At 41.5% G+C, this 235,963-nt stretch overlaps 10 protein-coding genes and 1 long non-coding RNA gene across 24 annotated transcripts in view; 6 read left to right on the top strand and 5 right to left on the bottom strand.

Annotated features, from left to right (window-relative positions):
• Positions 1-5,203: 5,203 nt before the first annotated feature.
• hoxc12a (homeobox C12a) lies at positions 5,204-9,192 on the bottom strand. The gene is made up of 2 exons (XM_056385234.1): positions 8,571-9,192; positions 5,204-7,399 (listed from the first exon to the last, which is right to left on the bottom strand). Exons 1-2 carry the CDS (start codon positions 9,157-9,159, stop codon positions 7,161-7,163), a joined length of 828 nt encoding a protein of 275 aa, XP_056241209.1. The 5' UTR covers positions 9,160-9,192; the 3' UTR covers positions 5,204-7,160.
• A 4,632-nt stretch (positions 9,193-13,824) lies between these two features.
• LOC130174775 (uncharacterized) lies at positions 13,825-70,329 on the bottom strand. 4 transcript variants are annotated; one of them, XR_008828628.1, is made up of 6 exons: positions 69,625-70,329; positions 68,283-68,363; positions 58,541-58,675; positions 36,825-36,912; positions 36,108-36,205; positions 13,825-14,284 (listed from the first exon to the last, which is right to left on the bottom strand). It is a non-coding gene; the product is annotated as an uncharacterized LOC130174775 (long non-coding RNA). The 4 variants fall into 4 exon arrangements; XR_008828629.1 differs by lacking the exon at positions 13,825-14,284 and adding an exon at positions 32,103-32,557; XR_008828626.1 differs by lacking the exon at positions 13,825-14,284 and adding an exon at positions 33,197-33,277.
• hoxc13a (homeobox C13a) lies at positions 16,245-20,554 on the bottom strand. Its single transcript, XM_056384974.1, has 2 exons — positions 19,782-20,554; positions 16,245-17,388 (listed from the first exon to the last, which is right to left on the bottom strand). The coding sequence occupies exons 1-2, from the start codon at positions 20,443-20,445 to the stop codon at positions 17,132-17,134; spliced, it is 921 nt and encodes a 306-aa protein (XP_056240949.1). The 5' UTR covers positions 20,446-20,554; the 3' UTR covers positions 16,245-17,131.
• Positions 65,622-78,351, top strand: calcoco1a (calcium binding and coiled-coil domain 1a). Its single transcript, XM_056384973.1, has 15 exons — positions 65,622-65,801; positions 67,025-67,189; positions 67,385-67,487; positions 70,340-70,542; positions 70,738-70,950; positions 71,241-71,389; positions 71,498-71,567; positions 71,680-71,835; positions 72,268-72,522; positions 72,725-72,850; positions 72,992-73,087; positions 73,972-74,059; positions 74,243-74,490; positions 74,826-74,917; positions 76,214-78,351. The coding sequence occupies exons 2-15, from the start codon at positions 67,058-67,060 to the stop codon at positions 76,239-76,241; spliced, it is 1,959 nt and encodes a 652-aa protein (XP_056240948.1). The 5' UTR covers positions 65,622-65,801; positions 67,025-67,057; the 3' UTR covers positions 76,242-78,351.
• A 3,681-nt stretch (positions 78,352-82,032) lies between these two features.
• rarga (retinoic acid receptor gamma a) lies at positions 82,033-126,071 on the bottom strand. 6 transcript variants are annotated; one of them, XM_056385349.1, is made up of 11 exons: positions 125,944-126,071; positions 125,723-125,814; positions 120,204-120,256; positions 112,517-112,889; positions 87,817-87,965; positions 87,282-87,423; positions 86,019-86,182; positions 85,427-85,603; positions 84,907-85,111; positions 84,532-84,690; positions 82,033-84,375 (listed from the first exon to the last, which is right to left on the bottom strand). In XM_056385349.1, the coding sequence occupies exons 4-11, from the start codon at positions 112,683-112,685 to the stop codon at positions 84,008-84,010; spliced, it is 1,533 nt and encodes a 510-aa protein (XP_056241324.1). In that variant the 5' UTR covers positions 112,686-112,889; positions 120,204-120,256; positions 125,723-125,814; positions 125,944-126,071; the 3' UTR covers positions 82,033-84,007. The 6 variants fall into 6 exon arrangements, with proteins under 6 accessions (XP_056241324.1, XP_056241322.1, XP_056241323.1 ...); XM_056385347.1 differs by lacking the exon at positions 120,204-120,256; XM_056385348.1 differs by lacking the exon at positions 125,944-126,071 and having other exon boundaries at positions 125,723-125,867.
• Positions 126,072-127,469: 1,398 nt separating this feature from the next.
• nr1d4a (nuclear receptor subfamily 1, group D, member 4a) lies at positions 127,470-140,416 on the top strand. The gene is made up of 8 exons (XM_056386167.1): positions 127,470-128,270; positions 134,530-134,835; positions 134,935-135,023; positions 135,121-135,265; positions 137,555-138,126; positions 138,226-138,411; positions 138,580-138,790; positions 138,927-140,416. Exons 1-8 carry the CDS (start codon positions 128,249-128,251, stop codon positions 139,121-139,123), a joined length of 1,728 nt encoding a protein of 575 aa, XP_056242142.1. The 5' UTR covers positions 127,470-128,248; the 3' UTR covers positions 139,124-140,416.
• Positions 140,417-140,890: 474 nt separating this feature from the next.
• On the top strand, positions 140,891-143,686 carry mfsd5 (major facilitator superfamily domain containing 5). The gene is made up of 2 exons (XM_056385589.1): positions 140,891-141,030; positions 141,953-143,686. Exon 2 carries the CDS (start codon positions 142,034-142,036, stop codon positions 143,480-143,482), a length of 1,449 nt encoding a protein of 482 aa, XP_056241564.1. The 5' UTR covers positions 140,891-141,030; positions 141,953-142,033; the 3' UTR covers positions 143,483-143,686.
• Positions 143,687-144,908: 1,222 nt separating this feature from the next.
• Positions 144,909-150,044, top strand: LOC130175231 (protein lifeguard 2-like). The gene is made up of 12 exons (XM_056385590.1): positions 144,909-145,159; positions 146,428-146,518; positions 146,649-146,737; positions 146,889-146,953; positions 147,059-147,112; positions 147,238-147,288; positions 147,408-147,447; positions 147,751-147,788; positions 147,927-148,014; positions 148,184-148,279; positions 148,459-148,512; positions 148,609-150,044. The coding sequence occupies exons 1-12, from the start codon at positions 145,145-145,147 to the stop codon at positions 148,756-148,758; spliced, it is 831 nt and encodes a 276-aa protein (XP_056241565.1). The 5' UTR covers positions 144,909-145,144; the 3' UTR covers positions 148,759-150,044.
• A 1,190-nt stretch (positions 150,045-151,234) lies between these two features.
• Positions 151,235-159,121, top strand: senp1 (SUMO specific peptidase 1). The gene is made up of 18 exons (XM_056384750.1): positions 151,235-151,870; positions 152,083-152,141; positions 152,249-152,430; positions 152,520-152,595; positions 152,714-152,906; positions 153,061-153,205; positions 153,303-153,421; positions 153,911-154,194; positions 154,309-154,372; positions 154,686-154,724; positions 154,835-154,919; positions 155,029-155,169; positions 155,719-155,850; positions 156,036-156,239; positions 156,331-156,410; positions 156,515-156,599; positions 157,704-157,799; positions 157,899-159,121. The coding sequence occupies exons 1-18, from the start codon at positions 151,737-151,739 to the stop codon at positions 157,959-157,961; spliced, it is 2,181 nt and encodes a 726-aa protein (XP_056240725.1). The 5' UTR covers positions 151,235-151,736; the 3' UTR covers positions 157,962-159,121.
• Positions 159,122-159,259: 138 nt separating this feature from the next.
• LOC130174676 (RNA-binding motif, single-stranded-interacting protein 2-like) lies at positions 159,260-178,701 on the bottom strand. 4 transcript variants are annotated; one of them, XM_056384752.1, is made up of 14 exons: positions 178,563-178,701; positions 171,472-171,671; positions 168,441-168,499; positions 167,217-167,308; positions 165,007-165,164; positions 164,641-164,720; positions 164,333-164,442; positions 164,202-164,248; positions 164,017-164,110; positions 163,276-163,326; positions 163,025-163,135; positions 162,516-162,596; positions 162,345-162,435; positions 159,260-162,202 (listed from the first exon to the last, which is right to left on the bottom strand). In XM_056384752.1, exons 1-13 carry the CDS (start codon positions 178,632-178,634, stop codon positions 162,358-162,360), a joined length of 1,233 nt encoding a protein of 410 aa, XP_056240727.1. In that variant the 5' UTR covers positions 178,635-178,701; the 3' UTR covers positions 159,260-162,202; positions 162,345-162,357. The 4 variants fall into 4 exon arrangements, with proteins under 4 accessions (XP_056240727.1, XP_056240726.1, XP_056240728.1 ...); XM_056384751.1 differs by having other exon boundaries at positions 171,472-171,674; positions 178,563-178,700; XM_056384753.1 differs by lacking the exon at positions 178,563-178,701 and adding an exon at positions 176,736-177,048 and having other exon boundaries at positions 171,472-171,674.
• Positions 178,702-184,887: 6,186 nt separating this feature from the next.
• The window catches only part of lrp1ab (low density lipoprotein receptor-related protein 1Ab), an 88,175-nt gene continuing 37,099 nt past the window's right edge, over positions 184,888-235,963 (top strand). For 2 of the 3 annotated variants that reach the window (XM_056384554.1, XM_056384553.1), the window contains exons 1-22: positions 184,890-185,647; positions 198,032-198,172; positions 212,238-212,375; positions 219,472-219,591; positions 219,863-219,991; positions 220,305-220,565; positions 227,272-227,434; positions 227,910-228,132; positions 229,043-229,232; positions 229,354-229,497; positions 229,639-229,875; positions 230,086-230,266; positions 230,633-230,855; positions 231,001-231,190; positions 231,308-231,430; positions 231,752-231,892; positions 232,286-232,411; positions 233,243-233,359; positions 233,467-233,547; positions 233,652-233,819; positions 235,047-235,229; positions 235,786-235,963. The exon at positions 235,786-235,963 is cut by the window's right edge and continues 20 nt beyond it. In XM_056384554.1, coding sequence (XP_056240529.1) covers positions 185,575-185,647; positions 198,032-198,172; positions 212,238-212,375; positions 219,472-219,591; positions 219,863-219,991; positions 220,305-220,565; positions 227,272-227,434; positions 227,910-228,132; positions 229,043-229,232; positions 229,354-229,497; positions 229,639-229,875; positions 230,086-230,266; positions 230,633-230,855; positions 231,001-231,190; positions 231,308-231,430; positions 231,752-231,892; positions 232,286-232,411; positions 233,243-233,359; positions 233,467-233,547; positions 233,652-233,819; positions 235,047-235,229; positions 235,786-235,963 — 3,530 coding nt within the window. In that variant the 5' untranslated portion in view covers positions 184,890-185,574. Of the gene's footprint in view, positions 185,648-198,031; positions 198,173-212,237; positions 212,376-219,471; positions 219,592-219,862; positions 219,992-220,304; positions 220,566-227,271; positions 227,435-227,909; positions 228,133-229,042; positions 229,233-229,353; positions 229,498-229,638; positions 229,876-230,085; positions 230,267-230,632; positions 230,856-231,000; positions 231,191-231,307; positions 231,431-231,751; positions 231,893-232,285; positions 232,412-233,242; positions 233,360-233,466; positions 233,548-233,651; positions 233,820-235,046; positions 235,230-235,785 lie in introns of all 3 variants that reach the window. The other variant, XM_056384555.1, reaches the window with a different exon arrangement.

The following is a 235,963-nucleotide window of genomic DNA, read 5'->3' as shown; positions in this document are numbered from 1 at the left end:
TTTGAGCAGAGGGACAGTAAACAGTGAAGTGCATCCATCTTTGAATAAATGCTAGATAAGCTAAAAATAAGCTTATAGATATTTTGCTAGAGGGATTCTTATCTTCACGGTTAGTACCAATTTACAAAAGTCAAAATAAAAAGCATTTTATGTGAAAAAAGCACTACAGGCTGTGGTCTGTCACATGCCGATATATTTATTAAAAGAATATTTTTAAGCGTGTTAGATCTCTAGTAACAGCACAATTAATCTTCTAAAATATCCGAATCAACCATTAAAATCAGCAGGGATAATGTGCCCAGTGTTTGAATACAATTCAGCCTTGACAAACAATCATAAATAAAGTGTTTTCGGAAATTAAGCAGATGGCTGCACAAAATTACTCACGGCCTGTTCAATGGTTGTTTATGGAATTTGAAGACTTACAGATAATATAGGATTTAGTTTGGGGACATAACAAAAGCTGAGTTTGATCATGTATTGACATTACTTGCGTATGTGCAGGAATTACGCACATTTATTTTCTCAACCTTAGACGCAAGCGATTCACTTGATGACATTTTTTTTTCATCATTTGGTCACATTGTGTCTGTTGCGACCAGTGTCTCTTCGGAAAAAGTGTTAGGCTACATGTGCATGCAGGAGGACAATCACGTGACAGATCTAATCGTCCTTAAGTGTCTAAAATTGCAACCACTGAATTTGTCATTGTAAATACAAGCAGTGCGAATTCAGCGAATATTTTGAACATTTATGTCAAAGGAGACGAAACGCGCACTGGTTGGTTGCCTTCGCACCGGGGGTCAAAATGCATTATTTTAGTTTACACTGGCCCTGCACAGGAGTGGCTTAGTATGTGGACCCAGAATAGAAGCTCCGAGCTTTACGCTACAGACTCAGATATATTTGAAATGCCTGCTCAAACACTTAGTGCTAAAGTTTGCTTTGCCATCTGAGCTGCAAATTTTCCAAGCTTTTTTCTTCAGAGCCTAGGCACATAGAGAACACATAGAGAAACTGCACATAAAATATTGATATTCATATAGGAAAACGGCGTATCGTCTAGGCTACACCGCATGTACACTGCACCGATATTGGACAAACTTGAACAGGTGACAGAATTTTCCATCTAAAATTGTAAGAGCGGATGTGCATCTCCATGCTGCATACTTGACCTTCAGTGAGTGCGTTAGGGCCCAATCGTCGTTCTGGAAAGGACAGCCCACCTCCAAAATACTAAACATTGAAGAAAAACGCACTATATATAGGCCTGTAGTAGGTAGTCTAAAAGAAAGAAAGGAATATTTAAAATGCGATTGAAAAACGGAGATTAAATAATAATGAGTAAATATTACCGAGCAAAATATCACTTCTAGCACTGATAAATGCCGTATACATTCTTCACATTGATACTAAGCTGTCACGCTATTTCAAAAATAGAAAATGAGAAATGCCCTGTGATGCTATAATGGGCTAAACAAGAACAACAAAATGAAAACGATTGCCTACTGATTTGGAATTGCAACATCAATCAGTTTTGAAATTCTGAGATGTTTTTTTCTTTGTTTCCATCAGGGACAACTGGTCTAAGAGGAATTCGGCTCTTTCAAGGCAGCAATGAAACCTTCACGCTCCTTATTAAGGGCTGTTTGACGTGCGATGCTATTGAAAAACAAATTGATAAGATGGTACATTTCAGAAAATAGAGCTCTCAGAGAACTCATTTCAAATCATGTCAAAATCGATATATAACAGTTGTGAAAGGACTGAGACGATATGGATCTATCGTGCTAACCTATCCCCTCTTTCTCTATCACATTAACACTCTCCTTCAAAATTCACACACGTCCACACACTCCACACACACTTTAGCAGGAATAACATGGCTTTCTATTTCTCTAGCCAGCTTCGTACCATAAACGGCAGAGGGGTGGCGGGGGACGTAGACCACATGCCACACAAGTTCTCTGCGAAGGGCACTGTGAAGCTCACTGACCTTTGGGACGCGGAGACAGGCCGCCATAAACAGATTTAGCCAGTCTCAAAGTCAAAAGTGCTCAAGAGCAGTGAAAGCCCTATTGTAAAGACCTGCAAAGCCAACTGAGATTTCATCCTGTTTTACAATCCAAATATCTTGAGGTTGTCCGCAAAGGCTACAGATTTGAGGGTTTTTTTTTTTTAAAGTTAATTATTCCCTCTTATATTCTGTATAAAGTGAATTATACCAAATTAGAATACAGACAAGCAAATATGTACTAACTAACATTAGCTGTTATGCTGTGATCATTTTTAGATGTTGAGGGAGGAGAAGGGATGGCAGGTGAAGACGCAGGGCAATTTAGTGATTTGTTGGACGTGAAAGCTTCAAAACGTCCCCAGCACAAGGTTTTTTGTCACAAGGAAATGCAAAATAAAGGATAGAAATAGTCTATCTGAATAAATAGACTACACAGAAAAGTTACATTAAAAGTCAGTGTCAACAGATTCGTCTGGTTTGAAGTTCAAGTTAAATCTAGGCTCCATGTTCAGAGATCCGTTTGGCACCGACCAAAGACCAGACTGCCATACCACTCAGTCCAAATAATCCCACCGTTTTACGCAGGAATCATCTAACTACCCTGCAAACACAAACCACTGTTTGCATCACTTCCTCTTGGAGGCATTCACACGCTGGGAGTTGTTTTGATGCTTACACCAGTTTTCCTCTTGTCAAAATGCATTAGTATTAACAACTCACGCAAACTGTCGTTGCTGTGAATTTAACTTCATACTTTCCTCTGCTAACTGAACACAAATCTACTGCCTTTGTTTTCTTTAACAATCAGGTATCCTGGGTAATATCTGTTTCTCTCGTTGTCTTCTCACGTCGCAAGATTGTTTTGCGCATTTTTACAAGCTCAAATGCGCATAAAACTACAAATATAAATAATTTAAGCCCAATAAAGTTATCATAATTGCTGCTGTTTAAATTTCAAGACCGCATATGTGGACGGTGTTTCCTGAAGCTTTTAAAAGTTCTTCGAAAATATTTGTAGCATTGCTGACCTTGAAGATTTTTTTATTTTTTTATTTTTGGAAATAATGACTGAGATACTGCAGAACAGTCAAGACCGTCATGGTGCATTTTATATCTATTATTCTCCTCTAACCCATTTAACAAGGCAACACACAAACACAAGACATTAGTTTATGTCCTTTCGTGGTCAACAGCGCGTTTGATAGGTTAAAAAGATTGGAGCTGTTATGAATGATGTCCCCTGGATGATCAAATTCAATACACGCAATTTAAGATCTCCCCAGTATTATTTCATAGTCTCTGTTATTATCATATGCCAGCAAATACTTGGTAGACTTACTGGGTATGCTTTGCATCAGCCGGCCGTCACTTCATAACAAATGCACTGTGTATTGCCTGGATTAAAGCATACATGAATGCTGCTGTCAGTGCGTAAAGGGATGAGTATTAAAGCATTACGCTTGCAATTCTCTTATTATACGGAGATAATTCAAAATCAATTACGTTGTCTGATATACACGTGAAAATTAATAATTAATAATTGAATAATTAAAATTATTCTCCAAACCACCATGTAATCAGATGCGTAAATGCACATGGTGAGCATTTAGTCTCATTCTGACCAGACGTAGGTTATTGTACACTCACAAACTATTTGAGCTGACTCCATGATTTGTTCAGAATATTTACACAGGTCATTTTAGAAACCAGTATTCTATGTCATTTTTGATATTTGCAAACTTGCGCACTGTGGACGATCGAACAGCAGCGGGTCCAGACGGCCCTATATGTGTCATAGTGGACCGTACAGCTCTTATATTCATTCAATAGGCTACTCTATATTCAATATACAAAGAATTGTGCATTACGTTGATGAATATATAAGAATTGAGGTTTAGAGTACAGTCACCCTAACTGGGGAAGGTGGCTCTTTGTAGGAAGGGAAACTGGCACAAATATCAGAGGGCTGCAGAAACAGCATTAGCAGCGTAGCTACTGTAAAACAGAAGAGAGTGCTGCAGTAAGGTTTTCACAAACTATAATCCACTGAATCTTTGATATGTATAATCTGATAAATGTTCAAGGATGTAATACTTAGAGGGCTGCGTTAAGTATTGAGCATTTTACATATGTGTTGTGATTCTGGCCAGACTGACTCAGGAAGGCCATTCATTGGGTCGGTTGCAGGAGCGGCTGTGCACAGTTCACTGAGAAGGCAACATCTGATCTCAACATTGAGACAGCACAACAGTTTCCAGTGAACATACTTCAGCTAACTGAGACTGGAAGCTGTTGAGGACAAACGCATTAATGCTTGGTTTGTGAGCTGATAGGAAAACACTGCACATCCCTGCATTGCTTTACACTTCCTTGCCAGTAGGGAGAGCCTTGTGGATTTTAGATATGTGATTACTGTACAAATATCTATGTGGTTTGTATAGATGTATGCCATTTGATAAAGATTTTTTTATCCGATATGTGTGTATGTATTCATTAACCATGCTTTGATGTGTAATTATCACGAGTGTGGATCCCTTATGCAAACCAGGAAATAGGATGCACAGTCAGTCCAAGAGGCTTGTCTATATGGAGCACTGGGGTGTAACCCTATTACTGCTTTACAGAGCTATTGCGTGTTTAGCTGCACCGTTATAGGCTTGTAGCATAGCACTGACACTGATTAGGTCGAACTTCAAGGGAAACCACAAGACGTGAGACGAAAACTTGAAAAAAAACATTTTTGCCTACAACTATGCAGTTGTTGTAAAGTTTAGTTGTTGCCGTGTTTCAGACTTCTCTTTAAAAAGGGAATAATATTCAGTGCAAGATGGGCTTTAGAATATGCATCTGGCCGCCATTTTGCATGGTCTAAAGCTATCATATTTGCCTATAGCTTACCTTTGTATCTGACCGGCCATAATAAAACAAGGCCAACCTGTGTGGGCTCCTATTGCTTAAAGTTCACAGCATGTGCAATTATGTGCCAACAAAACACACTCTCAAATGCTTCCAAATGTCCCATTAATGTTCAGATCTTTATTTCACTGCGGTGGACACATGTATTTTTAAACTGTGTTACAGGTCACGTCTAATAAAATAATCCCACCAGTCAGCACTCAGAAAAGCTGATTTTAAAGCAGAGCATTCAGAGCAACACCGCAATGACATACTGAAGTAACACCAATAAACATTTCAATATTCTGTTTATTGAAGACCTTACGCATATACATTCATATCATTATTACTTTTACAAGACAACGTAGCAATCCTTACAAGCGCAAAGAAGGGAATGCAGTGAGGGACGAAATGAAAGAACGATAACAAACAACGACTACACAGAAACAGGGTTTCTTTTAAATGTCATGTATGCTCAAATTTCTTGCATACCATTTAATATATCCATTCTTGGCAGTATCATATCGTATATAATAGGCCTACATTTCGAACCCTAACAACCACAAATAGGCTGTGGAATGCGATATTGTACAAGACGATCAATAACATAAAGCACCATTATATATCGATAAGGGATCCTAAAATAGGATGCAAATAGTAACATGTGTAATTTCATTTTACAAAGTTATACACGAGTACAAGGTAAGGAAAGGGATGACACTGAGCACATTGCAAGGAGCAAGTACATTAAGTAGGCCTATAGGCCCCTTGTCCTTTCACCATAATAATAATAATAATAATAATAATAATAATAATAATACATTCTTTGTAGGAGTTTGTGTCAAAAATGTTTTAGGTTTTGTTCGCTTTTGATTTGTTCAAAAAGAAAAGTATAAAAAAGTCACCTAGAGAAAAAGTGGCCCGCAGAACATGACTTATAGCTATTTCACATCAATAACATGCTGCAAATACATTTCACTGCTATAGCTTACTCATTATACATTACAGATAATGCACTGCATTCGTCCCGAATTAAGGGAGCACACATGTAGGCCTATTATGAAATGTTCTAAATTTCTACATATTTATTTTTCATTATGAGCACCAAGTTTCAGAATTGCTCTTTTAGGCCTAAAAACTTATCCCCCTCCCCTCCCAGGTGCAACTTTTGGCGCTTTCCTTGTTTAACCAAGTGGGCCTAAAATTGTACATATACTGTTGAATATTTCCATTACAGATCCTAGCGAGTTTATTGTAGAATATACTATTTTTTTCACAATCTGGACGTGGACTTTTAATAGCAGCTCAAACCCGTATTCAAACGGTGATCTCAGTCAAATAAAGAAATGCAACCCATGCAGGATTCCGTGGTTGTTGTTAAGACAAGTTGAAAGGTAATAAAAGTAAGAAAAATAGGCTACCTTTAGAAACTTGTTAGCACATGAACAAAGTCGTGACAATTAATTTTTAGATATCGATATGGATTACGTAGCGCTTGTAGTCCTCCCTCTCCCCATGCAGACCCCCAGACTTCCTGCCCGTGACCGTGAACGTGTCCACAACGCGTGGCGAAAACTATGGAAAGGAGATAAGGATGATGCTCCTCTGACCCAACAAACTGTGTCTGTGGAACTATTAAGCAACCGTGAGGGAGATTCTACTTCATCAGTTCATAACCTCAGAGAAATTATTGCGCGGATGCGGCACCAGCCTGTCTATCAGGCTTCTGTGTCTTTAGAGCTTCACTGGTATTTCTTAGGCCTATTTTGAGATTTTTACAAAGTGGTCCCGCTCCCTCCTTATTTTCTCTGACTAAAAAGGGAACTAACTGGATGTTGTCATTTTGTGTCATGGCAAGACACAAGCAAGACACATTTCAACCTACACGCTTTGGCGTGATACTGGGTTGCACATTTCGCATGGCTTACAATTAGGGTGAAGACAAATCTCTTGACAGGTCATGAAAACCAAGAGATGCATCTTGCACAGAAAACACATTCTCACAGCTTTTTGTGCGATTATACCAAACATGAAGGCAGTCTCACTGAGAATAGCTTTGAATGCCACACAATGGCTTGTTTTGGGCTTGTTCAGCCCGCACCTTTGAGAAAAAAAAATATCAGAAAATGTTGTAATAATTGCCTGCGATGTAAAAGATGGATAGATGAGTGCATGCACTGAAAGAAGACCTAAGGGAGCATAGAAGGCTTGGCTTTTACTGCCTATCGATTCACCTTCTGCCGCATCTCTAAAAGTAGGCCAAAGCTTGCTCCCTCAGCATGAGTCTCTTCTTCTTCATCCTGCGGTTCTGGAACCAGATCTTGACTTGTTGGTCGCTGAGGTTCAGACGGTCGGAGAGCTCCCTCCGCCGCTGCCTGGTAATGAACTCATTTAGCATGAATTCACCTTCTAGCTCAGCCAGCTGAAGTTTGGAATATGGTTTGCGCTTCTTTCTGGTCCGAGTGTGCATCGGGTACCACGGGGCACCTGGAGGAGGGGGAGGAGGAGGGGGAGGAGGGGAGGGGGAGGGGGGGGGTGCATACTACGGATTAGTCACCACAGTAGCAAAATCACGGTCACCTCCAAGGTTATGAGGAGTCTACAGGGGCGCCAGTTGTCAAAGAAAAGCTTGGATACTAGGCTAAGTGAATTTCATGTCATTTCATTCAGCTTATACTGGAAAGCAATCAGGAGATTCTATCTACAAGTCAAACTACATTACAGTGATACAGCACTGAGTTTTTCTAAGGATATCTGAAGCCGTGGAAACCTAGACAGTATTTCAGAAGGCATGAGAACATTTGTGTGTTTTGCCAATGATCCAAGATGTACAGATTCTGTTTTACATTAGGGTTCACAGAACTGATGCCCCTGGAAGCTGTCACTTCCTCCATACACAACCAAAGTGGATTTGTTTTGGTCTCCCCCTGGGCTGCATGGACATATATGACTTCAAATGCAATTTACGGACCACCAGGACCACTCCAATTGTGGATACATTTTTCATAAGTGTTTTATTTTTCAGCTTCCTCTATCGAGACCACCGGTATACAGCGGTTTGTATCACAGGAAGTTTTATTGTTGCAGTTAAAGTAGCATTAACGTGATAATTAAGCCGTACTTGCAAATACCCCTGCTTATTTGCGAGTTTCAGGGCATATTAAATGACTCTTGAGTACACAGCGACAGATATTAATTCTGTTTACGAGTCATTAAAAGGAAAACTCTCTATTCGATGCAGTCAACCAAAGCGGCTCACCCTTTTAAATCACTGCACTAATTTGTGTATACAAAGAGCAACAATGGCCCAAAATCAACCACCTAAGTGCCTGAAACACAGAGACTAATCTAAACTAGGGAAATGCAATGACAGGACTGACTGTTTATTCATAAGCTGGTAGGCAATATGATTTGGTGAGGTTATCTATAACTCCACACAACCACGTTGCGCGTGGAGTATTTTAGGGCAACCCCTAGCGGCGTTTGCACACCACGCATCCCTCCTGCAGGCTAATCTAGGCTGCAAGTTGTGCATCAACACAACGAGCTCTAATGATGGTTTGATACCGCAAGTGAATGCTATGTGCTTCCATCTTATAAATAATGTAGACACAGCCTAAGTTTAATATTATTGTGATTAAAAATAATAAGCACCCACCTCCGCCTGCGGCTATGTTGCTTGAATGGCTTCCCGGTGACACCAGGGTCTGTGTGTCGCTGGATGAAGGCTTGCTGCCCTCGTTGAGCAGAGAGGAGCTGGAGTCGGACTCCATTGACTGACAGGATGGCGGGTCTTGCGTTAGCTGCTCGGTCCCATAATCATATTTGGAAAAGGCGGCAGTGCTGCCAATTCCACTGTGCATCCCGTGGTCAGATGTTAGGGATGATGTGTCTCTCACCCTATCCTCTCGTTTGAGGCTGCTGCCACCTGAACAGGTCTCCCTGTTCCCGTTGCCGTTGTTATAATAACATTTACCCTCTTCTGGTCTGGTGATTTCACACGACCGATTGAAAGAAGGGTTAATAGACACGGGGCTGCTAAAGTAGGATTGAGAGTATCCATTGCACGGCTCCGAAGGATTCCACGGAAGGGAGCAAACATTGTCCCTTCTCGGGTAGGAGAGAGACGGTAGCCCCGCCAGTTGTCCCCCTGAGGCTCTAAAATTCGGAAAGTAAAATGTGTCTCCAGTGTGGATGTTTACCAAAGGTCCCACAAACCCTGGATTAAGGAGATTATGCTCGCCCATTTCCGCGGGCCCGACCAACAGCTTCTAGTTTATTGCAATCTGACATTTAACATAGTTAAACCTGGAGGGGCGCCTGATTGGTCATCCTCAAACCACGTGTCTAGGCTAACTTCTGTTACACATGGTACCACCCACTTGGTCCATCTCAGACAAAACAAAACATTAACTTCTGTATTACAGAGGTTTATATGCTTTTTAAAAATACTATAAACCTTTTATTAAAAATGTAGAATCTTGTTTTTCTTCACTTGAGTCATGCTGAGTCCAAAAGGAGCCCAGGCTGCTTCTCCTTTTACACTTGTAGAACTGTCCATGGCCTCGTTTAATATCTTTATAAGCTGGCAAAAGTTGTTTAAATGCTATTTCTTATGAAAACAATTTTTCTTGAAGGAGAGGGTGCATATGACATCTTGTTTTCTAGCAAATTATGGTTGAATTCCATGTCATATAAAGCTGTGATGTCCCAATTTTACAAGCTTGTTTTAAGAAAAGACTGATGCTCATTGCCGCACTCTACTCATATTTACAGTAACGGGGTCAGCAGGTTGAAGCCACTGGCTCTGTAAAAGAGGACGATATTCTACAAGGTTACTTTAAGAGGGTATATTTCACATAATATTCTCTAGTACACCTCACATGAACAACTTTAACAGATACCTCCAATAAACGTTCGCAGCCAAACTCTGGTGGGATTGTTATACCTCTCACAATTCTTTTATATGAATTTTACAAGATATCAGAGGGCACTTAACTGATTCAATCAGCCGAGAGTCTCTCTGCTTTATATCTCGCTAATTAGTTGATTTGTAGATGCAGTTCCGAAGACACTGAACAAATATGTGACATGCCATACTGTAGTCATCCTCTGTTCTGTAAAAAAAAAAAAAAAGGTCTTTCTCAGAAACAAAAACCTTTTTCTTTTTCCACAGTGCACTTTTTTCTGCAGAAAACTCCGCCATGATATGCACACGATTCAGGCACTCTGCCAACAGCTGGCGCAAGAATTTCTAATGTGGTCTTTGGTCATCAAACTGGCCAACCATCATCCTCAAACATATTCTTATGACTGACCTGTGCCTTCTGCATTCCTCTCTCGGGTCCACAGACTACTCATTAATAGAAAAAAAAATCTAGGAAGACTTTCCAAACGTTTATAGCTTTCTATATTATATCAGTCCAGCATCAATTTTGCAATCCCAATTTCCCTTTATAAATTCATAATTTACCACCACCCACTCCCGACTACATGTAAGGAAGACAAAAATCAATTTATGGATCTCAAAAGTTCTCATAACTCAGCAATGGGGAGCTGCTTATTTCTCAATTATGGCACTTTAAAAAAGTCTGACTATCAAGGACGAATAGTTTGACTCATCATTGGCACGTAATGAGAATAAGAAAAAAAACACTCAAGGCATAACGAAGCACACACGGACGTCGCCGTCAATCCACTCAAGTTCAGGACGCAGAGTGATGGTGAGTTGAACTTGATATTGAACTCAAATACTCAATTTAAATAAGTAAAGTAGAAACTTGTATCAATAAAAAAGAATAAACATAACAGCCTTTTAGGCTGTAGCAACTTCAAGTGAGGGCTAACAGCCCACGTCATAAAGATAATGTGGATATATTCCAAGCTGCGCTGAGAACCATTTGTCTGATTTAAAAAGCAACCTATCATCTTCATTCACATGACACCCCGAAAATAAAATAAGAGATGAGTCAAAACAAAAAGATAAAAACACTGATTTCATGAATTGATAACTAGTATTATGAAACTGGGGATTAACAGAGATGTGCAGGGTTACAGCAGCTTGCACATGCGTGCTGAATGGCGTTGGTTGCGTGCCACAAATTTGCCAATGAAGTGTTATGTGAGAACATTAGCATTCACTTAAACATTGGTTTGGGAACGACTTGCAAGCCAGGCAATATTTGATATCTGCATCCGTCACTTGTGACCATGTATCCTTTCTAACCCAAAGGCCCCAGGCCTCGCTCTAGCCTTAAATAGAAAAAAAATATATCAAATGTTTAAACTGGAGAAGCTCCCAGTGATCCGCTGCGGTTTCAGTCTGTCCCTTGGACTCATTGCTTCTCCTATCACTGCACATTCTTGCATCTAGTTAGTCAGTCTCGCAATGCAGCACAACATCAATCCAATGTAATATCTTGTGCCTCAGTCTTATGAGGAGCACTGGGATGTCTTGGTATCACTTCACGGCTTCTCGTATTATTAAACAGTTACCATCAAGTCAGTGAGTAAAGTGAAGGCTTAAGTCGCCACTTTACCTCGGAGAAAGAGGCCATGTGTTGCGCCTCCTTGCCTCGTCTCTCCACGCCTCCGATCCACTGCTCACACAAATCCGCATTTCCGATTCAAACAACTGCTCGTCTGTTCAGTGCATCTTTAGCTCGGCGATGATGTCATATCTGACCGTGAGCTACAGGCCTTGTGCTCTCATTTAGCAAAAAGAAAATGCTGTTAAAAAGAACTTGGTAAAGTGAGCATATAGCACTGTCAAGGTCACTGTCTAGTACACTGTCTGCTCGATATTGAAATTACCCTCCTGGAATCCACTGGTCCTGTCCAGACAGGGCAATAGCCTAAACAAAGGGCTTTTCTTCCCTTTTTCTCTCTTTGATTCTCTGTAGGCAGGTTGCCACAGTTATAGCCTTGTGCAACCCTTTTAAAGCTTCCTTCAAGGAAAACAAACCACCAAGGGAAGCCTAAAGAACCCACTAAAGTGGTAACGTTTTAGTTGAAAGCATTTGTTTACTACAACAGACGATATTTAATGCGGCTTTGTTACATAATTAACATCATCTATTCAAACAAACCCGAAGATAAAATATTTATTATTTTACTTAAAAATGTTAGGGATAACCCATATCCACCTGGAAAGAATAATAATAATACACTATTATTTAAACTTCTCCACAAAATAGCATATAACACACATTTATATTCAGTCAATCTGAATAAGTCTTGTGTAGAAATATTCTAATTAAACATCTCAGACCAGCATTTGTAGTTATAGTTCAGCCTTTGTGTCACCCTATGGATACAAACATTTGAACTTGACCGTCACGTTGTACGAAGTTAAAATGCAATAAGTTACCACAGTCTATGTGCTCAAATAAGAAAATATTCACTTTTGTTCATGAATTGATTTAATTTTAAATTTTATATTAGCCTAATTTAATTCTCAAAGTTAAACTTGCACATTTTTTTCTCTCTCTGCCTGTGTGTGTGTGTGTGTGTGTGTGTGTGTGTGTGTGTGTGTGTGTGTGTGTGTGTGTGTGTGTGTGTGAGAGATATGTAATCAAGAAATTCAAATGTAAATTGCTCATTCACTGTAGGACTGCATGTTTTCACGATCAATAAATTATGAATTTTCAAACCAAACTTGGCTCTTGTCGTCAGTCAGTTTGAATTTCATTCTAAAGCGCTTTAACACAATGCAGCTTTTCAAACAACAGTGCTGTTAAATGTGTTGAAGATGTTCTTAAAGTCACATTTGCTAAAATGTAAAAGAAAAAATGAATAAATAAAACAACTGAACATCGAAATCTTTGTTGTCTTTGTTGTCTTATACGTACTTCCCCCGACATGTCACTTCCAAATTGTCGCATATATATCCCAACAGTGGACCTATTTAATCACAAAACGATGCCTTCAATGCATTAATGTAATTTGAATGTAAACAGAAAAGCCCATAACAAAACTAATGAAAACGGTTGGGACACACACGTGGCTTTAGCTGTAACTTCTGTATTTACTGTATCATCCACAATAAGCAGGCCTTTATCTTTCACAGTTGGATAAAACTTTTGCACCAAAACAATAAAGACTGTCAACTTGATATTTCATAAATAGCCTATTGTCAAACGCACTGAAAAAAAGAGCCAACCCTAAGCTAAAAGCATGACAGTGAAAAAAAACAAATTAACTGAACTAAAATAACCCTAAACACACAGCTGCAGCACTTCCTGATATTTTCCTCTGGTCACCACCAGAGGTTATCAGCCCCCTGTCTCATGTCTCTGGCTGACAGCGGCCTGCTGCTTTGACGCCTCCACACACAACCAAAAGCAATGCAACTTTTTCTGCATTTTACGTTTTCAGGTTAAAATCAGAGGCTGATTCGGCTGCAAAACGTCTAAAAACAGTTGATAAGATGCTGCCTGGTTAACTGAGTTTATTCTGGCTCTTCCTTTGTTCGGCAAAGCAAATGTTATTCCCGGGCGTGCATTTCATTACTATAGGTGACAAGTTTAGCCAGTAAAAAAAATAGCTTTCAGGAAACTGTGTAAATAGCAGTGCTGGGCAAACGGATTATACTTTCAGATTTTCTTTTATATTTGGACATAAATCTATTTGGAATTTGTGCACTTGAATAATTCCGTAGATATCCATTATAAATTGTACTTTGTATTCTTCCTTAAATTAAAATTAAAAATGCATGTAATTTCAAAAGCAAAATTGGAATGTTGAAATACACCTACTTAAAAAAAATATTTCCATATCCTACTGTGTCATTACATTATGTTAGTTCAGATAAGCCCTGTTATATGGCAAATATCTGCTTAGACACTTAATATGCTGCTAAACAACACATTTTTACATTTCTGTTATAATGCACGAAAATGTCAGGCGTTAAAATACATATATCTAAAGCAGCCCTGTTTTTCTCCCAGCCATCCCTGCTGCGTGCCCTTCACTTAGAGGAAAATAATCTTTTTTTTTTTTTTTTAAATGGGGTAGCTACAAATCCGCCTGTCAATGCATATTATCCCTCATATTTCAAGTTAGTTTTGACTGTTCAATGTACAGCCTTTGTCGTCAGCTAAAAAGTCATAAAGCAAAGTCCATGTAGGCCTACTGCCATAGTAGGAAGAAAATGGCCATACCTTTAATCGTAATATTGTGGACGACGTCGTATTATTATTTCCTCTCCCTGTGTAGACAGTGTGGCTGCTTGCTGCGGATTACTGGTGTTGGTGTGAGACGTCAAAAGTCCTACCTGTCCGTCGTGGTCAATAACACACACCTCATGATGAGTGCATGAAACTATTGGTGGTTCCAGAGGCATGGCCCAGAACAACTGCTTTTACAGGACTTCTGCAAAACACAAAAGAATAGAGCCCAAATGTTAATGCAAAGCTCTGAGAGATGGTCAGAAATGCAGGTCAGAGGATATCGTTGCACTTCCCCTTTTTTATGTATTTATGGCATGTCATTAAGTCCGGCTGTCTAGACAGGGAAATAACACCTTGTTTGCCTACAAACAAACCGCCAGCATTGGTGTCCAGCCCCCTATTTATTATTCACAATCTGCCGTGATGTCAAGGTCAAAGTGACTGCATAGTCATGGTCAAGGGTAAATCAGGAGACCCAGAACTTTCCACAAGGATTGAAAATCCAGAAACCAGACAAACAAAAACGTGAAGTGTGACGGCTTGGATTGTAATCAACCACCTCCGAAGATCTGAAGAAGCTGGAAAAAGTGACACAGTCCAGCCAGCGACTCGCCTACAGAGAAGTTAAAACAAAAACAAAACACTAAAGTTGCACAATAACTGCAGTTTCAGCAGCACTTTTGAGAGAATAGCTTCAAACTTATAATTATTAGGCTAATATTTAGGCCTCAGACGTGAATTAATTTGACAAAAGAAAAAAAAATAGAGGTCGTATTTATAATAATTTGAAGACTAATATGTCAAAGTTTATTCCGATTAAAAACTGATGTTACAAACTTGTTTTAAGAAAATTAAAGGAAACAATGTGTCTAAAACGTTTGTTTTCCAAATTATTATTATTTTCAGTGTAGTTGAAGTAGTCTAACATTGAGACACTGAGCCGTTAAACTTGATAACACTTTCTGCCTGTATAGTGAAACAAATCCCGCATCAATACATACAGTATACAAAATATGTTTAAAAAACATATTTGTGAACAAAACTACACAGACGTGGTCGTCAGTGCAGCTTTGGACTGATGTTCGTGCTTAGTGTGTGTATGCGCACGTATAGTCACTATTAATACATGTGTAGAATAACAGAATAAGGATTTGATGAATGCATTCTCAAGTTCAATGCAAAACTCACCTGTGCTTTTTTTTTTTTTTTTTTTTTTTACAACTGACACAGTGGTAACAGGACCAACCAAAATACGCGCGTGGCTGCGCGACGCATTGTGCGCTGCAAAAGTACATTTATGCAAGTATGGGCTTTACCTCTTTAATCCACTCATGCATTGTTGATGTCTTACAGAAAGCATGGTCAGCTAAATCTGAGGAAATACGTTAAATACACTGGACTGTGTGGGAAGAAGAAAAATGTGCATTGTGTTCTTATGGGTGCGGCTTTAAACGTTCATATTGTCAGGCAAGAACTTATCTGTACCTGTGGAATAAAGGACTGAAAATAATATTCTGTGGTAAACCAGTCAACGTTTCTGTAACAGCTCAGGCATAAATCGCTTGATTGTCCCCTCAGCCCGTTTGCGATGAATCTGCAAAGTAACAGGTAAGCTAATACATCTTTGGCATCAACTTTCATTAAAATGCAGTGCGAGTTTAAAGGGGAGGGTGGGACAGACTGGGACATAGCAAGTGTTTCTCCCGCCAACTGTGTTTCTCTAAACGGATCCATTTGAAATATCACATCCTACATGTCTAATAGTTCTGTGTGGAAACAGAAATCATAATTCATTCTGTGCTATTTCTCTTAGTTTGCAAGAGTCAGATAAGTGTCAGTGCGTTGCTGCTCAATAAACATGCGTAATCACTGTATCATCCCTCGTTGCTATTAACAAGACTCCAGCATGTCCAATAAGTCTTAATCAAGAACTTTGCGACATCAAATCTTCATTCGCCCATCCGCTGCTGATGTTATAGACTCAAGCTGAAGAGGCAGGGCGTCAGTGGTCAGAGCTCTTGCTGCTTAATAACACCAGTGTAATTTGAAACGAAAGGAAACGCTGCAAGGATGGCTGAGTGACTTGAATATCTGAGCATTTTCATAATCATCATTTATTTATGAAACACGTTACCAGTACGTAATTCAACAGCACAATACAGTTCACATACTGCACGAAAGTAGAAATTACAGGCTTCGTACAAGGCGTGTGATCAGCTCCAATGCTACACTAACAAAGACAGAACAAAATAAAACGATTGTGCATTTATGTGTAATACTCACTGACTTTTAATGGTTTACAATCATTCCAGTTGCATGACAGAATCCTTCACCGATAAAGGAAAACATACAGGTTTTGGGATATTCCAGTTTACAGTTCTGTCATACTAGATAATATGAATTAAATAAAGGCATTGCACTATACAGATTAACAACATAGCAGCCTTTGTTTTACCCCAGGCTTAAGAGAACATGCCCCACACAGAGGAACGTAGCTTTTGAAATTCAGAGGAAATTTCAAAAAATGATTCTTTCTCCCGAAAGTCCTCTCTGTGAGCTTTTTGTTGAAGCTGTTTAAGTCTCAAGTTCAACGTGTCATTATGCCACAACAATTCTTGTCCATATGGCGATTTTCTTTCTTAAATGACACCAAACGAATCGTCTCCTCTGTTTTGATCTGCCAGTTGCAAGTCTTAGAAATGTCATCAGTCCTTTTGAGATTTGGCTTGAAAAAAAAGAAAAGAAAAGAAAAACACGCAATACTTGTCTTTGAAATACAGATATCGTTTTAAATATTATATATTTATATATGTACATTCATATAAAACAAATGCGAAGTGAATTTTCAATATTTTCACAGTTTTTAGAGCATCCTCTCTAACTTGAAAACAGGGGGCGTGGTGGCATGGTCGATGGAGATGATGGAACTTAAATTAGAAAACACTCAGCCAAAATGTTTTTCAGCCACGATTTTCGATGCAAGAGGTAAACATATGGCGTGATGTTTTGGAGGGTATGAGTTGCAGTTTGAAGGAGGTCGCTGATCTTATCAAGTGGTGTGCATGTGATTGTTCTTGGATTTACTGACAAATTTCTTCTCCTTGACCCGCCGGTTTTGGAACCAGATGGTAACTTGACGCTCTGAGAGGTTGGTGGCGGCCGAGATGCGCCTTCTCTTGTCTTTGGTGATGAATTTGCTGGCTGCATACTCTTTCTCCAGCTCCTTCAGCTGGATCTTGGTGTAAGGGACCCGTTTTTTACGCCCACGGCGGTAACTGCTGACCTCAGGCTGCAATGGCACAACATCTGCAAGAGAAGTAGAAAATTCACAGGAAAATATAAGAATATGCGCAAAAACACCGCAATGTTTCACTTCACAAAATCAGACGGACTGCTGACAAGACCAGTATACTCCTGAAGCAAACTCGGAAATGTATATGGTTAAAGTCTGACTTAAGCGGACATAAAATAAGAAATTTTTATTTTCCAATAACCTGATTTACTTTGCATTATCGAACCTGCGAGATTTCTCTCGATCTGTGTGTGTGTGTGTGTGTGTGTGTGTGTTGTGTGTGTGTGTGTGTGTGTGTGTGTGTGGCGGTGGGGTACACAACAGAAATGTTGTTGCAGTCAGGATCTCAGGTGTACTGCACCTGACAGGCTATAGGAACGCAATTATGAAAACATGTGAGCGAGTGAATGTAGAATATCACTACACTGTGATAGGACACCGTTTCTTTCTGTAAATCAACAATCACTCTCCAGTTACAACCACTACAACTGTTCATTGTTTCCAGTGGCCACTGATCTTTTTTTTCTCTAGCCTGCATGTCAATACTTAATCTGCTGGTGGCCTATATCTACTAAACTATAAACTATAAACTATACAACAAACCTTGTTAATGGTATCTTAGATAAATCTCTGGTGGATAGCCTATGTTTAATTAAAGTGCGGGGCAGATGTAAGTATAAACTGCAATAAGTGTCAGTGAGGAAGCAATACTGTGTCCAGCGCTTGGTTACAAAACACATACGAATCTGGCATCTAAACTGATAACGTAATAATAATAATTGTAAACTTCAAGTTTTGAATAATCACAAATTGTGTTCCACGTCATTTAAGTAAAAGATCACAATTTTTCAACTGTTGATTTTCCATAAATGGATACATCATGTTTTCCACTGTGTTCTTTCTCAATCTTTTAAAAGCCACAGAACCTTTTGGCAGTGGATACCCCAGCCTATTTGTTCAGCTAAGAAGAGTTCTGGATTACACCCCTCCGCCAAGACTGGAACTGAGAGCAAGACAACCAATGAGAAACATGACAGGACAAGTATGGCAATACCTTGAGAAATATTGGCAAGCTGTGACACATGAAGCTTTTTACTCCCGTGTAATTTTAAAGTCAGTGGTTGAGAATATGTCTCCACAGTTCATGTACCTATAAGATTATGGTATCTTCATCTAGGCCAATGGATATTCAAACACTATCTCCATCATATCTATGTTACTCTTGTATATTACACATTCTCTTATCAACAAACGGAGGAATCCCGAGTAGTCTTCATTATTTTGTAGCAGTTTTATATTTTAAAGCAAAATAGTCCTGACTGTGTGCGTCAGGTTGTGTGTATGTCTGTGAAGCGAGACAGAAGACATGGAAAACGCGCGCTTGTGTTTTTGCGCATGTGTGCGCGCGCATTTGACTGCGTGCCCGTGCTTGCGTGGCTTGCTCATGTGTATTTTCAATATAAAGGGGGGCAAATGTTGTGTGAGAAGTTCAGTCGAGGTCTGACAACATCCATATCCATGAAATTAAAATACTTTCAGATTTCACAAAGATAATAAACCCTTGTGGTAAAAGAAGCAGTCTAGTAAACACTCTGTAAACTGCATACTGCTCGGGCCCCGGTGTCCATTATCAGATATCAAGCATGTTGTATTATAATAAGTAAAGCTAAAGGCGAGCTTGAATTTTACAGTGAACTGAGAAATAGTTGTGAACAGTATGTGTAACATGAAACCGAGGACTGTATGCATGGAAAATGTTTAACAAATTAATCCTGATATGCAAAAGACTGAACACATCGCTGAGCGCTGAGAGTTATTGGTACAATCCAATCACAGTAGGCTAGCTTAATCACTATATTGTCAAACAGAGGGCAAAGGTTTGCGCTGGTGTCCCTTTCTATATGTGACTGAAACTCATCATAAAAAAAACTGCAAAAACTGCAGAAAGCAAATGTTCCGTTGCTGAACTTATATTAGCCGTTAAAATGCCTTTCAGCTGAAAAGCTCTTTGAACTCACAATTGTGAATGTCATTTTTACGCACACTACTAAGAAAATGCATGGCCGTTTGTTTAATGTCAAACTGAAGAATATGACTGCCAATAATCCCAGAGTCCATAAAGGACATTTGATAACTGACATGGGGATTGACAGTTGTATGTTTATTCAGCACATTTAGTGTTTCCCTGACTTCCTGGTAAGTTGATATTGGCACTTTAAGACAATAAAATCCATAGACTAAGCAATCACATCTGTGCACAGTAAAATTATCTGACGAGCCTATATTTAAATAGCTTTTCTTAATGTGATGACACAGGTATCAAAAGGCCACCAGCCGCTGGACTAACATATGAATTCCAGCCTGTTGGAGACTACTTTCAAAAAAATCAAAGAGAATTTTTCCGTACCTGGGAAAGGTGATTTCCAAAGATGAGTTGACTGCGTTTGCTCTTTGGAGCAGTACACCTGCCCATCCCAGCCATTGGAGAGAGCCCAGTGCTGGTAGCCCTCCATGGGAATCAAGGCGTCGTGCCGCGGTTCAGGATGGGCACTAATACTAGGCACCACCGACACGTCGAGGTATCCAGGAACAGCCTGATATGAGCTGGCGAAACTCGGGTAGAAGGCAAACTCTTTCGCCCTGGTAGACAGTTCTTCCGTGGGCAGAGCTGTGCTGGGCTCGGCATATTTTTCTGCGGGATGGTACGAGCAAGGCTTCTGCTGCAAGTTCACGTTGTGCGAATGAGATAATCTACAGCCGTAATATGGGTTTCCAAAGGGATAACCGTAGCTCAAAGATGCACTGGATGATGTTTGGGGAGCGGGACACTGCCGGCCGGTGTCTGGGGAGGAAATATCCGAGTAGACGGAGCCCTGGTGGGTCGCTATGGTGCCAGAATGTCGTCCTAGCGCGGGGTGCGACATCAGGTCCCTGCAGTGGGTCGCAGGGCAATTACCGCTCAGTCCCTCCATTGTTTGGCTTTTATTCTGGTTGTTTTCATTCGGGCTTTTTTCATAAACGTACATCAAGGTGTCCGCCCAGCGTGGATGCAGAACCAGCGAAGTCGTCATATCAGGGGCTGCCGATGCTTTTTAAAAGTCGACTACTCCAAGACGGACACCTCATTTCCAACTACATTTTACACCAAGCGCATGCGCACACAAGGCCCTCGTGTGTCCACTTCATTAAGAATCTGGCACGTGATACGCTAACAAGTCCTATGAGATTGGGCTTGTGAGTTGGGACAGAGCAGCCCTTTAAAGACCCACTGCCTCACATGTCACAGTTTTTTCCTGCAGAATACCGAGTCATATCATTGGCTTAAATCACCTAGACCCGCACCCTTAAAGGGGAGTTTGGAAACTTTCAAGATTGTGGCAAACGAAAACAACCTGTGAAATTTGGCCGACTCCGAGGACTGACAGAGAATATAATCGGCTATGATACATGTCACAGTTGGTAGCCTACATGGAAAATAAAAAATACATATTTCTAATTAACTCTTTTAAACTAATCTTTAACTTGCTTCCTGAGTCGCTGGAGCACAAACTTTGTGACTGACTTGGTTTAGTGTTGGGTGCAAGCCATATCACCCGGCTGAGGTTTAGTTTGAATATTAGAAGTAGCCTAGTAATAAACAAAAAGCGATTTAATCTGGAATCCCAGGTCTGTAGTCAAATTAATATACATCATATAACAATGCAATTAGAAAATACAGAGTTGTCAAAGCAAATAAACATGTGTAACCCGTCCAATCTTATCAAGACTCCTCTTGAAGGGCGCATTTCCTTTAAACCCGTATCTAACTTCCACTGAGTCACCTATTAATATCCTGAGATGAGATGCTGTGACTAAACCTGGTTGTGGAGTACTACTTTTCAGCAGGACATGATAACGATGTTCACTTATAATGTTGCCTTTCCGGTGTTGATATTGTGAAACCTAAATAGAGCAGATGAGAACTTTTTGGCATGATGTGATTAGTTTTTGTTCAGGCTACTCAGTCAAGTAAAAGAAAAGATATTTTTTAACTACAGGGTGTGTGTATCTGTGTGTGTTTTGAGTGTGTGTTTGAGTGTGTGTGCGTGTGTGTGAGATGCAGAAGTAGGAGAATCAGTATTAGCAAAGTTGAATGTCGTTTTTAGCTCTGCAGTAACAACCACAGGACAAGGTGATAGCCATTCCAGGTAAGATATCGTCCGTGCACATTACATTTCAGCACAAAGTCTATTTAATTTGAAAAAATAATCACAGTCATAACCTGCGGTGAATGATCGCCTCCTTTAATTTAATATACATTATTTCCGTAATATGTTTGGGCAAAGATATGCTCTGTCGTAATATTCTCGGTTAGGCCCAAAAGCTTTTTAAACCATAACGTGACAATTAAAATGACCATTAAACGACTTCATGTGATGTTTTGTTTGACTGGGCTGTTCAGTCATACCATACAAGTGGATGCTGACGCTTCCAGGCGAAATAAGAACAAGGGGCCGCTTTCAGCAGAACTGTAGACCTGATTTAATTAGACAGCATGGAAATGCGGATCTTTTCCTCCCAGGAAATCTTGGCTCCACTATTTTACTCACGTCCTCTTTCAGATTGGAAGGACTGGACAGTGGCTTTTGAAAATCCAAAACGTCTTTTTAGCTCATCTTGTGACCTGGCCCTATAATCACAGCAGTTGCGGAAATCCTCTATTCCACTCCTCTGAAGCACTCTCTTTAAAAAAACACTTCTGGGATAATATTTAAAAAATTTTAGTTTGAAATATTACCGACGGGATAGGCCAAAAAAGTATCCACAAAACATGCTTTTTGTGCTGCCAATCTCATGAGTCACTGAGCAGGCTATGAGCTGCCCCAAGAAGAGAGCTTAGTCAATCAACATTTTTGCACTGCTGAGCTTCTTTGGGAATAATCAGGCCACCGTTGTGTATTTGTATACTAAGGAAGCTAGTCCCCTGTCCTTCCTCGGACAGAGACTATAGTTCTTTTGTCTCAAGGAAATTACAACTACGAAGGGCTCATCCAAACGGCAGCTGCACGGAAGTCCAAGGTCAAGGTAAAAAAACGCAGACAAACAGGGTCGTAATCAGAGTCTAGACAGACAAGAATGAACTTCACACTAGAGTATGCATGCAAACTAGCTGTTATTTAGAGACCCTTACTCTAAAATATTTGCTGTGTGTGAAGAGAGGGAGAGAACTCCAAATAATCCCTAGTGTTTTATTTAAAGGAGCAGGAATCTGACAGCTTTTGCGCAGCAGGAAACCGGCTCATTCCAAACTAACATATTTTCCATGAAGGCTCAGACCTTAAGAGATGAGCCGTTTTTTTTGCGATTTAAAAGTGACAGTTATTATTAATTCGGTGCATTTTGTTTTCAACCCGCCTAAATTCCAGATTATCTCCAAATGTTTGCAGACTATAGTAATAGTTTCGCCCTGAGGAATACACGGATGATGTAGCGTTGGTGAAATGGGCGGCAAAGTCTCAGACATAATAGTTGAAGTTGTTAAATTTAGAAGAAGAAAAAAATGACTATGATTTTATCACATTACATTTCATGTTGCAATAGCCATAAATCACACTTTAAGCCTGTCTGTGGTTTTCCCCTGGACTGAAAAATTAAATCTAGATGTTTTTAATTTTCTCGTTATTGATGTTTCAGGGAAAAGAAAAATAATATAGTCATTTTAAATACAGTGACAAATAGAGAATTCAGAGATAAAGTATTTTCCCTTTTTAGCTTCTGCAAGAACTAATATATGCCTAATCATACACTTATGGTGACAGCAGATACATTAGCTCAATATTAAATACTAAAGTGTCTGGCGCTTTTCCACCACAACAAAATGTGCAATGCCCTGACACATCAGCTCCACACTCTTACACAAACATGCCAGCGACGATACTTTAAAGAGTAGGGCTATACCACGCCCTGCAAAAAATACCGCACAATGAAGTCTAAAAGATATCAAACTTTATTAGTTACGTTTTGTTGTGACTATCTTTCACTGACGGTGGACAGGTTGTAGACACACAGGTGGATTATTAAAGGATGAAATTAGTTGGTTAAAGTTTAGGCATACTCAAGTTTCAATTGCAAGGCTGTTTTATATTTCTATCAGTGTGATATTCAAAAATAAATAAATTACCCACTAATATACAGTTTTTAAGGCCGCTAACTGATATGAAGGTTGATATTTTCTCACCATAAACCCCCTTAAAGTTTCACTTTAAGAGGCAGAGATGCTGTTGGTTATAGGTTGGATATTGTCTTTGTATGTAAGTGAGTAAATCTTTACTTAGATTACAAAGAGCAAACTGAAATTGAATTAATTAGCTGGGTTTAAATGTTCATTGAGTCACTATTGATTGTATATCAATTCCTACAACTCAACCAGCAATAAGTAGCCATAGGCCAAAGACAAAACTGTAGATCAATAATAGTCGTCTGGCTGTCAAGGTTATTTAACCCCATTCCAAAACCAAATTAAATTCCAGTACTGCTAGGTAAAACACTAACACTAGGCCTATAAGTATGGGTGCCATTGAAACAACACAGACAATGTCATCACAGACTTTTACATTTATACAAAATAAAAAAGTGCTGCTGCGACAGTTTTCGTGCATTGGAAGTGTTTGAAACATGAAGGTGGTGGTCGGCTATTACTCTGCACCTACTGCTCTGCACACAATGTCTGGAACTCAACTGCAAGAACAAAACATTTTACAAATATTAGACCGATTTCATTAAAAACAACAAAAAAAAAAAACAAAAAAAAAAAACAAAAAAAAAATTAAAAAGCGTAAAACAGTCCGCCAGGATGAGTGACATATTTCCACTGCAGTTACACTTATTTTCGGGAACTGTTAATAGAAACAACTATCAGTATCTTGACAACCAGCCATGATGTGTTGCTGTAAATATCTTGACAACCAGACATCATGTCCTTCCAGACAGGCCCTGTCAGACGGAGAGAGACCGTCTGATGCGGAGGTTTGTGGGGGAGGGGAAGCATCCACCCCTATACAAATGCTGCCTACCTGCGGATTCCACTCTCAGGAACTGACTGCATGTGCGCACGACTGAGCCAGTTGATCTTAAGCAAGCAGAATATGCCCTTAAACGCATAGAGTAGCCTATATGTGTCGCATTTGCAATTTTGATCCCGCAGAACTACAATAATCCCACTTCATTCAAAATCATAAAACTCTTACTCAAATAAATGATGACACAACGACCAAAAAGACCAATGGATCAAATGATTGGATCAATTCTCCATTTGTCCGTTTTCCTTTGCCTTGATTCGGGGATAAGCTGTTGGCCACACTTTTGCAGTACAGCCATTCCATCAAAATGCCTTAGTGACAGAAATCTCCGTGTTTCTTTCCAATATATATCAATAGGCTTAATGTCATGAAATGTCATCAAAATAAATGCCATTACTTCTCAAACATTATCTCACCGGTCTGGAGAATGATGCAAATCCCTGGGCATTAAGTGTCTGAAGAGGCGATGTAGCGATCCAAGAATGTGTTGACAGCTTACAGGTAGAGTCTGCGCCATGCGTGCTGAAATCAGGTTGCGTTTATATTTATGAGTTTCCAGGCAGCTTCAGGCTTTGCTTGGAGATCAAACCATTTCTATAACCAAAGTAAAATATCAGGTCATTTCACTAAACAGTGGACTATGTCAACCAAAATAACCGAAAGATTCGCGCACTCCTAACAGTATAAAGGCCAGTTCGTCCTGCTCGTTTTCAAAATGAAGATTCAAACATTTTAGTAAATAAACTCAAACTCGTCAAACTCGGTGGAATAAACTTTGGACTCATTAACTGTTTGGACTAATTGAATGGACCAAAATCTGACCGTAGCGCCTACATAAACCTCATAGTAAATCAAGACTGATGTGCATTTGCATGTTGCGCCTGTGAGTCATGCATTTTGCATTAAGGCTTGTGTTGATGCAAATCTATCCTCCGCAAAATAGTGAATTTTCACTTTCTTTTAATAATTATATTACTTTATGTTGCCAGTGTGTCTATCTCTTGACCTATGTGTGTGTGTGTGTGTGTGGGGGGGGGGGGGGGGGGGTTGTGTGTGTATGGTATATGTATGTGTGTGTGTGTGTGTGTGTGTGTGTGTGTGTGTATGTGTATGTGTGTGTGTGTGTGTGTGTGTATGTGTGTGTGTGTGTGTGTGTGTGTGTGTGTGTGTGTGTGTGTGTGTGTGTGTGTGTGTGTGTGTGTGTGTGTAAGCTGGCTGTTGTTCAGCAGGCTGGGGAGCAGAGAGCAGTCCACTGTCATGAAAACATTCCTACAAAACTAAAACGGCATCTCAATCTGGTGTTTTCCCGCTCTGACTGGCTTTAATTTACGATCAAAAGTGTTCATAATCGTAAAAGCCAAGAGCATTGGTCTTCTATGCCAACATTCAGGGCGTTGGAAGGCATGTGACTTTGTCAAGAAATGCTAAACCAAGGTCTGAAATACATAACTAGGGTAGTGCGGTGTTGGCGCGAGATAAACAGAATGAACTGGTTATACAATGAGTTGTGAGAGACAGTCAAACACAAGCATTAACTTTAGGTTCCTATTTCACCTCGCAACAAGACTCACAAATTCCTGTTCCGCAGTTCTCATAAGATTCGCCGCTTGTGCGTGAGCACATTCAAAAAGGTCCAACACTAGCGTGCTGCAAGTGTGGTTTCTCACGAACACACACTACGGAGCAGCAGCCTTCAGGTTTTCCCAAAACACATCTCCTACAACAGTGTGCGCTGGTGTCGTGTTTGCCAAGCAAAACTGAAATTATCTTAAGCATTCGTGAAACGACATACAGTGAATAGAGGACACAAAAAGTGTCGAGTTTAGGCCGTACAGAGGTGTGGGGGGAGTATCCCCCCTCGGACTCACTTTACCCACCAACACCTTCTTCTATAAGTAAAATACACTTCTTAATCCTTAGGAAGTTAACAGATGTGCAGTACGGCACATCTATGAAAAGCAGGGGCTTTAAAACGAGAGATTACGGCTTCTGTGGAATTCCAGACATTTCTGTTCATGTTGGTGGAGGGTGTCTTTATGATAATCACCAAGAGGTTTGTCCATCTTTTATTTACCACTGATAATATACAGTAATATAGTGGATGTGTGTTATTAGGCTGAGCAAAAGCGACGCATCAAAAAGACTACCTACACTACACTTTCGGCCTAATTTACCTCGGATTTGACTCGTTTAACCTCATCCAGAGCAGGTAGACTAGAAGAGGATGGCTGTGGGTTAACCGCAAAATAAAGCAGGCCAGGCCGAGCCGCGCCCAGAGGACAGAGGGCAGGCTGGCAAACCACCGCTCCAGCAAGGCCAGAGTGGATTTACAAAATACAACACGGGCTTTACAGCCTTTTCACTTACTGTACTGTCATATAGTTATTAAGATGTCACTGGTACATTGTTGATGCTGACTGCAGCTGTAGCCAAAAACGAGAGTAAGATATCGGTTAGCGTCATTTATGCAACATAAAGTAGATTAGTAGTTTCCAGTTTGGCAAAAAAGCCTGGGAATGCAGTTATTATAAGGAATACAATGTCGGTGCTGGTGAGCACTTCGCAGGATGTCTTACAATTTAGAAAAACGGCCACATGAACATACACAACTGAATATAAACTTTTAGCTGGTGATTTAATACGCCGGTAATTATAATTGCCACATAGTAATAGTCTACAACTTTATATAATGAGGCATATTTTTGTATCCTAATATGTATGCTACAAGGTTGGAAATGCGCAGAGCCATAAGATAATAAGCATCCGCTACACACGGTTATGACCGATTTTACTAAAGACAAAATATTTTTAATTCAACATTTTTGACACAAAGTGCAAAAAGATATATTTACTATAATCGGGGTACCAACACTATCAGGTCATGTCTTGTCAATATTGAGAGCCAAAGCCTTCCTGTTTGAGATCTTAATGTCATTTATCAACAAAGTGGCTCTTTTAAAATGTACTCAAAATGTGCGCTCATCGTTGTCTGAATCTGGTCCTGCAGGAGTGAATTCTTAATTTTCCTGCTGCAGTCCAGAAGGTAAACTGATGAGAAAGCAGACTAAATAAATCCAGTTTGACGCGTCTCGTCGGAAGTCCAAGTTCAAGTTAAGAGAGGCGGTCGCTCCATCCGTCCAGACAGCAAAACAAAAGACACACACGTTCATCATTAATCATCTCACTTCTTCTCTCAGGGAGTAAAGCGCTTTAAACATCCTGGGCATATTTCAGACTATATACACGTTAACCTAAACACATCAAGCGTGTGTACAGGTGCATTTTAAAATGTTTAATGCTTAGAAGGAAACAGAGTGGATCTATAACTGATGAGGATTTTCTCTCCAAAAATAGGTTTGGGAATAGAAAGTTCTTAAAGGCTTAACCTTTGTGTTTTAGAAATGATGATCAGTAATTTGATCAAACCGGAAAGTTAAGGCCGTGTTATGATTATTGGAGGTTACCTCATTTTCAGTCGCACAAGCAGCTTAAGGCAAACTGTTTTGTCTAGCAACTGAATCCCCTGGTAACAGCAGTCTGTATCAAAATAATCCACTTGGATGGTATCTTCCTAAATCTTGAGCCTTGCGTTACAGGCCACTATTTCCACGCCACTTGGATTCATGCTATGCAACACCATGCAGCTTTCACAATGTTCATATGTAGAAAATGTGTCAAAATGCTGACAGAGTTCCGACGACACAAGCTATGAATGTCTGTGAGCTTAACACGCAACTATATGGTCTGCTGGGAACACGCTTTGCCAGTTGTGTTAAATACAAAATGTTTCTGAACGTTAACACTGGTCCAGGAATAAAAAAAGGAAAATTAAAGCAGTTTTAATGTTTCCTGAGAGTGCGGAAACGTGAACAAAATTGCAGCACCGAAAACCTAACAAAACAATCCTCTCTTTAACATATAAACTAAAATAACTAGGTTTACATTTTGCTCCTCCAATCAACTTATAGACGTAACATATTCCTCTTTGGCAATATTTATTCATTCTTTAATGTACCTTAATGTTATTTACAATTTAACATACAGCACTTCCTGTGGAGGATGTAGGCGAAAATTTCTACACTTGCGTTATCAAAAAACTTGCAATGAACTATAGGCTAATCTGCATATTTTATATATGTATATATATATATATATATATATATATATATATATATGTGTGTGTGTGTATGTATATATATATATATATATATATAATATATATATATATATATATATATATATACACACACACATACACTTTCTGTGCACTATAATTAATTACTAGTACAACATGTAGATTATATTTTCCTATACAAAATGTTTAACATTAATTCAACTATATTTGATAGGTAAATGGTTTATTTATATAGCCCACTCTGTGCAGCCCACTTTGCTTTAAGACACCAAATAAAAATCCGGGAAATTCACAGGAAGCGATTTTAAGAACAACAACTTCCTCGTCCAGTATGCAGTAGGCCAACAGTGACTGTATGAAGAGGCTAAAGTCAACATGGGCTGCTGGTTTGGAAGAGCTGCGGACTGGAAAATGATGTCTGCACCTGCTTGTTGTTGGTTAACTCGTTATGATGGAGGAAATCTTAAAGTGAAACGATGCACAGGAAGCCACACTCTGAACCATATCAACAAGGTAAAAGTAAAAGGCACTTAATGTTTTGATCCAAATTGTTTATGAAGAACTCATGTGAGAAGCCTCCAGGACAGTCTGCTGCAGAGAGTAGCACCAAACACCACGCTACTACAAGCACGTTCATCACAAAAATCCCCGAGTATTTGGAAAATCAGCCATTTTGGGATTAACCTGACATGCCTCATCCATGTATTTTGTCAGAAGTGAACCACAGTCTAATCAATCAGAAGCGTGGGGATGGGGGACTTTGCTGCTACCGTGGCTCAGAGTAAAATATTTAGAGGAGGTATTTAAAAATACATTTTTGTGTAAATGTGACTTTTCCTTCTAATTTTGAAAACTGAAATCTGAATTCCCTCCAGTTTCATTCCGACTTCACAAAGTTCAAGTTGATCAAAAACAAAAACTCAGTCTGTTTTCCTCTTGGTGGAGGTGACCTTGATTAAAAAAAATAAAAATAAAAATAAAAAGTTCTTTATGCTTGGTTAAATTGATACTAAGCCTATACGATTTTGGACGGTTATAATCACATAATAACCCCTTTCCTTCAGTTTCGGTGAATGCTTTCGTGTGCAACGTGATCTTTCCCAGTGTGCCTTCACCTGCAATCAAACATGCATGTGCTACTTACGCAACTACTGACTAATACCCGTCAGCCTACACTTCACATGCTTGAGATATGTGAAGTAACTAAACTGTAATATTTTGTTATTCACAGCAAACTGCTGTCAAGCCACTGATGTCGTTTTGACATGATATCTTTATCAGTAGAACGTGTTTATGTGAATTTATGTGTAAGACCAAAGGCAAGTGTTGGCAGTAACAGCGAGAAAAACAAAAACGTTAAATCCAAATACAATGAAACAGAAATTTCAATTGCAAGTCCTCATATATCTGACAGAATCAAATTGATAATTAATAATTTCAATGTGCACAAAGAGTGATTATTTCTTGTTTGTGGACTTAAAGTCGGATGACTCGCTACTCATCTATACCTGACTTCTACAGGTATAAGGCAGATCCATCTCTTGTGCGTATTGGGCGTTTCACTATGTGACAGGTGATAAACGTGGCTGGTTGTCCTGAAGCCTGAAGAGCTTTTGCCTTAAAAATCCTTTCATTGTTCGAGAGCGAACATCAATTCGTCCATGCGTTTGATGTCCCATGTCTCATTTGAAAATTCCCTCAGGCCACCATTGTTTTCTGTGCCAGAGAAAGAAAGTGGAAGGCAGAAGCCTGGGGTAAATTAGAGGCAGACTGGAGAACCAAGGTGGAGTTATAAGATGGAGCTTGTACTATTGCCTGCTGTCTGGATGAGTACAACAGTGAACCACCCTGCTCCTGATCTCTATTTACGCACTCCTGCCCACGGCCTACATGAAAGGTGATAGATCGATAAGCCAACGAGGCAAATTAATCAACGGGCCAAAATTAGTGCAGGTTCACTTGTACCGATGCATTGCACACATTATGAAGATGAGCAAGACTAAGTTCAAGTTCAAAGTCACTGTGCTGTAGACAGTGCTGGGTGAGCTCAGGAGAGGACACCCCTCACCTCTCTCACCTCGCTCGTAAACCAAAACAGTAGCTACTTGCATAAACGGAGTCCAAGTCCGAAAATAGCCGATATTCCCACTCAACCTGTGAAAACAAAAAAGCAACGAAACAAAAAACTGAATAATCTTATCAGCAGCTCCAGGGCGGATTCCAATTAATGACCAATGAATTCATCCGTTTTAAGCAGGCTTATCATGGACTCGCTTTAATCTTATCTGTAAATAATAGCACCTTAAAGCAGTTGACGGAGAGACAGACAATGCTCCTATTCATTGGTTTCTGTTTTAAATCTGAATGGCATCAAAAAGTCTGGCTGGATTCCCCTTAATCGGACCCATAATGAAGCAACAAAACAAAACCGATTCGAATTCAAATGTGATATTTTTTTTTCCATTTGCTTGCAAATGATCTAATAGGCCAACCCAAACATGCCTATTGTCACACATCGTTTCCAATACCAGCAGAAAAGTATGTGAATATATGATATCACTGAATATTTATTCATTCATTATTAACTCATTAAAATGACGCAAATGAATGCAAGAAAGACACTAATTCAGTCAAATGTATCTATTTGTAGCATAAAGATAAATAAATATATTAATCAAATTAGATTGAAATGAAGAATCTCACATTCTAATTAGATTTCCAAACTTTGTTTCCAGGCCCCGGTTGTTCCGTGTTTAGTTTTTTTTGTTCAAAGCCGTGATTTAAAAAAAAAAAAATATGTGCATCGTCTCTCTCTGTAAATGATTTTATAAAGAACACTTAAATACAAACCAAATGTAAGAAATTGAAGCACTTTTATTAACATATTTAGAGGAGTAATAGGGCGATGAAAAACCACACTCTCACTTTTTCTTCCTGCGTGGGATTTTATGGAGAAGCCAACAAAACTCCAAAACTTCGGACCCTGAATTGTGCAACTGTTTCACCAGAAAAATGCATCGGTGCTTTAGAGCTTAAATTAATTTTCTATTTAACTGCATAATTGACGATTGAAGAGGTTGTAAAATAATCCGCATCGGTAAGATATTAAATGCGTGAGAGGGTTTTACATGTAGTTATATGGCAATAATTTCGAGTCTAAGATACAGGGTACAAATTAATATGCGACATCAGGCCATCTGACTCATTTAACCTGTTGACTAATAATGCAAAGAATAACAGTAAACAACAAAAGACTCGTTTCTAATGTAGCCTAACATTAGGCCAGATACAATCTGTCAGTAAAATTAAATAAAATGATTGTGTGAAAAGCCTTTTTTTTCTACTGGTATGATGCAAATCAAAATAGTAAACACGTTAAAGATTAATATTCATCATTCAATAACAAGGTACATTTACACAACAACAGATAATTGTGTAGGCTTCCAAGTTCCAGTTAAAGTGCTGACATTAATCATTATCAAAGAGAGAAATGTTCACTGTTTTGAGAAGCTAAAACAATAACTGTGCATCTTTTTGGGGGTAAATTAAACCGTTTTCAATGTCTGTAATAACATTTTTTCATATCAGTGCGAACAAAAGTTTATGACTCACAGCCTTTTAAATTTAGGAAGCTCTATGTTGTAGCAGTAGGTGTGTGCATTAGCACATATCAAACTGTAGTTTAATCTCATATTTTAGTATTTCTGCAGAAAAGAAAATATCTAACAAAGCAACTACAAAATTTGATGCAATGGACATGCAATTTTTATTCAGGAAGGAACCTTAAACTGAGTGTGAACACAGTCACATATTGTAAAGAGACAGAATCTTAAGCCAGGAAGTAGATAAAATGTTCATATAATCGTATATTTTTTCACAATGAATACTGGTGGCCTGAAAAACACCTCCCTGGTGTAATTCCCATGCGTAAATGGTTCTCTTAAGACTGCTTTGACTGTTATGGAATCCTGGAAATATCCCGAAGAATATCTGGGTCAGAGTAAACACAAGAAAAACCAACCATTTAGCTTGGCTGAATTTTGCCGAGAATCTGGGGAAGTCTGTTTCAATGGCTGGTAGACATGTACAGTATATTACAAGCAATTCAATGTTTAGCCATCCAGCCTTACCAAATAAACTGCAATTAAATGACGTGCCTAAAACGACGGATTGAACTGGCTGCGAGGTACTGGCTCTTTAAGCTAAGAAATTGATCAGGTGGTCAGTTTTAAGTTGGAGCCAGATGTGACCCACAGGCTACTAAACAACCATCACTGTTTTAAATCAATTAGGGCTGCTGCAGTATGGTTCAGTTATTTTCAGTACCACTTCACAAGAGTAATATGAAAACAATGTTTTGTATACATCTGAAACAGGATTTTCTGGAGTAGCTATTTTGTAGAAGTTGAGTTGAGAACACAACAACCTTCTTTTCTATGACCCAGTGTCCTTTCTGCATTTGACAAGACAGGCAGTAATGTAAGACAGTTCCCTTTCATTCATGTAGGCTAATTCTTTTTACTGCATATTATTTTTTTTATCCAAATTCAATTAACAGTGATAATAGCTATCACATTTTATGTTTTTATTTTCTATTTCATTTTTAAGGAATAAAGAAAAGTAAGAACAGACAAAAATGCAGATTCAGCTGGGTACAGTTGTATGCCACAGTTTGGGCACTCCTGGGCAAATTTCTTATTTTGTTGATTTCTGAAATGAAAAGAAGTAAAACAAACAGACCTTAAAAATGAGCCTATCTTCAAATGTTAGTGGACTGATATTGTTTTAATTCATGAACTTTTAAAAAATTGGAAAAAATCAAAAGTAATTAATTAATTGTAGTTATAATGAGTAACTGCAAAAGTCTGGGCATTTGAAAACTGTTAAGCATGGGGATGAAAATATTCTGCTTTGATGTTGTGTATCAGCAGGTGACAAAAACATTGTTGCACGGATAGAAAGAATGGATTCCACTAAGTATCGGAAAACTCTGGATGCAATTGTCCCGCGGTCAGTCAAGAAAGTGAAATTGAAAGGAGGTTGGCTTTTAAAACAGGACAATGATCTAAAGCAGACCTCAAAGTCGACCATGAACCATTAGAGAAACACAAGTTGAACCTTTAGGAACGGTCCTCACAGTCGCATGACTTGAACATAATTTCAAATCTGTGGGTAGATCTTAAGAAATGCTGTGTGTGTGCAAAACAGAATAAAAAATATCTTAGAAGGTGTGAGAGCCTGCAAAGGGTGTTTACTACTTACAGTTGTTGTAGGGTGCCCAAACTTTTGCACATGCCACAAATATTGTTTACTTCTTCTCTATTTTATAAATTCATAAAAAGTAACATTAACATAAGAAGTAAGGCTCACTTTAATGTCTGTTTGCTGCAGAGGTTGTATTTACTTCTTCTTACTTATATATTTATATCTACAATTTGTCCAAAGGTTTTCAACGTTTTGCATACAACTGTATTATAATGTAAGGTAAAATGTACAGTAAAGTTATCACTCAGTATGGTTCTCATTAAAAAAAAAAAGGAATCTGTTTTGCCTTTAGCCTTTGAGGAACTGCACCCTTTGATACATGTATTATTTCATGTCCACGTGTAATGCAGGATGGCAGCATCATAAATAATACTATCCAGGATTCAGTTGTGTTATGTTGTGTGTTGTGTTGCATATTTCATTCCCTTTGATGATACCTCCATAGGCGAAATATACAGTTTTGGGTTGCACAATTAATGTTTATACTTTCTTTACATATTGTCTTAGAAATGTAACAAGAATCTGGAATTAGGTAATCTGTAAGAGTCAAACTAAATGTTAAGTGTTCTCAGAGACAGAACACTGAAGTGCAATGTCTCTGAAAATCGTTAATGCCTACACGCCTGCAGCTTAACTATCTAAACATTCATAATCATCAGTTAGGATATAAAATGGTGGAATTGACCTTTAAAGTGTCCTCCTACCTTTAGAGCTGCAATTACCAAGCCTACAGTATATAGACTGTTAGTGTGATATTTGTTTTATGTGTATTGTTTCCTATTGTTTTTGTGGTTGAAAATTTACAAATGGATCGTGTACCAATAAATTCAGTACAAGAGGACAGATTTGTGATTGAAGGTCAAGTGCTCAAAGGAACATCCATGTTGGTTGCTAATACAACTTTGTATGACTAAAATACAGAATAAATACCATCAAAGTTGGTAGAATGAATATTATGAGAATATCACATCTGACTTCATTAATTTGATGAATGTCTCCTTCTTTGATGTGTTGCACAAACATTACACACAGCACACAAGTACGCAAGTAACTGTTTAGAAAGACAACAAATGAGATCTACACAGATTATTCACAGCCATCTTTTTCACATTGCACGATCCCCGCATGCAAATACACCGACTTGACTTTGAGCAGTTTGAAGGAGAGTGATGGAGACTCACTGGGTGGACACATTTTGTTTGTGTTTATTTATGCACACCCAGTCAACAGAGCGAGGAAAATGTCGTTTTTACAACTTGCTCTCATGCTGCGTGTGGGTATAATAACCACAAGAGAGGAGTTTTTCCAAAACCGGATATCTACCATTTGGAAAAAAAGTCTGAGTCTTTCCATCATTGGTGGCATGAAAGGGGGACTCCTGATGGAACCTTTTTTCACAAAAAAATAAAAGTCAAATTTTTATGGGCATTCAGTGGAATTTTGCCACTCTCCACAACTATATAGTTTCCTAAATCTAAATATCTTAGAACCAAAGAATAAGCTAAAGTCCTCACATGCTAAGCCCTTTTTCTATACCTCCATTTTATGTCTTTAGAAGAGCAACACAATTTACTACTACATACAGGATCTTTGCGTTAGTATAGTTACTATATGGATATGGTGCAGTTTACACTTGCAAATTTGTACGCTTTCTGCTTTCTGTATGTATTATCTTCTGTGGACCTGATAATCCAAATAAATAAAATATGTGTTCATATGTAAAATCTTGTTTTCTTATTTGTTCTGAGAGAAAATAAAGAAAGGAACTATTTTACGCTTTCTATAAAACAATGTGGTATATCTTTCATTAATTTCTTTGTCTGCTGACTTTTTGGTACTCAGACAGTTAAATCAGAATCAGTCTCTGCTTTCCAAAATGTGTGTCACCATTCTGCACTGCTCTTAATTTGCATATGATTTAAATCCTGCTTTTTCATTCTTATAATTCTGCTTCATATGTTCTGGTTTTCAGACTGTTGCTCCACTGTGGTATCATATTTTCCTTTCTGTGTCAATGTAGACTATGTTGCTATCATTTCCCACTTTTGTCATTCATGTTCCATTTCTGTTTTTAATATAAAAAAGAGACAATTTTACTTTTATTTGGTTAAAGTTCTACCTCATTAGATCATTTACACCAAATTTTAAGGTACTCCAAGTCACGCTGAGTCAGCCTCACTGACAACAACTTCCAAGTGGCTACAGCAGATTTTACGATTTTATGGCTAGAAGGCAAATAAATCCTGACTGGTATTTCTCCCCCTTTTCACCTTACCTCTTAATCCTTATTTCTGTGCCTTTGGTTCTTCTCCCTTGAATGCAGAAGTTCAAACAAGATTGCAAGTCTGCCGTCTTTGCCGCTGATGTCCTGGGCTGTGAGTTTGAGAGGGAAGACTTAAATGAATTGCAGTTTTATAAAAGGCAAACTTTAAAATACTTTACTGAAGTCTCCAGAACTATAATTCTACGGAGAATGTTTTTCTGAATGTGAGACTCTGACTGAAGTTTTGTACCTCAAAAGAAAACTTAAATTATACTGTATATTTTGTAAGCAAATCTCCCTAAAATGTTCCAATACACTGGTTAATGCTTGAAATCATAGACTTTATCCTGAATGGAGCAAATCAACAGTATATTTCTACTACAGGACAGATGTGGACATCTCAAACGGTATCCGATCATGTTAATAAAACCCATAAAGAGAGATAAACAGAAAAATACTTAATCATTCCCACAGAGTGACTGTTTTCTGAGACTGTTTTCTTTAACTGAGGATTTCCACTTAGTTACAAAGTAGTTGCACAAAGCAGTAAGACTGTAATTCACTTCATAGACCATAGGAAAACACAATTCAAAATTATCTGTGATATTTGCATTCATCTGAAAGTGCTTGCATTGGATAGAAAAATAAGTAGTAGTATTACCAAGTATGCAAAAAGGGGGTTCAAGAAAGTCCTGAAAATGTTGTATAAGACGGTCCAGATGTCGTTACCTGCTGGGTGTTGACAGAAGATCTGGGGGCTGTTCAAACATATGGCGTCCCAACCGTGCATTACTGGCCTGGGGCTTGAGCAACTACACTAGCAACAAAGAAACAAAATCAAACATACATTTAAGGAGAATACACTAATTTTCTAGATTATTTTCTAGAAGTCACAGTTGACACTGAAATAAAAACAAGACATGGGGCACAATGTAAAATACAGGGTATCAGGTTGGTTCGGCTTCATAGACTCTTGTGGCAAAAATATAAAGAACCTAGACAAGTGGAAAACAATACTTGAATAAATAATAAAGTAAATGAAGTAATCATAGATAGTACCAACAAATCCTGAAACACAATATACTGTAAATAACAGTGTATTACATACAGTACATGATTATCAACTCGCATGCCAAAAACTACCAATTAGATGACAGCAAATCTGCAGCACTTTTATTAGGGGGAATAGGACACACTTCTATCGTTTTTAACTCACTCAGGATAGCACACTATATCTTCGTGGCATTGTATGCTCATGTGCATTTTACTGTGCCCTCCCCGCATGGGGGAACCATACAGACAGAACAAACCGAACAACATCATCGTTCTGCAAGACAGCATAACAGAGCTTACCTAACAAATAGGAACCTCACTGTTTTCTGAACCTTCTTTTTCGTTGTGCCATCAGAGCTGTAGCTACACCCCATGTTGTGTCAAGCTATTGATAATGCAAACTGGAACACTTTTACTACAAGGCAGCTAAAGGAAGTGTTGCCTTAGTAACTGACTTCTATTTTATTTTTTATTTATTGGCTCTGCAGATGGCAACGCGGTCAGTCCACCACTTTGTCCTAACTGAAATATCTCAACAACTATTTGATCGAGGGCAATGAAATTTTGTACAGACATCCGTGGTCCCCCAGACCCCGACTTTCCCTCTAGCCACCAGCAAGTCAAAAATTTTATTTATCAAGTGAAACCTCTCATCATCATAGATGGACTGAGACACAATTTTGTGATATTCATTATTACAGATATTAATGGTTCCCAGAAGATTAATCTCATAGTTCTGATGATTGCCTGATGTTTCCTTTGGCATCACCATGAAGTTCACATTTGTGATTAAATGAATGTTTCCACCCCTATTGAATGGATTGTCACAAAATTTCACCCAGGCAGACATTCACACTCCCCTCAGGATAAACTCTAAAAAGTTTCATAATACTATCTCTTTTGATTAAATGCCATCATCCCAACAAAATCCAATACTTGGAAATCTATTGACATTATCATACGCCTCAGCTGTTCCTTGTGTTTTGTGCTAGTTTGCAAATGTCTGCCAACACCCTTAACTAAGATGGCAACCATGGTAAACGTTAAACCTGCTATACATCAGCATGTTAGCATTGCCACAATGAGCATGTTAGCATACAGGCATTAGCATTAACTCAAAGAATCACTAAGTCTCAGCCTCATAAAGCTGCTGGTGTGGCTGTGGTCTTGTTTAGACTGCCAACAATGATTAAAAATTGTCTTTATCTAGATTTAAACATGTTACTGTCTATTTTACTTTCAGTGTATAAGTTTAAATGTAGCAGGGGAGAAATGCTAACAAAGATGCAGCTAGGGTTGTGCCAATAGATGATCTCAGTGATTAATGATCATCAGAGTGATCACTGATAGCTCATGCCTTTGCCAATGTCAAGACAATACTTGACTTGTTTTCCCATTAATGTATTATCATCATCAGTAGTAGTAGTAGATTAATATCAGATTTTATTTGCCCTGCCACAGTTTTACGTCAGCTAACTCCACATATAACCACATATGCGCACACCCACACACACACACACACACACACACACACACCCACACACACACACAAGCTGACTGCTATTCAAGCACTGTTTGTTGTGTCTATGTGCTGCGCCAGGATTAAACAGGGTGGAGAGACAGAGAGAGAGAAAGGGAGAGAAAGAGAGGGAGATTCTGCATGTCCCTCTGCTGATTTGGAGACATTATTGTGAATGCTCTGGTTATCAAATGTAAATAATAAATACTTTGTTTGTGATGACAGCAGTTTTGCAAATAGAATATATTTGTCATCCTACTGTGGATGTGTTCACTCCTAGCAACAAAGAGAAAGTCCAGTTTTGTACAGCCCCCTCTCCACTTGGGGATAAGATCACCCAACCCTAGATGCAGCCATGAGACTGATGAATATTTGGGATACACCTTTGAAACTACCAGAAACTCTAGTCTAGATGATGCTCAAAAAAACTCTGAAATTCCAAAACTGCTTTAAGAGCATTCCCAGCAATTCTTTCATTTATGTGGCAACAGGCAATATTGTTCTGTTATTCTGATCAATAGATCCACACTTTGATTCCCACAAACCAAGAGGAGCTTGTTTCCCCAATCTTCCACCTTAATAGTTTCCCACTTTCCTTTCCTATCTGGGTGCTAGTTGCACTCTGTGATAATTTCACAAGCTTGTTTCAAAAGTGATCAAAAGTCTTCCACATTTATCTCCTACACTACTGCATAAGTAACAGTATTAAATGTATAATATGATTCTCTCACACATCTGCTCACGTTTCCACACAGTGACAAATAAGGTCTTCGGACATTTTTCCGTATAATGAAAAGATAGTTTCCTTTCCACTTGAATGGGAAAGTAGTCTCAGGCTTTCAACTGTTCAACTGTTCAGAGGTGGATCTAAGATGTTGCAAAGATAAATGAATCTATTAGTCAGTCAGTTTCAACAGAAAATTAATCAGCAACTATTTTGATTATCCATTTATTATTTGAGTCATTTTTCAAGGTAAAATGCCAGACATCTGCTGGTTACAATTTCTCAAATGTGAGATTTTACTGCTTTTTTTTTTTTTTTTTTTAAATATAATAATACTGAATAATTTAGAGACTGTCGGTCAGACAAAAGCAATGTTAACAGGTCACCTTGTGCTCTTTTGTGAATTTTCTAAAATATAAATATAGAAACAATATTAAACCAAGAAAATCATTGGTGGATGAATCAATTAATAAAGATGATCCTGCCGTACTGCCAAGATGATATCACCTGAGCTTTAAATGCGAGCAAATTATTAAGCCTATGACCATTCCAGAACTGTCAGCTTTTTGCCATATAATTTGGAATTAATTGCATTTCTTGCAGGAAGAGCAGCATTTTCATAAACCCTATACATAAGGGCAGTAAGTATTTTAAAGATATTATTGTGTAACCTTGATATGGTCATAATCTAGCGTTTTCATGCATGTCGGTGTAGATTTGGCAGTTAGATGAAATCTGCCAGACCAAGACTGGCAACGTGAAAGTGAAAATGTCAATAAGTCCTTATGCAGGCTCAACAAAAACCCATTTTCACTACTGTGTTGCCTCAAGTGATCAAAGCAAACAGCCTTTTGTATCGGATTCTACAGCAAAGGCGAGAGCCCCGCTGTTGAAGTAATACTTTGTAATGGTATTAGGAGGGCTATAAAAGTGTCAGAGCCCTTTAACCAGGCAATCAGAGAGTGAGCCATGGTCTGTTGCTTTTGCAGGCATCAATCACTAAGTAATGTATATGAAGTCTGAAAAAAAACTGCTGGCCACTTGACATAATGTGGTAGATCCATGTTGTTTGGTATTACTGAACAGTAATATCTAAAAAGTTTTCTGCTAGAAATGAGCAAATACCTGTGTACAAAGCAAGTGATTCAGACAAAAAAATTACACAACATTGAAACTGTGTGTCATCTACAATTTCCTTGCATTTACTTTGCCTTCTGCCCTTTCACAAAATGACAGTTACAAAATGCAAGTGATTGTTTAACGTTTTATTTCTCATGTAACACAATCCTCCTTTTGCTTCCAATAGTTTTGGAAATGAAATGATAAAAAAAGACAACACATTAACTTAAGTACATCATGTTGTGCCTCTAGGAAACCTTCACTTGGAAATGAACGATGCAACAATATTCAGCATTTTTGTCAGGAAACAAGGGGAAACGAAAGGGGAATGACATCCAAAAATCAAACCAGCAGTGATTATTAATGTTAAACAAACAAAATAAATAGAGACATTTGATCTCTATTCTCATTAGTGGGAATTTAAATACTTTTTCTAAACATTACAAAACAATTCTATTAATTTTCATGACAATAATATGAGGGTGGCAAATGTTTGCCTTTTGGTCAGTTTAGAGCAGACTGAAATATGTCAACCAATATTGAATGGATTGGAATGAAATGTTTCATTGGCCCAACAGGAGGGATCCTACCAACTTTGGTGATCCCGACTTTACTTCTTGCACCACCATGAGGTTGAAATTTGCAGTTAAGAGTGAAATATCTCGTTAACTATTGGATAGACCGCCATGGAATTTGCTCCAAATATTCATGGTTCCTATGGGATAAATTATAAAGATTGTGACGACAGCCTGACATTTCTTCTGATGTGTTAATTTTCAAATGGTAGCATGCTAACACACTAAACTAGGATGGTAAACACCAGCATGTTAGTATTGTAATTGTGAGCATGTTAGTGTGCTGTTGAGAGCATTTCGTTGTACCATTGTGGCAAACTGCCTCAGAGATCTGCAAGCATGGCTGTAGAGCCTTAGTCTTGTTAATGAACAAGGCAACATGTGACCAGTTTATGGGGCAAAGGAGATGCTAAACTTCTGAATAGAAGTGCTTTACTATTCTGTGGTGGTAGGTTGACCTCCAGTTGTGTAAAGGATTTGTGTGCTTCCTGCTCTTCTAACTCAGTGTTCACTGCACCTTCCTTCCTTCGTCTCCCCGAGCTTGCAGGAGCATGGTTGGCAGTTTCAGAGAAGGTACCTTCTCTGAATGAGAAACCACTTATTAAAAAACTTCAGACCATGCAAAACATTAATTTCTCTATTTCATAGGGTATATAACATAGTATAAGGTGCGGGATTGGTGGTCTATCTATTCTTTTCTAAAGAGGTTATACAGTATGTATGATGTTTGACTACTGAAGTGAGATGCATTAAAGATCACTGAGGCAATGCCTGATGGTCACTGTGAGCTGCTGTGAGCTTTGTTAATATTACTTACTCATGTGTTTTATCTATTGAATTTTCCTGAAACTGAAGCTTGTACAAGAAGCACCATGGGAGCTGTGAACAGGAAAAGAGGTGTCTGGAAATACTTTGATAAAAAAGACGACAGTAACGTGCAGTGCAAGATATGTGGCATTAAACTTGCATTTTATGTTCTCCAACAGCCAAACAGTAGGCTTGGTCGGGTTGGTCCGTGTCCGACCGGAAACACAAGCTTAACATTCCGCTTGTGTTTCCAGTCGGACACGGACCTCTCGTATTGCTTTTTGATTTTATTTTATTTTTACTGTAAAAATGTATATATAAATATGTATATACAATTTTTCAAGATAATGAGAGTACTTGAATATTGAAATTACTGGAAAAGCCCATCCCTACTTTTGAGCATTTTGATGGCTTGGGAATTACAGTACCTTACAATATTTTGATTAAATTTTCATTAAAAGCTTTATTTCTAACATGAGGAGGAAAAAAATGCTATTTTGGTCACTCTTTTCATGTGTGGTGTAAAGTTCAAATAGCGGTCTGTGTGTCATCAGTGTAGCTTTAAACCTCACTGGCATCTGTATTAAGTGTCAATTCAACTATTTCCTAGTATCTCGTTTATAAAGGGAAGCTTTGATATGAGACTTTAATTTTCTAAGGACCTCACTGTCCAGATTAGGTTTCAAGAGAGGCAGGAAAAGGGTCAGGAAATTCCATTTTCAAGGTATGTACTTATATTTTTGCTACATTATCCAAAACAATGTTAGGATTATATTAAGATAAGACAGTCTACAGCCATGCTTGTGGCTCTTTGAGAATGTACTTATACAGTAATGCTTTGAGCTAAATGCTGATGTCAGGATGCTTGAGAAAAAGTTAAGTGATCACCAAAGCGATTACAGTTCATCCTGCGGGGGACATAAATGCCCGTAAAAAAATTCAGGGCAAATAGTTTCACTCACTAATGTGAGCCTCACAGTGGCACTAGATGAAAAGTCAGGGGATCACCAAAGTCATTAAGATACATCATTTGGAAGCCATGGATATCTGTACAACATTTTGTGCGAATCTAGTTTGTAGATGTTGAGATATTTCACAGGAGAAATGAAAACTGAAACTGAAAACCAATGGGGGTGCTGAAGAAAAAGTCAAGGAATCACCAAGCCATTAATATTCATCCTCTTGGTACCACGGATTTCTATATACTGTATGTCTATATTTCATGGCAACCTGCCAGCCGCTGATGGCGCTAGAGGATATCACCAAAGTCAGTAGGCTTCGTCCTCTGTGGACCTTGAATGTCTGTTCAAGCTTTAACATTAATCCATTGGATTATTGAGATATTTCAGTCTGGATAAAAGTTGTCTCCCAACAGATTGACTGGCAAGACAGACCAACATTACAATCCCTACAGCCACACCACTTGCAAGGCTTAAAATTTAGGGGAACAGCTCAAGACCGCATGTGAAGAGTCTCGGTCACATTCTTACTACTTGTTTACATTAGTAATAATGCAGATATCCAAGTAAAATTCTTCAGTATTCTGCTTTTTAGAGACCATCCTACTGTTAAAAACAACCCCTAGATCATGTGCAAGTATCTTATTATGACCCATAGTTACGTTTTATGTTAGGCAACCTCTACTGGCTGAAGTAATTATGACAGGAGCAAAGGAGGAAGTTAGGGGATGTAGTATATAGAGCATGGGTATTCCACTAAAATTCAAAGAGAAGTTAGACAAAATTTCATCAAGCGAAGGTCAGGAACAGTGGTCCGGGAAGGGGGCCGTGGGTCGAGCTAGAGGGATATATATAAATTACAGATGGAGTGATTACCAGTTTCACGCTAAATAATGGTAAAAATACCCAGCGGTTAGTATTACCGTTAAACTTGTAATTATCACTACAACCATGGTTTGATTACTGTGGTTAATAACTGTGGGAGTCTGTTGCTGGTTGATGCCATACAGTAACGTGCATACCAACACATGCGCAGCAAGCAAGATGGGTTTGTTTTGTGTCAGTCAAAACAAGGTGGAAGGCACTGGCAGCCTACCTCCTTTCACCAAAATTACTGAGTATAAGCATTTTTTTAAAATGCGGGTAGACCCACTAAAAAAGGCAAGAGACTCCTTTTACACTGCCAGATGAGTTTGCCTTTTTAGTTTGGAGCAATGTCATCACATGCACACAGCGCACATGCACATTGGCAGGGGAAAGAGGGAGCTGCTATCCACCGTGCAAACTGGATAAAATGGATCTGTTAGTGTTATCCCCAGGTTGGAGCTCCTGTTAAGTGTCGGCGCCTCCATGCGATACACTTTGATCGGTTATTGTGTGTTTTTGAAACTTGTATCAGGGCTGCAAGTCACTCTTCTCTTTCATCTCCAAGTGCAGTATAGCAGCTGTGTTTCTGGTTTAACAGCACCGTTTTCAGCAGGTGACAGGTCTGTTTAGAGTGTCTGTGACGTTACTGCACAGAAAATAACAACACCACCAATACATTTGCTATTCCCTTATTTACAGAGTGGGCATGCAGCAGACAAACCCAGTACTACCACTGGTCCCTTGGGTTGTGTTTATTTTAATATTTAAATGCAAACATACACTTAGTGAAATGATTTCAGTTTGTGTTTTATTACTTTTTGAATAATTTCAGCATATCTTAACAATACCGCGGTAATACTGATAACCATGATATTTTTTGTCACTATAATCATGATATTACATTTTTATACAGTTTGATCTCTAAATAACTTTTTATTTTTTAATTACACACACACACACACATACGTATATTATTTTCTAATTTCAAGGAAAATAAGGGCTGTAATAGTTACATAACAGAGGGCTTTTCAAAAATGTGCATCTTTAAATAAAGTGCTTAATTTTGAATGAATAATTAATTTAAACGTGTATCTCAAGTTTCCCTTTTTCTTTTTTGTTGACTCCATTTCACATCTTAACAGACTCAATCATTTTATAACAAACAATCTCAACACATCTTACAATTAACACCTCCTTTCCACACTTACTTCTCCGACCATTGTCTATCATCTCTTCGTGTGTGTATCTCACTCAATGACTCGAGTCGCAATGATTGACTGAGTAGCACCACATGACCAGAGCCGTAAAGGCTACATAAAGCTGTGCCGGTTAAAACACAACTGCTCAGTCAAAATCTACTAGGATTACAGGGCGGGGTCTGGATTGGACAGAGTCTGGGTCCAGATGCGTATGGTGATCTGCCTATTAGTGGCCTCTGACAAAGTCGGCATTAAGAGCATAGTTGGGGTGAATGGGTAGGTCGACAAAAAAACAGGACAAGAGATCGTTGTTCATTTTTCATGTGAAACCGTTAGTCAAAGGTGTTTATTTATGTATTACTTTATTTATAACTATCTATACTCCACAACCTAAATCACATGTTAATTATTGTAACCGCGATGACAAACACATCCTCTAACATTAAGAAAGTACTTATTTTTGAACCCAAACCACCATCTTTAATTAAACCTATCCAGGTTTTTGTGCCTAAACCTACTGGCAGCTACTGCCAACTTTTAAGTTGGAAATCAATCAATACACCTTACATTTTGTATAATATGACAACTTTCGACCATTTCATTTGTTGTTATTAGCTCTCCTGCATGCCATACGCTTAAGTGATCGGATCTTCAATCTCTTAAAAATGTGTATACATTTCAACCGGATTATGCGACCTGCGGACATTTTTTTCGATCTCTTTGAGAGAAAAAAAAGTGGTCGAGCTTTGTTCCGGTGGCTCCGGCGGCACTACACCTATGCTCACCTAACCAGATCTCGTCGTGACAGCTTCACACATCCACAGGAGAGTGTAAAAGACGTATATAAAAGATCGATCTCAGGGCTTTATGAATCAATATCGGATTATTCAAATGAATATCGATTTTAATCAAATAATTGATTTATTTTTCAACTCAGCCCAGACATTAACCACAAGTTTATTATTGTAAACATGTCAAACAATGGTCTGAGACACCATTGCCGTTACACGGGCGTTTATTATTGTAGCATGCTGCCTTAAGGGCACTTGACATCAGGAGATGCTCATGTTGGTTGTATCTGGGAATAGGTATAAACAACCTATATGCTCATTTAAATTGAAGGACTTGTTGAGTAAAAAAATTATTTAGAAAATCTATCTGCAAATTGTTCACAGTGGAAGCTTGCTAGTGAGGGTCAGAGGAATCAATGCTGCTTTGATTATCTTGGAGAAGTTGTCTCGTTTTCAGGGAGTACAGCCTTGTCAGAAGTAGGGATGTCATGATACCAGAATTTGGTACCAATACCATGGAACATCCACAAATCTTTATTCCAGATTTGATACCACAGTAAAAAACAGAACAACAAAGGCTGCTGCCCACACAGTGTGCTAACACACATGCACGCATGAACACCTCCATATAGTGAGCAAGCAGTAGTATAAACAGACCAACAAGGTGACAGACCAAGGACGTGAAAATATTCATTTAAAAAGTCAGCGTAATAGTTTAACATTTCAACTGTGATGACCGTTGCCTGTTGTGACCACCCAGCTCATGTTATGAGCTGTCTCTACATTAGCCTAAATAAGCTAAAATTAGCCTTTGTTGGGCACCTTGGTGGCTAACCTGGTAGAGAGCGTACCACATGGGCTTAGTCCAACCCATGGCCCTTTGCTGCACATCATCCCCTCTCTCCCTCCCTGCATTTCCTGTCTATCTCTGTTGGAATAAAGTCAAAATGCCAAAAATATAACACAAAAAATAATAAATAAATAAAATTAGCCATTGTGAACATTGTGTGTGGTGCTGTTAGAGTAGATTTCTGCTGTCGCAGTTCACAAACAATAGCTAACATTTCAGGACATGAACATTTTGATGCTGTGTTGTAAATATAAAGTCAACTTAAACTCATGCACCCTGAATTCTGTGTACAGATCCAGATGCATGTTTTTAAGCTGTTGAGATAAGTTTGAGGTGTTTCCTCCTTTGGCACCATTTGTTTTCTGGCTGTTGGCTGTCTATAAGTTGTCCCTGATGATCCGCATCTAATACAAAACATCCAGTCATGGTATGTTTTTTTCCCCCACAAGTCACCGCAGACCTGTTGCTGCACCTGCGCTTGCTGCTGTCATTCTACGTGTTGCTGTTATTGTTCACTGTGCCATTTCTAACAGTTGTAGTGTTATTGTACTGCTTGTCAGTCCTGGAAGAATCTTTACCTACGACATCTAGTACTGTAGAAAAACAAGTACCATCACATTTTCAGAATTTTGGCATCGATTTGGTACCAAAGAATCGGCTCTCGTGAGATCCCTAGTCAGAAGTGGGTTTTTTATAAGTCAATTAATGGACCAAAGCCACTGTATGGTAATATTGTGTCACCCAACCCTTTCCTGTGTGGTGTTTGAGAGTTGACCAGTTTGTTGTTGAGGGTGTTAACCGTTTCATGTACTGAGCAAACCTCACAGACTGGATTTCGAGGAATAGACATTTGTGGAAATTTGTTTGTTTATTTGCAGAGTTAGATGAGAAGTCAGTGTCACTCATGTGTATGGTTAATGTGTAGCTGAAACCACTAGCCAGTTAGCTTAGCTTGGCATGAAGATCTCACTGCTGGCTGCCTTTCCAGACTTTGTGCTAAGCTAAGCGGATACTGGCTCCAGCTACATACAAATGCAAACATGGAAGTGATATTGATCTTCTCATCTAACTCTGACATACGAAATACCCTTATTTGCTTTCTGACCAAACTCCCTTAAATGCGGAAATAACTTCATGGTGTAATGTGTATAAATCTTGTTCTGCATTGCGATGCCTGTGATGTTTCTTTGGCCAGTGATGAATGAAAATGTGATAATCATGATCAGAGTGATATTTTCAATGAATAACTCCGAACTGTGATATGAATGCAATATTGTGTAGCCATGTTAAATCAATTCAAGGATGTCTCATAGGTTAATGAAGTCGGCGCCATTGGGCTAAGTATTATTATTATTATTATTTACACACACAGACACACAATATTACAATTATGTCTATATAAAATTATATCTATATATTTAGTTATAATCCATATTTTTTTATAGTTGGTGAAAATAAATGCAAGAGTAACATTAAATGGTAAAATGGGAAGATTCTCATAAAGTAAAAGTTAGTTAAACTTGATGGTTTCATGTTGACTGTTTTTGTGGTATTTAACACATTTATTTATGGAATCTACATGACAAAAGGGTGTAAAAACGGTTTTCTCCCAAATCTATCGATTTGAAAATGCTATGACTAATCTTAATTGTCACAATTGAATTCAACATTATATGTAAGGGTGAGCTACATGGCAGCCACTGAAAAAAAACAATACCATGAAATATAACTAATTTTATGTTACAGCAAATATATTAATCACCTTTGTGTCTTGAAAGCCATAAAGTATTGCATTTTAAGCCTTTTTTCATAATGTTAAACAAAGTGCAGATCAAATTTTCCTGAGGTGTAGACTATTGCAAGGTGGACAGCAACAGACAGGTGTAAGGTGCACACACAAATGCAACAACAGATCACCATATGGGCCAGTAGTGCCATTCAATCAAACACATCTATCCACCCAAGCAAGACTAAATTATATAGAAACCAATCAAGATGTGACAGGTTTTCCCCAACACAGCCAGGTTGTTTGAACCACAAACACACGCACACACACGCACACACACACGCACACACACACACACAAACACACACACACACACACACACACACACAGCAAGACGGCTATAAATGCATATAAGAGGACTCAACCTAGCTGCAGTGAAAAGCATAAATCAACAAGATTGATTTCCATGGTTTGACTGGTTTACAGAACAAATAAACAGATATACAGAGATAAAGATGGTGAGAAATAGATATAGATAGATTGATTGATTAAACTTTCCATTTCAGCCTAACATGCTGAATGTACATTGGGTGGTTTTGCAATTTCCATACTGAAGTTATAAAAATGCCAGTGATGCAGTTATGTGGTGGTCAATTCTGAAAATATGTTTAAAACAGTAATGATTCATTTTTAATGTAGTTTATATCCAAAATGTGCTTAATTCAATCTCCACTTCATGGTGTTTTACTGTCGGACAAAATATATAACTTATTAAATGCACATATAGACAATGGATAAAATACATTATGAACCAATTTCAGAGGAAATCATTAGATGATGGACAGATTCAGATAAACCTGGGCTTCTTAAACTATCACAAACATACTGTATATCTTTTGCTTATAATTAGCCTACGCTTTTTGTTTGATTTTAAATTAACAGAGCAGGTGGTGGTGCAAATAAAACACAGAATTACTAAATATCTCAAACCTCTGAGCACACAGTCCATAGGTTCTGTATAGTTACATTTGTATTGCAGAGCAGGATAACTTCTCCTTTACTGCAGTGAGTGAGCATATGATGAGAGATGGGCTTATACCTGGAAAAATCTTAGTAGCATAATGTTTGACTGACACATACATGAAGTATAACATGGACTATGTGTTTTAGTATGTGTTCCCGTTTTAAATTGGGTGTAACAAAAACTATTATACAAAGCCTAGGCTCCAGTTTTTGGCTATATTATGAGTATTTATGGATATTTCATGAGCCATAGCTTTTCACTGTTTTTTCATCACATCGTAACTCAAAAATAAAGGTCTTCTTTACTAGACCTTTTACAATCAATAAACTGTTTTTTTTAATCTTGTTTAACAGTCACTTACTGTCAGTTTTTGTATAAAGAACTCAAGCTATAAATTTAGGAATGAAATTTACTCCAATCGCTTGTTTTAACTTTCGGTAGGAGGTAGTCTGTTTATTTATGATTGGATTTGGCACAGGTCCTTAAGTCATCTAAAACTGCAAAAGCTGTGATTCAGAATCACTTTCTGTGGTGCATCACTCTTGACTGCCACTGCTGCTCCTCTAGAAAGTTAACCACTAACGGTCATTTGACAAGGTCTTTAATTCTCTTCATCTAAGCAGTTTTCCCTCGACTTTGGTGGGTTTTCCATGTCTGCACAAGCACACACCCATGTCTGGAGCCTTAATGCGTCCCTGTGAATAATTACACAAGTGTATGTATATACCATTGTCATAAAACCCTTGCAAAAGGAAAAAAGTATTATTTTTAATCAGCCCACAGAAACTTTTGCTTTGTAGCAAAGAAAATTGGAGTAAAGAGTGGCTTGGTGGACATGTTTGGTCATGTGGGTGGAGTTCAGACTGCAAAACAGAAAAGGATCCATCTTTTCTAGTCCACCTCTGACCAAATGGAGGAAATGTGCCTCTGGACAACATGGCTCTACCAAGACTTTTCCTGCCCTCAACATTTTTTTCATATTAATTGTTTGGTATGTTTCCCATCTTTTTTTAAACACCTGTGAAGAAGTTCAACCTCACGTTCCATTACGGCAAAGGCGGATATTACGTAATCAGACTTCATATGTTTCCAGTTACATATGCTGATGTCACTGTTTTTCACTTCTGCCATCCAACTCTGTCTCCACCACCACTACTAACTATTTCTGAGCAACATGGAAGCTATTATGTAGCCTCTAATTAAATAGCCAGAGAGCCTTTGTCACTATTTATTTTTGGATGGAGAATGAATAGGTTATATGTCAATGTATATATATTGCACGATGCATACAAGTTTCCACCAACACTCAAGTACATTTGAAATGACTCATTAACTTCTGTGGGAAGAGTAGAGAGTAGAGAGTAGAGTAAGAGGAGGATCCTATGAATGTATACATAATTTAAAGCTAATGTTTGAAATTTTATTCGTTCTGTCAGTTCTGATAGATTTAATTGATTAGAGAGCTCAAGCAAATATTTATCTCTCAGTAGCTGTAGGCATTTTGTGTGTGTATTAGAGATTCTGCTTGTCTTAATCATTTTTCCTCATGTCAGGCTTTGCTTAGGTACTGACATCTGGGCATTTATAGTGCTGGAAAGTAATGGCTGCTGGCTGGGGTTTAGCATACTTCAAGCCATACCTTAGAGGGCTAAGCAGGGGTTTGTTCAAACGGACAGATATTCCAGCTCTAATTTGAGCTAAATCCTGAGTGAAGCCAAAAGTTTCCCCGTTTGGACTGAGTGGGCTGAAGCCATAATAATACATTTATTGTGCATAGATAATTTGTTTTAACAGATTTATTTGAACAGATTTTTTCACTGTAGCTAAAGTGTGCAATATCCTTGTACTCAGCAAAAGAGGATGTGTGGATTAGCATGTATAACAGACAAACTGTGCAAATGCATATGGTGTACTTCGCTCTTTCCGAAATGTATGTATCACTTTGTTACGCAGCATGGTGGAAGAGGGCACTTAATGTTAATTTTGACTGACAGACTTGGTGAATAGAACCAAAGACACCCTGTATAATATACACTGTATCTCAACGTCTGAAAATTGTTGATTTAATACATTTATCAGATTTGATGTACTGACTTCAATGTAGTTGTGCCTAATATTTTGGTAAAATACTTATAAACAAAATATCAATCTCAAATATTTTACTTTCCTCAAACACACACCTACTTGTGTATATTTGGGAGTGGGGGGACAAAATACTGAATGTGCGAAAAGGTGGAATCAACACCTCTCTGTCACAGCTAAAGCCATACTACTATTAAGGTTACACAGCTGCAACTTTTCCACGGGTGTTGCTTGTATTGTGTTCAGCTTTTGTACCTCATCCCACTGAGGAAATACATGCTAAATATTGAGTAAAACTTTATTTTTGACAACACAGACAAGACCATAATTGTAGCAAACATGTAGTTTACTTTATGTTCACTGTTTGTTGTGCAAGTATAAAATCAATCTTAATGGAATGAAAAGTCGTACACAGCCTCTCTACTCTTTTCCTCACTCTGGTGGTGTCAATCACTGTGGCATCCCCACAAGTGCATAATATAGCAATAAATATATTTATGGCAAGACGTAACATTTGACTGTAAATATGTCTTGCCAACACACAAATAAATGGGTATGCCAGTTGAGCACCATATGCAACTAATTATGAACTCTTTTTTGTGTGTTTTAACAAGAAAGTGAGGGAGGCAAGGAGAGATAAAAAAAAGAGACAAGACAGTTAATCTTTTGGCATAATTTTAGCAGTACTTCCAATGTCTCACTTGTGCATTCATCCACAAAAGAAAAAATGAGGCAAAGAAACAGAATGAAGAACACTGAAACCCCACATTTATGTAACACTGTAAACATTGTAGCATGCCAGAAAGATGTTGCAACAAACCTAGGCTAACCAACATAAATTATGTTATATGCAGATACTGTTTCAGATTTACCCTGAAAACATTCCGAGTCTCTCTCCACCTCAACAAGAACACTTTGTTCTTGTGTTTAATCACTGGTACTGGCGGAGAGACTGCTGTGGTTATGAAATGCAGCCAAACATTTCAGGGAATGTACCAGTAATGAATAAAGGCTTAGCACTCTGGCACTATTTTACATGTTTGCTTCTATGGCATTCTCACTCCTATGTGCAACAAATAACCGGTCAAACATTAATGACATTACAAACTCAATTTTGAGACTTCTTCTTCAGTGGCTGATTAAGTTGTCCTTGGTCTTAAGAAACAAAAGACTTAAGGGTGAGCAATAAATCAATGCAGACCTTGTTTCCCCTGGGCTATTCAGCCACTTGGGGTGTAAAACGCTCAAAGGCAATGAGCACATGAAAGTCTGGAGCTGTGGACAGATTCTGCCCAGCAATTATCCTGTCTGCGTGCCTCCTAAACACTGCATACCAGATATGGGCCTCTTCAGCAACAGTCCCAGTTATGGAGACACAGATGCTAATGACACCATATTTTCAGAGCTGCAGAGACACAGGGCCTCTGGCCATCACTTCTAAAACACATGCCACACAGCCTGCACCACCCACACCACACAGACCTGTTATTGATGACCACTGACGGCTCTCCTCTTCACTCGTCTCTGAGTGGCCGCCATAGGCAACAAAGCAGTAAATACAACTTGTCAAGGTAACGCAACTTACTCATAACTGCTTATCAGTTACCTACACTTATCTTGTTAGTGAGGATAGATATCCTATTTAGATGTGTTGACATTGCAACACATTTTCTCTTGGTAGAGTTGTTCTGTCTAAGATTTTGTTTCCATTTTTGGCTGCTGCCCAGTAAGGAGCAGACTGACAAGCACCTGTCACATGGATTGATGTGTCCAGCTGGCGAGCAAGAGGTGGGCTACGAGACACAGGAGCAGGAGCAGCGCACATTAAATCTGACGGCCAAGATGAGAGGGGTGTGGTCGAGACCCAAGCAGAAGGTTTGAAGGTGAAAGAAAGATGAGGTAAGATGGAGGGGTGGAAGGGAGGGAGGGATGGATCATTGAGGGAGAAGGTGACAGGAAGAGTCTCTACCTTGGATATTTTCAAGGTGACTCAGTATGACAGAACATTCCCATGGGTTTACTACAGCAAGGAGGGATCGACAGAGAGGTATAGCTAGAAAGAGAGAGAGAGAGGGAGAGAGTAAGAGAGAGCGAGAGAGAGAATTTCAAGGTGCAAAAGCTCTTTGCAGATGTCCAAATATGCAGTAAATCACTCTGAGGACCTGAGGGTGCTCGAATGCTTTTTGACTGAATCTGTCTCCCAGCCCAGCGGCTCCAGAATGACTAAAACATTAACAGGAGTCTTCAGGGTAGCAGCAGCAGCCCACCCATCCCCCACTAGCGCCTGCACAATCCCAGGACTGTGCAAACATAAGGCCAAACCAAAATGGCCTCCATTCAGATGTTTGAAACCAAGAGAATGCTCAACTGGAAGATAGGCTTGTACACAAACTATCTATTTAGCTGTGTGTCCCCATTCCCATGAGTCATAAAGTTGCCCCTGGCATTTGAGTAGAGAGGTCTGTGTGTCGAGTTACAGGTGTTCTTTTTAACATGGTTGCTCAAAAAAAAAAAAAAAAGGGTTTATGACTTTTCTTCTATGGAGGGCTAAGGAAACAGAAGTGACACTGGGCTTAAAAAAAAAGTATAAACCTAGGATGTAATCACCTTTAGAGCACAATAACAAAAAGGCCTACACAGCATGCTATGCAACCATACTTCTGCAATCAGCGTGCTTTTCTGCAAACACCCACCGAGCAAAAGCAGCAAACCTTTAATCAAACCGACAGTCAAAGTGCTGAGAGGGAGGAAACAAATTACTGGTGAATGAAAACAAACAGTAATATTCAATTTTATTGTGTTCTATTATGAACACATAAAGAAGCATTACAATGAATATAAATAATAAAAAATGGAAGCTGCTTCCAAAACTTCATCAGCCTGGAATCATTACTTGATTTTACTTCCTTTGGTTTAGAATGAAGGAAAAAAACAAAAAGCCTTCTGTGAATGTTCAGTAAGAAGTTTAGTGCAGCACCATTATTCAAATGTGCAATAACATTAATGTATCTATTTCTTATTGCTCATAAATGTGGCGAGTAGTGAAATGGATAGTAGTGAAATGAACGAAATTCTTTCAATAGTTTTATGGGTACAAAATTACAACTCCACATTTTGAATTCATTGAACTGTAACTGGCAAGCTTACTTTGGAGGGTGAATAAATGTTCTTTTCATGTACGCTGTTTAAACTTTTTGAATGCTTCAACATTAATGTGTTATAATCTTAACACTGCTTTTTTTTCCTCAGACATTGTCCTATAGATAATATTATCTTCACTCCATCCCTCATTTTGCCTCCTTTGACCTCCAAATGAAAATGAATTACATGATTTAATGCTAATGAAGAGAACATTAATCGGGGATATAATCCAGTGAGCGCTTATAATTACAGCAGTGCTTCACAGAAATATATTCATGACTCAAAATGATTCAAATACAGTTAGTACTTCTCGACAATTATTCATATAGCATTACACATATATGCTTCATTTGCAATTTGCTTTAAACATCCTCTGATACAAAGACAGAAACAGTAATACTGCCACAAAGGGAGGGAAAAGGAGATGTGCAGAGGCAGGACCGGCTGTGGCTCTCTGCTGCTTTGATATGTGTGCTCGACTGCCCCCTGTCAGATGCAGCTGTCATTGCACAACATTTCATCAGAAAGGAAAACCACTCCCTATAATAGAACACCCCAGAAAAAAATGTCCTGTATCGTATATATTCATATGTATTATCGTATATTCACCCATTTATGTCATCTGCAGACATAAATGACGGGGTGAATATAACGATAATATATAAGCACACCATTTGAAACCTCAGAGGTTTATCACTTCTCCAAAATCTTTAAACACATAGTCAAATTAATAAGCTTTTTAATACAAACACATGATACAACATGGTGTTCAAAGATTTGCAAACATACACACTCTAAAGTTAAGTGGGTCTAGGACACCTATAGATTTAAAATATTACACATTAAAATACCCAAACTAGACAAATGAAAATGAGACCATTAATGACAAATTTCCTGGTCTCTGACCTTGTGCATTAAAACATTTAGGTATCCACTGCCATCCAGCTGAAATCAGAGCCTTTCCTTTTCATTCACATTTTCTGGCAATGTTTAAAAGCCAAACATCATAAAGCAGTTTTTGCTGTTGCAAAGATTACAAAGAGCACTGTTTTAGTCTGAGCCAGAAACCAATGTGTATCAACTGTGCATGGGGGGTAAAAACATGCTCAAAACTTCAGCCTGAAAGCAGCAACATAACTAGATACCAATAGGCAACATTGAATGCGTAAAGAAGATCCCAGTCAAATCATCAACAAATACAAAGCAAAGCACAAGTATGGCAAGGGACAAACGGTGAATTACATGTATAACACCACCTAAAATGCATGGGAGGACAACACTGCTCACAAAGTTAATACCTAGTTGTTTTTAAACATTAATTGCACTCATGGTAGAAAAGCTTAAACACAGTTGGACAGTATATCTTTGTGACAGTCCATTTTACATAAAGCCTGCATGTTCACTTGTACACTAGCTGTAATGCAGTAAAACTACCCTCTGTCACAAACACATGCTGTGTGACTGAACTGCAGAGTAGCCCACCAAAACTGATGCTGTGGGAATGGATACTGCATTACAGTACCTCAGTCCAACTAAAGGTGGCAGCACAGCCCCTGACACAAGACTTTGCCAACTGTGATCACTTCCAGAGAGCATCTTTAATGTCTCAACATAAACCACCAGGACCACAGAGAACCACCTGGTAGGTGATCAGTAACTTTGTGAATGAAGCCATTGTTGTGGTCGTCCTGCATAAACATTATAACTTCATAAACTCATCAGAACCAGAACTATTAGCTCCATATAGTAAATCAATAGTCTACCGTATCCTTGTCACCATCTTAAGGGAGAAAATACAGCATTGGCACTTTTCACACCTTGGAGTGCTTTGTTCTCAGTAACACCTTCCCCTGATAAATGGACACAGGAAAGAATACACAGAGGGGCCACTGCAGATGAACATGCATCACTGCATTCATTTCGCAGTGCTTCAAGTCTGCTCAGTGCAGAATGACATCACTCAACCAAGACCACTGGAGCAGAACCAGAGCCTGTAAGGCTATTCAAATTAATTAACAAATGACCTTAGATTAAAGGGGGAGTCACAGATCAGACAATGAAGGCATTTATCAATTCAATAGGCAAGGCTAATCTCACATGATGCCTTTCTATCATTTCTCTGTGCTACAAGCCCACACTCCCTTACACTGACGCGCATAAGACACACACTGTATTATACACAAGTTAATATAAAAAACAGCTGTAGGGTATAGAATAATTTACTTTCGTCTCACAGCTGTTTCAATGAAAACCCAAGTTGTATTAAAATGCCTTCGGATATAAAAGCATCACTGGTTGTTTTTTTCTATTTGGGGAGGAAAATTCCACAATAAAGAAGCAACCAGGAATCCTGTCACAGTGCTGTCTGATAAAGTGTGAAATAAGCTGCAGCCCAGATAGTATTTTCTTTTATTTCAAGAACAGACTATATCCGAACCATCTCAGAGAGACAAGTCAATCTCAAGGTTCACTAATACAGTCCCATGGACAGGGGATAAATCCCTAGTAGGCAACAAAAAGCAGATCAATAAAGAAAGCATGTAAACAAACCACAGTGGAAATGAAGTTGAGATGGATGGAGAGTGGGATAGTGAGGGTGACCAGCAGTGTTTCAAATAAAGCACATGGGGAGGAAGTGAAAGATAGAATAAAGGGCAGAAAGCCAGGGGAACTGCCAGGGTGAAGAGCAGTGGGAGTGCAAATAAGGAGTGGGAGATGCACGGCCATGAAGGAGAGAAAGGAGCAGAGAATGAGGGAGAGAGCGAGTCAGGGAGATGGGGGAAGCGAGAAATTGAGGGAGAGAGAAAAACGGTAGTGTAGAAGTGATTTATGCTAGTTGTATAATTTTCTACAATGCTGCTCCCCCCGTCTTCCCTACGGCTCTCCTTTCCTCCTCCATATACCACCCTCCCACCAGGGTGTGCTCCTCCTCACTGTCACACCAAGGAACAGTCCCTGGCCACACCAGCCAGTGATTAAGATTCTGCCGTGATGCGACTGCAGCACTTCGCAAATGGAAGACTGGACATAATTTCCCTAAAATGCTGTTTTTTATCACCTATTTCCCCTTCATCAGCTTGCCGCACACGATTGATAGCTGATGGCACCTCTGACAACTTAACGTTTTTATGGCTAGATTTATGGGCTATCTGCTCCTCTCCTTTTACAGCTCAAACTCTGTAAAAATGCTTATTTCTCAGATAAGGAGAGGGAGGGTGTGTGTCTATGTGTATGGAATGGTATCACACCCAGCTAAATGTATGTATGAGAGCAGGGCCCACCTCACTGCATTGCAGTCCAGATCTCTGCTAGGCTTCCAGTGCTTTATGGCTACTCCAAGACAGAAATTACCTCTGCATAGCACCATGGATTAAATAATACTTCTCACTTCTCAGACAGCACACCACCCAACTCTCATCACCTCCTTAGCAGCAAACATTTGCCACTATCCTCTTTCTAGGAAATAATAAACACTTGACCACAAGCAAGTCGTATCTATGCAAACAATATGTCTATTCATACAGAGACTTTTCTCTCCCAGATATAGGCCTATCAAGGTATTATAGGATTTTTTAAGCAAAATAGAATGAAAAGGGATTAACAATAAAACACCTTCACTATATACTATACAACGAGAAGCTCTAAAGCCTGTGTCTTTTTTCCTTTATAGAAAGGCGCATGCCCTGTTAGCATGTGTATGCATGCTGGATGATTTTGTGAAGAAATGGTAAAGATATAGCATGAGAGCTGATTGTCACTCTCAGGTCAAAACAGGTTTAGATAATTGCAGTGAAGTTAAGTTAGGTGAGCTTTACTGGCAGTGAACACCTGAACACCTGCGCACAAACTGCCTTGTTCAGTATATGTGTGTGGGTGGGTGTGTGTGTGGGTGGGTGTGTGGGTGTGTGTGTGTGTGTGTGTGTGTGTGTGTGTGTGTGTGTGTGTGTGTGTCTGCACATGTTGATGCAAGTAAGAGGTTTTCAGTGTACTGGGAGCCTGCTGGACTTACTGGGCTGCAGTGGAAGTGTGGCCACTGCAGGTTTTCCTCCCTCCCTGGTCAGATTTACAGCCAGTACAGGCTCCCAGTTAGCCTTCTCTTCTCCACTGATGAGCCTGGCAGATCCCAGACAGATGCCCTGGGGGACTGGAGTGTGACAGGGAATGGGGGAGGGGAGCAAAGAGAGGGAGAGAAAAGGAGAGAGAGAGATGTGAAGAGTAGAGAGGAGAGAGAAGGAGAGAGAACCAGTCTGATGAGATCAGTGATTCATAGACACCCAGGAGGACACACCCTGGAATGGGGTAATACCACACATGTTTTAACTAGGCTGGCCCATAATTCATTAGGGTTACCAAGGCTGCAAGGAGCACCTTAGCAGAGAGGCCCCAGAAATCATCTCTGCATGTTGTTAGATGCAGGCCATATAGGGAGGGAGATTAATATTCAAGGCTACAGTGTGCTCACCCTTAGTGGAGAGTACCAATCTGTTGAGGAGAAAAACAGCACATTTGATGTCTGCATATTTCCACATCAAGTCACAGGTTGTTCAGAATTTTCCACACCCCTTTTTCCTTGGTACTGTGTCTGCATCTGAGGGTGTCAGTGGAAATTTTATGACATGAAATATGTAACTGCAAGAAGTGCAGCGCCAATGTGCTCAAATACAGCCATCTTCCCAGTACAGTGCTAACCTCTTCCAGAATACAGATTGTACCTTATGCTTCATTACAAGAGATAAACATACTAATCACTGTTCACTATATGAAAAAGCAGGCTGGTCCTCACTAGCAATAAGAAGAGCATTCACACTATCATCTTTGTTTATAAAGGCCTTCTAATAAAGGTGCCTTCAATAACATCTCTTTTCAAATTTAAAGCTACCAGACCAGATATATTTAATAATATTCTCCCTATCAATAGAATAAATTAGGCCTCTCTCTCTCTCTCTCTCTCTCTCTCTCCCCAACCCAACCGATCGAGGCAGATGGCCTCCGACCCCGACTCCGGTTCTGCTCAAGGTTTCTGCCTCTTAAAGGGAAGTTTTTCCTTGCCACTGTCACCTAGCGCTTGCTCTTGGTGGGAATTGTTGGGTCTCTGTAAATAGAGAAGGTCTAGACCTGCTCTATTTGGTAAGTGCCTTGAGATAACGTATGTTGTGAATTGGCGCTATACACATAAAAATTGACTTGACTTAACAACAAGGGATTTAAAAACATTTCATTCCACTGTGGCATTTTAAATTTTTCATTTGGGATATGTTGGGAATGTTTCTGTTGCTGATAACGTGTGTCCTCTCCCTTTGCTTATTTCTTCTGATGTCTGACTCAGGTCCTTCTTGCAAATGAAATGTTGATCTCATAGAGAATACTCGATTAAATAAAATATACATGTCTGCTTAAGTGTATTCATGAGTAAAACTTTGTATTTCCTCACCTAAATTCAGAGTGTCTGAGACACTGCACTTCCACAACACTCACTGGAAATCTTTTCCCATGAGGCCCAAAACAGCCATCAGCTCAGCCTTCACTGTAGAGCTTAATTGCTCTGATTATTCCCAGTAAGTGCTGTTGCTTTCTCTGTCTTGAGTTTTATAGGGGTGCAATGAACAGGTATGATTTGATTGTGGCTTTGGAGGGCAGATACAGCTCATGTTGTTTCAATTAAATTTGGAGCATTTTTGTAGTACGCTTTGGTTGACTGAGTCACATTCCTTATTACCATTTTCTGAAAGCACGGCAGGATTATGCACAGGAGACCAGAGGTTGATGATAGTGAACAAGGCCATTACACCCTTACTCAGCACCTGGGAGGTCCTGTATGACTATACTGCACTGAGGTTTATCATCACCTTGTTTCCTAACACAGCACGGACCTGTTGACATCATACTGTGAAATTCTGGACATATGTGAAGTATTGAAAGAAATACAGAACTAACAGGTAACAACATGACCTCAGTGCAGTAAAAAAAAACTCTTCATCATCTAAATAGAATTTAATAGAAGCCTATTAATCACATAATGTAAAACATGGTCCCTTCTAAAAGGCCACAAACTGAGTTATCCATTGAAAAATGGTCTCTTTCTGATTAAGCAATCACATTGCAAGCATAGGCTGCCCAGATTTCATAAATCACTTCAAACATACATGGCATTTGATTAGAACCCATTAGCAATGAGCAACAGTGTGTGTATGATGTGCATGTGGGGAGGCATGTGCATGCGTCTCATCTCACATTTTCCATGGTCTGCTCTTTAGGATGTTCCTCATTAGTGTGAATATTAATGCGACCAGAAAGGGGGGAGGAGGGGAAGAAAAATGTAAAAGGAATTTGGAAGAGCTTTTTAAAGGGGCCATTTCATCAGAATCGTTATTTTTTTGCGGTTCTCTGAAGGCTCGTAACCGGCGGTCTATGAAGAGAGACATGCCGCAGTGGGGCTTAATTTAAAACCTGAAAGGTCACTGCACTAAGAAAGGTCCTCAGCTCAGCCAAAAATATAAAATGAGGAGGAGAAAAAGAAAGCAGTGGGGGAGGAGGAGTGGGCCAAGAAATAGAGCAGAATGAAAGGAGATCAGAGGATGCCGATTGGGAAGGGGGGACCCAGGCTGGAGGAAACACGTTCAAGTAATTTGGAAAGACAGTGTTATGGAAGAGAGTACAAAAATTGAAAAACACTGAAGAAAGAAGAAAACAGAGAGGATAATGAAATGAGTTGCAATCGAGCTGGAGCGGGCCTAGCATTAAAACAGATGCAAGAGGTTTTTTGTTTACTTTAATGGTGTTTTTGCAAGTAATTTGTTATAATGGCCTACAATTTCAGGGAAAAACACTCTGTCCATACACAGTGAAGGATTGCCAATCTGTCCAACAATCTGTGTTGGCAGGGACACAACCCTCCCCAAGCCTTTGCTGAATTGGGCTCCCCGCGCTTGATACTGGACCAGAGTGCTAATGGTCAGAGACACCGCAGTTCTCCCGAGATCAGTCTGTCTGTAAGTGATGATGACATTTCATTTGGCTGAGAAATGCATGTCATGAGTTGGACTTGGCCTTGTTAACAATAGTAAACAGTTTGGCAATAAAGTTGCCCTCCCCCAACTCTACCTTACATTCCACAAACTAACATCCCAGCCTTCAATCACTTGTTTATCTATCAGCTCACTTTAATTGTCCACTGGGTTTTTGACTGCACCACATTACATAAAAGTACGCAGGAGCCTCATGGCAGCAGCACGACAGCCTCTGATGTAAAGCCTCACGCTTTGTACAGATAAGACGGGTTCAATTTTAATGTTGCTAGCACACCGAGACGCACCAGGCTCACTTGTAAAACAGAATGCCCTGTTCGCTTGTAAACGCAGCAGCCCAAGAGGAGGAAAGAGATGGGGGTTGGGCAGGCTGAGGTGGGGCTGAATTAAAAGGAGAGGAATTCCACTTGTCCAGTTCCTGCAATCCATTCAGTGGATCAATTTCTTCTCTCAAATTCCCAATCCATTCCCCATCTCTTTTAAAAACTAATACCCAATTCCAATCACAACTGCAGTAAAGCATATCTTGTAAAAGGTCATAGTGTGACCTCTGAGTTCTCTCAATTGGATGCTGGTTGGCCCACTTTCCTTTGAAATACTGCACAGCCCGATATAAAAATGGCCCTGTACACAATCACATCACCAGTGGGACCTCCATCCATCCCATCAGTAGGTGTTCATTTTGATGTGAAGTGTCACAGCACAGAGGGTTTAACAAGATACTGGTTGCCTGTGTTGAGGGAAACAGGAACCAGAACTCGAACATAAACTAGAGCATGGGGCCCAGGAAAAATTTTGGGATAGGTGTATCTGTGTGTCCATGTGTGCTTGCCATAGGCAGCATGCCGGCATATAACAGAGCATCTCTCCTGCAGCCAGCCAAGGGAACTGATCAGATGGACGATCAAACACTAATCATTCCCTCACGGCCCATACCGAGTAAAGCTGTCATTAATTTTGCGGAATTACATCAAATCTGAGACATTCTTTATGTGGCCCACGGCCTGTAGACAGTTATACGACAGGGACTGCTGCGCTAAGCAGATGGGGCAGCTTGGCCGTGCATACTAAATACTACCGTCCCCCATTTCTCCATCTCCGCCCTCCCAACACTCTGCCCTCCTTCCAGGCACTCTGCTCCCGCTCCCTCTTTCTTTGTTTTCTACCCTTCTAATGCCTTTCCTTCACTGTATGGTCACAGCCATCACTTATTACATCACTCATCCCACAGTGATGGGCAATATTTAAATCAAAAATGCTCATGGCGCTTTTCTACTTGGATAGAAAATAAAATGCATTGACTTGTATTCTAAGAGCTCTATTCTGACACAAGGTACATCACACATTAATTTAGTATGATGAGGAAATAAATTGTTTACTGACATAAATCTTTAATGTTTGTCTCTTGGATGTTGACAACTCTAACAGTTTACTTGCCTACGCACAACAGAAGGTCATAATCCCATTTGAGGTTTCCTTGGCAACTGATTACTGCTGAAGGCAAGCTGCAATTTATGACTAGTGACACATACCTGCCATTCCCTTTGAATGAGACATGTGGTAAGCTATATTCAGACAGACCACCTCAGGTAATAAAACTGCAGTAGCACTCAGGGGCTATACCATTTTCTTATATTGAGAGGAATTCCAAGCCAGGCTGCTAGAAATCAGCAGACGACAGGGATTAAATTTGTGTGGAATAGTTCTACAACCCATAAATAAACAGCACGCTGAGGCTTTTGTGCCAGAGTAGTTGATAGTGTTTTTTTTACCTAATGCTTAAAAGTGTTGATATCTGTGCAGTTTACACTTCCCTCAGAAAAAAGTATAAAGTCAGACGGTTTGTGTGTGTGTAGTTGTTGGGAGTGGGGGGGTTATGACAGACAGAGGACCCATAACAGCAGGCAGCCAGGTCAAGATCAAGCAGTTTCATGGACAATCCACTTTCAGTCTAGTCTCTATTAGGGTGAAGCCTCACATTCCTACTGCACAGCCATCTTCTATCTTCAAACAACAGTGACGCTTCAAAGTCAAGGCTATCTGAGGTGTGCCATGATGTTTTCTGAAATAGCAGTGCCACAAAACACCAACCAATTAGCAAAACAGGTACAAAGCCAGTAGGAGACAGAGTATCGGACTAATTCATACAAAGGTATTTTATATTCATGCATATCTGGCTTTTCATACTGGTTAATTGAAATTATGATAAAAACAAAGCAGAAGCAAGACACCCATTTTGAATCTACTACAGTAGCGACAAATCAAATTAAGAATTTGAACCTTTTTTATATCTGAATTTTTTAATATTTTAGCCTAAAGCACACATGTAAACAGTAGCTACTAAATAAGCTAGTCTTTGCAGTACAACCTATTTAATTATCCCACTGCATAGAGAGCCACTACTTCCAGCACCACTTTGCTCACACAAGCTCAGCACACTATTAATCCACTTAAACACAATTTATAGGGTCTCAACATCGACTGTCCGTCGGCATAAAATTACATGAAGCGTCCTTATAGTGTCTTCAACAGACTAAATTAGCCAAACTGGACTTACTAATTGAGGAGGAGTAAAGTACTGTGTGACTGGATTGACTCGCAGATATAAATAAGCAGGGTATAGGCAGTATGAGAACATCAATAACTGTAATAATATAGGATGAACATTATTTAAAATGCAGTTGCTGAGGCATGATAACCTTAAATCTTAACTTTCATTTCCACTTCTATGGACTTGGTTTTTGCTTTTTTGTAGTTGTGGGCAGCCAACTGCATTGTGCTGAGTGTATTGCAAGGAGTTTTTTTTATTCCCTTAAAATCATCGTTTTTAATCCTGATTTGAATTTAAAATCAATTCAGATCAAGTTCCCTTTTAATTACAAAGTCAATATTCAAGTAAGTATTTTATTTAAAAATTCACAATTAGGCATTTTGATCCAAATTAACAAATTAGTGTAATACACTCCACCTCCACAACCTTACAGCGATGTTCTCCTTATCCTGAGGCATTGTCATCAGCCAGTCATATACTTGCTGTTCTGTTGTAATATTTCCAGGACTTTAATTGCACCAGCCTTGATTATTGAAAAGTTGCAGGGTATGTTGGTTTTAAGGAATTTTCATTTCTCCATTTCATATATCATGCCACAGCCTAATTAAATGGTATGTTTCCTTTATCTAATTCCTACATTATGTAAAACAGACTCAGATTACTTCACAAGGCCATGGGACAGTTTCAGGAAGCTAAAGAGCATGCACTGTGTGTTTTAGAGGTTTTAGGGATATGGTCTGCATGTGGCAACCTGAATGCAAGGCAATGGGTTTTCAAGATGGTATACTGCCATCTGCTGTCCGGCGCCATAACATCATCATGTTGGTTTATTTGCACCCCCACGTTATGAGGCACAGTAAGATAACTAAGATAAAAGATAAGATAGGTCAACTCAGCAAAACCAACTTAATTGAGATATTTTCTGATTAGAAAAAAATGTAGATGAAGAACTGTAAAATGCAGATTTTGTGTAGGTTACAGAGAACCAATGGTATTTTATTGTCCTTCAAATTAAACAGCCTTCATAGTGTACATTCCTACCATCTAAATTGCATGGAATATAATGCATAGGCTAACCATAACGTTGACAACAACAAAGCAGTCACAATGCAGACATCTGCTAGAGATTCCCTGGAGACTATGACAGGAACGGTTGCAAAATAAAAAGAAATCACAACAGCAAGTGAACACGGGTCAAACTGCTCTCTCCCACTCTGCACGCATCCGTTTCGCTATCGTGCCCGCTGATCGTTGTTTTCCTCATCGCACACAAGGGATACTGATTTCAACTGGTTCGTCTTCATAACACTGTCAGACAACCAGTGGCCCTCTGTGCTTTGACATCCGATGAGAAAAGCAACGGCGGCCGACGACAAGCGTCATATTACGTCCAGTGCGACCTCTGCTTCTCCGCTTTGAGCATGGGGATTGTAGTTCAAAGTGCAGGTTTTCAGCGTTGTTTCAAGGACGCATCGAACAACAGCTCCCACAATTCCTCAGTGGAAGTGAGGCTGTCATGCTTATGTTTTGCTTTGGTTTTTTGTTATTGTTTCGGGTTAGTGGAGCAACCGAGCCCGAGGAGTAAAGCACGGCTGTATCGCTCATGTTTTTGTCGTTTTCTCGCAGGCTGTCATTCCAGTATCTGATAGAGAGACTGCTCGCTTAGACTGTTAACAGAGAGGTGCTATATAAAGGTAAGCGAGACAGCAGTGACGGTAGAGATAATGTGCGCAGATGTCTTTTGTATTTCACAAAGACGTTATTGTCTCCCGTCACGTGCACGCGCATCGTATTAACTAATTGGACAATGATAATTAACCATTATGGGTTCAAGTCTACCTGTAATGGCGTAGATTACACAATTGTCTTCCTAAACTTGCATCGACGTGCATGGCACCTCGTTTTGTCGACATGTGCTACTGTTGGGCCTCAAGCCTCATGCTGAGTAATGTGAACCCTCGCAGAGCTACTGTATATTTTCGTCACTGATCTGTGGTTTAAGTCGGCATCTGTAAACTGTTCTGAAATATTTAGACTAGAGAAGTTTCTTCTTTCATTCCCCTAAAATTGCTTTAGTAAAATAGAAAACTCTAATCCTCTATAAATATATAGGATTATGACTGTAAAAGAGGAGAGAAAATCTGATAAAGTCACAGTTAATCTATAACTGCAGCACATGTGCAGTGTGAAAAGAACTGGGCTTTTAGATTTCTCTCTAAGTGTTTTTCCCTTGCACATTTTGTCATATTAGTCTGTTGATAATCTCTGCTGCACCATTACTGTTTCCTTTGCCCTGGGTTGCTGTTTGCATGTGTGTCTGGGGGAAAATTTGAATTTCTGCCATGCCAGGGTACATTCAACATAGTAAGGTACACATGACCTATACTGGAATTCATATCCCACACAATGCTAAATGAATAAATAATGCTTTCTGTATGTTAAGCATGTCTGCAAGTGGTGTGTTTAACTGCAAACAGGAATTCCTTCAAATTCATGGAGAGTATTTGCCAATGGAATTTGAGCCCCTACACGCTGGAGGCCCAAGATACCTTGTCCTGCATGTTTACACGTGACGGTGTACAATACCAAATGATTCTGAGGATGACTGAAATAGCCTTAGTGACAAACATGTTATATGTTATGTTTCTCAAAGGCCATGCTGTCACTGAGGTTTAGTTCCGGTGTCCATTCCTCAAGTGTGCGCTCAGTCAGGATATCTTCTTACACTAAATAAATACTTGCAGACTGCAAGCTCTCTCTTGTTTGTTCTTCAGCAGTCACCTCTTACCTACTTCACAATTAGCTCATCTAACCATGCATGTCAATTTCTGCCTTGAACTTAGTATCTCCATCAAAAAAAAAAAAAGTAGTAAAAAAAGTTTCAACACAAATTTGAACATTGTGTTTTTTCCTGTAGGTGCAAAATAGCCTGCCTTTGTTTTGTGTTGCCATGGACAAGGCTTGGCGGGTGGAGTTTAGAAATGTGGGCTGCAGTTACTTCCCTCAGAGCAGAGTCGATTGCCACTACACACTGAGTTCTTGGCACAGCTGGGCCAGTAATGACTGGATAGGGCTCTTCAAGGTATTGTTAACCCCATGACTGTCACAAATAAGTGAATAAAGACATATATATATATATATATATATATATATATATATATATTATATATATATATATATATATATATATATACACACATATATATACACACATATATATACACATATATATACACACAGCTGCAAAATAACATAGTGGGAATGTTTTCTTCCACAGGTGGGATGGTCATCAGTGAAGGACTACCACACATTCGTTTGGGCACTAGCCCCGGCTGACTATCAAGAGGGCATAGATGTCAACTGCTCTGTGCATTTCCAGGGTACTGTTGCCCTTGTTCTCTTGACTGCATTTTATTTCCCATAATTAGCCAGAATCTATACAGTACAGTGCTTAGATCCGCACATAAAACCTTCAGCAGGAGATTGATGTTTCTGTAAATTGAATTGCTCTGTTGTACAAAGGGCTTGCGACTGTAGAAAATGTTAGTCATTTCTACGTTTAGGGTATTTCCGTAGATGTAAAAGGGAGAATATCCTGTGCAGAAGACAAACATCCCTATTGGCTTGGTCTAACACAGACACAGTCTGTGTCATGGTTTGAATAAATTTCTTTAGTAAGCAGGAGGTTGAGTAATGAGGATGACAAAGACAATGGCTCAAAGCCTGCTCTGACTACCACTACTCACTGGCAAATACAGTGCTCACTCTGTCCTGCCTGTCAGTGGCAGCTGATAAGCCTGATTCAGTGTGAGGGGCACGTGTGCAGCAGGTGTGGCACTGACCCCTGGTGGAATGATTTATCACTAACTTAAGCATACTGTCAATGTCATTCTTCATTGGAAGAATAGCAGTGGAAAGAAAGTCTAAAAAACTGCTGATGGTCCCTTATCACCAGCGATGCAGTGATTTAAAAAGACCGTTGCTTGCACTGTGACCTAAGCTAGTGCTATAAGTTACAATACAGCTCATAAACTTTGCTGTATGTCATTCTTCCTGTCTGTTTTCCATCTTACCCCTTTACTGCACATGTGTTGTGAAACAGAAATTTGAAGTAAATCATTCTACACATGAAGCTATGGCCTGTGTGAGATAAGGATAATATTAGATTAGCTTACTTTATGGGCTGGGTGAAGTCATGGACTGTGGCTAGCTGCTTCCTGGTCACAGGGGGGAGCAGGAGACAACTTCATATATTCCTGTATGTTTTATTAGAGGGGGATAAAAAAATAAAAAAAAGAAATGAAATGGAGAATCAAGAATGTGCAGATATGGACAAATATGGGAACTAATAAATAAACTACAATTAAGTTGCAAGGTTATGCTAATAACACAACTAGTCAGAAACCAATCAACCAGTTAAGATATATGAAAAAGCACTGCTTTGCCTAATAGTGTGTTCTGATACAGCTTATGCATAAAAATATTCAAACTGCCTCCTCAGATTTTAATAAAATTTTCAACCATGCTTCCTCCCTCATTGAAAAATCCAGAATCTATGAATATGCAATTATTTTTCATTTCAAAAGTTAAACTACTGTCTGAAAGACCTAAAATTACTGAAAGCCCATTCTCAATGCATAGGCACTGCAGGCTTCAGGTTTCCACATTAACTCATACTAGACGATAGTGTGACTATTTTGACTTCAGTGTGCGTTTTTTTGCAACACTATTAAAATTTGGCTCTTAACTACTAACATAAACGACCGCGGAGGCTTTCAATAAATGTAATGGTGTACAAGTAAAGTATAACGTTCAGCCTCTCTAACTTACGTAATAGTCGCCAAAAGGTTGCTATCCGTCGGCCATCCGTCCTTCACAATAAGAGTTCAAGCTCCACTAGATCCAATGAAGGCTCCTTAACTCCAATTTAGCTGCGTATACCACCACCTGCTTTGCTTCTAACGTTATATTAGCTATTGCTATGTTACGTTCATCACTGTGGTTTCTACAGTAGCTATTTGACATGTTTGGAAAGCATGAGCTTTGCACAAACACTGGAGGAGCCGACAAACCGCTTATCAGGCATATTTTGTGTTCGAAAAATTCGAAATTGTGATGCGAAATGAACAGTTAGCTTGCTGTAGCTAGCCCCACTGACGCTAAACAACTGGACTCAGTGGCCGTGTTTACCTGTCCTCAGTGTAGTTACTGGTTTCACAAACTTTCTGAACAAAACCCAGGTAATTCTTGGATGTATTGGTGATCTCTAACAAAGTACAACATGTGAATGAGTCAAATTCGGAGCCACCGAAAGGCGTGTTTTTCCGCTTTAATTAGGCGGAAGTTAACTTTAACTGTTTTCACCTGCCTCAGTTCATTTGTATGCTAAATTATGCTAAACAGGTCCGACAGAGATAAAACTGTTGATAATAATCTCTTCTAACCTCCAGTAAAAGAGCAAACAAGCGTAACTCAGAAAACACGAGTTTCTTTGAGCACTGCAGACAAAGCACTTACCTTGAGACAGCTCCAACCTTTAGCAACACTTAGTAGTAGTAGTAGTAGTAGTTGTTGTTGTTGTTGTTGTTGTTGTTGTTAGTTTGTTGTGATACACGACCATTGGAGCGACCCGCCTATTTCAGGTACTCTGTGCTCATTAACAACCGTAACTAACTCGAGGCAAGCTGGACTTGATATATCAGGATGAAAAAATGTCTATTCCAGGCCGGTGTAAAGTTATAAAATTCTAAGGAGTGTTATTTCCTAAAGTAATGACGACCATTATAAAATCCAAGATGGCGCCTAATTTCTGTCTCGCACACCTGCGCTAAACGATATTGGTGCTGCCTCCGGTGGCCGGGAGTTGTATTGCAACACGCCTCTTAAAAATCAGTGTTACTGCAATATAAAATAAAATAGATGTTGAATGTTAAACCGTCTGTAAATGTTGCTTTATTTATCACAGCAGCACAGCCATATAATGTAAAATAAATGTGTTTATAGCCTCATATTTTATAAATACCATAATACTGTCTGTCTCATTAAGATTTATAGTGTCCTTAAAAGGTGATTAGCTCCTCCAAATTCAGAGGTAGTTAAGTTGCACCTACTTTCCATATAAGCATAATGGGAAGATAGCTCTAAATGACAGCAGGGCTACTCTGAAACACAATTATTCTCTGCAAATTAACTTGTATAATGTATCTCTCATCTTGTTTCCACCACTTTTTAGCATCCTACCTACCCAAGCCCAGCTCCCAAGAGTATGAGTTTGTATATGTCGATGCTAAGGGGGAAGTCTGCTCCCGCAGCTCCAAATTTACTTTCTGTGCACCAAAGCCACTGGAGGATCTGGTGACCCTTGAGGAGGAGCCCCATGGAGAGGAAGGAGGCACAGGCATGCTGCTGGTAGTACCCAGGGCTGAACTGCTGCAGGTGAGCATAAAAAATGTAGAAAATATTGACTAGATAAGGTAGTGAGGGAGAGTATGTTTCCTGTTTTGCAAAAATTGAGTGCTGATAAAACACATATGCTGGGAGACCGATACTGTTATTTACTGTTAGCACACAAAGATTGGAGCGCAATGATGATTCCCCATCTGCTGGCTGCTTCTTCCCATCTCTTTACAGAGTCGACTGCAGGAATGTCTGCGAGAGCGGGCCGAGCTGCTGCAGGTGCAGGAGGTGGCAAACAGGCAAAGGGAGAAAGAGAAGGAGGAGTACAAGAGGGCAAGAGAGGCCTGGGACAGACAACGCAAAGAGCTGGAAAGTGATATCGACAGGCTGCAGGAAGAGCTGAAGCAGAGTCGAGAGAAGATCAAGGAGATAGAGAGGAAGCAGAAGGTGGTGTATAGAGCTAAGCAAATGAAAAGCAAGATCATTTGATTAGGACCAGTTTGAGTGTTCCCATTTCCATATTTTCCTCTTTATCCATGCCCTCATTCTCCAATGAAAAGCACAAGTCTCTGCTTAAACAATCTCCTCTCAAGTTTATTATAATAATTTTAAGTAACAGCAATTTAGGAAAATATCTGAATTATTATATTAAGATAGTTTATTATTAAATTAGTTTAGCCTATGTCATGATAAAGTAGAATTTGTTATAAAAATTCAAAATGTTTCTGGTCCGTTAGGCGGAGCAGGCTTTAGGAGAATCACTTGCCCAGGAGAGAAGTGCTTTATTGGGTGCGAGGGAGGCAAGTGAAGAGCGAATCAAAGAGCTGGAGGAGGACATCAAAACCCTGACACAGAGAACTGTGGAAAGAGAGACAGAGTTGGAAAGGTCTGAAATGTGCTTTTTTCTCTTGACCTTTTCTCCTTCTCCTTCTTTTAGTGTTACACTGGTCTCATGAATACTTTTGATTGTCAGTAACTAAATCTGTGTGTGCAGGATGAAGGAGAGAGCAAAGAGGGCAGGAGCTCAGAGGAAAGAAGAGGAGAGTGAGAGAAAGAGCCTGCAGGTACTTACAAGGCAGAACTTGCCGTACATCATAATAAAACCTCTATCTCTGTTGTTCTTTTTTCCTTCATCACCTTCTCTTTTTCCCCATCTGCGTCATTTGTTTCTTTTAGACCAAGCTGGAACAGACAGAAGCTGAGCTCAGAAGTCTGTCAAAGGAGTTCCAGGGTCTGAGGAACTCCCTGGCTCAGAGAGACACCAGTGTCCTTCAGCTCCAAAACACAATCACCACACTCACCCAGAAACTCACCACTGCCCACAGGAAAGAGGTCCGACATTTCTTTGGGATTCAGAGCTGATGTATTTGAAAGGAGGGTTGAGATTAACAAATGTCTTGATAGTTAAAGCTGGACTTTGCCTGCTAGAGGCTTCAAATGTGTGATGTACTGTAACTATTGGCACAGTTTTATTTTTAACAAAGAACACTGATGTTCAGGAGACATTTTGTGTTTGTAATCTGAGTTTTCAATACACCACCTATTTAAACAATTTATCAGAATTTGTTTCTACAATCTCTGCTGATGCATGGATGTATTTCTTCATAGATATGCTTCCTAGTGTAGTTTTTTAAGAAGAGTTTTATGTCAGCACACCCCAAAACTGTGCTAGAATCAACTTTGGCATTTCAAATTCAGTGACTGGCATCATGTAGCAGATCACCTATGTAGTCAACACAAGCTTTCTTGTCCTTTAATGGCCAGACGGAGAGCGAGGCAGCACTGAAGGAGATGCGGAGCCTGCGGGAGCGTCTGAACTCGAGTGAGCGTGCTGCAGAGGGCTTGAAGAGTGATCTAAGTGCCATGGTAGCCCAGAGGGATCACGGGCAGGCCGAACTCCATCAAGCTCGTCTGCAGGCTGCCCAACTCACCCTTCAGCTTGCAGATTCCAGTCTGGCCCTTAGAGAGGGAAGAGCCCACTGGGCTCAGGAGAGGCAGAATCTGCAGCGCACTGCTGAGGTACTGCATCGCTGCAGAACATAGAATCTGAAGTGGAGAATTTAGAAAATTTTATATATATATATTTATTTATATATGTTTGTGTGTGTGTGTGTGTGTGTGTGTGTGTTTGTTTGTGTGTTTGTGTGTGTTTGTGTGTGTGTGTGTGTGTGTGTGTGTGTGTGTGTGTGTGTGTGCGCGCGTGTGTGTGTCATCCTGACAGAGGGACCACGAGTATCTGGAGAAACTCAACACAGAGATGCAGAGGATGGAGGAGAGGTTGCAGGAGGAGAGGATGGAGAGAGTGAAGCTGGAGGTTGAGCTGGGAAGAGAAAAGGATTGCAACCGGGTGAAAAAGACTGTGTTATTTTACATGCATTTGGCAGATGCTTTTGTCAAAAGTGTGCTCAAACCTGGCGTCATTAAAATTTGATGAGAGAATTTGTTAGATTGTTCTAATTTACTGGGGCCTGCTGTCTTATGATATCAGGTTCAGCTGAGTGAAACCCGCAGGGAGCTCCAGGAGCTGAAGGCCAGCTTAAGGGTTGCCCAGAAAGAGAAGGAGCAGCTACTCGCAGAGAAGCAGGTCAGAAACACGGTTTGATTCTCAGGGGATAACTTGAATCTGTGCAGACAAAGAGTTTTTTGAGTTGGTTTATTCATGTGTAAATACTGACTGTGTGTGGTGTCACGGGTACTGGCTTTGTAACCCGTTCATTATCAGCTGATAAGGTCTCAAGGCTAATGAATGGCTTGTATGGATTAACAAGTAAATTGTCACTGTCTTATCTTAATAAGCTCCCAACTGCAGCACTTCACTCATTATCAGCTTCAAATTTAGTACAAGTTTAGTTACAATTTGTACCACTGTCAAGATCCAGTGAATATTTTTTGTTTTCCAAAAAGCTTGGTATTAATAATATATTAATATCCTAATGCTTACTGATGTAACATACAGTATAGACAAGTATACTGGTATTATGAATGTCCCAGGTGTTAGGAATCTTCTTTCTGTTGTTGTCTTCTTAGTTGTTATTGTGCAATATAAATTGTTTATAGTGCAATATAAATCAGTGGGTTTCAGGGCAGTCAGTGCTGCCACTGTTAAAATGCCTGCAGAGTTTTTGTTGGCTAACCACCACCGCATTTGCCCGGAACTGGCAGTGGAGTAGATGGTCAGCATTTTTAAAATCAGTGTCCAGCTTAGTTTTAACATCTGCCATATGGGAGAATAGCAGCCAATCTGTGGCACATCATAAATCAAACAAATGTTTATATGTTTATTCTACAGAGATAACAATCTTTATGGAATAACAAATGTTGTGTTTTTGTATTTACTGTGTAACCATTTTATGCAGTTTTGGCTTGAGGAAGTTGGATATCATGAGGGTTATAAGGGTGATTGTTGTTGGAGCCATGATGAAAGTACTGCCCTGGTGTGTGATATGATGGCTGTATTTTCCACTACAGGAGTTGATGGAGTACATCTGTCAGCTGGAGCAGAAGATGGGAACAGAGGCCAGTGCCAAGTGGAGCGCTGCCCTGATCGTCTCTACAGGTGAATGGAGCCACACATTAATCTACTGTATGCCCTGCAGATGTGAACAATAAAAGTGTTAACTATCATTCAACAGCAACACTAAATATTGTTCAGAATGGCCTGTGTTGGGGGGCAACAGGAGCAGTGCTTTGACGAAAAGTGAACACTTTTTCTTTGCTTTTCTTTGTTTCTATCTGGCAGGGCGGCCTGACAGTGTGTTGTCTGACTCTGAGGACGAAAACCCAGAGGCCCTGCAGCCCCTCCGTCCACCAAGACCTCTGGGACACTACAGCCTGTGTGAGCAGGGCCAGCCTGACTCCTTGCTTCTTGCCACCCCTCCTCCGTCCCCGAGGGAGATGGAGAGGAGCGCAGTGGTCATCAACCAGCCAGCCCCACTCTCCTCACCACACCAGGCCGGCGCTGAAACTCTTGCACACAGCTCAGATTCGGTGAGAAACACTATCTGAGCCGTTCAGCGTCACCATAGTATAATTATATGCGATACTGAAAATGAGCTATGTCTTCATGCTGATAGCCAAGCACGCCAATTAAACATTGGCAGTGGATCATTTGGTATACACATTATCTCATTTGCAATTAGGCTGCTAGCCTGCAAGTTATTAGACTGTAATAGCTGCTGGATAGATATGTGTTAAGTGTGTGTGTGTGTGTGTGTGTGTGTGTGTGTGTGTGTGTGTGTGTGTGTGTGTGTGTGTGCGCACGCGTGTGTGTGTGCGTGTGTGTGTGTGCGTGCGTGCGTGCGTGTGTGTTCCTGTCTGTTTAGGAGGAGGAATCTGATCCACTTCAGTGCGGAAGGCACAGCTCTGGAGAAGAAACGGCACTTTTGCTGCCTGAGCACACGGACACTGTTCTCAGGTACAATCTCCCGCCTCAAACACACATGACTGTTTCATCAGTGGTAGAAAGTAACTAAGAACATTTACTCAAGTACAGTACAACAATTTTGAGGTACTCTAGTTTTAATTGAATATTTCCATTTCATGCTATTTGATACTTCTACACCACTAAATTTACATTTCTTCTTTTCTACCACTTTAATCCTCTCGCAACCCCTCAGATTTATCGGTGGTGGGGCCTGAGCTAAACCTACCTATGAATAATGTAGTTTAAACCAGCTCCACCTTGAGCAGCTACAACAGTGAAATGCTACTTACATATTGTTGCGTCAGTATTAGCAATATAATAATTTAATATATATATATATAATAATATATCAGCCAGAGGGAACAAGTATTTTTACCTTTGATGCTCAAGTATATTTTGGTGGTTGTATTGGCACTTTTACCTAAGTGAAGGATACTTTAAAAGGCAGAAATGCATGTGAACGGACGCATGGACAAACTACTTACTGACGCATATTTCCCACATTGAGTGACAATAAGACAATCACAACAAATTGATCACAGTTGAAGATTTAATGTTCAAAAATGGAGATTTGCATTACTGACTGCATATTGAAATGAATATTTCAAACAAGCCAACAAATTTCTACCTGTCACGTTGGCTGGTTTTAAACTCCAGTAATGCATTATATTTTATGAGCTCATGACTTGATTTGTGCGTACAGCCTTACTCTGCAAAGTAATTAGTGAACACAGCCACCAGATAAATGCAGTGGAGTAAAAAGTATGATATTGCTCCCTGAAATGTAGAAAAGTAAAAGCAAAATGAAGTACTTGTACTTCAAAATTGTCCCTAAACATAGCATCTAAGCAAAAGTTACTTTCCACCTCTGGTCTTACACAGAAATGGTTCACACATACACAATTAATTCAAAGCTTGCTAAAGCACACAGACACATGCGACCAGTTATTTATGGTGACAGGGTGAGTATGGCTGGAAGATGGAAGTTTTGAATATGTGGTCGTAAAAGAAGTTGAGTCAGGGTGAGACGGGGGAGACGGTCTGAGACAGAGCCGGGGCGTGGGAGGGGCAAGATGGGAGGACAAGGGGACAGATAAGTTGACAGCAAGCCGTAGCAATGATTTACCTGAGGGGTGTACCGCAGTCACGGGCCAATTTTCAGCATCATTAAAGCCCTCGCTCTCCCACTCACCCACTCCTTCAGTCTAACATCCTCTTTCAACCAGAATGTGTGTTTCTTTCAAGTTTTTCACACACACACACTCTCTGTTTTGTGTCTTCCTCCAGTGATCTGGCCGACACCTCGCTATGGTAAGCAGTGGACAGTCCAGCCGCGGCCACAGAGAGTGATCAAAAAGAGGAGAAGGGGGGACTTTGTGTTGTTCCACATTACTTCCACTAACAAGCACATATACAGCTCACTCACTACACAGACAAATTATTAATATGCAATTTACATCGTATCTGCCCTGAACCTTGGTTTTCCCCTCCTAGACTGTTATTACCCTCACTGTTTTGTAGTTAGGAATGACATAATACTTATGGTGGCAGGTCAACACCGTGTTTATGACTGACATACGACTGTTGCATAGTTTGATACGACGGGCTTTTAGGCATGGGCTCTAGCATTTGAGAGTTTGCAGGCTGTAGCAGAATGATTTCTGTTGAATCATTGCTATGTCAAGAGCTTTACGATGGATGCTATGTCGTTTTTATGACATTTGTGATTAGGAGTCATGACAGGCAACGTAATTATGATGTTTTGTGCCGGCCTGGCTCCACTGAAAATCATGGCAAAACTCTCCTCCAGCATTAAATTCTACCCAGCAGCTTTGAACACTATTCATGGCAGCATAAAGTAAAGATACAGCATCATGCTAAAATTATATTGCAGTAATGTAGGTCTATGACATCATATTTCTCCTCCATTTACTCAGAACTAAGATTTGATATGCACTTTCTTGTACGCATTAGCAGTTGATTGTCATGCAGTTGCAGTTCAGGAGATTTAGTGATACAGAGGCGCTCTATTTGAAATAGAGAGCTTATTGAACAGATTGTGTTTAAAGTCTATCAAGATAGATGCCAGATGCAACTTTCTACTTCAGCGACTTCATATCTTCATTATTATAAAATTAATGCTCATAAGCTTTTCGCTATAAATCAGCTGCAGTTTTTACTTGTTAATTAATGATCCTGGATTTTACATTTCATAATTATTAAAATGAAATGCAAATTTACTAGCTGGTCATTTGGATATTTAGTCTTTAGTCAGTCTTTATTACAGTTTATATTGTACAGGAATCTTAATTCACAGTCATGCAGTTCTAAATTTGTGCCTAAAATAATGAAATAAGAGTCAAAGAATATCTTCTTCATAGATCTTGACATCATCACATGGTGTTGGTATTTCCCCCTAGTCCTATGGTAATATACTGTCTAATAAAATTGCTGACTACCTTTTAATCAATACTGTATGCATTTTTCATGATTTCCTATTTATAATTAACTTGAGTTATGCTGCAAAGAAACTATATTCAGGTTTAGTTTGAAATAGGTGTTTGGATTTCACACAACTGTTTGTGCAATGTGTGACAAAATTTTCCATGCTTGGCTAAGAAAATTTGCTAGACACTTTGATGCTTGATTCTATCTGCTGTATTTGCACCATATTTTTATTATAGAAGAGTTTTTAGATGAAAAGTTGATATATGGATACTTAACGATATGTCAGTTGTGTCCTTTTAATCATTATCTTAATCATTACCATTGTGTGTTGTGTTTACGTATATTTTATCGACACTGTGTTTTTATTTTCTGCTTTCAGATACTCACTTTGAGTCTTTTATTAGATTTAATATTTGAGTTGTACTGTTGCAAGATATTGGTGCTAATGAAAGGGAGTGATACCAGCAGGCTGAGTTTAAGGCAGGGGTGAAGATCTGCAAAAGAAATGAATTTTAATGTTTAAACAGCTTCAGAAGGAACAGGATTATTAAGGTAGATATGAAAAGAGTAAATGTCTGTCCACCTCTCATTTCCTTTGTCTTACTAGGTATTCTGGTGTTGCAGTACATGTCGATTCTCCATATATAGTCTTTTGAGGAGTCTGGTATGCTTTCCCAGAATAAAGCACACACTACATGTATTCTCCATAGTCCTTGTTTGTGGTTGTGATCTGACTTTATGTCTTAGGGAAGTCTTTTTTGTTTTGTTTTGTTTGTCGTTCCGCTGAGAGCTCCAATACAAGTGCTCCTCATCAGGACACCGTCTCACATTGCAATAAAGCTCCAGTGGTTATGGTTTGTTTTGAAGTTTTTTGTGTGAAGGTTATCCCACATGTACACCACCGTGTATTTTCTTATCAGTCATTCTAACAGGGTTTGGGTGGGTTCTGTATAATAAAACGGTTTATGTATCCATTATTGGGTCTAATGTGTCTTTTTCTGGCCAAAGATCATAGCAATATTTAGATCCTCACATGATATTTCACTGGTAATTAACTATGCCATTTCTTTTCACACAGCTTTATAGCCTATATTCCCTTTTGGCTCATTGCCTGTTTCAGATACATTTCTCATTCTGGATTTTCTCTCTGCTCACCTTTGGCTCTCCCTCAGTCCCCCCTCAGGGCTGACCTCCTCATCATCTTCAGCCTTGTGTCTCCCCACTCCTCCAACAGTCTCCTGCTCCCTCTTTTAAGCTCTCCTTCTGCCCCTCTACCACACTCCCTCCATCTTAAGTCTGGGGTGACGATAGCTAATTATAAAATCAATGATGCCGGGCTGCCTAGTTTACAGCTCCCTCTAAAACCTTAACTGGGAAATCACTGTGGGATTGATGGCTCCCTCACTCTTTATCTCTTTTAATTAGAAATGTAAAAGATATGAAGACCCAGAGGCCAGAACACATCTCCTAGTTTTTATGACCCCGATGCCTGCCTTCCCCAGCCCTCGCTCCCCTTTCCCAAATCATCCCTTCCTCTACCTGGCCTTGTTTATCTCCTCTGCCTCCCTGCTGGCACACCCTCCATTCTCACTCTTGTCACAGATACCTTCACCCATTTCTTCATCTCTTTCTCCAATGCCCTTTCTTTAAGATCGCCCGCCCGCCTCTCTGCTCGCACAGGGGAAGGTGTGAAATTTATGGTCTTTGCACTTGAAAACGTTTCTCACCTTCCCCTCACCTCTCCTCTCTTCCCTTGACTGATTCCCAACCCTCCATGGATTCACTGCATATGTAACAAATGACAAGCATGTCCTTTTTGTCTGTTCTGACCCAAGCAGGAGACACACTGTAAATGATGTGGTATTTCACATTATGACCCTGCTCCCAATTCTATGCATGCAGCATATGACATATACGCTCTCTGTCTTGTATATAGCTTCAGGTCCACACAGAGGGACCCTCCTGTTTTTTATCACATCAAATCCAGCTTACATCCACCTCTGCTTTCTGCCTTTATCGCACCCTGAGCCCAGGCCCTTCCTCCCTCACTGCTGCCAGGAGCACTTGGGTTCACTGAGCTTTATCCTCCCGATCACTCTCTGAGGAGCAGCAGCCTCTGCTGCTCCTCATTATCTCTCCCGTGTGTTGACTGAGGATCCAATGCAGTTTACTCATGTTCATAGCAAACTGTGCAGTTTGTGCAGCATGGTCTCTCTCTGGGTTTAAATATTCAAATGAATTTCTTTGGTATCCTGCAGTCATGACCTACTTTTATGGATTCTTTACTATTTTTTGTGAATAATTGATGTCCTGTGGCTGCAAGAAAATTACACGGGAGATTTTTTACCCTTTATTAATTCATCGTACACTTATTCCATTTTTTCCAGGGGCCTTTCTTCACACATTTTCAACCTTTTTTCATTTCCAGTGAAACCTCCCTACCTCAAGTAATTAGTTAATCAAATATCACTGATCTGGAAGGATGAGTGCGGAGAAATCTTTCCCGGCTCCTTTAAATTCCCCCGAGCACACCCAAACCCTCCCATGGGTTCCCATGGCAACACCTTCCAGGGGCTCAGTATATGAGCCCGTTTGATTGTTCCTTGTAAAATAGTGTATAATGTATGGACCTTATTTTAATTCCACTCTGGCGTTATTGATCTGTCTTTAATGACAGTTAATTAAAGCAATCATATAATTGATAGAATCTCATCTCTGTTTATCACCCTCCTCTGATTCTCTCTCTCTCTCTCTGTCTCTCTATTAATAAAATCAAGGTGAGGCATTAGTATCCCACACTGGTACACTGAAAAAAGACAGATGTTTACTATCACTCGCCCTTTACTAAGAGGGTTCCTGTTCTTTATCAGGATATCAAGAGAAGCTGATCACATCAGTGGCAGTGGGGTATCCATGGCAGGGGTAATAAAAACTGTGACAGATGTATATGTGGTATATGTGGTTTGCACAATGTTGAGATATTCTGAAAAATTTGTTGACTTTGAGTTTGAGGCCCTGCTGTCCTTTCATTTCACAGGTCATTACCAAAACAGATTCAGTTTTGGATGAAGGATGCTGTCTCACACAAGATCAAATATCACATAAGTCCAACAAAATCTGAGACCATGTTGGACTATGTGCTGACTGTTTAGCTGGAAGCACCATTTTCATTTTCCCTGGCACACCTCTAATATGGACATGAGTAAAATCTAGAGCTGCAACTAACGTTTATTTTCATTAATGATTGATGATTATTTTTCAATTAATCCATTTTTTAAGTCAGTGAAATGTAAAAGAAATTATTTAAAAAATGGCCATTACAAAATTATGCCACAAAAATAGTCAGTTTTTAATTCACCAGTCAAATAACTAACCACTTCAGCTCTATTAATACCTGATGAATTCGATCTAATGTATCTAAAAAAATTGAGATAACATTATTACAATCTAATCTGCACTTTCTTTTGTCATTAGTTGTCTTGTGATGTACTGTGGTGTTTCTCAGATACACTCTTCTTCCTATTTCATGTTGTCCACCTTTCTAAAATTCAATAAATACATCATAATGGACAGATTTACTCTGGATCTTCTAGACCACTCTATCTGTGAAACAAAACTACGGGAAAGAGTAACTCTGATGATTTTCTTTAACACTACCACCTGCCCTCCTCTAACTGCAGAGTGAACAAATCTTAGGAACAGACCTATATCTGATGTCCTTGTTCAGCAGGAGGCTGTGATTTATTAGCCTCTGCACCCACAGCTCTCCATGGCCCAACAGAACCTGCTCCCATCCTCCATGCAGGGTGAACTCTGCTGCATGCAGTATAACCTGCAGCCATGGTGTAAGAGCTCCCTCTACTGATGCATCCTGGTAATGTGTGGTTATATGCAAAGCTATTCATTTACAGTGTTTAAATATTGTGCTTGTGTGGGTTAAATTTCATGAGACATTTTTGCATGAGGAAGAAAATCAAAAAGTCCAGTAATCTCACAAAAGTAGTTTATTGTGCCTCTTACTGTTTATATGGCTTTTCTTTGTATGACAAGAGTTGACATAAACAGAGGGTAGACAACACCTTGGCCATGTTGAAAAACAAAAACAAAACAACATAATCTCAATATTCTGCCTGCATTACCATCATTAACATCATGACAGCCCAGCAGAGAGAAAGGATGAGGTCATCACACAAGAGTTTCTGTGTGATAGCACCATGCCGAGGACATTCACCCAATGACTGAAAACATGATACAGCATTCACACACACACACACACACACACACACACGCACACACACACACACACACTCACACACACTCACTCACACACACACACACACACACACCACACACACACACACACACACGCACACACACACACACACACACACTCACACACACTCACTCACACACACACACACACACACACACACACACACACACACACACACTCACACACGCACACAACTCTAAATGACGAGACCTGCCCATATTCAGAAGATGGGACCTCTCACCACTATAGAGAGAACGTTCATATTGCTTCAAAGAGAGACCAAAAAAAAAAAACCACCTCTGTACTGTGTATCAGCTGCACTCTCCCAGCTGATCGCCTACTGAGACATTTTAGCAATAAAGAAATGATACGCGAAAAACACATATTCCTCCACAGCTCCTTTAAAAGAAGTCAGGATTTACACAAGAAGACAAGTTGATATAATGGCTTTTGGGATGAGAAGGCAGTTTGCTGCATGGATGCCAGCGCAAGCACAGGCGGGGCAGTGATGACGATGATGAGGAGGAAGAGGAAGATGATGATGATGATGATGATGATGATGATGATGATGAATTGCCCCTCCCTTCTGGGAGAGTCAGACTGGCATCCATGCTGTTTTTCAGACTTATCACCTTCTATATACACGCAGAGGGGTTGAGCTGATCAAAACGGAGTCAAGAATACACACATAAATATTGCCTGTTTCTAGCGTGCCTGAAAGCAGCTAGGGTTTGGTCCTTACTGAAAAGCCCTGAGTCTGATTCCAAAATGTCTTCCATAAGGATTCCTGCTTATGACTTGCATATGTCTTTGATTGATCATTATGTTAATGCATAATGCTGCTACTATGTGTGGATGTTTTTGCCCGTGCTGAAAGTGTGCGTGTATTTGGCTCATCGGGGAGTGCTCTAGGGTTGATTGTATTTCATGTGTTGACGTTGTCCTCAGTTTGGACATGCTAACGGAGAGACAAGCTCACAGACAGTGACTCTACTCTCAGCGGCCCAGATGTGCCTTACTTGAATAGAGGCTAACAAAAAGTGCTACATATACGGTCAAGTGTAAATCTCTGTCCGGGCACTCGATGCCAGGTCGGCACATCTGCTACAGCTGGGGGTAGAGTGAAAGGAGTGTGTGTGTGTGTTTGTGTGTTTGTGTGTGTGTGTGTGTGTGTGTGTGTGTGTGTGTGTGTGTGTTACATGTTTTTGTGTATATATACTGTGCATGAGATCAAGGGTGTGTCTGTATTAGCGCATGTGTGAGTGCTCTGCTGTGAGGATTGCTGGATCGTGGCTGGAGTCCCTGCCAGTAGTCAAACTCATGCTCCAAAGATGACTGTTCCTAACTTTGGCACAAAGATGCAACTTTCCACATTGACAGCGTATGTTGGCTGCAACGAGAGCAAAATGAAATAATGCCAATTCCCTGATAACAGAAACTGATTAAGTCACTGCAACATAACAATAGTCCTCTGGGTTGATTATCATTGACATCCACAGTGAGCCAAAGTGCCCAAAGAAGCCCTAGCCAAGCATATGTAGCTGATAAGGAAGACCCAGCCAGTTCTGATTACCCTTCTTTCCCTCTGAATATCTTCTCAGGAAAGCTCTTCAAAGAAAAAAAAACTTGTCTAAAAGGATTCATATATAAAACCAGAATAACAAAAAAGACAAAAATATAATGGTATATAGATATGTATGGACTTGTTCATAAATTGAAAAAAAGAAAAACTGAAAACAATATTCAAAAGCAATAACCACAAAAAACAAACGATTAGCATACTCGATTTGGTTTTGCCCTGTACTCTTGTTTTCTTTTGAGAAATGTGCTTGTTGTAATCCATCGGAATCAACTGCTCAGTTCTGGAGTCTGGTTTGGCCGTTCCCCTATTTAGATATAAACAACAATAGTGGAAAAAAAAGAGACAGTTAGCTTTCTCAAAGAGGTTATGTTCTTTTTGTCACCTTAACTTCCCTCTTGGCTATGCCAGGAGTTCATATGGTTTCCTGTCATCTCTCCTTTGCTTTATTTTTCCTGTAGTTCACTTGTCATGGACCATGTGGCCTGAGTTAGAAGTGTCTGTACACATAAGGCTCTGCTGTGCTCCGCTGAGGAGGACACAATGATGTGCAGTAGAGAGAGAGAAGGGGCGGAAGAGAAGGCCAGCATTTTCTTGAGGTGGGAGAGTGAGTGAGGTTGTGCTGTATGTTTGTACGTTGTGTGTGTGTGCGTGTGTGTGTGTGTGTGTGTGTGTGTGTGTGTGTGTGTGTATGTGTGTGTGTGTGTGTGTGTGTGTATGTGTGTATGTGTGTGTGTGTGTGTTTGCATTAGTGTATGGATGTATGTATGAAATGCTCTGTTCACTGCGCCCTCCCAACAAGGCCTTTCCTCGACCCATCTATGGCATCCAGAACCCCCCAGGGCTCCCCATCACTGTCCGAGCCCCTGTCTCGCTCTTCATCTCCCACGTCGTCATCGTCATCCTCGTCCTCCTCCTCCGGTGACGGCTCGCTGCCATTCTCTGTGGCCCAGCTGTCGTCCTCATCCTCGGCCTCCTGCTTCAGGACCAGGGCTGGTGGTGGAGGTGGCGGCGGCGGCGGCGGGGGCGGCGGGCTCTCGTTGCACTCTGTTTGGTCGTCAAAAGCTTCTGGATTCTCAAGCATCTCCCTGATCAAAGGAGGCATGGGCCCTGGGATCTCCATCTTCAGAGTGATGGCTCGCTCTGCACCTGGAGGCAGAAAACATGGTGTTTAGTCATTAGTGGCACATAGAGACCAGTGAAACGACAAACGACTGAAATCAGTGGAGATTTAGTGTGTAACTATATGTTTGCTGACGAAGCAATCAGGCCTTGTTCTACTAGAGTCTCTCTCTTCATACTAACCCTTGGTGCTGATGCCCCTGAGGTCAGTGATCTTCATCAGCATGCGGGGGAACATGTGGGGTTTGTTGGGGCGGCGGCGGCGGGCGTAGATCTTCAGAGCCTCAAGTAGAGGCTCTTGAAGTTTATCTACTTTCTGGGGCTCTTCTAGATCCATACGGTCTGATGAGGAGGCAGAAAACACATGATATAGTTCATTATTTACCAAAATTCTATATTATACTGAAAAAACAAAGAATTTGCAAAAGTTCTGTTATTGTTTGAAATAAATTTACATATGAAAACTAATATTTAGCTGTTTTTCTACCCACTACTTATCCTATCAAAGCACTTCCTCTCTCTACAACTGATGTAACTATGCATGTGACACTGCAGTACCTCCACAGATGAGGCAGATGGCACTGAGGAGGCCTGTTTCTGTATCATCCATCTCCAGGGGTAGAAGCTGGCCAGCGAAGGCAAACACCAGGTCTGTGAGTGGTCCGAAGCCGGCGTTGTGCATCTGAGTCCGGTTCAGAGTCAGGCCGTCTGAGAAGGTCATGGTGTCCTGCTCTGGGGTGTAGCGTGTACAGATCCTCAGCATCTGTGAGCGACAGAGGTTGGAAAACTTTGTAAGCAGTGAGCAAAATGGGATGTACCGGCGATTTAAAGCACTAAAATATCTGCAGTAGCTAAACAGATATCATCTGTCCATCAGACATCGGATCAAGGTGTCAAGCCATGTCAGTATAACTATTCTCAAACCCAACACACTCAGTATCACTTGGGCAAACCTTCCTACACTACCACTTTTCACCACTAGATGCCGGTGTTCCCTCATCTCAGAGTGAGTGTTTGTCATTCATTTATCAAAGTGAGTGAGGAGGACAAAAGGGAAAAACAACAGAGGGCTCCTCACCAGTATGTCCAGGCAGGCCGACTTCAGTAGAGTGATCTGGTCTGCGATGGTGAGGGTGGTGAAACCTGGCAGCCGCTTGGCAAATTCCACAATCTTGATGATGCATTTGGTTGAGAGCTCACTGAACTTGTCCCATAGACCCAGATCCAGCTGGACGCGGTGGTCTGAGCTGGAGTTCTGGACACACACACACACACACACACACACACACACACACACAAAAAAAAAACACCCACAAGTTCAGCATGTTGTAACAGAGGTGGTGTGCAACTCTGTTTGCATCAGTGGCGAGTTTGTCTGAGCCTCACAACACATTTACATTTTACATCAATCAAGAGGGAAAAAAAACATTTACATGTTACATCAATCATTTAGAGGCCACACAGATGGCTTAATGGGGAACTGAATTGGTTAAGCCACCACTCTGTTGGGAAAGCTACGGTGATTTTACGCCTTTGCATGCAATTTAGGAGCCTTCAGTGACGGCATAGCTCAGAGAAAGTTGCCACACATAGTATATGCATGTGTGTGTGCGTGTGTGTGTGTGTGTGTGTGTGTGTGTGTGTGTGTGTGTGTTTTTGTTGTGACTCACGGTGGTGTATTTGCCCAACTGACAAAGTGATGGGAAGGTTTCTTGGTGAGCTTTGCTGACTTTATTGACCAACTCCTCTAGCTCTCCACTTAGCTCATAGCTCTCTGGAAGCACCACCTCCTCCTTCACATCCTTCTTCTTCTTGTTTCTGTCATTACGCACCGCTAAATGAAGAAAAAGAAGAAAACAAAGGCGTTAACAGAGAGATTCCCCAGTATTTCATACTAAATCCTTTCCTCATGCAATTTCTATCTGTGATCACATGCAAAAACATCCACAGCGGTCATGCTCAGTGTCTTTCACCACTGCCAAGGACATCTTGCTCACTAGTGGAAACCAGAACTCAGAGGCAACTAAGGTTGCTCTTAACAGTATTAACATATTTCCTTTAGCAAAGCACGGACACAGGCTATCTCTCTCTTATCACCCGCTCTCTTCCTTGTCCATCTCTCTATCCACTTGACCGGTGCACACAAGCCAGCCCTCCACTCTCTCCCTCTCTGCCTCCTCTCTCCCTCCTCCTCCTCCTCCTCCTCCTCCCATACTTTCCTTCCTCTCAGGATATCCAGTAATAGCAGAGGCACAATGTGATCCCGGTCTTAACACACATCCCACACAAACATTACACCCACATACATGTCCCACGGGCTCTGTGAAGGGCAAGAAACTGCCACTTCGACACACCCGCGATGCACAATGTCAAAATAAATAGGGCACAAAACTGGATCTTTGATTCGGCGTGAATCCTGCTGCCATTATCTTTGTCATAACTCAAAATCTTTCCTGCTCTGTGGTCTTCATGAATGAAAGCAGTGTCTGTGCTGGCCAGAGGGATGAGGTTTTGTGGTGAAACGCAAAGTAAGAATCATTTCGTAAAACGATTAGTCATATGATTGGTACAGTGTCCATGCCTCGCCCTGATCACCACCCCTGGTACGCTCATCATCTGCTTCTGTCTCTCTGCTGCATAGTTTCCCAGAGTCTCTGACCGAGCATTAATAGATTAATAGGTTCACACTGTGAATCAGGTCAGATCTTTCATTTGGTGGTAAAAACCAAAGTCAGATCTGAGCCGAGAGGAATCTGAATGTCAACTGATTGCCAATGTCTCCAAGGTACCTAGGCATAAAAAAATACTCTGTCTATGTTTGAAATCTGTGAAGGAAGAATCTGCGGCCTTGTTTGTCTGTGTGAGTTAATATCCATGTTTTGGAAATGGGTCTCTCTATCTCTTGTGACTCCAGTCCTGGGGCGGGGGCTCACCTTCCTTGGACATGCCGACCTCAAAGCACTTCTGCAGCCTGCAGTACTGGCAGCGGTTGCGTGTGACCTTGTTAATCTGACAGTTCTTGTCTCGGTGGCAGGTGTACACCATGTTCTTCTGGATACTGCGGCGGAAGAAACCCTGGAGCATCAGGAAGCAAGAGACAAAAGGGGAGAGGGCAAGAGAGAGAGAGGGAGAGAGAGAAAGAGATTGTGTATTATAGTCAAGTCATCAAATTGAGGACGTGCCATTTAACTGTTTCTTTCTTACTTGCCCTTCTTTCATCCGTCTTCTCACTTAATCCAGAACAGAGAAATGAAACCATCTAGGATTTTAAATGTTTGCTTTTTTACTTTTTATTTCTTCTTAGTGATTTGATTTACAACTCTATAATCCTACCCATATTAAAGAAGTACTGAATTATCAAGTCTCTCCTTCTGATCATGATGCAAAGACAGCTAACTAACTCTTGCAGACGTATGCAACAGATCCAGAAAAAGCGGAGCTCAAAGGGCTCTGGCAGGTTCTTCTCACCTTGCAGCCCTCGCAGGAGCTGACCCCGTAGTGGTACCCCGAGGACTTGTCCTGACACACAAAGCAGGGCTTGTAGACACGAGGTGGCGGAGGTGGTGACGGAGAACTGGGTACCATCTCCTCAGAGCTGGTGCTCTGGGTCTCCACCGCTGTGAAAAAGACGGAAGAGCACATGAGCACATGATCTGTCACAAATCACTGTCCCACAGCTACTGTTCAATCTGCAAATGTCACATGTGCACTTGTCAGCACATGTAGCAGGTGTGGATAGTCGAATGTGACAGCTGACAGCATTTTCTTTTTCCATTTGATTTGTGAGGTCAGTAAGAGATGCAAAAATTTCACCTGGAGGTGGATTGAGACACATGATCATATTTCTTTTTTGTTTGTTTTTCTCTGGGACAGAATTGACAAGAAAAGAGCCAGAACGAGGAATAGAGTATGAACTACAGGCAACAGTTTATAGTTACAGCCACCAATTACCACCCCGAGGGACGGCACTCAGGTGCATATGTGGGGAGAGTATTGTTCTGTGTGAATACAGAGAAACAAGGGAAGGATGACTGTTCGACAGCAGAGACAAAACTGCTTTTTACAGCAGCAACCACAAGTGCCCCTGATTGACAGGCTCTCTGATCTGATAAAGCCAGGTAACAGAGGTAGCTGTTGCAGCCAAGACTCAAAGCTTGCTCTTCCTCATTCCACAGACTGACAACAGCTCACAATGACATCTTGTACGCACACAGAATAGATACACGTCAAACACACATGCGTGCAAAGCCGGTGTAAAGCTCTCCTTCTACTTTTTTGAACTGGAGCACAACTGTGATGTCAGCACCACCTCCAGTCACGTACTTGCCATGGTACATTAAACCTTGTTATATTGCAAAGTAGAAACCATACAGGCTCTTTTGGAAGTTCAAGTGTGCAGCGTATGGATTCCATACTTCACCAGAGAAACATAAGCTGCTGCACACACATACTGTAGGACCAGACCCTCGTCACACATGTTAGCCTGCACAAGCTCACAGACACACATGTTACCCCCCCCCTTCCCTTACCCAACAGCACTTCTTTCAACTTTCACCCTTGCTCACCCTCAAACTTCAACCCCCCAACCCTGCATCCCACCACCCCCTGACACACAAACCCTATTTTTCTCTTGTTTCCTGGCCCTAAATTCCTCAGTGCAGCCCTGCCAGGTTTTAATAGAGGCCTAGGCTCGTAAGGCGGCCTATAAAGGCGGTCCCATGGCTGGACTGGAGGCCCCAGCCCGGCTGGCCTACACTTTATTGGGACTCGGTCACCTTGGGCAGCTATTCACACCACCAGCTGTAGCTCCCAGCCCGTAAAAAAAAGCCAATCATAAAATAAAAAACAGGGAGGCTCTAAAATTCTAACTTTTACTGCCCCCAACTCCCCCCCAGCACCTTCAATGGAAAGCACAGAGGGCTAGCCTAAACTTAACCTACAACCCCACCTCCTCCCCTATCTCACACCCAAGGCTGAAGCAAAAACCACCAGCTTGGCTTTTTACAAGAGAGGGGCGACTTCAAAAAGAAGAAGAAAAAAAAGGGGGCATAAAAAGAGGAATTTGATAAAAAACAGAGAAAGGGGCAGAGGGGGAAAGGGGGAGGAGAGGACACAGTTGCTCTTGAGGGCAAATCTTGTTCAAGACCAAACTGACCATTACTACCACTTCTGTTACAGCTGCTTTGACTGGGCAGCTACTACCTCATTAATGATAATAACAGAAATATGTCAGACATTTTTCATTTGTTGCCTGCTGCTCAGACATCTGTTTTTCATATGTATTTTTATATTTGACTATTCAGAATCCACATTCAAATTCTTCCTTTGATAGCCTTACTTTGCTGGAGGCAAAGATGTTTTCCATTAGTTTTAAGAGCAATCCCAATGCCAAATGTACAAATCAATCTAAAACCTGAAGTTTACGCCTGCTGAATGTTTCTACAGCAGTTCTCATATCTCCTTGGCCAGAATGCAACAAAGCGGCAGGGTCAGTGGGAGAGCAGAAACCCTCTGAACGTGCCATGAACCTCTGTGTTTATGCAATAATAACAGCAGCAAATGAGGCTCCAGACCGAGCGCTGACAACCCCTTAGAAAAGGACAAACCATATGTGGCGTCAAGTAACGAACACTGACTGACATTGTCTAAATGGAGAAAGAAAGCGAGCCAAAAAGAGAAAGGCCATCCTGGAGAAAACTCAGACAACAGCGAGAGAAAAAATCAGGCTCCGTCAACACGTTGAACCTGGTTCCTGCCAGAGAACATGACTCCTGTACCCGCCTTCAAGACTTTACCTCATTCAGCCCGCTCCATCCAAATCCCCCACACCACTTACCCCAGGGCGCCACAGTGAGAGGGCCCATTCAGGCAGCCGCCCTGAGCCCCTTTCCCCAGTCTCCTCAACTCAGCTCATCACTGTTTAGAAAACAAAGCCCTGTGAAAATGAGAGGCCCTCCTTATCAGCGCTCCGAGGCCCGGGGCACCATTTGCATGACAATCAGCCAGCCGAGGCCTGTGAGCCGATGACGGACGGTTGAGATGAGAAGGAGTGGGATAGGTGGGTGGCTGCTGTTGTTGGGGGAGGAGAAGAGGATGAGAGGGGCATGAAGGAGGGATAGTTGAGTTATCAGTAGCCACTGTTCGTTTCCTGCTAAGTATCAGTTTACTCCCTAATCCCTTCTCTCAATGCTCTCTGTGCACAAGTGGCCCAGCTGCACTGACCAGGCCTAATCCCCCGGCCACATACACACACTGATACTATTCAATGGCGACAAACTACACATGCAGGCACGCAGGAGGATAATATTCACTAGCTACAAACTAGCGAACACACACAATAACCCCCCCCCCCCCCCCCCCCCATTACACCAAAGTGCTTCAGCCTGAGCTGGATGTGCCGTACATCATTCTCCACAACCTCATTAGATGTGAAATGTAACTGCACACGACAGAAATAGCTGTTTAGCTGAAGGTGACTTCAACTGGGTCAATTACATTAAATTCTAGGTCAAGTCAACGGAGCCAATCGATGTCCCTTTAGGTTCAACAGATACAACAGGAGAGAGAAAGAGACAATAGGAAGAGATAGTATAGAAAAACAGGAGACTTTCTGGTAACACTGAAGCTGCCTGTTGTTCACTCAGCTGGAAAGGGGAATGTTTCTAATGTATGTGAGCAAAGGCATGACTATGCGGTTCGTGTTTTGTGTTGCAACACACTCCTTTTAACTGAGCAGCATATGACATTCTGGCAGGGTAACAAGTATTCTTTCACAATAGGCCTGCAGATTTTGTCTACGTGACTCGTTGGTGTGATTGAATCTTCAGTGGGACACTGTTCCAGAAGTCTAGTCTTGGCATGTGAGAGTGAATGCACAGGCTGTTTCTGTGTGAGGACAGTGCACATACAGCGCTGGACATGAGCAAGTGGCACACACATATTTGTTGCCGTTCACTTCTGTGTTTCATGTCGTTTGCGTGCATGTGACTCCGGCCAGCGGAGCTGCCCGGCCTCTATTTGATTTGCAAACGCAGGACTGTTCGTAACAGTGCGGCAGTGAGCTCCAGTGTTCCCCATTAAATACTCTCATGTGTGTGTGTGTGTGTGTGTGTGTGTGTGTGTGTGTGTGTGGCTCATTGTGCTCAAGGTTTTTTTTTTTTTTCCTCTGTTCGTGTTAAACTGCAAGCACGGACATGTGAGGCCTTTGTCTCCATCTCTACCTTCATTAAACAGCCTGCAAAGCTTGCGTGTTCTTGTCGAATGTGCTGAGCAGTAAAAGAGTGTGTGAGAGAGGGGCACACAGTAAAGCTCACTGTGAAAAGAGGGGTGGGTACTTGGGCAGACAGAAGTGGCAGAAGGGGAGCAGATTGAGAGAGGACGGTGAACAGTGGGCTGGAAGACTTGCTGGCACACTAGGTGGGGCCTTTTGAGGGTGCCCTTGGCCCTCTACCCCATAGCAGAGGCTACAGCACCGCAGGGTGCCGAGTGACCATCAGTACACCAAAAGGTTTCCATGAAGAACTGGGCTTCACAAAAGAGGAAAAGAAAGTACCACACCCATGTCAGTGGTGCCAGTATGTTTCACTCTCCTTCTCTCTGTTTCTCTGCCCACGTCTTCCTGCCATCTCTCTGAGGCTTCTGCTACAAGGTCCCACACAACAAGCTCGTTTCCTTCCTCTTTTCAGTGCCAGTCTTTCCGGAGGATCTCCGTCACTGCTTTTGTAGCCACTTCTCTGTCTCTCCCTCATCACTACACCTTTCTGCGCGTCCTCTCATTTCTCACAGGTTGAATAACAGTGTGGCTCTGTTCAGGCTCTGCTGCACACAGTTGAGTCACCTGAAAGATTTTTCAGTGGGAGGTCTCTCAAGTCTCTATTGTGTGAGTTACACAAGCACTCACAATGTAACCTGCCCTACAACTGAGAGAGTAACAGTTTATATGGTGGACTAGTTGGTAGGAGAGAGGGAGGAATGTGCGCGTGTGTGTGTGTGTGTGTGTGTATGTGTGTGTGTGTGTGTGTGTGTGTGTGGCTCATTGTGCTCATGTTTTTTTTTTTTTTCCTCTGTTCATGTTAAACTGCAAGCACGGGCGTGTGTGTGTGTGTGTGTGTGTGTGTGTGTGTTGACAAGGAGGGGGGATGCTTTCATTAAAGGTGCTGAGCAGTAGCAGCACCTTTCGACAGCTGTCAGAAAGCTCATTACCTGGGCTCCAACAGACACACACACACACACACACACACACACACCAACACACGCCTGCAAAGAGACCCCCGCTATGCTGTCTTTTGAAACAAGTTCTATGATACAACCAGGCTGCCGACCAGGAGAAGGCTCAGGTTTGAGCGGTGAAATCACACAAAGCTGGTCAGTAGAAACCAGACATCAACACACACACCCCTCCCTCCAGGAACTTACACCCCCCTGTCAGAACCAGCAGAAAGTCATGAAACACAGAGAAAGACAAACACATGTGTGAATGTACACAATGCACACATATGATCTGAGACCAGACGTCTATATTTTGTGGCATGTGTTCATAGCCACTATGAGCACGACTGACTTAAGCTCTGGACTTTTGCAAGTGACACAAAATGACATGGCACACAAACTCCTGCCAACACACACACACACTTCACACTTCTTTATCTATAGTTCCCCCAAAGAAAGCATACAAGCAGAGCAAAGCAGGAAAGGCAGCAGGTGGGATAAGCCTGTATCCTCAGGGCACATTTTAAAAAGTGGAATTACCCTTGCAGTCTGGTGGTGCTCTCAAAACACCCTTTCTTCTTTACAGCACCTCATAAAGGGCCTTTTGATATTTTCTTGATGGAGTCAGCCAAGTCAACATTTGGCAGCAACCACCCCAACCCCCAGCCCCCCCCCCCCCTTCCCTTTTTCCTGCACCACACAACCCTGTCAAGAAACACACAAGTTGGCTTCAAACAGACTAACTTGCCCACCAAGCCGCCTGTCCCCCGTGAACCCAGAAAAAAAAAAGTTTCCTTCAGATGTCCTTGTACAAAACCTGAGGAAGGAGGTATTAAAAAGAGAGGGAACACTAAAGGAAACATCATTTCAATTAAGGGATTTTAGTCAGTGGCCTTTTATGGCTAATTCAGGAAAAAGCAGATAGTCAAGTGCAGATCTGTGGAAAAAATGTGCCCACTGATCCCTGCGGTGAGCTCCAGCTGACTCTTCATCTGCCCACCAGAAGACAGAGAGGAACACAGCTCTCCTCCGGTGACTGGAGAGTGAACCCGAACCTGGTAATCCAGCGCAGGCCTGGGCCATTGATCATGTCAAGAGGACAGGACAACTCACGGGCAGGCGAGGAAGCAGACAGACAGCGGAGACAGGCCGACAGGCGAGGTGAGGAGAGAAGAGAGGAGAGGAGAGTCATCGAGGGAAACCCTGAGTCTTTGATCCTCGGGTTGTTTCTCGTCCTCCCAGACTTCCTCTCACCATCTGTAGCCCTGGCTCTCACCTGTCTGTCTCTGGCAAGGCCACTAGTGCTCGTTCAATTGCTATTGCTTCCTCCCCACAACAATAGAAACCTACAAAAGTAGAAGTAGCCCAGCCGTGGCTGCAGCCTGGCTCTGTCAGAGGAAGTGAGGGGAAAGGAGGATAATGTAAACAACAACAGTAGTATTCACTCCAGCTCATTGGGGGAGCACCGCAGACCAAAGCATGCAAACGCAAACCTCTTATTGGAAGGAACAAGCACACCCACAAGTTCATTCCTACTCAACATAGAAATGCCCGTGCACAAGCATCTGCACACACAACACAAAGCACTTCCTCTTGCCTTACATTTGCAGCAGCTCAATGAGTGTTTTGTAAAATCAAGTGGCCGTCTATCTAATAACACTTCTGATTTTACAAAGTCCAGATTTCCATTTTTCCTGTCTGTTGACTTGGATGGACTTAAAATGCAGCACTTTGAGAGAGACAAAGTGATTTCTCAGTGATTAGCAATCCAGATTTATGAGGTGATTTTTGAGAAATTGCAACACTGGCACAAAGTCCCCTGAAACTGGCACAAACACTCAGAGTCATATCAGGCGTAGAAGTCACTCTGAGAAACTTCTGCTTTGAATGGTTCAGTGGGCCAATGATGCATATCAGAGTTTTTCACTTTCGCTTGGCAACCAACCGCCTACAGGTTGCCCAACTCTGTCTGGGCGGAGGCCGTCAGAGCACTCACAAGATATTCAGATTGAGGCCCTTTAGTGATGCATTTCCTGCTTTGCTTGCCTCTTGTGTTGGAAGTTACGTGTAAGTGGTTAATATGGGGCAATAATGTCACATTTTGACATTCAGTAAATAAGAAACGTCACTGAGAAGATAGGCAATGCCCATTCAGTCCGTTCCCATAACAGCAGTGTACCTTGAATTCATTCAGCACTCTTGAACAAGGCATGAATCATCCCCAACAGCCCCTAACTCCTCTGCTGGATCGCTTCCTGTCTAACTGGCTGTCTGTCTGTCTGGCTGGCTGGGTTTCTCTCAGTGTTTTCTGGCAAATGTGAGGTGCTCAAACAGGGGAGCAGGAGCTGATAAATCCAGGCCTACTGACAGGATGACTGCAGCCAGCTCTCATTCAGTCACAGGTCATGCTACAGTGAAGTTACAAACATATTCTCTGCTTCATCCACTGAAGAACGTGTGGTTTTTTTAATGTGTGTGTGTGTGTGTGTGTGTGTGTGTCCATGTGTGTCAATACATGCCTACTCGTGAGTGTGTGTCATGTGTGTAAGTGAGAATGCATTTTTTGTGTCAGAATCAGAGCAAGACATCTACTGCAGGGGCCCAGTGGAACAGTGAGTGTATTTACCTCCACCGCAGTAACCTGGTTACTGCTGGTTTTCTGCAGTAGCCTGATTTCTTTATGAAATTGAGATTAAAAAAAAAAAAAAGATTTAGATGGTGTCAGTGGGAGAAACTTGACTCTGTAGCCATGTTTACTCTGAACCAGGTTTATAACAGGGATTTTATAAGTGTGTGTGTCAGAAAGTAAGGACAGGGAATGGATCACTGAGAAAACAGTGCACTGGACTAAAAGAAAAGATCATTACTGTAACTGTGCATCCTTGTATCCAAAATAAATAAATCCTAAATCTGAAGTTTCCACAGCTGAACAGTACACTATCTGTAAAATCCAGACACATGTGCACAGTAAAAGAAAAAAAAAACTGTGTAGTCTGAGTCTTGGTTCAAAAATATGACAGTAAGCTGGAGAGAAATCTGATTACTGACCAGCTGTATGTTAAGTTTTCAAGATGTGAACAGATTTTCCTGTTTCCTGCCTTAACCCGATTTCCTCAATAACATGGCTTCATGTGCACATGTAAACATAGTCTGTGAAGAAACACAGAAACGCACAAACAGACACACACACAAACAGACACACACACACACACACACACACACACAGAGACATCTGTGAAGTTCTCCACTGACATTCATGTCCTTCTAGTAAAAAAATCCCCAAGTGTCGGCCAGGCACTCAATTACAGGCATGTCAGCTAACACACACCTGTTCCCCCTCAGTGATCACAAAGGCAAAATTATACACAAACACACACACACTGAACTGGACATGCATACCGTACACACAAAGAAACAAACTACTGGAAGTATATACAAATGAACTCATGCACCATTTCCAGAAAAGTGGTCACAGCAGTTGCACACACGCACATTGGCAGAATTTGACTAATGTCCAAGTGAAAATAACGCCAGCAGGCCTCGCTTCCCTCACCCCCTCCCTCCCTCCCTCCCTCACTCGGCCAACTCCTCTTCCATCACTCTCCACCCCTGAGCCCAGATAATAGCTGTACTACACCAGCCGCCCACCACTCCCTGCCAAACACTGTCGGCTGCGTAAACACAACCCATTCACACATACACAGGGAGAGGACAGCCCGGCTCGTCTGGGTTTCTAGTCCCGGCTTGGCTGTCCGAGCCCTCCGCTTCTCATAACAGTGAGCCCCTAGCAACGCTCGAGCCAAGCCGTCAGTCAATAACACGGTGGTAACAGAACTGCTCTCTTCACACTCAGCTCACACATGGCTCCAAGCTGACATACACATACTCCTATATATACACTATACACAAACACACATGTGCAACAGTACATCGCATGCTCACCAGTGAAATAAACTCTCGTGCACCAGTACAGCACGCACACATGAATGCCAAGGTACACACTTGCACATACACACATAACTTGCCAACTGCCCACGCCTTTGTACGAGGGAAAATGTGCCTGGCAGGCAAAGAGCTGTTCTCAGTAAACAGCTACAATAGCAGCAGCCAGACATGGGTGTTAGGGTGGGCAGCCACAATACCTCTGTGACCAGCAAACTATTGTGAAAGAGCTTACGAAAGTCCACATTTTATACTCAGCTAGAGCTGATACACAGGGGCAAACTGTTGGCCCAGTTACCTCATATCAGCCTGTTCTGTCATGTTGTGCTCCACAGCTTTTCAGCTGAACAGGATTCCTCCTAATGTTTCAGAGCAAACACTCTTGTGAAATAGTGATAAAAAAAAAAAAACTTCACTAAGACGGATAGGAAAAGACAGAAAACAGCCAGTCCGAGGTGAAAGATTCAGCTTCCACATGGTTGATGAATCTTATTTACAGTGGTGTGACTGACGCTGCTGAGGCGCTATAAACTGCTACTAGAGCAGAGCAGGATTCCAACACAGGCCTGAGGAATCCAGCCTGGCACATTGTCTGTGTCTGGATTGGACACAGCAGTCTGGGTGCCCATCGCCAGCCAAACAGGCACGTAAACACTACATACGTTGACATATAGGAGCTCACATACAGACTCCACACACGCAAGCACAGGCTGACACCCTCATATTTATGCATAAGCAAAACCACACATGAAAGGGAGCTTGTGGAAAAACTTAAAGCAACTGTGGGGATTGCATCTGTTTATTTATAGGCGGCGCTGCCTATTAATGGGCTCAGCTATTACTGCAGGGCTGAGACAGATCGGTTAGCAAGGTGGTGTGATACTGCAACACAAGTAGTTCTTATACTGAAAATGGCTTCAAGCTACAGAAATGTTTTCCATGATGTAAGGTAATATAATACAATAAATATTAAATTATACGGTTAAAATTAACTTTTAATATAACAATTTAATGTATCATTATAGTTTCACATTCAGATTCAATGTATTGTTATTGCACAGTACTAAGGAGGTGTGAATCAACATGGTATGGCAACATTTTACTTTAACCCCTTCTATCATGAGCACTCTTTAAACATTTACTCGATGGGTTATAACACACTATGATGTAGTTGCGAGCAGATATGACATTTGTTTTTTTTTATGTACAGTATTGTCAACCACTATAACTTCTCCTATGAATATTTTATACAACAACACATTTTAGTATATTTTATATAATCAACACTTTTGCTATATTGTCATTCATTATCTGTTTTATACACCAGCTTTCACTTATGGGAGCCGACAACTGCTTTGTAGTAGACAGATAGATTATTACATTGCTATATACTGCTGAAGTAAAAGTACAGTGTTATCCAGTAACTGTGCATTTATACACGCATATGTGTACACACAAAACCCTACACTTACGCATACACACAGTAATGCACCGGCCTCCGGTCAGCAGCTTAGCGAAAATAGGGGCTCTCTGTCTGCTAACTGCACTCTGAAAGTAGCTACTTTTTTGATTACAGTCTGGAATTAGAGAAGAAAAAAAAAAAGATTAATCTCATGCTTCAGTGTTTTGTACGTTTCACTTTGTACTGATTTTCTACTTCAAACAGCTCATTCAGTTGCTTTGGCATAATTGTTTTCAGAGGCACGTGAAGGTTTTTCCCTCGGCCATATCAATTACGACTCAGTGACCTTGGACCAGCTGACTACTTAAGCCTTTTAACTTCAGCACATTCATTTGACATTATCTTGAAAGGATCAGCAAGGTTTATGTATATATAACAGCACTGACAAGCACTGACAAGTCCTCATTAGAACCGCAACTATGGTATTATAAGTCTCCTTCATTCTCTCTCTCTCTTCAATCTCTCTCTCTCTCTTACACCACCCCACTAACCAAGATACCACTATCTATTCCCCGTGCTGCCCCCTCAGGCATTCTAATCTTTTAATTGAATCTTTTGTAATTATAATGAAATAACTGCGGACTTCTATCAGGGAGAAAATGATCGGGCCAGAATGTGCCAGCGGTTACAGGAAGCTCTTATTTCTCTGCCATTGCTGCTGAGATACACCCCCATTTCAATTAGCTCCTCAATTCACATTTGAACAGCACATTAAGGAAAAACAAAGAGGCGTGTGTGCCTGTGTATGTGTGTGTGTGTGTGTGTGTGTGTGTGTGTGTGTGTGTGTGTGTGTGTGTGTGTGTGTGTGTGCGTGCGTGCTTGTGTGTGACTGCACACATAGTGATGGATTACTCAAGTGATCTTTTACTGCCTTGTCAGTCTCTTGTATGTATCGCTTTCGACTATCACAATTAATATCCAGACAGTGTCCAAAGAGATCGAGCTACGAGTGTGTTTTGGTGAGAAAAACGCACTTCCCCTTCTTCTGACCCTGGAGAACTGCTAAACGTAATTGCCTCATTCTTCTAAGCAAATGAACATTGACAGAGAGGGGATTGGTCTGCATAGGCTCTCTCAAATGGCTTCCCTGGCAGTTGACTAATTCAGTTCTCATTGACGTATGACTAAATCAGTGTCCATTATCCTTACGTCCAGAGCAGCTCAGATGTAGTACCAGCTCGGTGGCATAAGGCACTTAAGAGCATTACACAAGCCAAGCTGGTCCAAAGGGTCTCCTTTTCAGCAAGCTGACAAGACCGCCACACATGGTGTAGATCTGACATTGGCCAGGCCGTAGCCTCTGACTAACCTCTGACATTGAGGTCTCCTGCTGGTGAACAAAAAAACAGGAAAACTGACCATGTCCCTGGCTAACGGCCAACAACAGTGACACTTATCACTGCAGGAGATTTACTGCCAAGACAATAGCATATACTCATTTTGTGAGAGATTTAGGGGCACAACATTGTTTACTGCATCTCCACAGATTAGAAAAAGAAATTCTGACGGACTTCTTGCATCCACGTTTTCATAAACCACATTTGATATTTTTTTCACCACTGTTGAATTCTTTTTGCGAGAGGAAGAAAAAAGGAAAAAAAACACAGTTTGACCACAGTAATTCATTGTTGAGTATCATGGCAGGGCCAGGTGACTCTCTTCACAAACCCAGCGGTTATTTTGGTGTGCAGCGTGCATGCTTGTGTGAGTGTGGCATTAGGAGCCAGACAGGTCCCTCTGTTGTGCAGCTGGGCCGGCTTAATGAGATATCAGACTCAAACATCAATTCATCAGCCTCATTGATGAGGACAATGAGGGGCAACTGCTTCAGTAAAGAGAGGCATTATGGCCTCTCGTGTGGGGATAGGGCAGCCTTGTTTACAAAGGTTACTGAGCACAGAGGGGTTGAAACAGTACACCACACCAGCCTCCACTTTGCTCTGCTCTGCTAGATTCAGCTCTCCTACCCTCGGGGCAGCTTCTCTGGACTTTTTTTATCTCTTTGATTTTCAGGAACAAAGACCCAAAAGAAAAATGTACTTCTGGTATCTGGAGGCCTAATTTTTAAACGTGTGCATGTGTGTGAATGGGTTAAAAGGAGAGGCCATAGAGGCCTGATTGATTAAATAAACAAATCTCATCTTGTTATCATCAGGGCTCCCCTAGCTAAGCAGAGCAGGCTGAGCTGGTTGGAGTCCCCCCTGGCCTCGGCCTCCACTGACAGGGCATCTGTCTTCATTAAAGCTCAGCCAGTGTGCATGACAGCCACTGAAATGCTGGTGTCTTCACGATTAATGAAGATAGATGACTCCCCTCGAGAGGCAGTAAAAAGGAACAAAAAGCAGGAGGATGAACAAACAGAAAAATACAGAAAACAAAATCATTCAGAACCATATTCAAAAAGCTCCCAAAAGCAAGAACACAGTTAAGTTGTTTATCCCACTGCTCCATCTTTTATTCTTAATTGTTTTTCCACTGTCATATCTGGCTCAACTCCCTCCACACTTCTCCCACCATACCATGCATACACACCCCCCACTCCTTTTCCACTCTCACACGCTCTCTCACAGCAGTAGCGGCCCCCTGGAAGTGTATGGAAATGGACCCCAGTTTTGTCTGTCCAGAGACAGGCCTGTCGAATGAGACGCTGACAGAGAAAGAGAGGGAAGAGAAAGCTGGCAAGAATATCCCATGGCATTCTTAAGACTCTGTATGCATTCCACATTTCTAATTTATTCATCCATTTATCCATTAAATAATTCATCTGCTTACTAATTCATTGCTGTTTGGCTCGAAAGGAATATCATTATCCATCTAGTATCCAGAAGCACAAACAAACCTCGGACCTATGAGCACCGCAGTGGGCTCTACACAAAACATTTGACATTTGTAATATTGGACAGGCTACATTTGTCATTAATGTTTCATGAGAAATACACCAGAACCCAAACTTCTAGTGTCAAGCCTACACCATGAACGGATGGTAAACAAAACACAGAGTGTATCCCAAGCATCAGTGTTTTCTCTTCCTGTTGTTCCCCCAACCCTTTCCTCTTTCTTTTATCTGTGGATACTTTTGTTTTTAGTATACAGCACCTGGCAAGGTCAAACCTCAGGTGGCTCGCATTGTCGCTGAAACTTGACTCCATGGACTCAAACTCACAAGTCAAACATGGACACACACACACACACACACACACACACACACACACACACACACACACATATCATATCATAGCAGAGAGTTTCTTTCAGATGACTGAGCAGCTCAAACTGGATGTGAGGGGGGGAAGAGAGGACAGGACAGGAGAGGAGAGGAGAGGAGGAGAGGAGGAGATGAGGGGAGAGGAGAGGAGACTGTCTGTCCCAGTCTTTTCCTGTGTTGCTCTGTAGCCCCTGACAGCAGCCCCATTGGCTGAGCCCTGAGGGGTAAACAAGCCAGTAACGTGAGAGAGAGGGAGAGAGACAGAGAGAGGGGGACAGAGAGAGACATGGTTGTGTCATACACAAAATACAAACAGGATGCCACTTACATTGAACACTGGCACTGCCCGTCCAAGCAAAGGGGTCCAACCCCGCAAAGAAGGGGCTCGCCTTCCGAAGCATGCATGCACCGCGACTGGTGACATCATAGAGCTGACGGGGGCCCATTCCCAGAGCCTCCATACAGTCGAACATGGCACCCCCCCGCCCTGAGAAAATCACTACAAGCCCTCAGTCCTGCCTGCGTCCTGTCCTGCTTCCACCGCTCACGTCACCCGCTGAAGCAGTGACAACAACAAACAGCAGCAACAGCTAGCTGGATCTGCCGCCTTCCCTTCCCTCCCTTCACTTATCTCTCGCTGTCACTCTCTCTCTGCTCTCCTTTCCTGCCGATGCTGGAGTTTCCCTCTTTCCCTCTCAGCTGGAATGCAGATCTGGTTCCTGCCTGGCTGAGCTGAGCGTGACTGACTCTCTACTCTCCCCCTGCCCTTGGGTGAGCTGCTCCCTGTCTGCTGTAACAGACCTAAATAACAGCCTCTCACAGCTCTCGCTGAGCCCCAGACACGGCGGAGCAAACCAACTGCCTCAGCATGACGCTCTGAGAGGGGGTGGAGAGAGAGAGAGAGAGAGAGAGAGAGAGAGAGAGAGAATGCCAGAGAGGGAGGGATAGAGAGAGGAACCCAGGAGGAGGAGGGGGGAGAGGGGAGGGAGAGGGGGCCGACCAACAGACCCTGCACTGGAGGAAGAACTGATCTGGTTAGAGGACAAAACTTTATTCCCATTCTTCTTTAGCTTTTTTGTGCGTGCTGCTTTTGTGTTTCATATTTCAGCCCCAAACGCAAACAAACCCCCCCCCCCACAACCACCACCACATTGCCTCCCATTCAGATCTGGTCCCTGTCTCTGTCTGTCTTTACATCGCACCTCCCCCAATTCCCCTGCAGTAAATATGAGCCCCCCCTCCCCTCCCTTCTCTGAGCCCCCGTCTCTAATCATAACCATATTAAAGTCCAGCCACTGGCCGGGTGTGTATGTGTGTGTGAGAAAGAGAGCCAGAGACACAGAGAGAGAAAGAACATTGTGCTGTGGTTGAACCCAGAAACCAGATGCCAGGGTAAATCCCTCCCTCCTCTCTGTCTGTTTGAGCGAACAGAGGATGGGCAGTTCTTTCTGTCTCTCCCTCTGGAAGTGCTTTAACGGTGATGGATGAGGGTTGCCTTGCTCAATCCCCGCAGCGCATTTACACAGACAAATACCCCCTATATACAAACACACCATGTGTTGGACACACTTCTCACAGGTTCACTTGACCTTGTTTGTGATTTATTTCTGAGCAACCTTTGCAAAGGCACGTAGAAGTGCAAGGACGCAGATTTGATGAAGTTGTGCAAGCGTAAATTTGAATGAATCAAGAAGCTACCTGAATGATCAGGAGACTGTATCATTGAGACTCAGACTATAAAATTCTGGCTTCCACATTTAGTCTCCTTTAACAGCGGCTGCTCTGTGTATTGCTAAAAACAATTCAATTTAAAACACAGCAGCTCCCTCACAGTGACGGTAAATCAAAGGAAATCAATAGGCGGTCTGCGGTCAATGAAACAGCCTGTCACTGGTTCTAACTGTTGCTCAGCAGACAGATAGACTCTGGCTGAGCTAAAGCAAACAGCCTGATACAATGGGAGATATATGATAATAGAATGGCTTTAGTCTGTGTGCCCCGCACATTCATCTCCCCCCTGTCAGACCAGTACAAGTGGTACAACCCAGCAGGCAAAAAAGACACCATTTCCTGTCAATCTGTGCTGCTGGCTACGCTCTCCATAAACACACAGTGCCCTCCCTCCCTCCTCCTCTGTCTAACACTTCACTCTTTTTCCTGTCTCATGAAAGAAACCATGCTTTCACGTTTAGGGGCTATTTTGAATGATTTAGATTAAGATGTTTATTGACCTTAAAGCTATTCCTCCAGTTGAGATTTCTTGTTTATTTTCTTAAGCTGGCACACTCGCACACATGTGGGCTGACGGTCTCACACACACTCACGCAAACATTTCACAGCTCTTTTGTCGCATCAAACAGTAAACAACATCAGTAGTTTTTATGTGTTTCTTCATACAGCTGTCAGGTCATAAAGAGGAAGTTTTATAACAGCAAGAATAGATAAGTGAGCCTAGATAACCAACTGTTATCTATCAAAGATGCTCCTGCTAACGGTATGTTGTTAAAAATGACTCACTTTTCCTTTTCTACCTCTCCACCCATTTATACAATAATCAAAAAAAATGTCCTGATCTGGATGCATTTCAGATTAAATCATCACTGCCCCGAGTCACATTTTTATGATCCACAAGCATTCTTCTCACACTTGTCTATCGTCTCCTTCCTGTCTTTTTTTCTCTCTCTGCTAGTTTCATACAGCATCCTGGAAACTAAAAACTGGCTAATCCCCTGGTGTTTAAATGTTCTATGTAACATCAGTGTTGTGTGCCAGGGCTGCTCTCTGGGCCGCCGGGCTGCAACACAATCGATTTATAATATCATGTGCTCACAGTTGAAACCCTTTTGTTTTTGGAGATTTATGTCCCATATCTGACTCTCTTCTGGTTTTGACATTTCTTTTTACTGTGTTTGAGACTATAATTCAGACCACTAACCCCAGGTTCTCCACTTATTGGCACACAGCGTTGCGAGCTGCAAGTCTTCCAGCGCTTCAGAGGGTTTGCGGAGTGAGTTTAGACATCTAATCTACACATACTCCATACTGCTGCTGACCCAGGCCGGTCCCTGCCTCCCCTCCCTCCTCCCCTTCCTTCCCCGGCCAGAGAGGTTGAACTCTAGAAGAAACCCCCACTGGGCCACTAACTTTCCCCCCAAACTTATCCTGCCCTCCCTCCTTCTCTCCCTCACTCTCTGGCTCACCAGTCTCTCCTTAATCCCCCCCCCCCCCCCTGTTTCTGCAAATACTCTCCCCATTTCATCAAGTTCCCTATGGCCATTTTTTCCCGACTGCATGATTTGCTTTAGTTGACAAAGTTCTCTGCTTTTGTTTCTGGTTTTGGAAATGTTTCATTTTCAGTGGCTGCCAGCTCACTGGTCATTCTGTGTGACTGCTGCTTTCAATCATGTTTAACTGTGCTGATTTTAACACATATTGAAAAAACGTTTTAAATTTTCCACTGCGCTAGGATTTTCTACCTACAATGTTTTCATCTCTTTATCTATACAGAAGTCAGCTCAGTCAGCTGGGCCCAGTCTGCTTATAGCTCCACGTGGGCTGGAGCCTAGGAAAATGAGGCTTTACTACTGTCTGACACTCTGATGCCAATTACAGATAAGACGTATACTCCACATTGTTGCCACTTCCTCTGTATACAGTCATTCAGGTTCCAGGCAAGCAGTCAACAACACAGTGATGTGTAAGGCAATAAAGGCAGCTCGTTTTTTAAATGCCTATGCACTAAACACAGCGTGGTGATTTTGAAAGGAATGTCGAGCTTTTCCATTGCTGATGTGAGCATGTGTGCAGTGTGTGGACATGCTGAAACAGATTGCCGGTGATGATAGAGACACTGAACACCAGTCCACAGTCCCTCCCACTACAGCCAGATTCAGGTTACTCAGAACACACACACACACTGACACACACACACACACACACACACACACACACACACCCACACACACACACACACACACACACACACACACACACACACACACACCCACACGCACACACACATACACCCACACGCACACGCAACCTCACACACACAACCTAACACACACAAACACACACAACCACACACAACTTCACAAACACACACACAACCTCACATACACACACAACCACACACACACACACAACAACACACAACCTCACACACACATGCACACACACACACAACCACACACAACCACACACACACGCACACACAACCACACACACACACACACACACACACACGCACACACACACACACACGCACACACACACACACACACACACACAAATCCTCTACAGGCTGTTTTTAAAATGAAAGTTAACGAAGGACAAACATCTTATTGAAGGGATGTCGTGTTGTTTTGTCCATCAGGGACAACGGAGCACAATCCTAGCGTTCTTTCTCATCACATCCATCAACTGCTCCACCAGCCGCAGGTTTTACACATGTTCAGCTCTGACAAGACATGTAATCTTATCCATTCATCTACCTCACTCTCTCACTATCCATCTCTGGAAGATACCTGATGTGTTACTGAGGAGGGACGTGGGGAAAGTGAGGTATGACTTATGAGAGAGTCTGTTTCTCAGCAGCGGCCATGTTCGCTTCTGTTCACATGCTGGTCCCACCAAAAGGCCTAACAGAGCTACTCTTCAGAGCACTATCAGTCTTGGCCATCTTTCAGCAAAGTCTCTTTCACTCTCTGTCTTTTTCTCTCACTCTGACGGCACTGTCATGACATTTTGCTACCCGTGTTTTGTGCCGGGGGAAAAACAAAAAGACAGATCTTTTAGTTGTTCGTCCAAAAATATGAAGCCCCTGTCTTGTTCTCATAGGCCCATCCTGTGCCTGTGTGCCCTCCCACGCCTTCTGAGGGCCCATCCCTCCTTTTCTCGCCATTGTGCGCTCTAGGTCTTGCACGTGCCCAAAAAGGCCCATCTGAAAACAGACGCCTCCCATTTTTAATAGTAGCCTCTTTATCTTCATCTGTCATCATGTCTGAGTTGTATTACACTCACTGGCCTCTCCCTTACCACCACCCTTTGCTGGCTTTCCACACAGGCAGGCCCACGCAAGCACGCACACGCACAAATACACTCAGCGTTTCCAGCACTTAACGGCAAATTGGCTCCAACTTGCAGAGACGGATAACGAGAGGAAATCCAAGGTGAAGGCTGAGGAGAAAGAGAGAGAGAGGAGAGAGAAGAGAGAAGAGAGAAAGGGAACCCAAAAGTGCATAAGCCAACAGGGTTTAGGCGGATATCATCAGAGGAGCAGATATTCTGCTCACTATCGCTCACAAAACTCCTTCAGTGGGTGCTTAAATTGTCTGGAAAAACAAACAAGGCAGGCCTTTCTGTCCATTTCCCACCCTCATCTATTGAATCATGGCCAGCGCTGGTTGCAAAATAAAAAAAGCAATGTGAGGGAATCGATTTCCAAAAAGGAGTGGAGCGCCTGTCATCTTGAGGCCAGTGGTCGCCTAGGGAGATGAAAGCGGGGATGTCAGACGATGCAGAGCTGTTTATTAAAGCAGAGGAGGCTCCAGTCTCACTGATAGATCAAGGACGCAGCCAAACAGCGCTACACATGCTGTCATCACACACACAAGTACACACAAATGGTCCAGTCCTAGCATTGCTAATTTGCTATGTAGATCATGGTCACAGGAGCAGAGATGCCAGCGAGCAGATGGCTGTATAACGGTGCTTTTTTCTGATGAAATTGCACCACTCATAACGGTGAATGCCAGAGTCAAAACGAAACACTGCTCACACTGATTTGGTGTAATAACCGGGTGCTTTGTGATTTGACGAAGAACTGGCTTTCATATCTCTAAACTGAATTGATCAGAGGCTTTCTTTTATCTTTTGTCAGAAACCATCGGGCAATCATTTCTTGCAGGGTTTTGATAAGATCTCTGAAAATATGACTAATGTTATTCTTGCAAAGAAAGAAACACAGTAGGGGAAGATGTTTATATTAAACATGTTGCCTACAATTTTAGTAGGTTTCCATCAATCTCAAATGTGTGTGTCATTCCTGAAGGTTTTCTGAAATTCTTTGAAATCGTCATTTCACCCCCGGCTCAGCCCATTTCTTCTGCGCCTCAAATAAATCTAACAGAGATCAGTAAATGCCACAGAGATTGACAGAGGTCGGAGATGGATCAGCTTTGCTCTCAAAAACAAATGGTGAAGTGAACGCTCAGGTGTCTCAGAGGGCATTTCAGTTTCAGAAGTGACTGAGGCAGGGCTCCAGACTAACTGTCCCACTGGCAGCACTCGTGCTACCAACTTTCTCAGTTGCTTGCATCAGCACATGATTTGGTCACACCCTTTTTTTTTTTTTGTAAACAGGAGTTCCTCTTTTTCTGTGTTATAGGAAATGCTGAACTTGATAACCATTTCATTGTTTTTTACTCTTGTTGTGCAACTTCAAGTTTAAACTGCATTGACCCAGTTACAAGTTAGGAGTTGCCTGCAACGGAAGGGTCACACACATAACAACCACTGGTACTGCGTTAGCCATTTTTGTTTCTCTTCATCACTGGCTCAGTCGGTCTCTCCCTACCTGCACCTGCGCTCTCAGCATCAGTTATGAGTCGGGACTTCTCATTGGCTCTCAGTGCATGTGAAAGGAAGGCAGGAAGAGCCGGTGAAGAAGAAAAAGTACTACTTTATAGCACAATGTCTAATGCAGTACCTGTGTCAGAGGTCCACCAAAACAGCACGATGATCATCATGCAACCACGTAACTCGCACACGTCTCATATGGTCAGGTGTGACATCACAGTTTGTAAAGAGCACGTAGGAAGAGAAGAAAAAAAAAGAGATGCAGATTTGTGTCTATAGGGAGCCTTGTGCCTGCAGGGAAGTGAGGGGTAGCGGGGCTGAGCTCATCATTTTCATATCCATACATAGCTCTCTTTCTCTTTCGTCCCCCTCCCTTCATTCAAATATACAGCATACCCACAAAAGCACGCACATGTGCACCCAGTCAAATCCAAACCTACACCGTCAACCACATACCTACCAACCTCCATCCAGGATGGGCTGAAACCCAGCACTTCAACCTTTATGAAAATAAATAAAGAGGTACAATGTGCTGTTTGTGCTCTGCCTCGCCTCCAGTGGAGAAGGCTTCACTCTGCTAGTCGACATCCTTCCCTGCTGTCCCTCTCCTCCATTTAAAGGTTCGCTTTTACATTCCCTCTCATACCACATTTCCCAACAAAATGGCTCCTTTACGCAACTCCCTGAGCTCCCTAAGCCAACATGACCTCCTTATGTGTGTATGTGTGTGTGTGCGTTTAAGAATGCAATGAGTGTTTTTAATTATGTCACTCTGCATGAGGATATTTTTTTTTTCTGCTGGAACATTTCGGTCCTTTTCACAGCCTCTCTGACTTAATGGTTTGTGTGTGTGTGTTTGTGTGTGTGCGCACGCGTGTGTGTGTGTGTGTGTGTGTGTGTGTAAATGTGGTTTTGAGTGCGCACACACGGATGCATGTATATATTGCTTAGCAGCCGGTATGCTAATGTTTATGCGTGTGTGTGTGTGCGCATGCGTGCGTGCGTGCGTGCGTGTGTGTGTGTGTCCGTGTGTGTGTGTGCGGCATATAAATCCATGCCCAATACACACTTCACATAAACAACTGTTCACCTTGTCTCCAGCAGAGGCACCACCGAGCAGACTCAGGCAGCTTTTACACAAGTTTCAACACGCTATTCATTCCATTCTATTAATATAATGTTCTTAATTTCATCCCGCTGTGATGCAGCTCACAGCTGAGCCTCTCACAAGCTTTCTGTTAACATCACTCAACATAAAGCTAGAAATTAAAGTCTGAATGGAAAGTCCAAGTGTAGCAAAGGACTTCAGATTTTGGACCAAGCCATGTAGGCTGAAGGAAATAACCTACCAGCTTTTCAAAACATCCCTGTGGTTGGCTTTGGGGCCAGGGCTCCGGCCCTGATTGGTGAAAGCTTAGAGAGGTGTTTCAGGGCTCAGTGGCGATGTTATCACATAGTAAGTGGCCTTAATGGGCTTCCAACTGTTTGTTTGAAGGACTCCCATAATGACAGGGATCAACTGATAACGGCCTCCTCTACACACTGCACACAGAGCCATCAGACCCTCTCATGGATGAACAAACGCCGTTGCGCCTTCGTAAACATATGGGTGCTGAAGATGAGAGTCTTGCAGCACACCCACATGGTCAGTGAACCTCATTCACACATGACTTGAAGGTTGAAGTGAAGCGCTGAGGTGTTCTGGGTCCACTTCCTTCCTATGCATTAAGAATGAAGAAAAGCCTACTATCTCTACATGTGCAAACACAGTCCGCCTACCCCATCCCTCCCCTCTCCTGTCTCTTCCCACCTCTGTGTAAAACAGGTATTTCCAAAGACACTCTGGTGCAAAAATAGAGCGCCGCCATGGGAGGTGCTCCAACCTGTCGGCACAGCGCGCACACCCAACAAAGGTAGGTGTCACCCGGGCTACCTTTCTAACAACAATTAAAGCCAGTGCACTGAAGCTGAGCAAGAATGCAGAGCTATTTACTGCACACACACAAACACACAAACACACACAGGAATATCCACAGTGCGCCTCCCTCTATGTGGAAGGTATTTTCTCAGTCTGGCCTACAGACAGCCCTGACAACAATGAGCAGGCCTGTTAAGCCAACTCCTGGAGAAAAAGAGAAGAGAAGTAGAAGGAGAAGAAAAACAGGGCCTGGGGAATGTCCAAACCAAGGCCTTTTGTCTTCCCCGCAAACATTTAAGAGAGTGGGGAATGAGACGGCTGTCAGTAAAATGACTTGTAACATTCCTTGTCAAGGGATACACCAATAGGATGTTTTAAAAGGCGATATCAACAGCTGAGAGTTTTCCATCAAGGCTGAAACTTAAAATGACACTGAAATGTATTTTTGCAGGAGCGTCAGCACAGACACAGGGCAATTTAAGGTTAAGAGTTTCAGACGTGTAGCGCTGAAATAATTAGTCAATTAGTCCATTAATTGATTAGTCGATTCGACTATCAACTGGTTGATCATTTAAGTCAAGAAGAAAATGCTGAACATTCACTGGTTCTCTGTTTTTATATCAAACATCTTTTGGTTTCGGTCAAACAAAGAAATCATGTGAAGATGTCAACTTTTATGACGACCATTTATACTATTTTCTGACGTATAGACTAAACAGTTAATTGAAAAAGACAATTCATCGATAATGAACATATTAATTGGCTGATGAGCTCATTGAGTCTGCTAGAAGCAAAAACATAATCATGTTGATTCTAATATTACAGTATACACAGTACATCCAATACTGACATTGATTTGTAAAAGTAGAATCAGCTAATATAGAGGTGCAAGTAAAATAAAAAAAAGTCAGTCTCTACACATAATGCTGAGTTGAAGTTAATTGTCACAATAATCCTGACTTAATCTCTGACCCTGGCCTTGTTTAAGCTCTAAGACAGAGCTTAGACCAAATAACTGCAGTCTTTAACCCTCGTGAACGATACTACTGCCAGCGTGGATGTGTCAGTACAAGCAGTCATGTATGAAGGCCCAGTGCATGTGGTTGCCTGCGTATGTTTGTGCTTTGATACTTGTTTTTGTTTTAACTCATGCCAGTGTAAAAACCAAAAAGAATCCATCTGTCAGTGCGGTGGGATTTCACTCTGCGTCAGGGGTATGTTTCTAGTTTTTCGATGAAAGAAGTGCTCTGTGTGTGTGTGTGTGTATGTGTGTGTGTGTGTGTGTGTGTGTGTGTGTGTGTGTGTGTGTGTGTGTGTGTGTGTGTGTGTGTGTGTGTGTGTGTGGGAGAGAGAAAGAGTGGGAAGAGTGTCTCTGGTGGTGTGTTTGCATGTGTGTATCTGTGTGTTTTCCTAGCAGGGTGTGTTCTTGGATTCCACCACACTAGGACATTACCCCCAGGTGCTCGCTCTCTCTCTCTATCTCTCTCTCTCTCTCTCTTTGGCTCTGTGAAAATACCTTGAGGATTAGGTGGGCAGCAGCAGCAAAAAAAGAGGGGGGGGTGTAGGGGTGAGGGAATGGGTGGGGGGGGTGCAAGGGGGGGTGAGGTAGTGATTGATGGCTGAAAGGCTGGAGAGGTGCTCAGGCATGCTGGTGTGGGGGAGAGAGGGGGACTGCACGCATAGGCTGGAGGTGGCGGGGGGGGGCTCTCAGGCTCTGCACTCAGCTGTTGCCACCCACACCCATTATAGCCCCTCCACCACCTACCACCCACCACCACCTGCCGACCCCTTTAGCACTGCACCCAGATAAGATTTCTCCTGCTTACCTTTACCTCACGCAGTAAAGGCCACAAAAGTGCGCCTTCTTTTCTCTCTCTCTCCATCTTTCTTTCCCTCACACTAACATCCTCAGCAGCTAATTATTCAGCAGTGGCTTTTTATCCGAGGATATTTTCTGACCTAGAATCCCGATGCTGAGTAAAAAACAGTGTTTTGAAACAAGTAGGTGTTTTGAACAATGACCAATGTCTGTCTGCAGCGTTTGTGTAATCTGCCTAGTTTTTCCATGACAGAAAAACACTCTTATTGCCAACAATCTCCTCTTTGTGCTCAATGCTCCATACATCATCCCATCCCAGGCCTTCAGAATACAACAGTGCCCCCTGTGGTCAAATGTACAACGACAAGTCTGAAACTAAAGGACCATGCTGCTTGTTTGAAACCTTTCCTTCCACAAAAAGGTGTGCGGTGTGTTCACTCTGGAAAAAAACAGCAAGATAAACCTTCGAATTGCAATTGTACCTATTTTCAAATATTTGCTGATGCTCGGAGCACTCATCGCCTCACACTGAAAGAATGTTGTTTTGTCTCTAATTGCAGACTTGTGGGTTGCCTGCCTCACAAAAGCTCTGTGAGAGGTCCACACGCACACACACACACACACACACACACACACACACACACACATATACACACCACACACACACACACACCAGTGTAGCCACAGTCAGAGTTTGTGGTCATGACCACACCATCTACAAGCATCTATAAGGAAACCACAGCAGCAGAGTAATCATTGTATTGATGAAAGTGGACTTTTTCCTCACGGTTTCTTTGGGGGATTTTTTGCTACCACTCATCCTATATCACAAACAGACCCTAAAGTTTTCCATATCCACAAAATTACACATAATTAAATGCAATTTCAATAGCTGTATTTTCCTCTTTCCAAGTCCAAGTTGTTTAATGTGACTTGACTAAAAGGAAGGTATGGGCCATGTATGTAGTTTGAGCTGAAATGGAAAAAGATACATGAGAGGGAGGAAAAAGTCAAACCGTGATGAAAATGACTTACAGAGAGCGGCCATCTCTTTGGGCAGGTCAGCACCAAATCTCCCAAACAGGCTGCTGTTGGCCAGCAGGTCGAAGGGGGAGTGGCTTCTCATGGAGTTGAAGGCGAAGGGGTAGACAGCAGGTGGGAAGCCGGTCATGTGACCCACCTGCTGTTCCCTGTTGGTAGCCATGGCGACAGAGCCCCCAGGGGTCGGCAGCAGGTTGCTAGGTGAAAGTAATGGCTTTCACAACACCTGGAAAATCCCCGGCAAAGTTGAAATCCGTGGCCTTTCGAAGACTCTCAGGATGTGGGGAAGGGATGGGCGATGATGGGGCCTTTGGTTTAGTGAGGGAAGGCCGTACTCCACTTAAGAAGAGTCATCCAGTTCACTTTTCTGGGGAAGAGAAGGCAGAGAAATTTGTTATTTATTACTAATAGATTCACCATGAGGATTAGTGTTTCTGAATGAAGATGATAGAATGATAGAATGAGTGGTTTGTGTTGAGATTCTCTACGGATTCCACAAACACATTTCACCTCACATCAACTCTGAGTCCATCTGCGTTCTGGGACGGAGAATAGTTTATCCACAGTTGTAAGAAGGATGTGCAAACTTCATACCAACAGGTATGAGAGAATGGGAAGGAAGAAGGAAGTAAGGAAGGACCGGACGGCGAGAACCAAAACAGATAAAGACGTGAGAGAAAAAGAATGAGTGAGCAGTGAGAGGAAAAGCCAGAAAAACTGGGACTGGGCGAGGGGAAAAGAAAATAAGAAAGAAGTTTGGAAAAAGTTATAACAGGGAAGAGCGAGAGGGAGGGAGGGAGGGGAAAAAAAGAGAGCGAGAAAAAGAGAGAGAGCTCTTGTTCCTGCAGTTTTGAAGAGCTTCCAGACTTCTACAGTGATTCCAGGCTATGCCATATGATTTAAATCACCAGAACTCTACTATAAAGAGCTCCTCTGTTCCTGCTGCCAGCCTAGCACAGCAGCCTGCCTCTCTGCCTCTTTCCCCCAGGACCAGAGGCCCAGACACGGGGTCCAGAGCAGCATGAAGAGAGAAGGGGGGTGAGGGGGTTGATGGGGGTAGGGGGTAGGGAAAATGAGATCCACTGATTGCTAACTGCTGCTGTCACTTCCAACTATCTTCTCTTGAGGTCAGGCTCTCATCCCACAGAGTCATTTTGGCTCTAACCTCCTGCAGCCCGCTCGTCACTTTGACTCCACACAGTAGGCATAGACAAGTCAGGCTCAAGCGTGGACAAGGCTGCAGTTATGCCCCACTGTTGACTGTTAACACAAGAGGGGGGAAAAAAATCCCGGTAAAGCCTCCCATTTTCTTTTTCATGTTTTCTTTTTGCCTTTCGCTTCCCTAGCGTGATTTCGTGAGTGGGTGGTGTGATCAGCTTGTTTTTTAAATGTGGCTTTGAAAAAGAGCAGAGCCAAGGAATTTGGAACTGCTGTGGCTTGTGAATCTGGGAGAAAAGACAGGGAAAAAATCTTGGTAATGAATTCGGTATAAACAAAGAAATGAGGGGAGGAAAAAAACAAAAAAAAAGATCTAAGGCTGAACCGGTGAACTGCTGAACTGTGCGAAAAAGCACAGAGTAACAGTGACAGGGTCTGGGCACTGGGGGGCACTAAGAGGTGGCGCCGTGCCCAGGAAAAAGAGGGACAGCTTTCCAAGATGCACACATATGCACCACACAGTCTGAAACCATACACATGCAATCAAGTCACTGCAAAAAAACAAGAAACTCCACACATGTGTGAGAGCACCCACTAACACAAACACACACACACACACACACACACACACACGCACACACACACACACACACACCTCTCACCCCTTGCCTTTTCCAGGGCTCTGGCTCCCTCCCTGCCTCTCTTTCTGGCTCTTTCTCTTTCAACAGAGCCAGTTAATTACACCCTACTGCTGCAGGCAGCTTCAAACCACCACTAATTTAGAGTTCCATTACAGTAAACTGTTCCACATGTGCATCCAGGGCTCAGGCAGGCTCGGGTGGCCACGTTTCAGGAAGGAGCAGCCGCCGATAGGCACCCACCCCCATCCTGCCAACACAGCCGTGCTGCCATCTTTCTTTTTCGTACCTTCTTTCTCTCTGTATTTCTTGTTTTCTTTCTCCCTTCTCCTCTTCCGTGCTACCTTTGATTTTCTTCCCCCTTTTTCTGACCCACCCCACATCTCCACTCTATAATCACGTCCTGATACCCAATGCTCGTCTTGGCCTCCCCCACCCGCACCACATCTCCATCCTTCTTCTGCTTATACAACTTGTACCATGACCCTGAGCAGCAGTTCCACTGTGTGGCTAACGCACAAAAACATCACTACAGATTTCACAGTGGCCCTAATGGGAGAAGAGGTAGAGATTGGAAAAACAAAACTGCCAGCGACGCACATACTCATAATACGTATGTGTGTGTGTATTATGAGTATGTACTTGGCCAGCGCCTGGCCCGTTTGGGTATCTGCCTCATGAACTCAAACCAGGCCCCATAAAGGCAGCGCAATCTGTCTGCGAGCGCTGGGAGAAAAGAGAAGGATAAAGAGAAAAATGAAGGTGTGTGAGCAAAGAGAAAACTCATGGCAGAGAGTGGGACTGTATGCATGTGACTTTTGTATCCCCACAGGTGGAAAACAACAGTATATTAATGCAAATGTGAATCTTAAAATGTGCTTCAAGACCTTCAGACCAAGCAGCGAATCGTGTCTGAGTGTTCACATGCATGTCATGAAACAAAGAAATGAACTAGAAAAGAAAGAACACAAGGAGAAACACAGCCTTTTAGAATAGAACCCAGTAACCTTACTCTTCCCAAACACAATAATGAATTAATAAAAGAGTTGGCGCCAGTGTTTTTTAATGAGTCACATCAGCCCAGCAGCTTTTTACAGAGCCATTTATGTTTTATGTTGGGTCCTGTGGTAGGCTAACTTCGCCAGCCCGTCTGGGGCTATAAGGGGATAAGGGGAATTTGGAGTGACCTCATCCCCTGTTAGCCAGGGCCAAATGGGCATGGAGGGCCTCCCCACTTCCCCTGAGCCTGGGGGGCACACAGGAGGCAGCAGGCGGCCAGGCGGGCGAGGAGCACCAGGCCAGCTATGGGTGGGTTCACGGCTGCTGCTGGGACTTTCCATCATTGCCTAAGAGGTGCACTGTGGCAGTTTAAATTTACTTTGGTTGTTTCTGTAAATAGTGAAGTGTCAGACCTCACAGTAGTTCATCATGTTAGAGCAGACTCATTGGTTACACTTGAGATAATCCATTGATTTTTATCAGAACAAGACGCAGTGTAGCAAATGAAATGAAATCAATCAAAGCAGCGATTTTGGAGACAGCACTACAAGACGAGGCACGCTTTGAGGGAATAAGATTCCCTTGTTTGCTGAGGAGTTTGGATTTCAACAAAAAGATGGAGCAGAACAGAGCAAGAGTAAAAAGGAGCGAGAGAGAGAGAGAGAGAGAGAGAGAGAGAGAGAGGGAGTGAGTGAGAGAGAGAACAGTTCCCACAGATTGAATGTCTGTCAAACAAAGGGTATCAAATCCTCTGTGTGCAAAACAACAATTGTGCCTTAAATGTTGTGACGGAGCAAGGCCCCTCAGGCATTAAGAACTGCAGTCAAACATAACAAATAAATCACGGCATCTCAGGAAGCTCGGCACTACACAACCAAGAAAGGCAGTGGGTTTTTTTTTTTTCTAGTCAGCACAAGAAACCACAGGTGATTACTCTGCGTATAAGAGCAGGACTCTGGGTGCCATGGCTGCCCCAGTTTGTTTACTGGAGGACATTTCTTATTCCAATCCAGGAAAACACTAAAGAATTTACAGTAACTGTGCGTGATGTTACATTGAGTTGTAATTGCATGTTTGTCTTTGTGGATATTTGCCTTTGAAGTCAAGTTTTTACGACCTCTTCAGAGACTTCTTTTTGTTTCACTTTTCTGAGTGAGTCCACAGAGCTTCCTTTACTCCAAAAAATATGCAATTTTTTTTTTTTTTTTAAATTTCCTGAGAGGTGAAATAAAAAATATGTGTCAATCAGCCGGGGCAGAGCTGCAAGTCAAAACCTTTACTCGAAAAGGATTGAATTGTAAAGTCACAGCCTCAAGATAAATGAACTGCACCATGTATCCTGACAGGAAAAGCTTGGCAGAACCACAGAGTCCTCTCAACCTTTTTCCACCTCTGACTTGCCCACTCCTGTTCATTTTTTTTTTTTTTTGAGAGAGAGAAATCTGTGCATGTCTTCCAGGCACTGACTTCCAATTGTCTAGATCATAAAATGATTAATGTTCAGTAACTTTGTAAAGGAAACGACTCAAAGCAGAGAGGGTCTATGTTTAAGTTTTGGGTCGTGGATGAAGTCATACTACCACAACAGTTAAACAATGATTTTACAATCCATGTGTCCTAACTGAGTTGACAGACTGACTTTTAAAACTGCTGGGAGCAAAGTGAATATTTAGTTTCATCATCACTGCTCAATATGCCCACACAGAGCCATCAAGTCTGTTTAACTGATTCAGAAAGGATGAAAAAAAAAAAAAAGATTTAAATGTTCATATTGAAATGGGATCATGAGAGCGTTATCTGATCTTGTCGCTGGCGTCAGCAGTATTTGGCTGTGAAAACAATATCCTCAACACTATTATCTGATGCAAAGCTGACAGCTCCCAGTCTTTCAACAAGTGGCTGGTTAATGGCTCTGAGAGAGACATATAGTGACAGACAGTTCAGTGTCTCCAAACAGATCTGCATACCATCACTTAAAACTTGTTTGACATCTGCCTGCTCTTGGCATCACACAAACACGTATTTGCTTACAGCAGCAATGCAAAGTAGCACCTCTGTGTAATCACTTGTCACTTACAGACGTTTTGTTTTTGAGGAGTGGCACCGGGGAGTGTCTTTATGCAATCGTCAAACTTTAATTCCTTTTTTGTTGTTCACTCTCTCTCCTTTGTTTAAACATAATGTCACATAACAAGCTGTGTCGACTTGCAGCGGTGGAGAGAAGCATGGAAAGAGTGAGAGCTCACAGTAAGACATAAAACACTTTGTGACATGATGAAGTCATCCTGACAGCTTGTTGTTTCCATGATGTGGTAGAGCTCTTTGGAGTACTCAACATGGAGACTCCAGCAGTGGGTCCAGCAGAGTTAGAAAACACACCACAACAGGAAAAAGCAAAGACAGATGATGTCAAGATATGAGAAATAAGGAGAGAGAGCAAGAGAGAGAGAGACAGGAAATAAAGCAAGAGAAGAAAGTCTAAAGTGGCAACATCATGATGGGTACTTTTCTGGAAGTGAAAGGTAAGGTTGGCGCTTCTAACGCGTCTTGTGAAGCAATCACTGAAAGAGGAACTGTTGATGATTCTCACGGGCAACTATGAAGGTGTTTCTCTTCCTCAACTCAGAGAGAAAACAATCCTTTCTCTGTATAAAGAGATACATAATGGATGGGTTTCACCACCACCACTTTTAGCCTCGGGAGTCAAAGCAGCACTCAGACACAAGCAGGCCCAAACACACACATGCAAGCACAACATGGAAAACACAACTCACATTCACACAAGTTTAACTTTGTGCCAAAAGATCCTTTAATGAGGGCTTGGAAGCAGGCTGAAAATGTAAATCCTCACAATCAGAGCGGCACACCTGCAAAAATAGACATAGGAAATGGAGTGGAGATAGTTTCCCCGTTAATTATAGTGTGGCAGCGAGAGAGCCCCTTGATTCCCCCTAAAACCACCTGTCTAACTCCTCCCTACCACTTGGCCTTAATTGCTATAGAAATTCCAGAAAACGACAGGTATCAACAACTCCCAGATTTACTGCTCAAAGCCATGTCACAAAGACAGAAGATTTTGCAATACAGAAGCTTTTATGGGTCAACTGTTGTTTCAATGGCTCCACCTGAAAAGTATCAGCACACAGTACAGCACCAGGTTTTGCAATTTTGTTTCAAAAAATGTCAAGTTTTTGACATTTTTAAACTTGGATTGTTTTACTGGAAGAATGAGTCTAACAAATGAAAGAGTAATTATTGATTGTTCGTTGATTGATTGTATTATATTTTTTGATGACATTTAACCTTTCGATCCACACAAACTGCCACTAATCACACTGTTTCAAAATAAGAAAAATAAGCTCTTTTATACTTTTGTTTCTTATTTGTTTTACTTATTTCCAATAGAGAGTGTGTGAGCACTGACTAAAACATTTTAAGGACGGACTGTTGCTTCATGTGTAAATGTTTACAACAACCAAAATGGTTTCGGTGAAGCTACAACACAACACACTCATGATCAGGGCACATGAGTAATGACACATGCACATCTGGAGCATATAACAGCAAACACAAATAATAATTGATTCCAAATTGTCACTGAAGACAAGCAAAACGCTGTGACTGAACACCATGTTGGTTAAGCCGCTCTGTATGGACAACCTGTCCTCGAAAAAAAAAAACCCAAAGGGTGGCTCACTGAAGAGAGGGATGAGCTCCGTTTCTTCCTCTCCAGATGTCACGGACTCTGTGTCAAACTCAAAGACCAGATGACAGCAGAGGGCTACACAGATATCACTGGCCTTCAAGCAGGAATCCCTCACTCAGCTGTGTGGGTGTTTTCCTTTCAATTCACTTCAATCAAACTGTCCCTCACACTTATGTCAGGTCCACCAGGGGAAATAAGCAGTGGACAGCAGGTGCAAAGCCAAGGGAGCCCAGCTGCAGCACTTTACCTATTGGCCAGTCACTGCTGGAGCAATAAACCAAAGCACTGTGAAAAGCTACAGTCTGACATCAGGTGCTTGATCTTTATCTGATATCCAAATCACACTGTACTAAATGCACTGTGTTCCACATGGCTGTAACAAGTGGAACCTGTTAACCTAGCATATATGCCAGCATCAATAAATAATCTTCACTGACATGTTGCTAACTATGGGAACACAATGAATAAACTTTCATGTAAACTAAGACCAGAGCTGCAGACACACCTCACTCCACAGGAATTAGCCTCTGCTGTTTAAAATGAGGAAAACAATGCTTCTTTATTCCAAGTGTTCATATGCTGGTTATAAAAAAAAGAAAAAAAAAAAGAAAAAGAGGAAAAAAAAAAACAGGTCAAGGACTGGTGACTCCTCTGATGAATACACATTCATACACATCAAACACATGCAAGCGTGTACACACACTAACACACACACACACACACACACATACACATATGCTAATAATAAAGAGCTCCACAGGCAACTGGGTAACACTTGAAACACTCATTAATAAGCACATATGTGCACACAGGCACATGCAGGCACACATACACATGTTCGAGTATGTTTTCATATAAACTCAAGTGTCACAATTATGAGGCAGAGAGAAACAAACACACTAAAACACTGCATGCAAACAAACATGTGCGCCCGGACGTTATAGTGTTTACACATGGAAATCGGGTCGGATTTCGGGAAAACAATGATTACTTGTCTCGGAGCCTCTAAAGTGTCGCTCACACTCAGTCTCTGACTTCAATTAAAACTGTCGACCCGTTCCCAAGAAAAATGCAGTCTCTCTCTTTCTTTCTCTCTGTTAAAAGGGAGTGAATAGAAGAAAGGAACACAAACAATGACTAAACTTACCGATTCTAAACTTTTTAAGTACAAATGACTCACCAGCTCTCGAGTCGATGAGGCAGACGGACAGATCAAGTACTTGATGGAACGGTCTGATGAGCGGAGCGAGCCAAGGAAAAAGGAGAAAAGATGTGTGTACGTTCATCAGAGTCCTTCTGACAGCACAGACAGAGCAGCAATGAGCCTCTCTCTCTCTCTCTCCCCCTCACTCCCCCTCTTGCACTCTCCTCCTCCTCCCCTCTCCCAGTCTCTACCTCTTAAAATCACTCTTTCACTCCCCAAAGACAGGCACACACTCACTCTCTCACTCACTAAGAAATAATTATACTCTCTGATTCATAAAGCCTTCCTTTGTCACGTGACCCAACACTTCAAATATACAGCACATTTTTTCACAAGCCACAGAATGCCTGGAGGGAAGAAAAAGGCCCAGAGAGCTTAAGTTTCTGTTTTTAATTCTCTCTCCCTTCTTTGTCTCCCGGGTGAATTCTTTTTCTCTCCTTCATCTTCTTGGCTAAAGAGTTGGTTTACCTACAAACTGTTTGTGCATGTTGAAATGCAGAGTGATGTCGTGATCTAAGATCATGCATGTTTAATCAGTGCGTTCACTGTTTAATAGGAGAGGATGTTTGAATATTCTCTACAACACATTTCATTATGTTTTGATTGAACACAGACACTGTTGGGTTTCTTCTTCCAAGAACATCTGCGGTTTCACCTGGCCATTTATTTCCTGGTGTGATCAATTTATGGAATTAACATAATCATAACCTATCATAACAACATAATAACCTGTGGGCTCAGGACAGGCATGTAATGTATGTGCTGTTTTTGTGTAACACATGTTTGTGCTTGGCTCTGGTTTTTATTGCTTGCAATGTTTCTGTAGCAATCTTGCCATAGCACTGATAATAAATCTCAACTACTATTACCATTGCTAATGCTCCAGTATACTACTGAAGGGATATAATATTAAATACAACAAGTATACGGATACCTATGAAACTAATTAAGGAAGTAAGACACAGAAAACAACTGATACACTGTCTAAATATTCTGCCCTTATTAAGGACAGATGAAAACCAGAATTGAGCATTCAAAGCTAATATTTTTCAGGATACACAACATCTGTCAACATCCTGTTAATCATTATGCAGTTGGGAATATTCTTTTTAAAATCAAGATTGTTTTTAAAAATCAGCAGAACCTAAATCACTTCAGTCCTTGAAACGAAACTAGTAGTGGCACATCAGCTGCAGGGAAGTCCCGTGTGTGAGATGGCAGAGCTGTGCAGCAGCGACAGATTTGGGTGTGCCCCTGAATGTGCCCCTCTCTCCATATGAGATCATATGTTTCAGATATGTGTTTATGTGTTTGTGGTTCTGGGCGTGTACCCTGTTTTTCTGAATGTAATGTTTCTCAAGTTGTTTTGGTTATGAGGAGCACCTCAAACCTCAGAACTGGGAGGAGAAGGCACACCTAAACTGGCACCTCAGAGCGAAGATCTACTACACTGTCTCCTGAGACAGCACATACATGTCAGGGTAAATACATGCATTCTCCTCTCCCGATACAGTAAGCTACATCTAGTTTAATGCGTGTCTAAACCAAGCAAGTGCAGCATGAATTTTCAAAATAACCAACTTATACATGCACTACTTATTCTGAAACTTCATCTAAAATGATGCCCTTCAGGCATATTGGCCATGCATCACTTCATTCTCCCAGATATCACAGTCTGGAGCAGAACTGCCAACCAATGCAGCATGTGGAACTTTTCTTCTTCTTGGTCTTCCCAGCTACATGTACATTTAAGACCAGCTACAACTGCCGCTTGTGTTTGTAAACCTCAGTAATTGGCCTGATACAGGCAGAGATCTTATCCTCAAATACACTGACCCCAAAGTGTCTCCAGGATAAAGTCAAGCCATCATAATCATTAAAAAAACCTCTCAGCCTCGCTTTCGTTATTCCTATGTGCTTCTAATCTTTATAGCCACATATGGTCTACAGTAGCCTACTGAAATGTTCTTTCATACATTTTCTTTAATGTGGATTTGCCAGCACATAATCGGGGCAAATAAATGGATAAGCAGTGAGAGGCACTGTTGCCTTTTTGCAGAAACCTTATATTCAGGAAGCGCGGATCTAAGCCATTCTGCAAAAAGCACTTCAGCTGATCCTTATCTCGTTTACATTTGATTTATGTGTTGCCTATGAGGCCACTAAGGCTAATAGAAATCCTTTAACTGTTTGCATAGCAGCACTAAATCAGCAATTGTGTAACATGAAACAAGATGATAAATACAACTATAGGACACAGAGAAAAGCTAACAGTATATTAGCTGTCAGAGCGATGAGAACTGTGAAGTGTGAATTTCAAGTCAGTGTGATGCCATCAGTCTGACTGAGACCATGTGTTTGTGTCAGAAAGTGCAGTCAAGTGCATGAAGATAGTCGTGTGTGTGTCAGTACGCGGGGCATGCTGTGCTCCTTATTAAATTATGACACTGAGCTTGAGCAAGGGGGTGTTTAGGATTTGCCTGTGTGTGTGTGTGTGTGTGTGTGTGTGTGTGTGTGTGTGTGTGTGTGTGTGTGTGTGTGTGTGTGTATATGCGCGCGCATGTCTGCAGTTCTGAATATGTGTATATGTGTGCTTGTGTCTGTGTGCATGGATAAGTGTGTGTAGGCAGTAGCAGCAAGAAGGTCAGAGGTTACTAGTGTTTGTGTTTCAGTGTCAGTGAAGTGTGCTCCAGGCAGAGATTTATGATCATTGTGTCTGGGAGGCTGTAGAGTGGGGGATAATGAAGATAGATCAGGGTGCTATCTCTCTCTCTGGGCACCACTGGAAACATGGCCTATGGCCCCCGCCATTCTCGTATCATTAACTTCAGCCTGTGACATCATAACGCACTGCCCTGACATCAATCCTAACACAGTGTGCTCTGACAAAAAGTCGAACACAGAGAGGCAATTCCTCACAGGAAGTCATCTGGCAAACACGGGCATTGTTCGGCTTCTCTGGGTGTGTTTATGAAGATATGAAATATTCATGGAATCATCATACTCAGTCGTGTGTTTCCACTTTAGACTCAACCGTATTTGCATTCACAGAACTATGGAACAGAGGCCTGGGGCTCGCTGGCAAAGGAAGAGGAGCAAAGGCAGAAAGGAAGGAGGAAAAGGGGGGATCGTGAAGGGAGCAAGACAGGGAGGAAGTCAGGTTAGAGGGGTTAAAGGGAGATGGAGTGAGGAGGAGGAGGAGGTGGAGGAGGGGGAGGAGGAGAGGTGTTGGAGGGCGAGAGGGCCACTGGTGCAGGGAATGTGAGAGAAAGGGGTGTGAAATAGAAAGAGGGAGGGAAAGAAAATTGGAGGGTGAGATGGAGAGACGGATGGATTGTAGAAGAACAGGGGGTGGGGCGGGGAAGTTGATGGGATTGGTGGTGGGGAGGTGAGAAGGGGCGCAGGGCGCTGGTGCCTGTGGCGGCAGGTTTTAATCAGTAACAAGATGCCTGTAATGAGATCACTATTTCCCCACGTTCAGATTGATGTCATGTGCAGTTTGGTGCCGCACTGAGACAGGCAGGGGGACGCAGGACGAACGCACACGCCCCGCACTGGAGTCATTTGCGCGCACATGCAGAAACACATTCATGTGCACACAACACACAAATATACACTTTCTTGGTTACAGACTCAAACACACATCCTGTGAAATGAAGGAGCTCATTCATCCCGCCTGGCAAAGTGCGCTCATTTAGAGTCCAGCCGCCTTGAAGTAAAAACATACACAGAGGAATACTACTCACAGGAAAATGAGTTACTCATGGCAAAGGAGAAATGTATGTGTTAGGGACCGAAGGGCATATACCACTATGTACTCCTCTAACAAAAACAAATGAGCACAAAGCTTGGAAAAGAGTGAGTGAGAGCCAAAAGCTTTTTTACTGCAGCAGAGATGAAGGGAAAAAGAGACGGGGAGGAAGGAGAGAAAGAGAAAATAAAAAGAGGAGTGAGTTTTTTTGTGCATATTTTGGGTTGCATTCAGAGGTTGTCGACACAACTACCAGTGTGTGTGCCAGCACATGAGCGCTCTTGCCTATTCCCCAACATGTGTGTCCAATGAAAGGTGAACGGCTCTCCTGTCTATACTTTCCTCAAAAATCAGCCATGATGTCACCATGAACCCATCTTGAACCCACCTCTGTCAAAAAGCATTACTCCAGCCCTCCCTCTCTCTGCCTCATTTTCTGTTCCACCTCTCCCTCCTTCACGCTCCGTTCCTGCCTCTCAAATTCTTCACCGAGCTCCCATTCTTTTTCTTTCCTCTTTTTCATATTTCCGTATTCTTCAACATTTCCCCTCTCCCGTCCATGTCTCTTTTCTCTCTCACTGAATCGCAGTCTTTTTCTTTTTTTTTTTTGGCAAGCGTGGTCTAATTGAATCACCAAAAAGCGCAGCCATTTGCCAAAAATGCCAGGATGTTCTGATTATCATAAACTTTGTTTAAGCTGTGGTTTTACAAAAAAAAAAAAAATGCTCCGAGTACATGAGGGGAAGCCAGAAAAATAAAAGCAGACAAAGAGAGGAATCGAGGAGAATGCAAATGAAAAAGGGGAGAGAGAAAGAGAGAGAACACTGGGGAAGAGAGGGGTGGTGGGGGCAGCGAGAAGGCAGCCAGAGAGCCACATATGGAAGTGATTCTGTAATTACTGCAAATCTGTGAGCTCAAAAGGAAAGGTCTTCTTTTCCATGCCTCCTTCCCTGCACATAAAACTGCCCTTGTGAGAAAGCTGGGCACTAAATACTGCACAGGAAACATGAAAAAAAGTTTAAAAGTTTTTATTTGCTTTTGCTTTTTTGGCATGTTGCGTCGGTATATGAATATGTGTACGATGTATGTTTTGTATGTTGAGACTACACACAGGCCTGTGTTTGCTGTTTTTCTGCACAGATGCTGATCATGAGGCTAATTCCACACAGTCTACTACTGGAAAATTTTCTGCATTCTTTGCTCATTTGCTTTGCTTTCCTGATCTTAATCAACCGCCCTGCAAGCTAATTTAAAACAAACTGCGAGATTCAGCCTGGAATAAACTTAAGACTCTCATCAGCCTCACACTTAACTGGCATCATTCTCATAAAGCACACGTTCAACAAGGTGTATGTGTGTGTGCGTGTGTGGGTGTGTGTGTGTGTGGGGGGGGGGGGGGGGTTGTTGGTGGTTAGGGGCTGGGTGACAGATAGACAGACAGGCAGACAGACAGACAGACAGACAGACAGTGATGAAGAGTGTCTTTTAAGCCTCGGGCTAAGCAGTGCTTTGCAGGTGTGTATGTTGGCAGCGATTCCTGTTCTGCTCAGTCCCCGAACAGTTTCACCAGCCTGTAATTATCTCGTGCCCTGCCATAACGTGTTCTCATGATGGGTGCGTGAGTCTTACTCACACACATACAGTAAACACACACTCCGATTGACGCAGCTTGAGCTTCGTTTATTCTTAGACACATCCAATTAATCACGACAGGAGATGATTTATGTAAAGTACACAAGCCTACCTTCTCCGCCCGGAGCTTCAAACGCGAGCACATCCCCCCAGAAGTTTGAAGCGTAAATAGTTGGATGACAAGCGCACGCACGGCGAAGTTTTCTGTGAAGGAGACAAAACAAAGTCATGGACAGTCTTCAGAGGGATCCTCCATTACGGCTCGGCGGCTCGTAAAGATCACGCCATTTGCTCTTACGCTTCAGAGATCATTTCAGTCATTTGTCAGATTACCTTCGTTTGTTGCCAATCCGTCACTGAGTCCCGGCAGCTCAGGGGCGTCGATGGGAGCTACCGAGCGTGAAGATTTATGACACTGTGACGCCCCCTAGTGATGGAAGGGAGGGCTGCAGCATCCATGCTGTCAGGGCGGATGGGATGAGATGGAAACACAAGAAACAAAGAAAACAATTAATGCAAGAATATGAAAGTAACAAAATAAGTCAATATTTATTTATGGAAGTGAATAAATAGCGAATCCATCCCCCTGGCCCGTGATAATGTCATAACTAATAATGCCATTACAACATTACAATCATAGAATAATCATAATGACTATCTCATCCAGTAATCATATACTTGTTTTGGACTAATCAGTTCGAACATGCCATTAAAGCAATTAAGATATAGATAGATAGATAGATAGATAGATAGATAGATAGATAGATAGATAGATAGATAGATAGATAGATAGATAGATAGATAGATAGATAGATAGATAGATAGATAGATAGATAGATAGATAGATAGCCATGAATTGTTATCGAGAATGAAAACTCAAAGGTCTTAAGAAAATAAATAAAACTCCTATGTTAGCAATAGGCTATTAGGAAATCATCAGAAGGCAGACTCACGTTCACTTTTCAATTAGTTTTTCTTTTCTTTTATTTTTATTTTTTTGCAAGCAATGAGTAACAAAACCCAGATTTTACCTGCGGATCCAAACATTGAAAAAGAAATGGAGACAAGATAAAGAAAAGTGTGCTGGGGTTTGATTTGTTTGTTTTTTGTTTTTCTTGTTGTTGTTTGCTTTTTTCAGTATATTTGTCTGCAACGTCACCTTTTAAGTGAACTCTTGTATAAATAGACAGATAGATAGATAGATAGATAGATAGATAGATAAATAGACAGATAGATAAATAGATAGATAGATAGATAGATAGATAGATAGATAGATAGATAGATAGATAGATAGATAGATAGATAGATAGATAGATAGATAGATAGATAGATAGATAGATAGATAGATAGACAGATGGGATCCTGTTCATGTGTCAGTGCCTTGGTTTGCCACTGGGAGGCGCTTTCCTCAAGCTGTGTGTGGGTTGGTTCTGCAGGTTCAGTCAGGCGAGTTTGTTGCTGACTGAATGTTAAAAACTAAATTTGAACATAGGACTAAGTTTGTTTGCTTTTTTAAGTGAAAGTTGACTTCCCCCTCAGAGGAGACCGAGTTTTTTAACGTGAAAAATAATCACTCAGAAATATATATATATAAATATATATATATATAATAAAATAAAAAAGATTTACTTTTTTTAGTAAGCGGAATTTCAACCTCAGTTGAGTGTTTCGGGTTTACTCCAGTAGCGTGTTGTTGGCAGGTCACAGGTCCAGTTGCGCATCTACAGTTTCCTTTGGCACATGGGCTTTAAACTTGGCACTTACCCGATGTTTGGCATGTCTCAGTGTTTACCATCCGTTTGCAGCGCTGCTTGTCACAGAACAAGCAGTCACGGTGAGCCACGCCTATTGTCCATGTGCTTCATCCACCAATCTCTCCATCCCTTCGCACCACACGCTCCGTATTTTGCATAAAATGTGTATCAGTAGGGCAGCGCTCTCGCCGGCACATGCAGAGCGCACATGTAGCGTGGCTTTACTGAACACATACCACGGTCGAATAAGCGCATCAAACTCCCCTCAGCTCTAGATCCCCGCCAATGAAAATGCACAAAAGCGTGAAGGAGAGAGAGAGAGAGAAAGGACTCAGCCAGATACAAAGAGTGAGCCAAATCCCACACAAACAGACACAACACAAGTTGGAGAACGGAAAGGCGGTCACATTTCCAACTCACCTGCAAACGTGATTGATGTGGGTGTTTGTATCAGTGGGTGTGTATGTCATGCCTGACACTCCGTTCACGGATATGCTGACTCTACTTTCTTGGAATTCATGAGAATCGTTTAATCTTCGCTCGTGCAACATCGCATGCGCTCGAGCTGAGGCGCAGTATCCAGAGCGCAGAAGGCATCCAGGTATCTTTGGGGAGACCTGCCTGTCTGACACACCTCTGTCAGAAACGAACTGAGCACTGAGAGAGACACCTGCCTACACTTTACTGGGAACAACTTCACGCGCACTGGACGCGTTTCCATCACTGCTTCCCAATTTCTTTTTGCGCTCCATGGAGCAGGTGTTTTACGCAAAGCTGTTTCTTGACTTTTTCACCTGTATTCAAAAGACTTTTGCTCCAGTCTAGTGACATTCACTGACGTCTGTCTTCAAGTTCATTTTTTGTCATCGACATCAACAAGAGACATGGACAACAGCCCTGGTGGCGGTAAGATTCATTTTAACATGATGTTAACTTGCATGCAGCAACCGCTCCATTATGATAATAATGATGATTATGAAGGAAGTGTCAAACCTGATTAACGGCTCATTCTTTTGTTCATGTTGATACCAAATGGCTAAAGCAATTGAGCGCTGCCTTACATTATTTTTATTTATCATTAAAACTTAAATGTGATTTTGACCCTAAACCTTCCCCTTGGAGATAAATAAAGTATTATCTATCTATCTATCTATCTATCTATCTATGTAATATAATACATATTTAATTAATGTAACGCAAAGCAGAATTTCTAATGTTCATTTTAATATTTGAATGGTTTTGTAAACCACCCCTCAAAGCTCAAAATGCATCGTTTTCAAATATGTGCATAACTGGTAATTATGTTGTTTCATGTATCACATGCATCAGTAAGAGCACGAAACATCACTTTTGCATGCATTTTTTTTCGAATGAACTAATGACTGAGCTGAGTAACTTTTATAGCTTTTATCACTGTTTGGGAATATGAGGCTTACATGCACGAGTTCGCTGCTTTTAGATTTAGTCACTTCAGCGTTTGATAGAAGTGTAAACCGCAACATTTTTGCGCAAAGTTGTCAAAAAGTTGCTGCACTGCGTTTAAATGTCAAAACGCAGCGCCCGGACTGCAGCTCTACTGTCAGCGAACCGCGCCATATGGCTGTAGTGAGGCTGTCCACTTCCTGTTTCTCATCATGAAAACAAACTCACGTGGAGCTACAGTACACTGGCTGTCATTGTGATCATAATCTGTCAGAAGCACAACTTTAACTGCGCACCGACCCGCTATCATCTCACGGGGGAAAACAAGGAAACTCTGGCGTAAAGGGCGTGTTTGTGTGTTTTATCAAAGCCATCACTGAAGTGGCAGCAGTATAAAAGTTGATAACGGCAGGACTCACATCCGTTAAGTGGTATTAGGCAGCGTTTTCTCGAGGTCAGCCAAAGGTGCACATGCTCTCTGTTTTCCTCTGCTAATTGACGGTGAATCATTTACAACAGCGACGGTCACGTTCCAGCACAGGTGACGGGCGCACCCTGTGCTCCGTCAACATGTTACTCTAATCTGAACACAACACAACACTAAAACCACTCACCGGGTTATGACTTTCTATTTATGTTGATAAAGTGGGCCAGTGTTTTTCGGCGAACACGCGAGGCAGTTAAATGTGTCAGAGATAATAGCTGTAGTATTAGCTGTAGTGTTGGTGTTTTATTAGTGTTTGGTGATGGTGATGGTGATGGTGATGGTGATTGTGTGTGTGTGTGTGTGTGTGTGTGTGTGTGTGTGTCCAGTTGGCAACTGCCCGTTTTTATTTGTTTATTCAACTGTTTATTTGTGTATTTTTATTGCTTTTTTTTTTACAGTGCATTTTTCAAATTTCTGTAAGTGTTGTGTCACTTTTTCTTCCTCTCATTGGTCTAAATGTAAGTGACCACCTTGAACTGGGTTCACTGGCCATTAATATTTCAATAAGCTTACAGGAATGTGCATGGCTTCATTTTACTCATGAGTTCAGTGTGATCTAAACAAAGCTCATAAACTTCATCATAACCTGGCAAATATATGGCTGCAGTGGTGGGCTGTAAGGCTCATAAAGTCCAGCAGATAAAATGAGAGTGTGTGTGTGAGTGTGTGTGTGTAGAGATGATTGGGTTGAGGGGGTGGGGGAGCTGCATGTCTTATATGCCATATAACATACAAAATGGGCCCAACTAGATCATATGCAGATAAATACTGCCATAACAGTATAGGCCTATTATGTATTTCCACTGACTCTTATAAACATAAAGCAGGGGAGGCTAGGGTCACTTGTAACATTGTTTATATCATTGCAAATGTTGGCAAGCCAAAAGTCAGTCCAGCTCATATCTGAAAATGTACAGTCCATCTTCACACATGCATTATGGAATATTTGCCAGAATCCATACTGACTTGAACAACCTTGACCTCACGTTAATGGGCAGTTGTAATACGGTGTTGTAACACTGCAAATATTTAGTCTTCCTTGACACCAACATTTTTCTCAGTAACACTATAATTGTATTAGTATGCTATTAGAGTAGGTCACATTTGGTTGTGAAATGGTGCTCGTATAGTAAAAACAGACTTTCCCCACTGACCACTACGTAACTTCATGCACTTTGTTTTTTCACTAAAACTTCCTCTGACACTCCCTTGGTGGAGCTTTTCTGCATTATTCTCAGCATGATTAAAGTACACAGACCCCTAACTCCGGCCCATTCTTCGCCATCAATTGGAAACCGTCATTACTATGGTTTCCAAGTTTACATCGCTGTCAAAAAATTTCAGGAAAAAAACCCATCAGTAAGGATCAAGTGTTGCCAACAACAAAATTCATAACTCCATAAAGTCAGCCATGATATTATAATCTATATTACAAGCTGTGTAGTATAAGATAACTACACTTATCATCAAAAACTCTAGCATCTCCAAAATACATGGGCAATGAAGGTATTAAAAAAGACAGACATGTGAGTCCACAAAAATATGAATGTGTCTTTTTCCTGGATTGCAAACAGGACATGCAGAACAGGGTTTACTGACATCACTGAGTTTCTGAATGGGAGAAACTGAGTGGTACAACTGATCTGTGTTACAACTGAACTCCTTCTCCCCTATTCCAATACATTTAACTGTATCATTACCAAGACAGACTGAAGAAAACAACTTAACTGTATAGGCCACAAAATGTACCAGCCTGTAATTCACCTGAAATTAGGTGGTTTTAGAAGAATTTTATGATCTTGTGCATTTCTTCAGTATATAAACTTGGGTCTGGCCACATGCTGACACATAAATTTCACCCTACTGTTTATAAAGCGCCTAGCTGACAGTGCAGACGGTGCTGCTGGTGGTGCACAGTCAGACCACCCCGGCGCATAACATGCTGGTCTATTTAATTTGGCTCTTCAATTATAAGCCCCTGGCGGACTGTAGGAGCTCTGGCTCCTGGCAGGAGCTGCAGCTTCATGTCTTCCCAGTGAAAGCTCCGTCAAAAGCCTCCTCACGTGGCTTCCCTTGCAGAGCCGCGTGCGACGCGTGAGATACCCGGGCCCGCCTCCCGCCTCCCGCTGCTTCCCCGCTCTCACGGACGCCTCTGTGTTGATGCCGCCTGCGGTGATGGTGAGGGAGAGCTTGGTCAGTGGGTCAGCGATTCCAAGCATTAACTTTTTTCTCTCTCTCTCTCGTCACGTTTGCCCGCCTCATGCGCCGTTTGCTTGTATTGAAATCAACCGCCCCTCCCTCCCTTGGATCAGAGACCTTGCAGTGTGGTTGAAGCTGACTCAGTTTTGACTCTGCAACATCTGTCCCGAGCCCATCGGCTCAGGGCACACATACGCCCAGGGTGTGTTTCAGCTGGAACGTGACTCTGCTGTTAAACATAACATCTCTCCTCTCATCCGCTGCGCTGAAACAGATAGCGGATTAAATCTCTGAGAGGCTGAAACTCTGCTCCTGATAAAATCGCATAACCTTGAAACGGATGTTTTCAGTCCGTGTTTGACACAGAGCGAGTGCCAGACCAATTCAGCCACAACAACCGTGACCCCCAGCGTATTTAAGCACTGATTTCAAATCACAGTCTGCCATTTATAAATTATGACTATCGACTGTAACAATCTAACACAGTCTGTCCTGATAACTGCTTGAGCCAGAGCTTGATGCAGCACCAGTCTGGAGAGGTGCTGGAGGCACATGGACACAATTTGATCAAGTTCCTGTGATATTGACCTACTTACAGTCTGAGTTAATGAAGTCTACTGCAAACACCCAAGTAGTGCTCACAGACTGGTTGTGCACTATGTTTCTTTTTATTTGCCATACATATGTACTGGCATAGCATAACAAACACTTTATTGCTGTTAGGAATCCATCCTATAGCCCATGTTTTTAGAAACCCTACACCACAAGGGCAGGCATACACTATGGTCACTTTAACTGTAGGCTATCTGTGGCTGTCTCTCCATGTCCTGCATTTCAGTGAACCAGTGAAAGTGAAAGATAAAGGACGAGAGAGAAAAAGAGAGAAAAGAAGAGAGGAGCTGTTGTGCCTGTGAACTGCTCACTGCTCACGTTTCTCTGCCTGCCTCCAGTCCCAGGCAGATTAGTGCTTGCACGGGTAGGCTAAGCTTAAAATGGGCACTGAGGACTGATTGACTCCACAATTAATGCTGTCTGCCGTGACCTAAATTGTAACTGTCTTGTGCACTCTGTGACAGTGTGTATGGCAATCCTGTTTGGTCTGTGTGGGAAATCCCATAGAAGATATAAAATCCCCCAAGAAAACCATGTGAAGTTTGAAGTAGCTGCAACAGCCTGCATGTGGCTGCTGACCAGCAGGAGAGTCACCCATAGTTATCAACATTTTTCACTAACAACAAATTTGAATGTTTTTATATGGAAATAAGAGGAGCTGCATATAATAATATAATATATCTCCTAACAGATCAACATAGAAGTTAGTTGATGTTACAGGCTGCCAATAAAAAAACAAATATAAACAGTAATGCTGCCTAACACCTAATCAGTTGAAGCTTTCTGCAATGTTTTCATTGTAGATTGGAACTGTATTAACCTTGATACATGCAGGTGATAGTTTTGGTACCCGCCCATCACTACTGGAAAGCAGGCTGTAAAACGGATTGTTAATTGACAGTGTTTACAGCACAGTGGCTCTCGGGGTCATTCATAAACACTGTAGGCTACATGTGAGTCTTCAGGTGGACAAGCAATGTGTCTGAGTGGGGGCTGGGCCACCACTGTCTACATGTAAGCTCAGGAAGAGGTGAGGCTCAGACTTGTGTCTGCTGGTTCTGTCTATGGCTCTGGCATGAGTCAACAAATCCACCAACACGTGCTGGTTGAGGGATTATCAAAACATTTGAGATAAACAAATACTTTGTGCAGCAAAGGGCAACACGGCAACACAGGGACCAGTCTGCTGCACTTATGCATGATTTTCCACAAACAAGGCAGAGTTGGCTTAACCACTATACCATATGTATTTCGGATGTTGGTTATATCCTATGTTGCATGTGTAAGCCAATCATGAAGGAAGTTTTAAATTGGGCCCATATTTGTTTCTGTTACTTTAAATCTTTGCCTCAGTTTGCATATAATTTGTCATTCTGAGCGTCTCTCCGCTGGACTCTACTGTACACTGAGTTACATTATTACAGCAGTCCAGTCATAGCCTACAGTTGAGGCTTTTCCTTTGCAAAAACGTGACTCACATTCTCCAACTGATGGTGGCGCATGAACAGCAGTGGCTGAGACTTTGTGCCATCTCATGCCCGGGTAGCTTCCCAGTCAGCGTATGTTTATAAACAGCTCTGACTTCAGATTGTTGTGTATTTCAACACGGGACTGCGGATTTGGTTCGGCCAGTAACCGTGTCAGGAGCCCATGCATGTGAGGCGGCGGTCAGGTGTCGTGCTGTTAGCTGGCGCTGGGCACGGTGCCAGGGGAGCGAGGCTATTATTGGAGCGGAGGAGGCAGCAGACCCCGCAGACACGTGAGGCCGTGTCTCAGCTCATCGACAACGCATGACTAGAAATGCGCGCGAGAGAGAGAGAGAGAGAGGGAGAGAGAGAGAGAGGGGGAGAGGGAGAGAGAGAGAGAGAGGAAAGCGAAACTTCAGGGAAGAAAACGTAAACACACAGCTTAACGAGAAAAAAAAATCCACATATCTATATGGTGCCTATATAAATACTGCATTGGCATGAGACAGGAATTATTAACAGAAAGCAGCGCTTCGTTGATGCTTCCAGAGGAAGCCTGCCTGCTTTGTTGCTGTGCTACCAGCAGTATTTTTAGCGCCCACTTTATCCGCTTGAGCGCACCATTACGCCTATTACACTCAGGATGAGGCAACGACGCTGCAAATTCTCAGAGCTGTTCTCTGCTGCCCAGAGGTTGTGCAACATTACATCACATCACATCCAACGTTGTAGAGCAGCTGAACGGTTTCTAAGGAGATATTGATGGACCAACTTAATTTTATGATATGTTTATAAATGATGAATTCAGCCAATAATTTACAGTAGTCTACATATATGGCATACAAAAATGAATGCCACTTCTTATCGATATCTGAATGATGATGTATGCTTTAATTATATGCTTTAATTAGGAGCTCAAATAGAACCTGAAATCTCAGCTCAGAGGTCTGACGTCTTCCAATCTTCCCCATGTCTGCAGGAGGTGGAGTCATCCTGTATGCAGGTTCCTCTGGCAGTGCCAGTCCCAGCCCTGGCAGCCCTTCCAGTGGGTACCAGACGCAGTCACCCTCTTCGCACTCCCAGCCCTCATCTCCAGAGGAGGTTACCTTAACAGAGATTGGGCCACTGAAACAGAGGGCAGCTGGGTGCACCACTCCATCCTCCAAACTGATATTCCAGTTCCCAGAGGTCTACAGCAGCCCCTCAGTAGCAGCCACTCCACAGCATACCTACGCACACCCCATCGCAGGAAAGAGGCCGTGCGGTTTCACGGGAACTTTCACCAGTGAGTGTTTCCTCACTGTCAATATGCATAAAGATTTATTTTTTATCCCTTGATGTAAGTTTTTGCAGCTTATCTAACTGTCTTTTTGCCCTTCCTCAGAAACAGGTGGGATGGTCCTGCTTTGCAAAGTCTGCGGGGACATAGCATCTGGCTTCCACTATGGAGTCCATGCATGCGAAGGTTGCAAGGTAAGTCCTGATCACACAAACTTGGTGGAACAACTACACCAATAGTACTTTGGTACACCAGTTTAAACTAATATATGTATATATATTTATGTTTCAGGGTTTCTTCCGCCGCAGCATCCAGCAGAACATCAACTACAAGATGTGTGTGAAGAATGAGAACTGTCTGATCATGCGCATGAACCGAAACCGTTGCCAGCACTGCCGCTTCAAGAAATGCCTCTCTGTTGGCATGTCAAGAGATGGTGAGACATCCTGACACATTTTTAATGAGAGAGACCCTCGTGTAGTTCTGCCAGAATACCACAGTGCCCTGATTAGCCAAAGCAGCAGGGAAATGGGCAGCCAGAAAGAAGAGCAGCACTGATATGTAGGTCTGTGTGAAAAATTTAATGCGGAAAGTCTTTTGAGGTCATCGTGCCAGTAGCTCAGGCACTCACTCGATCAGCAGACCTGCACCTGCCTTGCCCTTCTACTGTGTCTGCACTACCAAAGATTTCCATCTGGCCTTGTATCACTCTCTTAAGTTTCTCAGTGTCTTTCCCCTGCCCTTTGCAGCATCTTCCCACAGTACTGTTACCTCTAAACTCTTGTTCAGTTCAACCCCTCCTCCTCCATGTCCCCTCAGCTCTCTTACATCTCCCCCTCAGACAATGATTTATGAGAAGAGGAGCCTTGAAGTCCCCGAAGCTATCTATCATCTAGAAAACTGCAGCAAACACAGGAATTATTTTAGGAAATTGGAACAGGGTCAACTTGATTACCTTGTGTGTGCCCATAGAACATCTTACTGCAATTAATGAGGGATAGGGCAACAATTAAGCAAGGGATGCAAAAAAAACCAAAAAACAGCCAGTTGTTGTGACAGAATTTATCAGCCTAGTTTTTGCACTGATAGCTGAACATTGATTGATCACCTATCATCACAGATTAAGAAAACAGCGGCACTGACCTAGAAAAACAATACAGAATTTGGCCTGTAGTGTACTCATACATCATGACCTACTTGGTGTAGTTTTCCTGTCTTCTGCCTCTCAGTATGGTTTCTGCTTATCTCCACCCTCCGGTACCCTGCATTGCCTAATCTAGTAAAGAGGTTAGTGTTATTTCTGCATGTGCTTGACACTTTTGGTTGAGAGAGAAAATAGGGTGTCAAAATGCAACTAAACAAGAGAACGAACAGTCAAATTGACCCTCATCGGGTAGATTTTAGAAAGCGTTAGGGACCACAACCTAGAAACCCCTTTTTGCTCTGTTTCAACCATTACAAAAACAGGAAAACCGCATGCAACTGCCTGCAGCCCACAATAAATAGTACACCCCGATTTCACACCAGGCAGCTGTGTGACTTTGGCTCTACAATATAGGCAAATATTTAAGTCAGTTGGCATGACGGCACACTTTTCTTCTTCTAACCAGAGCAACATTTTTAGAACAACAGCTCATTAGTCTGCTTTTGCCTCTTTTTAACCATGATGAAAGGGATTAATCTCATGCTATGCAGGCAGAAAACAGAGTACTGTATATTTGGTAACATAATAATATCTACTGTGTATATTACTGGGTAAAATAAATTGCCTCACTTGACCCAACATGATATGTTTTTATGTAAAGTGGTTATATTTCACATAAGGGAAGACTGTACATTGTTTTACAAATATTATGCTGCCATATAAAGTCTCTGCTCCACTCAAAAAAAAAAGTCATGTACACTATACTCACAAAAATCTTTGAAGCTGTACCAGATCAACTTTTCTGCTTCATCTAACTCCAACTTGCACACACACACACACACACACACACACCTCCCACACGCACACAGACACACTCTAACTTTCAATGTATCACCGTCTCTCACATCAGTCTACACTTACTCACTACTCCCTCCTAAGCTCATTTATGCTCTTCAAGCCCACCTCTCTCATCCTTCTCCCTCTTATGATCCAAGTGCCAGTGACATCACGCTCACGTTGTCCCACTGCCCTACTTACAAATGGAGGGAGGGAGAGGGAGAGGAAGGAGCCAGGGGTGGATAGAGGAGAGGATGAGGCAGATGGTATCAGGGGGTCTATAAATAGCCTCTCCAGCTGATGGTTACTGTGGGAAGGGGGATGGGGAGTTTTCATCTCACAGCTTGTGTGATTCTCCTTGAAATCATTCAAAACTTTAGAAGTTGTTTGTGGTTTTGATCTGTGCATCTGTATAAGTAGGTGTAATGAGTAACTGTTTCACCATGGTTAGCTTTCAGTTATAGCCAATATAAGTTACACGAGCAGTCCTGTGCTTTCTAAATAGCGCCACTGTATGTGAAGAATGCACCTGCCTCTTGATCTTAAAGATATGAATTTGTCTTGGTTGTCATTCGAGAGCTTGTATCTTTATGTTAATGTATGTAATTCCAGTGAGCATTCTATTCAAGCAAAAATATATATATAACATTTATCTCAAATTAGTCTTAAAAAAAATCACAAAAATGTCCATGTTGTCACAGTGACTGGAGGCTGATCTGTTCTCGCTGTTTGTGTCTTCCATAGCTGTACGTTTTGGCCGCATCCCTAAGAGAGAGAAGCAGCGACTTCTGGATGAGATGCAGAGCTACATGAACAGTCTAAATGAGTCGGCCGCCATGGACATGGACTCATCTTCGGTGAGGGATGCTCCCCCCAGCCCAGAAGATGGCAACTCAAAAGAGGCCATTGGGGCCATCTCCAGAGCCTACCGTGACATCTTCACCAGCAGCAACACCAGCAGCCAGGAGAGAGTAGCCAAGAGGGCTAACATCACCACCAACAAAAACACCTTTTCTCAGGATGCCAATTTCCCTCAAGTCTCATCTCACCCCAACTCGACCCAGAGTTATCAGTCTTGCCCTGTTGCCCCTGCCACTCTATGCCCAGTTGTCCCTAATGACAACCAACCTACATTCCACAATGTGGATAACAATCGCTACACCTACTTAGTGTCAACAAACCAGAACCATCACCAGTCTAATGGAACAACACCTCAAAGGGGCAGCTCTGCCGATCATAACAGTTTTCGCAACGCAGGAAGTGCCACAAATCAGCCCTCCTGCCCATGGAAGTTAGCTCAGGGAGCTAAAGTGCTGGTAAGTGCAGGGAGCATACTAAATTAGATTAAAAGTCCCATGTTGTCTTGTTTGATCAATCATTTTTCATTATTTCTATGTCTTTTGTCTTTCTTTAAGGCCTGTCCTCTCAATGCGTGCCCTGTATCAGGGGTAGAGCGTACGAGTCAAGAGATATGGGAATCATTCTCTCATTGTTTCACTCCTGCTGTCAAGGAGGTTGTAGAGTTTGCCAAGGGCATCCCAGGATTTCAAGAGCTTAGCCAACAAGACCAGGTCATGCTGCTCAAATCAGGCACCTTCCAGGTAATGACATGTATTTCAAATGATTAATATTGCTTGTAAGAAATGCAGAATTTGTGACTCCTTCCTTATGAGTTCAAATGTTATATGTTAATATTGTTGGTGTAAGTATTTATCTCAAACTAATCTTTGCGTTCCTCCTCTTTTTTCTCTCGTCACTTGTGTGTTTAGGTTCTGATGGTGAGATTTTGCACATTGTTCAATGCTGAGGAGCGTACGGTGACCTTTCTAAATGGCCAAACTTACCCCCTGTCTACCCTGCGGGCTTTGGGCATGGGTTCCCTGCTGGACGCAATGTTTGAGTTCAGTGAGAAGTTGGGTTCCCTGAGGCTAGAGCCTGATGAAATGGCTCTCTTCATGGCTGTGGTGCTGGTCTCTGCAGGTGAGAGAAGGGCACACTTTACTTAATGAGAAGTAAAACTGTGGCAAAAGCTGCAGAGCACTGACACATTAATGAGCTAATTATGTATTAACTTTGTCTGTCAACAACTCACACTGGCATCCTCTGTGCTCCTCAGACCGTTCTGGGATCTCGGACATGTGGGCTGTAGAGCAGCTCCAAGAGGGTCTGATTCGTGCCCTACGGTCACTGATTACCCAACGTCGTCCAGATGACACCGCCCTCTTCCCCAAACTCCTCCTGCGCCTGCCGGACCTGCGCACCCTCAACAATCTGCACTCCGACAAACTTTTGGCCTTTCGCATTGACCCTTGAGCAGGCCACCTGTTCACAGAGCACACAGACAAACTATTTTACACAACATATACAGTACGACGGACGCGCGCACACACACACAATCTTCCAAGGGCACGACCTCCCTTAACATTGAGGAACAAGGAATTTTTTGCAATCTGAGGAGTGTTTCTCAAAAGGATAAATGAGGGCAGTGGCAAGCCTACTTTTGATTCACTATTAATCTTCATGCAATGCTTTGGGACAAATGAGCATACACATACAAACTCATGTATACACTTAAACCTCAACAACTCTTGAAAGACAATGTTCCAGTAAAAAAATAAATAATTCTGTAGAGTTACTATTACCCTTTTGGACAGATCATTTGTGCATTTGTTCATTATCCAGCATACTTAAGAATAAAAGCCAGTTCACTTCTGTTTATTCCTTAAATCATACAGTATAAACAGGCCATCACTAAGCAGCAGCTGAGACGGATATCATAGATTTAAACAGTTATTACTTAGGGACCATTAGTGATGATTGACTTTATGTCAGTTTGTGTTTAAGAGAAAGGGAACCTGTATATAATACATAGCAAAATCTGAAATTTTAAGGTAATTGTGTATCACTGTTTCACAAACATGCCATCTGCATTAGCACTGGAATGAGACCACTATTTCAATGTGTCACTTGTGCACAATTTTGACTAATCTTCCAGATAACATTTGACAGACCTGGGGTTTCAACATGCCAACTTCATTAGTCAATGGTATTTTCTATGATTTCACAAAAACATTGTGTCTGCGTATATTGTATCACATCTGGACAGATGGAGTTGCTCCATGCATGTTGGGTTTTGTAGTTCCTTTGTTTATTTTTTCTTGTTGTAAATATTATTTTACCCCAATGTTATGTATCAATGACTGAACTGATATATATAATGGATCGGACAGATGAGTTCGGTGTGAAGAAGAATGTACTGACCTTCCTGTACTAGATGGGGGTTTGGCCATGCCAATGGGGCTTTTCACAGGAGAATAAGTAGTGGGGATTCTCAGACGGCTTAGACACACTTCCTGCTATCAGATGATGTAACCAACCAGCATAATCCCTGAAATCACCAGCACTCACTCCACATCCACCCCTCCTCTGCCCCCATTGTTTGTCATACAAACACAAGAGACATTTTCGGGTGAGAGATCTTGTTTGATTGGTCTTCTCACTGTTTGCTTGTTTGATTATGGCCGATCGAGCACATCTTGTACATTTTGTAAATCTTTCTTCCTAAATAGAAATGATATAATGATATAAAGTTCAAATTATGTATTATTCAACTTGTGTGTTGTTCTTTTGTGTGTCCATTTATAAGATGCACCGAGTAGTCAGGCCTGTGTAGATGGGGAAAATGCGTAATATACCTGAAAATTATGTTGGAGTTATCACAATTAACACACGTTTATAGCCTACCCTGTGTGCAGTTAGAGTGTGGATGTTAAACTCCTCTTAAATGGTGATTGCATTGAAATCCATGCATTAAATCCAGGTTAGAAATCCAGGTTAGACAGCATTAAACTACATAGTTGATGACGATTATGTTATGTTGTACACAGCTGGACGTTTTTGGAGTCTGTGTCGATTTGATCAGAAAACACGAAAAAAACTAAAAATTATACTTACCTCAAATGTCGAGCTGCTAGCAATGAAACGCGGGGTGTCTGGAGACATGCAACAACTCTCTCCTACCGCTGTAAATGAAAAAACAAAGTAGGAATGCCACCTTGTGGTGAAATAATATACGCCGGATACCGGAAGTGACCGGTCTGTTTACTAAAGACATACTTCCTTAGCTGTAGCCTACCCTTCCCTATCACTTAGCTAGTTAAGTTTGATGTGATTACTTTCTACGACGTGTCATTAATATGGGAGCGCTGTCACACCACACGGTAAGACATATCAGACAGTATGATACAGCATAGTGGAAAACAAATAGGATAGAGGCGCAAGTTCTGACGGGTTTATTTTAGTAGCAGGTTAGCTTGTAGGCTAGCGATAGCTAAATAGCAATAGCACGTCACTAATCAGTATTTAAGGCATTAATGCAGTTAAAATTAGTGTGATATTGCTATAGCTAGTTAATGCCATTTTGTTGATTAACCAAATATCTAAAAGTAGAGCTTATTAGCCACGTTAGCACCAAATTGACAAGTCAAGCAACTAACTCTAATGCCGACCTGACACAAAACGACTTTTCAAAGCTATTTCACTGTCAGACAAATTTCCAAAGTCGTTATGAGATCAAGTTTTGTGAGAGCTGCGGCGCAGGGTAAGGTGATCGTAAGTTATCCAGCAGTAACGTAAACCCTCCTCTGTCACGACATTTGCCGCAGTTGTGGAAAGTTTTCCCAGCTAGACCGCAGACCAGGTCTGGATCAAAAGCCATTATACTTGGACTTGTCCCTGGGCCAAACTAACCCTAAGTGTAGTTTAGTGGAACTCAGTCTTGCCAGCTGCCATCAGTCTGTACAATGTTCACACAACCTGCTTACATGGACTTTTTTATTTATCACATTATGTATCACATCGGTTGTATATCACATAAATCTGATCTTACAAGGGTTATGCGACTCCACAGTACATCCACCTGACTTGCACTAATGGACATTGTATTATAGGGTGTTGTATTACCACCATTGTATAGTATATACAAGAGATATTATACCTATCTATTGTGAGTCTCTATTGTTTTAAATTAAAGGTTTTACAAATCTGAAAGTTTTACTTAAGAACACTCTTTACCTTAATCAGACACTAATTTCAGCATTGTTCATATGCCTGTATATACTTATTCACCTTGTCTCTCCACAGGTGCTGAGAAACAGAAAGAAAAGAGTTGAAAAGACCCTGAGACCTCAGGTTTGATCTCAAGTGGGTGCAATTTATGACACCATGTTGGTAACAACATATCTTGCCATCATTTTCCTGCTTGCCCTGTGTGTCGGCCTTGAGATCACAGCACGCCGCCTCACCCCACCTCAGTCTACTCCTACCGCTTTAGCCAACCCAGCCTTCCGTCGCTTCCAGAGTATATTCCTCCGGGCATACCTTTTGGCTTTGTGGGCAGACTGGCTCCAGGGTCCTTACCTCTACAAACTTTATCGCCACTACAGCTTCCTGGAATCCCAAATAGCCATTTTATATGTGTGTGGCCTGGCTTCCTGTGTTCTGTTTGCTCCTTTTTCAGGCTGGCTCCCTCAAGCCTTGGGCCGCAGACAAACATGTCTTCTCTTTTGCCTGTCCTACTCTGCTTGCTGTCTCACAAAGCTGTCCAGAGACTACTTTGTTTTGATTGTGGGCCGTGTCCTGGGGGGTCTGTCCACATCCCTGCTCACCACCTCATTTGAAGCCTGGTACGTGTACCGACATGTAGACGTCCATGATTTTCCCAAGGAGTGGATCCCCAGCACCTTCACCAAAGCCGCTACCTGGAACCATGGGCTTGCTGTTGGAGCAGGGCTGGTGGCTAACTTGCTGGCTGAGTGGCTCCACCTTGGGCCAGTGGCTCCCTTTCTCCTGGCTGTCCCCTGCCTGCTGTGCTGTGGTTGGGTGGTACTAACAGACTGGGGCAAGGAAGAGGCTGAAGGAGGTCCTGAAGGGGGCAAACAGACACTTCTCCTTGGCACTCCAAATGGAGGTGTGACCCGATTGTCTGCGAAGGCCCGGTTCTCACGCAGCTGCCATGAGGGACTGCGCTGCCTGATGTCCGACAGGAGAGTCATGCTCTTGGGTGGAGTGCAGGCTCTGTTTGAAAGTGTCCTCTACATTTTTGTTTTCCTGTGGACCCCAGTACTGGACCCTCATGGGCCTCCTTTAGGAATAGTGTTCTCTTGCCTGATGGCTGCCAGCATGGCTGGCTCCTTGCTGTACCGCCTAGCCACCTCCACTCGCTACCGTCTACAGCCTGGCCATGTGCTATGTTTGGCTGTGCTGATGGCTTTCTTCTCCTTATTCATGCTGACCTTTTCCACCGCCCCAGGCCAGCCTAGACCTCATGAATCCTTTCTAGCCTTCCTGCTGCTGGAGCTTGCCTGTGGCCTCTACTTCCCAGCAGTCAGTTTTCTCCAGGGCAGGGTTATCCCAGAGGAGAAGAGGGCTGGTGTGTTGGCCTGGTTCCGGGTGCCTCTGAACCTGCTGGCCTGCCTAGGGCTGCTTGCCCTCCATGGGGAGGTATCAGGAACAGGTGGAGGGGAGGGTGGCAGCGGCACCAGACACATGTTTGGAGGCTGTGCCATCATGATGCTGGCAGCTTTGATGGCCGTTGTTAGTCTGTTCACCCTGGGGAGAAACGACACAGACCTGAGACTGGAGGGAACCAGAGGGGAGGGGGAGATGTACTGAGGAGATGGGCCACATATCCATTTATGCTTTACTGGTTTGAAATGTGTTATACCTGTTTTTTGTCAATGAAAGTAGAAACTTTGTGTGTTTGACCAGGGAAGTCAGAAGTCTACAAATTGCCAACTGTATCAGTGAAGAGAATCAAAGCCCAAAAGGGGTGTTTTGGTAGATTCAAATTTAATTAAATTTCAATTTTTATGTTTACTTTGTTGAAAGAGACTTTCATTAATCCTGTCTGTGTGGGGATGCTTTGGGAACATGGCCAAATCTACCTTCATTTTGTCATGCAAATTGCTGAAAACTTAGTCAGCCATGTCCAAAACCCATGTATCATTCCATTAACTATTCCTGATAACATGTTATTGCCTCAGTGTGTACACCTATAGGGATATGGGATGATATGTTTGACAAGATATAATTAATTTCACCTCTCAGTAGCACCGTGGGTATAAGTAATTCTGAAGTTTCTTTGAAATGCTCAGCAGCACACATGAAAAGATATTAATGCGAGACATTAATGAGAGCTGAATGAGTATCCAAAGAAAAATAAGGTCATGACTAGCATGTTGACCAGTATCTGAATGTCAGTTTGTACAAAAGCCTACTTCTTGCACAGTAATTCGATTTCTGTATGGGTTTTTTTTTTTTTTTTTTCCCCAGCATCTGTGTTTTTTTATTAAAAAGAGCAATCTACTGTTGGTCAGTTTTACTATGAATACTTTTTATGCACCATCTACAGGATATTTTCTCCGTATTATCTTAACATATCTCTGTTATTTGCACTTTTAAATAAAAGAGCTCATATTGTACATAATGAACATTTCTTTTTTTTTATTGGAATTTCTATTTTGTGACATATTAATGTTTTATGATTTTCTGTTGTATCAGGTAGGGTTTCCAAAAAATCCAAAATGTCACAACATCAGACATTTTCATTTTCCACATTTTTAAAGGGGAAATGTTCCTCCTAATGTTTTTTATTTATTTATATAGTTCAAAATTAACAAAATCTTTTTGCATTAAGCTCTCATTTTGCATCAATCCTTTTTAAAATACAGTATGGATTAATTAATGTGGTTAGAGTTAACAGCTATGAATTTCCCACCTTTGCTGAAAAAAGGCCACTTGTGTTTTAGGTAATTTGAATGCAAGATGACTATTTAAATTCACAGACAACATTTTTAATTAACATTGATCCCAATTTTAAATGTGGAAATTCGACAATATTTTAGCCCCTGCAGTACCCCTGTCCTACTTTTTGCTGCAGACCATATTTCCAGATTTCTCTGGACTTCTCTCCTCATAAGGCATCATGCAGGCATCAATCCTCCCCATTTTTCCTGTTGCTGTGGTACAGTCCCAGCTTTTCTCTATGGTGCAGCTTCACCTGGATGCTGCTAGAACATCCCTCTGTGGGTGAGGGAGGGGTATCTGCACGAGTCTTAACTGCGTTGTTTTGGGATTACATCACTATATCGTCACAGGGTGTTCAGTCTGGGCAACAAGAAGAGCACTATCAGTCCGAGGCCTTTTCTCACAGCTGTCAGTCCTTCGTTACTCCCTCTGCAAGAACTACAATATCAAGGAAGGAGACACCAGAGCCCCACTGACTGGTTGGCATACAGAACAAGACAGCCTACTGCAGGAAGACAGACAGGCACCATGACACAGGGCAAGGTATGAGCTTGCTTTAATCTTGCCATTTGTCATTCAGTTAATATTTTCGTCCTTATCTACTGTTAATTACGAAAAGAAAAAAAAAAGTTGTATATCTGAAAATTCTGTGGGTCTATGTGGCCGAGATAATTACGTAACAGTCAGTTGATATGCGTGCCTCTACTCCATCCCTTTAGTCTCACTATTGTGAAATGTGTGAATGCAATGCAGACTATTCAGCTTTAAATACCACCAGCTGTCACCAGTCCGTTTAATGAAATGTATAAATGAGAAATTGTACTGTTAACCAGTAGCATTAATGAGTGTGGTTTGTGTCCTGCAGAACAGGATTTCTAGCCACAAAATCTCACAGGATTCACCAGCTGGTACAGAGTCGCATGTTAATGACCTCTAAACCCTCTAATATTTATTTTAATTTCTGTTTATATGATATTTTTGTATTGTATAACGCTGCTGTTCAGTGTTACCAGAGGTTAGGTGATTGAAATGCGTCACCGATTGTTTTACCACGTTGCGTCACCATGACAACCCATTTCTCTCTGTAGCTGTGGTAGAACGTGCTACTTAGCTTACTGTGGCCTGGTCCCAGTTCGTGCCTCTCATATCCATTCAGCTGGTCAAAACAGTCTTTGATCATACTGTTAACACTGTTAATGTTTCTAAACGACCTTCTGGGGTTTTCAAACATCGCCGGTTAATTGTAGTCGGTGCTCTCTGACCATGGCCGGATGAACTTCCTAAGTGGCTCTGGGGCAAACGTTTGTTGTTGGGCCCCTGTTGACCCTCACTATACATGTCAGTGTCATTATTTTCTGTACAATACAATGCAATACATACAGCAGTACTGCATATATTTTAATCAAACATCTGCAGACATCTGTAGATCTGTCATGGCCATCTTAAGACTTAATTTTCTAAGATGGTGAAGCTCCTGTAATATGCCTCACTTGTAATCATCTGGAATAGTATGAATTATACATTGTGATTCTTTGTACAATAAAGGTTTACAACTTTATATTTTCAGGGAGATACATGTATTTTTGTTTATATCATGCTAGTTATTATTAATCAACTGATAGATTGGGGAACAGTACCTAAAGAAAATGCAACACCATTAGGATCTGAAACGTTTATACTTAAGACTGGAAATATAAAATTCAGGTCAACTGAAGAATTTTTTTTCTTCAAATATTCATTAACTCTCAGCTCAAATGAGTAACAGACTATAAACTTAAATATAACAAATTGTTCATCTTCTGTGCTATCAGCTTTCTCTTGCAAACAAGACCACCAATGGCTCCTCCAGTGGACAGGCCTTAGTGGCACCAGCTCCTCCCAGCTATGAGGAAGCCACTGCGGGTAGGACAACACCTCAAGTTCTTCTGTCCTTATTTTTAACTGATAGATTTGACAATGTTTATCATGTTTTGTGATGATGAAAAATAACATCAAAAAGTTTTAAATAAGTGTAAATAAACGTATTCTCCAGGCACCAGTGCTCCTTGCTATAATGATGTGGAGATGCTCACAGAGTTCACCTGGGATGATCGCAACATCAGAAGGGTCTTCATCCGTAAGGTGTCAAAAGCTTCATCATCACATTGATTACAATAGTAGCTCTGTTGTGAATGCTGAACTGAACATTGTTAAACATTAAAGGCCTGAGCAGCCATTACCAGTACATGTACAATTATGCCTTCTTTCTTTACTCAAAATTGCTTTCTTTTAGGTGTACGCCATCTTGATGATCCAGCTTTTGGTCACTCTTGCTATTGTGGCTCTCTTCACATTCTGGTAAGATGAGAACTATCTTAATTTTCTCTCATGTTTAACAAAAAATGAAGTACATCTGATGAAATTCACTGGGTAGTGTACTTACTAAGACTGTCCAACTTTTAGTGACCCTGTGAAGGACTACATTCAAGCCAACCCTGGGTGGTACTGGGCCTCTTAGTAAGTAACAAGTTTAGTCAGCCTCAAGTCAGTAATACACAATACACATAATATATACACTTCATTTTTGGTTCATGCCGCTCCTGTCTCACAACATATCTAACAATATCTCTGTTGTTTAACAGCATTGTGTTCTTTGTCACCTATGTGACCCTGTCTTGCTGCTCTGCACCAAGGTAGGTGAAAAGTTCCCAAACTTCAATGCAAATCATCAAAAATGAATAAATAAAATTGAAAAAAAGAAATAAATCACCTAAAATGTTGGAATTCTATTTCTCTGTCCTCACTCCTACAGGAGGCAGTTTCCATGGAATCTGATTCTGCTTGCCATCTTTGTAAGTACAAGGCGGACATTTGTTATATTTTTAATATTAATTTTTGTGTGATGAGCAGTGTTTTCACATCAAAGCCACAGACCACAGAGTTTAGAGTAACAAAAAGTACATTCATACATTAACAATATTTGTTCATGTGTAACTCGCCCCACAAGTGATTGTATGTTGACAGTCAAAAGTCAAAATGATGTAACTCAAATTTATGAAAGTATTTTGTGAAAATGAATGCGGCTGAATACTTTCCTGAAGTGGAGTGAGATAACCTCTTGCAGTTTCACATGACTATCATATGTCCTGTTACAGACCCTGTCCCTCTCCTACATGACAGGGATGTTGTCCAGGTACACATCATCTTTGCTCACTGCTTTTTGTAACTGTATTGTTTTACTATCTTGTAGTGACTTTCCTCCTGTGTCGTGCATTGATTTTTATAGCTTGAAACATTTTCAGAAAGTTCTGCATGTTTCTTGTTTTAACAGTTTCTATAATACCAAGTCAGTGGTGATGTGTCTGGGCATCACAGCAGCTGTTTGCCTCCTGGTCACAGTCTTCAGCTTCCAAACTAAGGTGAGAAATAAAAAATCAACAATTTCTCCTTTCCTGTACTTTTATATTTTATCTCATAAACATGTTTGATTGAGAGTGGAAATCATTTGTGTGTGTCAGCTTTTCATACTGTTTTCTTACTGTTGGATAAACATACTTAGGTTTGATTTTATGTGCTTTCTCTATCCAGTTTGATGTGACATCATACCAAGGTGTGCTCTTTGTCTTCTGCATGGTCATGTTCATCTCTGGACTGGTGCTGGCACTCGTCCTTCCCTTTCAATATGTAAGTACGACTAACCAAATGAAGCAATTACACTTGGTATGTGATGTACAACCAGGACATAGTTACATTAAATATGAACATAAATTGACAAACATCTGATGTGAGACTCAACTCTAAGTCTTTCACGCGTTGATCTAAATACTGGAATCACATCTAATCAAGTTATCATTTCCATCTAGGTACCATGGTTGGATGCCACCTATGCTGTCTTGGGAGCCATACTGTTTACCATGGTAAGATTATAGACAGTTTCAAGCCATTATTGAAAGAAAATGTCATATATTGTAGACTAGAATCAGAAACAATTGTATTTGTATTTTCTGTTGCAGTTTTTGGCGTTTGACACCCAACTTCTCATGGGGAACAAGCGGTACACCATGAGCCCGGAAGAGTATGTCTTTGCCACTCTCAACATCTACCTAGATATCATCTACATCTTCTCCTTCTTCCTCCAAATCTTTGGAACAAAACGAGAGTAAACCATCACCCTACCTTTCTGACCTACAGACAAAGGGATGCACCAGATTGGAAATATAGGCAGACATGATAAGAGTCTTGTGAATTTTTGGTGATTGTGGTGACAATACTTCCACTTGTAACAGCTTTATTTTTTGCCTGATACTGACATGGTCACAAATAGTTTGTGAATCTCTTGTACAGCTACACATGTACATAGACATAATGTCAGTATTAACACCCAAGATGTCTATAACCTTTCCCTCCTCTCTAGCATGTTTGGAAACGCTTACCACGCTAGGGGGTTAGCTTACTAGCTTTACCAGTGATCAGTGGTCTCTGATCTTAATCTGTTTAACGTAGATAAAACATTCTGTGAGTGTTCATATGAAGCTGTATGGGTGTCATATATCCATGCTTGCATTGGTATCATAAATCACCTGCAAACAATAGATGTCAGTGCTGTTTAGGAAGTGTTTGATCAACAGCACATTATGCATGACTCTTAAAAAAAGCCCTAACTATGCCAAGTAAAGTCATCCCATTGTTGGACTATTGCTGTGGGTGTTGATTTAGTCAATGAAAGCACAAACCTAACTTTAAAAAAAAAAAGAAAAAGAAAAACTTTCCCTTTGTTTTCAGTTAGCCTAACTGTTTTTAACAGTTCGAGGATAGGTGACCTCTTTTTTCTGGCTTTCGAATGACAATCTGAAATATTATTTACTGGTTTTGGGATGTTGCTACTCATGTCTGCCTTGATTTGTTATTTGTTGTAGAATGTATGATCAATATGTTGACCCCCCCCCCCCCCCCCATTTAACTATGAAGCTGTCATTCATTGCATTCACATTGTTGCAATGTTTATTATTAGTGTGTCATTTGTCTAATATGTGTGTTTTCATGAGAAATATTTAGTTTGAGCAAACCTTGATTGTTGGCATTGTAGTTTTTGGTCCTAATATTATTTAAACTTATATAGTTGGCTTGAAACGGTGACATTACAATTAAATATAAACATGACAGTGCCAAACATGCATGAATTTACTCTAACTTTTGATAAGGCCTGCATTTGTGGAGGGGCTTGAATGCTATATTTCATGAGATTTGAAGTTTATTTTTTTATGACAGAATGATATATTTTAGAAAGCAAGAGATGGTGAGTTTAAAGCTTGAAATGAATTTATTAGTCTTCTAAAGTGGCCTTGGATTACCTTTATTTGACAATATTGATGCGGTAGTATATTGTTCTAAGAGCATTTCACTGTAATATTGGTGTCACTGTATTCATTTATTAAAGGGTGAATATGTATGAGTGTGCTTACTGGTTCATTCTGATTTATGATTTATGATTCTGATTGTGTGTTAACACATCTACATTCACTTCACATTTAGTCTATGTTATTCATGTGAAATTACAATAAAGAAAATAACTTAGGCATTAAATTAATTACAGAGTTCATTAAAAAGACAATTTTCAACAGGACAGGGCAAATGAGAGCTTAATTTGAGATATTTTTACAGTAAACATTTCAGTTTTGTGGAGGTGTCTTACTGTAAGTTTCTATAAATGTTCAGAAAGTTTCCCATAATACAATCAAGTGCTAATCACTCACACTGCTAAAACATCATGCTAGGTGTATTATTAAACAGCACCCTGGTCCTCGGACAAACGACTTCTGATTATTTTAGCTGTATATAAAGTTCCTAATTCCACTGTTTGTTTTGGGATCATAGTTATAGTTTTGAAGTGTTTATCTGAAATTAATTAAACTATTTAGCTCAGTGGGTGATTTGTGAACCCAGAATTGCACATTGTACATATTATCACAATAATAATAATACATATTTTTATTCATTTATTTTATCTGGTTTATTCTGGTTGGTTAGTTCACACAAATTAGTCAAGGTAGATAAAAGGAGCAAGGGTAGATAAAGGTCATGTAGTACTGCTCGTGCAGGTAAAGTGGCTCTTCTATATTTTGATGCACAGGTGACATAATAATAATAATAATAATACAGTGGCTCCTCAGTCATCCTCCAACACACGTTTTGTATCTTGTAACTTTAATTGGACAAATGACACTGGAAAATAACACGTGGCTCATAGGTATTAGCAGCATATAGGCTGCTTTGTTGTTTATTTCTTTTTGGTTCGCATTTTTGTCCGTTTAATTAGATACAGACTGAAGCAACATACTCAAAATCTCTTCGAAAATGTTATGCCAAATTATGAGTTTAAGACCTCTGAGAATAAGGTCTACTTCGTAACTGCGTGTGTTTGTGTATCTGTGCGAGTGCATCGGACACACGGGGAAATTATAGACAGTGGGCTAACGCTAAATTATTTCGTGCATGTGGTGTCTACATGTGATAAAAATAAGACTGTGTTCCCGAGTCTGTGCCGGCGGGTGTGACGTGACATTAAATGCTCTCCTCCGGTCTGCAATCGACCAGTTAGTCTGCGGTGCACTCCGACTTCAAGCATACAGTCATCCAATCACAGTGTGCGATAGTAGCGCGTCCTGTTCAGCCATGTTGTGGTTTTGAATGAGGAAGAAGCGGGAGATGTTATTCTTCAACGAGTTTATATGCAATTTAAAGTCACGTTAAGGATATATAAATGAGTTAGGGTGTGACTCAGAATGATAGCCGTTTTTCCGAACGCGTCGGTTGCGACTTATCGCATCCCCGTTGGTATTTAAACATACTTCCATAAATTAGCCTTGTAGCTAACAACGTTAGCTAGCTGGGTAGTTAGCATAGTGTGCTAGCTAGGCAACTAGCGAATTCTCAGCTAACTAGCTAACGGTTAGCTCGTGTCGTGGGAAAGTAAAATGATATTTGTGAGGAATGTTAGCCTTTCAAACTTCCTCAGCTAACCCGCCTCAGTCGAATGAGGCGTATTAGCTTAATTTGGTTTGACTATATCGACAGGTAGACTGAAAGCAGCCATAGCGATTTATCTTTAAACCAGAGGCGCTATTTGTAAAACTTTTGAGCCATGTTGAATAAAATCTACGAATGGATAGAAACGAGCTTTGCCAATCTTCGCAATGGTGTACCAGCTGCGGAGAACTCAGATGCACACCGGGCACCGGGAGATGGTCAGATGAGGAGGAAAAGACCAATTGAATGGTATGAACTGTAACAGGATTATTCCCATGTGTAATGACCGTGAGTTTAAAAAGACACTGAATTAAACTGATCCCAAGTGAAGTTAACTGTTATTCCATGCGTTTCTGTCTCAACGGTTTTATGTAATGTGAAGAAAACTATTTATATTCAGTCTGTCGACATTGATGGAACGTGTTATTAACTGTATCAGCATCAATCTTTTTTTCCTCAAGTTTGGAAGATGGACATAATATCGACCAAGATGGTTTAATGATAAAGAAATCACGAATGGGTAATTGCAAAATCACTTACATATTATACTGCGAATATCTGTGAGGATATAGTGAAATCGCTGTTACCGTTCTTACTGTCCCATGTGTCTGTTTAAATATTATCTAGGGGATCTTATTGACACAGTCAAAATTGCGGCTGAAGGGGTTAAGAGTCATAGCTCCAGTGTGGCTACCTGGATGAGGAATAACGTAAGCCCTACCTTAAGAAATATACTGCCTGCCTCCCCTGGACCTCCACCTGGAGAGCCACAGCCCTCTACATCAGCAGCAGCCTGGGCATGCAGGCCGGTAAGGATTGAATTTTAGGGAAATTATTTTAAATGTATCAAAACATTTTTGCTTTTATTTAAACATGTTGTGCATTTGTTTTTATAAAGATTACTGAAAGGAACTCTCTGGATGAGACATTTGCTGCTCCTGCAACAACCTTGGAATGGAAAACATCCAAATCAGGTAGAACTTGTTTCTTAAAACATTGTACAACCATTCACATTAAGGTTGATAGGATGTCTGCTGTCTTTGAGCTCATGGAGAGACTTTGATTATTTGACTGTTTTTTTCCCAACTCTAGAATGGTTGCGTAATGAGAAGTCCATTATGGGATCAAAAGTCTGCAGGAGACAAGTGTGCATGAGTCCCTCACATCGTGAGGTGCCAAAAACAAATGGGCATTCAGTCATCTTGCCACCCTCTGTCCCCCCTAAACTGCACTCCGCTCCACGGCTAGGCAGACCCCTAAACCTCCGACCTTATGGATCAGCAAGGTATTCCTTACATCTTGGTTTTTGCCTCTCAACAAAACATTTTCTGTTTGAGTAGTGTTTTTTTTTTTTTTTGTCCTATGATTTATCATTATACTGTGTAAACTATTGTCAGTTGATGATATTTGATGCCTGAACTGTCATTTTGATTCTGCAGTTTCTTAAGTGGACTGGGCACCACAAGCAGCCCCTGCACCAGCATGTATGAGAAGACCTTTCCCATCAAAGTGGTGCAGAGCCCAACACACAGCACCTCATCTGGCCGCATACACATGGCCAAGCCCCGCTGCACAGCACAGGAGGTCAGACATTAGGATGATAAGGCACCACATGATTCCTTCTATTTCAGTTGTTTACATTTCATTGTATGTTTCTTGGTTCTCCTGTGTGTTTGTCCAGTCTGTTTGTGAGGAGGAGAAGGAGGTCTACAGGCAGCTTCTGACCATGGTCTCTGGTGGTCAGTCGTCTTTCCTTCACAACGGCAGCTCACACGCCTTCATGAGGTCACACAGAGATTTGTACGTATTCATACTGAAACAGGATACTTAAACAATGCCAGATTCAAACTGTCAATGAAATATGTAAAGGGATACAGAGAAGCGGGTCACAGCAGAAAGAGTACTATCAAAATTCAGTCACAGGCCAGTGGGTGGCTCCAGAGGCGCTTAAGCTTAACAGTAGTGTGTTATCCAAATTTCTAGTTTTTATTTTAGTTGTATCCTAGAATGACAAAGTAAGTAAGATTTTACTTGCATAGCTTTATGGTCAACAGATTTCAAAAGTGCTAGCAATTTCTGATGAATACTCTGTGGTAGTCGCACCCACGATTTATAGCTGGCGGTGGCATGCAAGGAAGGAGTATCCATCTTCATTCTTCATATGTTTATATGGGTAACAAATACATTTTAATAAGTATCTTCCCATCCTTTAACCCTTTGATTATGTCTGGACTGTATCTACATTGTGTCTGCTCCCTCTTCTTCTTACCCCTGTCACATTCTCATCAGCACCAGCTTCCTGACCACCAGCCGCAGACTGCTGCAGTTCTCTTCCCCTACTGGGTCAGCAGCAGGAGGAACTTCAGAGGGAACCAGCAGCTCACCCAGCCCAAGAGGGATGTCAAGCCAGAGCTCCAGCAACCTCCCCAGCCCAGTGGGGACTTCCAGCAGGCCAGGGATCCAGACTTGGTCTCTGGACACAGACCTCAGCTCTAGCAGAGCAGCTACTCTCACATCAGCTCCCTCCCCATCTGCTCTGCAGGATAACTCTTCTCAGGACACACAATCATCAGGTAAGATACTTGCCTATTGTAGGAATTATGAAAATGGTGTGTCATAAGTGAACTGAGTATTTGCTTGTTTCTATATTTCATCTTGGGTTGTAATCCCCTTGTCTTCTCTTGTAGTGCATGATGGTGACTCTGTAATTATTGTAAATGAGCAAAAGGGTAAAAAGAAGGACAGCTCAAGGTTAGTATTTGTTTTCAGTCAGTGTTATTTTGTTTTCAATGTTTTATGATGAGATACATTTCACTGGTTAATAGTAATCTAATGTGTAATATGATTAAACGTACATACAGACATGGTCAAATATGTAGACATCTTAACATTTCATGTTTGATGCGGTTAATGTATTTCATAATTTGAATAAAAATGTAATTTTTATAAAAACATAATGTAAGTCTGAGAAATGTGAGGAATGTGAGGTGCAGTCAAAACAATGACTTAAGTCGGTTCAAATGTTATATCATACACATAATAACACATTACTCTGTCTTTACAGTGTGCCATGTTTCCAAGCAGAGCTATGGATCAAAGAATTGTAAGGACATACCAATGCATTTAATTATTCATTAAGTAATTGGTCCATAATTCACTGATATTATGTTTGAACAGAGTCACAAGGAAAAACTTGCCTTTTTGTCACTGTAGAACTAGTATGTACGACTCTCGGGCGCGAGAGAGACGGAGACATATAGAAGAGCAGGAGGCCCTGGCTGCCCAGCTGCTGCGACAGGTGACTGTTTAACCACTGAAGCCTCCTTCAGGTTCAGTTGTATCATGTCCATTGTTTATCAGCCTCTGGCTATCCCACTAACCTGTGTCATGTTGTTACTGGCTCCCAGCGCCTGTCTGAAGAGGGGCAACGCAGCCCAGATGTGGAGGTCCATGTTCGAGTTCCTTTGGAGAAGGAGGTTCCTTTGACTCCTGTGATAGAAGAACCAAAGCCTTTGGAAGAGAAACCAGAATTCCCTGAACTCACAGAGGTATGGTTGTATCTTTGCTGTGCTTGAATTTATTCAGATGACCCACCCAAATGGAAGTTTTCTCACTTAGAACATAATTTTTTCTGAATTTATGATTTCTTCCATTTTAAAAAGTAGAAATGCTTTGGCACACCTAACTGAAACAATGTTCATTCTATAATAATAAAATGTAAACTAATAAAAATCTAAGGTTAAAAAAAAAATAGAAATGCAGTTGAAAGTGTAGAGTAAGTAAAAGCCTGCCCGAATGGTGCTTTTATGTACAATTATTGGTTTTATTGTAAATTCTTTGAGACTGATATTAAGTTATGTATGCTGCCTAAGTTAAGAGCAAATGGGTTTTTTCCACTGCCCCACTCTTTGGGTCAAAATAACTAGACCGGAAATAATAAAAAATGGAAATTCAGAATAATACAAGGGGTTACAAGTATCGACAATTTCTCATTTCTGCAGGCTCAAGGTTTTTGGACTATATTCATAAGTAATGAGTATATAAGGGTTAAGTTTGTATTTCCTGCTTTTTCATGTGCGCTGTCTCTTTCTGTTTAGGAAATGGAGGCTGAGGTGAACAGAGTCCTGAGAGGAGGTAGTCCTCATGAAGTGTTAAGTGAAGGTTTTGGTCTCAGCCTTACACGCAAAGACCTGCACACCCTCAGCAACCTCAATTGGCTGAATGATGAAGTGAGTACACATTATCCTTAAGCATCACGGTCTGTGTGAAATAACTTAATCCTTTTGGTTATGCATAAATTATAAAGTAAAAAATAAATGACTATGGTTATATTGTGCATATAACATGTTACACAACTGAGTCATGCAGTAGTGCTTGTCCAATTAATTGTAACTCTCCCTCCTTAATCTCTCAGGTGATCAACTTTTACATGAACCTTCTGGTCGAGCGCAGCAAGGACCCCAGCCTGCCGTCAGTCAATACGTTCAACACTTTTTTCTATCCAAAGCTGCGCAGCAGTGGCTACTCTGCTGTCCGCCGCTGGACCAAAAAGATGGACATCTTTTCAAAAGACATCCTGTTGGTTCCTGTCCACTTGGATGTGCACTGGTGCCTCTCTGTAAGTCTTAATTACCAGAATTACCATAATTGTGGACTTGGACATGACAGTGTTGGGATTTATTAAGCTTTTTTTTAATATTGTGCAACAGGTGGTGGATTTCCGCAAAAAGGCTATCATGTACTTTGATTCTATGGGAGGAAACAACCATGAAGCATGCAAAATATTGTTGTAAGTTCTAGTATCACATATGTTTGTTTGTTGAATGGCATGTCTAGTTGTATATTTGGAGAGCCTTGATGTGTATAGGAAGTAATACATTTTTGTTTCCCCAGTGCTTACCTGCAGCAGGAAAGTAAGGACAAGAAGGGCAAAGAACTGGAAACCTCAGGCTGGAGTCTACACAGCAAAAAGCGCAGTGTAAGTCTAATACGCATGAGGGCTGAGAGCATTATATAGTTATTGTTATTGTGCCATTTCATGCTGTGTTGTCAAAAATGTCATGCATTTAGGAATTCTGGATGGGTTTCTGTTATTGGCTGAAAACTCCAGGTTATAGTGTTCAGATCCAGTAGTGCCTCCATCTTTGGCCAGTTTGTCCAGGTCCATGGTTACCAGTGGACTAGCTTTAATTGTAAATCCATCACCAAGTTTTGTGTAAAGCCCTTACTAATATCTTGGTAACTAGTAGTTAGTTTCAATGTAGTGGTAGACAAAAAAAATCTGTGGATACTTTTAGAAAAAATCCAAAATATCACCATGAGTTTGAATAAAAACTAAGGAGGGGTGTTATTTCAAGTCAAGTCAGGTTTTATTTATATTATCAAATACCACAGATTTTCCTCAATGTGCTTGACAATTGACAGCAGTTGTACATATTTGACTAAATGTCTTGGAGTGCTTTGACAAATGTGGGGCTGGTAAAGGGGGGAGGGGTCCCTCCAGCACTATATATGAAGGAAAAGCCTATCAATCATCTGTTGGCATACAGCCCACTTCGTTTCATCTGCACATCCATCACGTGGCCAGTATAGCAGTCCGCCCTCTAGACCCCACTGTTGGAGTTTTTATAGTCTTGTTCTAGTAGTATTATCGTGTTTCTCATTTAGAGAGCAGTGCTGTTTATACTGTTACATTATGTTAGTATACATTTTTTTTACACTTTCACACAAGACAAGTGAGCTTGGACATTTGAGCAAGGATACATTTGAAATATGAATAATGTACAACCCGCTACTGTGAAAAATCCATTAATAACACTGTTGCATTGTCAAGAGCAAAATGTCTTGTGATAATAAGTAATAACTTCACTGAACTATTTAGTTCTACTATCTAGTAATAACTATCACTGCTGTTGATGAAATGTCCTGTCTAACTGTCACAGGTGATTTCATTTTGCACTGCGGGTTGGTCAGGAGTTTACGTACACCTTTTTAAATGTTGATTTATTCTATTATTATTATTTATTTTTTTATTTTATTTTTTAAATTATTATTATGATTTTTATTCCTCGCTCCCTCACAGGAAATCCCTCAGCAGATGAATGGTAGCGACTGTGGAATGTTCACATGCAAATATGCGGATTACATTACCAAAGACAAGCCAATCACATTCACACAGGTAATCAAAAACAGCAGCAACAAACAAGATTAATCTGATGACATCATCATCAGAGTGTCCTAAAAATGGCTCACATGACCTCTCTCCTCTTATTCACAGAAACACATGCCCTACTTTAGAAAAAGGATGGTTTGGGAGATTCTGAACCATAAGCTGTTGTGATGTCAGGATGAGGATTGTGAACTTGTGTAGTCAGCTCACGGTGTTACAAACACGAGTTGTGACTATGGATGAGCTACGTTCAGCAGCACAGTCCACTGACTGACGTCCTGTTCTGGGAAAGACTTGCACACCAGCTCATCAGATCAGGAACCAGCTCTGCTACTCTGCATCCTTTAAGGCCAATCAAGCCCTCAGCTGATCTTGGCTGAGGGGATGTTGCTGGAGCACCCAAGCACTGCCTCCAAGACCTGTTCTCCAATTTTTGTTTTTTGGTGCGCCCGTGGTGCATCAGTATAGCAGCTGAAACACTGCGTGTTTTATATTGCCCAGCCAGAACTGTTTTTGAAATCGCACTTGTACTGTCTCACAGACCATACTCTGAGCTGCAATGTTCAGTTTGATGCAGACACACAAAGTTTACATGTTTTTGTCTTACAGATAGTTGGGTGGATTATGCTGCATTGTTTTTGTAATGGCAGTAATAGTACATCTTGCTGTCAATGTTTATACTCTTGGTATGTGCAAATGCAAAAATTACTTCACTATGACAGTATGAATGCCCACAAAACTGAAATTTGAATGGTATTTGGGCATGAGAATTTTTTTTCTCTCTCCCTCTGCAATATCAACATTACACCCAAAACAGGATTATTTTTGTAATTTGTTTGATTAAAATGCACAAAAAGTCTTCAAATGTGACATTGCCTCAGAGTATGATTTACAATAAAAACAGAATGTTGTCTTACCTTGCTACTGACTTGCAAGTATAACAAAACAGTCTTAGTTTCACCCTAAAAGAGCAGGGTCAAAAAAGTTTTTGCCATTTCCTTCTTATTCATTAGTCTTGATAAAAGATTGTAAATTAAGGTTCAAAGTCTATTTTATGTATTTCAGAGTCTCTTTTAGTTCAACAGCAAATTTTTGGGCATATTCAGTATATTTTGAACTTTGTACATACTTAAAACATATACAGCCTCCTGAACAGTGTAATATACTTTTTTTTTTTTACCTATTTCCTATCTATTTTTATCTAGATCTAAGTCTGTTTTAGAAATAAATTCTCATGTATCGTGACTGTTCTTTGTGTATTACCTCAGAATCAGTTGGGTTTGATATAAAAACTGCCATATTTGATAATTTGATAAACATGAGAGAATGTAGACGTGTGTGTTGGCTTTTTTTGAAGTGCTTTACCTCTTTTACAAGATATAATGTGCCAGTGGCCCCTTGTGTAATAAAAACCACACAAACCACAGTGAAAAAGTTTTATTTAAAAAAATGACAAGTTCAAAATCAAACCAAGTTAAAAGTTTAATAGCTGTAGGGAGCTGAAGGAGACAAAAGACCTGCATCATGGCACAGACAGACAAACATTTACTGAGGAGAGATTGTTTGATGCACAGAAAAAAAACAGACTGCATGGACATTGTTGAACATGAGTTACAAACTGGTCCCATATGTGACTTGATATATCGAATGACCTTCAGCTAACGTTTTCTAAATACTTAGCAATCCAAACTTAGCAGCAATAGTTCTTTAGACTCAGTTTTTCTTCAATAATTTGGATAAAAATAATGGAATGACAAAGGAACACAAAATAGTAATTGAAAGTTGTATTTCTTTGCTTCATAGATCTATGTTCAGAGTAGCTCCGATACAACAGAAATCTTTTCAAAATTAGCAGTGCATGAAAAAAAGAAATTCCAGTCAGAGTTCAAGCCCATCAAATCTGAGTAGCACTTCACTATCCCTTCCAGTGAAATCTAAGGCATTTCTGTGAAGTTTAATTTTCTCCTGGAAATGAACTGTTTCATGGTTTAAAGGAAGAAACCAGTTTCAATTACTCAGAGAAAGAGGAAAGCAAGGTAACAAACAGGACAAGACAGGAGACACAATTAATTGGATGGAACGGTGAATTACATCTACCACAACCCTATGGTGTCCATGTAAAAAAAAGTGTGGATAGACAAGTGGGCGACACCCGCCTTCATACACATAAAGCACACCTGTCATATTGTTTTTTCTATAGTTCCTACATTTCTACATATTAACCACATTTTGGTATGAAATAGTTCCCTTTTAATGCAGTAATTTTACTAACAATTAATGAACCAAGGATGAATGTGTCAGTCAGGAGACAAACAGAAAAAAAAATTCAGTGTTTGTATGATGAAATAAAATCCATGTAAGCCAGAATGTGAAGTCATATTGTGAGGTGATCCATTGTCATAGTGTGAGGTGTCTCTTGGATATCTGTAGTATTGCATTTATAAGGACAATAAATTAATTGCATAGATCATCAGACCTTGGGCATGTTTTCCGAACATTGGACGGAAGAGTTAAAGGATGTGGACACAGTACCAGCTGTGAACAGCCATGAGACCTACTGTAGTTGGTTATTGCCTGTGAACCTTGTACACAAACTGAATCTACATTGCTCTGGCAGGATGAGGTAAGTCAAGGTTTTGAACATATATTTCTCTTACATTGTTCCCAACTGCTTTGGGTACAACTCTGTAGCAATGTATCTGAACCTAGCATACATAATTCATCCATGATCAGGAGTCATGTTTATAATGTGCCAACATTGGTGACACAGACAGAACTGAAATGTCTAAAAAGAAAAAAAAAATATTAAAGCCTCTTTGACATCAATGCTGAAACCAGAACAAGAGAAGTATGCAAACATACAAACAAATCACTATGTAAAAAACAAAGTTGAAAACATCTATTTCTCACTATTTGAAGCACTCAACACACTATCAAAAATAAAATCAAAGCTTCTTTGAAAAATCTCAATCTTAAAAGCATTAAAACTGAATTTAAAAAAAAACAAACAAAAAAAAACTTAAGAAAACCTTTAAATAAGAAATGTAAAAAAACAAAGAAACATGAGGGTGAAAAACGGAAATGCGGAAGCAAACACACAGCAATGGCCGGTATTAAAGAATCTCTCTACTGGCCAGAATAATCCACGTTGATAGTGTTTTCACAAGATAAAACAGGGCAGAGCCACGCTTTACAAGTTGATTTCCATGTGTATGTAATAAGAACTTCATACTCTAATAACAACACCTTAGTCTGAGTCAGAAAATACATTTGTGGGATGTCAGTGGAAATTCAGCTTCCCCTTTTATAAAAGGGACATGAGGAGAAAACAGAGATACTAGCTTTGTTCAGACAATTTGGTATAATGTTGTTATTAAAATGACTGAAGCGTTACTACACTGAAAATCAAAAGAAAGCCTAAATAAATTTAAATCTCTTATTTACAGGCAGCTCTGTATGAGATGTGATCCCTGTTGAACAACTTTGGATTTCATCAAGTGGAGCAGCTCAAACCAATATTTAGAACGTTTTGATAATAATCTCTGGAATGCTTTAAATCTATTTAGCTCGTTTAAAGGCGTCTTCTCTGCGAAATCCGTCATTAATGACCGTCATCTCTAAATTTTCTCTTCTTTGTAATCCTCCGATTGTCTGAAGCTTTGTCGAGATTGTTGGAACTATAAATTATTTGAGAGTCAAGTGCCAAAAAAGAAGTGAGACCACTTCAGGTAAGGTTTCATACCCGAAAAACTCGCTGCCACTTCAAGAGAAGCTAATCCAAGTCAGCACCATATCTGTTTCAAACATGAGTCGCCTGCTTTTTTGAATATGACTTCAGCTTGTGTTTTTTTTTTTTTTAGCCTTCTGTATTCAAATATTTGCACCAATAAATCAAACTACGACACGTGAAGCTAGTAACACACCAAAACAAAGAATTATGTACAAAAAGGCAGGTTCAAAGCCTGAAAGAATCAGGCTGAAAAAAAGAGAGAAGTAAAATCAGCACATCTTAAAAAAGGTCAAAACAAAACATGACTGTTGAAATGTTCTTTTCCTGGTTTCATTCTAGCTCCCCGGAGTAGTATTAGAAAAGAATAAAGTTCAAATAAACCTTTGAAACATGTGTAATGTGTGTCTGTGTGTGACTGTTATCAAAATAGACACTCCTTGTCCTGTTCTTCCATTTCCCATCGCCTGCCATCCTCCAGCCTTGCTTGTTTGGAGTAAAAGAGTTTTGTTTTAAAATATGAGTTTGTAGAAAATATCTTTTTTTTTTCTTTTTTTTTTTTAAATGTCCTTTCTGTGTAACAGTACATGTTCCTCCCGAGTGTCTGGTGCCTTACGTGCAGAGTCACTGTGCCGAGTTTCTGCACTTGGGCCCCTTGAGAGTCACTCCAGCTCCAGAGGAAGATCTGACACAAGGTGACAAGACCGGCCAATTAGAAACAAGAGCATCTGTCATCATCATAGCAACAGAAAGATGTTTTAAAATGAAGACGTTTACACAGACACAGACACCGACACACACAAACACAAGCAATGATCAAAACCTACCTCTGCCACCTCTTCACTTGTTATGCTGGTAGGAGTAGGCTGTGTGTTCTGTGGGTGTCTCTATGGCAACAGGTTGTTGGACGGCACTTTCCTGAGAGGGAGGCAGCAAAGATTAAATCCATAACATTTTAGTGATAATCTGCTCTAGTGAGACAAAACAGAGGTCGTTACCTCGACTGAGATGTTGGTGGCAGGCACTTGGGTGTACTGGGGGATGTAGGTCCCCTGCATAGATGTGTTTGCAGGCATATACTGGGGGAGAATGGAAATCAAACATTCATTGGACATGACGGCTACATTTTGGTAATAACCCTGTCAAATAAACCTGCATGAGGCGAGATTTATATTTTAAATTACAACAACTTTCATCAGCCTAAATTACAAAAGGGAGCTTCAATTCAAGAAGAACACCCCACCCAATTCACACCAAACAGTTCACCTAATTTGCCCAAATAAAATATCTCCACCCTAAGTGTTCGGCAGTAGTGACTGAACACTGGGGAAAAATTGAGATCATTGCTTCTCTCATCCCTTTGGTATCGTCTTGAATAACACAATCACAGTCTGGCTAGTTTGGCAGACAGCTGCTCCCAGCTGTCATTTCACACCACCGATGTTTGGAGCTGCAGCTTTAGCAGTTAAATATCGATACTAGCTGAATGCTAATGCACTCTACTCACTGTGCCACTGCTGCCCATGGAGAGGTGGCTGAGCTGCTGTGTCAGGGGCCCCATCATCGAGGTCGGCTGGATGGACATGGTGTGGTCCATTCCTGGCGTCAGGACTGCTCCCTGCGGAAAAAACGCACACCGTGGTGTTAGAACCTGGAGACTGTTAGACAGTCCGACAGAACACGAAGGCAGCAGAATATTAAAAGATTCCAGCTGCAACAAAAACAGGAAGAAAAGAAAAAGAGCTACTAGATACTCACTGTGGGCGGCATGATGTACGACTGGTGATGTATCCAGGACGGGTTGTGCACCTGCAGCAACAAGAAAGACATGTGTAAGAGGATAACGTGACATGATGTTAATATACGGTGGCCCTGACGGCACAGCGCACAGCAACCTGAGAAAACACATGCAAATACACCTTCAGAAAACATCAATTTGACACCACATGTGCTGCAAAAAAAAAAACAACGTGCTTCAGTCTTACAACACAAGTGTTCCCCAGCTTGGAGTGGGGGGGGTGGGGGGGTGCCATGAAGGCGTAATCCTAACTGCAGCGGCCCAGGTTAATTCTCTCTCTCTCTCTCCCTGACTTTCCTGTCTCTTTCTCTGTCTATCAGAATTAGAATTAATTAATTTTTTTTTCATGCTTTTAACTTCAAAGGTCACAATTGGGCATTGACCAGCAAGTCCCAGCCAGGTTCATCACATTTTATTGTCCCCTGGAAACACTTCTCTTCTGTTTATTAGCATGTGTTGTGATTTTTTTTTTGTTGCAGCGCATGTGTTGTCAAATTGGTGAAGATGTTTGTGCGCGTTTGCGTCTTTGCATGTGTTTTCTTAGGTTGCGGTGTGTTGAGCTCTCAGGGCCACCGTATGAATAGGTTCAATCAGTTTAGAAAATAGTCGAGCGAAGCAATGGTGGGGTTTAAAGGGGTTTGACAGCAGGTCTGGGCTCTGAACTAACTAACAGCTTTGAGGGTCTGAAAATGCCCCAGTACCTGGTAGGTGGACACAGGTGAATGCATGTATGGGGAGAGGGAGGTGGGTCCGATCATCCGGTTGGGGGCAATGCTGTACGGAGAGGAGTAGAATCTGCAGAAAGAGACACAAACTCATTAGTCTCCACAACATGATCCCATTCCCTCTGGATATACAAGGTATTTATCAGAACAAAAGTACTGACCCGTTCTGTAAGGATGTGGTGGGGTCATAGGTAAGGGTCATTCCTCCCTGGAGGACAAAGAGAAAGGAGCGCATCATTCAGAGGCTTATCGATGTACCGTATCGTCTGAACAGCAAAAATCTTAAACTCACAGTTTCCCCATCTCTTGTCCAGGGCCGGCCGTTCTGCAGATATTTTCCTTGGCTCTGACGCTTCTTCTGGCCTCCATCCGCAAATTTGCACAACAAGGGTTCTGGAGGCACTGGACCAGGGATTTTCAAAATAAGAAAATATCATGTTATATGAAAGACAATATTCATTTTCATGAAAGCATAACTCTTTGAATTAGATTATTTCCTTGGGCTGGTGATTTGTTTAAAATCAAATCAAGATGTCAGCTCAAAGACACCTGCCAAAAAGTCAAAAAAAAAAAAAAAGTCAAAAAAAAAAAAAAGCCCACCTGGAACTCCAGGTGGAGTCTTGATATATTTTCCATTGAAATGTTGGATGATGGCCTCACATTTCTCTGTTGACTCCATCCTATAGGAAAAGGTTATGTCTGTTAAAAGCGATTACTGTGTTCAACGTAAACAGGTGACAAGGCTTCAAGCAGATTCGCTACCTGTATCGGCCACCAGAGGGCTCACTCACCATGGCTAATAATATCCTATAAAGTTGATCTGTAACTTTACCACTGACTACACTCATTTTCAAATATTTCTTTGTGTAAGTGGATATTGTCTTCAAAGCACACGAGGCTGCAGCATCACTAATCGACTTACACCAGCTGTCCTAATACACATGACTAAATAACTCAAGTTGGTACCTGGCAAAGCCGACTCCTCGGCTGGTTCCGTTGGCATCGCGGAGGATGCGTGTGGAAATAGCCTGGCTGAAGGGCTTCAGCATGTTCTCCAGCTCCTGCTCGTCCATGGACAGCGGCAGGTTGGAGATGTACAGGTTGGTGGGGTCCTGCTCCTGTTGCTGAGGCCAAAATAAGATTTAAGAATGAGGATGTGGAGCAGTCACAACTGAATCGTGCTGATGGGAGCCCTCCAAAAATTCAGAGCTGGAGGGAATATATAACCTTTTAACAGGAAGTGTGTGAGATGTCTGATATTTGGGAGGGTGGCAGGTGGAGCACATCAGTCAGCTAAAAAAACAGCTGAGAGAGGACGCGGAGGGTTTGAAGTTAAAAGCGGATTTTATTTTGGCCTTGTGGAGAAAGTTGATGAGATCTTAGGAGAAAACAGATATTCAGAGATGGTGGAGATAGTCTGGCTGGACTTCAGCTGAACTTCTCTCTCATGTTAACTCTCTCTCCCCCTCTCTCTCTCTCTCTCTCTCTCTCTCTCTCTCTGTCCCCACTACTTTTATTCATCCAACCCACTCTTCTCTTGTTCTCCATCACTCATGTGTTATTACCAAAAGAGCAGAAGACAGGCCCATTGTATGAGACTCGACTCTTAAGAGGATGAAAGCGCAGGATACAGGTAATGTGATATTAAAGCATAATTACATTTCATATGGCTCACCATCCATGAATGATCTAAAATGATGATGTGCTCTTGCTCGGTGGAGAATCACAGCAGAGACGTTTTGGACAAAGACCTTTGGAAATAATCTGGAGAACATCTGAAGCATTGTGCTATCATCTCCCCACAAGGCGAACATTATCATCCTGTTTCCTAGGTCATGGTAATAATATGTCGCTTGCATTCAAGCAGTTATATTCATGTGGTAATCCTGACCTTGAATGCAGGCACAGAGGCCGGCTCTGTCGGCTTGCATAAACCAGACAAATTATGCAGCTCTTCCAAATCTGTATTTGAAATTAGTAAAAAAAAAAAAACTTGGAAGAATCTCGGAGAGTGCCACAGTTTCATTTTCTGCTTTTGAACTATTTTGCAGGATTTCTTTGCCTCCTGCTCAAACAAATTTAATTTGACCAACAGTATCTTGTAAGATAACCAATCTGTATCAGCCTCTAACCATTATGCATATTCATTATCTCAGAGTACAGATGTGATTAAAAAACCTGTAAATGCAGTGTGAATTAATTTCCATCCCATGAATAATGCATGTGTAATCGCTGCGACCTGTGGTGAAGGTGATTTCTGCTTCACCTCCCTCCTCCTCTTCCTCCTGTTCCTTCTCCTTCTGCTGTGGATTTCAACCGGCAATGAGTCAGAGTGAGTCAGAGAGAAATCTGACGCAAACATAAGCCGTGTTGTAAACCAGGAGTGAAGGGGTGAGTGAAATCAAGTTATTTTGTGGGCAAGAAGCCGTATGAATGTCAGTGATCCAGCTTAACGCGAGATCAGCTTTCCCAGGGTGTTGGTGGCGTGCGTGCGTGCGTGCATGCGCTTGCTTGTGAGTGTGTCATAATCCGGTTGAGGCAAGGCTGCTGAAGTGCGTGCATGATCGTCAAGTGTGCTCCGTGTGTGTGTGTGTGTGTGTGTGCGTGTGCGTGTGTTGACAGGGCGGGTGGCTGGGCACAGGGCCCTGCTGACTGGGGAGCTGCTCAGACACTGAGTCAGATGCCACCAGGGAGAACAGACAGATCCTTTGTACAGGGAGCTCAGAGACCAGGCCCTGGGACACGCTCCCCCAACACCGTCCCCACTATGAAGCACGACGCGCACGCAGGCATACACATCCACACACTGTACCTGTGTGCATCCTTGCGCTCTTTTTAGTGCACAAACATATTCTACAGTGTGTTAATACCCATAAATACACTGATTTAAACATACGCCCATGTGTGCACCTCCCAGGACACACTCACTGCATGAACACACGGTTGAGAAAGCTTGAAAAGAAACATTAGCCAAGGAACAACCGTTCAGGCTGCAAGGATAATAATTCATCATGTAATTTGTAATTAATAATTCATCCTTCTACATTTTGCTGAGTCACTGTCAAAATATCTGACAGTGTTTCTTTTAGTGTGCTGAAGATTTAAAACTGACCAATCTGTATTAAGTTGTAACACATAAATCCACCAAATATTGACATCTCAAATGGGGTTCTTACCTTGGCCATCTGAGCCTGCACTCCACCCGCCTTCAGCGCTGTCACTGCCTTCTGAGCTGACGCCGGACTGTCAAAGTCAACAAAGCCATAGCCTGCAGGGGCCGAGACGTACAGCAAGACATACAAAGTTATGACAATGTGATATGCATACCACAGGACTCTATGGACAGAAACGTGTAAAGTGAACTCATGAAGCACTCATAGTAGTAGCGTTTGAATCTGAGGAGACAACCAGCTATGTCTGGATCTTGCTTCCCACTTGAGGACAGATGTATAGTTATACAACACTGACCATGTTAATGTCGCACAATACACACCTGTTAGGTGAGAATAGTGTGAAGCTTAATGGACAGTAAACATTTGGCGACCGAAAGCAAACAGGCTGACTGAGAAGAGTGTATCCGCAGTGTGCTGTGACCTTAAAACTGAAATCTGTAACTTTCCACACAGACTACAGCAGAGATGACGAACCATCCAGTGTCATGCTCGTGACTTATTTCACCACTCTGTTGTTGATATGCAGTGAAAATATTGTCAAGTGACAAGATAAGGTGTTAGTGAATTCATTATCTACTGAAGAAATTCATTTAAGTGAACTGGAGAGGCAACACACAACACAGTGGAGTAATGAGCGCATCTCCAACCACTGTAAATGAATTGTTTTTCCTGTGTACTGTCTGCCACACTGCTTGTTAAAATGAAATTATAGCAATGTAAAAATATCACACATTATGGATATGTATTTCAGATTTTAAGAGTTTTGTTCAGTTATTGACTCAGAACCATGGTCGCACATTATGGAGTACAAACTAAATATGCAATGAAATTGCAACACAAATTATTTAAACAAAGGTACAACATTCTTCATGAAGGCACCTCATATAATACAAATAACAAATAATAAAATAACAAATCATTTTTTGTTTCATCAAAATGTAGTGACAATATTTATCTAAGCATAATCTGACCAGATGCAAACAAAAGGTGATACTTGTCTTCCAGACAGCTGTTATTACAAAGGTCGCAGAACCTCTGATTCTTTTATATCTTTCAGTGACGCTGGGGAATCTGTTCTCTGAAATAGCCTGTCTGTAATTTTGGTTTTCATAAAATAGGTACTTTTCCCGCATTAAGATCACATGCTGACACACTTTTGTACAAATTGACCTTTAAAACTCTGCTCACCGGTTACTTTTTCAACCTGCCAGTGCCTTTACACCTCACCTTTGCACTTGTTAGTAGTCTTGTCCAGGATGGCCTTGGTGGATACGATCTTCCCATACCTGAAAAACAGTGAGGTTCACCAGATTCCATCATTCCATCAGATTCAGTGCAATGACACCGAATATAATTACACCATCTGATAATAAATGATGTGCAAGGGGCAATCTTTAGAGAGGGGGTGGAACACAAATGAAATAAGAGTAATGTCCCGTGGGTTCCTGCATGCCAGAAAGGATATATAGAATACTATAGGTTTCCTATATCTTATGCATTCTAGCTAGCTCACACACATATGTCAATGGGGATCATGTCTCAAGGGGAATCCAACATGATGTGAAAATAAATAAATGTTGCTGCTGCTGCACATTCAGATTGCTTCACAATGGACTATCAATATTAAAATCCTGCATCATCTACCCAGCTGCCCAGCTATGGATACTGCAGATGCACAGGATAGTGCCTGACTTGGGCAAATGCTTCTGTGAGGCAGAGTGTCTATCAGTTCGCATCTCTCCAGGCATGTGCATGCAGTGTAATCTGATATGCCTCTCCTTGGCTGTCCTGTCCAATGTTGGCTCCTAGCCATACTCTCATTCTACTAACCAGCTTCTCTCTAGGCAGCGTTAAGCCCTCCACTGGGTCTTAGTGCCCCTCACAATGCAACCCAAGCTTTCATCGAGAGACGCCACACCACCGACACATTTTATCTGGGCTAGAAGAGTCACTTTCAAAATACACTTTATAATAAGGATTAAGCGATGACCTGCTAAAATTGTAATCTGACAGTTAATCTGTTGGATTACTCTGAATTGGAAATGAAAAGTTACTTTAGGGTCACTTTCCCTTTAGAGAAAAAGGAATCTATAAATCTGTACTCTGTAACAAAGATAGCTTCAAGTCACCTTGAAGATGACTATGTTTTAATGTGAGTATCCACAAATTCTAAATGATTGATTTGTAGATTATAGATATTATAACAGCAGAATAAACTACTAAATGTTGGGGATCAAAATATACAGTATGTATATATCATGTCATCATTTCACTCCCTCCTTATGTTTGATTATGTCAATCCACTAAAGACGTCTCTGCAAATTGAATCCATCCAATGTTAACTGAAGATCTTTTGTATTATGCATTTGACCTCCTAAATGACATTACTATTTCATGGTGCATTTCTTATTCTAAACCATAAGGTGCATCCAACTGGACTGGGTGGATACGCCAACATTGTCTTCCTATATTTTCATATGCATCATTACTATGGGCCCAAAGCCACCCACCCAGTCTCCTGCTTCACTTTATGACTAGTATTAAAGCTGTGAGCTCAGCTTGCTGCTCTTCCCTGCTTACACAGCTGAGCTACTGAAGATACGGAGGTACTGAACAGCGCTCAGAGGTCTTGGACTACATGATGCAGAATGAAAAGAGGGGCTAGAGACTCAGCCATGTGTGAGAGAGCACAGCATACAGAGACCAGCCCAACATCCATCCATGGTCAACCACCAAGAGAAGGACCAGGGCAAGGACCAGAGCGGCAGCGAGGCGCCCACGGAGGCAACTACAGTGGCCAGAGATGGAGAACCAACCCCCATTCCCTCTTCTCATCCCTCACTTCCTGCGCAGTACATCTCAGAGTGTGCATACAGCAACTCTCAGTGTGGGGGAGGGGGGGGCTTTAGGAGTTCTATGTCCTGGTATATGCACACATTAACTGTTCAAACTTGAGTTGAGTATGTAAAATCTCCTCCATGAATTGTCTTCCTACTGTTTTACACCCTGATCTACAAGCATTTTCCTTATTAACTATGACTGGATAAAGTATCCTATCTCAGTCCACTTTAACTGGGAATTACATCGGCCTTAATGTGCTCTGCTAACAGGCAAATTTCATGCAGTGATTTTATCTGCTCTGTAAAAGCAGAAATATGAGAACTATCCCCACAGAACACCACCTGACACACAAACCCTGAACTCCATTCACTCCTCCCCCCTCCGATTCTCTCCACCACCGCCACCACCACCCCTCACCCAAACCCCACCTCCCCCCTCTTCATGCCATTGCCCTTGTTTGTCTTTCCCTTTCCCCTGGGCTCGCCGTTTCCTGTAGGGTTGGGCAGCCTCATGTGAGCCATATCTTCCAGACAGCTGTAAAATAGCAGGCCTCTCCCTCCCTCTCTCTCTCTCTCCCTCCCTTATTCAATCTCTCTAGCCCCCTTTTCCCTCCTTTTTTCTCACTCTTCTCCTCTGTTCTTCTGGTTCTCATCACCAGGCTCCAGAATTCAATTAAGTAAACCCAGATCATTCATTTCAGCCCTACTTGTTTTGATGTCTCCCACTGAAGACCTAACAAACATGTCAGATGGATTGGATGATGCTGTTGTTTGATGTCTGTCTACATGCGGCCCACAACAGTTTTCAAAGACTCGCACTCACATTGAAGAGCAACATAGTGTGGTATTTATAGTGCAGAATGTGACTTTGAATTAGGGTAGCAAAGTCTCATTGTCATCGTACTGTACGCTGAAGACTAAAGCGCAGATGAGCCGTAATTCACATAGGTTAAGAGTCAAAGAAGGAGCACGAGCAGACATACAGAATGAATTAGCATGAGAGAGGGAGACTAAACATTCTGTACCTAGTTGTTGGAAAGTCTATGCTTAGCTGTGCCAAACTGAAAGGTCTTAGTTTGCAGGCCAAATGATTGTTGGTTTTTCCATAAGGCCACTAAATGATGGGCCTTATAAAACATGTGGCTCCCTTCTCTGGTCCAGAAAAACCTGCTAAGGTGCACTTTAGCATTCGTGTGCACTTCAAGTGTAAGGAAGCCATCCATCTACCATATTTATCCATGTAGTAATGCAATCCATTCAGTCTTTCAGCCAGCCATCTATCCATCCACCCATCACTCTGTTCTATCTTAATCTACTCTGCTCCTCTAACCTGGTTAGTGCTCACCGCGAGCAACCAGAGAGAGATTTATTGGGTGTCTAAATAGACAGCTGAAGCAATTGGTTTTTGGGTGACTTACGGCTGACAGAGTTTGACCAGATCCTGGTCTGTGGTTCCTGGGTGGAGGCCGCGGATGTACAGGTTCGTTTTGCTCAGCTGCTCTCCTCCGCTGCTGCCGCCGCTGCTGCCACTGCCATTGCTGATGGTGTTGCTGCTGCTGTTGTTGTTGTTGTTGGGGCTTGGAGGAGCCATCTGATGGTTGGAAGGGGACACATACGTCTGCTGCAACAAGAACAAAGAGTGTAGTTACATTTGGGGTGGCACCGTCGCAAACAATGCAATTGAAGGGATGCACACGCTGATGTAGTAGCTAACTGAACATGAAGCAAGAACAGCTGGTTAATGGTCCACTAACTGACTCGCTCAAACTACAGGCTTATGAGGAGAAAATCAATTAAGGACACAATTAGCCAGAGCGTGAGCAACAGTGGCTGGTTAGCCTAATGGCATGGTGTCAAACATCCAAATGGGGCCAGAGTCAGAGCCAGGATATCAATAGCAATTTCACCGCTTCATCTGACTTAATAGGTCAGCCGAGACGAGATGACATGGAACATAAAAATGAGAAGAAGAAACAAATATAAGCCAACATTTGTAAATAGGTGAAATAATGCAAACATGTATATTATGCCATGTATGCATGAAGAACACTACACTACGTAAGACGGAATGAGCAATGTGTACATGCTCATATTAAAAGGTCATAATAAGCTGTTAGACTAATTTGTTTGTTCTTATTTTGCATATAAAAACAATAAAAATGAACAAGGTCATAATAAGATCACAGGGGTGTATTTGTTAGACAGTGTATTACAGGCTCTGAATGTGTGGTGATTTATCAAAAAATGAATAAATCAAGCCAAATCTGATCTGTAAGCAGCAGGTTACACAGATAAATAATTAGCCTCTGGCCTCTACAATACATCCTGCTTGACTGGGAAGTGACTAAAGATCGGCTCTACAAGGGAGAGTTTGACAGTAGGACGTTTCTGCATTTTTACTATTCATTTGTGCAAACGTCAAATTTATTTTTTGAAAACTAATGATCCAGCACTTAATGTTGAAAGATTGAATGTTGACCATATCTAGTAAAACAGCGTTGCCTTTAAACGTGTTTAACATGCATTAGTGACGGCTGACACACAGAATCATTGTCTATGACACGGTATACCTGTTGCTTTAAACTGTAAATGTTGAGGCATAACCTTAATTATTATATGTTTAAGAATACCAATCAAAATGACCTAATTTTGAATAGTATTGAAACTCTGAGAAATGATACTTTTGGCAGACATGTAAACACTAAAAAAATTATAGCATGTGTGGGAACTGAACCATGTTACAAATGCAAGAACAAAGAGTGTAATATTAAATCTGGCTGGAATTATTGTGGCTGGATGAGAGGCTTTTATGCTGCGGGTTGAGGCTGAAGCAGTTTTCATTGCGAGTATTTGAAACAGTTCCAATCAAAACTGTTCACAGGGAGATCTGCGGATTATCAACAGCAACCAGGACATTGTTTCTGGAGAGAAACGTTTATATTTTCTTTTTCCAATTTCATTTTTCAGTGCTTTGAGCAGCACAAACCATATTCTATTTACCACTACTGTCTCGGGGTGTTGGCGGAAATCTCGAAACCTAAACTGTCTGCATGACTAGATACCACTGAATGTGTTTTTAGTACTAACGCAGTACAGTATGTAGAGATTTGTGCATATAACTATTGAATTTTTGAACATTTCTTATTTTTACTGACCATAGTTTGAAACTGAAAGTCTAAATTGAATTTGTCAGGAAGGGAAATGTCAGATAAGTTTGGCCATAGTGTTGCCTTCCTCTCTTTGCTGGAGGAGGAGGAACCGTTTGATTAGTTATGGTCAGCAGGCCCGGCCCCAGGGAACAATGGGGTGGCTTGTTGGACACCACAAGGTCAGCACTGGACCACCAGCTTGTTAACAGAGAAGGAGCTGTCAAAAGACTGCTGGAATCAAGCTAATTAAGGCTTCCCTACTCCTCTCTGCCGCGGCTCTGTTCAAACCAACTAGTACAAGTGTAATTCAGACTCGCTCACAAATCTTTGAGGGATCATCATATTTTACAAAATTAAAACAAATATTTTAAAGTTTAAAGCATGTTTCAAACAGTGGTTTGAAAAATTATCAACAGGATTTGGAAGTTTAAAAATAAGATTCGAGTAGGCTATGTATTCTATAATCAAAATACTTGCACTGTTGCATAATTCAATTTGCGAGATACAAATTGGGTCTGAAAAATGCAGAAAACTGTCCACTATGCCTGGGTGAGAAAAAAGGAAAAATAAACAAATCCTGTTCGTTTGGCTCCAACAAACCACAAAGATTCAACTAATCACACTCCAAACAAACAAATGTTTACTGGCCACAAATCACGTCAAACAACACAGAAGTGTTTGTTAAATGACACTTTATTCTTTGTGATTGGCTACAGCTGGATATCCTCCTGCCACAGAAGCAAGTTAACTTGTACGTTAACGTTGGATGCAGGTTAACGTTGGAGGTTAACATTGGATGCAAAATGTTGTCTAATCCTTTTAAAAGTGTCATTACAAAACTTTAAGCCCCTCTGACACATGGGGTTAAAATCTATAACATATCTTAATCTAGCTGATTTAGTTGAGGTAAATCATCCAGACTTTTCAAAATAATGTTACTGGTTTGTGTTTATTATTACATCACAGTATTTATGATAATGGGCACGGTTATTTAAATGTGTCCCCTCTACACAGACCAGATGAGATCATCCTACTGCAGATCTTTATCCAGCTGATTAACTGTCTACAGGTAGGATGACATGGTAAATGACATATTATGCTAATTATTTTAATCAAATTAAGATGTAAGTTAAGCATGTATGATAATGCATGTCTGATTTTCCAAAACAGATTTTTTTTTTTTTACCGCACAGCTAAACCCCGACTGCAGGAAAATGTGTACTCTGACCCGATTTCTCTACTACAATTCATTCCACAGCATGACAATCAATGAACCTTAACACACAGCCAGAATTTTAAAGAACTATCTTCAGCCACGAGGAGTCCTGCAACAGGCAGTATGGCCCCAACAGAGACTCTGATCTCAACATCTTGGAGTCAGTCTGGGATTACACGAAGAGATAGAAAACACTGAGGCAGCCTAAATCCACAGAAGAACTGAGGCACGTTCTACAAGATGCTTGGAACAACCTACCTGCCAGGTACCCTGAAAAACAGCGCACTAATGTACTGAGGAGAGGTGGTGCTATTTCAAAGGCAACGAGTGGTCACACCAAGTACTGACTTGATTGATTAAATAAAAACTATTCATGGCATTGTTTTTAAAAGTATCCTCACTTTACTTTTCCAGCCTATTGCACTGTACTATATGTGTAATCTAGTAACATTCTTTCAGACATGACTGACATGAGAAACACCAGTCATTCGTTTTCCACTAACCAGCTGCCATATGTTTCCCAAACTGTTTTGGAATCAGCCTTCAGAGCCTCCTCCCTGTCTTTTTAGTTGAGTGGAGAAAATCACAGTGACTCACAGACCCCATTCATCTCGGTCCTCTTCTCTAATCTCCCTCTCTTCTTTAGCTTCAATAGTACACTGTTTGTTTTTCCACAATCACAGGCCCTTCCTGTGCTTTCCCTTGCCTTCACTGTAGGCGGCTTGCACAGACTATCAGGAGGGATGCACCTGCAGAAGCCTGGGGAGATAAAATCTGACAGGAGACCGAGTCCGGGCCCAGGCCTAGCTAGTGAGGCCTGTCTAATTGGGATCTGAGCTTGTTAGCGGAAAGTGCTAATCCCTCTCATGTGCTCTCTAGTCAGAAGGTAGTGTCTCATTAAGACCGCTCTGCTAGGCTCCTTCTGAGAAAAGGATGGCAGTGAGTCAGCTCCACACCTACTCCCCATCTGCCCCAGTGCCCAGCGCCGGCTCCAGGTGTTTTGCCACCCATGTAAGGTAATGCCCAATGTGCTGCTGCAAACACGGGCAAACATCCATGCAGAGGAACAGAAATGCAGTTAAGAAGGTCAGAAAGTATGAGACTCTTAATTGTGCATGACTGGGAATCACAAATCTAATTTTACAGCCTGTAAAAGTGCATATCCTCTCAGTTAGTCCGTGCCCAAAACCTGACCTCCTGACATGTTACTGATTTCCTTCCAAATTATCTGTTTACACTGCTCCTTACATGCACCGCAATGTCATCTCTGAGCATTCTTTGCATTCCTTTGCAATACACAAATGTTTGTGTTTCTCTCCTTGAAGTGGACAGGGGTTGCGGAGGGGCATATGTTGGGTCTAAGATCAGAGCTGAAGCTGTCGTTGTTAAATTGAACTACATTCCTGGAGGCATCACAGTTCTGTGGGAGCTAAGCTTCCTGACAAGACAAGATCAACTCTGAAAAAATGCAGGAAATCCTCCTGTGTGCACATAAAACATACGAATTTACAACTGACATACTAATATTGGATCAAAAAAGGCATTTCATTTTACAATATGATATAACTTTATCCCTTCTGCCGATGAACAATGGATGCTCAGTTGCTTTCAGCCACTGGGCAGAGTGAAGACGAACATGTATACAATTCTCACATCCCCATTAATATCAGAGTACGCAGTTATAGTCGCAGAACGATAAGTCAGCTCTTTGTGTTATTATTATAGTTGTGCAGGAAGCATAACCACAGTAAGTGGCCTACAGCATGGTGCAGAGAGAGGGAGTGTGCGCCACACAGCAGCTGAAGACTGATGAGGTGATTACAGTTGGAGGGAGCAGAGGTGATGCCTGGAGGGACCGCAGGTGACTCAAGGACTTTTTCATCCGAGAGAACAATGAGTGCTAAGTGAGGCAGGATGTATGCCTTTAACTTTGTAGTGATAGCAAGGGTATGAGCCTGATTGTGTGACACTTGAATGATACATCTCTCTGGCACTATAAAGCTTCTGTGGAGGCTGATGCTGAGGCTGCTCACACAATCTTCTTAGTTCTGTCAGTTAGCTATCTTTATCCCCAAGACAGGGATATCATTTCCTACAACATGTGAGTGTCAAAAATATTGAATATTTCAATTAGCTCCAGAAGAAAATGCATTTTGCTTATCATTATTAATCTGGTACAGTAACATTTCAAACATGCAAACTGTCAAAATCACTATCTCTATATTCTAAGATTTATCATTTACACCTATGCTGTGCAACAAGTATATATTTATGAATACATGAATGAGAGAGAAATATCTTAAATATGGAGTCCTACCTGTTTGGCTAAAGAAACCTTTATAGGCACCGTGGAAAAGATCATAGTGTTACAGACACAATCTCTTTATATTATCTTTCTGCTGCTGCAGGCAAAAAAAAAAAAAGTAGTGCAAGCACGGAAGAACCAAATGAGAAAAGTGATGAAAATCCTTGGTGTCCTGTGGCTAAAAGGTGAGACTTCTCCTTGCTCTCCTGACTCAATCCGGTTTTATTACAAAGGAAAATCTTTTTTAAAAAGTCTTTTTTCAACAGGTATCAAACACGCTGAAGAGACCAGAAAGTACATTCATCAGTTAGGAGGAATGTTCAGCCTCTCTTCTCCATGTGAACTGAACCACTGACAGACAAGAAATCGAGGTATGTGAAACACAAGGGAGGAAGAAAGAAAAAAAAAAAAAAAAAGACTGGGGGCAGTTAATCGAAAGCAGAAGGGGGGAGGGGGAGGGGGTCCTCTTAATCCTTTTCTCCGCCCTTTTTCTTGTAGTAAAAGACACAGACCAAGGGGGTTAGCACTTGATGCTGGATTTACAAGTCCTCTCTCTGTGTGACTTTGGCACTGTAACAATGCAAAATGTGTAAAATTAAAAGAAAAAAAAAGTGTGAGTGTGCATGTCTTCTTTCAAGGAAAGGGTTTAAGTTTGCAGAGTCCCTCTTGAAATGAGCACATTGTCTGAATCCAGGATTCCAGGAATTCCAGGTCATTAATCTGAGCAATCTGAATTCCTGCCAGCCGTGAGGCAGGGAAGGGAATAACACAGGCAAGGAGGGAGGTGTTTGATTTCAGCTTTGTTGAGACATTACTCAAGAAATGCTGCAAGTCAAGCATCTACATACTTCATCGGCCAATCCAAGTCACAATTGAGCTGAAACGTTATTTGACAGATTCTGGGATGAAATCTTAATAGTTAAACAAAATCTTCTAAAATCAACATTCAAAATTCTCCAAATCCTAAACGTGTCAGTTTACACTATAGCTGTAAATAATCTAAACCAATGCTAGAATCTCTACATGTCCCAGAATGTATGTAGCCTACAGTGCTTACAGGAAAAGAGGTTGAAAATAGAAACAATGTCACCCATGAATTATTCATGTAGGAACACAAAGTAATCAATATTGTACCTTATATAATGTTTGTCCTGCAAACTACACACCTCATATGGCCACATATAAGACATCAATATAGGACCTCTTATATGGGCTCTGTAACTTTACTCCTTTTCATAGAGCCATGCAAACCCTCAGTCATCATTAGCAGGACTGAAGGGGTGGGGCATATCTGTACGCGTAAAAGAGAGGAAAAAAAACTTTGCTAACTTGTAGTTAATTCAATGAAAACATTACTTAAGCGCAGACATGGTTGATTGAACCCCCATAAATACATATAAAAGTAGCATATGAATCGCTTTTACTCGCTTGTTCGGCGCCTTACACGAGCATCTACAGCCAGTTTGAAAGCGGTGCTGTGTGTGTGTGTGTGTGTGTGTGTGTGTGTGTGTGTGTGTGTGTGTACAGGCTGGGTATAGGAAGAGAACAGCGACCGTATCGGAACAAACGAAAGCAAACTGTGGCAGTAATCTACAGGCAACAATGTAATGTAGTTTGTAACAGTGTCACCCTAACGTCAAAAAGCCGACAGCGAAGGTTGCAACGGCAAGTAACAAGAGTTTAAGCGTCGCCTGTGATCCACTTTCAAGGACACTGCAGCTTAAACAGCCGAGCAGCTTCTAACTGGAGAGGCAGATACTCGAACAGCCCCGCATCGACAAATGACTCTGTATTTCAGCAAGAGAGGGCAGAAGTACAGGCTGTGTTGTTGTTATTTACCTTCTTGTTGTTTTTGCCGGTGTAGCCGTTGTACGGGTTGATTCCTGTCCTTGGCGGCACAGAGAGCAGCATTTTTACACGGCGCTGTGTCCGGAGGAGCGGAGAGCCAGGGCAGTCAGCTGACGTCAGCCAGGGAGACTCAGCCAGGGAGCAGCGGTAGTGATTGGAGTCGCTCTTCCCAGCACTCACTCTATACACTGGCGTTATGCTTATGTGCTATATCTGACTGTATCTCAGGGGTTCAAGCCCAGGATCCCACACAGCTATTCTCTGCTCACTGACAGCACATGCGATGTATACCTAAATATATCTTTGCAATAACTTCCACCAATACCAGTGTTCATCCAAATAACCCTGCAGGATTTAGGATTTGGTGAAGAAACACAGAACTGTTTGTGGGGTTTCCTGGTCCAGGCTCTTAAAAACTGATTTCAATATTTTATATACAAGGTGCAAATTGTGATTTTAAGACTTTGAGCAAAAGCAAGGACTTTGCCTCTTGAATCCCACGTGCTAGTCTTTCAGTCAATCTTTTTAGCAGCTGGTTTCAGTGTAGTTCAGGTCAAGAGACAATAATGCACCAGAAGTGCGAAGGAATAGCCCACTATATTTCCTGAGTAGGAAGTACACATGACTCACCATGACCTGGAATAACTTTTAGCTTTATAAATGTGAAAAAAAAGTCCTGAACCCTGTTCTGAGGCAGTGAAGGAGAAGTTACCGAAATCTGAAGGCAGCCAAAAACATCTGAAACGTGTTTGTAGTAGCAAAATTTTGTTTTAAAAGCAGTATAGATGCAGCACAGTGTTTATTTCCTAGTTGTGAAACAATAAACTATTCTAATGAAGAGTTCAGTAAAACTATTGTGGTTATAAAGGATAATTCAGGGTATTTTTAGCCAGTCCCTTATTTTCTCAGTGTTTGCCATTGTTTCATTAAAACTTAAAGCTTCGCTGCTGTGTTGAAGTGTTGTGTTGTAGTTCCAAGTCTTTTGGAGCAAATGTTTTAAAGCATGCACAAAAATACACACAAGTTCAGCTCCAACATTTGATGATACTCCATCCAGTGTGAGCTAATGTCATCCACAAGCTGATTTAAGTCAAGAGGTGGAGGGAGGCAGCTAAAACAAAATCTAACCTGTGTCTCTAAAAGGACTAAGGCTCACCCCTGTCATCTGATAACAACATGAAAAATAAGACTAATGATTTTCCAAGTGTCACATCCTCATCTTATAATCTGGACCAATTTTGTTAATTGTGACCTCAGTTAATAGCAACATTTGTATTTTGCAGACGAAACAAAGCAAGGGATGTATAACAATCTGGTTATTCTCCTTTATATTTTGACCCTTTTGTCAAACTAAGCAGATGTATCCCCTAAAGGTGAAAAAGCTTTGAAACAGTATATATACCATCACGGTGCACTAAACAAAGGGCAGTTATCCATAGTTAACAGTTGTTTAAGGCTGGATAACCAATAAACCAGCCCTCTGCTGCCTTTAGATAAAGAATACATTCAAAACAATACTATTGGACATTAAAAACATGGACAAAATAAGGAAAGAGCTTAAAGTGTTCTACACGCTTTATGTACTGTAGCTGTGTGAGCACAGATGAGTCCATCAGTACATTGAAGTTGGTCTGATGTTATTGCAATGTAATAATCGGGAAACCATGGTGTTCTCTCTTTGCTGTGCTAATGTCTATGACATTCAGAGACAATGGTGAAATTAAATGTATTACGTTCCACTACTTTTGCAATAAACCAATAGTATACATCAGACATAGTTGCAAGAGATGTAAGTTATACTGTATGAAGATACTGTGTTGTTCAAACCTCACAGTAATACCCACCTGAAAATATACCTGATATTTGCCATGGTGGGATGTAGCTGGAGCTATAATACTAATTTCCATTTTTCCATGTTTCTGGATCTGACCCTAATTTGAAAACAACTCTTGATAAATAAGATAACTGCATATATTACTTCACATCCCTCTGTCTTTTCATGCTTTTAGATGCCTCTCTCCATATGAATAAAAAAGTGTTTGTATCAACAGAAGTTGCTTGGCAACTAAATCCCCTGACCCTTTTGTCTTGTCTTGCGTACCCTGACTGATTAACCCTCAAGTGTGTAGAAAACATATGCAATTGTTCACTCAGCCATACAGTGTGCTTCTTTTTCTAGCCATAGCATTTGCAAAATGCATCTACATCTGCGAAACTCAGTCTCACAGAAAGACAGAGGACAGGCCTATATACTTGTGTTGATCTACATGCACAAGGGATTTCATCCTGATTTCATCATGACGGTCTAGTCAGACAGATGGGAGAGGCTCAGCTGAATTCATAATCTCTCCCTCTCTCTCCCACACACACATGCACACAATGTCAAAACTTGAAGCATTGGTTGCATTCGCATAAAAATAACATTATTCTGTTTTTCCATCATTCTCTCCGGTTAGATATTGATGCTTTTTCGACTGGACCCTTTCAGACCACAATTAGGTCACCCAGTGTCGTTCACTCCCCCTGTTTCGATCTATGCAATGTTTTGATATGCGTGTGCAAGTGTTCAGCCAGATGGGCTGCGAGTTCCACGGAGCTCAAGGACAGTTTGGGGAGTGACTCAATCAGCAGAGGGCCCGAGCCAGCCAGCACGTACTGTGAATTCACCGATAATGGGAATAGTGGGGGCTGTTGGGAGCTGTGGGTTCTTGGATAGGGTTTCTTCCACCAACAGATATGAAAAAAAAAAGATGTGATTGTAACTGTATACTACAATAGAATTTTGTTTATCAAGCAGTTTAATCTAGAATAATATGAAATATGTTTCCTGGCAGAACAACCAAAAAGTTACATAAAGTAACACCTGCATATCTACAAATCCAAGATTCATTTGAAAAATGTCATGGTGAACTTTGTGTTGGACTGGGGCTCTTGCTCTTGTGGGGGGAGGGTTGCAGATGGGGGAGAAGTTAGGTGGGGTTGGGGGGTTGGGGGGGGGGGGGGGGGGGCACAGGCTGCTGGTGCATGCTCCGCATTCCTCAGGTGTTGTCAGCATAGCTTGCTCAGTAATTACCTCTCTGTGAAAAACATGCACAAAGCCACACTTTACCAGCAAACCGAAGGGCAGCACCCGCAAAAAGGTGTCAGGGGAGATGTCAGAGACAGATGGGCGTATGTTTATATTTACATGAAGGCATAATATGAACTGGTTAATGGCAATTTTTTTTAATGAGTGCACCAGAGTAAGATCTTTTGAAACATTACTTGCCTGGTGTACTGCATACATGTAGTACAGCTACAGATGCAGATTGTGACTGTGTGAGGGAGCCAGCAACTTGATTTATGCAGCAATCCATCTTCTCTCAAGGATACGGGCAGGTTGGGTAATGATCGTAGCCAAGCAGACCTTGGCATGTGGATCTAGTGGTGTGATACAGATGCACAGTTGCAAAGACAGTGGTTAGCCTTCACACACACATACTGATTTTTCCTTTTTCTTTTTTTTTTTTTAATTTTGCAGACAGGTTGTAGGTTGTTGTGGTCCTCCCTCTGCATTCTGCTTTTCATTGTTTCTTTCAGATGTCATCACTTTAATCACTGACACTACTGTCAAAGAAGAAGCAGGTTCTCCCTGCCTGGGAATGCTTCTCTCTCACTTTCCTCTCCTTCCTTTGCCCCCGCTCTGTCTCCTTGGCAGGCTTGCTAAAAGCTGAGGGATTGTGTGCAGATGTGCCTGGAGAGAGGCCAGCCCCTCTGCCCTGGGAGAACATGTGGTCTGGGAGTGTTTACGCTGGCACTCTTTCAAGCTGTCTCCCACACAGCATGCTGGCGTCTGTCTCTGCTGGATGACAATGCTCAACCCTCCTCCCACAAAGGGGGCATTCTCAGGTTGAGGTGACACCAGCAATCATGTTGATTCGCTGTGTTGACAAACAGGAGAGACAGCAATGTAGGTAAAAAGTAGACACATTTGCGAACATTAACAAATTGTGTTTTCCAGTGAACTTGAAAAGGATCTTTATTGAAATACTTGGAGCGTATAGATTAGTTACGGGGGGGACGGGGACATTTAAAATGCTTCTATTCTAACTATTTCCCCCTAACTTTTGCATTTATATTTTGTTTTCACTCTCAGAGTGAAAATATGCTTGGATTCAACAGATATCCAGACACTTGAGGCATGTTTTTCACAGATTCTCCGCATACTTCACATTCTCCCCTGTGATTCAGGTTCTGGGTAAACATCTGTAAGCTGAAACCCCCTGAAAGGCACGTTTATCCTTAACACCAATGGCAGTACAGTTACTGTCAGTTTGTGTAGTGTGAATTACACACCTGTTGTTTTCGTATCTAAGATTACATGCCAGTGGGAAAAGAATACAAACACTGCATATCACCATAGATTTGCAGGAGGAGTCATTAAGAGCATTTCAGTTACCAAATGGCTGCGGTTCGGAGCAAAGATCCTCTCATGCTCTGTTTTCAACCAAATCACTCTTTGATCAGAGCTTTCTCAGAGGGTGTGCCATGTAAAATTTACAAAATATTTTAGGAAAATGTCGGGTTCATTTTGTCATGTTAGTAAAATGAGTTACAGGTTGCATGTCTCTCTTCAATGTAAGTATTCAGTGCCCCCTGCAGGTTCAGATGGTTTATGGGAATACACAGTCATATGTTCACAACTCTGAAGAACAGTTAAACAAAGATTAATGTTGTTTCTTCAAAGCTATAAATACATCATTCACTCTGCACTTGCTGTGTGGAAGATATTTTGATAAGGCAATTATTGGCAAATCCTTAATTTTGATTGAAGATGCCTAATTCTGTTAATATTTACTTCATTGAGTCCATCTACAGTGTGTATTCCTGCAAGGGCTGATTTGCTTTGTTAACTTTTCTATATTTGATGTCACTTAGTGTTTTATACCAAGGTCGGGTTATGTATATGGATAATTTGTCTTATACTCAAAGTTGTGCATACTGCTTTTATATGATAAATCTTTAGAAACCTTAAAGTCGCTCTAGATTATTGAAAATGTTTTTGGTCTTATTGTTAACTAAAATAATTATTAATGTAAAGGGCTGGGGGATATACTGTAGATGACAGTCCAGATTGATTTAGATCTTTGTTTTTGTCCGCAGCTTTGGCAACCAGTCATATAAGTACTTGCTATAAAATACAATAACATATTCCTTTTGTGATGAATTACCTTCTCTTGAAACTGGGGAAACAATTGTACATGTTCAGATATCCAAAAACATGGAGCCATATCCATTACATTACAATCATACCGATTTTTAATTTCCATGTACCACTAGGGGGCGTGCTTTAGTGAAGAACACGGAGGTTGAAGGGCCTCCACAAGCTAAACATACACCTCTCATTGTCTCACTGCATTCTTATCCATTTTGACTTGGGAGGAACTAGGTGCAATCTCTGAGTGTGAAAGTGTGAGTAAAAACAAAGCCAATGAGATTACACCATTTAGTTTAGAGTTTATAGACTAGAATCTATTTTAGGCCTCTATTAGACACTGCTTGCATGTTATCTTGAAAAGATTTGTATAATATTTTTTTACTGACAACTTCTCATTTAGAAGTTGGAAATATATAAATATCGTAGATTTTAACAAAAAACATTAAGTCTGAAAAAAACTGTTCATGGCAGGAAAAATTCTTAGAAGCAGGAATTATATTTAGCAGCTGTGAACAAGGCTGGATTAGGCCCAACCGAAATAACTGCTTTAGTTTATATTGTGCTCATTTGTTATCATTTGTTTAAAAGGTTGGGCTTTCTCAAATTGCTTCCAAACCCTTGGCTAAGTTTAGATTTTTCCATCATAGAAGTACTGAAAGAATGCAAACCACAATTATTTTCATCATCAGTACATCTGACAATTATTTTCATCAATAATCGATTGATTATTTAGTATAGGCTACGAAATGTCAGAAAATAGTGAAAATGCACATCATTGGTTCCTTACTAACAGTCAAAAGGTCCAACATTTGGGGTTATTGTGTTTATTGCATAATTTTGGTCATAAAAACCAAGAAACTAGCAAATATACACATTTCAGAAGCTGGTATCAGTGACTTTCTGGAATTTAAGCTTAAAAAAAATGACTGTTGCCAGTTAAATTTCTACCAGTCGAATAATCAGTTAATCAACTGATTCCAGCTCGAGAGTACTGGCTGGTTTCTGGGAGATAACTGCCATGTACAGTGGGGGTCAACAGGGACCCGGCTAAAAAAAAAAAAAAAAAAAAAAAATCAACAATGTTGAGCCAACATGGCTGACCGCAGAGCGCCAGTTGCAGTCGCCGCCTCTCTCTCCCACCTCCACGGTTGATGAAAAAGAGCATGAAATAGGAGAAAAGGAGGTGTGTTGGAGCATGCGCAGACCGTGCTCGCCGCTCAGTTATCCCATTTTCGTGGAGTCGAGCGTTACGTCACGGGCTCGTCCACAGTGCTGGAGCTTGAGAGATTCACCATCCACTCATGCAGTCACAAGCACAGGGAGACGGTGGCGCTCCGAGCTAAAAAAAAAAAAAAAAACAACAAACAAAACGCTTTTACTTTTTTAATCTTTTCTTTTTTAGTTTGGCACCACGGAATGAGCTGAGCGGAGCCGGCGGCTGCAGGGCTGTACGAGTGGACGACTCTGGTGGCATGGTGTGCTGAAACAGAGACCCCAGCAAGCACAGAGAGACAGAGGTTGCACTGTGCATCATGTTTGAATGCCGATAATCAATTAGAAATATACATGACTGTGCTGCTGCATTGCCTATAGCCTCGCCGGGCTGTAGCAAGTCGCCTTTTATTGAAGAAGCCCGTCTGAAGCGGCCACCGTGCGGGGCTGAGGGTGCAACTGAACGGACAATCGCACCCGGACCATTGAGGGGGTTCGGATGAGGTGGTTGATCGGGTTGTTCGGTTTGAGAAATCCAGCCAACTTTTCCTCTATTCCTTTCTAACAGCAGTGCCATCGGGCATTGCTCAGGAGATGGCGATGAGGTTGTTCTACTTGGGATTTATACTCTACTTGGAGATCGTATCTCCTAACGGTGCAACCGTAGGTAAGAAGCCTGTTGTGTTATCTCGCATTGTGATACTCGAGAAAGCATGACCACTTTTCTTTTTTCCTCCAAAGCATCTCTGCACAGGCCTATGTGTTCACCAGAGTTGGAGCCAACACCGCAAATAGGTTGTCTTCATAATCAGACTGTGTGCCACAGCAGTCTCCTCAGAGGGGGAGATCGATCATTAGGAAAGCCTTTAATCACAGAAAGTACCGCACAAATAAGCAGTGGCCTAAAATCTGTCTGCGTCTTTTAGCAGAGCTCCTGTGTGAGCAGACGGAATGGGCCTGTCTGCCTGCGAGGATGGCAGACACTGAGGTTATTCACAGTTGGAGTATTCAGCAGGTAAAAGGCTATCGCAAACACTTGCTTGAGCGACCCATTTCCACAGAACGACATCATTTCTGACTGACTGACTGCGACAAAATGGCTATATCCTCCCCTCTCCGTTTCCCAAGAAAAATACAATTCCTCATGTTCCTCCGTATGGCGACAGCTGATCGCCACCATTCAGACCAAAACGTGCTGCTTTAAAAAAAAAAAAAAAAAAAAAGAAAAAAAAAAATTCCTAGAATCAGAGCAGCCTGAGTTTCCCATCAAACCTGTGGCAGCCATCGGCCAGATCAGTTTTCATGTTTGTTTCCAGTCAGGCTACTTGGTGCATATGAAAACAACAGTTGTGTTTGCTTGTTAAGGTGTAATCTTAATGGCGCGGCTTGTCCCGCTGCCTGAGAAACCACAGTTTATTAGTGACAGCCAGGTACAGTCTGATAGTGAAATGAATAGTCGTGCAGTTATCCTCTTAACGTCCCCGGAGCTCCTTAATACTCCCGAATCCCTGATAGTAATAATGAGATACTAAATGCACCATTGCTCTTGTGACAATGCATTGCAGACCTGTTGAGCTAACAGCTTGCTTTTTTCTTTCTTGAGCTCTTGAAGGGAAACATGAAGGTACAAAATAGCACATATCATATTCAGGAGTCTATTTGAAGTCATCCATAATATTTTGTGGCTGTAAAACAGTGTTAAAAGAAGTCTCTAGTACTGAAGTCCTCTGTCCCATCCAGGTCTGATCTGACAGCCTTGTATATGGAAAAATATTTGTAATATCAGTCTGACAGTTTATTTCACTCGTTTAGTCTGTGTTTACTTTGATGTGGTAACACATTAAACCCTTAACTTTGCCACTAAAGCCAGCTACTGCTACTGCGCTTCTCTGCTTTGGAAGATCTTATGTAAGATTCATTAGGTTTTGATGGAAGCTGAAAGCTATAGCTAATGTTACAGGAGTCTGTAAGCTCCTCCCTCCTCTTCCATCAGTATGTAACATCTGGACACAGGGAGACCATTAATCCAACTTAGATGTGATTTAAAGGGGGGGGCTGAATAGCTTGGGTTGAAGGCGGGTGAAGTGAAATAAACTTCAACAATCAGTCTTGGATGCTCTCTGAAACAGACACATAGTTACATCACAGGGAGTCGGGGATGGAAATGTGGATGGATGATATGTGTGTTGTGTCATTATTAACATTTGATTTATCGGCCTCCCTCTGGAGCAGTGTTGGTCCAAAAGGGTAGAAAGTGAGAGGATACAAACCCTAAGGCCAGCCACTTGGACTGGATTTGTCTGGATCACCACTGGGCCACAGCATGAATTTATGAATGGGAAAGGATCAGTGACAGGAGGGTCAGAAGGCCATAGTTAACAGTTAAACATTGGACAGACCTCTTTGTTTGTTATTGATCTTTGATGTTGACCAGAGTTTATTATTGTGGCACTTAAGGCGTCATCCTTTTAGACTGACAGAATCCAGTGTAGTGCTACATAGTACTTAAAGCCTTGTCCTAATTAGTCCTAATTAATCCATGGTTTTATGAGGGGATATGACGAAACGTGACTACAGTTTGAATTGATGATTGTTGACATTTGTGATAAAATTAACAATTATTTTAATCAGTGATTGATCAGCAGACCATTTTGGCAGTTACTTCATTAATTGTTTGGTGTACAAAATGCAAAAAGAAAAAAGAAAAGATCAACCAAACAATTAATCAACGGAAAGAATTGTTTTTCAGTATTGATTGATTCGTAGCTTCGAATTAAATTTTGCATATCATGCAGCAAAACAGCAGTATGTTGAAGTGAACCCCTTCATATTCACTTACTGTTTGGAATGATATCATCAATATGTCCGGGCTGGATAACGTTGTGACTGCTGAGCTTTACGTACAGGATCTCAACCACCTTTAGAGCCAGACGCATTCTGTTGGTGAAAAGTGTAAATGTGGGTCAGAGGCTAAAGAGGTTGAATTCCTGAGGAGCCTACACTCTGTTTGCCTGACCTTTTTATTGGGACCAGGCTATACCTTTTCCTCAGAAATGTCACTGGAAACATCTGCTGGAAAAATTCAGCATCCTTCATACAAATTCAACAGATAATAGAGCTTCGGATTGCTCTCTGCAGCTCTTCCAAGTGGAGGTCACTGGGGAGTGGTTATTGTAACTCTGTACACCTGAGGCTATCTGTTGACTGCACTCTTATCAGGTAACACAGATAATACCCAGAATCATTCTCTGCCATTTAGAGTCATTTTGCAAAGAAACAGGGTAAAAAAGAAAAAAAAAAAAGCATAAATATTTGGAGTGAAATATAGCCGAGTGTCCAGTTTTGATACATTCTTTGGCTTGGCTTCATGAAGTCTGATGTAAAGCTTATGTGCAGGTGTTTTGCGTTTAGGTCTGAACCTAGTGAAAATATTTGTGAAATGATAATAGCAGACAGTGGGATTTTTTAACCGTAGCTGCAGAAAAGATCCCCCTTTTTTCTCCCTCTACTTCCTGCACTGCATTGCAATCAACTGTGACTAGAAGGTAAAAGCAGATTAACATAAATGTCTTCAGTGTTGTTCCCTACATATCGAAGGCGTGAGAGCGCAGATGAAAGAGTGTTTGTTGACTGTGAATAGCAGGGGTGTACTGTAATTGGTGTTTTCTGCGAGCTACATCACTGTTTACCCTGTTTAGCTCCTAAGACCCAAAAAAGGAACAGAGCGGGAGGCTTCTTTCACAAAATAGGGAGTGTGGGTGTGTGTTAATGCAGCTCTGCAAGATTCATTGGGTTTTTGTAGGTGATTAAATCAGGCCATGTCTATGCATTTCTGCTTTCCTTTCCTGTCATTAATATAATGTTGTCTCTAAGAAGTTCTTTTCTTTATGTAAGATACCACACATGAACAAAGCACATTTTAGTTACGGACATGAGAAATAGGTCTGTTTTTCTATGCACTTCATAAAGAGAGTACACAGACTTGTTCAAATGTTACAAGGGGTTGCAATGTTTGCCTGACACCTTTCACAGCTGTGAGAATACTGGCTTTACCCACTCACGCTCATGTATGCCTCAGAAGTTGCAGATGTTGCTGGCTTTGCGCTTGACTGGAGAATCGATTTGATCGCAGGCACCCTTGGTTGCTTTCACACCTGGTCAGAGTGGAGGATCTGATATATGGAAATAAGATTCCAATTTCATGGACTGCTGCGAAGTGTCAACGCTGTTTACTTTCATCAGTCAGCCATGGCTTTCAGTCATTAGATGGTGGTTGTACATATACCAAACATTTAGGCTTTCTGTGTCGTGGCAAAGATATTGACACAATTAATTTATTTTTTATGGCACTTCTGTGTGGTGCTTGTCTGATATACCACTGCTGGTATGTCAGCGTGATATGACGATACCGTGAGATGATATACATTTGTCAGAGATTTTGCCATACTGAGTATTCTGCGGTATCTGCACCGCTGTCAAACTACTTTATGGGAATATTGGATTTTTATATGATAAAGCAATATAAAATAATTTCTACTCTGATACTCTGATCCACCCCTAACAGCTAGTAATCAAAATAATCCACCTGATGGCGTAAATACCTCACCATTTTGATCTACTGTGCTGTAACTTCACTACATTTAATCTGGTAATTTGCACCCTCATCAACAAGTAGTCCGTCAGATTACTTCAGCACAGCAGCTCAAACCGATGAAGAGATATGGGCTCTTATATAACCAGTTGATATAACTGACCATCTGCCAGAGCAATATACGTGTGTGTATATATATATATATATATATATATATATATGTAGGAGGTAGCATGTCCTTCAGTAACTCTCCACTTACAAAATGCACTGCAAATGCATGGTGATGACATAAACTGAAAGCATCCTATAAAAGGTTGATGGAACACCACTACGAATGTACAAATGTATGTTACATGAAAAATATTACATACTTAAAACAAAAAGTCCGAGTGTAGCAGCATGGTTATTCAACATATCTACAATACATTCCCTTTGCACTTTAATACATGTCAGTTATATCCGTCACCAGTTTCTGGTGTTTGACTTACTTTAAAGAAAGTACTTGTTAGACCTTTCCTCACTAAAGCATTTGTCATCTCAGTAAGCAGTGTTGCTAAAAGACATTTGCTCATTGATGCTGTCACAGAAAAACAAATGTCAAGACACCGCAGGAAAACATAACTAGTTTCACTTGTTTGGAGCGAGCTCTCTCGAGCTTCATGTGTTTGTATTTTTTAACATAAAACTATTTGCCTTTTTTAGTTAGTATAGTTTAGTTTGTATTTCCTTGTCTGATAACGTTATCAACTTAAAACTCGACTGCATGTGACCAGCAACCAGTTGGATGGTCCTCAACAATAGTTTCAAGATTGTAGGGTGTGTGCAAGTCTTTGACTTTAGCTGTACTTGCCAAAGTCTACAGCTTCATGTAAAAGTAAACTAAGCAGCAAAAAGCTGTGTTATTCTGTTCTTTTGTAGGACAATCATTCTTTGCGCACTCTAATTTACTAAATTTACTAGAAAAAAAAATTGCCTACAGGAGAGTTAAATCATCCGTGCTGGTATTATCGTGCCAGCCCTCATTTTCGGAACGTCTACAGAACGTTCATGACACGTTGAGACCTTTTATGTATCACACAGTCAGGTTTTTAGGATTTCTCACCACTGAACAAAGAGGTCATCTGTAAAGATGTGAAGTGGATGACAGCTCATTTGTGCATTGTTTATGAGTCATTCCTCCAATTATTGAGCCAGGAACATTACTCCCCCCTGCCTCCCTTAGAGTGAATCTAATGAGGGATTCATAGAGATCCACTCACATTAAATCACAGAAACATTTCATCCTTCAGCTGAAATGAGGAGGTAACTGAAGGAATGAGGCAAGCCAGGATTTACAGTCCTCTCAGTTGCAGTGAATGCTTCAATTTATGTGGTCCAGCCTTCATTTTGTGGTTCCCATATTCTGTTTTTGTAACAGCTGAATCTGGGTTGACTTTTCCTCTATGGGTGCGCAGAACTGTGCTATGCAGAGACTACAGCGTGTACGTAGAAGAACTCTCCTTTGGAAGCACCATGAGCCTATTCACATTTATCTCTATCTCCATCAATCACACTCACTCAGTGTTGTGTCTTTTACTGCGTTGCATTTTACTGCTCTGGCCTGTGACATCCTGCAGAGCCTCATCAGGTTACCTCTGAGGTCAAAGCTGCACCCTTTTGTTGTGCGATGACACAAAAACAAGGCTTTCAGGCACAGGAGTAGGTACTAACTCCTTGTATTAGCTCCTTTTTTTTTTGCGGTTTCTGCATGTTGAAGCTCTTTGAAAATGGCTGGTGTGGATTAGAGCTTGAATAGCCTATGGACATTGTGTGTGCATTGTGAGCTGGTTAAAGTGCTCCAGTGCTTTGCTGTGGCTTGACACAAAGCTAAGTGGTTGTTTCCACTCGATGGGCACCATTGAGGAAGTACATTCAGTGGCTTCAGCAGTGGTCAGGGACGGCCTTAGATTAGATAGACACTTTCTCCATTCTTACATATGTTGTGCATAGTGTTCTGCACTGATGTACCACATTTTACATCTAAAGGGCTCTGGTTACAAAAAAGAATCAGTCTTTCATCTGAATAATTAATATAGCACAAAAATTAAGGAATAATGTCTTCCCTCTGAACCCATTCTCTTCCCTGTGGTCCTTGTTTGGTTTTAATTTTACTAATAATGCATGGATTTTTGCTTTGAAATCCCGCTAAACAGAGAAATCACTTCAAACTTGACCTCAGGGGTCTAATTACATGCTGTAGTCTGTTTGGTTTTTTCCCTCACTCCCCGAAACACTCGGGAAGACACGAGTTCCACAATGGAGGACCAGGAAGGGGAGAAGTGGTGGGTGATGAGAAACAGCCCTGGTTTCATTCCCACTCTCTCAATACCACTGCCATTGTGCCCAGCAAGACCATCGAGACCCCCATTTATTTATTCATTCATTCAAGTCATTTCACATTCCCATTCATACTGTTATCTTTTAACAGCATTTAATAGAATCCATGCTCTATTGCTCAGCCTAGAAATTATCCAGGAGGGGATTGGGTCGGTTGAATAGTAAGATGAGCTCAGTGTTGGCGACATGCTTTTGACACAGAAGTAAATTTCATGTGTCATATATTTGTTTGATGAACCAATAGAATTTTTAAAATCAGCATGAAGTCAGTCCTCTCCTACACTTAGCATGTGCACTCGCTGATAGTCCTGTCGCAAACAGAATCTAACAACAAGTACATTTACCTTGTATTAAAAAGCAAAGCTCTTTGGTTTTCTTTCAAATCTAGCTGCTCGTCTGTAACAGATTGTCCTTTTGAGGCTAAGCTGTACACATGAAATCAATTAGAAGGTGCTGGAATGTGCTGCGTTGTTCTGGAGTTGATTTGCAGAGCACGGATGGCCATATTGAGGGAGGCAGATCATGGGGTGAGGGGTGGGGCTGGGGGTTGGTATAGTGTTGAGTCCCAGGTGGTGATGGTCTGGAGGCCTCCATCACTTGGCTGCTGAATTGGTGCCACAGCACTATTTACTCACCATCCCATCCTGTTATGTCCCACAGATTTGGCATCCACCCTTTGTGAACGTTTTTGCTAAGTTTTTGGATTACGTAAAAACAAAACACCACCTTAAATTCCTTCTTGCAGATGAAAGGATGGCCTTAAAAGTAATTTATTCCCTTTACCAGGCATTCAGAAGGGACGATTCTATAAGAGCAAGGCTCTGTGTACGTTTATGCATTTGCTCATTCGCTCTTGTTTAAAGCTTTTGCACAGTGCTTAGGGGCAATTCAGTGTGCACTATTTACACAGTATAGAGCTCCAGTGGCCCTGCATAAGGAAATACAGTGTGTGCTCCATACAAGTGGCTGTATGCTCTAAGTCAAAACATGTCAGCCAGTTGGAGCCTGGGCATCCACATAGCAGGAAGCCATTTCATTTATACATTTGTTCAGTGAATCTTTTAGTGACAACAGTGTGGAGAAGTCAGTTTAACTTCTCTTGCACAGTCATGCCCAGCCCTCTGTTTCTCCCCTCAGAGCACCTAGAATGAGCAGGTGCACTTGTTGAATAATAGCAATTAAAAAATGTATTATATGTCTCAGATTTCTGGAGCGCACTTCATGTCGAACTACATTTGAGCACTTAATAACCAGAAGAAAAGTCAGCCAGTACAACTGCCAGATTTCACACCACAATGAGATAATGTGGAGAGAAAGTAGAATTACATTCACTGACTTCTAATTTTGACCACAAACATCCCAATTTAGCGTCCTAGAATTTATCCTCTTCCAAGTAAGAGCTTAGTGGTTAGTTGAGTGTAGAGAATTAAATAATTGGAGAAACATTAGTGTCTATTGGACAAAATACTCAGGATATTTTCCTCCAGAGTACTGGCCCTCAGGCATTTTTGGGTTTACAGTCAGGGTCCGAATTAGGGGGTGTGGGGGGCGTATGACCCCCTGATTAAGACTTGGACCGCTCAATAGAGGTAAAAACAACAGTTCAGGGGGACTGAAACATGTATATAACCTTCTTACATGTAATTGTGATTACAAAATATTTCCCATATTCATACCTAGAAGAATCTTGTAATACGTTTCAGACACCCCTAAAGTGGACTGTACCATTCCTTAACCTTAACGTTAGCTGAACGTGCCTCTGCCTGCCTCGCTCCTTCAGTGGCTGGCCTTGTAATCTCTGCCCTCGTGCGTCACTGTGGGTAAGAACAGTAGTTAACTATCTAGCTTGTTTAATACACTTTACTTTATTACCGTCATAGTTTTTTAATTAGTTTGTATCAAGTATCTACGGATGGACGCTAACGATAGCTAATTTCTAACGTTAGCTAGCTGATAGCGTGACACTTCATTTCTAGTGTAAGCTTGTCATTTCATTACCTGTATAAAATGTCATACATTATCTCATTTTAGCAAACACTGGTGCTCAGTTATGAGCAGTGAGACAATGGAGGATTAGTTGTTGTAGAGATTTGACATCAATATAGAGTTTATTATTTCATGTTAATAGACTTTGTGTGTATATGGTGGTTTAGTTAGTCCTTTACCTTTTTGATATTAGCTTCTGTTAAACACACATCCTTTGTTTTCACTCATGAATTCAGGTATTTTACCTGGTTTGGTAATTGAATACCATTTATATTTAAAAACAAAAAAAAAAAACGTGTTTTTTATTTGACAACTTTAGTTAATCAAACAAGATAACTGTAAGGACTGTAAGACTTAAGTTCACTGAGGCACTGTAGTGGGATCCCTTTTACCTCAGATAAAAAGTTGACCCCCTGATTGTTATTGTATAATTTGAAGTCTTCTTACAGTTGCCTCAAGGATTTTCCCAGTATTCATGTTTAATGCATTTACTGTAACACTTTACCACTAAGGTATTTTTAATAAAACACATTGAAACACGTTGTAAGTACATCAGAGTGACAGAGATAGGCATTTTGGTTTTTGTGGAAGGCGGATGTTTTAAAAACATGCTCAATTTTCTATTTTTTCTAAACCCACCAAATAAAGATATTTGTACATGGTATAATTTATCTTCAGAAATAGAATCTCTGTTTCCTGTAGACGTTCCAAAGTTCGCAATGGTGTGAAATTCAAAACCCTTGTGGATTTCAACTATGGCTGTGAGAGCTAGTTTTCTCGGTTTACCCTCTAATTAGATGTATTTTTGCTCTAATAGATACCCATAGGATAGTTGTTTTTTTTATCAGGTTATCTGTTTAAAAAAAAAAAAAGGATAGAGGTTTTTTGTGTTTAAGTGTACTGATCTTACTTTTAAGAATCATAAGCAAAAGAAGATGAAGTTATAATTTATTGAAAATGTGATAATCCCCTTGTTTTGTGGTTAGAATATTTTAATGCCGTGGGATTTCCGACCATTTAGTCGCAGCAGTGTGATCGAGTTGCCATTCAGCTGTGGCAGGAAATACTTTAGTTAGGATGGCATTATCAGGAGGGAACTCTGTTGGGAGGCAAACACCAAGGGCTTAAAGGAGTTCCTGTAAGTGGAGTATGTACCTTGATTCAATGGGATTGGTGTTTGCTGTTGGTCCAATCCCAGGACACAAAATAAAGGCCTTCTTCATTCCCTTTTGTAGGCAAAGTGGACTCAAATGGTTCAACATCCCAGCCTGATTTGGCCCCTCCAAAAATTGTCAGCATTTTGGCAGTAACTTTGGGAAAAAAAGCGACTTTGCAGGCTGAATTAACAATTCGCATCTCTGTTTGAGATATTTTAAGTGGGCTTTGAAAGAGGACTGCTGAGGGGGAAGGCTGCCAGTATTTCCCCCAGTTTCTAACCCCTCCTCAGCCACAACCTCCAATTAGGCTCAGAGGTTCTCCCCTCTGTGGTCATTTCATGCTGGTGTGTAAAACGATGATAAAATTAGAACCCACAATGTTTTATTTCCAGTTTTATGCCCACTCACGGGGAACAACTGGCTCAGCCCAGCTGCTTCACACAGGGACCAGAGAGACCGAGGGAATGCCTTCACATAGCAAGGTTTCATTGCATTTACTCATTTCAGCTCAGGGCCCAGGCAGTGCAGCTGTTTGTTTGATTGTTTAGGCAGATTAAATGGCAACATATAAGCGCAGGCAAATCCGGTGTTTTTACCACCATACTAAATGTACCAGGACATTGGTAAGCTGAAAGGAAGCAAAACTAACAAACTGGCCTCAGGCCATGGCTAGCCTCCCTCTCATTCCTCTACCAAGGGGTGGGGTGTGTGCATGTTGTCTAAAGTTATTCAGTCATTGGTTTCTGTCTGTTCATTTACAGCTCTGTTTCTTGGTCTCACCTCAGCCTTATGACATTTAATATGGACTCTGTATTATGGCATCTTACTCTCTTGCGTCACATGAATTTTGTTTTGTAAGCCTTGCCCCTGCCATTGTGTGAAGAGAAGAACGGGTCTATAGCTCTGCATTTTAAAACCCAGTGTTCCCTCTTTCTCTTAATCTCCTCAAATATCAAGGTTTTGTTCATATAATGAGAAAGCTGTGAACCGATCCCTGTAGCCCTTTAGATTCTAATTGTATTTACAAAAACATGACACTCAGACATCTTAGTGTTTGACTTACACATACACTTCACTGTCACATGAAAAAAAGACCAGGCTCTAAAACCCTTAGTCTGACAGTCAAAAGGAACGTGATTGCAATGATACACTAGCCTCATGCTCTCTTGTGATTTCAGTCACATCCCAGCCCCCTTGCGGTGCACCCCCACACACCCCCGACTGCCCGCCCCAAACACCTCTCTGCCTGCCAAGTACGTAGGGAGGCAAGTCATCCAGGGCGAGAGAGGGCTTCGTCCCTGCAGAGAATCACAATGAGACCTTCGGCACTGTCCTTCCCAGGGCATTGCTGCACAACAATACAGTAACAACAGCCTACTGCCTGGTGTGGCCATTGTGGTCTTTTTTTTATTGCATGTTATATTTTTGACCACTAGCATACAAGGAAGCATTTCCCTTGTATATATTTGGAAACCTATTTTAATTTTTCCGTAGAATGGGAGAAAATGTTACTAGGGAACTCAGGCTTTCTGTTTAAATTTGTATTCAAGTTTGACAAGGCTAGTTTAGTTATGGATTATGTCATTAATGAGTCGGAAATATACTCTGACTTTATAAATTGTTGCATATAGTCTAAGTTTTTTAACGTTTTGTTTCATTTAAAGGGTCAGTTCAACCAAATTACAAAAAAAAATGTTCCTATTCTCTCCTATTGATGTGTAGCTATGTGGGGAGTTCTGGTTTTATTCATCCAGTTTTTGAAATATCCATCTGAGATTTCTGCCATACCCCAATAGGTGAATAGAATTCCATTCATGGCCCTTGAACCATTTAAACCTCCTAAAAAATTAAACAGGAATGTGTCTTTCCTGGAAACAATGCTGCTGTCACTCAGAATAATCCAAAGCCCTCACTATGATCAATTTTCATTAGAAATACTTTCTACTGAAAAATGAATAGTGCCCTTAAAAACTGACAAGGAAATAATTTTGTTGTTAGCAGCTCAGTTCAATTTACTGAGGTGAAGGTAGTGATCTCAGAGACAGATGTCTCAAAACCTGGGCATATAAAACCAAAACTATCTCCACAGCTGGATACCACATGAGGTAAGCAAGAAAATATGTTTCTCTTTTGTTATTTGGATCAACCGACCCTTACGGATAAATGTTTACACAAGTGACAAGTTCAGTGTTGACAGACTGATGCAAAGCCGTGTAGGTAGAGCTCCATTTGAGCAGGGCTTTTCTGAGTGTGGCTGAGTTAAAGCATGTCAGCAGTGTCACACTGCTGATGGGTCGTGAGCGTTGCTGCGGTGCTGCTAGCCTGTGGTACACCTCAACAATCTGTGCTGACTTACTGCCCAGAGTTACAGCGCTCTGCACTTTCCCATGGGTCAGACGGAGATTGAATGCCCAGTTATGTCTGTGCCGTGACACATGAAAGAGCCTCTGTGGTGAAAGTTGAAAAACACCTTAAGAGTAATAAAAAAAATAAAAAAAAAAAGGCAGAAAGAAATGAGATATTCGTAAGAAGAGGGGAAACAACAAACAAACCCAGAGCTAAAAGGCACCACTGTTGGTTGTAAACTTGTAGAGGAGGTTTTAGAGTGTGCCTGTGGGTCTTTTGATACAAAAACATCATTGTAAACTTAAGTTGACCCTGCATGTTGCTTTGCCCTGCCGAGTTAAGATCTCTGCTACTTTAAGCTGTAAATTTCCTATGTAGATACTGCACAGGAAAGAATGGTTCTTAAAAAAAGGAACAGAATTAAGAACGAACAGATTTAAGAATCATTCACATTCGTGCTGGTATTTCTTAGACTGGCTGCTTGTGAGTTGCATTTCTTTCTACATGTATTTGAGAATTAAAAGCATTTCCACCCACAGTTGCTTTTCATGACGATACATCAACTCTCACTTTTTTTTTTCTTTTTTTTTTTCAGCTCCCAAAACTGACGACCATCCCAAGACCTGCAGCTCTAAGCAGTTTGTATGTAAGGACCAAGTGACCTGTATCTCCAAAGGCTGGCGCTGTGACGGAGAGAAGGACTGTCCAGATGGCTCAGACGAATCACCAGATATCTGTAAGTATGCCTACATGAAAGTAGTTATTAAATCAGTCTCTCAGCAGACTTGTGTCCTCAGCTCTCATGTTCTCTCCAAGCTGTTGGTTCAGAGCAATGTTTTACTCAGCGTTGTTTTTTGAGTTTGCTATTTTGCAACCTTTTTAAACTGAGTGTTTTTTTGTTTTTTTTTTAATACCTCATGTCGTCACAGTGTTGTTTTATATGATGTTGAAATATAATTCACTACCTCTAAATGGCTTTGAAGAGACAACAGCACAATGTTCAGACTGTTTAATTTAGGGCTGAATACGAAGATAGGTTATGCCCTGTCTACGAGGGACACAGCTTTGCAGTGTGCGCTCTGGCTGCTCTGCTGAATTATAGCTCTAATTATGTGGCCATGTTTAGTCTGAATGTTCAGGGATGTGTCTGCTCTTGTCTGGACTCTTGCGGGATCTGTGCAGTCCCTAAGAGTCTTGTCCCAGCCGCTCACATCTGTCAGCCTCCCCATCCCGCCATTCCATCCATAAACTCTCCCTGGTAAAAGCCTCCCCTCTGTTTATATGCAGGCGCTAATGGTGATTTTACTGTCTGCATGTGCCACACCTTACATCTGTCATGCCGCAAGCATTCTCACAATAGTCTGGCACGCAGAGACAAGCAGCTGACACCCAGAATTAAGGGACTTGTTTTTTGTGGGTGAAAACACAATTAAGTATTTACGCATAGGATTATGGATTATAAATCTGTGAGATAGCTGAGGGGAATGTGTTGCATTACTGAGGCTCTGGTCACAGGCACAAAAAATATGAACTGTAGGTGGAGAAATGGAGAAAGTTAAAATTAGTTGGATTACCCTCCCACAAACAGGTCAAGTAATCTCTTCCATGCACAGATTTCTGCTATATCAAGTGTCCAGTCTTTGAAATGATTCGGTTTGAGGATGAGCTGCCAACAATTTCTGAGTCAGAGCTGAAATACAAAGGTGAGCCTGAACAGAAAAAAAGGTCTCTCATCTGCTCCCTCTGTCAGTCTTCCATGTTTATTGATTTACACAGATTTTACTGTGACAATTTACTGCTAACAGTTTAACACTTTATTTATACGGTGTTAAATAAATTTAGCTAAAATCTGTTGCTTAAGGATTTTTCAGAAGGGAAGAAAATGATAAATTGTAGTTTTGTAAGAGACAGCAATCACAGAACATGTGCAATTTTATGCAAGTGTGACCCACATAATTCACTCAAGAAAGCTGCGGCCATTCAATTTCTGCCCTCTTTCTACTAGGCAATTGAACTGAGTGAATTTTCCATAGCACTTATGTAATTTTGTGACACAGACAATGATGTGATTCATCTTCTGCATGGAGAGATGGAGAGCAGTGTTTCACCAGAACATCAAGATATGTTCTGCTCAATTACCCGCTTCCCATGGGCTCTACTCTGCTTGTCGCTTTACCTTTAGTTAAAGCACTTCTTTATTCATGTAAGTTTCTGAAGCAGTCACAATAAATATCTGTTACTGAAATTAATGCACTTTTTCTCTGCACATCACTATGTGTTTGCAGCCTTAAAAAGCACAGTCAAAGGCAAGGCGCCTTTTAAGTATCACAATGAAAGGCAGCCAGACTGTGATTTTATCCACAGTCGTTTAGTTGATCCACCCATTAAAATGTGAGTAGTGTTTGGAATGGAGGGCCACAGATAAAGCTACAGAATGAATGGGCCTGAGCCAGCGGAGATGGAGACAGGAGAGTTTTGGAGGAGAATGACTTTGAAGGTTATTTAAAATCCTGCTTGGACTCAGAGGAATGAAAAAGTCTTTTTCTTTTTATCCTGGCTTTTCCATTCATGGGCTGAAACCGCTTGGAGGTCATCGGCCTGGTTACTCCCCTACTGGAAAGCATCATGAGAGACATGCTGTAAACAAGTCTGCTCTCAAATGAGCTGGTATGGAAATAGTAGATACAAAGGCAGGCCAAAAACTGATCAATCTTACAGGGGGACTGAAATCTGGACCAACTGTGGAAGTTTTGTGGTGATGCAATTTTTTATTTTGAAAGTTCACGTTATCATCTGTTCATCCACTAATCTTTTTTTTATCAGCTGCTAAGTTTGCAAAAGCAGTCTAACTCTATCTATCAATCTTAGTTTATGAAAGTCAGAAATTTCTGAGAAAATTCCCTGCTCCTTTAGACTTTTGTTCCAACATGCACCCAGACCACGGGTTATAGTTTTGTGTGTTAGTGTTGATGGGAGTTGGAGTGGTGCATGGTCCTATAATTACGACATTATCTCCAGTTCAAGTTAATTACTAACTACAGGCTTGGTTTACAAAGAGTGCTCACTGAGATTTCACATGGCTAAAACATTTTCCTCATATTTTCTTCCTCTTCTTTTTCCTCTATTCTTCACCTCTCCCTCCTCCTCCCTTGGCTGTGCTTCCGTCTTGGTGCAGCATCGCTCCACAGTGTGGCCATCCTGTAAATCAGAGACTGTGACACTGCAGGCAGTTTATGCGGCCCACATGGAGCTTTGTTTCTTAAATAGATTTGTTTATCATCTGAATAGGGCACTTGTGAAAAGTGAAAATCAGAATCTGCCTATGTTATTCCACTCTTCCTCAAGCTCAAGTGTTATGATGAATACCACACCGTGACTGTAGCTTATTTAGCTGAAGCACAATTTTGTTTTTGGTAGATGCCACCTGTTTTGTTTACAATGATCAAGAATTCACTGTCTGTCAGAGTGGTGGGGGTTGTAATTGTGTGCTTTTGTCTGGTGAGGATCTTTGATCTACACCTCTAGTACCCACGTTGGAAGAAAGTGTACTCTTCAGTATCATACTGTCTGGAGGTCTAATTGCCTGTCGTTTCCAAACCATTCATCAGGGCCGTAATTATGCTGAGCAGCTAAAGACAGACTTCTGCCACAGTAGTGGTGTTGTAACGTTACATCACATGAGGCATCGACATGCTGTGGTGATGCTAGCTGGTTAGTGTTGCGTGTCAGCATCCTTAGCCTATTGGCTTGTTTATTAGAGGGGTACTGAAGCAGAGTGATAGGGAGCTGCATGTACGGATGTGTGTTTTTGCTCATGGATCTGCATGAATTGTCATCGTAAATGGATCAGTTGGGGTCTGGGCAGGTTGCCAGCTGTAGGGCCATCATAGCCCTCACACCCCCAGTGTGCACCTCCCTCTCATTGCCCCTAGTAGACTTTCAGATAGCCATCAGCAGGCTGCCTGTACAGGCCCCTGTCTGCAGGTGTGACCCTGTCATCCTCTCCCAGGGACTGCAATGGCTCCCCCTCACTGCATGGCTTCAATTGGTTTCAGACAAGCCATTTCACCTCAATTACATACAGGCTTAGGGCTCAGGAAGTGGTTGACATGTGTCCTCAGGGCGAGAGTTTATGTTCTATCTGTCTCAACGATGGTGCTCTGTGCAGGACGGCTGCTCTATAAAGCTCCTATAGGTAGTTGAGGTATGCTGTCAATGGGTTATCTCCATCTAGCAGTGATAAAACCGTGAGGGAGACGGTGTTTGCATTGTTCATGATGTCAGTGCATGGCTTTCCTTGCTGTTTAAGCAGACAGTATACAGAAGTCCACATAGGACTGATGAGGTTTAGGCCTAAGAGATGTAGATTAAAGCTACTTGGATGTTGTGTGTGTGTGTGTGTGTGTGTGTGTGTGTGTGTGTGTGTGTGTGTGTGTGTGTGTGTGTGTGTGTGTGTGTGTGTGTGTGTGTGTGTGTGTGTGTGTGTGTGTGTGTGTGTGTGTGTGCGCGCGCGCGCATTTGTGCATTTGTACATTTGTACTGTCTTTATTTAACCATCCAGTTGAGATTGTTTTTGTACACATAGCTCCCCATAAAAGATAAAAGTCTTGGAGTAAAAAGCTTTATCCACAACAGATTAGCACCATAAACAAAAGAAAATCCACAGAGACATATTGCTCTCTGAGGTTCTCTGCATTTTGCTGATGTGACACTGGTCTAAAACAGCAAGAATCGTGCTGAGCAACAGTTTTTTGTTTTTTTTTCCTTTTTTATTTAACTGCTCTCCAGCTCTTGAATTATCTGCTTTTTAGTTATGGAGAGATGAGGAGAGAGTTGTAATGAGGTCATGACATTTTATAACAATAGCAGGCTAAAAGTTTTGGAGCTTGTTCTTACTGTAGTTCTCTAGTGAAGCCTTCCTTCTCAACATATAAAAATCAGGGCTTATGACTTTTCACAACCATGCCTTTCATTTTCAAACCATTTTGGTTGCAGCTTTTTTCATGATTCTGTTGTTAAATTAAAAATGCTGTGTCACAACTTTCATTCCTTTTCACAGTTCTGTTGGAACAGTTGTGTTGAAAAAAAACACTGACTCCCTGTCTGTAACCCAAGTCTGTGTGCAATTATGATTCTTGCGTGAACCTCATCCACTGTGGTTGAGCCAGCGAATGGGAACAGATGTTCAAGTAAGTCCTAGCATGTAAGCACTTTCTCCGTCATGAGACGCCCTTGCCATGAAGGAATCCTTTTCAACATCAAAAAACCTTATGCAACAATTGTCTGCCCCTAATTCTCTGTTAGACTTTTTAGCCCCTGATTTAGCATGAAAATGTCCACGGGAGGACTTCCAAGCAGGGGGTGAAATGCATCTCAGTCATGCAAATACGCTTCCTTTCTTTTCCCATGCAATGTTATCCACTTTCATTCAGGGAGAGAAAATTAGCTGATAACTCAAAGCAGTTAACACTTGCAAATGACAAGCCACTCCCTGTGCTCGCACTGTCAAGTTGTCACTTAAGTTGTCTTCATAGGCTGGTAGAAGTAGTACACACATACTCACACAAATTCATTTGTTTTCCTCGTTGATGCTCAAAAGTAATTTTGAGGGGATATACCTGGAATGCAGTTTCATAATGAAAGTGAGGGACCCATGGTTGAAGAGGCTAAAAGTATTTCACATGACAATAGCCAAATGTGGACCCTCAAATCCAGACACACTCTCCTTTTCATTAAACTTTCATGATAAGCTTTCAGTAAACGTATGATTTCATGTCATTTGCTTTCAACAGAACAATTAGCGCTAACACACTGGAAACTGCTTCAAAGAGTTAGTCTGATGTAACAGTGGTGGCATGATACTGTGGGGGAAAGTACTTCCCAACACACAACCATACCATGTCTGTTGGCCCACACGCATTCTGGCTCATGTCAGTGGATGGGAAGGCCTGGGGCCAAGCTGGTAAGAAGGTCTGATGGGAAGATTGAGTTATCATCTCCATGCAGCTGCCTCAGGCGGCTGTGGGCCACACAACAAGGTTATCTGTCCATCTCTTGCCCTTGAGCCCCCTCTGGACACTTGCCAGCTCGGTCCTTTGTCCACCCCATCTGACTGTCATGCCCCAGCAGCCTCTCCAAGACTACCCGGAAGAGCAGACTGTAGAGGTGGTGGGATGGGATGGAGGCATAGAGCGATGGGGAGAAGGGATGATCTTACAGAAAAAAGCTTTGAATAGGAGAAAATGAGCAGATTAGCATTTAGGCTCAGGAGGAAAATGGAAATGGCTTTGTAAGGCTCAGATCCTTTTTCTATAGAAACAGCCCTGTACAGTAGAGTTTGGGGGGTGGGGGTGGGGGGGTCCTTTCATAGCCTGTAATCAGTCATGTAGCTGTACTTGCAGGGGGCACCAGGCAGGGGCAGGAGGGTCTGCAGTGGCAGTGGTTGACACACTGCTTCCACAGAGGAAGGAGCAAAGCCCTGTAAATCCCTCTGGTCTGTGGCCCTGAGCCCTCCTCAGCCTCACCGGCCTATCAACAGACAGAGAACACAGGGCTTTCTCACGCCACACAGGCACCACTTCCCTTTCTCTGCTGTCTCCTCCACGCCCTGTCTCCTTCTGTCCTATGTCCTTCTGTCTTCCTCTCTGTGTGTCACAGCAGGTGGAGAAGCTAGACTCTAGTTATCTCTGTCCCCTGTTCCTCATATCTCATCTCCAGTCTTTCCTCTGGTGTAATTGCCTCACAGTTTTCCCCCTTGTTACTGATGGTGACTCGGTTTGTTTTTGGTAGCTCAAGTCTCTTTTGTGTTACTTTGGGGGAAATCGTCTGTGGTGGAACTTATGCAATGGCAGTCAGATACCACCATACTGAACCATACTGTTTTTACTCTGTGACAACACATTTGAAAGCAGTTACCCAGATTTATAGATAGATTTGTATTGCTGTTTTACTGAAAGAACTCTGCCTTAAGTGACACTCCACCCAAGCTCTATCTTTTAACACTCGACCTCTGTGGGCTTGAAAGGCGGCTGTAAAGCATTTCCAGTTTGCTAACAAAACTGCCAATCTATTGGGATCAAATTAATGTAAGTTGATAATGATGCTTTTCCAGAGAGTTGTAGAGAAATTTTCAGAACTGCTTGTGTACCATAACTCACTTCTATATACTAGATTTGGCAGCGCTTCAGAGGATGATATTGCGACAAGGAGGCAATACATTAACCTGTTATGGCAGAGCGATGACTCTTTGGAATACACCAAGTGTAGAGAAGTGAATTATGATACATCATACATGAATTTCATTGTGGAAACTTTTTGCAGCCACTTTTCAACCTTTCGGGGTGTGATTAATACTTAAAATATTTTCACTTTGACATGACTTTTGTCAGGATCTCTATATAGTATGCTAATTTTTGCAGTTGAAACACTTGATACAGTAAAACGCACCATGTTTGTTTGTACATGTATGTTTAAATATGTCGTCTCAAGCCTGTAAGCATGGAGGAAAAACTAGCACATCAGGTTTTCTTCTAGTGAGAGAGTAGAATGTGCTATACTGTAAGTCCTGTGTTTGGTGGCTGCCTCGGTAGGGTTTGGCATAGCCATGTGTTTGTTGTGCATGCTGCTGTAAAGTGCGATTCCAGAGTGAGGAGAGTCAGTCAGTGGGCAGGCCTGCCTGTCACCCAGCATAACATATTCATTTGAGCTGACAGCAGACTTTATGGAAGTCAGTCAGGGGCTGCCATGGTACCCGAGGAGCAGGAAGAAAAGGAGGCTTTTATGTTCAGGACAAAAGATCAACAGGGGATCCAAATTTAAGGTCATTGCATAACTACGGGAACTGAAGGATGGGGGATGGTGGGGTCTAGAGGTTGAGGTGTTGGAGGGAAGCACACATTGGGAAACATTGGGAAGTTTCAACTCTTGATGCCTTGTGTTGGTCAGACAAGCTTAGTGGAACCCAGAGCCACTGCAACTGCAATCTGTGTTCTGGGAATTATTTGAAGGTGACACAGGCAGTAATGCGTTGCCTAAATCTACAGTGTGCTCAGGGGAAATGTATAAAATTATCTTTGCTCAAAGTAATATTTCACTCCAAAGAGTGCATGCTGCAATAAGAATTTCAATAAAACTGAACAACTGAACTTCTGAATTATGACTCGTAGCGTATAATGTTTTAATCATGATGAATCCCAGCACTGATTTATTTAATATGTGATTCATGTAAAAAACAAAGAGAAAGAGATAACACAGCAGATTTGAGAACGGTTTCTACTGTGAAGATCCCAGAAGACGGCAAGGATATTCTAATATCACTATTAGCTGATCACACAGTTTACTGGAATAATGTAATTATCCCCACTCTGCCCTCTAATAGGTGTGAAGGTTGTAATTTTCCCCCTTTTTCTCTGTCTGTTATCCCACTCATCCTACATTGTTCTCACTTGCAGTGCTGTCTCCCAAGCTGCCAAACTCACTGAAGAATCTGTGCAAACCCTGAGTGAAGCGACATATCACAATTACATCCCTTCACTCCTATAGCAAATTCTACAGCACTTGCTAATGATACTGTAGGGAATATACGTATCCTTTGCCATGTCAAATTTTGACACTCCTAATGAACACATTCGCTTCTCTTTGTGGTTTTGTCTGCACTGAATTAAGAGAAAAAAAGTTTCAGAAAGGTACCTGCAAATAAAAATAAAAAAATAGAAGTGCTTTCACTTTTCTGATTTGCGGCCCTGTTACAGATGGAGTTGATTATCATTTTATAATCCTATCTATGTTTCATAGAATTTTAAGGAGATTTGCAAAGTGTATAAATAACAGCAAAAGTAACACAAGCATGGTAGGGGATGTAAGCCACAGGGCGATAGATCTTATCTCTTGGTCTCATACAAATCCCTGCAGTTGCATTTTTTGTAAGCTGAGTGCAAAGAGGCACTTCTGACTCATGGCAAGGCAAGAGCACAGGAATTTGCTGTGTTATGATATGAGAGAGAGTTCATATTTCGTTTTTGGAAGTGTTCTGTGTTTAAAGAAGGGAGAAGATTTTTGTTGGCCTGTTTGCAAAAGGTTAAACATGAAAAAACACCTGTTACATCCTAAAGGCTTTAAAATGACAGAACACCTGAATGAGGCGAGAGATTTGAGGTTAGTTCGGAATTGAGCTTTTAATATTTCCATGGCAGGTTGTGAGTCGCTCCATTGTAAGTGTTATATTTATTTGCAAATGCAACTATGAGTAATCTGCATAACAGAGAAAATTATTTTTGTGCTGGAAAATAAATTATATGACACACAAACATGTGAAGTGAGACTTAACATTGGCCCAAAACTGGATTCTCTTATGCACATTAAGGGTTAAGATGAAGCTTCCTGTGTTAACTGTAAAAACACATTGAGGGCTGATTTCTCAGACAAGGACTAAGGCTAGATGTTTGTCTTAAATTTGGAGTAGTTACTTCCTAACTAAAGAACTGGGGATTAAGTGAAAGAAGCTACTTTCAACCACCTGTGGTAGTGAGAGTGTATGTGCCTGAAGATGCTAAAAGCTGAAACAGATCACAAATAAGCTCATAAATTGCTGGAATGTGGAAAAGCTAAAAGCAAACGAGACAATAGCAGCAGGAAGAAAGTTTTAGTTCCATAAACAAAAGTGAATATGATAAAACAAATAGTATCACACTGCACAATCTTCAGTCTTCTATTTTAACTGTCAGCAGGAAATAAATTCAAATATGTCGAAACATTACCATTTACAAGTACGCATCAAATGTCCCGTTGTGAAGGACTGCTGTTGAAATGATAACAATACATTATCTCCATTCATTAGCCAGTCTTCTCTGTTTGCTTTAGAAATGATTCTCCACACATGCTGCTTTCATGTAAACTAGAAGATGTTCTGAGTGTACTCACTAACATCAGTCCCACGATACTTTCCCCTTTCAACCTGAACACACAAGGAAGAGAGGAGAGAAGAGTTAACTTTCCCCCGCGCAACAACAGAGAGCTGTAGATGTGTCGCGTATACTCCCTGATCATTAATGAAAACCTTGAACTCACCATCTGGAGTTGAGAGAGTCTGGATTGGACTATGATGTCTTTACAATCTACTGTATACAGCCAGTTGCTTGTGGGAATTTTCCTTATTCATGACACCGTAGCTTGTAGTCAGTTTGGCCTGCAGCTACATCTTGATGTAATGATGTTTCAGTTCAGAAAAGGCACTGCAGACTTGATGAATTACTTTACATACTGTTGCTACATAAATCTCCAATATGACAGTGAGAGGTGCCAAATGTCAGATGCCAAAAAACCTTAATGTGATCAACACTTGGAACGAAGGAGTGTAGACCTTTCTGTTTGTGACAACAATGTAATTCTGGGCTCCAGCAGTGAACTTCATCTGGTTTAGATGGCCACTTATGTTAATAATAATGATAATGATAATAAAGTGTATTTATCTAGCACTTATCAGAAACAGAGATTACAAAGTTCTTTCACAAGGATAAAACAACAAAACGAAGGAGAATTGGATTTCTCCAAATCTCCATTTGGCTCAAAATAAATGGAAAAATAAATTTGTGTCGAGGCAAATTTTTCTTTAAAACCTTCGATAGAAACAGTAGCTTGGAAAGGAACCTGTAGTTTTAGAAGGCAAAGAAGAGATTCGGTCCAAGACATCATCTTATTTCTTCCAAGTGATTTCCAGTACAGCAGAACTGTTCGCATATTAAGAGTGTGTCTTACAAATGGTGCAACAGTCTAGTACAAAGACACGAAATGAACCCCAGCTTTCACTTTTGTACCTAAAATGTATATCTCAGTAGGGACCTATACTCACTGTGTCTGGTCCTGTCCTAAAATACAAGCATATTGGATGGAGGTTCTTCAAGATATGGGAACAATATTTGGTGTGGCTTTACAATGAACCCTCTGTCTTTGCTCCTGGGTCCTGCCAGACTGTATGATATCCTGGCATATGCTGCAATGAAGAATATCTTTGCCACGGAGTGTTTTATTCTTGAATGCTTCACCTGTCTGCTTCACTCTTCAAAGGGACAGATTATGAAGCTAGGGACTCCATATCTCCATTTTTCAAACGCCACAGTGGCCTCAGCGCTTTCAAGTATTATCTTTGAATAATTATGGACCACGTAATAATTGTACAAGAGAACAAAACATAACTTTAGAAAAGAAAATACTATTTATACTTGTGTAGTGTGACTTTACCATATGTGCATGTGAAAAAGGACAGAAGAAGTTCTGCTGTGTTCTTTAACGTCAGTAATGGTCTGGTTCCACCGACAGATGACGCAGAAAATGGCTACTGCCATTGGGGGGGTGGGGAGGTGGGTTTATTGTAATACACTGCCAAGAACTTCCCAAACTGGAGCAGGGAGTACAGGGTTCCTCTCCATTGTCCCTCCTGCAAAGTTATTTAATCCTCCATATTGTCCTTTCTATTTAGTTTTCTGCTGCTGGTCCCTATTCAGCTCCTGCCAAGGTATTACTGTGTTGTGGAACTCAAACAATTCTTTCCGGCCGTTGTGTATTGCTGGCAGTTGTTAGTATGTATCCAAAAACTTATTCGGCTTGTTGCCTGGTCAGTGGAAAGGTGTGTGTGTATGTGTGTGTGTGTGTGTGCGCGTGTGTGTGTGTGCGTGCGTGCGTGTGTGTGTGTGTGTGTGTGTGTGTGTGTGTGTGTGTGTGTGTGTGTGTGTGTGTGTGTGTGTGTGTAACAGCACTCACAGTTGCTCTGTTAGTTAATCTGTCTCACTGCTCAATCCTTAACATGTCACATTTGTCAAATATACTTACTTGAATGCGTAGTTGCAAAGACACTGATGTGTGCAGTGGGCGTCTTTCAGATGACATTCACTGTGACTTGTCTCTTATACTTTGAAAACTGTTGACAAATGCTAAATCCTTGGCAGGGGTTTCATTTCCAGTGTGCACTGCAGTTTATTCCTGGTACTGCAGTTTATGTAGAAATCCCCAGGTTGGCAGTTTATTGAATGTAAATCAGGCTGGCTTAGAGGCCGAGACTGTAGGAGGGCTGCTAATATGCTAGCATCCCCCAGATTGGAGAGCTGCTCTCCTTCTCCCTAAGCCAGATGTATTAGAAGCTAATTCTCTGTTCGAATGTGGCACATTTTCCACACAGGCTGCTGTGGTGGGATCATTATGGAAGCTCTTGTCAGTTTAAGGCACTTGTTTTAACTGAGTTACATGTTATGTTCTGTGTGTGGTTATGAATCTCTTGGGTGGATAGAGAGGACTCAGAGGAAATGCATGTGGTTTCCTTCAGGGAAGGTCGAGATGTAGGCAAATGTTCGCCCTCATATAAGTCTTTATGCATATCCACACTTTGATTCATAAAGATGTGACATGTCTTGTAAGAATATATAAAGTCTTAGCCATTGAGAGATATGTATTTTTACTTTCGTCTCAACTTATGTGAGATGTGCATGACACAAAATACTTTATATCATGTCAAGTCAAGTCAGTCATATTTTAGGTTTTTCTTAGCAGCCTTTACAATCTGTACAGCATACAGTGCAACGCTCTCTATCCTCAGACTCTCAATTCAGATAAGTAGAAGCTCCAAATGGATAAAGCAGAAATAAGGGTCAAAGGAACTGCATTTTGGCTGCAACAGCTGCTTAATATTCAGACACCAAAGACTAAGCGTGTGTGAGATTCTGAAGGAGGCATCTGAAACAGGTTTATAGCTCAGGCTGTGCAGTGTGCATATGCAGATATCATGCTATCAAAGTCTCTCCCGGCACCGCACATAACCCGTACAACTCTACAGATCGTTTCCTGTGAAGGAGGTGAACTTTATTTTCTCTGCTTCTAGTGTTTTTCTAAAATGGGTCAGCAGATGTTAGAGAGAGAGAGAGAGAGAGAGAGAGAAAGAGAGTGAGGTTGAGAAGGAGGAGGTGGAGGAGGAGGAGGAAGAAGAAAAACAGCCAAAGCAAACTGTTTGCTCTGCAGTGTGGGCTGAGAGGAGAGATAGAGAGAAGAGTGGGAGAGAGTGCGAGGAAAAGATTGCATCTACTGTATGTTTTGGTCTGACGCTGGTTTTAAAAAAAAAAAAAAAAAAAAAAAAAAAAAAAAAAAAAGGATCAGAGGAGATTACGTTCTGTCCTTTCCCCTCTACATCCTTTAGATTCCATACATCTTTGTTTATCATTGTAATTTTCAACATATGCCCAAAGATCAAATCAGCAGACAATATTTCACTGTGTCGCATGCCATATTGTATATACTGAAGGCATACACAGTAACTACATGTGTGCACATAAATTATGTTACATATGCATGTCTCACACATGCAGGGAACATTTAGTTCTCCACATGTTAAGTCATCCTCTCCCACAACCCTTTGTCTGGCAGCAGTTCTCTACAGTTTTATATTTCAGTCTTGGATTTAACCTGTTGACCACAGCAGCAAAACAAGACTGTTGTATGAAAATGATGATACAAGGATGTAGAGAAGATTGTTTTCTAAACTGACGTAGCTTTTTAACGCTGATTGATGATACTGTCCTCCTCAACAGGGGAGAAATTAATTGAAAAACTTGCAGCCTACTGCAGTGAATATAAAAGTAAAACAAAGTTGATAGTAATTACAGGCTCTGATTAAGACTGGCAGCCAATTGACCTCGGGTCCTTTTCTAGTTAGGCATTGTGACAGGTAAATCTACCTTGGTGTTATCCCCCTTGATGGTGGCCCTGACCTCACTGAAACTCGTGGAGGAGAAAGTGAAACACTCAGATAGGCTGATCATTTTATGTGCGACAGTGTCAGAAAGAAAGGAAGCTGCTTTCTTATCCGTCATTTTCTACAGATGTGAGCTGAGGTTCCAAGTGCTCCTAAAACCCATGGAGTTTAAAAAATCCTATAATGATGTAACACATTACATAAGCAAACAATCTTATGGATCCCTGGGCAGGACATCAACTTGGCAGTGCTCGCTCATTGACGAACCACGTAACTGTTTCAAAATAACCTCAAACCAAGTCTGGTATTTCTACACTGCAATTTCCTGTTATTTATCAGCTGACATAAACACTGACACAAATATATGTGCAATAAGCTGATATCAGCGGATTTATCACTCAGATGATGATCCTGTGGGTTATTCACTTAACTTGACTAGTCATAAGAATCATGTCATGAAATCTCACATGGTTCCTGTGGTAGAGGGGGGGGGGCGGTATTAGCATTCGTTGAGAGGTGATGAAAAGAGTACAAAGAAAGGAAGGCCAGCCAGTTTAAGGCACATCTGGAATCACTCCCTGAATTATCTGTCCACCCAGAGTAAACAGTAGTTAACTCAAAGTTGAGGACCATTTGAGAATTACAAAGTTTATCATCATGTCTGTGTGCATGTGTCTCAGGTCTCTCATGCAAAAGAGATATTGATCTTAATGACACTACTTGATTAAATAAAGGTTATATTAACAAGATTAGAATGAAAATATCTAACATGTTTCTAAGTGTTTTGCTGTTCAGGATGTTTCTTTCTTTTGATCTTGACTGAGGACTGTCCAAGTGCGACCTCACCCACAGCCACAGCCACAGTCTAAGCATATACTGTAAATTCTCCTCATGTGGATACTGTGTTTAATAGTTTTATTAACCCTATTCAATTCAAATACACACATTTTGAATTTATGATGTGTTCATTTTACCACTGTACATAAAGTATTAATTTGTTGGGGTTTGACTCTCTATATGTTGCTTTGTACTGCTGTGTTTCCTTAGATGTGTTTTGCTTGTGTTCCAGGCACACACAACAGAGTGAACCAGTGTCCTGTCAATGATCATGGGTGTATGGACCTGGATGTGTGTATCCATATGAGCAAACTGTGTGACGGAGTCCCCGACTGCTCCGATGGCTGGGACGAGGGTCCTCATTGCAGAGGTAACAGATGGCACCAGCATTTTCTCTATCTATTCTGTCACACTCTGATAAGAGCGTTGCCCTTTGTTGTGGGTCAAAAATGACCAACCAACTTCTGTGCTGCAGAAAACTGCCACTTCCTTATCTTCCTATCCAAAACTATAATATCTATCCAATAATCTCCTCTATTAGGCCCTCTAATGAGCTGGCCTGCTTCGGCTTGTGCAATTACAATGGAATTTTGCTTTCTTGGGAAAAAAGTCATTAATTTATCAATCAGCTCAGCTATGAGGATGTTTCCCCAATCCCTGCGGGAATGATGAGCATTCAGCCTAGATGCAGCTGAAGAAGAATCCCATCAAATCCTCTACTATTAATTAGGGACTACAGAAGAACGAGAGATGGAACATATTGAGTCCATAGTGTTGGTCTTTGTTGCTGCAGACAAAGGAGCAAACACTGGGTGCCTTCAGAGGATTGCCTCAGTATTCAGCAAGGCAGTCCTCAGATAAAGCTGTCTGAAGCTCTGCCTGTTTATAGCTGCAATAACCCATGCTGCGATGTATGTGTACTTTGAATTTTTGTTGTGCACACTTCTGTGTTTGTCTCTCCAGTTCACTGGTTGTAGTAGTGATGCAGTCGATAAGCCTTTCCTGGAATATGAAATCACTTAATCAAATATTTATGATCAGCACTTAAGTCTCAGTGGACCAAAGTCCTGTTACAAAGGGTGGGGCTGCCAAGTACCCTATCTTTAATGTAAATTTTAAAGTGTTAACCAAAGCTTCTATTGACTATTATGTGCAATGGCACATTTGAGTCATTTTAGATATTTTTGGTTACTTAGGCTTTTAACTTAATACATTTATTGTGGATTTTTTTTATCCATTTACCCTTTTTACTGTTGTATCAGTTGGAGCTTTATGTGTTTTAATGTCAGTTTTTCTATTTCCCTGTATGTATATATGTATAATGAATCTTCTACACAGGGTTGAGTTATAAGATTAAAAGTTGTAGTGAATTAGTCAGAGCATTTAAGTGTGATAAGATTAGGCCAGGAGAGCAGGAGTACTGTTGGGCAGATGAAGTGGACAGCTGTACAGAGTGGGTGAGAGCGTTAGTATCCCACACACTGGTCATCACTGCTAGACAAGCCTTTACACAACACAGCAATGACATCATCCAGTCACAACATGCACCGGCTGTCCCTGAGGACACAAGTCCAGCTGTCCTCAGTAAGGCAATGGTCACAACACACCTAAGCTTATACACACACCTACACATTCATGTTCCTGTAATGCATGCATGTACTCACACAAACACACACACACACACACACACACACGGTCACATTCTTGTGAATACACACCCAAACACACCCATTACCCCACACACAAACACACCAGCAGTGTGTCCAGAACTTTTGGCATTGCTGTTTGTGAGCTCCCCTCTTTTCAGGGAAAGGCCTGGCCTTTCACAAGCTTCCTAGTGTTTTCTTGTGCAAACTGCCCGGTTGTGAAAGTGTACCTGCGCGCTGATGTCTGAAAGCACACTTTGTCAGTCAGTGTGTCCAAGTAATTCTGCCAAAGTTGTTGACAAGAGTGGTTAGAAAGGGGAGTGTAGCAAGGTAAGTTAGGCAGGAATTTTATCTGACTTAAATAAATTTCCTCAGCGTTTTCATAGTGTGTGGCAAGAGTTGGGATTAGCTGGCATGATTTACGTTGAGGAATGATAGCAGGGAGTAACCAGGTGGGCTCAGTGGTGCTGTGATTGGTGGTGAGGTTGTTACTGGCAGTATGATTCCAAGGTTCAGCTTTTAATCTGACACTTGATCTGTGTTTTTTGACTGTTTGCAAAGGTAAAAGCAAATCAGAACCTGAACATATTGTTATGCTGTCAACGAGAATTAAAATGTTTGTGAAAGGCAACTGTCAATCAGATCACACCCTCACAGTCCCGATTAAGAAGATTATCTGAGGTTTTGGGTGTTAGCCTACTTTACATCAAATTGTATATTTTCCCAGAAATGAACTCTATTGTTCATATAGCCACAAGTAGTATATTACATAGATAAACTTCAAATATTTCATAACTGTCTTGATTACAAAGAAGGGAAATAACACGTCATGTACTACGAGGGACTGGGCCTTGGTGCCTTCCCCAAGAGCATTAGAAAACCAAATATTGAGAATGTTTTCCAATGTGGTTTAGTGAGTGTTTGAACCTTAAGACCCAAGTTTGCTTGTCTAACTTAAGATCTTTGCCATCCTTTGGTCAAAACACAAAACATAGTTCCAAGTCTGTGTTTAAAAAGGCCTATTTAACTAATTGTAGCCTTTACACACGACTGGCAGTTTTGTTGTTTTTCTGTCATATGGGTGAAAGTTGAGTCTTTTCATTGATCTTCATGCCTTCATTTGCCCTTTCCCTGTCATTTTGTGGGTGAAGGGGCCTCTCTTGGGGGGCAAGATCTTAGACCTGACTCCCTCAGAAGTGACTGATTGATAGGGAAGAGAAAATGGGGTCATGTCAGCACTCCTAAGAGCTTTTCCCTTTTTCTTGCTGTCCCAAAGGGAACCCTGATTATTGTCATGGCCTGACGCTATTGTTTATGCATGCAGTGGTCTTTCATTGTCCTTCATGTCCCTCTAACTATGGAAGGAGAATCGGTCAGAAGCAACCTGAAGCTGCCTGTGGAAAGACCACATTTTCATTTTTATTCACGAGTGACCTAAATTAGTTTATTGGCTGCTGTTAGAGTTGTTTTGCATGATAAGACCTGTTTTATTGCCTGTAGTAGGCCATCACTGTATGTAGAGACACTACAGTGTTGTAAACTGTCATGTATTTCTTTACTCGTAATGGGCTGTAGATTGAAGAAAATTCAAGTATTGATTTTCTTAGGCACGTGTTAGGGAATGTTCATTGTTGCGACAGTGGCTACTTTCTATGTGTATTTGTTCACTTTTGTTTGATTATTCATGTAAGTTTAGGTTTAGACATCTGGGGCAGCGTGCTGCCATTGTCTGGGACTACGATATCTACTGTTTGCTCATTAGTCAAGCTGCTGCCCTACTTGTGCTTTCAAATGGTTACTTCACCCCCCCCCCCCCTTTGACTATGCAGCCTGCAAACAACTGCCTGTGAACACTCTTTTTTGATGAGCTTGCCCACCCGTCTACTATGCTCATTCACATACCTGCATGTACACAGTGTTATCTCCTTAATGTCTTATTTATCGTACCCAGCATGGCTCACTTTTCAGTAACTCAGCATTTACCAGCAACTACTATCATACATGTGATGGAATGCACTATGAAACCAAATCATTCCAAAGTAGTTTAACAAAATGCAGCAGCTGCATTGTCTTTGACTATGTCTGAATTTAGTGTTTAATTGAGCATGGTGATCTGCTAAACTTAAATGAGATTGGTATTCTCAAAGTTGTATCAATAATAAGTTGCCCAAATGCTTTATACTACTATATACATTGCTGGACTGCCAATTAATTATATGAAAGGTGTGTCTATCCATACAAAGAGACACAGATGGACCATATACAATTTAATTCTTTTTTTGTTGTTGTTATTATTAAATATGGGAAAAAAAATTTGAGCAGTGGCAGTTTAAGAAGGGAAATTCAAATACATATCTAATATGTTAGGAGTAAATACTTGAAGTATACATACTTGAAATTTGTAGAATGAACAAACCATAAGGTTTACGAAGTAGAAATTGGGTAACTGGATGGAGCCGTGTAGGGAAACAGTAGGTTCCTGTCAGCTGCAGGTAGAGGACAAGGGCATGTGTGGACTTGTTTCCAGACAGTGAGAGCACAAAGGTAGGAATGTCCTGGGAATAACCTCTTTCTTTTACAATGTCACACACTGGAATAGTTTATACGGTGAAGGTTCAGTTCAGTTTCTGCTTTGGAAATGGAGACATATATTATGATATTTATCTGTTATCTTTTTAGTAAGAAATGGCATTTGTTTTGTTTTCAAGCCAGTTGATGGATAGATGAGCTGATCTTTTTAAGGAGAGACGTTTATGAAATCATTCAGTCGTGACAGGTCTTGTTGCGTAACTACGACCATGACCCCAACACCACCTGGTCTCTGTCTCATTCAACCTGCGTCACCCTGTTGCACTGACCCGTCAGCCCCATGATTGGATTTTAGAGGAATATGTCAACTTTCATACATTTAGTCATGCACTGGTTGTGGATGGAGGCCAAGAGCAGTTCTTCTCCCTCTCTTCCTTCTGTCTCTCGTAATAATCTGTTTTACATTGTCTCTGTCTTTTTATTTTGCTGTTTTATGCTAATAACCACTTTGTCCTTCTTATTAATGTGTTCATTTTGTGTGTGTGTGTGTGTGTGTGTGTGTGTGTGTGTGTGTATTGGTAGCTCATTCAGTCATCTGGCAACTTTGTCTCTGGTAAAGCTAAAAGCCCATCATAACACAGGTCTGGCTCCACACAAATTTTCAGAATATTCATGTTGGCAATGTCTTGTTGCAACCCTGTATTGAGAAGGTCACAACCTCCACGGAATGTAAAAGGAACTCGTCCTCTGTTTTTCTCATGTTATCATGCACGCCTGATATTCTCATCAGTGGTCCTCTAGTCTGCTACCGTGAGTCATTGTCATCTGTTTATTTGTGCACGCAAGCGTTGCAACATCACAGTATTTACAGTTTAGAAACGTGTCATGTCTTCCGGTAAAACTCAGCCTAGTGTGCCTTCTGACAAACAGCGTCATACTCTCACTCCCTGCTTCCCTTTAAAGAGCTATAGATGAGTGAAATTGAGGGTTGCCATCCATGCAGTAACAGGATCAATGGCTTTGGCATGCTTGTTTAGGACTGAAGGCCTCAAGTGTGTCACTGTGTGATTTGTTTGCTTCGTTCATTAACCCCTGGTCAAACATGTGACACGCTGCTGTTTCTTGTTTGCTTGGAGCTGGAACTTTCTTACCACTCCATATCCTTAAGCCCTTTATGCGCTCGTTTCCACCTCTGTTTACACTGCCTTTCCTTTCCTCTCCATACTTCTGTTCTCCTGTTGTTCTCTGCTCTTCTCCTCACGTGTCACGTCTCCCTGCTATCGCACACCTACAAATGCTGTCTTAGTTTAGAAAAGCAAAAGGTTTTGCAGATTCACATTCCAAATACTTTTTTTGACTGTCACAAATGGAAAATACATTATTCTTTATAAAAAAAATAGCCAAAAGGTGATTCAGAGATCCAAGTGATATTTTCTTTGTTGACTTTCAGATGCAGTTTTCTGTCTTAAGAAATAAAAAAAATAATAATAATTAATTATTATTATCAATTTTTTGACAAAAAAAACAAAAAAATTTTAAAAAATGAACCGACACAAGTTAACCTTGTGCTTTGAATACTTTGTATCATCACAGCTTAATATTGAGATAATCTTATGAAAATGATAGCAATATTAATTCTGTCCTTATTGCCCACCCATAGGTCAGGTAACTCGGGTACGAAATGGAGCAAAATGACTTTAAACAGAGATGCATTTCGTGGGTGTTTTAGCTCTGTAGTTGCCTGTGGTCTCTTACAGTTTGAGGCTTGGTGAATGGATTCGATATGGGCCACGGTGTTTGCTGGGGGACTCTTCCTTTCAGTGGGGCCACAACAAAAGGGTCATTGTGGCCCAGAGTGCCAAAGGCTTTATATAATAAGCCCTTCACTGGTCCAATCTACACTCTTCACAGCCATACTATAACTAACTACTATATGCATAGTGTGTCCATGACCATTCACCTTTTTTGTTGGATTTTGAGGTGAATTTTATTGTTCTACTGGATGCCTCTTTTCTCTTTTTACTAATTGACATTTGGAATGTCAGTGTTTACACTTGGTAAATGATTGAATGGGAATGTTTCTCAACAAGTTCAATCAATTTTTGAGTAAAGCTTAGCCCTTTAGATCAGCATGTGGAGTATGAGTGTTGATATGCCATGTGACAGCTTTGGCCTTGTTGAATGTTGCTGTGGCAGCTGTCCTAGAAGCTTCAAAGGGTAGCTAGAGGTTGCTCCATTGTAGGGCTCCAGCATGAGAATACAAGCTTGTCATATTCCATGCCAGCGTCTTAATTCTGAGATAAAAGCTTGCAGAAATGGAGAGAGGAGGTTCCACTTACATGTGTTACATGATGACAGAGATGTAAAGAGAATACTGTTGAATAAATGAGTGCTGATCATCAGGATAATACCTGTCCCTTTGTCCTCACATACTGTAGTTTGCTCTTTGAGTTGATCTCTGTGGCTTGGGTTTATTGAACTCTGGGGCAGGACCTACCCAGCGTGAGTCACAGCCCCGTTTTTGGTGGATGCACACATGAAGTAATTCAATATTTTATAAGCCTGAATTCACAAGGTTTAAAGCTGATAGAAACTGAAACATAATTTGTTTTGTAATGTCAGATGTGAGCCCCTCTCTGATGCATCACTTCAATCTACAATAGACACTCTATCCTAATTATCGCACAGCCTCTAGACACACATATCAACACACACACACACACACACACACACACACACACACACACACACACACACACACACACACACACACACACACACCCTATAGAGAGCACGATGAGGGGATGTGTGGATGCCCCTCTTTCATTTCCTGCCAAAAGGATGTGTCCTTGAGTTCCCTTGGGGAAAAGAAGGAGGCCCTCTAACGCGTGCGCATTCAAATCAACCCAGTCTGTCACATGCACAGATAAACACACATGCGTGCACGTGTGTGACTGCCACGCTCTCTCTCTCTCTCTCTCTCTCTCACACACACACACACACACAGATGCACATACAACCAACCATCCTATCTGATCTCCCAGTGGATATGTGATAGGATATGACAGTATGGCTCTGTGAAGATTGCACTGGGATTAACATAAACATTTGAAAGCTTATCTGTGCACAAACCTGATCAAGGAAACAGTTTCTTAGACAGGTTTCATTTAGCTGCCATTGTTATCCATGTTTCTCTGCCCTCTAAATCAAAGCTTATGAGCCCCCCTCCCCGTCACTGTTAGCCTCCACCGTATGTAACATTCTCTGTGTCTCTGTCTTTCTCTGCTACAGAACGAGCACCAGACTGTGCCTCCCATGGGTGCCAGTTTCACTGTGCTGTGACTTATGATGGGCCTCAGTGCTACTGTAGAAACGGCTATGAGGTTGCTGCAGATGGAAAGACATGTAAAGGTGAGTGGGTGATTTGGCAGATTTATTGTAGCTCGGCCAAAGTAACACTGAAAGTAACCATCTGATTACTCTGACTCTCTGTTCTCTGGCTGAAATTTTTTTTTTTTTTTTCATCCACATGCCTCGAGGTAGAAAACAAATGCATATTCCAGAATATGATAGTAACCATTGCTTTTTGTTGCCTACCCTGAAAAAATGTTGCAGCAAGCTGTGAATAAGTACAATCCCTATATATTTCATCACTGACTGACGTTGTGTTGTTCTCCTGTAGATTTCAATGAGTGCAATGTGTACGGGACGTGCAGTCAGACATGTACCAACAATGAGGGCTCCTACACCTGCAGCTGTGTGGAGGGCTACCTGCTGCAGCCAGATAACCGCTCTTGCAAAGCCAAAAATGGTGAGAACAGACACGCAAAAAGTGCAGCAGGGACCAAGGATGCTGTTCCTACTAAACCAACAAAAGATTAGAGTTGATTTGTTTCTCTGTTGGAAATGGCTCCCCTGCTGTAGTATATCAGATAATCACATCTGCATGGTGTGGCACCCCCGTTTGTTTTACAAGCTTGTTTACTGGAGAGAGATATGTTTCAGGTGTTCAGTGAATCTATGACCTTTGACTTCTCTCCATCTCCTCCTCATATCTTTTCTCCCTCATTTCCCCCATGCTTTCCCCCTCCCCTCAACTCCACTGTCACAATCTTCATCCTCAGAGCCTGTGGATCGTCTGCCTATGCTGTTGATTGCTAACCTCCATGACATCCGCTGCACCTCTCTGAGTGGCTCCACATCCCGGCTACCCACCATCACCACCAAGCAGACTATGGCTATGGACTTCATCTATGCTGATGAGACTGTGTGCTGGATAGATGTGGGTGACACCCCTGCTGCCACCCAGCTGAAGTGCGCCACCATCCCTGACCTGAAGTCTGTCATAAACATCCGCACCATCAACATCTCCCTCAGCCTGCACCGTGAGTAGAACTTTCATTGACAAAAATGAGAGAAATCTCATCAGACTGTAACGGGAATTAATAAGCTTTTCTTTCTAGAAATAGTATTTTCTGCTCACACAGTTTTCCTATAGAAAAATGTCGGCAGGTGCACTGAGGGTATGACAGTTTAGTTGTAGAGTGCCAGTGAAACAGAAATGAATGCCTTGCATAAGAGCACGCAAGCAACACTCAGGTAATCAGTTCGAGTTGTCAGCTCACCCTGTGTGAAAATTTCCATACTTTGCCTCAGGAATCAAATGGTCAGCGTTGCATTTGCTAGCTCAGACAAACGTAAGATGTGAAGCAATACAGCCTCATCTCTGAAAGCTGCTCATACCAGCATAAAAGTGCCAAGTAGAAACGCTGAGTCCAGCTTTATTTTTCAAAAGGTTTCTCTTTGAAGAACAGGGCACCCTGACACACCACTAAATCATCCCGTAGAGGCAATATGTGTGTAGCTGACTTACAGTGATACGATACATATAAGGTTGCCAGCATGCCTTCAGGCGTTAGTTTGCACATTTCTTGACAGGCAAACAGTAAACTACTGTGTAGCTTGATTTATGTACCGACTATTCCAAAGCCTGTATATGTTTTTCTACTGCTCTTGTCTGATGCATTTGAATGTCATTGGATGTATCTCATCTCCTGTCATTGATTTCTGCTCTGATGACATTTGGCATTGGCTGTTCCCAGAGAAGTTCCCCCTTCATGAGTCCTCCCAAGTACTGTACATTTTGTCCTGGGTTGTGGTATAGACCACAACTGATAAACGGTGACAAGTGAAATGTCTGGCCTGTGGTGGTATGTAGATGTCATCATGGCCATAGGGATCGTCGTAGCTCACAGATTCTCATCGCTTGGGCAACATCCAGACACACACACATGAATACACACATAGACACAAGGAGACGAACATACGGAGCATGTGAACACTTCCCTTTGAGAGAATGACTCATATAATGCTGACATGATTTATCTCTGATTATGACTCTGACAAAGTTTGTTTTTATTTGCCTGGCTGACAGAGCCGTTACTCTCTAAGAATGGGGGCAGAGATGTAGACAAAATATAAGCCAGGCTGTGGGTTTGTGCGTGTGCTCATAGGTAGGTTCGTGTGGGAAGTGTTCCCTTGAGAATTAGCCCCAGGCTTGGAACAGCAGACGTGAAGAAAACAAGTGAAGAAGCTGGGTGTGTAGAAACTGAAATGTGGCTCACAAAACCTGCGATGTGATTAGAAGTGCCTCGGCTCATATCCACTTCAAATGAAGCTTGTGCAACTGCTGTCATCGCTGACAGCCGGGGCACAGCCGAGGCTAGGAGGCTCAGTGAACCCCAGCGTCCTAAAATGGGTTTTTTTCCAGTTGATTCACTGCACACACTTGAGTGGGCCATATCCCACCTTGCACTCATTGTGTTGGCTTGCTTCTGTGGCTTTTTGATTCACCGCTGTGTTAAGTGGTCTGAGGGGTGACTGGGGGCGAGGGGTGGAAGAGAGAGGTACCCTGAGAGAAAGACTGAAGTAGAGGAGACAGGGTACAGATAAAATGAGAGGGAGAGAAAGAAGGTAGTGATTTGCTGTACCTTGGAGGTGTGTGTGTGTGTGTGTGTGTGTGTGTGTGTGTGTGTGTGTGTGTGTGTGTGTGTGTGTGTGTGTGTGTGTGTGTGAGAGAGTGGTCATGCAGATGGTATTTACATTCCTCTGTTGGGTTATGTCAGCCTGAACAGCCTCTACATTCCTCTGGCCGTCTCAGGTCCTGTCCAGTCAGGTCACTAACACACACACTCATACAACGACCCAAATACCTTTGACTCATGCACCCATTACTTAGTGACATATTACCATTTATAAATTAAGATTTTAAATTTCTGTCTATGTGTCTATGTGCTGTCCCATTTGTGAACACCTTAGAATATGAAATGCTTCTCTACATTGTGCATTTGAGTCGACCTGAAATGACACGCAGTATTATTTTCATTATCCTCAGTTGTTGCAGGGGTTGTTGTGTTATCTATTACTTTTTGTAATAAAACCTCATTTCAGTAACATTAGCATTTTCAGGTTAGGTTCTTTTTACCTAATCAAATGTTGATCTCAGAAAGTGCAGATTCAAACAAGACAATCAGGTAAATAACTTTCAGTCACATTTTGGAAAAGGTTTTGCAGTGATCACAATGAGCAGGGCAAAATAAGCTGTGTCTGAGACATTATCTGTCAATGTGGCTCTGCACTGTAAGGGTTTCCCCAAGGAAATTGTTTAACCGAAGTGGTAAGCCACTTAGATCTTGATGTATCTTGTCTCGTGACAATAGCCACACTTCTGTTTTTTTTGTTGTTGTTTTTTTTTTAAACGTATTAACTTTTTTTTTTTTTTTTTTTTAAGTTATTTTTTCAGGCTTTTTGTGCCTTTATTGATAGCGCAGTAGAGAGAGACAGGAAATGGGGAGGCAGAGAGAGAGGGAATGACATGCAGCAAATGGGTGGATGCTCAACCAACTGAGCTACTTGACGCCCCAAAACGTATTAACTTTTAAAGCTGTAAGTGAGGTGGTCCACATCCACAATAAAACAATGTGAAGAACCCTGTCTACGTGAGTGCAGTCATGTCTGTTGGTGGGGTTTGACTCTTAGTGACCAAACAGATAAACAGGCAAGAGGCTCTCTTTGCACTTTGGCCATGACTCCACATTTTTTAATGTTACGTCAGTGTGGGTTTTCAGCTGCGATAAGAGAGCAAAAACCCTGCCTTAATTTAGTGAATCTCAGCGGAGTCAAGGCCATTTATTGCATGTATGGTTTCCCTTGTGGTCGCATGCCTTAAAATATTAGTTAAGCTTGACCTGAGTGACCTCTGTGTCCTTCCTGATTTACCCATCTGTCTTTCCTTTGCTTAAAGGGGAACATGTTCTTTCAAAATAAATTCTGATCCTATAATTGGTACCAACATGGACTCTTGTCATTTCTGTTTTGTGGTTTATAACAATCAGGGCTCAGGTGCACTCCTAAAAGTGTGATGGGCAGACCTGGGGATTGGCCTTAGATGGGTATGGATGAAACTATGGAGGCAAGAGTTTTGGAGCAGGGTTCACACAAAGAGGGTGATTTATAGCTTCTGGGAGCATGAGAGAGGAGGGCAGATAAGTAGACGAGGGTTGCAGATGTGGCCTGCTCTGTTTGCATGTGTGATTTCCCTGACTGGGAAGATAAAAGGGGAGCAGAGCCTACTCATCCCAACCTCTCCACCCTCTGAGCGGAACTCCACAGCAGGGACCAGCACTTCTCCCCATGTCCCTCTGTCTATCGTTCAGTCCTTCCTCTCTCTGTCTAGTCTTTGTTCTTTCAACGTCTTTTTTTTTTTTCCTGAATACATTAGTGCACAGAAGGTCTTTGTGTGTATATATATGTCGCGATCTTATTATAAACTTATAGTTTCATAGGGAAAGATGCCTATTAAAACAAAGGCTGCCTGTCTACTATATTATTCTTGCATCCAAGCAGAACATGTTTTCTTTTTTCTTTTTTGTCAGGGGTGGAATCATGTCACGATACCGGTTTTATCAGACCTTCCTTTCCAGCCAGTAATGTCTCTGTTTCACTTGCTGCAGTGGGAGATTTAAAACTGGCATAACATCTACGAATTACTGCCTCTTAAATAGAGGTCATATGTCAGATCCTTATGGAAAATCATAATCGCTAAACTCTAAAACTGTGCTCTAGAGAGGTCAAAGAGGTTTTTACACAGATTAATAGGATCTTCTTGGCACAGGGAGGATTATGGAAGCCACATGATGATCCTTTTCTGCTTTGCACTAACACACAAATAAAGGAAAACTTGCAAACACATGCAAATAGAGTCAAGGTGTGTGAGTAGTTTGCAGCTGTGGCCCTTTATGTAAATATCTATGTTATTAGGGTGGAAAGCGTGTTTGTTGTTGCCGGTAGGACCCCCCCCAGTTTGTGAAATGTTTCCTCAGAGTAGTGTGAGCCAGTAGGTGTTAAGGGCAGGAAGTGAAAAGGGTTGTGAGGGCAGGGTTGTTGGATGAAGAGAAAGGGGTGGGTTCATTCAGTTTCCCAGCAAACTTTCCACTTACCAGCAGCTGAATGAGTGAGGACGTCAACAGACTGGCTGGCTCTTTGGATGAGGAGGTCCACTAGCTGTAGGCTGTTACACAACGCATTAGTCACCGCGTTGCACAAGTGGCTCTATATGAGTCTAATCAATGCCTTGTGCAGCCAGGCTTCCAGCTGGATTTCTATTGAGGAGTATGGGCTAAGAGCTGATACCAATGGGAGTATCACTATCCCTCTTAGCTGCATGACAAACTTCCCCCTTTGTCAGAATCTTGGTTCTGATGTTTATGAAATAACTTGGACTGGTTTCTACTCCCTCCTTCTGTTCTTTGTACTGTGATTTTTTTTTTATTAGCTCATGTATTTACAGTTATCTCCCTTTTAGATGTGACATGGCCCCCACTTTTGTTGACTGTCAGTAAATTATTTCCAGTTTGGAGGTGCACCAGAGCTTTTAATGTTTTGTTGTGAATTTATTTCACCATCAGTAGGCCTATATCTGTTTTTCTTTCCTGGCCACTGGTATAATCGCAGAATCCTCCATAGTTTTCCGTTCTCTGCTCAATTCTGCTCATGTTGTAGCACCAAGCATACTGTAAGTCCCATGTGGGGCAGGCCTTTTGAAGCTCTGTGTACGTTTTGTAGGTGGGGTTTCTACATTGAGTCCAGATGTGTGTATGCTCTGTTGTGCAACTTGCTTTGGCTCTGTCTCAGCAGCATGATTGTCATTGTTGGGGCCTTTAGTTTAGGTTTTTTTTTTATTATTATTATTTTAAAAAGTTTTTTAAATAATCAAAGCCTCGGGACAGGCTGACAGCAAGCTCACCATCGTTAGTGTTAAAACCCACTCGTGTACCCCAACATCAAAGTTGTCCCTAATAACTGAAGAAACACCTGTGGTCACTTTGATAGTGTATGTGTGAATAGTAAGCCTGTATGATGTGCATGTGTGTATACAGTGTTCTGCTTTGAAAGGAAGCGCAGTGGCAGCTGTTAAAACACAAGGCTGTATGTATCTTCAAGCCCCCCCTTCAAGTTGGGTCTCCCTGTGGTCTGGGACTTCTGCAGCCAGTCTCAACCAGGACAGAGTTCTCAGGGAGTGAGAAATGTTTCCAGTGCTAACTTTGGACTTCAACACCCATTGCTGGGGGTATATCTGAAATAACAGCCTCCATCTGCAAAGCTTCCTCTTTCTAGCTTGGTTTAGTAAGCAGTGTTACGTAATTTCAAGTTCGTCTGGAGACACATTGCAACAGTATTTGGGGTCATATTGAGTGATATTCAGTTTGATCCCTAAAACGTGTGTGTCATGATTCTGTGCTGCCATTGCAAAGCCCATTTGCTTATTTTTTTTTTTTTATATTTCCTCCAGTCTGAGATGGACAGATTTAAAAGAATTAATGAGGAGGCAGCGAATACTTGATGTGAATCATATGCTATGGCCTTCACTGTTACCAAATCTAAACCCATTTTGAACACATACAGGAGGCTTTTGGACTAATGCATTAGAAAGTTTTCTCCGCCTTCATAACAACACTAAACAAGAAAATATATTTAGAGGAAACTTGTCCTTGCCTTCAGTCAATTCCAGAAGATTGCTTTAACTTGTTGTGTTGATAAGGTGTTGGATCAACACACATCAAGACACATGTTGTTTTTCCCTTTAACTGGTCACCCATGTGTATGTCGATATGTCAGTTTAGAAGTTATTTTTATCATGTGCAGCGTTTTGGCAGAGCCAATAAATTTCAAAATTGAAATTATTTATATTTATTAAAGACTGACAGCGTAACCCTGTTTCTAATGTTAATACACATGACAAGACATTTTCACGCCCCTCGTCCAAATATTGATACCAGTGGCGCCCATTGTTTCTTTGTTTTAGTGAATGAAGATGTAGACAAGTTGTACCTGCTGGGGGGTCTGTGTGTGACCAGTCAGTGATGTTTTAGTCTCTAGTTCATCCACTTGAAACACAGGTAAGGTTTGCGAGTTGCTCAAAAAGCTTCTTGGTCTCGTAGTAAAGTTCCTACAGTGGAAAGACTTTGATGATAGGACTGTCAGCCATTTTTCACAACTGATCTGTGTTGTGTCATGTTGGTTAATTTATATGGGGCCTATGCAGCAACAATGGGTAATGGCTAAAATTTCCTTTTCCCTAATAAAACTTGACTTTCTGTTTTGTAGTAATTTTTAGTATTTATAATAACTCAGTTTTATATACAGCAGTATATCTGCATAGCCAGAAACAAAGTTTTAAGTCTCCCTGCACATGGGAATCCTGTGTTACTGCTCAAGTCCACTGACAGGAGTTCAGTTTAGAAAGTGCAGACCTTCACCTTTCACTCTGTATCACTTGTGTTTCTTTCCCTCTCCCATGCACTGTGCGCCTTAATCAAAGACAAGTAGAGGGCAGGACAGAAGCTCATTAATTCAGCGCTATTATTTTGTTTTTCAAGACAGTGGGCACTCTTAAGGAGAGGGTCATGGCATCATAAAGTGATGCTATGATTTTATCCTGCCATATGATCAAGAGTTATATGACTGTACTCCAAGAGGTTCTGTTTTTGTAATGGTTCTGTTCTGTGCTCTCCTCTTCTCTGCATCTCTCAGATGTCGAGCAGATGGCTATCGACTGGCTGACCGGAAACTTCTACTTTGTGGATGACGTGGATGATCGGGTGTTTGTCTGCAACAAGAACGGCCAGACATGTGTGACCCTGCTGGACCAAGAGCTGTACAACCCTAAGGGCATTGCCTTGGACCCAGCAATGGGGTCTGTACTTCCCTCCAGCCTTCTTGACCTAACACTACCCTCAATACTGTTTGAGCAACTCTTGAGAGGAAAACGCTGTCTTATGATCAGACAACGTGCTGAGCAAGCATGCAGTCAAATATCAAAGCACTTCCTCCAGATGGAAACCTAGACGAATACTGGTGTGCTACATAAACATTTGCATGTAGGCTGTTTCAGGTTCCTGATACTGACATTCTGGTATCTTATGTAGTTCCTTTTTTCAAAGTATCACTTCTCTATCTTTTATTGTCCTGGAAATCATTTAAAATACATTATAAGGAGTAACACATATTGCTCAGTTTTGGTTAAGTGTGTGATGATACATTATGACTTCAAATGCAGTAATCCAGTAAAGTCATATCATTTCCTCTTATTAAAGTTCCTTTTTTTTCTGGCACTGTACCTTCTTCTTAAACTTCCCACCCTTTCTCTTCTTCCCCTTCTTCCATTACAGTAAAGTGTTCTTCACAGACTATGGGTCAACACCGAGGGTGGAGCGCTGTGACATGGATGGTCAGAACCGCACTAAGCTGGTGGACAGTAAGATCGTTTTCCCTCATGGTATCACACTGGACCTGGTCAACCGGCTGGTGTACTGGGCTGACGCCTACCTGGATTACATCGAAGTGGTCGACTATGAGGGCAAAAACCGACACACCATCATCCAGGGCCTGCTGGTGAGGTTTAAAAGGATTGGTGTACAAGCAAAAAAAAAAACTGCAACTACGCCCAAACATACACAGAGATACACTCGAGTATAGAGCTCTGATTGTTCAGCCTTCATTTAAAAGGTTACATCTCACCAAACAGCAATAGCCCAGAGTCCCTGTTGACTTTTTAATTTTCCCTTTGAGAACACGAAATATCTGTTTTCCAAATCTGTATCATCATGGATTTAATCTCATCTTCTTTAGAGGCCATACTAATTTCTAGTTGTCTCCTGTGTATCTAGACAAAGACAGTCCACCTCTCCTGGGGATAAGTCCTTTTTATTGCCTTGATTGATATTACTTGAGGAGTGTGTGATTTTCCTGGCTAGTGCCTCTCTAAACATATTAGTCTGGCCCGAGTGAAGCTTGGTTCAAACTTATAGTGCAGTAATGATCTTAATGAAATCAGGACTGTGATGGGGAGGGGGGCGGTGGTGTGTGTGTGTGTCTGTCTGTGAGAGGAGGGGGGAAGGTAATATGATCCTAACCCATAGATCTTTCTGACAGTAGAGGAGAGCTGCACAGAACAGACCCTTATAAAAAGTAAAACCTCTCTGTTTAACAGCAGATGTGAAGTGGAGCCATTATGCTGCCCTGTGCCAAGTTTACACAAACACTCTCTCTTTATCTGTGTGTCTGTCTCTGTCTGTGCTTGTCTGTCTGTCTCTGTCTTATACTGATAAATAGTTTGTTAGGAAAGTTTTGTTCTGCAGAATTTGCCAGGCAGTGTTTAAGATAAAAATGTGTACACAAAACGATATCACACAACCTGTCAGTCATGCACCAGGAGCTGTTCTACTCAAAACATCAGCATTTTCAGCAGCAAACTCAAGACAAGATTTTAATTTTGCTGCTTTATTGTCTCATTGTATTTCAGATTGAGCACCTATACGGACTGACTGTATTTGAGAATTATCTGTATGCTACAAACTCGGATGAAGGCAACCTCAACCCCAAGACCAGCGTGATCCGAGTGAACCGCTTCAACAGCTCCGACTTCCAGGTGGTGACGCGGGTAGACCGGGGAGCCGCACTCCATGTGTACCACCAGAGGCGCCAACCTCAAGGTGCTTACTCAGGAAGGCACAGCTCAATTCTTAACTCGCCTGCTGACACATCTGATCCATGTCCGCTGATAACATTTACTATTTAATGACTATTGTTTTTGTGCCCCCCCGTCTTGCTTAGTGCGCAGCCATGCATGTGCCCTGGATCAGTTTGGGAAGGCTGGAGGTTGTTCTGACATCTGTCTGCTGAGCAACAGCCACAAGACCCGTACCTGCCGCTGTCGCTCTGGATTCAGCCTTGGCAGTGATGGCAAGTCCTGCAAGAGTGAGTATCGAGAATGAGGGAAAACATTGATTTTACAAAGAGATGATGGCTATGATTGATGAATGCAATGAAGTAATGGTTGTTCCAAACTTGCATACAGAAGTAATGACATCATTGAGAATGTTTCTTCTTCCTCTGCAGAACCAGACCATGAGTTGTTCTTGGTGTACGGTAAGGGTCGCCCTGGAATCATCAGGGGCATGGACATGAATGCCAAGGTTCCTGATGAGTACATGATTCCCATTGAGAACTTAATGAACCCCCGAGCTCTGGATTTCCACGCCGCCAGCGAGTTCATCTACTTCGCTGATGCCACCAGCTACATAATTGGCCGACAGAAGATAGACGGCACAGAGAGAGACACCATACTAAAGGAAGGTAGGAATGAAATGGTATCTTTGCACAGGAATCTGGAATCTATTTCTACTTTCTAACCAAATCCTAACTGCTACTAAGCTAAAGAATTTAAGGAGGATAAGAATTCAGTCAGGTTTTTCTATATCATTTTCACTTTATTCTCTTCATATTCATCCTGAATTGGCCAGCTAATAGTTCCTTTTTCACACCGGCTTCTTTTGCTTATCTCAGGTATCCACACAGTAGAGGGGATAGCGGTAGACTGGATGGGAGGTAATCTCTACTGGACAGATGATGGGCCTAAGAAGACTATCAGTGTTGCCAGGCTGGAGAAGGCTTCACAGACCCGCAAGACTCTCATTGAGGGAAAGATGAGTCATCCTCGTGCCATTGTGGTGGACCCCCAGCATGGGTGAGACACTGGAGGGGAGGGTATTGTTATTTTAATGGGTATTCTTTTCTCATAAATGCGATGTTGAAGTTCTAATTTTTGGCTGCAGCAGCATTAAGTATTGGGAGACGATGGTCTGAGTTTTTGTTACTTGCAACTATGTGGGCTGCCTGTGCTGTAGCTTTTTGTTGCACTCATTGGTTACACTGTTGAGTGGGAGCTGGTGAGTTTTCAAATGATTTTTATATAGTCCTTCATCTTTTTTTTTTTTTTTTTCTTTGTCGTGGGATGTTCCATCAAAGAGCATCAAAACACAGAGTTTCATTTTGACGTCTCCAGCTATCAAAGAAACATGCCTTCTGAATGTGATGTCTTCTCCTCTCCCAGATGGATGTACTGGACTGACTGGGAGGAGGACCCCACAGAGAGCAACAGAGGGAAGATAAAGAAAGCTTGGATGGACGGGTCACATCATCAAGTGTTCCTGACCAGCAAAACGGTGCTGTGGCCCAACGGCTTGAGTCTGGACATTCCCCAGGGCATACTGTACTGGGTAGATGCTTACTACGACCGTATTGAGTTGGTTTACCTCAACACCACTGAGCGAAAGGTTGGTAACGACCAGGGAGTATATTTAGATGGTAGTGTGTTTGTGTGTTTACAGATGATAAAAGAGATACTACTCCCAACAATTTGGTCATAACTTCAAGGTAATCAGTTTGATCTAACCCTTCTCTGTTACCTGATTTTAACAGGTGGTGTATGAGGGGCAGGAGCTTAACCACGCCTTTGGCTTATGTCATTACAAACAATTCCTCTTTTGGAATGAGTATCGTGGCGGCAGCATCTATAAACTGGACCAGGTCACTAAGACAGTCACCCTGCTCCGCAACGAGAGGCCACCAATCTTTGAGATCAGAGTGTATGATGCACACCAGCAGCAAGGTATATCTCCCCCGTTGTGGTTTAAAATGGCCTTATGACAAGTACTTTACTTTATTTTAACTATTAAAAATATTGATGAGTATATTGTCCTTCATCTTGGTTTGTCTTTTTGTGTAGGCTCCAATGCATGTCGAATTAACAACGGCGGCTGTAGCAGTCTGTGCCTTGCCATCCCTAACAGCAGGTCCTGTGGCTGTGCCGACGATCAAATCTTGGATGTTGATAATGTCACCTGCAAAGGTACTTAGCTGCTTTACCATTAGCTCCTTTACTAGTGGAGAGGTTTCAAAGTTCAATGTGAAAGGCAATGGAAAATTCATTACTCAGCAGGAGTTGAGGCTGTTAAAGAATTCGAGGCTGTACTTTCCATTTGCAAGCTATACTATACGCTCTCTTTCCCAAATCTGGGGAGACATTTTGAAGAATCTCCGCTAATATTTGTGTAACTTTAAAAGAGATGAAAGCTGACCTAGGCACCAAAAAGATTTGTTGTGTTCTGGTACTACGCTCTTGTCTCTGTGGCCCATCTGTTTCTGCTCCTACCCCTGATCTCATCTCCAGCCAACCCCTCCTACGTGCCCCCGCCCCAGTGCCAGCCCGGGGAGTTCGCCTGCAAGAACAACCGCTGCATCCAAGAGCGCTGGAAGTGTGACGGGGACAACGATTGTCTGGACAACAGTGATGAGGCCCCTGAGCTCTGTCGTAAGTGTGCCACGTCATTGTCATGGTTACACAGCAACACAAAGATAAACAAAAATTGTGTTTAAAGGTCCTAGCTAATGTGAACTGACAGAGCGCAAACTGCTGTTTCCAAGATTGTCTCTTTCCATGCAGTGTAATGTGGCTGTAATTTGACTGGCCAGCTTTCTTCTCATCAGGCGATAGTGAGAACCAGGCACTCGTGTTTGTCTTGGATGTTCTCCTCTTTTTTTCTTTTTTACACTTCATTTAAAGTGGCATATTTAAAGGATTACAGGATTATTTATCAAACACAAGGCGTTCGTAAAGCAGTGTGCTCAGTGTTTAAGAATTTTAAATTTAAACAGTTTTCGAAAAAGAAGTGTTGATGTATATTTTCCTGTTTTCTTCCTCCAGACCAGCACACCTGCCCTGCTGACAGATTCAAATGCCAGAACAACCGCTGTATCCCCCTGCGATGGCTGTGTGATGGCGACAACGACTGCGGCAATGATGAAGATGAATCCAACACCACCTGCTCTGGTAAGTGTGATGTTGGGGTTCTTTGTAGTTTAGAGATCTTTTCAGTTTTTCATTCATCTTTTGATATGCGAGGGACACAGTTGGAGTCCAAGTACATGTGTAGCAGTTTTTGTAAAGATGGATCAAAAACAAAGCTGCTGTTGCTGTGGAGTTTATGTTTTTTATTATGTATGTATCGAGTCATGATATGCAGCTTGGGTTTTTGCTGTTAGATGATGAGTATTTTAATCACATAACTATGAAACTAAGAGGGATTGAGATTAAGTTCAGAGTCATAAGGATGCGACTGCAGAATCAATAAATCAATTTAGTGTTAGTGATTGTTTAAGCAAGATAGCGAATAGTACAGAAACACTGGACTAATGAAACTTCGGGCAGACAGACAAGTTGTATCTTCAGCAGACATATTGGAACCTGACTATCAGTGCGGTTGATGCCATTGTGATTTTACAAACCATCCAGGAGAATGTATTGATCTAGCACTTCAATGATAACGGGCTGAAACGCAGCAATGGTCCTTGGCCAGCACCATTTGTTACTTTTATAAGAGCGATCTCAGTATCTCAAATAAATTGAAGGAGATTACAAATTGCTTTTAATTCAATTAAGATAAAGCGAGTGTGCTGTGTTTGGGATACAAAGATTGTTGGTTACTATTTGTAGCAATAGAATATTGGAAATTGAATTAAGATGTAATCTGTTAGATGTGTGAGGATGTCGCCTTTAACAGTGATCAGTTATTGCAAGCTTAAATTTTAAGTCAAGGATATTACAAAAGGAAAAAGGACTTTTTACAATACATAACTGTTTTACACCGTGTTCCCCTGTCAGCTCGTACATGCCCACCGAATCAGTACCCATGTGCCAGCGGGCGCTGCATCCCCATCTCCTGGACATGTGACCTGGATGACGACTGTGGAGACCGCTCTGATGAACCAGACTCCTGTGGTGAGTCTTTACTGCTCTTTCATTCTGTTGTTTTCTGCATGAATAGCAGATATTTTAGTTTGAGATGACAAATATCCTCATGATTTTTGACTCTCCTCTCTTCCCAGCATACCCAACCTGCTTCCCTCTGACCCAGTTCACCTGTGCCAACGGGCGGTGCATCAACATCAACTGGCGCTGTGACAACGGTGAGCACCATCCTCTGAGACATCCTTCACTTTCCATGAAGCTGCACTTTAAAACAATCCAGCAGCTGACAATAAAATCTTTCTGTGTGTGTGCTCACGTACAGACAATGACTGTGGGGATAACAGTGACGAAGCAGGCTGCAGTCATTCCTGCTCCAGCGTCCAGTTCAAATGTAACAGTGGCCGCTGCATCCCAGAATACTGGACCTGTGATGGCGACAATGACTGTGGAGATTACAGCGACGAGACTCATGCCAACTGTACCAACCAGGGTAGGGAACGATACTGTGTGCACCAAACTGAAATAGCACTGCTCTAAATTGTTTTGTTATGGCATTGTCTCCTCTCCCTCGTTGTTTGAGATAAAAATGGTTTGTGCTCTGCCTAAGTTAAGCTCACATCACATCGTGTATTGTATTTCACAGTGTTTACATGTTGCTGTTTTCTGTTGTAAAGAGGTTATCATAATGAAGACTGGATCTTCCTCCCCTCTGTCCTTTCCCTCTCCTCTTCATGCCCCGGCCTGCCCTCTGGCTTCCACTTATCGCTTCCTCTCCGTTGCACTGTTCAGGATGTGATTATGTTTTGTGGTTAGATAACAATTAAACTCTTTCAAGGTCTTGTGCAAATGGCACACATGTTTTGACTCCACTGCAAGCAACATGAATTTACATGTTGAGAGTTAAAAATAACTGGTGGTCATGTCGGGCTGCTTTGGAACATTGAGTTAACCACTTTTTGTGACAATAACTGTGACATTGTCATAGCACGGTTTTGTACTCTTTTTTTCAGCTGTTGGTTTGCCTCGAAGCATATGTTCCTGTACACTGTGTGTGTATTGGTGTTGTGTCTTGTGTTTGATCCATGCAGAAATGCAGCCAACTGCTGTCAAGTCCCAGCATGCAAAATGGGGCGCAGCGTGACCTGTTGGTCTAATGAGCAATCTGTGCTCTGTGCTCTGTGTGTGTCTGGCTGTGTGTGTGTTTCTGTGTTCCCTTGGCCTGCTGTTTGGAAGTCATTAGCTGAAATAAAAAAGCAATACTATCGCCTTCCCCTCCTGTATATTGTATTCTGTGTTGAAAGGTCTCCGGCCCATTTCCTGCTTTAGCCGTGCCAAGCACTGACCTTTGCCATGAGGGGATGTCATTGTGCCACCTCCTCAGTGGTGCCTTTAATCTGCCTGTGACATCAGTCAGTGAGCTGTGTGTGTCATTGTTGTTTAACTTGGCTCAGTGTCAGGTTGTTAACCCAGCTTCCCAGCATACCTACACATTAATTAATGTCTAGAATGGCCTGTTCTTTCTCTTCTCAGCTTTTGGCAAAGTGTGCGTGTGTGTGGTCTGCGTGCGTGTTGTCTGCTGTTTGTTTTTCCAGTCTGGTTATTTTTCAGTTGCTGACTTACAATGATATTTTATTGCTTCTTTGACATTCCTTAACTGCACCCTCCATCTTTTTACGTTGGCTAACTGTCACACTTTGTCTTGGTGTTTTCTCTGCAGCCACCCGTCCGCCAGGCGGGTGCCACGTAGATGAGTTCCAGTGTCGGATGGACGGCCTGTGCATTCCCATGCGCTGGCGCTGTGATGGCGACACAGACTGCATGGACCTGAGTGATGAGAACAACTGTGAGGGCGTGACCCACATGTGTGACCCTGCAGTCAAGTTCAGCTGCAGGGACTCTGGTAAGGATACATTTAGCTGCCTTGCACACCAGAGGTTAAGGTTGACGAACCATTCCTATTTCTAGAATTCAGTTTTACCCCCCAAATGGAAGAGTAAATGGCCAGTCACCGCAGAAAGTGGCACTGGGAAATTTATGAATCACACATTGGCTGCTCTTTGTGGCTAGTTTAATTTGTGCCAAACTGGATACAGAGTGGAGGGAAGTTATTACCTTTGCTTCTCACTTGCTGAACAGGATTATATAAAATTGACTGGTACAACCTTCCTCCATTTTGGACTCTGTTTCCTCAAAGGTCAGGTCTGTCAAGATGATTTACAGTTGGTCAACAGCTCGAACTCAGTTCAACAAAAGCTCAATTCACTTCGCCTTCCCGACCAAACCCACTGATTGTTGTAATTTCATTGAAATTAATTGAATTTTGTTCCAAACTTTTGCTGTCATTGTGGCTGGTGTTACCAAGCCCTAAAACTTGTTTAAACTGTTCTTATGAATATATTAAGATAAAAGTCTTAAAACAACAAAAGCTGAAAGTTGACGTTTTGTGGTCTTGTCAGCTCGCTGCATTAGCAAGGCCTGGGTGTGTGATGGCGACAGTGACTGTGAGGACAACTCGGATGAGGATAACTGCGAGGCGTTGGTGTGCAAGTTGTCTCACCACATGTGTGCTACTAACGACTCCATCTGTCTGCCTGCTGAGAAGCTGTGTGATGGCACTGACGATTGTCCGGATGG

Source organism: Seriola aureovittata, chromosome 9 (genome assembly GCF_021018895.1).
Source record: "Seriola aureovittata isolate HTS-2021-v1 ecotype China chromosome 9, ASM2101889v1, whole genome shotgun sequence".
NCBI lineage: Eukaryota > Metazoa > Chordata > Actinopteri > Carangiformes > Carangidae > Seriola > Seriola aureovittata.
This window is presented reverse-complemented; position numbering and strand designations above follow the sequence as displayed.

What these genes read in the sequence shown, in the direction of transcription:
- rarga (XM_056385349.1), bottom strand. Translation starts at nt 112,685, where the DNA reads ATGGCTACCAACAGGGAACAGCAGGTGGGTCACATGACCGGCTTCCCA. An exon ending in CAAAGAGATGGCCGCTCTCT is followed by an intron (nt 87,966 to 112,516) that starts GTAAGTCATTTT and finishes TCTTTTTCACAG; the next exon opens with CGGTGGAGACCCAGAGCACC. An exon ending in GCTCCTGCGAGGGCTGCAAG is followed by an intron (nt 87,424 to 87,816) that starts GTGAGAAGAACC and finishes CTGATGCTCCAG; the next exon opens with GGTTTCTTCCGCCGCAGTAT.
- hoxc13a (XM_056384974.1), bottom strand. Translation starts at nt 20,445, where the DNA reads ATGACGACTTCGCTGGTTCTGCATCCACGCTGGGCGGACACCTTGATG. An exon ending in TTGGAAATCACCTTTCCCAG is followed by an intron (nt 17,389 to 19,781) that starts GTACGGAAAAAT and finishes CTTCTCTTGCAG; the next exon opens with ATGTTGTGCCATTGCAGCCT.
- LOC130174676 (XM_056384751.1), bottom strand. Translation starts at nt 178,634, where the DNA reads ATGCTGCTCTCTGTGCCGCCAAGGACAGGAATCAACCCGTACAACGGC. An exon ending in GACTACTAACAAGTGCAAAG is followed by an intron (nt 167,309 to 168,440) that starts GTGAGGTGTAAA and finishes CGGCCCCTGCAG; the next exon opens with GCTATGGCTTTGTTGACTTT. An exon ending in CGAGGAGTCGGCTTTGCCAG is followed by an intron (nt 164,721 to 165,006) that starts GTACCAACTTGA and finishes CTTTTCCTATAG; the next exon opens with GATGGAGTCAACAGAGAAAT.
- calcoco1a (XM_056384973.1), top strand. Translation starts at nt 67,058, where the DNA reads ATGGACAAGGCTTGGCGGGTGGAGTTTAGAAATGTGGGCTGCAGTTAC. An exon ending in CCACTGCCCACAGGAAAGAG is followed by an intron (nt 71,836 to 72,267) that starts GTCCGACATTTC and finishes TTTAATGGCCAG; the next exon opens with ACGGAGAGCGAGGCAGCACT. An exon ending in CACACGGACACTGTTCTCAG is followed by an intron (nt 74,918 to 76,213) that starts GTACAATCTCCC and finishes GTCTTCCTCCAG; the next exon opens with TGATCTGGCCGACACCTCGC.
- hoxc12a (XM_056385234.1), bottom strand. Translation starts at nt 9,159, where the DNA reads ATGGGCGAGCATAATCTCCTTAATCCAGGGTTTGTGGGACCTTTGGTA. An exon ending in CAACATAGCCGCAGGCGGAG is followed by an intron (nt 7,400 to 8,570) that starts GTGGGTGCTTAT and finishes CCCCTCCTCCAG; the next exon opens with GTGCCCCGTGGTACCCGATG.
- mfsd5 (XM_056385589.1), top strand. Translation starts at nt 142,034, where the DNA reads ATGTTGGTAACAACATATCTTGCCATCATTTTCCTGCTTGCCCTGTGT.
- nr1d4a (XM_056386167.1), top strand. Translation starts at nt 128,249, where the DNA reads ATGGACAACAGCCCTGGTGGCG. An exon ending in TGTTGGCATGTCAAGAGATG is followed by an intron (nt 135,266 to 137,554) that starts GTGAGACATCCT and finishes TGTCTTCCATAG; the next exon opens with CTGTACGTTTTGGCCGCATC. An exon ending in TCAAATCAGGCACCTTCCAG is followed by an intron (nt 138,412 to 138,579) that starts GTAATGACATGT and finishes TTGTGTGTTTAG; the next exon opens with GTTCTGATGGTGAGATTTTG.
- senp1 (XM_056384750.1), top strand. Translation starts at nt 151,737, where the DNA reads ATGTTGAATAAAATCTACGAATGGATAGAAACGAGCTTTGCCAATCTT. An exon ending in ATGGAAAACATCCAAATCAG is followed by an intron (nt 152,596 to 152,713) that starts GTAGAACTTGTT and finishes TCCCAACTCTAG; the next exon opens with AATGGTTGCGTAATGAGAAG. An exon ending in CCCGCTGCACAGCACAGGAG is followed by an intron (nt 153,206 to 153,302) that starts GTCAGACATTAG and finishes GTGTTTGTCCAG; the next exon opens with TCTGTTTGTGAGGAGGAGAA.
- LOC130175231 (XM_056385590.1), top strand. An exon ending in GAAGGGTCTTCATCCGTAAG is followed by an intron (nt 146,738 to 146,888) that starts GTGTCAAAAGCT and finishes GCTTTCTTTTAG; the next exon opens with GTGTACGCCATCTTGATGAT. An exon ending in GTGGCTCTCTTCACATTCTG is followed by an intron (nt 146,954 to 147,058) that starts GTAAGATGAGAA and finishes TCCAACTTTTAG; the next exon opens with TGACCCTGTGAAGGACTACA.